This window comes from Brachycentrus maculatus, unplaced genomic scaffold, assembly GCF_059751285.1.
Source record: "Brachycentrus maculatus isolate JH-2025_06_01 unplaced genomic scaffold, ASM5975128v1 h1tg000543l, whole genome shotgun sequence".
NCBI lineage: Eukaryota > Metazoa > Arthropoda > Insecta > Trichoptera > Brachycentridae > Brachycentrus > Brachycentrus maculatus.
Genome location: NW_028281287.1, coordinates 1 through 222,500, shown reverse-complemented (window position 1 = coordinate 222,500; position 222,500 = coordinate 1). Strand labels below are relative to the sequence as shown.

General features: G+C 29.4%; 1 long non-coding RNA gene across 1 annotated transcript; it reads left to right on the top strand.

The window, feature by feature from the left end:
• The first annotated feature begins 23,119 nt into the window (after positions 1–23,119).
• Positions 23,120–157,569, top strand: LOC148301547 (uncharacterized). The gene is made up of 4 exons (XR_015838781.1): positions 23,120–23,235; positions 38,079–38,494; positions 103,524–103,568; positions 157,456–157,569. It is a non-coding gene; the product is annotated as an uncharacterized LOC148301547 (long non-coding RNA).
• The last annotated feature ends 64,931 nt before the right edge of the window (positions 157,570–222,500 follow it).

The following is a 222,500-nucleotide window of genomic DNA, read 5'->3' as shown; positions in this document are numbered from 1 at the left end:
TTATTTTTTTTAATATTAATATTCAAAGTCTTATTATTACAATGTAAAACGATTTTTTTCTTCAATATGTAACATAAAAATAAGAAAATTTCTAAACACGTGGTTTACGAGGAGATAAGGCTATTAATGATATAGAACTGTTTCCGTGAATACTTTTATTAAAAAAATGTCAAATATAATAAAATATAATCAAATAAGTGAAGAAAGAATAGTTAAACAAATTTACGAGGCAAATGTGATATGTAATAGAAGCAGGGGAAAACCGAGGAAAACTTGGAAAGATGTGGTATTTAAAATATTGGGACGTGGTTAGGTCTAGAGTTGAATGATGGGCGGGACTGACTGAATATTAAAGAGATGTAGATTGTTTAAAACAAAATTTTGTGTGGGGGTCTTATATTTTCTACCCATCCCTGCGGGGAAGCGGTTACATAGTTTTACTAACGACAAACTTTCACGGTCGAACCCTGTATTTTTAAAAACTATATATATTGAGAGATCGCAAAAATAATATCCGTTGAAAAATAAACAATTTGAAGATTCTAGAATGAATATGGATTTTCTTCTGAACAAAGAGGTTAGAGATTTACATACGTATGCAGCATATAAAGAAATGTCTACATAGGACATTATGCTATGGCAAGCTGTAACAACATCCGCGAGCTACTTCCGTTACTCAAACCATGTCGTGTAGACTCAGGAACTCTTATGTGATAGTCAACACAATTGCTCTGATTTTCCGAATAGAACAAATCATTAAACTTTATAAAATTAAATAACTTTGTTTGAACCACATTTTTCTTAATACAATTTAACCTACCGGTTTCGACAAGAACCTTGTCATCATCAGGGTTTATTTTAATTCTAAAACATTTAAAATATTAAAATACTCTAACAAAAAAAAGTTTACAACATTTTGAGTGTGTCCAAATACTTGTTCACAAAATCTGGATTATCTCCAATTACAGGAGTTATTTTAATAATATTTTTTGACATCTCATCAAAGATGAAGAAGAATATTGTAGTCTGGGCATTTACGGGGCTCACGACCGTCATATGCTGGTTTAAGTGATCACTTTACACACGTGTAACATTCACCAATTCTACCCATTATTAACAACCACACTACTCAAATTCTTGGAAGTTCTATATATATGAACCAGTTTAGAAACCTTGTTCTTGAATCACTAGAACTTCACTAGAGACATCTATTCGTGAGATGTAATGAAGCTTTTTTACTAAGCAGAAACTCTTATATTAGTATAACCTTTACCCACATCCAATGGTACATAGGGCACTGTATCGTATCGATGCGGTGTTATCTTGATATTTCGAATGAAGGCAATGTGATCGGTCTTGTGCTTCTTGTGCCAGTCCAGGGTGATATAAGATGAATATGAGAGTAAAAACATTTGTTTTTTTTTACACCACTGGGAATCGAATCTGAGACCTTCCGCTTGGTAGCCAAACGCATTAACAGCATAACGGAGGCGAGGAGGATAGAAAATGATCAAAATATCGTTAGTTGAATGCAAATTGATGTGTGTAAACTTTATTTTAAAAATTGAAGGTTTGAAAATGGATAAGGTGCAATATATTTCTCTTGGGATATAACACGTTGGTGAAGTTTTGGATTGATCAGCTGTTCTCGACGGATACATATATTTTCATCGATTGAACAGTGATGGATTCTGATTTAATTACAAAAATAACAAAAATCATCGTATATTTCCCCTCATTCCAGTAATGACTATTTAAACACACAAATAAAAGTTCATTCTTTTTATAAATTAAGATTTCTTCTTTAGACCCTTCTTACATGTCTTGTTTTGAAACTACAGATGTCCCTATCAACAGGTGAAAATACAAATAGATACAAGTATTTTTACCTGTTGATGAGTACGTCTGTAGTTCTTGAAACTTATCGTGTATACATAAAAAAACCCTAGCTTCTAATACGATGTTTGAAAGCAATGCGGAATGCATTAAAATAGTGTGACAATTGATTTTAACAAAAAGTAGTTTTTACCAAGTAAAATCTTATTAAAAATTCTTTTTTGTTTTTACCTACGTTGGCAACATATTTCTTTTAATTTCTACACATATAAGATGGGTTGATTATAAAAATGTTATAATCAATGAAGAAATGTTATATTGTAAAAAAATAGTCAGGTATTATAAATAAACAGTGTTAAAAAGTTTTTTTTTTTTTTTTAACATCTCAAGATTTTTAAGTAACAAAATTCAAGTAACGAACTGGAACGAATCGTTCATTTAACTACATAAAGTAAAAGACTTTACTTTGCGAGCAGAAAACTTTCCAAAAAAATAAATTATAAACTAAATAGGTACGTAAAATGTTTGTACTCAAACTTCGCTAGCAAATAAATCTCTTGAGGAATTTTTATAAAATAAAACAAGGCGGAAGCGCCCGAGTGCAGCTCTGTAAGTATGGAAGACGTGTTCTCTAGTTAGTCCCTGGTGCATTCGGTGGCATGATGGATCGACCGCCTTCTTGTTTGAAGCTGGTACAAAATGGCTCCCTTACTTCAAATGCAGGGTTGGCTGGTGCAGAATTATTTAAAATTGTTTTAATACAGTGAACTCCGCTAGGATGCAATAAAGATATTTTGAAAGTTTCAAACATTTCCTATGCTAAATATTGCAATGCATCAACCACAAACAGACAAACAGACGAGACATCTGTGACTTGAAGATCGAAATAACTTATAACTTCTTATTCTTCTTTTTACCCTCATTCGAACCCAATGGTGCATAGGACACTGCATCGTATTGACGAGGTGCTATCTTGATCTTACTTACGTGAAGGCAAGGTGATCACTAATGAGTTACAGGGTCCAGTTCAGAGTAATATTAAATAAATATAATAGTGTAAAATCACAAACATTTATTTTCACCCCTCTCCCCTGTGAATCGAACCCGGAACCTCAAGCACGGTAACTAAATATGTTTACCATTACACCACGGATGTGGTCATATATTGAAATTGGAAATATTATACAATTTTTAGGAACTTAATATTTAAAGCACCATAGGCAAAAAAAAAACGTCAGTGACGTTGGTGGGTCAGATTGGACTTAGTACAGAAATGATCCATTAGGCGTAATTCGAAGGATTTAACATATAAAAATTATGTAACATAAGTTGTGTGCAAGAATTAACATGTTTTCGATAGTTTTTAATTCAAAATATCCAAACGCATTGTACTATAATATATAGTCCCTGATGCAATTGGCGGGATGATAGATCGGCCGCCATCTTGTGTAGTGCTACATAGTACAAAATGGCTGCCCCACTTGAAATGCAGGGTTGGCAAGTACAGAATTATTTAAAATGCAGTGCACGGACGTGTAACGCGATAGCAAGAATTTATCTGTAACGTTAAGATCGGAAGTAACCTTATTAGAATAGCAAACATCGTACACTTTCTCGAGAAATTAAGATAGAGAAAATATGTACATTAAAAGGTAATCTTAATAGGTTTCCTCGTTACACATGATGACAGGTTGATAAATCAACAGTTGTTGCAAAGGCTGGATATTCATTCCTGTATTACAATATTGGGAAATGAAATTCGTTTTAAAAATTTTCATCCCTTTCTAGAAAGTAATGAAAAGGAACAAACTCAATATATACATCACTAATTTTGCAACTGAAGGCGATACAATTAGCCATACTTCAGAAATGTATTGAAAACCTTACCAGTATGTAGAAAGTTACAAGAAGATTGATTTTGTGAAGAAAAATCACTTTTGTGGAGTATTTTATTGTGAACACGACTATCTTTTGAGAACAACAGATGTTCTATACAAAATTTATACAACTCCATATTTCTTAAATTGTGTGAAGGATTGTGAATGGAAAACGACGGTTGCTACGTCACGAATTTCGAAGCCCGCAAAATTTTCTTAAAGTAGGTAATTTGAATTATCCATATTCTAGAAGGTAAAGCGTGTTTAGCTACCATTGAGAAGGTCCCAAGTTCGATTCCCAAGGGGGGGTAAAATATGTAAATATAAGTGATTTTACACTATAATAATTGTTTAATAATACCCTAGGCTGGTCCCCGAAGCGAAGGAATAATGCCCTTGACTTTATGTTAGTAACGATCAAGATAACACTGCATCAGTACGATGTAGTGCCCTATGCACCATTGGATACGGATAAAGGGTTAGAAGATGAAGAAGGTATATATGTTTGTACATACATATCGTAGGCGTACAGGAGAAAGTGACCAACTAACAAAACGTATAATGTTCAGGAGAGCCATTTAAGTCACTTTTGCTTAGCAAGAAAATAATCATCAATGCAGTTAGACATTTTTATCACGTCAATATATTATACTTCCAAGTTGTAAATCGCTTCGGGATATTTTTCAGGGCAATATTAAGCTAGTAAGATATCAAATAGTTAATAATCCCGTTTTTGTAAAAAAATGCACTTGGTCACTTTCTTCTGTATATCTGTAATACACAGGTTTCAATTAATGCAATATGGATATTCAATAATGGGCAGAATGGTGAACGTCACACAATTGTATAAAGTGATCGCTTAAGCTAGCCAAATGCCAGGTCGTAAGCCCTAGGAGACTTTCACCACGAAGCTATTACCACATCCACCATATGCATTGCAATTACCACATTTTAGAATTTTTTATAACTAACAATATTTATGAATTATGTGAATTAGGTTAAAACTTATATGGTACCCACAAATGACCGCGTTTATTTTTTTTATAGAAATCCTTTTCTGTATGTATAAACGTAAAAATGTCTAGTGTTAAAGTCATTGGTTTATTTTCAGATGAATCACTGGAAAAAAAACACAATTTCCTGAAAGCACTGAAAAAAATTCGTAAGAAATAGTCTTCCTGAAATATGGTAGAATTTATATTCTAAAATTTATAAGCGAGAGCAAAAAGAAACGTACAGTAATACCTCTTATATTCCGGGTATTTGAAACTAGACGAATAAAAAAACCACTTTGTACGAGTACATATTACAAATACAACTACATAATACAAACAACATTATGTATTTCAAACACATGTTTTTATGATTTTAGAGCATTTATCTTATAATCAGCTATTTTTTGCAACATGTTTGTATTTTGAGTATGAGTACTCACTGAGATTTCTTGTTCGAGTGCATTTCAGACATTGGTCTTTAGTGCATGTTATTCTTCGATCCTTAGTGCAAATCGGTCCTTGGATGGACCAAAAACGCTTGTGATTAATATTTTGCGTAGTTGTAAGTGTATAAATGATGCTAAAGTAATGACGTGTAGTATTATTTGCATGCTGCTGCAGTGGTTATCCTGGCGAAGAGACAGAAACATATCGAAATCGATAGACAGAAATTTATTTAGGTGGTTATGTACTAGCATTTCTATAATTTATGAGTTAAAAATAATTGGAAATAGGAGTAGAGGAAAACCGAGAAAAACTTGGCATAATCTAGTTTCACATATTCTTGAAAGTATCTGAAAAGTAAAGAGTTGGTATAATCGACGCGTATATATGAGGAGATTTATGAATATGAAAGAGTCGAAGTTTGTTTGCAAAGACATATTGGTTTGGGATTCTACTCTTTCTGCAAAGAAACGATGTGATGGTTAGTTAGATTTTTGTAACATTAAATTTTACTTGGGAAATATCATTATTTCTTGTAACACGTGTGACACATGTTTCGATGCATTCCAATTTTTTTTCAAACACGTATCATAATAGATTTTAAGAAATAGTGGTATTTACTTAGTTAAATTAAAATTAAAATAGAAAGATTATACCACTAATACAGAATGTATCAAAACACGTGTCATAATAGATTCGAAGCAACAGTGTTATTTTTAAAGTAAAATTTTAATTCAAAATGGATACAAATAACCACAAAGTGACTGCCGAATTAATAAATAAATCAGATTTTTATTACAAACATTAAAACAAAAATTTTGTTAATTTTTTTTTGTAGTTTATAGTAGGATTACAGTGGAGCCGGACTAATCGACCTATGCGAGGTATCCCCATGGTTATCATTTTGAAATAAGGTCCCACGATAATGGCCATCTATTTGTCACTTAGTCTCAGCGTCTGTTGAAGGAGACTGTGTAACTAAACCCTTATCTGAGTTCATTTGGGGACTCTGACTCTAGCTGTTGGGTGCTTCAACAGAGTCGAAAGATCTTATTTTTTCCATTGTGAACACATTAGAAGGATAAACTTTACTTGTAGAAAAAAACACCTCTTTTTTTAAAAAATGTTTAAATATATAAAACACTCAACTTATTATGAAAGAGAAATAAAATCAATAAAGACTTTTCATTCAAACCCTTATCCGCATCCCAATGGTGCATAGGGCACTGTATCATACAAACGCAGCGTTATCCCGATCGTTAATACAAGAAGGAAAGTTGATCAGCCCTCCGCTTCCGGTACCAGTCCAAGGTAATATTTAATAAATATAAGAGTGAAAAAAACACTTATATTTATTTGACCCCACCTGGGAATCGAACCCGGGACCTCCAGTACGGTAGCCGAGCGTGCTGACCATTACACTACGGTCGAGGCGAACAATAAAGACTTACCCACAATAAATAACCAACTAAATTTAACTTCGAGTCCACTTTTAAAAATATTTCCATTGTGATTCATTTGTCATTTTTCCATCTTTCAAAATTTTATTTTTATACAAATGTCAAATCGCAATATTTTTATTTTAATGACCTGATGACGTCATAATTTTCTGAAACCGGTTGTCATAAAAAGGTGTTTATAAAAGTGGTATTACACACAGTGAACAATGGATGAGTGTTTTATTACCATACCACAAAGTTATCAATGCTTTTAAAATACAAAATTTATGAATATTTCTTATATTAGAAACTGGATTATTCACCAACGTATGTGACTTGAGATGAATTTTTTTTTTGTATTTTGTACCTATATCAAAAACATTTTTACTTTGTGGTATGGTAAAACAAGTTTTCAACTTCAAATTGAACATTTTATAAAACAAATCTGACGTTCAATTGTATTTTAAAAACAAAGTTAGAATTTTGTGCTTATAATGAAAGCATTGTTTACATTGTTTTATGGTAATACATGTTTTTAACTTCAAATTTGGCATTTTATAAAAGAAATCTGTCGTTGATTTATATTTTAAAAATATCATTAGTATTAAAAAAAATATATGAATTTTCAATGATTCATGATTTGAAGTAGTATTGAAAATCTTGTCTGAAAAATTGAGTTTACTATATGAGTATACTAAAATATGAAAGTCTGAGTATTTCCAGAGATTTATTTAAGGATTATTTAGTATTTACAGGAAAATATTTATTTTCAACTGGTTTACGTATTTGTGATGTAATTTTCACATTAACTTTCCTATCCTTACTATCCTACCTGCAGACAAACCTAGGCTTTGCCGGTTATTCTTTCAATTTAAATAAAAAAAGTGATCACTTTTTACACGTATATCATTGACAATACTACCCATAATTGACAAACATACTACATAAATTTCGAAACTTGTAAAATGTGAATATTTAATTTAATTTTTGTAATAATCATATAATACACGAAGTGACGGGTACGTCTCGAAACCGGTAGACATAAAAATCTCGGTGAGTGGTTACATACTAATATTATTAAAATTTTTGTAAAAAAATAAATAAGTTACAACATATTTTGTCAGATGGATGTTCATTTTTACAGAGTACTTATAATATGTTATGTAAGTACAATTTGCGTGTGAATTACCGTAACCCATTTTCAATAATAATGCATAAACACACATTACGGCAAGCGTTGAATATGATTGACATATTTCTTGCAATTAACAGAGTTGAGTTATGTAATTATTCAAACGGTTGAAATGCGACTTTAAAAATTCACTCTATAAGAATAAAAATCTTTTAAAATCAAATACGCATTTTGTAGGTGTTGCTTAGTTGCATATTTTTATTTTTAAAACACATAAAAATAAAATTCATGACAATTGTTTCGGCTTGTTAAAAAATTATCAAACTATTGTTTAGATTAAATGGAGTGAGGGTCCTTTTTATACGCCTCCGTAGTGTAATGGTCAGCACGCTCGGCTACCGTACTGGAGGTCCCGGGTTCGATTCCTAGTGGGGGGTCAAATAAATAAAGGTGATTTTTTCTCTCTAATATTTATTCAATATCACCCTGGACTGGTATCTGAAGGGGAGGGCTAATCACCTTTCTTTCATGTGTTAACGATCAAGATAACACTGCGGTTATATAATGCAGTGCCCTATGCACCACTGGTGCGCCTAAGGGTTAGAGGAAGAGGGTCCTTTTACTAACTGAGAGTCTATTAAAGCTTTTATGTCAGTAATGTTCAACAGATGGCACTGCCATTGCAGTAATTTTTTTTTATGAAACATGTTTTGACATGTCATAGTTGTATATAAAATTACGGATATTTATGATTTTGAGCAAACGACCATTTAATTTTTATTTAGCTCAGTCTCATCAATGGTATTCACCTGAGGTACGAATTAGTTAGTCATCATGGTTCTGTAGCGCTCTCCATTGACCGTAACATTCTGGCCGGCATCGTCTTCAAAAAAATATGGGCAAATGATTCCACCTGCCCATAAAACCCACCAAACAGTGACTTAATAGATGTTAGGATGTCTCGACAAAGGATTTTGGGTTTTCTCCACTCCAAATTAGGCGATTCTGCTTATTGACATAGCCATTTAACCAAAAAAAGGGCCTCATCAAGAGGAAAAAGAGGATCAAGCTGAATATTGTTTTCACCGAACCTAAGACGAGCAAAATGGTCATTCTGTCTTTTCATGGTGAAAAAGCAAAACTTATTGACTGCAAATAAACTGCCAACTGACAAATTTACAGTTTGTAGAAACCAGTTTGAAACCAGTGTTGTTGCCAGTTTAAAAACCAAACCTCTAAAAAAACACCCTATATAAGGAACAATGATGGCAAAGGTCACATTTATACAAGTCTGACAAACCAATTGGCTTTGTATTGAAGTTATCGCAAATTATACAATTATTCTTCATTGTTCGCTAACAAGAAATTTGTCTCGCAACTTGTGGGAACAAAGTTTGAAATGAATTCAATTCGGGAAATTAAATCCATTAGAACAAAAGAAATAAATTAAAGATGAATTTAAATCGTACCCAATTTCCTTAATGAGATATAAAACATTTGATAAGTTGAAATAATTACACTCATTTTTATATTATTTTTAAATTAAGCATTACCATTGTGGAATAGCATTAAGATTTAAATACTACAAAAAAACATTAGTTTCGGGTTTTGGTCTCGTGGTCAGTATCGTGGACTCTTAAGTCAGAGTTTCTCGGTTCGAACCCACTCTATTACAATTTGATACCTTTTTTTAATAATGAGCCGCTTAGGCGCACAGAAATAGTATGAAATTGAAATTTTTGTGTAAATAATAAAAACACATATGTTTCTCTGTTATTTTATTTTTAAAAATCACTTTTGTGGAGTATTTTATTATGAATACGACTAGTTTTGAGAACAACAGATGTTCTACACAAAATTTATGCAACTCCATATTTCTTACTTAAGTATGTACAATTGTGTGAAGGATTGTGAATGGAAAACGACGGTTGCTACGTCACGAATTTCGTAACCCGCAAAATTTTATTAAAGAAGGTAATTTGAATTATCCATATTCTAGAATGTTCAGCGTGATTAGCTACCATGCTGAAGGTCCAAGGTTCGATTCCCAAGGGGGTGAAAATTTTAGTGATTTTACACTCTAATAATTATTTCATAATACCCAGGACTGGTCCCTTAAACACAGGAGTAATCACCTTGCCTCGTATGTATGTAACGATCAAGATAACACTGCGTCAAAACGATGTAGTGCCGTATGCACCATTGGATACGGATAAGGATTAGAAGAAGAATAAGGTATGTACGTTTGTACATACATATCGTAGTTGTACAGAAGAAAGTGACCTAACAAATCGTAAAATGTTCAGGAGGGTAATTTACGTCACTTTTGCTTGGCAAGAAAATAAACATCAATGCAGTTAACATTTTGAACAAGTCATATATTATACTTTCAAGTTAAAAATCGTTTTGGGACTTTTCAGGGCAATATTAAGATAGTAAGATATCAAATAGTGAATAATCACATTTTTGTAAAAAAAAGCACTTAGTCATTTTCTCCTGTATGACTACGATATATAAGAATTATCATCTAAAGTTTTTTTTCTTTTTCCTTCAATTGTTTTTTTTTAACGTTCAAATGTTTAATTTGAATATTTATAACGATTATCTTAACCATGTAATTATTAAATTATATTACAAAAGCAATTTGATCATTAATTTAAAAAAAAGTTAAATTCGAAGATGTCCACTTCCAAATCAAAAGAAGAAAACATGATTTCTTACGATATCAGTAGTCATATGAAGGTCATGTCGACCCCACGTTTAGTATTGTCTCATTCAGGATTAAAAAAAAACACCATTCATTTAAGAGAAAATATTTTTCCCTTTTTTTTTGCATTGAAAAGCTCTATTTTGAATCAGTCCTTGTTACTTACGCTAAGCTTTTATCCTGAATTAGGAAATTAGGAATTTATGGTGATTATAAGAGCATTTTCCTGTAAGTGAAAGACAACATGCCTTATGGCTAAGTGTTAGTGCTGATGAAAGCATAACAAAAGATCGTGATGTGAAGCATGGGATGTTTTATACTATATGGACTGGAGGAAGACTGATATGAATTTGTTGTAGCCAAGTAAGAAAAATATAGGATAAGAGAAGTGATGAAAGAAAATAAAAAACAGTCAGAGGAAAGAAATATCAATGTCCACTTTAACTCATTTTGACAGAAGATTTCAGTTAAATTATTATTGTTTTAACGGTTTCCTTCCCAAATCACCAAAATATAAAACATTTTTTTAACAAATTTGAGTTGGTGATTTTTATAATAAAAGATTTATTTTCCAAATGATCTAAGAAATTATCGGAAATAATTGGGGACAGAGAAGATCCCATGGATACACTTTTAAATTGCACATATACGTCACCATTGAAACTGAAATAACTTTGAGTGAATTTAAAATAAATATTAATTAAATATTGTCATAAAACTTAATTTTTTATTGAAGATTTGTATTTTCAAAAGGTTGAATAATTGTTAAATGGTTTATTTTAAAGAAAATGTGGATTTACACAAAAGCCTTATATAAAGGGGTCGATGAACGTACAAGTTTCACCTGTTCAATGAATGTATCTCCATTTCAGGTTTTCTTTCCATTCTGTTTGTATTTCCAATTTCCGTTTACGATTTTATTTCATCTCTCGGTATTGGTACAATATAAACATACACACATATACACATATACATACATATATATATATATATATATATATATATATATATATATATATATATATATATATATATATATATATATATATATATATATATATATATATATATATATATATATATATATATATATATATATATATATATATATATATATATATATATATATATATATATATATATATATATATATATATATATATATATATATATATATATATATATATATATATATATATATATATATATATATATATATATATATATATATATATATATATATATATATATATATATATATATATATATATATATATATATATATATATATATATATATATATATATATATATATATATATATATATATATATATATATATATATATATATATTTAAAATTTAATTACATAAAAGACATTCTTAGTGAGTCTACAGACCCTGAAACTCTTGTTCATTCTATGACTAATGTGCGAAAAATCTGTAATTTATGTCCATCAAAGGCTCGTAGGATGACAAAACATCGATGCATGAAATGCAAAAATGTCATTTGTGGATCGCACAATATTTACATATGTAGAAGCTGTGCGGAATACTGATTTATTGTTAAATGTCTCTTTTATTCATTCCTAATCAATCAAACTATCTGCCATTTAACCAGTTTCTATTTTTGATAAATACTATTGATTATCTTCACGTTTTTGTTCGCGTAGTCCACCTGACGAAAGATTAGTTACTATGTATCTTCAAATATAGTTTAGTTATCTAGGGTTAAAAAAAAACAAATTATGTAAAAAGTGGTTCCGGTGTTGGGTAGTCACTACACAATAAAAAATTAGCGATTTTTAATCGGAAAAATACGGACATTCATAGGTCATCCCCTTAATTAATTATAAACGAAGAAAAAATTATAAAAAGTTAGAATTATTTTGAATTTGACCAAGAAAGAGCGATTTTTTTCTTAAAGAGTCACATATGGCTTACCAGCCACACGTTGCTGACCCCTGACCTAGTCGCATGTTTTCGGTAGTCATTTCTGACTCACGTTGCGTGCTGTGTCGAACTCAATACCACACGCGACTGATGCAAATTTTACTGTTGACATTATGTATCAAAGCTCTTTTACTGTTTCACGGCTCTTAAATACACATTCGAAAATGTTTTCCGCTAGGAAAAACGAGAAAAATAAGCTATACCGATAAAAGACCAAACTTTATTTTTCATTAAGGCACAGTATTAATTTAATCGCAACTTAATTTTCTTTGAACCTAGGTAAAATTAGACGTAATTGTTTTTATTTCTGAAAAATCATTTTTGTATTGAAAAAAAACATTTTTTTTAGAAATAACCATATGGTGTTGAAAAAAAAAACAGTTATTAAATGTAAAGAGCTAAAAAAATACATATTTTTTTTTTATCAAAATTTATTTATTATCAAGGCTCAGTATTCGTTCAATCGCAATTTAATTTTATTTGAACCCAGGTAACATATGACGTAATTTAATTTTTTATGTTCAAAAAAAACATTTTTGAATTGAAAAAAAAAGATATTCTTTGAAATAATTTTATGGTTTTAAAAAGAAAAGATTTTTAAAATATTTTTTCAACCTAATCGTAGATGGCAATAAACTCACACGTACAGTGGCATGAGATCAATGATATATGTAGGAGTTCCTATAATTTTAGTAAAGTAGTTATCATTCATGGGTATAGCATGGTGAATGTTGCACGTGTGTAAAGTGATCACTTAACCAGCCTATAATAGGACATGAGCCCTGTGAATATCCAGACTTCCATATACTTCTTCAGCTCTGTTTATATATCAAAATGTAATTGAAAAAATAAATTAAAAAAGAAGAAAAAAAGTTTATCAGTAAAAAATTTCATTATACAAATATAATATTACCTGCTTCATGTTGAAATTCAAGTAAATAATAAGTTTTGAATATATAATAATTATCTTTGTGGCGTTATTGTAATATAAATAAATACGCAATTCATGTAGCAACGATTGTATTTTATAATAATAATGAAATATAATCATAAATTTAATGTAATAGGCTCGCAGGGTCGAAGTTCAAGAACAGGTTAAAAAAGGGTCTGGTTTTGAAGAGTTATGTGATGATTTCAACCTTTCCCATACGGTGCTAAAATAAAAACGTACGTTCCGGTGTAAGGTAGTCACTACACAATAAAAAATTAGCAATTTTTAATCGGAAAAATACGGACACTCAAAGCTAATCCCTTTAATTAATTGGAAATGAATAAAAAAATATTTAAAATTAGATTTTTTTGCTGAAAGCATTTAAAAAAAGACTATCTGGAAACGCTCACGGAACAAGCGAAAGTCCACTCTAGTTGCAAGTCCAAGAGCTACTGCCGACTGCGGCTAGTTGAGCTCCTCGCGCTTGCACAGTGCATGTATGCAAGAGTGAGATGCTAATATAGTGTTGCGCTTCCCAAACACTCTTCACGCGCTGTTTATACGCGAATTTGTTTTCGATATTCACAAAATACCTCCGATGTTCCCGATAAATTCTAATTATTATTTATATTATTTTTTATATACAAACAGAAGAGTTTCTGCTCAATAAAAAGTTTTTTTTCATCTCATCAATTTGTGTCTCTAGTGAAGTTCTAGTGATTCAAGAATAATGTTCTAAAATTGGTTCATATAATACAACTTCCAAGAATTTGAGTAGTGTAGTTGTCAATGCCTGTAAATACCCAGACTTCCATATTCTTCTTCATCTTTGAGGAGACGTCAAAAAATCATACAATCACAGTTTAACGTTCTCCTTTTACGATTTGATAATAAAGTATTGTTTCTATATTCATCAAATTTCATCTTAATGAACATGTTTTCAATAAACGAAAAAAAAAAATTGATTACTTTAAGTAAAACGAAAGAAGCTTCAAGATATATTAATTGATTGTATTCTTTTTCTCTTGATGAAGAGGAATTTTCTATGAACAAAACATTCTCAATAAATCAATCAGAAATGAATAGAGCATTGATGAATTGGGATTAGTCTGATAATTTTATTAATTATACATTGTCTTAGGATAAACCAGAGCTATTGAAAAAGAAGATAAGGTTTCTCAAGTTGAAAGGTAGCATCTATCGCTTTTTAACGAAAAAAATGAAAGTCTTAGCATTCTAAGGCTTATGGCTTGGTATTTCATTGATTAATAAACATATCGCTCACTCATTTCAACAACGTCATAAATCAAAATACTTGATTTTTCTGGAGATCGTTTTAAATGTTTAAGAATACAATAAAATGTATTGAAAATAAATATCAAGCCACTTATTGAACTTTTTTCTGTGCAACAGATCTTTTAAGGTAAAACCTGAAAGTTTTTTCTCCATTTGAAAAATATTTAGTAAGTATATTTAAACAAATAATTAAACGATACTTTTTCTTCAAAAAACAGGAACAACACTTTCTGCCCTGTAGCGGGTAAATATAAAGTTAAAAATATGCCACTTTTGTGGGGATACAGTACATTTTTTGGGCATTCAAAAAACATGCACAATTTGACGATTTTTGATATATGTATGACGTTGTTAAAAGGAGTGAGCGATATATTATATTAATTATTTTAAATACTTCATACCTTCATTTAATAAAAAGTCATATTAAACTTAGCATAAATTTAATTCAGTCCCCTATGCACCATGGGTGGAAATAAGGGCGGTTGTATTTGAGTTAAACTGACCGATACGATATATATCGGTATCAATAAATAAATCTGGTCATATAAAAAAATACGTTACAGGATAGGATGTACATATGAATAGATGTTCGGATGCAAAGGAAGATAGGAGTGTATGTCAGGACAGATGAGTGTTGCGCTCCATCCTCTCTGCCCACCCCTGCAGTAAACGCCGTGATGGTACTAGCAGTTGTTTTTAGTATGTCTGCTAAAATTATGGTCGCATGAATTAGAGAATAAATTATCTAGCAAATTTTATCAGATCTATAAATTACTATTGAAAAATACGTGAATAAATTTATCGGACATTCTAACACAACTTTGTGTATGTGTATGATATTTATCAATTCGAAAAAATAAAATTTCGTTTATCCATTACATTTGTATGCAAGAAAATGGTTACAAATAGTATGCTTAATCCTAAAGCTGTATAATTACATCTGGTCATACTGTACAAAAAACAAAGTAATTAAGAATATATTTTTTTAATTCGCACAAATATAAAAATTCCAATGAAATGTGTAGATTTTTTTTAATGCTCAATGAGTAAAAGTGAAAACTTGATTTACACCATTCAAGTGGTAAAAACAAGTTTTCTCATTTACATGTTCATCATGTCTGACTACAAAGTTAATGTTGATACAAAAAAAAAGTTTTTATAGTAAATTATTTGAGTGAATGGTCTTATTTTTGCTTTATCTTGGATGAAGTTGGACATTTTACAGATTAAACCGACGATATTACAATTGCAAATTGGCAATTTCATATAAAATGCAGTTTCATCTGAGAAGTCATTATATTCAGCTTTGCTTTATTTGAATTTCCCGACTGCACCCGAGAGAATGCAGCTTTATACGTTTAATAACGGATGGAACTTGACCCTAAAACGTTCGAATGGGGTTATTTTTTGACATTTTGTGTTTTTTAATGTTGCAATTTTTTTCTCATATCTGACTATTGTAACCTTATTGCTATTTTTAATTGACGCTCGTTATTTGCTAACTTTCCAGTAGGAATGGGCATAGGAGATCAACTACCAAGCTACTCAGTCTCTTCTAGATGTTACATATACATACATGCATGTTCTTAAAGGTTCACGCCAGTTTTAATCAATTCAAGATTTTGAATTACATAAATTTAGATTTTTATTTACAAATATAAAACATATTTTTTTTATTAAAAGCATTGATAGCATTGTGGTTTGGTAATAAAACACTCTCTTTACCATTCATTTACCGAAAAAAAATGGTATTACACAAAGTAAACAATGGATGATAAGGAGAGTGTTTTAAAGATATAACAAATTATTTCTTTATTTTTTTTTATTCAATTTCAATTTGAAAAAGTATATTATACTATAAATTTTAGCCATAGCGTTAAAATATGCTATGTATGTTTCAAACAAGTAACTAAAAAAATATTACCAAAATTTAATTTATTGACTGTACTTGGCAATTTTGCACTTTAATTTAAGAAAAATTAAAAATACATTCTCTATGCGGAACAACTATCACAATTTTTTATTTAAAATAATTATAAAGCGTGTCTAGACTGTCATTAATAAAACAATAAACTATCGCAGAATTTTTTACACAAATTTTTTTTTTAAAAAGTTATCTTTTACATAAAATAGTAAACGGTTTCTCTACATTATGTGTTTTCAGTTTGGTACTGCTATTTTTTTGCTGCAAGTTTCTGTTGATTTTTTTCACTGCCAATTCAGGGTTGAGATGCACTCTGGTGTTTGAAATATCTAGTTCAGGATTTAGTAAAAAGACTCACACCTTGAGGATAGATCGATAGGAATTCCTGGGAGAGATCTATACCATTAGGGGGAAGGAAGCCTCTCTGTTCCGCTCTCTATACTCCTTACTTCAGCATTCTGCTCCCTGTATTACATATTGAGAATAGAATAGTGCTTGGGTCGGCTCTTTACGTATACAACTAAATTGTGAACTTTGTGATGTACATATACACGGTACCTGAAAATTGAATGGACTCCCTGAAAAAATATTACTGAAAAATAGCTTATATTAATACAAATATATAAGGAGTGAGAATTTTCAAAAATAATTAAAATTTAATGGCAATATTTTGCGCAGATTAGCTGTACGCACAATATTTACTTCTTGGGAGGTAGTATTTAAAGATATTTCAAAAAAGAAGTAGAGAGAATATCTTTATAAATGAACGTAAAATGAAATTATCATGTATGATAAGAAATAAAATGCCATTTTATTTGCAAAGTTATCAAAATATAGTAGTTTTATCAGATGAATCCAATTACATCACAAAAATTGTTTTTAAATTACACTATTTAAACATTGTATTGTAAAAATTGTGTAATTTAACAACTGTTTTTATTTAAGAATGTTGTATTGGATAAAACATTCCATAGATTATAACGGATTCTACGGATTATAATCCGGGCATTATGGATGTTCAATAATGGGCAGAATGGTGAACATTACACATGTATTTAAAGAGATTACTTTATATAATCAATATCTGATAGACGAAACTGCTACCTGTTGAGTATTTTGAAAATTAAATAGGTTTTTGCTTTAAACCATGGAAAAAATTATTATTTTTTTGATAAATTTAACAACAATGAAGAAGAATATGGAAGTTTACTACATCCGTATAATATATTGAAAAAAAAACAACTCATTGACTCCATCATGTCGTTAGCCGTACAGGTAGGCAGAAAAAATAAAATGAAACACCAACTTATCCATATGAAATACTTGATCATGGCAACTTTTCTTAGGTCTTTCTTTTTTTATTTTCATCTAAACTCGTCTCTTTATTTGTTTACGTGTTTTTTTCACACATTCGATTAATTTTATTTGAATTTTTCCGATAATATTTATCACCATTCGAACATCTACTATGCTGCATATTTTTCTGAAAAAAACACGCTTTTGACTGCAATCAGTCTACTTTCATCCTTCTTTTGCCAACTGCGTGCATTCTATTCGAAAATCAATAAATGATAAAATTCTTTTGCGATATTTGATGATTTGAATTAACAATTGTTTACCCCGCACCTCATAAACTTTTTGAGAGGATTCAAAGGTTTAAATCCATAAGGAAAGATTTCGTGCCTCCCAATATAAAGTGTACCACCCAATATATAGCATATATAAAATATAAACATTCTTTACTTATTTATGTACATTTCCTTCTTTACCTGTGTGGGTGTCTGTGGAGTTCTACGATTGCACCAATGGAATTCTCCATCTAAAATTCCGATGAGGTGGAAGATGAAGCCAGCCATGGTTTCTGCGGGAAAATGAAATCTGCCGCTGGTATATTTATTTTATATAAGTATACTGCACTTTGGTAGCAATTCTTGAACTTGTAATATCCTCCAACTTCAAATTTACAACATTTTGAGTGTGTCCAAATACTTGTTTACCAAATCTGGATTATCTCCAATTACAGGAGTAATTTTTATATTATTTTTTGACATCTCATCAAAGATGAAGAAGAATATGGAAGTGTGAAAACATATTATTTTTCTTCAGATGTCAAAAAAATAAAATGAAAATAACTACTGTAATTTGAGATAATCCAGATTTTATGAACAAGTATTTGGACACACTCAAAATGTTGTAAATAAAATATCTGGTCAAATTATAAGCTTAAATTATTAAAATGAAAATGATATTTTCTGGCGTTTTTTTTTTTCGTATCTCATGTGTGTGATTATAATCCAGGATTTCGACCTCACATACTAATAAAAGAGTTTCTTCTCAGTAAAAAGCTTCTTTTTATCTTACCAATAGATGTCTCTAGTGAAGTTTTAGTGATTCAAGAATAATATTTCAAAATTGGTTTACATATATAGACTTCCAAGAATTTGAGTAGTGTGGTTGTCAATAATGGGTAGAATTGGTGAATGTTACGTGTAAAGTAATCACTTTAACCAGCCTATGGTGGTCGTCAGCCCCGTAAATGCCCTGACTTCCATATTCCTCTTCACCTTTGATGAGATGTCCAAAAAAATATATACACATTATCTTATAAATATTGTTTAAAAAAATAAGCACTTGCAAAATTCAAATTTTTGAGTTTACCAAAGTGGTACTCGCAAACATGCGATTCACCAACCGATCGCCTGCGCGAGAAATCAGACGTGTCTCTGCGCACAGTAAAAAAAATACTTCTTCTTCTTCCTACCCTTATCCGCACCCAATGGTGCATAGGGCACTGCATCGTAGCGACGCACTGTTATCTTGATCGTTAATTGCATGAAGGCAAGGTGATCAGCCCTGCGCTTCTTGTACCAGTCCAGGGTGATATTAAATAAATATGAGAGTGAAAATCGGCCATATTTATTTTGACCCCCCTGGGAATCGAACCCGGGACCTCCAGCACGGTAGCCAAATGCGCTGACCACTGCGCTACGGAGGTGGACAAAACAATCACCCAAAAACCTGGTATCTTAGAGGGTTGGTTTTCATTTCCTAAGTCTTTGAGACACCTCAATCGTTTTGCCGAATTGATTTTATGCCTCAACAAATTGTACTGTTTTAAATAACAAAGTTATTTCGGTTAGGCGGGTACATAAATACCCATAGATAAGGGTTGAAAATTTTCAAGCGACAAAAGGATTACTTAGGATTAGTCTCACCGCAGTGAGATACGAAACGAAATTGGTTTTATAAGCCTCCGAAATTCGAAACAGTAAATAGCGGCATTTTTAGCATTTTAAACGTGAGCAGAATTGTTGTCTTGAACAAAAATAATAAATATTACTTTTAGTTATTTTTATATATATTTATTTTTTTACACTGTATATATCTACAAGCGTTGATTTTAATAATTCTTAAATTTATGATTGTGAACATTTCATGTTTATTCACAACATTTTGAGTGTGACGAAATACTTGTTCATAAATCTGGGTTTCTTAATTTTGGAGTTATTTTTATGTTTTACCATAGACACTGCCATGAACTCGCACATAAAGCGAAGCATGAATCGTATCATACAAATATCAGTTCCAAAAATTGTAGTATAAAATGATCACTTGCACTAGCCTGTGATAGTTCGTAAACCCTGTAAATACCCAAACTTCTTTACTTTTCTTCATAATTATATAAGTATTCATTAAAATCTACGTTGAGATGACAAAATTTTCAGATAACTCCGAAGTACAAAAACCCATATTTGTAAACAAGAAATTTATATCCTGGAATTATTTATAATATACATACATATCGTAACAAAACGTAAAATGTTCAGGAGGGCCATTTAAGTCACTTTTGCTTTGGCAAGAAAATAAACATCAATGCAATTAGTCATTTTTAACATGTAAATATTTTGAACTTCCATGTTTAGTATCCTTTGGGATTTTTTTCAGGGCAATATCAAGCTAGTAAGATATCAAATAGTCAACGATCACGTCTTTGTAAAAAATGCAATTGGTCACTTTCTCCTGTATGACTACGATATACATCTCGAAGAGTTATAATTGACTTGGCGTTTATTTTGAAGAATTCCATATATTAATATGTATTAACTTTTAATATTAAATTTTAAAAATAATATAACTTATATTTAACTACAAAAAAATCAATATCAAACAATGTTTGACATTTTAAATGACAATAGTTTAAAAATGTCCTAACGAGGCAAAACAATTATCTAAAAATTATTGTTATATATTAAAAAAAATATATAATATTTTAAGGAGACTAAAATAAGTGTTTGATTCAAATATTTAGATATTACTCTTAGAGCCTTAAAAACATATTACTAATTTAAGATTCAAAAGGGAAGGATGCGCACTTTGCAATATAACCCAAATCACGATGTAGAATGGACGGTTTATTACTCCAAGGCTTTCACGACATCCCTTATATCTCATTAGACAGTGTTCCGTATATAATGTACCCTTACAAAAGGATTCGACAGGGAGTAAAAGATTTATTAATTCACCATATGTGGCATTCCGAATCCTATCTTTTTATAGTGATCCGGCGAAAACTTCTACCATGCAACCCTTGTCAACTAGAAGGAACTATATATCATTATTTTTTTATGAGCGAAATTGACCACCGAAACATTTGGGGTAATTAATAATAATGACATCTGTGGTAAAATACAAAAGCTATCTGACATTCTCATTGTACGATATGAGTCCACGTATATAAAATGCATGCTTGTTCACCTCCCTGGGTGGGAATTACTGTCAAAAGGTAGCTATTTATCTACGCTGTGTAGATATATCTATATCTTAGTTCAAGGCTTTTATTTATAACCAGTTGTACCCGATCACGCTTTGCAGTGGCTCAGGCTGATTAAATGGAACATAAAGAAATTATCTAAAATATTAAAAATACTAAAAATGTTAAAAACCTATCAGCGGAAGCTAAACTGGCAGTGCACAACGGAGTCCTGGTTCCAACTCTAATGTATGGAAGTGAAACATGAAGTTGGCAAAAAAAGGATGAAAGTAAACGGAATGCAGTCGAAATGCGATCTCTCAGAAGAATGTGCGACAAAACGATGTATGATAGATGTGCGAATAGTGAAATAAGGAAGGAATGCAAAGCTGAGATAAGCATTATCGATAAAATTAAGAAAGGTGTGTTGAGATGGTTTGGACATGTAAAACGAATGAGTAAGGAAAGAACGGTAAAACAAATTTATGAGGCGAATGTAAGTGGAAAAAAGAGCAGAGGAAGACCGAGAAAAACATGGCACGATCAGGTATGCCGAATACTTGAAAGTGGTCAGGTCAGGAGTCGTAACAATCGGCTGGTATGTATGAGGAGATGCATGAACGTGGAAGAGGCTAAGAATGTTTGCAAAGACAGAGTGGTGTGGCGTTATATTCTCTCTGCATACCCCTGCGGGGAAGCGGCGTGATGGTTAGTTAGTTAGTTAGTTAGAAAGAAAAAAGAAGGAACACATTTTTCATATGTTTCGCTGCGCAATACTTCTTGATGAAGCAATGGAAATATGAAAAATATATGATACAACAATTCAATCGAAAACATTTAAAATCCTACGTGATACAGCTGATAGGTACTAGATGTCAGAAGCACGGCGTCCGCAATGGTCAACGTTTAAAATTATGTGGATGTTTTGCTGTGACATTTGCAATTGAATTTTTTTCTTCTTCCTGGCTCCATCCTAACTCATCTTCTTTGTAGATTGTTTGGATCAGCTCTCCTCGTCCACAGGGGTAGGCAGAGAGGATAGAACGCCACACCACTTTGCAAACATTCTTCGCCTCTTCCACGTTCATGCATCTCCTCATACATACCCGCTGATTATTTCGACTCCGGGAAATAATCAGCGGGTATGTATGAGGAGATGCATGAATGTGGAAGAGGCGAATAATGTTTTCAAAGACAAAGTGTAACGTTCCATTCTTTTGATGGTTAGTGAGTTAGCAAGAGTTTTGAATGTTAAATTTATTATTAAAATCATAAAGTTTTATTACCGTATTTCGATTTTATTTGATAGTTTTTAATTTGCTTCTCCCACATTTCGAAGTCGGAGGATTTTTAGCTAGTAAATGTGCATTTTCAAATCTGGGAGAAAATATAATTTAAAATGTTAAGTAACTTAATTTCCTACAGAATCATGAATTGTTCATGAACATTCACAGAATTTTTTTCACAATTAAGTGAAAAGTTTTTGTAATTAACAATAACGAAAAGTTCTCTCTACTAAAATAAAATAGTTTTAAACAACACCGTACGTTTAAAATTTTAACAAAAGATGGAGTAGAAAAACATTTTCAAACTTCGAATTATTACTTGGTATCTTTGCTCCATAACCTGTAACTAACGAGCCGCAAGGAAAATCTGACCGGAATAAGTAAAAAAATCAAACTAAAAATATTATGATCTATCTTATTTCTGTTTGTGTTTTCTCCCTTTTTACGCGTTCTCGCGAATTTGCCAGCCGTGTAAATTTTCATCCTGACGCGGCCGTTGGCGTTTGGGTATTCGAATTTTCACAGACAGTTAATCGGCGACTGCCGAGCGTAGCGGACGTGCGCCGCGTTTTCCTCCGTATGAAAAAGTGTGTTAAAAAAAATATTTGTGAAAACATGTTTATTCTCAACATGTACCTAACGTGGATGACTTTTGATGGCGAGTGAGGTGTTAATTTTTTTATAACTAGTGATATTTTTTTTATTTTAATTTTCCAATTTTTAAAAAAATATTGTAGAATTAAAAAAATGCATCTAGTGCATTTTAATTTTTTTTACAGCAGTGTTTTCAGTATGTATTAATTTTTTTTCAATTAATTACTTCAATAATATTTGCAAATAATTTTAAATAAAAAATCAAACATTGGAATTATAATTTATTTATTGCGTATTTATTAGACTTTTAGATGATACCATTTCCTTACATTCTTTTTTATTATGATTGTTATTATTGAATTTTAATCCTTTCATTTGTTTTTACCTCTTAATTTAATTTAAACACTTAAAATTTTATTTTTCTCAGTTCACGTAGTAGAAATACAGCGTACATATTTTAATGTTTTAATAATTCAAAAATGCTGTGAATTTTTTAAGAATTATTTGGAAGCATTTACAAAAAAAAAATTATACCAGATTAATTTCAACTAAGGAAAAAATTTTGCTTGAATATTTAAACATTGTTATTGTTCACAAAATATAAGTATGTAGATTGGGTACAAAACTTATTATATTTTTTTATTGTGTTTGTATTTGCTCAAATACTGGTTGAGAAATGAGATTTTTTTTACATATTCCTGTTAAAGAACTCTCCAAAAAATAAGTTAATGTAAATTTGAAATATATCGTAATCCATCTCATGTTTGTAAATAATGGCTTTAGTTCTAATTGCGATTTTTAAAAAATCAACAGACAATAAGCAAAAGAAATAATATGAGATAAACCATATGCATTTTTCATTTATGCATTTAACAGGTATATTTAGAAAACTCTCAAAATTTGTGATAAATGGTTATCTTATTTATGAGTCAATGACAATTTTTGCACGAGATATGAATGAATCACTTAAACCAGTAAACGATAGGTCTTAAAATTTGTGAATACTAGAAAAAATGCCTTTGTTGAAACATAAATAAATATATCAATTAAATTAAATTTTAAATGTTTATGGACAACCTGATATATAATATGTAAAAATATTTTTTTTCTAGAAACGATTAAATATATAAAAATTATTAGGGTTTAAAAAAATATTTATTCAAACACACCTGAGTGATATCAGTATTAAATTCCATCATTGGAAATATTATATATCCCTATATTTTGTATAAATATTAAGAAATAAAAATTTTGTCACCATAAATGATGAATTTTTTCAGAGAATAAGTTACCAAAAAAAATAAAGAATTGTATCTGAACAAAGACAAGGAAAATGACTTTACGAAAAGGATATGTTGTCCTAAGTATTTAAGTCTTAAATATTATTATAGGCTGCCTTAGTTGATAACATGAGACAGTAGTAAAACATTACTATTTTATCCATGTTTAAAAGTATATTGGTTAATTTTCATAATATTTTGTGATTGCCTTACTAAACACATCGTTCAAAACTATTATGAAAAATATAAAAGTTATTTATTTCATTATATTTTCAATTTTCTTTCGACCTCTATTCGTATCTTAGTGGTGCAAATGGTACTTTGTCAAAACGATGAACTGTTAACTCAATCATGATAAGAAAGGATGATCAATCGTATTTAGAAGTAGAATATTGGATGTATATGATGTGAGTAAAAAATTGTAACATAAAGGAAATTGTTATATTGAAAATGAAAATTAAGGCAGAAACGTCTTTGTATTTTTATGAACAAACTTTGTTAAATGGCTTTATTAAAATGAAACCAAACTACCCCAATTAAAAGGTGCCGTGGAGTAGTTGGGTCGACGCTCGACTGCGAAATGGGCGTCGCGGATTCGATTCCCGCTAGTTGCAAAATGAATTGAAGAAAGATTTATTTTCAATTGGTCTGGGTGTGTGTGATATATTTTTCAAATTTACCTTCCTTATCCTGACATTCCTACCTGCAGACAAGCATCTAAAATAGACGCCTTGCGAGTTACTACTGTATTAAAAAAATAGAATAATAAATAAATTAATAAATCACAATCTAACAAATGTACTTAAAAATAATTAATTAAAACCAAATTTAAGTATCCAATATTACTTAATACACGAGCATGTTAAGTTACCATTAATATTCGATGATTAAAAAAAAAAACAAAAAATACACCTCGTTAGATTGCATAATTTCGCGAAATTTCAGATCAAATCAAGATCGAGTTAATTTTTTGACAAAAGGTCAATACACTACAGTCGCAATTAAAAAAAATATTTAAAAAAAAAATGTAAATAATTAGCGTCATGTTATAAATCAATAAAAAATATATATACAGCGTGCAATAAAACGTTAAATATCGGTAAATAAATGACTTTTTTATCTGACTTTTTTAAGCCAAACGCCAACTTTATCTTTGTTGAACTATAAATTATTGTTTTTAAGAATTTTATGATAAAGTGACCAAATTATGTATTATTTAAAATTTAACTGATGAAGTGATTCATAAGTAATAATATTCAAAAACAAAAACTAGTGTTTTATGTATTGATTTTGTATAAGCTTCGTGAAATACTCGTAGCATAATGATTTAAATATAAAAATAAACTCTTGTGTTAGATCTCTTTTCGATTTTATTAATGCAAATACGACTAGTTTCGAGAACTTCAAATGTTCTTATGAACAGGTGAAAATATAAACTGAAAAATAGAAAACAGTCGTATTAATAGGCGGGTATGTATGAGTGAGAATATGCATGAATGTAGAAGAGGCGATGATTGTTTGCAAAGAATATGGCGTTCTTTTCTCCATGCCAAACCCGGCGGAAAGCGGCGTATTGGTTAGTTAGTAAATTTTCTTGTTATCACCCCTATCAGCTCTCGATGGTGTATAAGGCACTTAATATTACAGTATCGACGCAATGTTTCTTAGCTTGTTAATACCATGTTCAGTCCGTAGTGATATTATGTCAATAAAAGTGTGAAACATCACTGAAATCTATTTTGATCTCCTTCTAATCGAACCCAGGATAGTAAACAAACGAGCTAACCACAGCATTGAGCAGGCGCTTAAAATAAATAAAGAAAGTATTTTTATATTTATGTTATATTTATTCAAAGTATGAACATTATTATTCAATATAACATCTCAGTATTGTATAATTTATACTTATACCTCAAATAATATAATTAATAAATATATATTTTAACATATTTTTATTATTATTATTATCTTGCGGGTACAAAATATTTAAGCGGCTGTCAAGATGCACGCTGTCCAGTATGAGAACTATTTAGTAGCGCGTGTACTGCTGTACATTCAACAGATAGCGCTACCATTAAAGCTAGAAAAAAACTTTGTTTTTGAAAACATGTTTTTAAGTGTCGCATGTAATAAAAATAAGCTTGCATCGAAATGCAATGTTGTGTTGAAATTTTATAGATTTCAGTGAATAAAAAAAGGCGATTTAACATTTAACAAATAGGGATTTTTAACATAGGGACATTAGCATTTTTATTTACATTATATAAATAAAAATACAAACATTAAAAAAAACCTTATCGAAATTTCAAAATTCAGTGAATATCTTTAAGAGATTTAAATTTTTGAAGAAAAAAAACATTTCTATTTTACAACTTTTTGAGTATGTCCAAATACTTGTTCACATATCTGGATGACCTTCAATTAAAAATGATTTTTCACATTATTTTTGACATAGGTCAAGAAGAATATGAATGCCTAGGAATATGTCATAAGCCCTGTAAATACCCAGATTTCCATATGCTGTATCATGTATGTTGAGATATCAATAATAATTTACATTTTAATTTTATAAAGATAGTTTAAAGAAGTATAAATTTGATAATGTTTTTTTTCCATTTGTAAAAAAAAAAGTCAATGTGGAGAACAATATTTTTGGATGTAGATTGTCGGCACTAATAATAGGTTATCTACTCTTTATCAGAATTTATCTCTTTAAATGTTTGTATATTAATTTTTGTTTGTTTAATCTCGTATTTTGTGTCCGAAACTCTTGTTGAATTTTGTGTAAACGATTTCACAACCTTGCTTAATTGCCAACAATCGTTCTAAATAAAACTTTGTTTTTTTACGCAAAATTTGTTGTAAAATATTACTACTGACTGACATAATAGGTTGTTTGTTTATTTTATAAACATTAAATTAATTTTTGATTTTTTAACCTTGCGTTGGATTCAATACTTGGCAAAAGACTAACGGACACCTTGTTTGTATCTAATTTTACACTATTTTATCTTAATTCTTCTTCGTGGCTACATTCCAGCTTATTGTCTTTGTAGACTGTTGGGGTCAGCTCTCCTCGTCCTCAGGTTAAAGGTCACGTCACCTAGGCCATGCCTTCGAATCATCTTATCTTTCTGCACGTTTATACTACACTATTATATCTTTATTTTAAATAAATAAAAACCATTGAATATTTTTTATACTGGAAATATATCAATCATTGTTAAAACTAAAAATCGTGTATCATAAACACTTGTTAAAACTTTTGTTTACGGCAGATATTTTCAATAAGATATGAAATTTACATAGATTGATATTTTACTGAGTAAAATATCAATCTTATTTAAATATTAAAATAATGAATGATATAAACTCATTATTCATGCATTTTTTGACATCTCATCAAAGATGAAGAAGAATATTTAAGTCTGGGCATTTACGGGGCTCACGACCGGCAGAGGCTGGTTTATATTCTTCTTCGTCTTTGATGAGATGTCAAAAAATAATATGAAAATAACTCCTGTTATTGGAGATAATCCAGATTTTGTGAACAAGTATTTAAACACACTCAAAATATTAACACGCTCAAAATTTTTAACACACTCAAAATTTCCATTATTCTTGTTTTATTTTTGTCATTAAATAATCATTATTCTTGTTTTATTTTTGTCTACAACAGATACTCTTTTAAAAATTTATTAACAATCTCGTTTTATTATTGAATTTTTTAAAAGTAGATGATAAAAAAATATGGAGATGAATGACATACAATTAATATTCTTGTTATATATACATATAAACATATACTTATAAAGTATTTTTATTCATTTTGTTATAATTATTAAATGAAATAATTAAACTTATAAACTATAACTGATGAATCACATTCACGTAATATTCTAGTTTTGTTTATGTCTGTAACTAGTTTTTTCTTTAAAAAATATCAATGAAGGATAAAATGAATAAATAATTAATACTTTTTACTCATTACTCATGCTTTATTTACGTCAAAAAATATTATAGAAATATTTTAACTGTTTTTTTAATCTTATTGAATAAAAACCCTTATCCGTACCCCAATGGTGAATAGGGCACTGCGTCATATAAACGTAGTGTTATCTTGATCGTTTACACATAAAGGAAAGGTGATCAGCCCTCCGCTTCAGTTATCAGTCCAGGGTAATATTAAATAAATATTAGAGTGAAAAATCACCTTTATTTATTTGACCCTCCCCTAGGAATCGAACCCGGGACCTCCTGAACGGTAGCCAAGTGAACTAACTGTTACACTACGGAGGCGGACCAAAATTGAATATGGTGTATCAATTATGGTTAAAAACTTTTGTAACCATATTAAATAATAAAAAAAAATCTATACATACAACACAACAGTCGTAAAGGGTTGAAAGACATATTTGTTTTAAAAGAAAAGAGAGATAGAAACATCAAATATTCAATCAGGAAACCAGTTTTTTTTCTCAATAATATTGGAGTTTTGCATACAATATTATTTGTATACAAAATCATGCACGTCATCATTAAAACGTCATATTTACGTAAACAAAATCATGCACGGTTTACGTAAAATGATTTTAAGAGCGTTTGGTTAACAAATCATTGATTTGTCATTTCTAATTGCTTCTAAAGAGAGTTCAAATGCTTTTAATGTATTTTCACTGCACTCTTGAGTGAATTGGCTTGGTTTTTTCTATACGTACATGTATACAAATGTTCGTTAACAAAACATCTAAAGTCTCCTAGTTAATTCAAAGATTGCTTTGAAATTTTGACGCAACGTGGCTAGTTGAAAGCTAAAACATGTTAACAGCTAAAAATAAAATAACCATTGTTTTACGTCAATGGCAGTGCCATCTGTTGATCAGTTCTGTTTTGGACGCGACTCTCTTCCAGTGCAGGCCTGCCACTCTCTCAATCACCTTGACCATCTTGTCTGGGGCCTACCCACACTTCTGCATCTTGTTCTAGACGTCCAAGCGCCTTGTTTGTCCATTTATTCTCAGACGTACGTGAACGCAAATATATTGAAGCCGTAAACCAAATTTAATTTTAAGAGACGTTTAAGTTAGTGTCTTATTAAATAAAAATTAATTTGACTTTTAATATGAAATAAGAAACCGTTATTAAGATTTAAGCGTAAAAATTCTCATCAAACCCATATCCGCACCCGATGGCGCATAGGGCACTGCATCATATAAACGTAGTGTTTTATCTTGATCGTAAACACATGAAAGAAAGGTGATCAGCCCTCTGCTTCAGGTACCATTCCAGGGAAATATTGAATAAATATCAAAGTGAAAAATAAATAATACTTTTTTGACCCCCTCCCCCCTTAGGAATCGAACGCAGGACCTTCAGTACGATAGCTGTGCGTGCTGACCAGTAAATATACTCATCCATAATACAAATGTTTAAATATAACAAAGCAACTGTCATGATTAACATAAAATATACAAAAATATACATAAACCCTGAGGATCACAAGGTTCTTGTCGAAACCGGTTGGTAAAAGTGTACCAATAAAAAGTGGTTAAAACAAAGCTGTTTTACTTTATGAAGTTTATAAAATATGCCACAAAGTATCTGCGAAAAACATTCAAGAAATAAAATATCCAATTTGAGATAATTTTGTTTTATTAATAATATTTTAGTGGGAAAATTCCATTAATTAAAAAATCATTGCTTGGAAAATTTAAAAATCCTCTCTATATGATTTAAAAATTATTCACAAAACTCACAAAAAACCGTGCAAACGAATCTTTCTGGATAACCCTCATCAAAAAACATGATTGGATAGGGAGAAGAAAAAACGCAAAAGTTCTTTAAACAATACTTCTATATTAATACACATACATTCAAACATCAAATATTTTGTTTTCCCACGAGAACTAACTTCTGAAGGAATTAAGAGTTCGTGAATCTTTCATGTTTCATATATTTTTTTATTTATTTATTTATTAAAAGGTCAAATTATGAAGATAAAAGACCTCCAATGTATTCCATTCATCTTTTGAATCAAAGTACACATTTTCTAGAAAAAAACTTCAATCCGAGACTCTAATCATACCAAAGAAATTTAATTTAACTTCAAGCTACGAATTTAAAATTTGTTTTTTAATTTTAATTTTTTCAAATTGGATACTTTTTGTCAAAATATTTTCTGGATTGTAATAAATTAAATGATTATTACTTTTCAGAAAAGAATTATCAAATTTTAAGTGAAAATAAAAATAATTAAATACATTCTAGGTACTTATGGAATAAATAATTTTTAAAAAATCTGGCTTTTCAGAAAAAGAGTACATGATTTAAAAATAAAATGATCGTTTATTCTTTAACATGTATTGATAAAAATCTCAAAAATACATCATCTGTTTCAAAATTTACATAATACAAGCAAATGAATATTCGCACATCATTTCTCTAGAATTACTTTATGTCATTTTTATATAATATTACTATTTTAATACTTTAAATAAATTATACAAAACTATGTATGTATTTGAAAACAAAATGTAGCTGACTAAATTTTGAACCCATTGCTTAGACAATCCCAAAACTATATTATTTATTGATTCGGCATTGGAATTACTAACAAATGTGAAGTATAAAAGATTAGTTTTACTAATCATCAAAGAAATCATAAAACAACTGTAGTTTTCGAAACAAAATAATAAAACTCAATAAATGGTAAAACACAAGTATTATTAAAAATTATCTTTAAATTAATTTACTAACTAACAATCATGCCGTTTCTCCGCAGGAGTAGGGAAAGAGAATAGAACGCCACATCAATCTGTATTTGCCACCAATCTTCGCCTCTTCTACGTTCATGCATCTCCTAATATATAAGCCGATTATTCTGAATTTTTACTTGACCACTTTCAAGTACTTGAAAGACTTCAATGCCATGTTTTACTCGGTCTTCCTCTGCTTCTTTTACCAACCACATTCGTTAATTTGTTTTAATATTCTTTCTTTACATACCCAAACCATGTCAACACACCTTTCTTAATTTTATCATACTTTCTTAAAATTATTACTGTATTTGTTAAAACTATTACTAAAATATCTAAAATTGTATGACCATATAAGTCCATCAGTCCGTTTCGGCTTCACATAGTTTGAAAATGCCATAACAAGGCGAAACAATTGTTTTTTTTATTTGTGTGTTTTTAACAATAAAAACAATTAAGTAGACTCTATAAATCAGAGTTTGATTTTCACATTCAATATGAAAATCAAAATTGAGCTCTACAAATTAAATGCCAAATCTGTTAATAAAAATCAACGTATAGTAATTATTCATTTAATAACTACATGAATGCATACGAGTACGTCGGGAATAGAACCCTTGACCTTTCGATCACTGAGCAAGTTTTATCTACCTAGGTTACTACATACACAGCTGCTATTTAATTATTCATAATGACGTCACTTGTCACATGTAAAGGTACCGGGTGACTAAAAAATTATGTCTCAATTATGTATTATATATTTTTTTAAGTATTCTTATACTTGTGTCGGGCTCTGGTCCCATGGTTAGCGTCGCGGACTCTTGGGACAGAGTTTCTCGGTTCGAACCTACTTTACTGCAATTTGACACCTATTTCTAATAATGAGCCACGTTAGCTCACCGAAATAGTAGGAAATTGAAGTATTTTTGTAAATAATAAAAAAAATATTTCTCTTTTATTTAAGTATTATTGATACTTTTGAAATACAAATATCTATTTGTATGTACTTGTCTTAAATGATCATATTTTGAAATTAATATCTTAATATAAAAAAATAAAAATCTCTTAAGTAAATCTTAAGTAAAATATATATAATAATAATCATAAAACCCTTATCCGCACCCCAATGGTGCATAGGGCACTGTGTCATATAAACGCAGTGTTATCTTGATCGTTTACACATGAAGGAAAGGTGATCAGCCCTCCGCTTCAGGTACCAGTCCATGATAATATTGAATAAATATTACAGTGAAAAAATCACTTATATTTATTTTACCCCTCTTAGAAATCGAACCCGGGACCTCCAGAACGGTAGCCGAGAGTGCTGACCATTACACTACGGAGGCATTACATATTTATTTATAATATGTATAAATATTAAAATATTAACAAAGGTTATAAGTTGCTTGCCATCAATTACTTACAAACGTAAATACAACAAGAATTGTTATATTTTGTTAGAAATATTGATTGATAGCCTTTTCTATGATTTTATCATATTTTTTGACAAAATATTATATAGAAAAGGGACTTACAAAATATTTTAATGCATAAAATATTATAATATATTACAATGTACTTTTTATAGGATAATTTGTATGAAGGTTATGTAATATTTTATTTCTAGGGTAAACATTATGGTTATTGACATCCTAATCGATTTCAATTCCGCCTCAGTAGCGTAGTGGTAACAGTGTTTAGCCACAGTGCTGGAGATCATAAGTTAGATTCTCATTGCGTTAATAAAACGTGTGTTATTTTTTTGTAATTATGGTTTTTTAGGATTTTCAGGCTAAGTACTGCAGGGACTGTAGTACTTGAAGAACAGGACTGATTACCTGATCTTCGTGATATTGACGAATAAAATAACAGTCCATTGATACAATACTGTAGTCTAAGCACCAATGGGTGAAAATAACGTTCAGAAGAAGAAGCATTTAAAAATATTTATTTTGTTTAAAATAATAGCTTTTTAGCAATATTCCGGATAAAGATGTATTATTCAGTGGTATTTATATATTTGAACATAAAAACAATTTGTTGGTTAACACAAATTAGGTCAAAAGACCTAAAATAATGAAGAAAACTCCAGTTATTGACACCTAAAATAAGTAGCATTTTAGAGTAAATATAATAACTGGTTTTGCAAGAAAAATGGTAGGTGACTACTGCGTTAAAAATTAATCAGCAAATAAAATAAAAATAATAGTAATCTCAATCGGGAATTAATATATATCCGAAAAATCGATTTAAAAAATAGCGAACTTAACTGCGTGTAACTCAACCATCAAAAATATTTGGAAAAGTCATCGTCATTATTATGGACAGTATACTATTAACATATGAATGGAATACTTAAAATTTTAATATGCGACCAATATCGGCTAATATCAACACAAGCATCAGTAGTACCAATAACCGTATATGAGTGCCCATAATACCCCAGATCACCCTACTTACATACACGTACATCGAAATTATTATTCTGTCGTTCGTAATAAAATGCTTAAATGATATCCAATATTGTTGATTAAATTAAAGCAGGTATTGTAATGTTCTAAACAGTATTATGTACATACATCATATCAAAGACCAACAAAGAATATTTAAAATACCATATTTTGTGAACTAATATCAAAGATCGTTTTAAAATGAAAAAAAAACTGTTTATCGATGTCTTACAAAGAAAAATAAATAACATGAGAGGTTGAATAGTAAGAGTTACACTTGTAAAAGAGTGATAAAAGTGATTCATTAACTTAAATTTAGAGCTGGTAACATTCACCAATTGTAGATTTATGAAATTTGGGTAGTGTGGTTGTGAGTCATGGGTACAATAGGAAAAGTTAAACGTGGATAAATTGATCACTCAAACCAACCTTCGACATTTGAGCAGATTCAACTTGAAACTGCTGAAATGTGAATGCTTAGATGGTGTGCTGAAGTGTCCCTTAGAGGCAAAATAAAGAGTTCACGTATTTGTGGAAGCCTTGGTGCAACAGACATCAATAGTAAGGTAGATGAAAGGCAATTGAGATGTTATAGGCACAAAGTTTGCAGAGAACTTGAACATATTGTGAACCAGGCAATCGTCATGGATCTTCCTCGAAAGACATCTAGAGAAAACCAAAAAAAACATGGATGCTACAGAAGGATCGATCTTGCAACAGATGAGGATAACGGAACGTCTTTCGACTCTTTGCTGAAGACGAGTTCTCCAGTTCTTCGGCCACATTGCTTATAGACCACGAGACAACCTAGTGAGGCTTGCCATAACCGGAGACCTAGGAGGTCGAAGAGCTATAGGTAGATCTCCAACCTGATGGAGCAACCAGGTGAAGGAGATCACATAGGTATCTCTTTGTTACGGGAGCTCTAAGGCTGCACAATGTAGGAACCAATGATGGAGTGTTGTTCACGGTTCTAGAGGAAGTCAGCCGAGGGGCTACTATACTCAGCAATGCAGGAAACGACCAAAGAAGATCAGAAGGATTACTTGATTCGGACGTTGTTTGAAGAAGATTTTTTCATATTTTAGCTGGGATTGTTATGACGTGTGTATGGATGTCTAAAAAAACACAGCACTGTTTTGATAATCTCTGAATTCCTTTTATGTGCTTTTGATGTTAGCTTTTGATAAATCTGCGTGTAAACACTGTCATATTTTTTTTTCTTAAATGAAAGATAATGCGACTGGAAAATACAAAGACACGCGAAAACCTATTTTAAGAAATTTTACCAGCAATACCTGTGATGTGACTCAGCGCCAAAAAGAAAATTAATCAGGGTTATGATATACTGTCAAATAGCTCCTGTACTTATTAGCATTGCCTTTTGCAAAATAAATTCAAGAAAGTTTTGTTTTCAATTGGTCAGGGTGTTGTATTTTTCACATTTACTTCCCTATCCTTACTATCATACCTGCAGACAAACATTAAAAAAGACGTTTTGGGGGTTATTTCTATAAAGAAAATTATATTTTTATATACAGATTATTCATCAGGACCCAGGACCCAGGACCTTTCACCAAAAACGGGCTTTTATAGAATTGATAACATTTTGAGTGTGTTCAAATACTTGCTAATAAATCTGGATTATCTCCGTTTAGAAGTTATTTTTGTACATTCTTGACACTTGCTCAATATAACCAAAGAAATTGGTTATGAACTCCAGTTATTCCAACATAGATGGCGGTTGTTAACTCACATGTACTGGGTCAAGCCGTTGATCAATATATCTAGGAGTTCCAAAATTTTAGTAGTATGGTTGTCAATCTTGGGTAGATTATAACATTGCGTTTAACTGTATTAAAAGGTGCGGTCTTGTAAGCCATTTCTAAGGAATTGTTTCTAATATCGCAAAAAGATTTTTTATCTATAAAACTCGATGGATTATAGCATTGCCTGGTGTTTAAATAATTGAAATTTTATTCAATTAACACCAGGATAAGAGAAATATTTAAAATCCCATACGTCGTTAGGTGAGGAAAAAAATGAAGAAAGCAAAAGTATGCGTTTGAGGAGAATGGAACCATCTAGAATACCTCAAGGTGGACGACTCTTGGGCACAGCTTCGTAGAGGTGGACTGAGAGCTGGTAATCAATATCGCAGGAGGCTAATCCCTCTTAAAAACAGACTAAAAGTCTTACCTTTAATATAAACAATGTTAATATCAATTCATTGCAAATAAATTATTTAATTCACGACTAAACGCATCAGGGTTTGGGAGTAAAGACATGCATTTTGATGTGTACCAAGTAAATGAAAATTTCTCACCCTTAACATGAACGATACACTCTATATAAAAAAAAAAAACTTAAAATTTGCTGCATTATGATTGACGTTTTAATTTAAAACAATGAAAATAATTTGCATATTCATAAAAAAAATAAAATAAAATCTTACACAATTATTATTATTTTTTATTTACATGAAAGACGTTTTGACTGTTTTGTTTTAGCGAAAAATTATAGGATACTATTTAATCATGTGCAAATATTGGCTTACTCTTCTATAGCGAAATTCATTTTCACGTATTTATCAAATTAAACGACCTTATTAATTTCTTAGTTTTTCCAATAAGTATGTGTTTTTCACACCAAATATTCCTGACTGTCGAATAATTTACACAATGTCAGGAAATGACTAAATCAAGATAAGTTACTTATCAGAATAAAACGATGAAAAAGAAGTAAATGAAGAAATCGATTTATTTTATATATTTCTTATTTTAAATAAAAATCAGTTAATTTTGATTAAAGTTGTAGCTTATGTCGGTTCTACCGCAAGATCACAGTCAAGGTATATTTCAGTCACAATGACCTTATCAGTAAGCTACCAGCGGTGTAAAGTGTGTTTGTATAGTGATGTTTGATAATATCTAACTATTCGTCGATAATTTCCCAATCACGAGTTCAATACATCGTTACGAAATCGGAAATCGTATGATTTTTTTTAACTGTTTACTTTTTATGTTTTTATCAATGATTCAAATACTTTAACGTAACATTTCTAACAATTTATCGAGTTATTTTATTGATATTTAAACGTATATAAAGATATGTATAGAAGTCTGGTTAATTTTCCTTAATACAAGGTTTATGACCTGTTATAGGCTGATCTAATGAATCACTTTATATACGTGAAACATTTACTATTCAACCAATGATTGACAACCAATTTTTTGCTTCTCGATTTTTTGATATTATATTCTTATTTTATATTTCAATTGAACAGATCTACCGTTTACTACTTCTTCTGCGATATCTATGATTGAAACTAGTAAATTAAACTAGTAAAAACCTTCATGAAATGTTGTATATGTAAGATTCTTCTCTAATTTTTGTACATACTAGATTATGCCTGAAAATATAAATTTCTCTTTTGATTAAACTTAGTTTTTAGCAGATATTTATTTATCGACAGAATTTTTGAGTTTGTCTCACTTATTGTATTTAAATTCTAGATTTTTAATTTCATTAATTGATTCGGCAGTCACTTTGTGGTAAAGTCTATCCATTTTTAATTAATGTTTTACTTAGTAAATACCACTATTTCTTAAAATCTTCTGTGTCACGTGTTTCGATGCATTCCGCATCATTGTGTTTGAAAATGATGCGGAATGCATCGAAACACATGTCACAGTAGATTTTAAGAAATAGTGATATTTACTAAGTAAAACATAAATTAAAATGTCTAGATTTTTAAATAAACCCACCATTCTCATAATCTTCTAATACCATAAAATGCTGATAAAATCATTTTAAAACCTAAATATGACTGCATTTTATATGTCGTAACAAAAAAAGCATAACGGTTGAACTAGCAGTTCACAATGGAGTCTATTTATATTTGTCTGATAGGTAGTTCGGTGTATGAATGATTTTCTTACGGAAATATAAATTTATATTAATCGGTGATTTTATACCCTGGAAAGATTTTTCTTATTCGTGTTTTGAAGATTTTGTTAAATTTACATTTTATATATATTAGATATTTCACAAAAAGAGGTTTAAATCAAGTAAAACCCATAAAAAATAATTATCCATACGTTTTTAATATCCAAAAAATGACTGCCAAATCAATTTAAAAAATTCAATATTGTCCTTTATATTTCTTAGTATTTTATTATTTCTTTTGTACATCTACCCATTTTCTGGTTAAAATTAGCTTCAAACATAAGTTAATATTGTATTTAATAGTAAACTCATGGACAATGCTTGTGTTGAATTTTTTTTTTATGTTTTAAATATAAATAAATTAATTCATAAGATATGAAATATTTTACAAAAAACTGATTTAACTCGTATAAAAAAATTTAAAAGACTTTTATTTGTTTTTGTATATAATATTATGACTAATCATATTTTATTTTGTTTCAGATTCTTTTTTGGATATTTCTAACTATAAATCACCATTTAAACAATGAAATAAATAATAACAATTAGTTTATAATTAAGTGTTTTTTCCTTCTTTTGGATAAATTTAGTGAGAAAAGGCAGATAAATTCATTCAAAATAATTATATTTATGCTTTCCTAGTGACTAAATATAAATCATTTCTCTAAAATATTTTTCGAAATAATAATAAAAATATTAATTTTAGATAAAATAAAGTGTTTATTCAGTGTTTTGTGAATGATACAAAGTGATTCAGAAAGATTTGAAGAAGTGATATACACAAAAGAAGTTGCTTTTGAAAACACTTTAAGAGGTGGACGCGAATTTCTCCCTCCGAAATATTTTCAGTTCTTTCTACCTGAAAGCTTTCTCTGATTTTCATAAAGCTCAAGTGAAAGGTTTGTACCTTATTTACACATATTTTTTACAGTCCTATTTTGTACAAGCTCCTTTTTAGCTTTAATGGCGTCTGTAATATTCATCCACACGCTTAAGGGTGAGAGAGGGGGAGGAGAAAATATTTTTATGGGGTGTATGCATCTTCGCATAAGAAATAATGTATCACCTTATTTTTTTTTATTGGAAGTAAGACCGAAGCAATGAAAATAATGTTCACGTATGCACTTAGGGATTTCGAAAATAACATGTGTATTAAATTATATTTATTTTAATGAATTTTTACCTTTCGAAGATGTATTTTTATTAAAATTGTACAAAACACATTCCTACCTGTGGTTTGAAAGTAATCTTAAGCAAATATTTTCTTCTTCTAACCTTTATCCACACCCAATGGTGCGTAGACTACTGCATCTTATAAACGCAGTGTTATCTTGATAATTAATTATGTGAAGGCACGGTCTCTTATAAATAGTCCTGTGCTTCAGAGACTAGTCCATCGTAATATAATAAAAAAAGGAATAATCCTCAAATCCTCTATTTTTAGAAACTTGTCTGCATACGAATACATTGGAATACGCGCTTGTTTTAACATGGACAGATACAAACAAGTTTTTTATAAATTCAAATATATTTACGTAATGGCGCCACCATCTGTTAAAGGTAACAGTTTTACACAAAGAACTGAATATTGCTCATGGCGGATAGCTGCTAAAATATTGTATTCATACGAGCATTGTGAAATGAAACATTGAAAACATTGAAACTTTTTTTGCTCTTTTCAATCAAGCCACAGCAATGTTTGGCCGGATACATCTAGTTAGGAATTAAAATACAGATTTCAAATACATGCTACTTCATCGAACCCTTTTAAATTCCCTTTTACTAAAAGGTACTAAATATTTATGAGTTTCAATATTACACGTATATTTTAAGACTCGTACTCCACAAATATTTTAAAAGTTCAAAAAACGTACAAAAATAAATTCCACAAAGATTTCAAAGTTTTTTTTTAAAAACATATATCGCTCACTCCTTTCAAGAACGTCATAAATAAAAAAACTTGATTTTTCAGCAGAACGTTTTTAAAGTTCAAAAAAATAATACAATGTATTAAAAATAAATATCAAGCCAATTATTTAACTTTTTACTGTGCAACAGATCTTTTTATGTAAAACCTGAAGGTTTTTTCTCCATTTGAAAAATACTAAGTATGTTTAAAAAAATAATTAAACAACACCTTTTCTTCAAAATTCAAAAACAACACTTTCTGCCCTGTAGCGGGTAAATATTAAGTAAAAAATATGCCGCTTTTGCTGGGATATAGTACATTTTCTGGGCATTCCGAAAACGTGCAAAACTGAAAATTGACGATTTTTGATTTATGACGTTCTTGAAAGGAGTGAGGGATATATTAAAAAAAATGTTTTAGTTTCCATGAAAAATAACGATTTTTCATAAATTATCAACATCAATTTGTCTAAATATGAGGCAATTTCCATCATGATACCATACAAAAAGACATATGATATTCAAAGATGTGTTTGATGAGGGGCGACGTTTTCGTAAGGATGAAAAATAATCGTAACTTATATGTAGAAAAACAGCCCAAATTTTAAAAGCCCTTTTTAATAATATTTAAAAATATTTTATTACGATTTCATAATTCTTCCCGAAAGAGAAATTATAGAACTTCCAGAAATGTTTTCACTTATAACATTTAGTTAAATTATACAATAAAAATAAATGAACGAGTATATTTTTCATGAATTCCAAAAAAGGAACTACATTCTGCGAAATTTTAACTAAGAATAGTTAGTTAAAAATATGGGCCAAATTTGATGAATAAAGTTTTACTCGTGTTCCTGATTTGTGATATTTTGTAAACTTACACTTTGTTACTTTGTGGTAGTATGTACTCATTTTTAAAAAAAATTAAATTATACTTAATACAGTATAAAATGTTAAACACATCGAAACACATATCGCAATATATGCAAAGAAAACGTGGTATTTTGCAAGTAAAGCTAAAAATTAAAAACATACTGCACTATTTACTATTCTAATATTTTTTTGAAATTAAAAATAACTTAAAAATACATTGTTCATTTATTCACACCTAAAATTATCTTATTATTTTTTTTAGAGCTATTTGTTCAACTTTTGCGATATTAATGTCGACATTTATTTAATATACAATATTTATCATTGAATTTTAATTATGGGAGCATTTTTTTTTGGTATTTCTTATAAAATGTTCAATTCCGAAATAATCTCTTTATATTGCATATTTTTAAAATCTCATTACTTTTATATATAAAGATTCGTCTTCCATTTTATAAAAAAAGTTTTTTTTAAGTCCCTGAAATTAAATACCAAAATATTCCATAATTTTTTGTTCAAAACCAATATATGTGTTTTTCTGTAAAAAAATATTTAAGTTTCAAATTTAATATTTTAACTGTAGAATATTGTTATGAATTTAATCTTTTTAGGAAAAATATTAGATTTTTTATTATTTATTAGGACTACAAGCATATGGAATTAAAAACACGTATCGTTATTATTTAAAAATATTAAATAAACTAGTTTACATACCAGTTTTAAATTTGAACATACGATTTCCGGTACAAATTTTCATTGTATATCAAATATGAAGTCGTATTCAAATATATATTAACATAGATATTTTTTAAATAATTATTTGACTATTAGTTAACTGACAAGCCGCTCAAAAAAAGTAAGTAATTAACCTTCATCGATTGTCAAATTCAAGGTTAACATGTCCGATGAATGAAAACGTTTTATTTAAATATGTATTTTTAATATGATAAAACACGTATTTATAAATTATTTACACAAAATTTTATCATAACGAGTTAGTTATTTATATCGTAAATTATAGCTTTGGAGGAGTGAATACTGTAGAAACGAATACTAATAAAATATGCAAAACTTAAAGTATTTTAATCAATTAAGTATTTTTTAATCATCAACTTTTTAGAGCTTCATACATATTTTATTAAGTTTGAATTTAGAGTATCGACCTATTGTTAAAATATTAAAGGCGAACTTTATAAAATTAAACAACTTTGTTTTAACCACTTTTTTTTAAAAGCGGTTAAAACAAAGTTGTTTAATTTTATAAAATTCATAAAAAATGCCACAAAGTATCTGCAAAAACATCAAAAAAAATTAAAGGCGAGTTTAAAATTATTCAAAATTTTGCCCTTTATTTTTGTTTTAGATTTATTTAGAAATAAAGTAATTGTAAAAATGTAAAAAATACTCCTGAGTGGAGTTACCTAGATTTGTGGACAAATATTTTCAAAAGACAGTAAAATTTTTGTCAAAACGCTTCATGAAACATTATTTTTTTTTAAATGCATGAGGAGTTTCCCTGTGAATTTTTATTTTCTCTCCCTAAACGTCGATAAACAGGTTTTTTCGTAAGAGACATATTTCCTTAAAATATGCGAGACTTATACTCAAATGGAATAAAGATATCGAGTAATAGAAAATGACTTCTTCAAAGACGTCAAAGTACCCGAGATCGACAAAAGAAGTGCTTCAAAAATCCCTTAATTACTCAAAAGGATGCCTTACCATGGTAAATCAAAGCGTTAGGACTTACATAGATCATGGGAGAGCGATGGAAGAAAGGAATTTTGAAAGGGACCTTTGACTTAAAATTCTCAACATTTACCATGATTGCTTTGCGCAAGAGATGCATAGAAAGATTAAAACACTAATTTGCAGGGTCATCAAGAAAGCTCCATTGTCCTAAATTCTAAGTTAAACCAAAGAAAAGCTTATTTCTTCGTAAAATAATTCCTGATTGGAATAACTAAGCTTTCGTTTACTTGTCTACTCAACAAAGTTCTACCATATTATTTATTGATTTGGCATTAATTTTATTGAATATTACAATGATTTAAATAAAACACATTAAAAAAATATTCATGTAAACGCGACTTGTTTTGAGAACCACAGATGTTCTAATCAGCATATGAAAATACAAACTTGCTTTTTAAATTTATGTAAGTTTTACTTGGTAAATACTACATTTTCTTAAAATCCTTTGTGACATGTGTTTCGATGCATTGCGCATCATTTGAAAAACACCGTAAAAAAACGTGGTATATACCAAACAAAAGTTTAATTCAAAATGAATGGATATTACCACAAAGTTACTGCCGAATCAGTTAATGAAACAAGTTTACTTGTTTATTACTTTCCATTGTCATTCGCTTTTGCACCCCCAAACATGTTTTCTAGAGATGGAATGATTCATTGAAGACATTAAAAGGAAAGTTAATGCTAGATTTGGAGTGTATGGTATACTAAAAACAGTTGTGGCAAATGAAAGCTTAACAGCGAAACCCAACAGTTTATAATTCTGCATAAGTAAAAATACGTGAAAAACACTAAGATAAGCGTTAACGATTAAATAAAAAAAAAGTGTTTTGAGATCGTTCGGATGTGTGTAACGAATGAGTGAAGCAAGAACAATTAAACACATTTATAAGAATGAAGTTGGAAATAGGAAAAAGAAAATTTGGTAATTATTAAGTGTTCGAAGTTGGAATAATCGACGGATATGTTTGAGTAATGTGTAAAAAGTGAATAATGTTTGCAAATATGGAGTGGTGTGGCGTTCTTTTATCTCTGCCTACTCTGTGGGTGACGTAATGGTTAGATAGCTAGTTAGTTTTAATGTTGCCGTTGTACACTTTTTTTTAATCGCTTAAATAATTCATGTTTTCTAAATGTTTACAACATTTAGGAGTTTTTTTACCGTTTTTCAAATCAAATTTTCAAATGTTGTTTGGAGTGTGTGGATGTTTTTGGTATCGCAAGGGAAGGGTAATTAACTTTAACCTAACAATGAGTATTTTAATGTACATAAACCCTGAAGATGACAAGGTTCTTGTAGAAAGCGGTTGGAAAAAGTGTACTAATAAAAAGTGGTTAAAACAAAGTTGTTTTATTTTATAAAGTTTATAAAATGCGCCAAAGTATCTGCAAAAAACATTCAAGAAATTCAAGTAATTTTTTTTTGTAAAATGATTATTATGTGATTTTTTGTTGTTGTTTTTATTAAATAAAAAACATTTTTGAATAAACATGCTTTGATAGTGACAGTACTTATTCACAAATTCACGGAACACACCGACATGGCATTGAGTTCACGGTAAACAAATTGATTGGAAAATTACGTGACCTCTCTTTTAACTGAAAAATCCTATAGCGTACTAATTCGAATTTAAATGTTCCTACTCTCGTTGGAAAACGGAATAAAAATACGTAATTAATGTACATCCGGCATAATAAGCGGATGTGAAATATTCACATTCGTATTATGTGGCCAGACTGCGGGATTAATTCATGAATTTTAATGTACTACGTACAATTTTTTTGACAGGTTTAATTAACTTAAACTAAATCTTTATTATTAACGCGAAATAATTTTGATGGAAATTTTAATAACATTAATTTAACTGTGTGCGTGAAACATGTAATATGTTATCATTATTTTTAATTCACTGTAAAATACCATTTCAACCCAACTCATGGTTTAAAATATTAAAATTACACATTATTTATTCTAAATTAACGTGGTCTAAACTTCATTCTTCTTTCATGTCAGATCCTTCTAACGTCAACTTGTCACTTTAGAGTAACTGTACTTTTCATGGGCAGCTCTAAAAAGTTCCTCGACGGTCTTGATTCCCGTTCAATCTCGTTTATTTCGGAGCCATGAGATCTGTCTTCTGTCTTCACTTCATCGACCCTCTATTTTGCCTTTTGTGATTAGGTACTATAGCTCGTACTTGTCTTCTTTCAGCACATGCGCCAGATAGGACACCTTCTGTACCTTGATATCAGTCAGCAACTGTCTCCCTGTTCTTGTTCTTTAGAGAACATTTGCGTTGGTGACCATATCGGTCCATGGAATGCGTGAACATCATTATTAATAGTTATAAATCATTTTTTTTCATCAAGTGATTCGGTCACTTTGTGATAATATTTATCCATTGAAATATATTTTTAAATAAATCACACTTCCTTAAACACACGTGTTTCGATGCATAATTATCATTGTGCGTTTGATAATTAAGTGGAATGCTTCTTTACATCTCACCAATAGATGTCTCTAGTGAAGTTCTAGTGATTCAAGAACAAGGTTTCTAAATTGGTTCATATATATAGAACTTCCGAGAATTTGAGTAGTGTGGTTGTCAATAATGGGTAGAATTGGTGAATATTACACGTGTGTAAAGTGATCACTTAAATCAAGCTATGACGGTCGTCAGCCCCATAAATGCTCAGACTTCCATATTTTTCTTCATTTTTGATGAGATGTCAAAAAATAATGTGAAACTAACTCCTGTAATTGAAGATTATCCAGATTTTGTGAACAAGTATTTGGACACACTCAAAATTTTGTATGTGGAATGCCTCGAAACACGTAATATAATATATTTTTACCAATACTAGTATTTATTTAGTAAAATTTTATTTAAAAATAACTAATATTAAACATTTTTTCATTTTAAAACCTTTTTTTTTCACTTTTGACAAGTTAAAAGTCATGTACATGGGAATAATAAAATTGAAATGGATAATTTGATGTGGTTGTCACTATATGGTAATATCATACGGTGTTTGTAAATGATTTTGAAAGCATATAACACGTCTCACGATAGATATAAAAAAACAAGATTTTTTTTATTAAAAGTGGATTATCCAATTCTCAATTCCAGAAGTGATCATTTTTTTAAGAACAGTATCCGTCGATAGTTACTTCTCGTTGGTATGGATAAGGTAGAAAGAGAAATAATTGTATTCCAGACTTAATATTTGTAATTATTTTATTGTAAAACTTTTCTAATGTAAATTGTTATTGTATCTATTGTATGTGATTTATAAAATTTGGTGATTAAAAAAAATCCTTATTGTATTAATATGTAAGTATTTCGGCTCAACACAGGCTAAGCCTAAAGAGCCGTAATACATATAACTTATAAAATTTAAAAAAAATGGATCTATGTACCTTAAATAAATAAAAATGTTAATGACAATGACGCCATAGATCCAAAAGTGTGATTTATGTTTTTACATAAATACACAGTAACGAAATATTTTTTTTTAATGTTTCACAATAACATATACCAGAAATATTGAATTTATTTTTCTATTCATGTAATTTTCTTAATGATTTGATTAAAATTTTACCTTCCTCGATAAATTTCATAATTGTCATATTAAGTAAATATTCTCAAACATCAGTTTTAGTATCTTTCAGGATGTTATATTGCTTTCAGTGTCCTTGTTTTAACTAGGGTAGTAAAGTAAGATATCTTTATACTAGGATCACCTGAGTTAAGGACCCCATGTGTGCATTTCCGTTTATGGTTAAAGTTTCCCTTTACAGTTTGGGAGCTTCCGGAGCGAAAACCATAATGATATTATGGTATTATAGCCTTGATATATAATGAAGATCAGCGCTGCCTGTACTATAGACCATAAAAATAAAAATTTCTTATAAATTTATTAATTCAGTATTTTTTGACATCTCAACATTAATGAAGAAAAATATGGAGGTCTGGGCATTTACAGGGCTAACGACCGTTATAGGCTGATTTAAGTGATCACTTTACACACGTGTAACATTCACCATTTCAACCGATGATTGACAACCACATTAATCAAATTATTGAAACTTCTACACATATTGATCAAATTCGTGTCACAGTATGCGCGAGCTCACAATAGCCATCTATGGTGGAATGAAGAAAACATATAAGATACATTTACTCATATAAGGCTCTTTATATTTCAAGAATTTGAGAAGTGTGACTGTCAATCATGGGTAAAATTAGTGAATGTTACACTTGTGTAAAGTGATCACTTAAACCAGCTTATGACAGTCTTAAGCCCTGTAAATGCCCAGACGTATATAAAAAATAACTTCTTATTGGAGATAATCCAGATTTGTGAATAAGTGTTTAGACACACTTAAAATGTTTCATAAATTAAAACGTGGTTAGTAGCTTTATTTAATATTTCGTGAACAGTCGCTGTTTAAAATATTATGCTTCAATTTTCATAAGATTGATTTTTTCTGAATCAAAGTAATATACGAGTACTGTAACTCTTATGCGTCAGCTGCTGTCTTTGAACGCTGTCCATTTTCAATTTAAAATTGTTGGAAATGTAATTCTCTAAGTCTTTGGTTTCAATATTTATTAGAATTTACGAAAAACGGTTAAACGTAAATGTTGTGCCATCGGGATATTTAATAATTATTTTAAATGGAATTTTTGGATAAGTAAAATTAATTTTAAATAATGTTTTTATCTATGATAACCAAGTCATTACATTTCAAAAAGTTTGATATTTTTGCATATAAAATTGTATAAAGTGGTAAAACTAAATATTGAATTGAGATATTTAGGTATTACTGAAATATGAATTTTGGATTGGATGAATAAATATATTATACTTGAATTCTTGTTTTTGATTGGTCAAATAAAATTAATATTTATAAAATATTTTTTTACATTCCCAATATACAAATTTGATTTTCTTCACCTTTAGTTTTTATACTTTTTCCTCAAATTTTGTATTTTTGAATCTGAAATTGGAGAAAAATGGTTAAGTTAAAATATTATTCTATCGAAGTATTGAATTATTAATTAAATGTTTATATTGGATTGGTTAAATAATCATTTGAATATCTATGAATGTAGATTTTTGACTGGATAATATTGTTATATTTAATTTCATCAAAAATTTCTCAAGCAAATTCTACTTCAAAATGTAATAAAAAAATAAAATTCGACACTCCGTTGCGGTTGATATTAAATAATATTTTAAATTGTCTTACGCCAAAAATGAATTGTTATAGTGTCTACTTGAAATAGCTGACATAAGATGTTTGTTTATTCAACGAATTGCCAATGAATTGTTTAATATAGAAATATTAAGTTTATTTATAAGGGATGATGTAGATTCCCAAAGGCAGTAAGTAAAAATATACAAGAAAAAAATCTTAAGGGAGGCATGAATTGTATGAACGTTTGATCTGAATTCTGGAGCATAGTAAGAAGATGGACGTTTATGGGTATGTTTATATTATATTTATATGAAACCTTGAATTATTTTCAAAAGAAAAAAATAATACGTTCTTCATACGAATCAGGGATAACGATTTAAACCATTTAATATTTAAATCGGAATTTGGTAATTTTGAAAATATTTTAAATTATAATTATCGAATTTTAAAATTCCTAAATGATCAAAAGAAAACATATATTGTCTACTATTTAATTAATTTTTTAAATATTTTTTTAAAGATATTTCATCTACTTTTTAAAATTTATTTCATCTCCTTTTTAAAGATATTTATTTTTTTTAAATACATATTTTATCTCACTTTTATTGTATATTTCAACCATTTATCAACAAATACATGCTTAAACCACTTTTTAACAGATATTTTATCTACTTATCAACAGGTTCATATTTCATCTTCGTTGTTTTAGATATTTCATCTACTTTTTAAAAAATACATATTTCATATACTTCTGAGCAGATATAAATTTAATATTTAATTTAATAAAAGATACATATTTCATCTACTTTTTAACGAATATTTAAATTATTTATCCACAGACAAGTATGTGAACGAATATTTTTTACCTTTTTATGTTTAATGTACTTTTTAATTAATATTCCATTTGCCTTTTAAAAGTGATTTCATAATATATCGCTCACTCCTTTCAAGAACGTCATAAATCAAAAATCGCCAATTTTCAGTTGTGCATGTTTTCGGAATGCCCAGAAAATGTACTATATCCCAGCAAAAGAGGCATATTTTTAACTTAATATTTACCCGCTACAGGACAGAAAATGTTGTTTTTGAATTTTGAAGAAAATGCATTGTCTAATTATTTTTTTTAAAATATACTAAATATTTTTCAAATGGAGAAAAAACCCTCAGGTTTTACCTAAAAAGATCTGTTGCATAGTAAAAAGTTCAATAAGTGGCTTGATATTTATTTTTAATATATTGTGTTATATTTTTAAACTTTAAAAACGTTCTCCTGAAAAATCAAGTTTTTTGATTTATGACGTTCTTGAAAGGAGTGAGCGATATATCAACTGACATATATTTTCATAAATATTTTTTCACCTTTTTATTATTTTTAACAGTTATTTCAGCTATTTAACAAAACAAAAAAGCGTGGTAATTAGAAATTGACGTGATAAGGTGATGAAAGAAAACTTCGAGATTTTAGAATAGTTAGTAATTCGAGTTACTTCGTTGGCAGTCAGTTAAGAAGTACCCAATAACTACTAACTTTGAACTGTCAGAAGCATGAAGATAAACATTACTACTGTCAAAAGCGTGACCATAACTTGAGACTACAACTACAAACTGTCAAAACTGGGGATAATTGGGAACCAAGTAATGACAGTTTTCCTGAGGCGTCTAAACTATTCATGCAATTTTAATAAATCCGTTAAACGCAGGATTCAAAATAGTAACTACGCAATATCTGGCTAAGATTGGTTTAAGACGTTTAAATCGCATATTTATCGTATTTCATATCTACCCATATTCATTTATGAAAAGTATTTTTTTACTCAGTTTTTTTTTTGTTGACGTTATGAATTATGAAAGTAGGTTTTCTTTTTCTTTTTAACTTATTATCAAATATATAAAGTACATACTTATTTATTATTTTTTTTCATTTCCATCTTTTTGATTTGTTTGTTATCTGTTAAAATCAAATATTTCTATTAGCAATTTTAATCTTTTAAACATTCTGATTTTTATTGTATTATTTCCAGTGCCCTTTATTTTAACCTAAAATAAAATGTTTACCTACACACAGATCATGCCTTTGTGTGATTTATTTTTGTATTCATAAAATGTTTTTTTTGTACTTGTAATTATAATTTATTATGAAATGTTAAAAAATAACTTAATAAAGGTTGTACAACTTTTTCACACAATAATAATAAAAAAAAATTGACTAAAATAGGTATGTGTAAGGTTTTGTTTTAAGTGTTTCTTTGTTTTACAATGTGATACAGCCAATATATTTGTATCTTAAGATAACTAAAACTTTGTTTATATTTCATACTGATACATTTATCGCGGTTCATAGAAATATTGGTTAATTTGGCCTCTAGTTTAATATAATAGTGCGGTACATAAAGAATTTTCCACCGATCATGCTAGGGTATTTCATTACCCTTAAGCCTTTGTTCGATTCCATTAGTTGTAAGGAATTACTCGTAATTCTCTTCACCCATTGTCTATCCTCTTCTCTTTATATCAATTCTTAGAACCAATGTACTTTTCTTTTATTTTATTTAACCAAAATTACAAATTGGCAGAATACTATCTCCAATAATGCGATCTTATAGAATTTGTTACTTAAATATACTGTTTTTATATATGATAAAGTAATTTGTTGTATGAAAATAATTTATTTAATTGAGTTCAATGATCTGTAATAAAAATGCACGTCAATCGAATCAGTAATAAAAAAAACAGTAAAACAAATTTATGCGGCAAATGTAGTGGTAATAGAAACGAAGGAAAGCCGGAGAATACTTGATATATGAAGTATTTTAAATATGCCAAAATGATGAGTTTAGGAAAGGAATATTTTTCTGGTTTTTAAAAGGAGATATTTGAATGTGGAAGACGCGGAGATTGTTAACGAAGACAGATAAGTGTGGCATTCTATTCTCTATCCCTACTCCTGCGGGGATACGGTATGATGATTAGTTAAATAATTAGTTATAAACTATTATTTCTTAAAATTTATTTCGAAATGTGTCAACATTTTCAAACATACTGTTCGTTTAAAAATGACGAGGAATGCATCAAAATACTTGTCACACTAAGAAAAAGTGGAATTAGCTAAGTGAAATTTAAACGTTCGCCTCTGTGGTGTTATGGTTAGCGTATTCAGCTACCGTACTGGAGGTTCCAGGTTCGTTTGCCAGGGGGAGAGGGTAGGGATTTTACATTTACACTTGAAAATAAAAATAATATACACTAAAATTGTAAAGTATAATAGTTACCACATTTTTCCGGTCCCGGGTTAGATTTCCAGGGGGGGGCACAACAAATATAAGTGTTTTTTCACTTTGATATTTATTCACCTTGCCTTCATGTAAATAACAATCGAGTAACACTTCGACAAAACGATGCAGTGCCCTATGCACCATTAAGTACGATTAAGCTTAGATGAAGAAATTTAAATTAAAATTTTTTACATTCTTAGAGCTATTACACCCGAAAAGCAAACCTTATTCAAGCAAGGTCATACAATTTAAAAAAAATATATAATTAAAATACTTTTTAGTATCTGGATATCTGTTCCAAGCCATAAATTGACAGTCATTTGAATAAAAACCTTTCATTACATATTTCAGAGTTTTCCCCTATTTATCAATCTGAAAAACCGTTAGGGTGGGAAAAACGTTAAAATGATTTTCATAGTCGTTACGGGGCCGATAACTGAAAGAGCATTTCTTCCGGAAAGTTGAATGATTATTTTTTACAAATTCTTAAGAAAGTAAAAATACGTTTTACTGAAATGTTTGTGAAAGTCTTTAAGGAGAAAATTAATGTACCTTGAAAAATAATAAAAAGAGATAAGATGGGTTGTTTTCATATTTTTTTCACTGAGTAAAAATGATTTTGTATTATGAACTTATGATGGAATGAAAAAATCTTTTCAAAATATTGATATCCTAATAATTTTTTTAAAGTATTCAAATCCTATTTCACTTATCTGGATTTATCCACATAAGACTAATGTATGTTGACATCTCAACGTATTTAAATAATAATATGTAATATGATTTATATTTGAAGCACTAAGTTTGTGATTTTCCATTTTATAATTAAAATGTAACATTGTTTTAAAATCACTATAAATATTTTATTTTAACTTAATTATAATGTCTACCGGCTTCGAAACTTACCGCTTTATTTACTAAAGAAGAGGTTAGCTTCGAAACAGGTAGACATTATCATTAAGTTATAATAAAATATTTATAGTGATTTCAAAACAAAGTTACATTGTAATTATGATAAAATGTAAGTCTTGGTATTAACTAGATTTAAGTCATCACTTTAAAGTCTGAAACGCAGTCACTGGGTAAATAAAAAAAAATGGAAGCAGAGGAAGACTTGGCATAATTGAGTTTTTTAAATACTTAAAGGTGGTCAGATCAGGAGTCGGAATAATTGGCGGAAATGTGTCAAGAAACGCATAATGTGAAAGATACAAATGTTGTTTGCAAATATATATTGGTGTAAAGTAGTTTTATCTCTGCCTACCACTGCAGTGACGTGGCGTGATGGTTAGTTAGTCAAATTAGTTTTTATTTTAAAATCAAGCACTAAAAAAATTGAGGCGAACGGTGTTTTTAGCTTTTTAAAAATAATTACATGCATATAATGTAGTTCCACCAAGAAATGTCATTATAAAACCTGAAATCACATTGGATTGAAGTTAGCAATATATCATATTAAAATTTCAGAAATATTCTTTCAGCATTTCCTTTCAAATAAAACTTCACAGAAAACCTATGAGGTGATTTAAATAAAATCAACCCTGTCTTTGAAAGCTTTGCTAGTACGTGTTAAGGGTAGAGCCATGTTTTTATACGACTTTATTCGTATCACGGAATACATTGACATTTTAAAACAAATGTCATTTAGCCTTAATGGAAAAAATATCAACAACTATCTTTCTGGTTGTTTAAACAAACTGTTCCAAGGACTAAATCCTTAACAAGACGTAAATACAAATGGGATCCTTATTTTAAGGAGAAAAATTAAGGATTTACATATCCAAAGAATTGATTGGGAGATAATCCAGAGTATTGATTGGGAAATTAAGATATCGATATCGTATAAATTAAAATATCGATGTGTGCAAATAAACAAAGTAGCACTTATTTTACATCGACGATTTGCAATATCGTTAAACTTTGACGTTAAAATAATTTTTAAAAAGTGGTCGTCATGTTTAGAGATATATATTATACTTATTTAGAAATCTCAACATAAATGAAGAAGAATATGGAAATCTAGTTATTAACAGGGCTTTTGACTTATCAAAGACTGGTTAAGTGATCACTTTACACATCTGCAACACTCACCATTCCACCAATACTAATAATTTTTTACTAATGTTTGAGATGTCAAAAAAATTATTTTGTTTATATGTAATCATTTTTAAATTAAACACAGATTTTTTGAGTCTACTAAGTTGTATTTTATTTAAAAAAACACACGAAAATGTAATAACTAGGCCAAAAAATTGTCACAATATTAATTTCAACAAATTAAACGCACGATTAATAAAAACGTTAATTTGTAATAAGGTTATAAAATTTACTTTTTTTTAAATATCCACCTATAAATACCCCATTTGAACTGTGTTTCTACATTTCAGAGTATGTGGGTTATCTCGTTATAAATGGTACTAAGACATTTTTCCTGTGAGCGTTGGTGAGGCGTTCATGGATCAGATTGACAAAATTCAAAGGGTTGGCAAAGGGTTGTAGATACAACGTTATCAGTCGAACGTAACGTTTGCAATTTCACATTACAGAAAAAAATACACCCTTGATCGGTTTGGAATGGGTCGTAAAACTGACATAATGTGATACATTAAAATTATCTTTAAAATACATTTAGAAAAAAACATATCTTTTGATATAAAATATATATATATACTTTAGGACAGAGTTTCAAGAAGGTTTGTGTTTCAGGTGTAATATCTCCAAGAATACTTAAGTTTTTAATTGAATAAAACCAGTTTTCCATAAAACCTTTTTGTACACGTGTTTCGATACGTTCCGTAATATTTTCAAATATGCTTTATTGAAAAGTGATACGGAATGCTTTAAATCTTAATTGTCCAGGCCATGGAAACCCCTCCAATGCCCACGGGGTCCACATGGGCCCAAAAATAAAAAGTGTTATATTATTAATTATTGTTTGACTACCGTTTATGACTTCGATCCTCATAAATACCCAATAATCATTCTTAATCTGGACTTGATCACTCTTAAGTATTTAAAATTTTTGATCATGCCTATTTTTTCTCGGTTTTCCTATATTTCCATTACCAACAACATATATTTCATGCTTTTGTTTTACAGTCCTTTTTTCACTCATTCGATTTACATACTCAAACTATCCCAACACACCTATCTTAATTTTACCGACTATGATTATCTCACCATCCTCTATTTATTTTACCACTTGAACACAAAAAATTAGTAATATCTGACCTTTTTACTAAAAAGAGGCAAAGGATAAAACATATACTCACACTCGTAGTATTTAGAGAAATAAGCTTATTTTTTTGTGGTTTATAAATTGAACACAAAAGTTCTGATGAGTTGTTCCAGAAAAAAAATATATTCATTTTCCAATACGTGTTCCCATTGTCTAAAAATATGAGATGTTTTTTATAGCATATATTTACGAACTATTTTTAAACATTGCGTCTTAGATTGTCTTGACCCTTTCAGATTTGAGTTATTTTTATTTAACAAGAAAATAAATGTTCTATAAAAATATTTTCATTTGGATTGCGATTGAGTTATTATTTCAAAAATTTTGGGTGTGTTCACCCAAATTTGTTCGTCTTTCTTCGTAAATATGGGTTTCTCCACTTAGCAAGCTTTTCGCAAGATTTTTACCAAGCTGTTCCACTTAGCAAACTTCGCTTCTATACATCGGAGCTTGTACGAGTACTCTGTTGTGCACAGGCAAAGCTTCTATTTTTACTATAAATCAATATTTAATTAAATTTGACATCTCAACATAAATAAAGAAGAATATGGAATTTGGGTATTTACGGGGCTTTTTACCTGTCATGGGCCGGTTAAGTGATACCTTTACATATGTGCAACGTTCACCAGTCTACCACATGGCTAAAATTGTTGCAACTCCTTCATATATCATTAATCTCATGACACTGTACATATGAGTTTACAGTCATGTATGTTGCATTGAAAATGTTTTTATTTAGCAGAGATCCATTTATTAAGTGAATACTGCACGTGTGTTAAGTTATCACTACGCTTAACCCGCCTAGGACAAGTCGTAAACCCTAATGTCCAGACTTCAATGTTCGTCTTCATCTATGTTGAGATGTTAAAAATGGAAAAATTAATTTTCATTTTTATTTTTCTTTATTGAAATATTTGTTTGTTGACTATATTTTAAATTTTATGTAAATACATATTAACATTCATTTAAAAATTCATAAACATAATTAATATTTATTTTTGCAGAGACCCAGCAAGCCACTTAACGTGTCTTGTCGATAGATTTCTTTTGACATGCGTTTTAGATTATTTTTTTCCGATTTTAACATAATATTTACACAAAAAAAGAATATTAATATTTTATTCGTAGTAAAATATGTAATAGTAATTTAAAGTATTTATTTTCAAGTTAACAAACAGTTTTAATCAAGAAATCAGACTCAAAGGGTTAAATTGCCCCTGACCTTATGATCAAAAGTATTTTTAGCTTATTAAAAAAATATAACAAAGCAGTCATCACTATTTTTTTTAAAGATCTATACAAATTCACGCCAATCGAATCGTATGTTAAGTATGTACGATATTTTTCTCATTAGTAGATTTTATTATTTTCTTTATTTATCTTTTTATGCAAATATGCTTAAGTCCGCCTCCGTAGTGTAATGGTCAGCATGCTCGCCTACCGTTCTGGAGGTCCCGGGTTCGATTCCCAGGGGGGTTTGATAAATATAAGTGATTTTTTCACTCTAATATTTATTCAATATTACACTGGACTGGTACCTGAAGTGGAGGGCTGATCACCTTTCCTTCATGTGTAATCGATCAAGATAACACTGCGTTTATATGAAGCAGTGCCCTATGCACCATTGGGGTGCGGTAAGGGATTTATTATTATTTTTATTATCTTTTTATTCCACAAAGTTAATGCCGAATCAATAAATAATATTATTATTTTCTCACAAACCAGGCCTAAAGATGGGAATATTCTTAGTTTGTAGAGAGTTAAATTTGATTGAGTGATGAAAATGATTAATGATTAAAAATTCTACAAAATGTTTGTCGTTTATTTTTATCATTGCCGCTTGGACTCCTGATTCAAAGTTTCTGGGTTCGACCCCACTCTACCATAATTTTATACCTATTTTTGATAATGAACCCTTTAGGCTTTCAGAAAGAGTATAAAACTGATACGTTTTTATAAATAATAAAAATACAAATATTTCTCTCACAAAAAATATTAATTGTAAATCTATATAATGTAAATGTTAGTTCTGCCAAATTATTAATCAAAAATTTTGCCAACAAATTTTGATCCAAACTTGCATTGGAATAACTACATACATAGCAAATGAAATTTAGAGGCGCTCCGCTTCAAAATTAATTCAATAACGAGCACCCTCTCTAAACTCTTAAAGAGACTTTAAGAGATCATACCTCTAAAAGAGTTCATTAAAAAACTAACTTTTTTTATGGTACGACTTTTTAACCTTAACATCCTTGTTAATTTAATAATAATAATAATAAAATAAATACAGTTTTCTCTTAAACTCGAGTATGAATCCTTTTATTTAATACTCAAATGGTATTTCTTATTCAAGAAAAAAAAATATTATAATCTTTAAGCATAAAATAAGTGTTAGTGACATTAAAATTTTGTACATAAAAAAGTTTAAATACCATGTTAAAATATCAAACTCATGATTGAATTTTTGTTAAATTAGTTCCCAAAACTTGTCTCATTTACATCAATAAACCCATATATTTTTTTATACAACCGTTTAATTTTTATATTTAAATTATTTGACTTTTACCTTAGCTTGCTAAATGTTATTAAAAAAACTTGACCACAGACAAAACCGGGTTTGTTTTTCATACTGTACATAAAGATGTTATATATAATAAAAATAATAAAAAATAACTAAAATTTCTAATGAAAATACGTGTGGGTTTTCAAAGTCCTTTGAGACAAAGCTCGCCTCAACCAACTTGAGGTGGAGATAACCTTCTTACAGAATTATCACGAATCTGAGCTTTTGTCTAATGTTATCAGTGTCGAAATTTTGCATTGAAGGCATATTTTAGACTTCTTTGCTCAGAATGTCAGCATCTCAAATCACCTGAGATGAAAGAAATCACTTCAAATAATGCTAATATCTGATCCTAGAGGGAAATTTTATATAAAATCAAAAAGAGTTTTTTAACCACTTGAGAATTTTTGAAGGATAATTATTAATATTAAATAACTTTTTGCTTAGTTAAAATTTATTTTTATTAAAATTTATCGGGGTACGTGATTCGATGTAAAAGGCATTAAAACTTATGTCACAATATTTTTTTTTAAAAGTGGTATTTACCAAGTTAATGTGTATTGGTATACACAAACACACACACATCACAAAATTCACATGTTGTTTTATATATGAGTTCGAGGCAGCATCTATGTTTAACTCGAGTAAGCTCATTATTAAGGAGAGACCCTTATTTTTCAATGTGTGCATATTTTTTTGTATTGTTTTACTTACTGACCAGCCTATGACGGCCGTAAGCCCTGTAAATACCCATATTTACATTTTCATTCTGGTATATACGTACACAAATGAAATTTTTTATAATTAATTTTGCTTTATTGTGAGTATTAAAATTAAGAAAGGTGTTTTGAGATGGTTTGGACATGTAGAACGAATGAGTGAAGAAAAAAACGGTAAAACAAATTTATGAGGCGAATGTGAGTGGGAAAAGGAGCAGAGGAAGACCGAGAAAAACATGGCAGGATCAGGTATGCCAAATTCTTGAAAGTGGTCAGGTTAGGAGTCGTAACAATCGGTGGGTGTGTATGAGGAGATGCATGAACGTGGAAGAGGCGAAGAATGTTTGCAAAGACAGAGTGGTGTGGCGTTCTATTCTCTCTGCCTACCCCTGCGTGGAAGCGGCGTGATGGTTAGTTAGTAAGTTAGTGAGTATTTAAATTGTATTTGAATGTGACCGACAAGGTAAAAATATGATAAATAACGTTAATTTTTTGCGTCCGTGCGTTAATTTAAATTTTTTTTTATGTAATTCACTTGACGCACTGCCAATTTTTTTAATGAAATAGTAATTTTAGGACGGTTCGTTGAATCTATTTTCGAGATATATGTCAGCAGTAGTGTGACTGATTGTCTAGAGATGTAAAGATACGAGAGTGGTATTAGTGAATTGGTAAGACGAAGAATGAAGTGGAATTTTTATTTTTTTAACTTCAAACTCTTAAAACCGAATCATTAATCTTGGCAGAACTAAAATTAATTAAAAAAAAACTGATTGACGTTTTTCGTTTATTTTGTTCGTATATAATATGATTGACATGCGCTTTGCGTGCCTTTTTCAAAAGTAAATTCATGATAAATTTACTTCCAACTTTTTTTTTTAAATTATCTAACGTCCAAGTGACTATGAATCCTAGCTATGGATTATGTTACTACGAGTACTTATGATTTAACTTTATAAGTTTTATAGCCTTTTCCTACTTCTGAGTGAGTTTACTTTTTATGATAAAAGTTACTAAAATTTCATGTTATTCATGAGTAAAAATTCTCGAAACTCGTTAAAAGCATGAGTTTATACAGTTCTGTGATTCTATGTCATGTAAGCAATGAGGTTACTTTGGTATTTGATTTTATATCTATGATTTTACTTATGGGTGTGCATAGGATATGAGTTCACTTATATACTAGGTATAAATATCTTATAGTTGCCTTTACTTGATATGAAACATCGTAGTCATACAGGAGAAAGTGACCAAGTGCATTTTATACAAAAACGTGATCATTGGCTATTTGATATCTTACTAGCTGAAAATTGCTCAAAAAAATCCCAAAGGTTTTCAACTTGGAAGTATAATAAATTGGCTTGTTAAAAAAACAAACTGCATTGATGTTTATTTTCATGCCAAGTAAAAGTGACTTAAATGGCCCTCCTGAAAATTTCACGTTTTGTTAGTTGGTCACTTTTTCCTGTACATCTGCGATATATCGTTCCTTTTTATATGTAAGAAGATGGAAGTCTGAGCATTGCGGGGCTTACGACCTGGAATTTTACTGGATTAAGCGATCACTTTATACACTTGTGTAACGTTCACCATTCTGCCCTATATTGAATATCCATATTGTATTAATTTTGGAAACCTGTATTTATGCATAAATGCCAAAAGTTGTTTCATATAAAGCTTAGACAACTTAAATATGCATTGATATCTCATCTAGGAGAGAGGAGAGTAAGGACTTTCAGCAATTCAAGCAGAAGAAAATATCATTTTGACCATCAATAATTTGAAACATGTTAGTTAAAATTTGCTGAAATTATCAGATTGCGTTTTTTTCTATTTTTTTCATTTTTTAAAATTAAATATCGTTTTCAATCTTTATAGAATAAAATAAATAGGTTCGTGGCGTAGACAGAAAGACGCTCGACAGCGAAACTGCATTGCTGGTTCGATTCCTGCTAAATCAAGAAATATTAATTTTCAATTGGTCTGTGTGTTTGAAATATATTTATCACATAAACCATCCCTTTTCTAACTATCCTACCTGCAGACAAGGTTCTGAAATAGAGGCTTTGTGGGTTATTCCTTTAAAAAAATATATTCGGCAGCTTAATACAGTACGCAAGGGTTTAAAATGACGTCACTCGTTTCGTAACAGCTTTCAAGTCATTAGATGCATTTTTCATATGTTATCTTTCAAATCATCAAAAGAATCTTGACTTTATTTAAGTGTCCTTCAACAAATTCATATACATAGTGTGTTGATATTTTTTTCAAGACGTCAAGAGCATTTTTTACAATGGCGATTCAAAATACTTGTAATATTTCTTAAAATATTACAAGTATTTTGAAGAATCATTCAAGTACCTGACCTCTCGAAAGTAATTATTTATAACTATTGCATTGTGAATATTAATATTATGAATAGAAATATATATACAGTGGGTGGCCAAATTATTAGGGACACTTCGAATTTCCTGTAATTTTCATGATCAAATGAATTTAATGAGCAAATAATTATGTTTTTAACTATTTTTTTATTGATTGGGGTGCTTTGTTAAGAATATAGAAACAATATAATCATACATTTAATAAAAGTAATTTATTTTTATCATAAAAAGCGATTATTCAAAAATTTCAGAAAAAAACTTAATATTTATTAATAACACCCTTTGCTGCGATTACAACTTCCAAACGTCGGGGCATGCTTTCTATGCAGATTTTTGCATTGTGCCGAAGATAAAAGTTACCATGCCATACTCTGATAAGAGTTTCTATCAGTAACCGCTTGGTGGTGATGAGTTTTTATCCATTTCCCGTTTCGTTAGCCTCCAAATGTTTTCAATGGGGTTCATATCCAGCAAATGTCCCGGGCAAGCCAAAACACATACTCAACAGACGTTTTATTTTTCAGCCAGGAATACGGTAACACTCCTGGCTTTATGACACGGTACCTATTCATGCATAAACACATTTCTTAAAATCTATTGTGACATGTGTTTCGATGCATTTCGCATCATTTAGCAATCCAACACTGTTTATAAAAAAAAAATACTCCGCATGTTTTACAAAATATTAACACTGCATATTGAAAATGATGCGGAATACATTCAAACACTTGTCACGATAGAATCAATTTTATTTATTGTTTTGGTATTAATTTTGCAGCAAGACATCATTAAATTGTAAATGAAAACAATTGTTTTCGAAAACAAGTTTTACGAAAGGATATATGGAATAGTAATATATGCATTTACCAAGTAAAACATAAGTTAAAAATGAATAGATATTACCGCAAAGTGACTGCCGAATCAATTAATGAAATTTTCCATACATGTAATGTGACTTATTCATTTATTTTCCGAGTGCTGTTTTAATTACACTCAAACCCTTTTAGGCTTTAATGGATATTATTATCAGAATCATAAAAAAATAATCACCCTTTACCTTGTGTTCCGTGGTAATTTTTACCTAGAGGCTTTAGAACACACCCTTTGAACATTAACGTCCAATTTTGTTTAAAACGTAGTTAAATTCAACTTGCGGTTTATACCATTTCAATTATCAAGCCTCTGTTATCTTTCTGGTTAAACGAGCATAAGTCGGCAAGGCAATAAAACGGTAGCTTAATGGTGTACCTACCTAACGCTTTGTGTGCATGCCTACATAGTTTCAAGAAAATCGATAATTTACTCGTTAAAATAATAACTAAGTTGATTGTTGATGTAACTCAATTAATTTTCTTCATCTTCTTATTTTATATATATAATATAAAACCCTTATCCGCACCCCAATGGTGCATAGGGCACTGCTTTATATAAAGGCAGTGTTATCTTGATCGTTTACACAAGAAGGAAAGATCGTTTACACAAGACCAGTCCAGGGTGATATTGAATAAATATTACAGTGAAAAAAATCACTTATATTTATTTGACCCCCCTGGGAATCGAACCCGGGACCTCCAGAATGGTAGCCAAGCGTGCTGACCATTACACTACGGAGGCGAACAAGATTCTTATTTTAATCTTCTTCTTATTTTAATGTCAATATTTCCAGGGATATGTAAAGTTTAAAATCATTGATTTGGCATTCAGTTTGTGAGAAAAAATTAAAAATAAAATGTAAAAGAATAACACTTATATTATACCACTTTTTGCGTTTATTTTTGTAAATGCTACTAGTTTCTAAGTACGAACGTCATAAATAAAAAACTAGATTTTTCAGGAGAACGATTTTAAAGTTTAAAAATATAATACAATGTTTTAAAAATAAATATCAAACCACTTATTTAACTTTTTACTGTGCAACAGATATTTTTAGGTACCCTTAAGGTTTTTTCTCCATTTGAAAAATATTTACTATTAAAAAAAAAAAATATTAAACAATACCATTCTGCCCTGTAGCGGGTAAATATTAAGTTTAAAATATGCCTTTTTTGCTGCGATATAGTACATTTTATGGGCATTTCGAAAGCATGCACAAATGAAATTTGTCGATTTTTGATTTATGACGTTCTTGAAAGGAGTGAGCGATATACTACCCAACAATTCTATTTGGGATTCTACCAACTGTCTGCAGGTACAATAAATGTAATTTTTAATTTTTTTTATTTCCAAAGTTAAAAAGTCTGATTGATGAATACCGGACTACAATACTTAATCTCGTTCTGACGAAAAAAAATCCTGCATATCGGGTAAAACGTGTTTGTAATTTGCGAACATATGAACATATCCGTAATAAAAGTTTTTATACGTTCCAAGAGTATTTTCGTGACATAAATAATGTTCAGAGAATTCATGGCAGACATTTTGGGAAAAGTATTTATGATAAATGTTCTCGATCTTCGTGAAAAGATAACAGCTTAGGGATTTCTTCTACTAGCCATTATAAAAGAATAATATGGAAAAATATCCAACATCCTTGGTAAAACGGTGTCATTTTCCCATAGGGATACTCAAAAGAACTCTTTGTTTTCCATTATATAAAAAAAACATAATTATTTGTTAATTTAAATGTTATATTTGTATTGTATTAAAAGCTTTAATTTTGTAAAATAAGAAATCAAAAACGAACAGTTTGTACATTGAATCAGAGGGTTTCTTATTAACTTAAATTTTTTGAATTTTACCTCTTTAAGGAGAAACTCACAAACACACGATTTAGAAAGTGATCGGCTGTGTAAGAAGCTAGACGTGTCTCTTCTTACAATTTTTTTAGAATATATATTAAATTTCAAGAATATATTGTGCGTTAAGAATATATTTTTATCCTTATTTCAACTCTTAACCTCTCGTTAACTTTTTAATTATCAAAATCATTTATTAATTTCGAAGAAAAACTTATTTTTTCCATACAAAACGGTGTTTTAAGAAAAAAAACAATAACGTTAAATGTTACCTATGCTTGAAGAATTTTAAGTTGCGGTCGATCAAATATCCCACTTTAAGTATGACAAAAATCGCTGCTTCAAATGACATTTTTATCAAAATTTCTACTGAGTATCTATGCTGTGTGCAGTAAAACTTACAATAAGTAAAACTGATAACCGTTGAAAATTGAAATTTCAGTTTTGATAACCTTAGATCATTGTTTCAGCTTTTTGTTTTACGAACAGTTGATATAATTTGAACTTTTCCTTCTTTTTTATCAAACATAAGAAAATATATGTGAGTGTTACTTTGTTTTTAAATCTTGTGGTATGACTTGATAAAAATTAAAAACAAAAACTTTTTTTAAACATATTATACTATTCATATTTTATAACGACTAATTTTGGAACCTATAAATGCGTCCACCTGCCGAAATAAATGTATATGTATATTTATGAATAAACATATAAGTATGTAAGGTTAATCATTAACGTATATATGGTATAAAATATAAATTATTATTGGGTGTATGGTAAAGAACGCTAGACATTAACATTAACGTTTGTGGTATAGTAGAAGCTAAATTATTAACGGGTGTATGGTAAAGAAGGTTAATCATTAACGGATGTATGGTAGAGAAGCTAAATTATTAACGGGTATATGGTAAAGAAGGTTAATTATTAACGGATGTATGGTAGAGAAGCTAAATTATTAACGGGTGTATGGTCAAGAAGGTTAATCATTAATGTATGTATGGTAAAGAAGCTAAATTATTAACGGGTGTATGGTAAAGAAGGTTTTCATTAACAGATGTATGGTTTAGAAGCTAAATTATTAATGGGTGTATGGTCAAGAAGGTTAATCATTAATGTATGTATGGTTTAGAAGCTAAATTATTAACCGGTGTATGGTAAAGAAGGTTAATCATTAACGGATGTATGGTTTAGAAGCTAAATTATTAATGGGTGTATGGTATGGTAGGTCAAATATTAACGATTTTTATGAATTTGCATAGTAATACATGGTAAAGAAGGTTAATCATTAACGAATGTATGGTAGAGAAGCTAAATTATTAACGGGTGTATGGTCAAGAAGGTTAATCATTAATGTATGAATGGTTAAGAAGCTAAATTATTAACGGGTGTATGATAAAGAAGGTTTTCATTAACAGATGTATGGTTTAGAAGCTAAATTATTAATGGGTATATGGTATGGTAGGTCAAATATTAACGATTTTTATGAATTTGCATAGTAATACATGGTAAAGAAGGTTAATCATTAACGGATGTATGGTAGAGAAGCTAAATTATTAACGGGTGTATGGTCAAGAAGGTTAATCATTATTGTATGTATGGTTAAGAAGCTAAATTACGGGTGTATGGTAAAGAAGGTTATTCATTGATGGATGTATGGTTTAGAAGCTAAATTATTAACGGGTGTATGGTCAAAAAGGTTAATCATTAACGAATGTATAGTTTAGAATCTAAATTATTTACGGGTGTAGGTATAAGAAGGTTAATCATTAACGGATGTATGGTATGGTAGGCCAAATATTAAAGGTTATTATCAATTTGCATAATAATACAAGATTAAATTAAAATACGGATATTGAAATGATTTATGATTCGATTTAATTAGATTACAATTTGATGACAGAATGAGAAAGGCGTGAAAGCGTATTATACTGACGTCATATCGAATTGTTTAATATCCTCGGAATTTCAGAACCGCACGCCAATGTAAACATTCAAGTCTATTACATGCTATCCTTCCTCATCCGAAGTATGTTAATATTAGGCATGCTCCAAAGAGGGGTCTCCGAGACCCCAGGTATACCCATAGAAACATTATTTGTAATAATAAGCTACGGGTGAAATCATTACTTTTTGTGTAAAAAGAAGGAATAATAGAACTCAGTTATTATTAAAAAAAAAAAACTTGTATAATATCACTTGAGTTTTTTTTCATTACACACGACTAGTTCTGAAAATTTCAGTTGTTTTCATCGACAAGTAAAACTAACGAGCAAAAAATATTATTCAGGTATATATAGATATTGGAAGGGTAAAAAATATAGAAGGAGGGTCAAGTAACGGGATTTTTTGTGAAAGGAAACATAGATGATAATTATCACACCCAGTTACAAACAAAAGTAAAGTCATGAACAATTTAGAAAATTTAGAAATAATTTTTAAAAATTATTATGTTAAAACATGAATTATAAAAGTGTTTATTTTCAAAACGTCATCGTTTATTAAATAATAATAAATCGGCAGGTATGTAAAACAATGTTTTTTTATTATTTAATTAAAATATACAAAATATACAAAAAATGTTGATGAAATCGCTTGAATGATTATCAAACCATTGAGTGAAATATTATTTTAGGGGGATTTCAAATCCATCTCATGGGTTCGGGAAGGTTATATGAAACTACAGCTTAAACCTCGTCCAAACCACGTTTGGATTTCTGTGCTGTTTTCTGAAGGTTGAAGATTAAACGTCCTAATCTGAGCTTTATACAAATTTCAAACATTATTCAGCATTCACCACTTTATTAGAATCTGATGAAATTTCTGTCACATTCAATCAAAACCAAAGATTTACATTAAATTATTATTAATTGTACAGAATGTTTGCTGGGTTGAAACAATATTAGATTAAGAATCTACCCAACAGAGCTGGGTAACACATTTGTAGTCCAGATGAAATACAGATTCACATTCTGAATTGCGAAAATCAAATATACTTGTACAATATATCTGTCATGGTAATTGTAAAGAGGTCGTCCATAGTTTTCAGATTTCAGGACTGCTGAAATTACCACCATCATGAAATATGCATTCATCAACATGCTACAGACAATCGTCTAAAAAAAAAAAATCTGGGATAACAAGATGATACAATAATTTAGAAATATGGATATTTATCAATTAAGACTATAAAAAAAACAAACAAAAAATATATCTTCAAACCCTTATCCGCACCCGATGGTGCATTAGGCACTGCAGCATTTAAACGTAGTGTCATCTAATTGTGAACACATGAAGGACAAGTGATTAGCTCTCCGCTTCAGGTACCAGTCCAGGGTAGTTTTGAATACATATAAGAGTGAATAAATCACTTATATTTATTTGACCCCCCCCTCGGAATAGAAACCGGGACCTGCAGAACAGTAGCAGAGCGGGCTGACCATTTAACTACGGAGGTGGAACAAAAGAAAATACATTTATCAATAATAAAAGTCTAAATATTGTAATGAAATAATTATCGTGTTTTTTAAATGAGAATTTATATTTTTACCATATATAGTGTAATTAAGTGGTATCATCTTTTTCATCATCTTTTCTTCTCTTCATTTTTTTATTATTAAACAATATATTATACATACAAGTACAAAAATATTATATTACATTAATACAAAAAAGATCCAACAAAGACATGGCCTGTGTGTGAGTATTCCTTTTTTTTAGGCTAAAATAAAGAGCACTTTAAAAAATACAATAGATTTCAGAAATATAAATATATGAAAAGAAGGTACTAAAAAAAACTAAAAATATTAACCAAACACTTTTTAAATTTTAAAATAGATGGATATTATTACAAAGCCACTGGCGTACCAATTCATAATACGTGTCAAAGTATGGATTTAATCACTTTTCGTTGACGAGCTTTTGTGGCGGATTATGATTTTATGCATAAAAGCTTTAATAATGAAAATAACGTGATTTAACTACTTAACTTTTATAGATATAGTTATGACTTTTAGGTGCATATTATAACTGTGATTACAGTTATAATATCCACCTAAAAGTTTATTATTGCATATTATAACTGTGAACACTTCGTTTGAAATTAAAAAACTTTTTTTGATCACGATTAAGCTTTCCTAGTATCTAGTATCTAGAATAAAATAACTCATTTTTGCACGATGTATTTTTCTCATAAAGATTTAAATTGGCTTTTATAAATATTTCAAGAAAGACGTTTATTTGTGATAAAGATGTTTATTTGTGAGAGAAATATAAAAGTCTGGATGCTACGACTTGTCTTTGTCTGATTTACTGATCAAACAAAGTTATATCAACCGTTTTATTCATTGTTGAAACTCTGTATTGCTTAAAAAATGTTTTAAATTTTGTACATAAATAATTCATTTTAAAAAGTGTTTAGAGGTAAACCTTAGCAACTCGTGTTTTAAAGTAGGAATCAAATTGTGGCAGTGAGAGCCCAAACTAGAGAACTCACGAACCACGGGATCAAAATGCACCCTTTTTTAATCTACTATTTGTCCGTTATTTTACATGATAAAGCGAAGTATCATCTTTTGAAAGTAATGAAACTAGCGCCTTAATTGATAGTTATTACAATATTTTCAAATTGTTTAAGTTTTACTTGTTAAATACCACATTTTCTTTAAATTTATTGTGACACTTATTTCGATGCATTCCGCATCATTTCAATAATGCGGAATGCATCGAAACACGTGTCACAAAGGATTTGCCAGTAGTATTAATAGCACTAAGAAAAACGTAGTATTTGACAAATAAAATGTAAATTAAAAAAAAAACTCTACCAAGTTCAAATTCTATTTAAGTTCATATTATTTTTTGACATCTCATCAAAAATGAAGAAAAATATGGAAGTCTGGGCATTTACGTTGCTGACGACCCCTATTTAAGTTATTTCAAGCGATTTAAAAATTAAATACTAGAGTAAAAAAGGTAAATTTTATTAAGTATAGCATTTTTGATTTGAGCTGAGAGAAAAATATATATTTTATGCTTAAACCCCAAATTCACGTTTTAATAATTTAATTTATGTAATATTTTGTAAATAATTCTTAGATTACATCCTACCTTCATTGCTTTCGTTTTTCAGCTTGACATTTCAACAACAACAAAATGGAAAAAAGCATAATGTAACATTGATTTGACATTTTAATAAGACGGTTGTTCGTTTACATAATGTGACATTTTGTATGGTAGGGTATAAAGGAGTCTTCGAGAATATTTATTTACTAAATAAATACGCATGATATACATGAAATTTGACAATGAAAGGCATATGAAGAAACATATCGAATACCATCGATTTTTTTAACATCGTTTCAAATTGAACTTTTTGACATCTCAACATAGATAAAGAAAAATATGGATGTCTGGATATTTACAGGGTTTATGACCTGTCAATACCCAGACTACCATATTCTACTTCGTCTATGTTGAGATGTCAAAAAAGTAAAAATAACTTAGTAAGAAGTGGAGGAAACTCAGATTTGTGTACAAATATAAGGACACACTCAAAATGTTGAGAATTAAAATAACTGTTCAAATTATAAGCAGCAAAAAAATTTAAACGAAGTTTTCAGGCGTTTGCCAGTAGCTAAAAATAATCCAGGACTCGAATCTTGCATACATCCAAATAAAAGGGTTTCTGCTAAAAAAAGGCTTTTTCAATTCAACATAGATGGCTGTTGTGAACTCGTATGTTCAGTGCCATATATCTTGGAGTTACAAAAATTTAAGAAGTGTGGTTGTCAATCATGAGTAGAATGGTGACTGTTGCACTTGTGTAAAGTGATAATTTAACCAACTCATGACATATCATAAGCCATTTAAATACTCAGACTTTCATGGTCTTCTACATTATGGTTGAGATGTCACAAAAAAAGAAATGAAAAAATAGTATTTTCACTAACGGAATAATTGATATCAAGCAATATCGTCCAATCAACTAATGGTAGAATAGTTTGATGAATATTTAATGAAACTTTTGAATTAGTGAGTGAATGGAACTTTTACTAATAGAAAAAAAATCTGTGTGCTTTTATGTTCGACATAAAATTATTAAAAAAAGGTACGTGAAATTTATTTTGTCCAGGCGTAAAAAGTAATTCTAATTTATTTCGGGAATATTCCCCAGGCGTTTTAAGGTTCCATGGGTAAAATGTCACTCCATTGTGTGCGGGGGTCGGGAAATTGAATAAGTGGACACGCATAAAAGACACTCGTAAATTTATACGTTTAGTACGAATACCAGGTAAGTTCGGAACAAAAAATATTTTATATACATATTATACATTTCTCTGCAAAATCTTTTTCTTTCTCTACTCTTTCGTACGACATCTTCGGTCTCGCAGGTCCATCTAATATCCACGTTTCGAATTCTGTTTTTGAGCTTCTTCCCTATTATAGCTCTTAAGGCCCAGCATACGTTAATTCGCATCTTAATTTGTATATATTATATATATATATATATATATATATATATATATATATATATATATATATATATATAGTTATATATTTATATATATATATATGTATATATATATATATATATATATATATATATATATATATATATATATACATATATATACATATATATATATATATATATATATATATATATATATATATATATTATATATATATATATATATATATATATATATATCAATTTGCGTACTTATTTTATTTTGCAATAGGGTGGCATCCCGCAAACCCGCGACGCCAGTTTCGTATTCGTGTGTCTACCAAACTATGCCACGGCGCCTTTCGCTTAACGACCCTTTTCATAAAACTTTTTTAAAACGTCCCTTATCGACCCATTTCCTTATCAAAGCTATAAGCGTCTTCATTTCGTTAAGCCCCAATATCTTCTCAATATATTTTTTTGTTGTATAATTTTTTTATTAATTGTATGGTTATCGATACAAAAAAAGATTAAGCCTGTTGCGTCATTCGCCTTCTTCAATTATGTAAATTTTCAATATTAGTCCGAAAATGGTAATAACGAAATTTAAAAGAAATTTTAATATCTTTAAGGTTCTTTTTGTAAGTTCGATATTTACCAACTTAAATATTAAAAACCGAAGTGTGACTATATATTTTATGTTAATATTTCTGCAAAATAATTAAATTTTATCTTTTTGAATTATCAAAGGTCTTCAAATCAGATTTCGGTATGGGGTAGGGCATTTAATGTATAAAATTACTTTTATTAATGCGTCTGGCCTATATTTGTATCCAAGAAGTGCAAAGGGTACTGCATTGAATAGATTTAATATCAAATCGATCGTGACGATATAAAAACAGGGTGATAAATTTTTCGTTTTTTAAATATGTTTTTTGATCTGATGCAGATGATGTAAAAAATAATTTATTTTGATTAATAAGAGAAATACAGAATTTAAGCCGGATTGGCACTCGCGGTTTAGTACCCGTACTCGTGTTAGCTTGTATTAGTTTTTTTTATTTTTATTTGCACACTTCTAATACCCCATCATTAATAATTAAGAATGTATTGAGTACGATACAAACAAATTATTTCATTTTTACGCTTATATGCAGTACTAATAAACAAACATAAAAAAACATGTTTTTATAGAATTTAAAATAAATGACTTTTTTTGTTATTTTAAGATGAGTCATGACTACTATTGAATAATTATAATCTGATAAAAAAAACACTTGTATACTACAACTTTTCTTAGTTTATTATTGTTAACGCGACTAGTTCTACCGTTTTTATTTTCATCTATCAATGTGAACTATCTTTATTTCAATACTAGTCTTGTTTATATTGAATAAACTCAAAAATAGTCCAATAATAAATCATTAAAATGTAACTTTATATTTAAATCTCTATAGTTATAGTGATTTTAAATATTGTTACGTTTTAATTATAAAATGGAAAATCACAAAGTTAATGCTTCAAATATAAATTATATCCAAGAATGGCCATTTACTCGTACATAAATATTTTCTATTTTAGTTATTTTTTATGCTAAAATTATCATGGTATTCGACAAAGTTATTGCCAATTCAATAAATAATATTCTGACTCAGAATATTTTGGCTACAAGATGGCCCCCTGGTAATTTTTTTATAATTATCTGATAATTCATGTCAGACATTTATATCACAATGAACTCTACACGAGTTTATCTGCAATTATTTTATTTTTAATTATTTCAGACTTCGAAATAAAACCCGGACAATATCAAACGAATGGTGTTGATAAACATTTTATAGCCCAATCAGACATTTCAGACAAGATAAGAACGTGTTTCAGAAGGAACAACAAAAGTGATACATTATTGAACTAGTATTGAAAGAGATAACAGTTTATTATTATATTTTTACAGTTTATTGACGCCTTGAACATCTTGACATTCATGAGAATGAAAGACTTTTGATAAAAAAAAACGAATTTAAAATGGTTTTTAAGTAGAATTTTCTTAACCCTTTCAAAACTGTAGGTACATATTTTCCCAGAGAATTTCTAATAATTACTGAAATAATTTAAATGCTTACAAATGCATTGGTATCTTTAATTTCAGTACTGTACGATCATAGGCTCGTAAACAAGTCCAAATCTGTCTGCTTTGTCGCGGTTTGCAGTCTATTTTTTTTATTTTTTTTTTTATAAAATTTTGTCTGTCTAGATGTTGCTAGCAAACAGTAGACACGTGTCACACTTATTACTGTATGAAAAATAACAAAGTTTTACGGGTAGCCTTTTCTTTGCTTTTTGTGCTATGTTTAAAAATAATCGTTTTACTGTTTTACCCAAAATTAGAAACATAAATTACTCATCGGGAATATTATATATATGACTCATGTATGTTAAATGTTTTTGAAACAAATAACTCATTTAAAATAATCAACACTTTCATATGTTTTAAATGTTCAAATTAACCCAAAAAATTTACAAATTCATCTTATTTCGTCTAAGTTAAATTAAATAAGTAACGATTTTCGATTAGGTGAGAATGCCAGGCGCTGCGTATACCTGAAAAAATAATTATTATCTCAACCGATTGCAAAAAAGACGTGCTATTTTGAATGCTGTTAAAGTTTAATTATGTTTCTTAACGATTATTACATTTGTAGAATGAGCGTTGCCAGCATTTGGGTGTAAACGTTGCGATAATTTCAATTTGAATACTCAGCAATATGGAATATTCCAGTAACCCGATGAAACTTGAGATGAAAATACGTGTTAAGTTATTTTTTTCAAAATCTCATTTATATAATATATAAAACATAGTCGTATTTTTTTTACTTGATTAAGTAAAAAAAATATGTCTTTTAATTTAATTCATTTGCTCGATATTTCTAATAGATTTATATTATCCACTGACACTTCGTAATGGAATTGCATTTTAATATATTATTAGATTAAAACCGATATTTTCAGCTTTTTCACTTTATTTTTATTTGACCAGCGACCGGGTTTCGTCATTACCGACATCATCAGACTGGTATTTCTACTTATACGATATTTCTACTTATTTATTTAGAGCAAAGCAAATTACAATGTTATATATATATATATGTATATATATATATATATATATATATATATATATATATATATATATATATATATATATATATATATATATATACAAATACCTTCAAATATGTTTATTTAAAAAAAAGACAGATGAAAATGACAGAATGTCTTACAGAAGGCCTACAAAAAATATCGTACCGAAAAAAAAATCACAAGTAAAACAAAATCACCAATAAACATCACGTTATCCAATACGAGAGGAATTGCCTATCTCCAGCAGTATTGAAATGGTAGACCGTTCAGCAGACCAATCATCCTTCCTTCAGGCATTCTTCAAAACCTCATCCGCCCCCGATGGTGCATAGGGCACTGTATAATATAAACCCATTGTTATCTTTATCATTAACACATGAATGAAAGGAAATCGGCCCTCCGCTTCAGGTACCAGTCCAGGGTAATATTGAATAAAGAATCATCAAACCCTCATCCGCACCCAATGGTGCATAGGGAACTGCATCATATATATATATATATATATATATATATATATATATATATATATATATATATATATATATATATATATATATATATATATATATATATATATATATATATATATATATATATATATATATATATATATATATATATATATATATATATATATATATATATATATATATATATATATATATATATATATATATATATATATATATATATATATATATATATATATATATATATATATATATATATATATATATATATATATATATAAACGCAGTGTTATTTTGATTGTTAACACATGAAGGAAAGGTAATCGCCCTCCGCTTCAGGTACCAGTCCCGGGTAATATTGAATAAATATGAAAGTAAAGAATCACTTATATATATTTGACCATTTGACCCCCGCTGGGAATTGAACCCGATACCTCCAGTATGGTAGCCGAGCGAGCTGACCATTTCACTCCGGCAGTGGACGATAGTAATATTAGAGTGTGAAAACATTTTTTTTGATCCCCTAGGTATTGAACCTGGGATATCCAAACGGTAGCCAAATACACTGACGACAAATTCTATTCGTTATTAAATTACTATCAACAACAGATAATAACCGATAGCCTTTTTTTCGGTGTTTAAAAATAATTATTGACCACTTTTCTTAATAGACCTTTTAGTAAAATCACTTGTCGTAAAATGGAAAATCACCATGATAGTGACGCATTTATTCAATCACGCATTTATTGATTATGTTTTCACGTTATGTCCATACATTAGACTGATCTTTGGTAAGTAGAGCATTCATGTGTGAAATTAACTGGGATGTGTGGTACAACTCGACATATTTATTGTAACTTTACATACGATACTACTGATATGTAGTGATTTTATAAATAGCGTGTCCACTTATGCAACGTATGCTAATTCATATTACTGTGTATAACTACGACACAACGCCATCGCTTACCGAAGAGACTGCAAGAACATCGATTTATGCGTGTAAAATGTATTGAATGGGGAAACCGGGGTATGAAGTAATATTTTTATTACATATGAATTTATTGTGATAGGGCCTACGATCATAACGTTAAATATTAAATACCGATAAATTTAAATTTGACAATTTTACAAACATAGTCAAGCCGAGTGACAAGTAAAATTTTCTTCTTTCTGGCTCCATCTCAACTTATCGCCTTTGTAGACTGTTGGGGTCAGATCTCCTGATTATCAGTTTGAAGGTCTTTCTATCATATACAACGTTACTATGATATCTTTTTGTAGCATCCCAAGAATTTTTCGGTCTTCATCTAGATGTCTTTCGAGCATGATCCATCGCAATCGTCCGGTTTATAATATGTTCAATAACAGATTTACTACATTATATTAGCCCATACCATCTCGATTGCCTTTCTTCTACCTTACTATTGATGTCTGTTACACCCATGTTTGTTTGTCCTAATTTGAGACACCTATGATATAATATGAATTCGTTACAGCAATTGTACGAGTAACATCTCTACCGACTTTAAAATAACTGGACAGTAAACAACATTTTACACATTTTCTTCTGCCCTTAGATTGATGCCAAAGTTAAATTTTGACTACTTAAATATGCTCACTAAATTAATTAATTTCTTGAATGTTTTCCGCAAATACTTTATGGCACATTTTATAAACTTTATAAAATGAAACAACTTTTTAGTAACCACTTTTTTATGAATACAATTTAACCTACCGACTTCGACAAGAGCCTTGTCATCGTCAGAATTTAGGATTTTGACGGAGCGTGTGGAAGTTTTTTGGTAAGAGTATTTTAATGTTTTTGAATTGATGACAAGGTTCTTGTCAAAACCGGTAGGTTAAATTGTGTTAAAAAAGTGGTTGTAACAAAGTCATTTAATTTTAAGTTTATTAACTTTTTTAAATTTTCTGAGTTATTACATACAATTGAGGCAAGTGTTGGTTCCGTGTTTTGCTGTGGCGGACTTTGAATCAGGGATACCACACTGCTGTAGCGTGATTATTATTTTCAAACAATCGGCGCTTAGGCTTATCTGATAGTGTCGAATTGAAATATTTGTTCAATTTATGTTTTTCAGTAATGCATACTCGTATATCGTGCTACATTTTAAGTGTGTCGAAATACTTGTTTCACTAATCCGAGTTATCTCCAATTATGTAAGAGTTATTTTCTACATGTATTTTTTGACATTTCGACAAAGATGAAAAAGAAAATGGAAGTCTGGGCATTTACGACAAGTCCGGGGTAATATTAAATAAATATTATAGTAAAAATCACTGATTTTTATTTGACCATTACACTACGGAGACGGATAAATGTTTACTGTTTAAAATTGTAATATTTTAATTTTCGTTCAATTTAAAATATAAAAAATATGTATTTAAAGTATTATTTTTTAACATCTCATTGAAGATGAAAAAATATGGAAGTTTGGGCATTTACGGGGCTGACGACCGTCATAGGCTAGTTTAAATGATCACTTTACACACGTGTAACATTCATCAATTCAACCCATTATTGACAACCACGCTACTCAAATTCTTAGAAGTTCTATATATATGAACCAATTTTGAAACATTATTAATGAATTACTAGAACTTCACTAGAGACATCTATTGGTGAGATGAAAAGAAGCTTTTTATTGAGCAGAAATCCTTTTATTATCTTCTTCATCTTTGTGAATAAGTCTTTGGATACACTTAAAAAGTTGTATTTAAAATATCTTGCAAAGCAAAATTTTTCTCCCGATTGCATCTTTTGTTAATATAGCATTATAAATAGTCAATAATGGGTAGAATTACTGGTTAGTGGTTAGTGTTACTGACTTTCAGTTTCTACGTTCGAGCTCACTGCACCACAAGAATCATTTTTTAAAAACGGGCAGCTTAGGCCCACAACAAAAAAACAGTTTGAAATATTCAGAAAAAAATATATTGAGTGTGTAAATGGTGCTATGGTGGTGAAGGGTGGTATTGTTTGCACGGTGTGGTAGTGATTGTCCTGACGAAGAGACGGGTACGTCTCGAAACTGGTAGACATAAAAATCTGGGTTAGTGGTTATATACTAATATTATTAACATTTTTGTAAAAAAAAAGATAAGTAAAAATGACTAACCACAAAGTAAATGCTTTAAATGTGACTAATATTGAGAAAAAAAAAATCTTTCGTTAATTGGTTCGGCAGTCACATCGCAGTAACATCTTTTCATTTTTAATTTAAGTATTATTTGGTATATACCACTACTACTTAAAATCTATTTTGACCGTGTTTCGATGCATTCCGCATCATTTTCAAACAGTATTTTCAAATACACTGTTATAATAAAAAACAAAAATTCTTTTGGGAAAATACCTAGTACATTGAAATTTAATATGTTTTCGAGTTTTTTTCTAGATTAACTTTTCATACACTGCTTGCTATACGGTAAAAAAAATAACGCTTGAGAAAAAACGTATTGTTTTAAATATTCCTTCAAGTAGGTACCTTCTTTTGAAATAATTCGTCGATAGGTACCAATATTATTACTAATATAAACTTTATTTTTTTCTAGTATAGTATTCTTGTTTAAGGTCATCGTTAAATACATTTCACTTCTAAATGAGTTTTTTGTGGATACTTTAAAATTTGAAACGCAATTAAGGTGAACATAACGCAGATACTGAATTTTATTATTGCGACTTTATTTTTAGACTGTACGAAAATACAAATCTACTATTCGCTTTTACTAGTATTTTTTTCTCGATAACATCCCATTTTTGTGATTACACAGCATCATCACTTCTGACTGGTTTACTTATTATTGGGTTTAGGTCTACAAAACAATAAAATTACTCGATTGCAGTCAGTATTAAATACTGCAGCTTGATTTTGGGAATTTGTTAAATCAGTTACACTTCACGATAGAGTAAGAAATCAAATAAGAAGAATCTGTGATGCTGAGAAGACCTTTCTGGACTAGATTCTTATAACAGCAGTTAGAAAAGATAATAATGACATGACCTTTAGGAATAAATATGTACTTTAAACGCGTTTTTTAATAAAATAATAACGATAATTATTTCCGCAAATTTCGCTTTAAAATTTTGCTTAAAAAGGGTTCATATAAAGTAGGTTTTAAAAACATTATATTATTTGTTTTATATATTGTATTTTTAAGGATATACTCATATTGTTTTAATTGCCTCATATAACAAAACGTATGCACTTACTTGAATGATGGAATAAATGTTAGGAATGTCTTTAAATATAGGTTGCGATGATTGTTCATATCGCTCACTCCTTTCAAGAACGTCATAAATCAAAAATCATCAATTTTCAGTTTTGCATGTTTTCGGAATGCCCAGAAAATGTACTATATCCCAGCAAAAGAGGTATATTTTTAACTTAATATTTACCCGCTACAGGGCAGAAAGTTTTTGCATTTTGAAGAAAAGATATTGTTTAATTATTTTTATAAATATACTAAATATTTTTCAAATGGAGAAAAAATCTTTAGGTTTTACCTAAAAAGATCTGTTGCACAGTAAAAAGTACAATAAGTAGCTCGATATTTATTTTTAATACATTGGATTATATTTTTAAACTATAAAAACGTCCTCCTGAAAAATCAAGTTTTTTTTATTTATGACGTTCTTGCAAGGAGTGAGCGATATGTCTTCAGTATAGTAATTGATAATTATACAGTAAGCAGTGGACATGCATGTTGATATTAATTTTAAAAGAATTCCGTTTGCAATGATGACATATCGTCGTATCTTTTTGATCCATGTTTACAAATTGCCTTTGATTCTTATCACGACAATGTTATAAAACATAAGATAATGTATTGATAATATTTTGTTTTATTTTTAGGTATAGTTTTATCTTAGCTTCACTTTAATTTTAAATGTTGTGTTACTCAATTTTTAACAAATTCGCTTCTGTTCGTGTTATGTCAGATCTTCCTTACGTCGACTATCACTTGAGAGTAATCTTCCTTGTCTTGGGCAGCTCTAAACAGCTTCTGGACTGTCCCGATCCTCGTTCAATCATACAATATCAATACGTATGGTGCGCTTTGCTTTGTCATTTGATGATTGTCACTACTTTTTTACTGTAAACCATAAATTTTTAATTTCGTTTCACATGAGTTTTCAATTGAAAAACAAAATGTAAATATAATTTTAATTTTTGTTTTTTAATAAACCATTTATTTGCATCATTTAGAGTTGTAAAAGTTTTGAAATTTATTTATTTATTGTATTTGAAATGTTTTAATGTACCTTTTTTATGAGCAATCATATACTTTTGTCACCAACGCCTGTAGGTCTTCTCTGCTATTGGCAAGAAAAACAGCATCATAAACATACAAAAGGCAACAGACAGTAAAATTGTTCATTCCAGCTAAAATATTTATCTATTTTAGTTTTTCATGTAATTATCCATTTATAAGTTAAGCATATATAGCGACATAACACATCCCTGTTTAACACGTACAAAATTTATGAAATTTAAATGTGGACAACAATTTGATATTTGCAACAACTTGGTTTTCTATAAACTTCACTTTTCAGCACGTCTGAAAAATATATGATCAATAAATATAAAATTTGCATTCTATATAAGAGACGAAATTTCAATCAATAGATTACTGAATAAAGTAAAAGTAATCTCACTATAAATATATGTTTTTTTAAATAAGGATTTTTTAGTAAAATAAATCTTGAAAATGCATAATCTTTGTTGTTTCATTATAAAAAAATGCTGCTCCACCCAGAAATATCAGTACAAAACTAAAATCTAATAATCTAAATGTCAACATTTTTGTACTTCTATAACGGTTGTACTACACTTGTTTTTAAAACAAGAGTGTTAATTTAGATTGTAAAAAATAACTGAAATAAAACATCCCAAATAAAAATAATGTAAATCTTAAGAAGGGCAGATGTTACAAAATTTGTACAGTGATCACATGAATCAGCCGACAATAGGTCGTAAGCCTTGTAAATGTCTAGACTTCTATACTTTCTTTTCATTCATATATTGGTCTCTGCTAAAACATCTATTATACAAATTTAAAAAAGTTAGTGTTACATACATATCTTTATTTATTAATTTTTTTTTTACAAAAATGTTAATAAAATTAGTATATAACCACTCACCGAGATTTTTACGTCTACCGGTTTCAAGACGTACCCGTCTCTTCGTCAGGACAATCACTAACACAGCATGCAAACAATACTACCCTTCACCACCATAGCACCATTTACACACTCAAAACTACACAAAATGTCTAACACATGCGATTTTTGGTCGACCCGAAGACCAACATGCACTATAGTTTTCAATACAGACATGCGTTACGAGCCGAGGTTAAACGTGCATAAAATTAGACCTGTAATCGAATCAACTTATATACTCGTAGGATGAAAGGAGTGGGCGGGGTTCGAATTGGATATTGACGAATCGTGTTTAACCGATGTCGAATCAAACAATGGACTATATGTAAAATTTATATTACCATTTTTGTAAAAAAATAAATAAGTAAAAATGACTAACCACAAAGTAAACGCTTTAAATATTCATAGTATTGAGAATATCTTTATTTAGCTTGTTGAAAATTTAAAATATTATTCACACAAGTTTATTTAAAAACGTCAGATTATTATTTTATTTTATTTTTTTATAAATTTTTATACAAGTTCAAAAGGAGATTTACACACACCGTTTCACTTTTTAAGGTTCAATAGGAACCTAATGTACTAAATCATATTATTTTTCTTTATCGTTAACAGAGTCTTGGTTATAGAAAGCGTATATTTTTAGTATTAAATAATCCCTTTGAAGCCAAAAATTATTTAAATCTCTAATACTTCAATAATATTTATTTTATATAAAGATTTTTATTCAGTAGAGCGAATGATTTTCTTTTTGGTTTTGTTATAAAATAATACATCTCCTGCAAAGAAATGGCCCAAAAAGATTGGAAACCTTTGGTAAAGTTGTAAAGTGATATTATATACGTATATATAAATATAGTACACCTTGCAAATACCCAACTTTCATAATATTCATCATCTCTTTCGGATGTCAATATAAATATGTTCAAATAAATAGGTAGCCATGTATTTACTTTGGAAATGTTTCAATTTTTTGTTTGGCATTCCTACTTGTAAAGTTCCTTAAAAAATATTTTTTTAAATTTAGATGACATCTATACGCTTATAAAATAATAACCCAAACTATGTACTATTTGGTGTTGATAAGGGTTGGAAAAGAGTAATTTACACAAATGTTTATATGCATCATATATGTGTTTATATAAGAACACACACACATATATATTTATATATATATATATATATATATATACATATATATATATATATTTATATATATATATATATATATTATATATATATATATATATATATATATATATATATATATATATATATATATATATATATATATATATATATATATATATATATATATATATATATATATATATATATATATTGTATATAAATATATAAATATATATATATATATATATATATATATATATATATTTATATATATATATATATATATATAACGTGGTAATATTTTCCTTTTGAAAATTAAGTGTAAATAATATGTAAAGTGGGTGTATAATAATAAAATAAACAATGTGTTGCTTTGTAATTAAAGTTTATTCTTAATTTATCTTTATAATAATTTTTATATCTATCTATCTATCTATCTATCTGATTCTGACAGTTATTTTTTCCTATCGGATCTCTTTTGTTTAATTCTGTGCGACGCATGCGACATCTGTGGTAGAACTGTTTTATAATATGTAGGTACTTTTTGTAAGTACTTAATAAAATGTATAGGTAGGTACCTAGTTATTTTATTACATCTCCCCCCTTGGGGATGAAAATTCATAGTAAAATTTTCACTCGTCCTCCGGATCATCTTCTTGTATAAGTTTAGTGATATGATAAAGTTTTTTTTTTTTTTCTTTCTTTCTTTTTTCCTTCTTTTTTTTCTTTCTTGTTTTTTTTCTTTCTTCCTTTTTTTTCCTTTTTTTTCGTTCTTTTTTTTTCTTTTTTTTGTATTTTTTTTTTCTTCTTGACCCTTTTAAAGTAGACACAGTTTTTCTCAATCCATTTGTTTTTTTCTTTTGAATTCCTTCATTTTTATTCAGATCTCTTAAAGTATCTTCTAATATAACCAAATGTACAACTTTTAATTGTTCATCTGCATTTTTATTCGATTCTAAAACTGGATTCCGGCTTAGACAATCTACTTCTAAATTCTTCTTTCCTGGAGTATATTTTATTTCATCTTTCGTAGAAGTTTTTTCTACTTTATTTTTATTTTCATTTTTCAAGCACTGTTTCTGTGTTATTTGTATGTCTTCATTTTTATTCTGATCTTTTGAAATATCTTCTAATTTAACCAAATTTACAACTTTTAATTGTTCATTTGCATTTTCCTTCGATTCTAATACTGGATTCCTGCTCATACAATCTGCTTCGAAATTCTTCTTTTCTGGAGTATATTTTATTTTATATTTTGTAGAAATTTTTTCCACATTATTTTTATTTTCATTCTTCAAGCACTGTTTCTGTGTGATTTGTAAATCTTCATTTTTATTATTAATCTTATCATCGTCCTTTGTTTTAAACCAGCATGTTGCTTCAGGGTGATATCGAGTTCCCTTATTTAATTTTTCACAAATCTTACATGGACTTTTATCTTTAATTTTATCACTAGTTCTTAGATTTCCACGTCTTCTTTGATTATCTTCTAATCGTTTTCTTTGATCATCTTCTAATTTTTCTCTCTCACTCCGAACATATTGTAGTAATTGTTTTAATACATCTAATGTTTCATAATCCATTTCCATTTAACAAAATTGTCGTTTTATAACGTGGTAATATTTTCCTTTTGAAAATTAAGTGTAAATAATATGTAAAGTGGGTGTATAATAATAAAATAAACAATGTGTTGCTTTGTAATTAAAGTTTATTCTTAATTTATCTTTATAATAATTTTTATATCTATCTATCTATCTATCTATCTGATTCTGACAGTTATTTTTTCCTATCGGATCTCTTTTGTTTAATTCTGTGCGACGCATGCGACATCTGTGGTAGAACTGTTTTATAATATGTAGGTACTTTTTGTAAGTACTTAATAAAATGTATAGGTAGGTACCTAGTTATTTTATTACATATATATATATATATATATATATATATATATATATATATATATATATATATATATATATATATATATATATATATATACATATATATATATATATATTTATATATATATATATATATATATATATATATATATATATATAAATATATATATATATATATATATATATATATATATATATATATATATATATATATATTTATAATATTTATACATGCAGTTATGACAAGTTTGAAACTTTATTTATATTTGCTAAATCCACACACTCGTTATTTTGTATACCAGACAGTATTCCTCTTGTGCTAATATTATCTTTTGGTCCATTCCAAATGAATCATAACGTATTTATTTTAGAGTTTTCATTTTAAACAGACATAACGTACGTGGGCTGAATGTTAGCCGAAGCTCTAGGGATAGAAAAAAATGACATCGAAATTCAGATTAACAGTATTAAAAAAATATATTCTCACGAAAATGAATATTGTGATTTAAAAATACACCCCACTGGCAAAAAACACAGCCAGCTGCCACGAGTCACTTATGCGGCGGGCAAAATGAGAGGTTCGGTTGGCCTTTGGGGATAACATCGGTCTGCCCTAGCTGTTTCGCTGGTCGGAAAATTAACATGTATTAGGCTTTTTATATTTTTATATACGTTAACATATCATCAAAACTTATCCGCACCATAATGGTGCATAGGGCAGTGCATCGTATAAACGTTGTGTTATCTTGATCGTTTTAATACACGAAGGAAAGCTGATCGGCCCTCCACTTCAAGTACCAGTCTAGGGTAGTATTGAATAAATATTAGAGTGAAAAAATCACTTATAATTGTTTGACCCCCCTGGGAATCGAGCCCGGGACCTCCAGAACAGTAGCCGAGCGTGCTGACCATAATACTACGGAGGCGGACAATATAAATTTTACATATACAATATATGTTTACATTCACTAATAAAAACATATTGACTTCCATACTAGTATAAATATGACAAATGACAAATACGTTCGTATTGCAAGTGATCATTAAAACGAGCACATGATACGTTGCAAGCCCTGTAAATCAATACATCCGTATTTTTCTTCATCTTTGTTGAGAAACTAATATAAAAAGCATAAAAAAGTGGTTAAAATTTGAATTGATCCTGATTTGTGAACAAAGATTTGTACACACTCAAAATATTGTGCAAATATACATATTTATATTCATATATACATATATATATATATATATATATATATATATATATATATATATATATATATATATATATATATATATATATATATATATATATATATATATATATATATATATATATATATATATATATATATATATATATATATATATATATATATATATATATATATATATATATACATACATATATATATATATATATATATATATATATATATATATATATATATATATATATATATATATATATATATATATATATACATTCTGAAAAATGAGAATTCCATGTAAAAAACAACTTTTCTTGTCTTTTAAAAAAAAATTATATCGGAATATCAATCATGCAAAGTTTTTCACGGCCAAAGTTAAAAAAAAAACTAACCCTTTCAAAGTTACTATCACTATCAGCGGGGCATGTAAGTTGATACTCATTAGTGTGTACAATCCACCACCATGTTCATTTATCCAAGGTGACAGCGCAAGGATGGAATACTGTCTTGAATTTGAAAATTAAATCTATTTACAAAAATAAATACATGTTTGAAAGTAGAAAACGTTTTTCCGAATCACGGAAGCTGTCAATTATTCTTAATGGCAATGTTCCACAAGTGACAGCCTTTCGCCAGTCATTTTGTTTGGGCAAATATAATTTTCTAGACTGTTGGCTGTCAAACTAAAAACCGACTCATTAGGAACGTACAAAACGCATAAACTTCTGAAGACAATTATTTCAAAAGGAAAATCAAACACAATTTTCGAATGAAATATCAACATTAGTAACTAAAAAGTTCCTTGTTGTTTTTTTTTTATACCTATAATTTCTTAAAACCTATAATGACACGTGTTTCGATGCATTCCACATCATTTTAAACGCCGTATGTGAAACTTTGTGTAAATTTTAGAGCTGTAACTTTGGGAAGTTGAAGAATTATGCTTTTAGTAGATGTTCTTATTTATTTACATTTTTTTATCAGTGGGAACATACAAGACACAGGGGAAAGCTTTTTGAAAGTTTTTAAATGTATTTTTTTTTGCCTCCGTAGTTTAGTATTTACCGCGTTCGACAACCGTGCTGGAGATCCTGGGATCGAAACACACTTGGGATCAAATAAAATATTATATTAGTGATTTTTCATTGTTTTATTCATTCCATGTAACCCATGACTACTTATTTTGCTTGCAAGTAATAAATGATCAATGTAACAATGCAATTCATTGCAGTATTCACCATTTTGTGCGGCTAAGGATTAGTAATAAAAAATAAAAGATTTGAAAACTTATCTTACTATGCAATAAATTTATACAACCTGCTTCCATTATTTATAAAATAATTGAAATTAATAAAACAAATTTAAAAGTACTATTAATAAGTGGATAAAAGAAGTGGGCAGATCTGAAAAAGATCGTATCATTCAGTCATGTCGTATTTGCTTGCAAAAACAATTCTTGCATAAGTAATACATTTTTTTAAATATTATTTTTATGTGCCCTCGGCACGGGAAAACTCAGGGAGGACCATAATTGTAATTTTGTATTTGTTTTTATGTAAATGATGTTTTAAATAAATAAAATGTCGTTTTTGATTTTTGAAAATTCAAAAATTAAAAACATAAGTTTTTCCTTTGAAATCGAAAGGGATGAGGTCATTAGTAAATTGGACCCCTTATATGAAACTGTTGATCATATCATCCCTTATTTTGTTTCCTCGAATAATGCAATCATATTCTATTTGTCGAATGTAACTGTTTCACGATCTCTGTTGTATTTTTCTACCAAATTACGATAAATAACCTCAGAGAAGGAAATTGTTTCTATTTTGAAAGATATAATCATTTTAATTTGTTGTAATAATTTTCTGTACATCAAAAAAATATTATGAAATTATTATAATTATAAGGAAATACTTTGATGTTTCTGAATATTAAAGAATAATAATTTTGATTCTAGGATTACGATTTTTTATATTCACATGATTCAGTCAAAACAAATTATTAACATTTTATTATTTTCTTATTTGTTTCATACATGTTTTTACATAAAATCCATAAAAAGCACAAGTGTGAACAATCTACGCACTAATAAAATGTTTTTGTTATCATTTTATTGTTATGGTAATAATTTCTGTATCAATTTACATAGTCGTCGTATTCTGTAAAAAATCGGAGTGTACGTCAATTTATTAAAGAAATTGATAGATGAATTTGAATCGTTTGTATATCAATAATATATTAATATATTTGAATGCGTTTCGTATTAGGTGTTTGTATAAAAAACCAGACTGTGAGTTTATTCGTAGGCCTAAATTAGAGAGGCAAACCTTTTTGAGCCTGAGTGTCAAAATGTGCAAAATAAAATAAGCAAATAATAATAAAGGCTTAATTAAAAAATGTAGAACCCTTACAACACTATTTTTATTGAGATTTTTTTTACTGGATGCAAGATGTCATTCTTTTTATATCGGGTTCATAGCTGGTAGCTTTTAATATACATAATACAAGCAGGAGTAGTTTCGTCTATAAATCTAAACTTGAAAAAAAATGTATAATCACTTTTATGAATTTGGTAGAGGCGAAAGATGTTTGCAAAGACAGAGTAGTTTATCATTCTATTCTCTCTGTCAACTCTTCTTTAAATTTAACTTTAGATTTGATGGTAAAATAGTTTTAATTTTACTCCCTAAAATAAATTTTGGACTTTTTAAAGACCTACGATCACCAAGTCTTCCCCTTCGAATCGCATAATATTAACACAACCCATTTTTTATACGAATTGTCACAACACTATAAAATATGTGCTTTTGAGATGAATTGTACAGGTTTTTTCATTTATTTATACTTGAAGCAACACTTATATAAATAACCCTCATTACGCCACGACGATCCTCCGTTACATCCGCACCTCGTTAGAGTGCCACGTCGCTCTTATTGTAGCAGACGCCATCACAATGCGTATCACATGGTCGCTTCTGTCACCAGCACAGTTCGCAAGCGGCACAACCCTATTACAGTAATAATATATTATTATTCGTGTGCTATTATTACTGATATCTGTACAGTGTACAGTGCACATTCTCGCTCGACGTGTCCTTGTCCAGAGATTCCAAATAATATTCCAAATAAGGCTCTGAAATAGCTTAGAAAGTTGAAGGTTTAAGTGGTAATTTTCAACGATTTTCAACAATATATGACACACGACTGTTTTTGTCACCAACATTACTTGAAAATCCGGACCTATTACAGTTATAATCTTTTATTTTTCATGTGCTTTTATTACTGATATCTGTACAGTGTACAGTGCACATTCTCACTCGATGTGTCCTTGTCCAGAGATTCCAAACAATATCCCAATATCCAAATAGGGCACTGAAATAGCTTAGAAGGCGATCGAAAGTTGAAGGTTTGGGTAGTAACTTTTATCAATTTTTAACGATATATGACTCATGACTGTTTTTGTCACCAACATTACTTGAAAATCGGGATCTATTGCAGTAATAATCTATTATTATTCGTGTGCTATTATTAATGCTATCTGTAAAGTGTACAGTGCATAATCTCAGTATATGTATCCTTCTCCAGTGATTCCAAACAATATCCAAAATAGGGCACTGAAGTATTTTAAAAATTTGGGTGGAAGTTTGGGTGGTAATTTTTAACGATTTTCGACGATATATGACACATTACTTTTTTGTTTTCACCAACATGTCTTGCAATAGGGACCTATTACAGTAATAATATTTTATTATTCGTGTGCTATTATTACTGATATCTGTACAGTGTACAGTGCACATTCTCACTAGATGTGTCCTTGTCCAGAGATTCCAAGCAATATCCCAAATAGGGAGGTAAAATTGCTTATGAGGCGATCGAGAGTTGAAAGTTTGTGGCGATTTTTAATGATTTTGGATCACATGCATACTTAGGTGAAGTCAAAATACATTTGTTCGTATTTTCATAAGTTGAGTAGAACATGTCATTCTCAAAACTAGTCACGTATAAATTACATATTATTATAATTATCACTCATACGTTCCCCATGTCCAAACCATCTCAACACACATTTCTTAATTTTATCGATAATGCTTACTTCAGCCTTGCATTCTTTCCTTATTTCATCATTCGAATATCCATCAAACATCGATCTGCCACAAATTCGTCTGAGGGATCGCATTTCAAACATATTTTTTTTAAAGGGAGTATTAAATAATATACAGATTGCTCTCGCAATATGACACCGCAGTATATTTTTTCTATTTATTTTTTTATTTAATATATTTACATTTTTATTTATAACATGATACATTTGAAACATTTATACATATGGAAAACTTTTATATTTCGATTCGCTGTGCCTCTCCAAAAAAGAGACTGAGCTCTTGTGCTTGGAGGGGGACTTAGACTCGTGGTTTAATGTTATTTAATAAATGGTAAAATAGTATTTTTTGTATATTTTTTCAAGATTTATATGTAATAAGCTTTAATTTTTTGAGTATTTTTATATCATATATTTATTAAATTTCTTTAGGGAGTTAATTGAAATGCTTAATTGCCAAATATTTGAAGTTTTGCTGAAATTGCTTAGTGTTGCATTTTGGAGTAGAAAAATCGTTTGAGAATCTCGAAGATAAACTATTTTTTAAGTTCAAATAATTGTCATCCTTAAGTATTTGAAAAAATGCGTTTTTTTTATAAATGGTTTCAATATTTGGGACTTTTTAAGTAATAATTTTGTTGGATATATTTTTTTTAGCATGTAATTTATAATTTAAAGCATTTACTTCGTAAAATTCAGTACTTAATGAATTCATATGTATTTAATCGTTATCTGACTACTGAAGAAAGGGTAATAAAACATCGATTCCTTAGACATGTCGGCATCTGGAAAATAAAACATCTCAAGTGTGCAAATTTAAGATTAGGATGTCAAATACATTTTTGATTCTAAATTTATACATGATGTTTAATTGAACGAAATATAATTATAATATAACAAAGTATCCATAAATTTAACGAGTTGGTGGAGTTATAAAGAATGTCTTGTTTATAAAATGTCAAAAATGATTAATGATAACAGTTTTTCTTTATTTCACGACGACATTTTGGAAATCATTTTTCAAACTTGTCTTTTCTACCCACAATTAATCAGAACAATAGGGCCGAGAATCCAATTTTCTTTTTCGTTGTTTTGTATTTAAAGAAAAACATCAATCATTTCAGCTGAAAAAAAAAATAATATACACTAGAATTTTATAGTGTAGTGGTTACCACATTTGGCTATAATGCTGAAGGTACCGGATTCGATTCCCAGGGGGGCAAAATAATTATTAGTGTTTTTTCACTCTAATGTTTATTCAATATTACACTGGATTTGTACCTGATCACCTTTCCTTCATGTGTTAACGATCAATATAACAATGCGTTTAAATGATGCACTGCTCTATGCACCATTGGGGTGCGGATATAGGTTTTAAGTGTGAAGGAATTTTTCTTTTTTTAAAAAGCATATTCTACTGATGGACATATTACTATCGGCTCTAAGCATTTCAGATTTGATCCGAAAATGATCAAGTGAACATTGCATCAATGCAGTGCCCTATGCACCATTTGGTGTGGATAAAGGTCAATAAGTAAGTTAGTAAGAATTTAATATTTTTTTCAAAATTTGTGTCTCATCATGCACATATAATAATAAAATAATAATAAAACCCTTATCCGCACCCCAATGGTGCATAGGGCACTGTGTCATATAAACGCAGTGTTATCTTGATCGTTTACACATGAAGGAAAGGTGATCAGCCCTCCGTTTCAGGTACCAGTCCATGGTAATATTGAATAAATATTACAGTGAAAAAATCACTTATATTTTATTTTACTTCCCTTGGGAATCGAACCCGGGACCTCCAGAACGGTAGCCGAGCGTGCTGACCATTACACTACGGAGGCGGACACTTAGGGTAGTGTTTAGGGTACCATTTCATGCACATATTCCCAACCTTAAATAAAGATATGTATATCCAATAAAAAAAAAGTCCTTGTGGATTCCTTACATTTAAAAGAATTTTTATCAATGAATAAAATGTGTAATAAATTGTGAAATTCGGTTTTATTGGTAGTACCCCGTAATTTAATAAAGGGTAAAATTAAAATGAAGGTTAATTGCTAGAATTGCAAACCGATTTGGCTGTCAATAATTTTTTAATTGTCGTAATGTGCAAAAATTGTTTGATGAAGAATATGGAAGTCTGGGCATACCTAAGTCTAATTTTTTTTACACGACTTGGCTGAATGGATGAATTAGTGTTCTCAACTCAAATATCGGTACTTCAAACTTGTTGTGTTAGCCGCCATTTTGAATTGCCTGTTTTCAATATTAGGTTACAATGGTGATGACTTACCATAATAACATGAAGTAAAATCGATTCTGTATATCTTTAGCCATCGTTTTTTTTGTTACATCAATAATTTTTGACATAGACTTAAAAAAAGGGAGGTAAATTATCCAGAAAATATGTTCATTGGTCGGGAAACAAAGAAATCATGAACTCTTATTCATAAAAAACAAGGTTTTTGAGTTTATTCGTCCACCTTCGTGGTGCAATGCTTAGCCTGTTTAGCTACCGTACTGGAGGTTGCGGATTTTAAAATCTCATATTGATTAAATATTACCCTGGACTGGTCCTTGAAGCACAGGAGTGCCTCCTTGCCTTCATATATGTATGTATGAGGAGATGCATTAATGTGGAAGAAGCGAGCAATGTTTGCAAAGACAGAGTAGTGTGGCATTCTATTCTTTCTGCCTACCTTGCGGGGAAGCGGCGTGATGGTTACTTAGTTGTTAATTAAGTTATATTTGTGATAAAGAGAATTTCACAACCCTTTTTGGTGGCATTATATTGGGAGATCAGGGCAGTTGAGGAGGTCGCTTCATTCTCAATACTTACATGTTTTGGCTCCCGTTAATAAAAATATAATCAGATTAAACCAAACGTCACATTGTACGTCATACTGACGTCACTTTCAAGTGGCCGTCAATACGATTTGAATTTATTCGACGCTAAGCGATCCCGGAGTCACAAAGGTTACGTCATATTTTTATTTGCGAAGCGTGTCGAATTTGTTTTCCAACTCGAGTAGGTACCTTTTGTGATGAAAACAAGATTGATTTTCTTTTATTAAATTTTCCAAATATACACGAGAATGTATTAAAATGTAACCAACTTCGAATTCTGTAAGTAATTTAATAAGATATCTTTAGAAATAATCTCATAAAGTAATTTACGAATTGCTTTGATATTTTGATAAAAGGTTTACTCAATAGGCACATATTTATATATTTTTAAGTATAATACATAAAATAAATGTAGAATTTTTGGGTATGTCCAAATACTTATTCACAAATCTAGTTTTTCTCCACTTCACAGTAATTTTTTCCTTTTTTTGACAATTCAACATAGATGAAGAATAATTTGAGAGTCTGGGTATTTAGGTACAGGCCTTATGGCCCATCAAGGATTGGTTAAGTGATCACTTTACACACGTGTAACATTCACCATTCTTCCAATGATTGACAATCACACAACTCAAATTTTGAAGTCATACATTTGTGATCAATTGTGTCAAATTTTGAAGTCATACATTTGTGATCAATTGTGTCAAATTTTGAAGTCATACATTTGTGATCAATTGTGTCAAATTTTGAAGTCATACATTTGTGATCAATTGTGTCAAATTTTGAAGTCATACATTTGTGATCAATTGTGTCAAATTTTGAAGTCATACATTTGTGATCAATTGTGTCAAATTTTGAAGTCATACATTTGTGATCAATTGTGTCAAATTTTGAAGTCATACATATGTGATCATCGTGTGCAAAGTGTGTAAACACAATCATTGATTGTGTTTACACACTTTGTTAAGTTGTAACCTCGTATGAATAGCGTCATGATATTAATGATATATGGAGGAGTTCCAAAAATATAAGTAGTGTAATATTCAATCATGTGTTGATCGATGAAGGGTGTAATGTGATCACTTAACCAGTCTATGACAGGTGATAAAACCTGTAAATAGCCAGAGCTCTATATTCTCCTTTATTTATATTGAGATGTCGAAAAATGTTCAAAAAAACAACTAGTGGAGAAAACAAACATTTGAACACACTTAAAATGGTGTAAAAATATAAATCTTCGATGTTCAAATTCTAAAGTTACTAGTAAACGTTCAAGTTAATAGTTTAAATTTTGCAATTAAAGTTATTTGTACAGATTCCTTTGAAATTTGTGACAGTTACTCTGTGGCAGTTTTAAAAAAAAAAAAAAAAAAAAAAAAAAAAAAAAAAAAAAAATATATATATATATATATATATATATATATATATATATATATATACATATATATATATATATATATATATATATCCTAATGGCAGCACCATCTGTTGAACGTAACAGTGATATACATGATACTTAACATTTTTAATGGCGGAAAGCGTGCTTTCTGACACCAGGTTCACATATGTATTTCCATGTTATAAAAAGGTGTTTCGTCTCTGCGTAAACACCTTATATTTCTTGTTAGTTTTTTTTGTACATTATTTATGATATCATTTCAAATCTAAGCGTCAACGTCTTAATTTGTCGGATATTTTTACATACATGGATTAAAGGTGATTTGCTGAAAATTACCGTAGCTTATATATTTCGTATGCAAAGTATTTCTGAATTTTTTTGTGAATAAAATTTACTACATTAGTCTTATCATTACAAGTTTATCTACGATATCTCGCTAGCCTTTCCTGTTATCATCGTGTCTTATCATTTACACAGTTCAAAATTTAAACATATGTCATTTATTTAAAGCCTAGGTGTTTCGAAAACCTCCGCTAAATTTCTTTAAATCTTCAGTACTTAATAAATGAGTTGTACGTGTTTATTTAATTATTAAAATTGATAAATTTAAAATCTCTGAAGATTGTGGTATTAAATGTTGTGGTTTCATATTTTATTTTGTATTGAACTTTACATAAACTACATGATTATTTTATGCCTTCACTCGTTTTCGAGTGATATGGGATCTAACGAAACGATATATTTAAAAAATAATCAAGGATATTAGAGAAGATAGAGAGGTGATTAAGGAAAATATAAAAAAAAACTATTCGATCTACATGAATTAAATCATTAATTGATTCGGCAGTCACTTTGTGGTAAAATCTATCCATTTTTAATTAACGTTTTACTTAGTAAATACCACTAATAATAATAATAAAACCCTTATCCGCACCCCAATGGTGCATAGGGACACTGTGTCATATAAACGCAGTGTTATCTTGATCCTTTACACATGAAGGAAAGGTGATCAGCCCTCCGCTTCAGGTACCAGTCCATGGTAATATTGACTAAATATTACAGTGAAAAAATCACTTATACTTTATTTTACCCCCCTTGGGAATCGAACCCGGGACCTCCAGAACGGTAGCCGAGCGTGCTGACCATTACACTACGGAGGCGGACAATACCACTTTTTCTTAAAATCTACTGTGACACGTGTTTCGATGCATTCCGCATCATACGGTGTTTGAAAATGATGCGGAATGCATCGAAACACGTGTCACAGTAGATTTTAAGAAATAGAGGTATTTACTAAGTAAAACGTTAATTAAAAATTAATTAAATCATTTAAGAATATGGATAGTAAAAATTTATGTTACCTTAAATGTAACTATAAAATAAGGATCATTTACACACACACACATTAATCTATTCACATGTACTTACAGATATAATAATACTATTTTAACATCACAACAAAGATGAAGAAGAATATGGAAGTCTGGGTATCAACAGGGCTTACGATCCGTCATAGGCTGGTTTAAGTTATCACTTTGTACATGTGTCCACCTCCGTAGTGTAATGGTCAGCACGCTCCGCTACCATTTTGGAGGTCCCGGGCTCAATTCCCAGGGGGGTTAAATAAATTGAAGTGTTTTTTTCACGGTAATATTTATTAAATAAACCCTGGACTGGTACCTGATCACCCTTCCTTCATGTGTCAACGATCAATATAACACTGCGTTTATATGATGCAGTGCCCTATGCACCATTTTGTGAGGATAAGGGTTTGAATGAATGAAGCATGTGTTATATTCACTATTTTTATCAGATAGTTAATACGTTACAATGATTAAAGAAAACACTTGTTTTTTACCACTTGAGTTTTATTAAAGACTACATGTTTCAGAAGTTAAATTTCCATCATTTGGGTCTGTATAATAACATTATTATTCAGTTATTATACAGACCTGAATGATGGAAGTTTAACTTCTGAAACATGTAGTCTTTAATAAAACTCAAGTGGTAAAAAACAAGTGTTTTCTTTAATCATTGTAACATGTCTTACCACAAATGCCGAAACAATAAATAAAATAATTAGTACGTCATACTTTATTCATATATACGTTTAAAAGAGATGAAGTTATGGAGACTGCATTCTTTTTTATAAAAGGAAAAATTGGTATATCCATCCTCTTTATATTTACAGTCCTTCAAAACAGATTGAACAGCATTCAGATCCTTATATTCCGGGAAGTGTAACAAAGAGGTTCGATTTACGGGTTTAAGGGATGGAGTCGAGATATCGTGAAGCAAGCCGTTCAATATGGATGTAGGCATCCTCGTCCCTCTTTGAATTGTGAAAAGTATATTCAATATCATAACCTTTAGAGTACTAAAAAGTTTTGTATTTTTACCTGTTGATGAGAACATCTGTAGTTCTCGAAACTAGACGTGTTAACATTAATAAACTCGAAAAGTGTTATTTCTATATCAAAATGACAATGTTATTTTTCAACGCTAATTTTATTTCAACGCATTTAAAAAATATTATTATATTTAAAAAATATATTAAACAATACTTTTTCTTCAAAATACAAAAACATTACTTTCTGCCATGTAGCGGGTAAATATTAAGTTAAAAATATTCCGCTTTTGCTGGGATACAGTACATTTTCTGGGCATTCTGAAAACAAGCACAACTGAAAATTGACGATTTTTGTTGTATGACGTTGTTGAAAGGAGTGAGCGACATAATCATTAAATAAATTATTTATATTGTAGAACCTTTTTTCTGCCAACCTTTCCATTACTTTTTTATTTTTTTATTTATTTCAAACAAAAAGGTTTGCATTATTGGCCTCTTAAATGTACCTTGATTGAAAGTACATCAGATAAGTTTGAAGTCTGATTTGGGACAATAATATTATTAAATAAGCAGCTCAGTCCCAGTATCATGGAGAACTTGACAGTTACGTCAATTAGATGTTTTCTTCGAGATAACTTGTAATTGACTTAACTCAAGCAAATTGTGTGACAGTGAACAATATGAAAGCTCATATCGCTCACTCCTTTCAAGAACGTCATAAATCAAAAAACTTGATTTTTCAGGAGAACGTTTTTAATGTTTTAAAATATAATACAATGTATTCAAAATAAATATCAAGCCATTTCTTGAAATTTTTACTATGCAACAGATATTTTTAGGTGAAACCTCAAGGTTTTTTCTCTATTTGAAAAATATTTTGTTTATTTAAAAAAATAATTAAACAATACCTTTTCTTCAAAATGCAAAAACAACACTTCCTGCCATGTAGCGGGTAAATATTAAGTTAAAAATATGCCGCTTTTGCTGGAATATAGTACATTTTCTGGACATGACGAAAACATGCGCAGCTGAAATTTGACGATTTTTGATTTATGACGTTCTTGAAAGGAGTGAGCGATATAAATAACTTAAGATTTATATTATTTATTGATTAAGCATTAAATTTGTGGGATGACATGTTTTTTTCCCTTTATTAACGACCGTAGCTAATTTGAGAATAATATTTCAAATGTTGTATACTTGCTGATAAAATAATGTTTTCTCTTTTTAAGTATATTATTGGTTCAAAAAATACTTATCTAAACAAGGATGAACATATTAAAAACAAAGAACTATGCATTAGCCTGAAATATTGCAGTTTTTTTAATTTAATTTTTACTTATTAAATACAACTATTTCTTTAAATCTACTGTGACACGAGTTTTGATTCATTCCGCATCATTTTTAAACACCGTAAAGATGCGGAAGATTGTCATCGAAACACGTGTCACAGTAGATTTTAAGAAATAGTGGTATTAACTAAGTAAAACTTAAGTTAAAAGAAGAAGCGGCGTGATGGTTAGTTAGTTAGTTAGTTAGAAATATGTGTCGCCTATTTTCAAAATCCGCCAGATCCATGTCGATTTTACAAAAAATGCAAAATTCTCCTAGTAACATTTACCATATGTTTCAAAGATTTTTCTATCTTTAGATTAGATATTACGAAAAAGAGAATTTTATAATTTTTGTAGAATTTTTTAGTTTAAAAAAAAACACGAGACACAAACCGATAATAACGTCATCTTAATGTTTAACCCATCCCCGCTCTGTGATTAGCCGATTTGGGTTCCATAAATATAGCGGAATTTGAAACACAACGCTTTTTTTTAAAGTATTTTTAGCAGGGTTTTCAAGTTTATAATATAATATTTTAAAAAATTAAACCCACAATTGGCATTCCGATAGAGTATTTATTTGAAAATCGTTTAAATTTGGATCTGGCGGATTTGGAAACTGGCGAAACATATATATTACGATATTTAAGTATCTTATTGTATAGCTTTTATGATTGGTCAGTCATAGAGCTTACTCGGTCCATTGTTGAAGCTTTTGATTGCGAATATACAAAGGTAAACTTATAAGTTATACGAAGAAGGGTTGGAAAATGTAGCCCGAGGGAAGGTTTTCACAGTATTGTGTACTTTGAGAGAAACCTTATTTCAGTATGAGATACCGTTAGTTAAACATTGATACAATAAGGTTTTGTTAAAAAAATATGTATTTTTTAAAATGAATATAATATACATTTTGGTACGTCAATGAAAATTATATTCATGTTGTACTCCAAATTAACATTTACTCAAAACGAATGCCAAGTATATGTATTTATTAATTTATTGAATTTATACAGTATCTAATGTAAAAACACACTAATGAATACACTTATAGAGAAACAAAAGTCTTTAACATAAAATAATAGTAAAATAACAAATAGTAAGCACTGGAAAATACACGTCTTGTTCACACACTGTCATCGAGCAGCGAGAGAAAGTGAAACACAACGTTTAAATTTATCCATTATGACATGGAGAAGAAATGCTCAGAATGTACAGACTTCAAGATAGATAACAATATATTAAAAAAATCTTTACTATCAAAAGCACTAGCTAACATGTAAAGCTGCGGGATCGGAGAGAACATGGCAAAGTTTGCATTATGTACAATACTGCGAATACAGATTTTTGCCCAGTACGTCTTCGACGCACGCTAAGCTTTATTTGATTTAGGAGATTAGGGCTGTCCGAAATTTTTTTAAGAATTTTATATAACAGGACCAAATAAAATGGTGTAGTAGTTTATAAATTTAGATAATACTTAGATAGTATGAGGTCATGGGTTCGATTCCCGATGAGTTGAATTAAAATGTGACAGAGTGAGCTGATTAATTTGATGAATTTAATTTTGACATCGCCAACAAAGATGAAGAAGAATATGTTAATCTGGATACTAACAGGGCTTATGGCTTACGATCTACCTTATGAATAGTTAAGTGATCACTTTACGCACGTGTAACATTCACCATTCTATCCATGATTGACTACTTCTCAATTTTTTGGATCTAAAACATTTATAATCTCATTGTATGTTTGATGTTTGAGTTCACGGGAGCTTTCTATAGTTGGTTTGAGAAAATTTTGATTAGCAGAGACCCTTGCGTATGCAAGATCCTATTTTACGTACTGGAAAATGCCTAAAGACATGATTTTAATTTTTTTTATGCAGCTTACAATTTGATCAGTTATTTTACTCATTACATTTTTGAGTGTATCCAAATCTTTTGTGAAAGGTGAATTTTTTGTGTTTATTATTTGCACAAATATTTCAATTTCATACTATTTCTGTGAGCCTAGGCGGCTTAATATTAGAAATAGGTATCAAATTGTGGTAGAGTGGTTTCGAACCGAGCAACTCTGACTTAAGAGTCCGCGACACTAACCACGGGACCACAACCCGACATAACTCCAAATAAACTCCTTAGTGGAGAAACCGAGATTTGGACACACTCAAAATTGATGTGAGTGAATTAAAACTTTAGATTTAGTATTTATTATTTGACAAAAAAACAATTCCAGAAAGTCAGCAAAAGTAAAATCGAATAAATATAAGTGATTTTTTCACTCGGAAATTCTTCAACCTATTTTCCTTTTAAGGTACAAAGTAGCCCTTTTTGATGCAAATTAGACTAACTTCACTCTGCGACCCACTGAAAAAAATATCACCCTTTTCAGCCTTTGGTTAAAACTACACTACATTCGAAGGTTTCATAAATGTTTATATGTTTGTTGTAAGTTGGTGTTAGAGGGATGAATACCTTGGTATAAAGTGATCATTTTGAATAAAGTGATTGCTTATAAAAATATGTCTATGGAAGTCAAACTTTTGGTTCAAAACGGATTGCTGGTACCAACATTGATGGATTGAAGTAAAACATGGAATTGGCAAACGAAGGATGAAAGCAGAGTAAAATGCGTTCCTTCAGACGAATGTGCGTAAAATCGTTGTATGACAGAATTAAATTAAATGAGTGTGAGGCTTAACTACATTAGTATATTTTATAAAAATTAAAAACTTGAATAATCCACTTAATTGAGTTTTATTTTATTAACGACTAGTTTCGAAAACGACAATTGTTTTCATCTTCTGGTACAAATTAAAACTAACGAATAAAAATATATTAAGGTATATTTATAGGTAAATAAATATATGTAGGGGGGTTAAGGAACAACATTTTTTGTAAAAGGAAGCATTGATAAACATTGATAAAGGTGACGTATTTTGAAACAGTATATTATTTAAATTCAGATAAAACAATAATTAATAATATACTGTTTCAAAATACGTCACCATTATTATCAATGTTTCATTTTACAAATAATTTTGTTCCTTAACCCCCCTACCTATATTTATTTACCTATATATACACCTAAATATATTTTTGTTCGTTAGTTTTAATTTGAACGAGAAGATGAAAACAATTGTCGTTTTCGAAATTAGTCGTAAATAAAATAAAACTCGATTAAGTGGATTATTCAAGTGTTTAATTTTAATAAAATAATCATGTCATTCCACAAAGCTAATGCCGAATCAATAAATAATACATAAGTATACATTATTTAACATATTAGGAAAATTCTTTAGGGTAGTACGGAGAGGTAAGGTGGGATTGATAACGAAAAAAACGACTTAGCAAATGTGAACGGGAGAATAGAATGAGGACGGCCAAAAAAGTCTAGGTACGACCAGATCAATTAAAACATAAAATTTGGTGGTGTCAAAAGTCTACGTAATCGGAGGGCATGTATAACTAGACGTATGGATGTGAAAGAAGCTAGAAGTGTATGTCAGGATAGAAAAGTGTAGTGTTCCATCCTCTTTACCTACCTTAACGATATATTTTTTTTTAAATTTATTTAATTAATTGGTTAAATATTCATATAAGTACACAAACATACATATGTATGTATAAACATTCATTTAATAATTCATGAATATAATTAACACATTGTTGTTTTGCAAAGACCCACCAGGCTACCTCATGTGTCTTTTCGGTAGAGTTGTTTTTATACATATTTTTTTCACTGTTATTTTTATCTATTGTAACATAATTATAATTTTTACGGTTCAAACAATGAATCATTTATCCATCCCTTTCGTTCATATTTTAGTTTGCCCTCTTACCTCCGCAGACAACATATTATTTAGTAATAGTGGTATTAGTACTAAATTATCACTTATGCCGGCCCACGATGGATCGTAAGCCTGTAAATACCCAGACATCCAAATTCTTCTTTATCTATGTAGTGGTCTAAATTTTAGATGATTTCTTCTGATAGATTTGGAAACGTATCCTGTGTACCTCTTAGAAAACATCGACTGGGGGTCGAAAGAAAAACTTTCGCATAATCTTTTAATAATAGGGGTAGAATTACACGCTCTTCCCTCGTAATTGGTATACTTCCCGTTGGTTCGAACTTGGAACAACCGACCTCCACCAATCGTACAATCGGATCAAAGTTTATTCTAACCTTCTTAGAACGTTAAGCTCACACCAAAGTTTCCCATGGGAATCCTTAAACTAAGTTCGGGATAATGAAAATCTGAAAAACTTACTACGGAAATTACGACCGGAATTGAATATAAGCTCCAGCCTAAAGTTAAGTTATATAGTAAGAAATCGATGCATATTACGATAAATATTATAATTATCACAAAATAATAATTTTATATTTTTTGACCAGTGACAGGATTTCTACGTAATCGGCATTATTAGACTGGTGGCTAGAGAAAATTCTTTGTTTTCATTTATTGATTTGGCAGTAACTTTGTGGTAAAATCTTTCGATTTTTGATTTCAGTTTTACTTGTCTCCTACATCTTTCAACGTCTTTCGACATGTTCATCTTTCTTCGTCTTTCTTCATCTTTCAACGTCCCAAGGACTCTAAAATTTAGACTAAGCTTGACATACGGTGTTTGAAAATAATGCGGAATGCATCCAAACACATGTGAAAATAGATTTTAAGAAATAATTTACCAAGCAAAATAAAAATGAGAAAAATCTATGTTTTATACACAAAAAGGTAAAGGTTATTTCATATCCGTTATTATCTGCATTGTAAAATATTGATCTTGAATGTAATATTGAATTGAACTCGGAATATTTTTTTCATGGTTGAGTGGTACAATTAATATTCTTTGTATTAAACTTTGGAATACAGTGAGTTAATCAGCGATTTAAAGTATCTAGAAACAGTTCAAATTCCTTTCGTAAATGTTTTTCACAAATACTTTATGGCACATTTTATAAACATTATAAAATTAAACAACTTTGTTTTAACCACTTTTTATTGGTACACTTTATCCAACCGGTTTCGACAAGAACCTTGTCATCATCAGGGTTTGTGTACTAATTCTAAAACATTGAAATACTCATAGTTAGGTTATAGTTAATAACCCTTCCGTTACGATACCAAAAACTTCCACGCACTCCGTACACTATTTGAAAATGTGATTTAAAAACACGAAAAAACTCCTAAATGTTGCTTTAAATTCAGCATTGCGAAGCGAATACTATGAGTATTTCAATGTTTTAGAATTAGTACATAAACCCTGATGATGACAAGGTTCTTGTCAAAACCGGTCGGAAAAAGTGTTCTAATAAAAAGTGGTTCAAACAAAGCTGTTTTATTTTATAAAGTTCAAATTTCACTCAATAATATACCCATTAACAAAAATAATAAATTTGGATTTTTAACAACGCTTTTTTTTCAAAAAATGGCGCTCTATTAAGATTAAATTGGAGAAAAGATTATTGTATAGTAATGGAATTGATAATTGTATTTTTGGTTTCATTATTGAATAGCAGGGTACATTTAAATCACTCTATAAAATGATAACATTTCCATAGGGTCTGCTTACGGGCGAATTATTAATTAAAATATAATATATATATTTTACTGAAGTAGTATAAGTTTTAATTGCTTTTCATAGTTAAAAAATGATGGCAATTAAAAAATTCAAATGTAGTCCATCGTTTTAAAAATCTCCCAGGGATTTTTACCCCACCCTAAACAATAAAATTTTAGCATATATTAATATGTAAGCAGTCGAAAAATTACACAGTAATTGTTAAAAGCACGCACAATCGTGAAATTGGGGTAAAATAACACCGTAGTGCGGTGATAAAGTTTTTAAAAAGACTGACGTTATGTTTATATTTAACATTTATTTGTGTACTTAATTAATTACTTCATAAAGGAATGAGAACAAAATACAAATATTTATTATAATTTTATAGTTCCAAGGACCAACGTTTTAATTGTCGCGTGTTTTATACGAGCCAAAAATAATTTTCATGAAATAACAATATATTATCAACACAAATCCTGATAAAACCATAAAAAAGTAACATATAATATTAAAGGTCTGAGACAAAGCAGTATAATGTCCGCCTCCGTAGTTTAATGGTCAGCACGCTCGGCTACCATGGTGGAGGTCCCGGGTGCGATTTCCAGAGGGGTCAAATAAATATTAGTGATTTTTTCACTCTAATATGTATTCTATATAACCCGAAAGGTGATCAGAGAAGGGCTGATCCTTTCCTTCATGTGTTAATGATCAAGATAGCACTGCGTTTATATTATGTAGTGCCCTATGCACCATAGCGTGCGGATAAAGGTTTGAATGAGACAAAGCATCTGTTTATCATTTTTATATGAAAGGAGATGGAACTTTGAGCATTCCAGAACTAACTATCTAGTATTTATAGGTGTCTCAACTTGATATGAAACATTTATGAAACGTTCCTCTTTATATGAAAGAAGTTGGGTGTCTAAGCATTCCAGGGCTTATGACCTGGCATTTGGCTGGCTTAAGTTATCATTTTATATACCTGAGTAACCGTCAGCATTCTGTCCATTGTTGAGCATCGATATTGCAATAATTAAGCAATAATAGACGATTTTGAAATCTATCATTATACTTCTAAACCTATTGAATTAAAGATTCAAGACCATTGGATATACAAAAGTTTAAAAAAATAATGAAATATGGATGTTCAATATTGGACAGCAAAGTGAACGTTACATAAGTCAACAAAGTTATAATATCGCTCACTCCTTTCAAGAACGTCATAAATCAAAAAAATTGATTTTTCAGGAGAACGTTTTTAAAGTTTAAAAATATAATACAATTTATAAAAAATAAATATCAAGCCACTTATTGAACTTTTCACTGTGCAACAATTTTTTTTGGGTAAAACCTGAGGGATTTTTCCCCATTTGAAAAATATTAAGTTTATTTAAAAAAATAACTAAACAATACATTTTCTTCAAAATGCAAAAACAACCCTTTCTGCCCTGTAGCGGGTAAATATTGAGTTAAAAATATGACACTTTTGCTGGGATATAGTACATTTTCTAAGCATTCCGAAAACACGCATAACTGAAAATTGACGATTTTTGATTTATGACGTTCTTGAAAGGTGTGAGCGATAAGTGAACAAAGTTATCATATAAGTTAGCCAGGTTGTTAGACCCGGGAAGCTCAGACTTCCATCATCTTTAATATAAAAACGAAAAATATTTCATCTCAAGTTAAGACACCTTTAACCTTTGCTCTTAAAATTACAGCAATTAAGACAAAATTAGTAGAACTGATAAACGAAATAACAAGGCAACAAAATCAACAAAGTTATTAAAAATGTATAGTCAATCAAAAGTTTCAAATTATCATTCAAATTCGAAAACAAAGTTGAAATTGAATTAATATTTCACGGAAGAACGAAGTACCCGATGTTTTAAGAATTGTTTGAGGATTCGATATTCGAACTAAATAATGGAATTTTGTTTTCAAATAATGACTTTGAAAACGTGTCAAGAAATCTCAGTTCGAACCTGAAATTTATTATCATTTATATACAATAGATAAGAAAATATTGTCTTAATTCATATTTTATGCAGACAGATATGTCTTAATATATTTTGCGCAAACGGTGCATTTGTTTGCTACCGCTTATCATGGAAATTACATGGAAAATTAACTCCAGATTTTCGATATATCGCTCACTCCTTTCAATGTAATACTTTCAATTCCCATATCGCTCACTCCTTTCAAGAACGTTATATATCAAAAATCGTCAGTTTTCAGTTGTGCTTGTTTTCAGAATGCCCAGAAAATGTACTTTATCCCAGCAAAAGCGGCATATTTTTAATATAATATTTACCCGCTACAGGGCAGAAAGTGTTGTTTTTGAATTTTGAATAAAAGGTATTATTTAATTATTTTTTCAAAGATACTAAATATTTTTCAAACGGAGAAAAAACATTCAGGTTTTGCCTAAAAAGATCTGTTGCACAGTAAAAAGTTCAATAAGTGGCTTGATATTTTTTTCTAAAACATTTTATTATATTATTAAACTTTAAAAACGATCTCCTGAAAAATCAAGTTTTTTGGTATATGACGTTGTTGAAAGGAGTTAGTGATATGTTTGTCCTAGCTGTAAACGGGTTTCTGTACATTTTGGACCCCCATAAATATATTTTATGCAAAATTACACGTCAGGGTTTGTTGAAAATATTATTCCTCCCAAAGCTATTCTCCAATTATTTGAAAATTAGACATAATGCTACAGTCCCATACGCACTTGTTTTAAAATACCCGTGTTTTTATATGTGACAGGTAAAAATATGCTTGTTCGAAAAACAGGGTGTCAACCGCAATGACAGCGCCATCTGTAAAATGTAACAGCATCAAACGCAAAACTCGACATTGTTCATGGTGGACAGCGTGCTTCTTGTCAATTGGTTTCGATGTATTAAATTGCATTGTACTTATTCATAGATTTTAAATCTTTTTATTGTATCACAAGCATTGTGAAATTTAATATATAAAAAAAATACACGTAGATTAAAAAAAAAAACAAAATAGTAAAAACCTTCCCTTAAAGCTAAGGAATCATTTATTCAATACAATTGAATTTATCGGATATGCCTAAAATATGTGCGTTTCATAAAATAAAATTAAGAATAAACTCTTTCTTTTTAAAGATTATTTATCAATAACAATAATAACCTTATCAATTTACTTTTTACAGGTTCAAGATGACAGAGAAAATAAGTGAAAAGAAATCACGATAAGCGTAAGTTATTTTCTTTATATTAAAAATCTTTGTATTGTATGCGTTTTTTTAAAAGTTAATTTAAGTTGATTTTTTTATTTATTAAAATAATTTTGTCCTGCTTTTAAGACAGTGATATAAATGTTTAATTTAATTGTACCTTAAAGAAATTAACGTAATTGCACAATTTTTCTTAAAAATATTGGCCTTTTTACATATATGAAATTATTTTTATTATCATTAAATTATTTGACTATCATCTAATTTTACATTTATTCGGAAAAAATTCCAAAAAATACTCTGAAAAAAGTTTCATGAAGCTCTAGATAATTAAAAATCGTACCTCAGCCTTAAATATTTTGATATTGGTTCAATTTTAATACAATTTTATTTATTTATTTTATAAATTAAATTAAATCTTGGTTCAAATAATTTACACCTAAAAAAAAGGATTGTCAAAAAAATTCTGAATTTTATATTTAAGTTAAATACATTCATTTATTAGATTTATGTTTTGTACTGACATTTCTTGGTGGAACTGCATTTTATAGAAAAAAATATCCACCATGTAATTTTCCCACATGAATCTTCACGTTTTCATGAATTTTCAATATTCATATTGAAATCACTACAAAGTTATTTCATTTCTTCATAAATTAATTTTATATTTTTATGATTAAAACACAATATAAATATACGGGAAGGTTTTCATTATTTTCTTTTCGCTAGCCTGACCTCGGCTTGATACCTTTCAAGCGAACACCCTCGATATACAAAGGTAGATACTATTTTATCTCAAACGCTCTAATGTGCAAAGGAAAATAGTTGTAAGTTAAAAATAGTAATTTTAAGATAAACGAGTTATAGTTTATGTATTAATTATTAAATCAGACATAGATTTTATGAGTTCACTAAGTTGTATTTTATTGTAAAAAACACATAAAAATTAAAATTGTAAAAATTGTTTCGCATTCGTTTGAAAATGCCATAACTAGGCGAAACAATTTTCACAATTTTAATTTTTACGTGTTTTATAACAAATTAATACAACTTTGTGGACTCATTAAATCTGTGTTTGATTTAGTTATTAATACATAAATTAAAATGGAGTTCTACAAATCAAACGCCAAATCAATAAACAAGTTTACTTAAACTGATGTTTTTTGGCAAAACATGTATAAAATTAATACAATTTTGCGGCTACTTGGATAATGAATATCTCGGTAAAAGAAAGAGATAGAACAAAATATGTGACTGTATATGATACAGGCCAGTTATAAAAATGATTTGAGCTATGTTACGCCAAACAGTCGCAACTTGAGTTACGACTAGTTGCCTTAACACATTAAGCGCTAGGAAAACATTAAATGGACATTGTTTTCTCCAGCCCTGGAATTCAATGAGCACTCCTCATTTCTCACCCTGTCTAAACTTTCTACACCTTGTTAATGTCCTGGGCAGCCATTTTGGGGATGAAAAAAGTGGACTAGAAATGAACACGTACGTTTTGTTTTCAAATTCGGTAACATTCCACCTGACTTTCCCATACTGAATCCAAATTCCGAGATTTACGTCAGTTTCGTATGATGGATGCGAATTTCTAAGTAGACAGATACATAAACATATCAATGGTAGAAAGAATTTTACTGTAATACGGGGTAAAGTAAAAAATAAAATATTGCAAAAAAAAAACAACTTTTCGTCACGACGCTTCCCCGTAGGGGTATTCAGATAGAGGATAGAACGCCACGCAACTTTGTCTTTGGAAACGATCTTCTCCTTTTCTCCATTAATATATCTCCTCATACATATCCGCCGATTATTCCGACTCCCAACCTGACTACTTTTAAGTATTTAAAATGCTTGATCAAGCCAAGTTTTCTCCGGCCTTCTTCTGCTTCTATTGTCAACTCCATTCATCGGTTATCGAGTTCAAAACAATTATTACAGAGTATTACATAAGAAGTCTACCTTTTGGCTAGAGAGTATTGTATCAAAATAATCAAACATGCCGTTAATTATTTCGACTCCCGACGAAACCACGCCCGAGTATTTGACATACTTTATCATGCCAATATTTTTTCCATCTTTTTCAAAGAAGGTCACCATTCTGCCTTTTTTTAACATATGCAAGGCAATATATAAGGCTCGTCCTTAGATCATTCTATCATATACAACGTTACCTAGGCCATGCCTTCGAATCGTGTTGTAGCAACCATGAATTATTTGGTCTTCTTCTAGATGCCTTTCGAGGAAGATACATGGCAATTGCTTGGTTCACAATATGATCTGGTTATCTGCGTCCAATGTTCCAATACAATCTTTTGTATCGTATCTTACATCCCGTTTCGACTGCAAACAAAAATTCAACATTGATAAAAAAATCAACTATCTTTATACATTTTTTTTTGCAAGTCACCACGAGTTACCACGATGGTGAAGTCACGTTGTAGCATACGTTTGTTCCACCGCCGTATGATAGATTCCCTCCTTATCGAGTCACGTCCGCGGCCACTCGCCAACCCCCTCCGTTCATCCCCTTAAATCTGAAAACTTTATTTTGCCCTGTTTCGGGACGTTATATACTGGGAACAAATGGATTAGGGTGGAATGTAAAAAAGTAACACAACCCACTCAGTCCAAAAAATACGATTGTCGGTACATCGCTGTAAAATCTTGTGTAAAATAAACACATACATATGTAGTCGTACATAATGTTTGACAATATTTTACTTATGACCATTTATTTATACATTATCAGTTCACAATTGCTAAAAAAAACATAATATAATAATAATATAAAACTCTTACCGCACCCCAATGGTGCATAGGGCACTGCTTCATATAAACGCAGTGTTATCTCGATCGTTTACACATGAAGGAAAGGTGATCAGCCCTCCACTTCAGGTACCAGTCCAGGGTAATATTGAATAAATATTATAGTGAAAAAATCACTTATATTTATTAAACCCCCCTGGGAATCGAACCCGGGACCTCCAGAACGGTAGCATGACCATTACACTACGGAGGCGGACAAAAAAAAACAGCTGCGAAAAAATCAAACACTGATAGTTGAGTCCGCTAAATGGTATTTAATTGTTGAAAAAAACATAAGAAATAATTTGTGGACAATTTAGTCTCGTTGTTAGGGCATTTTCAAACGAATCACATTCGTTTGAAAATGCCTTAACAAGGCGAAACTATTGTCACAAAATTTATTTTTGTGCATTTTTTAACGATAAAATACAATTTTGTATACTCAAAATTTAATGTATAAATCAAAATGGATTTTTACGAATTGAACGCCAAATCTTTAAATAAAAAAAATTGGAGCTATTAATCAAATTATAATTTCAATTCTACTTGGCAAATATAATTTTTTATTAAAATCTATTACAAAACGTGTTTCGATGCATGCCGCATCATTTTAAACACAGTATGTGCATAAGTCAAGCTTAGTCTAAATTTTAATTTTAAGAAAATGTAGTAATCACCAAATAAAATGTAAATAAATAAATGCAAAGACATAAGCATAAAATGACTGCCGAATCAATTAATAAGGCTTTTATAGTAATTTTGTTAGATTCCACTTTTTTTGTAATACTACTACCCATTATTCATTTGAATTATGTCCTGCCGAATACCAGGATACAAGGACTGAGGATGTTAAGCCAAGGTGTCACTAGCATACATAATTTAAATCCTGCAAATATGCTGGAGGACCTCACATAATTTATCCTTTTTTTAGCTTGGACGAGGGATGTTTGGTATAATAAAATATTCATTTGAAAAGGGTACCTGTGCTACAAAACGTCTAATGGCATATTTTACTTTATTTTTTTGACTTATTATGTTTTTTTCTTTGACTGCTAAAGTATTCTTCTTTTTATCCTTATTTGCACGCAATGGTGCATTGCATAGTATTGACGTAGTGTTATCTTGATTGTCACTTGCATGAATGCAAGGTAACTATTCCTGCGTATAGGGATCAGTCCAGGCAGTGGCGTGCATAGAGTTTTTAATCAGAGTAGGCAGTACGTAATAGGCACTGGTCGCGTTTTTATATGGAAAGTGAGTAATACAGGATACGCACTGCTTTTCTATTTTTATAAAATGCACGCCACGAGTCCAAGGTAATAAATATTACATACATATTTGAGTGTAAAATCAATAATATTTATCTTCACCCCCCCCTGGAAATCGAACCCGGGACCTCGATTACGGCAGCTATACACGCTAACTTATAAACTAAATCAGAAAAAAATATAACGACTTAAGATGTCTTATTTAAAATATCAATATTTATCAAAACCATGTAATTTCTAAAAGTTGTTAAAACAATATTTTTTTGTTTTGTATTCATTTATGATTTATTTACCCTACAACTGATAATTCAATTAAATTAAAAGATAATTTATAGAAAATGCAATTTTTAAATGAAAATATCGATAAGTTAGATATTTTCATTTAAAAATTGAAAGAAGTTAAATATCGATAGTTTTGTACTGACATTTCTTGGTGGAACTGCATTTTATAGAAAAGAATAAGTCCTAAACCCATAGTTTTTTTCAATAAAAATGTTATTTGATAAGTGGAACTGCATTTAAAAGAATATAATAAGTAATAAGTATAGTTTTTGATAATCATCAGATATCACCAGTCTGATGATGTCGGTTAAGACGAAACCCGGTGGCTGGTAAAATAAAATTTATGTGGAAAGAGCTACAAACGTATTTTTTCAAAATTCTTTACCATAAAAGAGGACGTAATGATCGTCGGGTATGTATGAGGAGATGCATGAATGTAGAAGAGGCAAAGAATGTTTGCAAAGACAGAGTGGTGTGGCGTTCGATTCTCTCTGCCTACCCTTGCGGGAAAGCGGCGTGATGGTTAGTTAGTTAGTTAGTTTAAAAGAGGACGTGAAATTTAGGCAACATAAAATAAATAACAGCATTCCAAATATAACTTTATTTGAGTTTAAGCCCCCAACATGTCATCGTAAAAATTACACGGTATTCATATCGTATTTGTATGTTGTTCGGCAAATCGTCAAACGACATACCGAATATATTATCGATTCAACACCATACTCATGTAAGCGTGTTGTATTTAAAAATCTCATCTCATCCACAACATGACAATTGGATAATGGATATCAATCATCTCAATTGAATAAATTCACTGCTTGATTTCATAAAATAAACATCGCTAATGGCCGCGTAATGCTATTATACCGCTCAATACCTACTAAAATATTATTATCACGAGCTCACAAACAGTAAACATAAAATTTTTAGTTATGTATATATATATATATATATATATATATATAAATATATATATATATATATATATATATATATATATATATATATATATATATATATATATATATATATATATATATATATATATATATATATATATATATATATATATATATATATATATATATATATATATATATATATATATATATATATATATATATATATATATATATATATATATATATATATATATATATATATATATGTATATATATATATATATATATATATATATAATATATATATATATATATATATATATATATATATATATATATATATATATATATATATATATATATATATATATATATATATTTACATATATTTATATATATAATATATATTGTATAGTTTAACACTTTTATAACGACTTAGTGAGTTTTATTTTATTACACACGACTTGTTTCGAAAACTAACAGATGTTTTCATCTACAGGTGAAAAGTAAAACTATTGTAGATGAAAATATTCGTTTGATAATGCCCTAACAAAGCGAAATAATTGTCACAATATATTTTTTTGTGTTTTTGTTAATAAAATATAACTTAGTAGACTCAAAAAATCTGTGTTTGATTTAAAATTAATACAAAAATTAAAATGGAGTTCTACAAATTAAACGCCAAATCAATATATAAATAATATACTGTTTGAAATCTTAAAAAATTTACAATTTTTTAATTAATGAGAAATATTTTCTCATTTATTGATTCGGCAGTCACTTTGTGGTAAAAACCTATCCATTTTTAATTAAAAATTTTACTAAGTAAATCCCTTTATTTCTTAAAATCTACAGTGAGACGTGTTTCGATGGTGTCTGAAAAGGATGCGGAATGCATTGAAACACGTGTCAAAGTAGATTTCAAGAAAAATTGGTACATACTAAGTACAACAGTAGACTCAAAAAATCTGTGTTTGATTTAAAATTAATACATAAATTAAAATGGAGTTCTACAAATAAACGACAAATCAATAAATAAATAAATAAACCCTGTAGTTATAAATAAACCCTGAAGAGGGCAACAGGCTGTTGCCGAAACTAGTTGGTTAATAAAAATGTGAGTGGATCAGAACACAAAGTATTTTTATTTCTCGAAATAATAAAATATAATAAATAAATAAAAAATAAAATAAAACCCTTACCGTACCCAAATGGTGCATAGGGCACTGCTTCATATAAACGCAGTGTTATCTCGATCTTTTACACATGAAGGAAAGGTGATCAGCCCTCCACTTCAGGTACCAGTCCAGTGTAATATTGAATAAATATTAGAGTAAAAAAATCACTTATATTTATTAAACCCCCCTGGGATTCGAACCCGGGACCTCCAGAACGGTAGCCGAGCATGCTGACAATTACACTACGGAGGCGGACATATATAATATCATTAATTGCATGCACTACTGCAATACTGCAAATAATATTAATATCATTAATTATATCAGACACTGGATTATTTATCTCGCAGATGAGGTGTAAAAACAATACACTTTGAATATGAAACATCTTTGAAATGCGCAAAAGTTTTACATTTTCACGACAGCACCCAACATACATACTTGTGATTAAGCTTCCTGAAATAATTCTGACATTACGAGTCATTTAAAATATTAATTAATCAAAGCTAATGGATTTCATCCACATGATAAATTAACAAGAAAATAAGATAAAATATTAAGCTTCAAATTTACAAGGTACCTACTCATAAATTAAATTCAAAGGAAAACATGTTGTTGTGAGATTGGATGAGTCTAATTATAATTTAGCTTTTTTTATAATTTATGAATACGTTGTGTTTCGAATCACGACTATTTATTTTCAATTAATTTTTTTATTTTCTTACTTAATATTTTTTTGATTGTAGACAGTTTTTTTTTTATAATTTGGAGTATGAAAACGATAACATTAAAAAAGGGAAAAATTAAAGATTTATTTACTAAGCATATGAAACTAAAAAAAAAATATTTTTGCTCTGTTAAAAAATATTAAGTACGTATTTTACGTAATAAATATAAGCTGAAAGTTGACTAACAAAATATTTAAAATTATGAAAAATTGTTAAAAGTCATACAAAATATGTTTACTTTGTGGTAGTATCTAATAATGTCCGCCTCCATAGTGTAATGGTTAGCGTGTTTAGTTACCGTGCTGGAGGTCCCGGGTTCGATTTCCTGGGAGGGGGGTTAGCTTAAATGTTAGTGATTTACACTGTGATATTTATTTCATATTACCTTGGACTGGTCCCTCAAGCTCAGGAGCGATCATTTTGCCTTCAAATAATTAACGATCAAGATAACACTGCGTTAATACTCTGCAGTGCCTTATGCGCCATTGGGTGCGGATAAGGGTAAGATCAATATCACTTTCAAAAAATCTATTGTGACACGTGTTTCTATACGTTCCGCAGTTTAAAAATGATGCGAAATGCGTCGAAACACATGTCACAATAAATTTAAAGAAAAATTGGTATGAACCAAGTAAATAATGTGAATAAAGTAAAAATTGGTGAATGTTACACGTGTGTAAAGTTATCACTCAAACCAGTCTATGACGGTCGTCAGCCCCGTAAATGCCCAGACTTCCATATTCTTCTTCATCTTTGATGAGATGTCAAAAAATAAGTAAAGCTTAAATTAAAATGTATTTAGCCATATTCGACTTATATCAACGCATGAATCTTTTGTCAATATTTTATTTGAGCGAATTTGCCACCAAAAATCAGTTTAATTATAAGAAATTTGCGTGTAAATGACGCATGACGCTAACAACTCAACACTCCAAATATAATTTTCTCTCGGATTGTATTTTAACACGGGCTATTTTTCACTCCACCGCACTGTGGGCGCACCACCGCATTGCCGGTCATTTGTAATCGTTAAAAACTAACATAACACACAGACGGACATCTAACATTAATCCGGCTCTATCTCCATTTATACCAGCGACTGGCTCGGCCACATGTGGCTTATATCGTTATTAAATAACATCACTATTCGGACAATAATTTATGTCCGATATTTAGAGAATGCAATGGAATTTTACAGGCATTGTACCATTATCTGAAAACTGATATATTTTCCATATTTTTTTGACATCTCAACACAGATAAAGAAGAATATAGAAGTCTGGACAATTACGGGGCTTACGACTGTCATACGCTGGTTTAAGTGAACACTTACCACACGTGTAACATTCACCAATTCTACCCATTATTGACAACCACATCACTCAAATTCTTGGAAGTTCTATATAAATATATAAATGAACCAATTGTGTAATATTGTTCTTGAATCAATTGAACTTCACTAGAGACATCTATTGGTGAGATGAAAAAATGCTTTTTATTGAGGAGAATATTTACCAATTCAATCCATGATTGACAATTACACTACTCAAATTCTTGGAAGCTCTATACATATGATACAATTTTTAAACATTGTACAAGAATCACTAGAACTTTTCACGAGAGACATCTATTGCTGAGATGAAGATGCTTTTTATGGGAGCAGATCCAAGCATTCGTTATTTAGAATGCGGACCTTACATACAAATATAAGAGTTTCTGAATAGAATAGAATGACAGAAAACTTTCTTTCGTCATCTTTTCATGTAAAATAAATAAGTATTCTGTTTTTTTTGGCCCACAAAAACGGAAGTTAACATGTACGGAAAGGCTCTATTCACGTTTTCACATAATAAAAATCTAAGGCAGATATGAACCCTTAGCACAATGAGGTGATTCATAGGGGTCTAGGAGTAAATAGGTCAATCATGATAAGTCGGTATTAACTACCCTCTAATGCTGAAACTTTCTTAGTGTTTCACGGCCCACAAAAACTAAGTTATTTCAACCCTTCACAAGATTAACGCACAGAAAGTGTTTTCATATTGTGCATAATGTATTTCACTGGATTTTAAGTTTCAGCCATTAATTTCCTTGTGTCACATCGAGAAATGTCGTGTTAAAGAATATTTTTTTTCTTTATTTATATTTGTATGGTATTTTACTATGGAGAACTTAATTCAACGGCTGACTGGAGGTATATTGGGTGTTAATTATAACTAGTCATAAATAAGGGTTTCACGATTAAATCAAAATGATCAATGAAGTAGAACAGGTCACGATCTGTGATGTTTATGTGTATTATTACTGATATTTTTCAAATTCACTTTTCATTAATACTCGTAGTAGCCATCGGATGGCAGATATGGGAAAATATATTTTGAAATAGAAATCAAATATGTAAGGTTTTAATATGACAATTGGACAATTTAACGTATTTTCTTATTTTTTATCCCTATTTCAAGAAATATTTATGTGAAAATAACATCAGTTTACATAAAAATGGATTTGATGTGACATTAAAATGACTGTAGGTGGTATTTACTTAACTACATCTGCTGTTAATGTGAAAAATACTAGATTAGGTCAATAAATTAATGTTGGACCTAGACATAAGAGAGCGTAATAGACATTTTTCTCTTAAAACTAGGCCTATCATATTCATGCTTTCTTTTACACAGAGCTTAGATGACGAGACTAAAAGCCAGCTTTTCTTGTATGAGGTTTCGCTTAAAAAAATAAAAAAAATATATATATGTATATATATATATATATATATATATATATATATATATATATATATATATATATATATATATATATATATATATATATATATATATATATATATATATATATATATATATATATATATATATATATATTTATATATATATATATTTATACACTTCATTTTCTTGTCAAATTATTCCTGGCCACAGGAATAATGTCATCAGCCCATCATTTTTGGGGTCTCATTTTTCGTCCATAGATCTCTTATTTAGGATTCTGCATGTCCATCTGTTGGTTTCCGGACTATCCACATGAGCTACCTATTGGCACTTTGACTATTCAATACTTTTTATTATTTCGCCTATTTTTGTTTGGCGCCTGATTTCCACTTTTGAAATTTTATCAATCAGAGAATATATATTTATATTTAAAATAAAATATTTAAAAGGTTAATACTTCTATCAACAAAATTTATTGTGATGCGTATTTAAATGGAAACAACATTTTACCCAAATCTGGTATAAAATACAAACGTTGAACGCATAATGTTGAACTACGTAACCGTCATTTTTCGTTTCAGGTGTATATTATACGTTATTGGTTATGTTAATTTATGTATGTATTCTGCCCTCTAAATGTTACTTTGAATAATTAACGCGTTTAAATGTACATTTCCCACATTTTAAAACATTTCATCTGACGGCATTTTGGCGACCCCAAAATTTAACCCAGCAATCATCCCTTAAATCTAATTAACGTAACACGGGTAGACAAATTCGATAAGACACCCCCTTTTGATTTCCCAACTTTGCTGTTTTAATAATTATACCCCAGATACCTATGTAGACACAAATTATATACCCATCGGAATATTCTAATAAGTTGTTCGCTGAACAGAATAATGTTATTTTAATTAATATTATTTTCTTGTAATTAATTAATATTTATTTTTATTTTTTATTTAATGACTAAGTTGTAACATACAGTGATAGATTGTTTATAAGAATCCGTATAACATTTCATTTTTCTAATTAAATGTTTTACTAAGTATGTACCAATTTTTCTTGAAATCTACTGTGACACGTGTTTCAATGCATTCCGCATTATTTTCAGGTACCATCGGAACACGTCTAACTGTAGATTTTAAGAAATAAAGGTATTTACTAAGTAAAATTCTTAATTAAAAATTGATAAGTTTTACCACGAAGCGACTGCCGAATCAATAAATGAGAAAATATTTCTTATTAATCAAATAATTGTAAATATTTTAACATTTCGAACAGTATATTATATATACTTTCTTTTGTTGAAATCTATCCCTCACTTTTCATCATAACATCTTATACTTGATTTTTTCTACCTTTCTTCTCCTAACTCCTTCTATGATCCTTCTTAATTATTTATATTTTTCCGATATAGCAGCTACAGAAGAATAAAATATTGTGATTCATAAATTTTTCATACTCAGTGTATATTTTTTTTTGTTCTGTACTTGTGAATCAGGACTATCAGCTAACTATTTTTAAAATAGTCTTGTTTTATGTTGATATCTCATCAAAGATGAAAAAGAATATGTTAGACAGTGAATTTTCAGGGTTTACGATCTGTGATGGTCTCGCTTAGGTGATCACTTTATACTAGTGTAATATTTATCACTCTACCCACGATTGATTGATTGATAGCTGTTTAAATAACAAATTTGGACCTGTATCACTGTCTGTTTTGTTTATATTGTAAGATTCATATCCTCCCAAGTACAAATATCCTATTTGCATATATATATATATATATATATATATATATATATATATATATATATATATATATATATATATATATATATATATATATATATATATATATATATATATATATATATATATATATATATATATATATATATATATATATATATATATATATATATATATATATATATATATATATATATATATATATATATATATATATATATATATATATATATATATATATATATATATATATATATATATATATATATATATATATATATATATATATATATATATATATATATTATATATATATATATATATATATATATATATATATATATATATATATATATATATATATATATATATATATATATATATATATATATATATATATATATATATATATATATATATATATATATATATATATATATATATATATATATATTAAAATCGCTCAAACTTTTCTTTTTATTTTTCTTGAAATCTCATTCAAAATATCTATATTTTTTTCCAAAGATTTTTATGAGTGTTTTCAGAATTGAATTAAATAAAGAATTTTTATTAAAACAGAACATTTTCTGGACTTTTATTCGACTGATATTAAGGAGAAAATATGGAACATAAGGATACAGAAAATAATTAATGAATCCTGGAAAGTCTCGAACATAATTGCACTTAAGTATCATTACGTTTTCTATAAGACTTGATTCCAAAGCTTGAAGAGTTTTTTTCTATATTTTTATTACAATCTTAATAAAAGGCAATCAATCTTTTTTTAAGTTTCTATCATTATTTTTCTTCAAAATAAATGAATACTTGAGCTTTGAATGAATGTTATTAAATATTAGGGATTATTGATAATAATATCGAACAAAAGACAAAATGTAAAACAAAAATATTATACACTTGCCATAAAATTGTAAATGGGTTTTTTTAAATATTGCTTTCTAAAACAAATCCCTCACTCCTCCTTAATCAAAAATCGTCAATTTTAAGTTGTGCATGTTTTCGGAATGTCCAAAATATGTACTATATCCCAGCGAAAGAAGCATATTTTTAACTTAATATTTACCTGCTACAGGGCAGAAAGTATTGTTTTTGCATTTTGAAGAAAAGGTATTGTTTAATTATTTGTATTATATTTTTAAACTTTTAATACGTTCTCCTGAAAAATCAAGTTTTTTTTTTATATATGACGTTCTTGAAAGGAGTGAGCGAAATGTCACAAATATACGTATAATTTTTTTATTAAAAGTAAAACACTTGCAAATAACTAATTTTTGAGTTGATAATGCATAATAAAAACGATTAGTTTCGAAAACTACAGATGTTCTTATCAACATATGAAAACACAAAAAGTTTACATAAGCTTATTAATAAAGTAAATAATTCGCACATAATATACGAATACAAGAATAATTAAAATTGAAAATTGTGATATCTTTTTTCAGTATTCATATATTTTTATACTTAAGTTTTGTACTGACATTTCTTGGTGGAACTGCATTTTATGTAATAAAATAACATCTTTATAAATTTCTCCATAAACTCGTATATAATATTTGACCAGTGATCGGGTTTCGTCATTACCGATATCATTAGACTGGTGGGAGGCTAGACTTAATTTTATGTTACATAAATTATATATATATAAACGAGTATATAAAGCAGAGGTTGAATCGATTTTACATAAAAAAAATATTTTAAATTTTACACAAAATGAATTTGAATTGTGTGAAATTGTTTTTATTATAACAAAAATTTCTTTTTTTTTGCACGATTTCATTAAAAAAATTATAGTAATGGATTTTTTAAGTAAATTAAGATTTAACTGTGGAAAAAATTATGAATTTTTTATTTTGTTATATTCATTTGTTTTTTTTTTAGATTTCAAATAGTGTATAGGGAACGAGTGATATCACAAAGGGAAGTAAATTGCCCTGTGCTCCGAATTCCTGATTTGAAGGGAAATATATTTGTGGGGTACTAATAGCGTGTTAAATGACTAATTGAGTATACAAATCCCTTGCACTTTGTTTGAGTCTCTTAAGGGAAGTTTAATTATTAATTTGGAGTTAAATTCGTGAAAACGGTTTAATTATTTCCTTCTTAAAAATATTAAGCAGTATTAAATCAAATACATTTATTAATGTGATTATTTCTTGATCAAATTTATAACTTAAAAAAAAAAAATATATATACTTATATCGAAGGAGCCTTATCAATTACGAACCATCCATTGATTTTATTTAATATGTGAGTTTTAATATAAATTGCTCTGCGAGAAAATAAGTCTGAGTACATTTACTTATATTTTTTTTTTACAAAAGTTGATAGTTTGTATATAACCACTCCAAGATTTTTGTGTTCCGGTTTCAAGACATATGCGTCTCTTCATCAGGACAATCACTTAAACAGCATGGAAACAAAACTACACGTCACTACCGTTGCACAATTCTCACACTTATCACCACATACAATGTTAATCACATACGATTTAGGAAATAAATAAATGATACATAAGGAAAATTAATTTACAACATTTTGAGTGTGTCCAAATCCTTGTTTACAAATCTGGATTATCTCCAATTATAGGAGTAACTTTTCATATTATTAATATAAGTATTTTAAGAAGTTTATATTATAATAATATAAAACGAGACCTTTTATTGGAGGTAATCCAGATTTGTGAACAAGTATTTGGAAACACTCAAAATGTTGTAAATAAATAAACTGGTCAAATTAAAAGCTAAAATAATAAAAATGAAAATGATATTTTCTGGCATTTCTCATGTATGTGATTGTAATCCAGGATTCGGACCTCACATACTAATAAAAGAGTTTTTGCTAAATAAATAGCTTCTTTTCAATTTCTTTTCATCTCACCAATAGATGTCTCTAGTGAAGTTCTAGTGATTCAAGAACGATGTTTCAAAATTGGTTCATATATATAGAACTTCCAAGAATTTCAGTAGTGTGGTTGTCAATAATGGGTAGAATTGGTGAATGTTACACGTATGTAAAGTGATCACTTAAACCAGCCTTTGACGGTCGTCAGCCCCGTAAATGCCCAGACTTCCATATTCTTCTTTATCTTCGATGAGTAGTAAAAAAATAATAGGAATATTAATAATGTAAAGTACTAGTGTATATTCACTTAATGTAAGAGAATAACAGTTTATGTATTTTGTAAACGTCAATTTGTGTGAACGATGTTACAGTGTCGTTTAGATAACATCTCCAACGATCACATAGTCTACGTGTTGTACGTACGCAAAGTTATTTGTGACGTGAACGTTCAGCTACGATTTGTAAAACATTTAAAAGCTTTTCATATTTACAATTCAAGAGTTTTGTTTAATTTAAAAAAAAAAAAATCTATGTAAAAGAGAGAAAAAAATACATTAAAAATAACGTTCATATGACATTTATTTTATTGCTTCATATAAAAAAATTACCACTCGTTTTATTTCTGCATATCGTAGTCGTACGGGAGAAAGTGACCAACTGAAAAAACGTTAAATGTTCAGAAGGGCTATTTAAGTCACTATTACTTGGCAATAAAATAAACATCAATGCAGTTAGTCATTTTTTTATACTTCTAATATATTATACTTCCATGTTTAAAATCCTTTGGGATTTTTTTTCTCGGCAATATTATGCTAGTAAATATCAAATTGTCAATGATCACGTTTTTGTAAAAAATGCACTTGGTCACTTTTTCCTGTATGACTACGATATGTTTGTTAAATACATATACATGTTTAAATACAAATTAACATTCATTTACAAGTTCATAAACATAATCGATGTTTTTTTTGCAGAGACCCTCAAAAGCCAAGAAGCCACCTTTGTGTCTTGTCGGTGGAGTTCTTTTTGTACAAGTTTGTTTTATACTTTGATATTGATCTATTTTAACATGATATACACAAAAAAATAGCACTTATTCATTCTTTAATTTGGTCTCTGGGCAACTCAATAAAAAATTCTAAGAATTATAAGAACTTAGTTTAAATCAAAAAATAATAACTAGGATTTTATTATTTTTTTACATCTCAACATAGATGAAGAAGAATTTGGAAGTCTATTTATTATTTTTCACTACACTACCTACGTATTTAACTTGCCGTGTATAGTTTTCAAAATTATTCCCTTTCAAACTAGAAATCATGCACTCAATCGCTTTACACGAAAAGCGTAACGTATTAGGCCAAAAATAATTCTATTTTTATGTTAATATCGTATGACAAAATGTTCCCTTGTTCCGAGAAAATATTTTGAATCGGAATTTCGGCGTAACAAATCACAGGGCTGTTCACACGCACGTTCCACCCCTACCCTAGTTCCGCGAAGGAGAAACAAAACCCAAACTAGCAACGAAAGTTCCCCAATAACCCACCCCTCGGGCGGTTTGACTCCTACAGTGGCAGACGTTTCAGAAAACCACACATCCCTGTTTCACGACCGACTTACTTTATAGCCGTACTAGGAATATATTATTTATTTAAAATATTTCAAATGTAATTCTTGATACGTAAGCAAAAAAAAATAGTACATTTTCTTAATAATTTATTTATTTCTCTTGGTACATAATGACTCAAAATTCTAGATCCAGAGTGATAAAGTACAATGCCGTAATTCAATTTTACTTTATCACTCTTTTTCACTCACCGAGATTAGAGTAATATAGGTTTAATATAGGTTTTACCCGTCTCTTCATCAGGACAATCACCACACCAGCATGAAAACATTACCACATACACGTCACTTCATAGCACTATTCACACATTTATAACTTCACAAAATATTGATATGATAGTGTAGTAATCTCTCAGTGATTGGTTTTATACTAAAATTGCTAACATTTTTGTAATAAAAAAGTACAAAAAGAATTTATTTATTCATCTAGGAATATACCTATGTTATAAACGTACTATCATTTAGCGTGTCATTCATACAATATGTAAGTAATTTCAGAAACGAGTTTCCTCCTTAATGGAGCGTATAGTGCGTATTAAGGGGTGTGTAAAATTTATTTATAAACTGGTATAATTAACAAAATAATAGAACAAAGTTTAAGCAAAAACAGTCGCTAGCATAAGCAATTATTATTAATGTTTTAATTATTGACTTTATTTCATTATACACAAAATATTTAAATAACATACTCTTTTAAGAAACACAAACAACATGTTATTAAAAGTTGGTATCAAGTTATGATAAATTAGATTTGAACCAGAATCTTTGACTCTGGTGACTTTGAGTCTATGACACTAATCACAGGACCACAAACTTTTCTAATTGTTAATTTTTTTGGGTATGGATTTGTCTTTCAAAAATGAAGTAAACGAAAAAATATGCTTTTTTTATATTGTAGATTGAATGTTAAAAACACATATTTTTGTGACATTTGTTTCGCTTTATTGTGGAATTTTCAAACTAATGTATGAATTAACAACATTTAACATATAAATTGAAATAAAGTTCTACAAATTTAACTCCAAATCCATAATACTATTTTTATGATAACACAATGAATATGATTTTCGATAAAAAAATATATTTATTTGTGTATTGTAACGTAAACGGCTTTAAAAATGTTATTTTTTTCCAAAATTTGACTAAAACTAACTGATATTTAAAAAAAATAGCTTTTATTGTTTTTATTTAAATATTTAACATTTACTTTGTGGAAACGAAAAACGATTAAAATATCAAAAAATATGGATAAAGAATAAATATTGTCGAAAAAAATTATGATTTTGAAAACCACTTGTGTAGATTGTGTTCTTATACAAGTGGTTTTAAAAGTATTCTTTTACAAGTATTTTATTTTTATATTTAAATCAGGTCAACTATAGACTGGGAATGTAGAGAATGTGTGGGATCTATAAAGAGAATGGTTATTCTAAAACCGGTAGTCGTGAAGTAAAGTTTTTAAGCTGCATTACATTAAGTCAACAATTACTGATAAAGAGAGTGATATATCACTACAAAAGTAACAAATCTTTTGAAATACAAAATAAAATTAGTGTAAGCGAAAAAAAATCGAGAAAAATGAGAGCATATACAACGTGTTTGCATACATCAATAAACTCAAACTGGAATAAATTTTTTAATATAGAAATGAATCATTAACTGAGTTTTACATAGATTCACCAATCTGCTTTCAAGCGGTCTAAATTCAAAATATAATTCATATAAGAAAAAAAATCTAGATACGTTATATGAGAGCATATACAAAACATAAACATTTGTTATTTTTTGACATCTCATCAAACATGAAGAAGAATATGAAAGTCTGGGCATTTATGGGGACGACGACCGTCATCGGCTGGTTTAAGTGGCCACTTTACACACGTGTAACATTCACCAATTCTACCCATTATTGACAACCACACTACTCAAATTCTCAGAAGTTCTATATATATGAACCAATTTAGAAACCTTGTTCTTGAATCACTAGAACTTCACTACAGACATCTATTGGTGAGATGTAAAGAAGCTTTTTTTATTAAGCAGAAACTCTTATATTAGTATGTGAGGTCCGAATCCTGGATTATAATCACACACATGAGAAACGCCAGAAAATACGATTTTTATTTTTATTATTTTTTTTAAGCTTATAATTTGTGTAAAGAAGCTTTTTTATTAACCAGAAACTCTTATATTAGTATGTGAGGTCCGAATCCTGGATTATAATCACACACATGAGAAACGCCAGAAAATACAATTTTAATTTTTTTTTTAAGCTTATAATTTGTGTAAAGAAACTTTTTTACTAACCAAAAACTCTTATATTAGTATGTGAGGTCCGAATCCTGGATTATAATCACACACATGAGAAACGCCAGAAAATACAATTTTCATAATTATTATTTTTTTTAAGCTTATAATTTGAACAAGTATTTGGACACACTCGAAATGTTGTAAATATACATATGTTCCCATAGTTCTTGAAACTTGTCGTGTTTACGTACATTAATAAAGTCAAAACTGGAATGATTATTATTTCTTAAAATGTAGAAATGAATCATTAAACCGAGTTCTACATAGATTCACCAATATATTTTCAAGCGGTCAAAATTCCAAATACATTTCATTTAATATGTAAATTCATCTGAGCCAAAAAAAAATCGAGATATATGAGAGCGTACACATAACATATATGTACTCGTATAGTTCTCGAAACTGTTGTGTCTACATACATTAATCGACTAAACATTGGATTATTTTTTATTATTTTTTTATATACAATTGAATAATTAAATCGAGTTCTACGTTGATTCACCAATCTGCTTTTAAGTGGTCATAAAAATATAAAATAACTATTTCGATTTTCCGTACAAATTTCATTTCAGCACTTTCTTTGTTATTCAACTTTTTATTACTTGAAAAATACTTTGGTCTTTCAACGTGTATAGTGGTTTGGTCCGCCTCCACATTTTCGTGTCTAGAACGTTGCTATCACAGCATAGTTAATTATTTTTAGCATATTTATCCTGGTCTGGCATCTGAAGGGTTGGCAAAACTGTCCCCTTTTGCCTTTTCATAATTAAATCAAATGGAATTTTTAACGAATATATTCATCAGGAACATAGTTGGAAAATATTCGTAATACTCTGGTGGTTTATGAAGGAATGAGATTTAAAAAAAAATCCTTAATATAATAATTATTCTTTTTAAACTCATCTTTACAAAATGGTGTATAGGGCACTGCATCGAATGGAGTCAGTGTTATATTGAACGTTATGTATATGAAAACAAGGTTATTATTACTGTGCTTCAAGTACAAGTCCAGTAATATTAAATGGATATTATAGTGAAAAATCCCTCGGAGAACTCAGTTATCAAGTGATGTTACAATATTCTTATTCATTTTTAGGTTAAGTTTGACTGAGAAAACACCAAGTTCTAAGTAAAACACAAATTAAAAATGGAAAGATTTTACCACAAAGTGCCTGCCGAATCCATCAATTAAAATATTTGTATTTAATGATTTCTTGAAGGAGATTAATTAAATAAAACTTGAATATTGAGTAGCCCAAAGATGAAACTAGTCATAGAGTAGTTAATTACTTTAACTAATTATTCCAAAATGGCAGCTAAGGCAACAGGGTTTGAGTCTCATCTTTTAATTTTTTTATTTAGATTGTAAATGATAATTAAACAAAAACTTAAAATTATTACAATTTTCATTTTAAATATTTGTAATTAAAACTATGAACTATGATGCCTTGCGGACAGAGTGATTACTTTGACCTTTATTCGTTCCTTCGAACATCTATCGTACATCGTTTTGCTACACATTCATCTAAAAACTCGCATTTATTAGTGCCTATATGGAATTCACGCTACTGATTTACAATTACGTGTATAAATTTCTATCTGTCGAATGAAAAATGGCCCATGATTCGTTCAATTTCTTAAATATTTATAAATCCATTCTTTTGTAGAGTCTACTTGTATGATTTCAATTTTGTCTTGTGTGGAATGTTGTATTTCAAAAAGACGCAAGTCATCTCCCATAATAACTAACGTACGTAATGACTATATAACCATATGATATATTTGTAATATGTGACCTTCTAACGCTGACTTATTTATCAATAACTCTTTGTAATATTAACGAAAGTCAATTAGGCTTCTCTTTCAAAAACGGTAAAAATTAAAATTTCTTTTAAAAATTTTTTTGCATTAAAAAAATCGAAGTTAAATCATGTATTAATATGTGTATATTTATATATTTATATGTGTGTGTATAAATATACATATATATATATATATATATATATATATATATATATATATATATATATATATATATATATATATATATATATATATATATATGTATATATATATATATATATTAATATATATATATATATATGTATATATATATATATATATAAATATATATATATATATATATATATATATATATATATATATATATATATATATATATATATATATATATATATATATATATATATATATATATATATATATATATATATAAATAATTATCAATTCGTTAGACCCTTGTTATTATAATACTATTAAACTTACGAAAAAAATTATACATATTGGTTGAATTATAAGTACTATACTAGAAGACGCCTAAAACACATTTTTTATGAAACTTTTTTTAAAACCTGTTTTATTTACAGTCCAAATATTTATTCACTTATCTGGTTGTACCGAAGAGCTAAGTATAAATGACACACGATAACATGGACCATTCGTCCATTGGATCAAGTATAGAAGAATATGAATTTGATTGCGGGAATAATCATTAAAACAATAAATTTAATATCACAAGTTTTGAATATTTAAAAATATAAATGCCAAAATACTATTAAAAGGAATATTTTTTTTGCATGAATTATAAATTGCACGAAATATCAAGTTATGGAGTGTGACATTGTTGTGTGGGGTTTTCCAATCCCCCTCCACGGTTTACGTAGGTTAAAAACGGCTGTTTTTAGCTTGGTCGCTGTAACAGAGCGTTGTTAGATGCGTTTATATTTATCGTATTGTGATTCCTATTCTGCGGCCTTCACAACTATTGCTTCCTATAATTTTCCGTGGGTACAATTCAATCGTTGATTACACCATCATCGCGCAGTACTTAATTACTTAATGTGGATGAATGGTACATTGTGCGAGGTATTGAATACGAATTACAAAAGACTCTCAATTAATACGAGTAGCTACGTGTTTCAAATAACAAGTATTTTTTCCTGGTGTTATGTAAAAAAAAATATTTACTTCAATTCTACAATAATAAATTGTTTAATGTATTGGTTAATTTTATAATATTGTAAATAAATACATTTTTTGAAGCAAAACTTCTTAGTTGGCGATTCGAAAGTTGATGCATGAACGAAAATTGTTTTAAAAATAAATAAAATTTTAAGGACGCGTGCCTATTTTTAGGCGTATTTCGTTATATGAGAGGGAAAATCTGCTATCTCTCTCGGTCTCTTACACTGAATCTCAATACTTAATTATCTCTTACAGTAACTTTAGTAATAAAAAAATCATGAATTTTATAAAGGGTGGAGTCGAAAAATATCTAAAGAAAAGAAAATGATATGTGATAAGATCATTAAATGTTCTTAAGCTTATGAAATTACTTTTTAGATAGTAGCAACAAGGTTAGAGTTCTAAAATCTGAGTTAAGGTTGCGATCTTAATAGTTCGATTTCAGAATGGCTGCTTTAGAAGTCGGACGTCTTTATGCGCCCGATTTTTTCTTGAAAAAAATATTGAAATTCGACTTTTTAAAAGAAATATATTGAAAAATGTTTTTTTTTAATTTTTTAATCTCCTTAATTAACTAAAACAAATATTTTCAATCAATAATGTGAGATATTGCCAAAGTTTAAATAAATTTAGTCACGATTTATCATATATTAATCCTTAAGACTTACAGTGACCCCCTTTCCAACTATTTAAAAATACTGTATTTGATTAATGAAATTTCATCGACTTGAAAAGTACCTAACTAAACAGCCTTAACTATAATTATTGCCTTTTCCAACAAAAAGTGTCAAAACCTGTTATTTATTTGTAAATAGTGGTCACCCTGGAGGAGAAACGCCCCCAACACCCAAATTTGATTAATGTATGAAATAAAAAGGGTGGCACCCGTTTCACGTGCAAACGGTACCAGGTAACGTTAATTTACTTATGCGTAGTTTGTATTTTCGTAAATGATTTCGTTTTGATTCCCTAAAACAGGGACGCCCTAATTAATTCTACGAAAAAATTCTTTTTAAATAATAAGTATTACTTAACTGTTGATTTTTGTTATAATAAAATTATAATTTGCTCTGGTATGTCGTTTTATTTAAAAATAAAACACTATTAAAATACCATTTTTTGAGTTTATTTGTAGAATATCTGTAGTCATCTGAACTAGTCATATATACATTTATAAACTTACAAAGTAGTATTTTTTTAAGGAATAACCCGCAAACCGTCTTTTTTAGATGTTGTCTGCAGGAAGGATAGTAAGGATAGGGAAGGTAAATACATCAAAAACACCCAGACCAATTGAAAATAAATCTTTCTTGAATTCATTTTACAATTGGCGGAAATCGAACCCGCACCCGCGACGCCAGTTTCGCATTCGAGCGTCTACCCAACTACGCCACAGCGCCTAACTGTACTGGTGATTTATTTTTATATTTAAACCAAAAACAAAAGTTTTTTACCTAACCTGAGTGAGGGTTAGGAATTAAAAAAAAACATTTAGTCAAATAAAATTAAATAAAAAAGAATTTCATAATAAAATCACTGCCGCATCAACTTCTTGACAAATTAATTTTTTATTTAAGTTTAACTTGGTAAACACAGCTATTCTTTGTTAAATATTAAAATTAAAAAGAGATTTTTAGGATCAATACAATTGCATATATTTTTTTGTTTTTACCAATTGGTATAAAACTTAACTACATACAACTTACTGTAGTTTGATAATGCCCCAAAAAGGCGAAATAATTGTAACGAATTGAATTTTTATGCATTTTAAAAATAAACACTTACAACTTAACACACCGTAACAATCACTTTTTGATTTTAATATTTAAATTATAATTTATTATTAGATTAAAACCAATATTTTTTTTTATTATTTTAGCTTTTCCACTTTTTTTTATTTGACCAGCGACCGGGTTTCGTCGTTACCGACATCATCAGACTGGTAACGTCGGTAACGACGAAACTCGGTCGCTGGTCAAATAAAAAAAAGTGGAAAAGCTGAAAATATTGGTTTTAATCTAATAATAAATTAAAAATGCAATTCCATCACGGAGTGTCAGTGGATAATATAAATCTATTTAAATTATAAATTATGGAGTTTTACAAATTAAACGCCGCACCAATACCTTCGGAGCGCATCGAAACACATGTCGCCATAGATTATAAGAAAAATTGGTTTTTACTAATCAAAATTTAATTAAAATTCGATGGATATTAATAACCACGGAGTAACGGAACAATCAATTTATGTTTTTTTTTGTTCTAACTTTTATTCCAAGGCTTAGTATGTTTCCAAAGAATAAATGATATTAATTTCACTTTGTGGTAAAATCTATCCATTTTTAATTAATGTTTTACTAAGTAAATGCCACAGAATCGAAACAAATAATTTTTAAGAAACAGTGATATTTACTAAGATAAAAATTAATTAATTTTTTTTATTTATTGTTTCGGCATTAACTTTGTGTAAGACATGTTACAATGATTAAAGAAAACACTTCGTTTTTAACCACTTGAGTTTTATTATAGACTACATGTTTCAGAAGTTAATCTTCCATCATTCAGGTCTGTATAATAACTAAAAAATAAGTTATTATACAGACCTGAATGATGGAAGTTTAAGTTCTGAAACATGTAGTCTATAATAAAACTCAATTGGTAAAAAACGAAGTGTTTTCTTTAATCATTATAATTAAAAAATTGTGATATTACATATACTCAATTTTATTACTTCACCATATAACACTACAATACACTGCGGATTTTAACCCTATTTTCTACCATGTTATCGTGTGGGTTCTTCATTCTTATTGAAGTCGTACAACAATCAGACAGTTATCAATTCCTGATCGTACACATGATACCAAATGTGAACGAAAATGTATAATACCGCAGAGCGTACCGCCTTCGGTATTTCTCCTACATTCTCCATAGGGGAAACACAAAGGTCTTATCATTGTACCTATCTGATTCAACTTATCATTCACTTCGTTTCAAATATAACAATAACATGATATGAAATTTTGAGGGGTTGAATTCATTTCTGTTTTAATTTGATGAAGTCTGTTTTTCGATTATGTAAATGACAGCATGTACAGCGAAATGATAGTAAAAATGTTCACAAAAAATAACACGTAAATAAAAACAAATCTATTTGTATAAAATATGCAAAATTTTAATGACATTTTTTAAATAAATATCCGTTTAAAACGCGTTGGTAATCGTTGTATTATCAAATGATTTTGTAAGAAAAATATCAATTTTTTAATAAAGGTTATCTTTTGAAACACAATTAAACAAAACAAATCACAATTAAAATTAAAATTTTATTTAAAAAAAAACAGCTGAAAAGCAATTGTATAATTTGATTAATTAAATAAAGAATCGAGACGTTGATGTTGGTTGTAGTGATAATTACAAAAACATATTATGTGCTATGAAAAATACAAGAAACACACCTAATTATTTTTATGAAGGTAATTAAATTAAGGTTTTTTTTGGAAGTAATACAAAAAATCAATGAACTTTTTGCATTTTTAACAATCTTTATTTGTTTCGTAATGGATTCGGTGGTCACTTTGTAGTCATATCTTTCCATTTTGAATTCACGTATTACTTGGTAAATACCATTATTAAAAAAAGTCTATTCTTTAAATATTTTAAGACAAAAATTATACACTTGTACAAGACTAAATTTGAGAAAGTAAATATAAACATGACTATTATTGAAAACTACAGATGTGAATAGCAAGCTGAAATTTAAATAGTTAGTATTTTAGTTTTTTTTTGTTCATCGAATTTTTGTACTTCTTAAAGCAAGTCGTGATTTCATAAGACTCATTATTCTGTATATTTAAATCGTTATCTTATAATAAGAAGATAATGTCAAATCAGTTAATATAATAATTTTAGCCTGAACATTTAATGGTTAAATAGGTCTCCTATTTTATCATTTCTTCATTTATGTTAAAATATCTATAATATCTTGATTACAATCCATTCAATCCATCCAATATTAATTTGATACTTGGGTACCTACCCATAAAAAAATACTATTCTTCAATTTTTTGTGGTATAAAAAAAATCTTCCATTAGAACTTTTTTCACACAGGTAATGTGACAATAGAGGAATTTAAGCAGAAATTCCACGTCGAGATTAATGTAATAATCATATGACGCGCTAACCAGGGAGCGCGTTGCTGCTGCAAAGCCTCTATTAAATATTCCGTTTTACGAGGAAGTTGGGTTATAAAAACGGTGGTTTTCAGGCCCTGTTCTAGGCCTGAAAGCTGAAAGCCAGTAGTCTTTTCAGTTCCAGGTCGTGGCATAATATATTTTTACTTTCGTAAGAAGCCTACCCTTATGAATTCAACATTGAATAAATCGCAGAAGAAAACAAAGAATTATGAAACTTTGCGGAAAATTACTTGCAATAATAGAAAATTAATTAAATAAAATTTGTAATAAATAATTATTATTTAAATACTCATCAAAATATTAAAGTCTTGGTATTTACAGGGCTTATGAGCCGTATTTGGCTGGTTAAGTGATAATATTACAAACGTGTAACATTCACCATACTACCCAAATTTGAACAATTCCTCAATTTTTTAAACTCCTTAATATGTGATCAATCTCTGGACACAGTACATAAGGTGATTGTTTCACGTATTTAAAGTGATATTTTACTAGCCTATGACAGGTTATAAGCCCTGTAACTACCCATACTTCCATAATTTTCTTCATCCATGTTAGGAAGTCAATTACAAAAAATAAAAGTGGAGAAAACCCAGATTTGTAAAGTTTTTGGACACATTCAAAATGTTGTTAAAAAATATGATGCAAACAATTGTATTGTTGTTTTATCGTTTTTCAAAATTTTTATTCTTTTAAAGTTATGGTAAAATAAAGTTTTAATACAATAATTCATTCATTGATTCGGTAGTCATTTTGTGCTAAAACCTATTCATTTTTTATTTAAGTTAGTAAATACCACTATTTTTTAAATCTATGTCTATGTTAATTTAAGTCTATGTTGCCAATGATAAGAAATAACAAATAAATAATTAAACTAATAATATTAAAATAAAATAATTAAAATAAAAACAGTTCCTACCCCCTCTTCAACCTTCAACGTCCCAAAGACCCAACTATAAAATTTTAGAATTAGCTTAACACACGGTGTTTGAAAAGGATGCGGAATGCATTGAAATACGTGTCACAATAAATTTGAATAAATAGTGATATTTACTATGTAAAAATTAAATAATATAAGAAAAATGCTAAAAGAGATGATAAAATGATAAATACTTTTTGACATCTCCTTAAAGATGAAGAAGAAAATGGAAGTCTGGGCATTTACGGGGCTGACGACCGTCAAAGGCTGGTTTAAGTGATCACTTTACACACGTGTAACATTCACCAATTCTACCCATTATTGACAACCACACTACTCAAATTCTTGGAAGTTCTATATATACGAACCAATTTAGAAACCTTGTTCTTGAATCACTAGAACTTTACTAGAGACATCTATTGGTGAGATGTAAAGAAGCTTTTTACTAAGCAGAAACTCTTCTTTTAGTATGTGAGGTCCAAATCCTGGATTATAATCACACACATGAGAAACGCCAGAAAATACCATTTTCATTTTTATTATTTAAGCTTATAATTTGACCAGATAATTTATATACAACATTTTGAGTGTGTCCAAGTATTTGGACACACTCAAAATGTTGTAGAATGATAAATGATATTTATGAAAAAATCCTTTTTACATACTTTTTCATTTAATTAGTTTAAGCTAAAGCAACGCCTGTCAAATAGTTATAAATAAACAAATACAAATTAAAAGTAAAATAAACATATTTCAATGACGTTTTGATTAGAAAAACGATTTAATGTGTCTTATTTAAATTAAAGAAATAAGAAATCCATCCATTATTTTCTATAATAAATCACTGGAAATTGTTTTAGCCTTCACAGCACACTGACAATCAACACATTTTTAACTTGCACCAATTAGCGAATAATAATTAATCACTCGTTACGTTTAAATCGGATAATTTTAATTACTTTAAGCAGAAAATGAAGCATTATAATTTATTAGGAAATTATATAAAACATGTTTAAAAAAAATTAAGTCGCTTGTAAATTTGTATTGAAATTCTTTGTCCAAATCATTTGATGTGATGTGACACAAAATGTTTTGGATGTGTTCGAAAATCTGGGGTTCAAAAAAATACATTTTTTAAAACATTTTCAAATTACCATTTTTTATTAATGCATTAACTCTTGTTGACAAATAAAACAAAATAGAGTAGACGTCGAATTTGTTACTCCATACTGCATTGTGTACTAAGGAGTAATTTTCGAAAATCTGCATCTTTACTTGTATACCTGGTATATATGATAAACGATTAAATTATTTAAACCAATTTTATGCAGTTCCCCATGCACTATTTGTTTCGAATGAAGGTAAGAAGAATAAAGAAAAAGGATAAATTAATATTTTTTTTCCATATTTTAAACGCAAATATTTTTTTAACTGTATTTATTATTAGTCCAAGAGACGTCTTATTGAAAATGAGTAGTGATGTAAAAGTGGGTAGTATTGACGTTTTGAAGTATTGACTCAAAATCTAAGACACCAGCCATTAATTTGTCTTCATATAGTTAACGATCAAATAAACGTTACATCAATTTGATGCAGTGCATTATATATAATCGGGCTCAATTAATCGATCAGTAGAAAAAAAAATATTTTCTAAAACCCGAGTGGCGATACATATATTTTTTTAAAATAAATTAAATTTATAAAATAAAACAACTTGGTTTTAACCACTTTTTATAAGTACACTTTTTCCAACCAGTTTCGACAAGAACCTTGTCATCCTAAGGGTTTATGTACTAATTCCAAAACACTGAAATACTCAAAGTTAGGCTATAATTAATAACCCTTTCTTTGTGTTTTAGAATTAGTACATAAAACCTGAGGATGACAAGGTTCTTGTCGAAACCGGTTGGAAAAAGTGTACCAATAAAAAGTGGTTAACAAAGTTGTTTTATTTTGTAAAGTTTATAAAATGTGCCACAAAATATCTGCGTAAAATGTTCAAGATAATAAATAAAACACTTGTTCTTTACCACTTGCGTTATTAGAATTATTTTCGGAAGCTTCAGATGCATCCGTCTACGGGTTTAAACATTAACAGGTTATCGAGTGTTTTATTAATAATATTTCTAATATTACTTCATGAAAATATTTAAAAAATACTATTAAAAATAAAAGCAATATACAGTTTTTCGTAGTTATGTTATTAGAATAAACGCAATACATTAATAAAACGGTAACTGTCATTAAATAACCCGTTTCACTATTCTCCATTTTATCCCAACCCTTACATAATTTGTACAATTAAATAACTAACGCCCGATATAAATCATCGCTAGCACACAACTTATGTTTTGCGGTACATATCATGAAAGATAACAATATTAGCAGGCTTTATATCAAATGTCTACAATTAACCCTTTGTCCCGGTTACAAAGGGTGTTTGTTTTGCAGGGCAGCCGCGGCCGATTTCACTTTTTGCGCACCCTGTATCGCCGTGACAAAAGCGTCCGCCATTTCTGCGGATTAAATTATTTCACCTCTTAAGGGTGAACTTCCCTTATCTCTGCACGGCACATTTCATTTTGAATGTGGCACGGGTAAAAATGTTTTTAAAGCTCGCTAATCCAGCGGTTCTAAAATCAATTTATCATCGCACAAACTGAATCTGCACAGAGACGATGACAGCCGAGAAATTGGTAATTCATTATGTTTTGATACCAAAATAAGAGTATTTAAAAATCATAAATTCAAATTATAATGAAGGTGACGTAATTCATATCTCTTGCTACAAACTAAAAAAAAATTAAGCATAACTTATAAAAACAAATGTCAAAATTTTTCATTTTAAATTTTATAACATTTTCACAAATTTTAAACAGGTTTTTTTATGTCTAAAGCATTTAAAATTACAGTTTTGCCAATCATGAATATTATTTACTAATTTTCAGTTTACAAAAAAGGCATTGGGTCATATTGAGTCATATTAAAAGTCTCTTCGGTTTTTTCGCACATTTTTTAACAAGAAATTTCTTTTTGAAAATCAATTTTTATCCAGTACATATTGACCATTATTATTTGTGACCTTTTGCCATTTTTTGGTAGCTTCATAATTTCATCAGTGTCAAACTTCTGTGGTTTATCGTCGAAAAGCTTGGCCAGGTGTTTTTCAGCGACGGTTCAGTAAGTCAATTTTTCATCATCAAGAGAGTTTTGGATAGACCAAAACAAATGGTACAACATTTTTAATGTGTCCAAATAGTTGTTCACAAAATCTGGATTATCTCCGATTGCAGGAGTTATTTTCATATTATTTTTGACATCTCATCAAAGATGAAGAAGGACATGGAAGTCATAGGTTGGTTTAAGTAATCACTTTACACACGTGCCACATTCACCAATTCTATCCATTATTGACAACCACACTACTCAAATTCTTAGAAGTTCTATATATATGAACCGATTGCGAAACATTATTCTTGAATCACTAGAACTTCACTAGAGACATCTATTGGTGAGATGATTGATGATTGATGAGATGTCAAAAATAATATGAAAACAAATGGTAATCAGACGGTGCAAGACCCGGACTAAAGGTGGGTTCATCTACATTTCGCAAACAAGTTCCGTCAATTTGTTCCGAGTCATCAAAGATATGTCTGGCCATGCACGTCATGATGGAACCCTTTGTGTTAACCAAATCTAGTGTTTTCTTGAATGTTTTTCGCAGATACTTTGTGGCACATTTTATAAACTTTATAAAATTAAATAACTTTGTTATAATCACTTTTTTTATAAAAATAATTTAACCTTTCGGTTTCGACAATAACCTTCGTCAATTTATTGAAAACTATTTTTGAATAAATTAACGAAATGTCACCTTTAAAACACACGCTATTTATGCCTGAAATCTCTTATAAAGAAATGCTTATGATATATATCTGTGTATATATATATATATTCAGATATATATATATATATATATATATATATATATATATATATATATATATATATATATATATATATATATATATATATATATATATATATATATATATATATATATATATATATATATATATATATATATTTATATATGTATATATATATATATATATATATATATATATATATATATATATATATATATATATATTATATATATATATATATATATATATATATATATATATATGTATTTATATATTTATATATATATATATATATATTTATATATATATATATATATATATATATATATTTATATATATTTATATATATATATATATATATATATATATATATATATATATATATATATATATATATATATATATATATATATATATATATATATATATATATATATATATATATATATATATATATATATATATATATATATATATATATATATATATATATATATATATATATATATGTATATATATATATATTTATATATTTATATATTTATATATATATATATATATATATATATATATATATATATATATATATATATATATATATATATATATATATATATATATATATATATATATATATATATATATATATATATATATATATATATATATATATATATATATATTTATATATATACACATATATATATATATATATATATATATATATATATATATATATATATATATATATATATATATATATATATATATATATATATATATAATATATATATATATGTATATATATATATATATATATATATATATATATATATATATATATATATATATATATATATATATATATATATATATTTATATATATTTATATATATATATATATATATATAAATATATATATATATATATATATATATATATATATATATATATATATATATATATATATATATATATATATATATATATATATATATATTTATATATATATATATATATATATATATATATATATATATATATATATATATACATACATACATATATCACAGATTTAGTGTCACTGGCAGAATTTTCGCCAACAGAGGGTCAGACGATAGTGAATGCTTCGTAATAGAAATCGTATTTGTGGTGTTAAGCACTAAATTATATTAGCTGAAATATCACACAAGGAACCAGGTTTGACCCGGTTACCCCTTAAATTTAAAATAAAAATCCGTTTCGGTAAAATTACAAGAGATAGGGTTTAATAGTGTTACCAGAGAAACGATGTTACATTAATGTAAGTTGAACCCATTTAGTACGTTTCCAAACTCGACTTAACTTGAATAAACTTAACTTAGCTTAATTTAAGCAACAAAATTGTTGCCAAATATTAAAATGTGTATTTAAATTTACCTTAAGTATTTTAATATTAATATTTTTAGCTATACAATTTAAATCAAGATAAAATTCTAATATAATAATATGAAAATGGTTTGCATTAAGTACAAAACGAATGTTACGATTCAAATTATTTTACAATTTTTTTTTATAGTATCATAAAAAAATATCCAACTGTGAATTTAAAATGTGATTTTATTAACATTTAATAAAAAAATTGTTCAATATAGTGAAGTAGTGTTTTTATAACTAACTAACCATCACGCCGCTTCCCCGCAGGGGTAGGCAGAGAGAATAGAGCGCCACACCACTCTGTCCGTGCAAACATTCTTCGCCTCTTCCACGTTCATGCATCTCCTCATACATACATAAAAATTTTTTTTTTTCGTTTTTATATGTGTATATTTTCATTCTTAAATATATATTGGAGCACATAACCAGTTTTATCTTTATTGTGTCAAAAACAATTCAATTGTTAGACCTTATTTTAAGTCATGAGAATAAAGCCATGTTACTAGATAAAATAAAGACATATTTAATTTTGAAATTGATTATTTTAAAATTGTTAGCAATATTTATATATATAATGAGTTTGTAAATACATGAGGTTTTTTATTTTATTTTAATTTTATGCATAGTATAATGAACATAATCTGCCAATGTAGTTGGAGATTGGAGCAGAGGAAGACCAAGACAAACTTGGCACGATCAGGATTGTCAAATACTTGATAGCGGTGAGGTTAGGAGTCAAAATAATTGGCGGGCATGTATGATGAGATGCATGAACGTGGAGGCGAATAATGTTTGCAAAGTGCTGTGGCGTTCTATTCTCTCTGCCTTCTCCTGCGTGGAAGCGGTGTATTGGCCAGTTAGTTAACTATTTTTTTTCTCTATATTTTTCCAAGGAACAAAGGAAAAACACTTTATAAACGATTTGAAGACAGAATTGAATAAAAAGTCAAGACTTACATATCGCTCACTCCTTTCAAGAACGTCATAAATCAAAAAACGTCAATTTTCAGTTGTGCGTGTTTTTGGAATGCCCAGAAAATGTACTATATCCCAGCAAAAGCGGCATATTTTTAACTCAATATTTACCCGCTACAGGGCAGAAAGTATTGTTTTTGCATTTTGAATAAAAGGTTTTGTTTGATTATTTTTTAAAATACACTAAATATTTTTCAAATGGAGAAAAAACCTTCAGGTTTTACCTAAAAAGATCTGTTGCACAATAAAAAGTTCAATAAGTGGCTTGATATTTATTTTGAATACATTGTATTATATTTTCAAACATTAAAAACGTTCTACTAAAAAATCAAGTTTTTTGATTTATGACGTTCTTGAAAGGAGTGAGCGATATAATAAAACCACGTTGGTCCATAAAATTGAGAAAAATATATAATTTAAAAATTTTGCTTATTTTTGAAATTGTAAAAAAAATAATAACTAAAAAAATTCTGAATTTATGATTAAAAAAATCAAATGATTATTTTAAAGGTAATTTTATTTATGCATGTAAATTCGTAAGATTTTTCTTTTGTTTTTTTATTAAATGCATTACTTTAAGAACAAAACCACTTTTTCGATATTTTCCCAAAGAACAAAGACAAAACACTTGTACTCTTACTATACGATTTGAAGACAAAGCATTTTAAGTCGAGAGGCACAATAGAGCCATGCTGGTCGATAAGAGCTTTGATGAAATTGTGAAGTGATCGGTATTCAAGCATACCAAAAAACCCCCGAAAAGAACGCTTTTCTTCAAAAATACCCTCCTTAATTCTTAACCATTCTCTTTTTGTACCCATACAGATAAAAGAACATCGTGTTCCGTCATAGAAATTGATTGATTTTCCCGCCGTATGTGTATTTTTATCACGCAAAGTACACTAAAATACTATTCGCAATGACAAATAACATATTTTATTATATTAATAAATTATATGTGTATAAATTGGAATATCAATGCAAAATTTCATCAGAACATATCGTAGTCGTACAGAAGAAAGTGACCAAGTGCATTGTTTTACAAAAACGTGATCATTGACTATTTAATATCTTACTAGCTTAATATTGCCCTGAAAAAACCCCGAACGATTTTAAACTTGGAAGTATAATATATTGACTAGTTAAACATGACTAACTGCATTGGCGTTTATTTTCTTGCCAAGCAATAGTGACTTAAATGGCCCTCCTGAATATTTTACGTTTTGGTAGTTGGTCACTTTCTCCTGTACGACTACGATATGTAGGTATGTTTTTATATTACAAATTAATTTTTTAGTTGTTGGGTAATATATCCAAAATAAAACAAGGTTTATTGGATTGAATTCTACTTTTATTTACGTACATGTTAATACGTAACGCGTTTCGTCTTCTTATGACATTATCAAACACTTAGAGTGTTTGATAATGTCCTAGGAAGATGAAACGCGTCACGTATTAACATAAACATAAATTATTACGTATTAACATAAACATCAATCCAACAAACCTTGTTTTATTTTGGATATACCCAATAATTATACCCAACAATTCGATATGGAATTCTACCAACTGTCTGCAGTTACAATAAATATTTTTTTAGTTATTTTAGGTAACAAACTTCTACACCGCCTCCCCGCAGAGTATATAACAGAGAATAGAATGCCATACCACCATATTAAAATAATATACTCTCGCTGTGGGATAACACATGATAATACGGACGAATCAAGTTTCAATAGATTTACAACATTGAGTGTGTTTAAATACTTATTCGCAAATCTGGATCATCTCCAATTAAAGGAGGTTTTTTTAAACTATTTTTTGACATCTCAACATAGAAATGGAAGTCTGGGCATTAACAGTCGTAAGCCCCGTAAACGCCTAGACTTCCATATTCTTCTGCATCAATGTTAAGATGTGAAAAAAATATTTTCGATAAGTTTGACTGTATATTGCGGGATTATTTTTCAAAGCAATAATTTGAAGATCGGACATTTTGATTATATAAAAAAACTGTATATCTATGTTAAATAATGCAATAATTTTTTCTATGTGTTATTATTTTGATTTCATAATATATGAAAATGATTGCCTCAGTAATTGTGTGAAACATTGATTGAAGGGGATGTCGAAACCCCCTCTTAGGTCTGAGTAGGTAAATATCACCCTGAAGCTAAGTTTTGATGTTCCTGGCTTCATGTGATTAACCATTATTACCACACTGTGTCGATGCAGTGCAGACTATGCAATATTTCAGTAGGTGGGTTAGAATAAAATAAATTTATTAATACATTAATAAAATTAATCGGAAATCGAAAAGAAATAATGCATGGTTGGGAAAGGGCACTAACCTAGAATTCAACCTTTTCATAAAGATGATTATAATTTAAGATATATGCTCATAAAACGCTGTGGCCCATTGCAACTTCCCTCGTGGTGGTGTAATCATCCAATTTTCCTAAATTTCCATTTCCCTCGGAAATTTTAGCCCGATTACTTGCAAATACCGTAAATTTAATTTCCCGCTATAAATTAAGCTGCGTCGACTTTTACCGTTCTTGCTAGAAACTGCCTACAACGGGAATTCCCAAAAGAGCGAGATTGTAAAAAAAAACTGAAAGGGTTTGGTAAACATTTTACTTGTATTTACAATAAATTAAACATAATTTTATTGCATTAACAACATCTTTCCATTTTTAATTAAATTTCATTTGGAAAAAACCACGTTTACTTAAATCTTTTATGATAGTATTTCGATGAAATCAGCATCACCAACACGTGTCATAAAGATTTTATTGTATTATTTTTTGACATCTCATCAAAGATGAAGAAGAATATGGAAGTCTGGGCATTTACGGGGCTGACGACCGTCATAGGCTGGTTTAAGTGATCACTTTACACACGTGTAACATTCACCAATTCTACCCATTATTGACAACCACACTACTCAAATTCTTGGAAGTTCTATATATATGAATCAATTTAGAAACCTTGTTCATGAATCACTAGAACTTCACTAGAGACATCTATTGGTGAGATGTAAAGAAGCTTTTTATTAAGCAGAAACTCTTATATTAGTATATGAGATCTATAAGGTTTCTAAATTGATTCATATATATAGAACTTCCAAGAATTTGAGTAGTGTGGTTGTCAATAATGGGTAGAATTGGTGAATGTTACACGTGTGTAAAGTGATCACTTAAACCAGCCTATGACGGTCGTAAGCCCCGTAAATGCCCAGACTTCCATATTCTTCTTCATCTTTGATGAGATGTCAAAAAATAATATGAAAATAACTCCTGTAATTGGAGATAATCCAGATTTTGTGAACAAGTATTTGGACACACTCAAAATGTTGTAAGATTTTATTGTTTATTGATTCGGCATTAACTTAATAGAATGACATGGTGATTCTTAAAAAAAAAAAACATTTTTAAATACCACTTATTATAATAATTTATAATTTTTAAATAAATTAATTAAATTATTGTATTTTTTTAATGAATTGACTAAAATAATTTTATTGAATTCGATTTTGATGAAAACAACTGTAGTTTTCGAAAAAAGTTGTATGTAAAGAAATAAAACTCAATAAGTGGTATTTTACAAATGTTTAATTTGAAAAAAATATTTTAAATAATTCACCTGGGAAAATTGAAATTTCTAAAAGATAAAACGTATTTTCAAATTAGTGGGGGCTTAAAAATAATAATAACATAAAGGTTTTATTTAGTAACTCTAGTAGTATCAATCTATTGCACAAAAATGATGATTTTAGCTCATTTCCTTTTGTGATAATTTGTCTTGGTTAAATACAATATTTATTTCCAACATTTTGAGTTTGTCCAAATACTTGTTCACAGAAATTATATTTCCTGGCATTTCTCATGTATATGATTATAATTCAGGATTCGGACTTCATATACTAATATAAGAGTTTCTGCTCAGTAAAAAGCTTCTTTTCATCTCACCAATAGATGTCTCTAGTAAAGTTCTTGTGATTCAAGAACAAGGTTTCTAAATTGGTTCATATATATATATAATAGAACTTCCAAGAATTAGAGTAGTGTGGTTGTCAATAACGGGTAGAATTGGTAAATGTAACACGTGTGTAAAGTGATCACTTCAACCAGCCTATGACGGTCGTCAGCCCCGTAAATGGCCGGAATTCCATATTTTTTTCGTCTTTGATGAGATGGCAAACAATAATATGAATATGAATATTAATATTGAATATAAATATTTATTTAATATGATTTTTAATAGATATTCAAAACTGTTTATATTGTGTAATTTTTTTATTATATCACATTTCACGCTCTTTAGGTCATCCGAGTATAGTTTATTGATGAAACCTACATAAGCATGCCTTAATACAAATATCGCCCTTAAAACCCCTAGGGTAACTTAACTGTTGTGTATTGAAAGGTGTGCTAATTTTAGCGTGAATGGGGAAATGGGTGTTTTTTTTTAATTTATGGATCAAAGATCTATTATTCTTCTAGTGTTAAAAAAACCTTCAAATAGAATGTCATTTTCCAATGCAGACTATTATTTAAATTTCGACAAACAACAACATGAAAAGTTGTAAATATTACAAATTCAAACATTGAAAATGTATGGTAAATATTTTTATTTTTCATGGAAATTTTCTAAAGGCCAGATATCAAATTGAAACTAAATGCATTGTAGTATAGTCATTGTTCTATTGGATACTCATTCCAACTATAGATTATCACACGAATATAGGGTAACACGACCAATTTTTGGCACATGATAATACTGTTTGAATTTTAGTCACTAGATAGTTATACATTGTATGACGTTCACTTAATTCTTCCCCAAATGGTATTTAATGACTTAGTTTTAAACATATCGCTCACTCCTTTCAATAACGTATATATAATAACGATATCAAAAATAGTAAATTTTCAGTTTTTGGGATGCCCAGACAATGTACTATATCCCAGCAAAAGCGGCATATTTTTGATCAAATATTTACCCGCTATAGGGCAGAAAGTGTTGTTTTTCCATTTCGAAGAAAAGATATTGTTTAATTTTTTTTTTAAATACTAAATATTTTTCAAATGGAGAAAAAACCTTTAGGTTTTACTTAAAAGATCTGGTGCACAGTAAAAAGTTCAATGAGTGGCTTGATATTTATTTTTAATACATTTTATTATATTCTTAAACTTTAAAAATGATCTCGTGAAAAATCAAATTTTTTGATATATGACGTTGTTGAATAGAGTAAGCGATATTTCAGAATTTTTCCCATACATAACAAAATAAAAAAAATATTAAAAAAACACTTTTCTTATTACTTTCAGCCTCCACCTACATAGTGTCGTAGTTATCGCCTAAGAACACCATACTGGAGATCCCAGGTTCGATACCCAGGGGGTCAAAAAAAAAGTCATTTTTTAGTCTTATTTTTATCCAATATTTCCCTGACTGTTACCTTGAGCGTAATATTGATCTCCAAACCTTCACATATTTATTGATAAAAGTAATATTGCATCAATTTGATGCAGTGCCCTATGCACCATTACACGTAATTAAGGGTAAAAGAAGAATTGTTAATTGATAATATTATTGGTAAACGCAAAATTATTTGCACAATTCTTTTAACGTGTTTATTTATTTCACTCAATTCCTTGTTTTATCTCCTTTATGGATTTTAATATTTGCCCAAGATGACTTATAAAGAAAAGAAGACCAAATTATTTCATTTTGTAAAGTGCAACATAAAAGCATAAACAAACGCAGCCATATATGGTCCCATTACTTATTATAATAAACCAGACAGACTCGACATTAACACACCCCATAACTGTCTACTTTTTTTACAATGAAAAAAACTACAAATATCTGAACCAAGACCATTATCAAATTAATTTGGTTAGTCTGTTAATCGATAAAGTTTGTTAAATGTGTTAAAAGCATTTAAAACAATTGAGATTTTAACCAGTTTTTAAAATTTTATTATTTCAATGCTTTATTTTTATACTAAATAATCAAACAAAAAATCATAAAACTTTACGCATATCATAAATCGCTCACTCCTTTCAAGAACGTCCTAAATAAAAAATCGACAATTTTCAATTATGCATGTTTTCGGAATACCCAAAAAATGTACTATATCCCAGCAAAAGAGGCATATTTTTAACTTAATATTTACCCGCCACAGAGCAGAATGTGTTGTTTTTGCATTTTGAAGAAAAAGCATTGTTTAATTATTTTTTTAAATAAATTAAATATTTTTCAAATGGAGAAAAAACCCTCAGGTTTTACCTAAAAAGATCTGTTGCACAGTCAAAAGTTCAATAAGTGGCTTGATATTTATTTTTAATACATTGTATTATATTTTTAAACTTTTGAAACGTTCTCCTGAAAAATCAAGTTTTTTGATTTATGACATTCTTGAAAGGAGTGAGCGAAATGTGCAAATAGATTTTTAAATTGTCTGGCAAGAAGGATTTTTAATCTTAGTTTGACGTTAATTAAAATATCTGAAAAGCGATTTATGCAAACCTTTTTTTTTAAACACAGATGACAAAAACACACGTTGTTTTTTTTTCAAATTATTTTGTTTATTTGTTTTATCATATTTACAATTTTAGGTTTACAAAAATGTTTTCTGACTAGGTTTTCCCGTGCCGCATATTTTTTCAATATTTTGATAATAAAGTTATTTGCCTATCATGAGTTATGCAGTCAAAGATGCCATGGCCGAATGATACAATCTATTTTCATTCAGCCCATTTCCGTAATGGTATTATTAATAGCTCTTTTATCCATATTTTTGTTATTTTATGACTTTGAATAATTGAAACAGGTTATACAGCGTTAAAGAATAATACTCATAGAAGTTTTGACCAACTGTGGTATGTGTTTGATTAAGTGACTAACAAACTAACTAACTATCACGTTGCTTTTTTACAGTGGTCGATAGAAAGAATAGAACGACACTACAATATGTATTTGCAAACAATCTTCGCCTCTTCCACATTCATGCATCTCCTCACATATACCCGCCGATTATTCCAACTTTTTACTAGACTACTTTCAAGTATTCGAAATACTTTTTCATGCCAAGTTTTTTTCGGTCTTTTTTTGCTTCTACTACTAACCACAATTGCCTCATTTTTTATTTCATTTTTACTTTTATGTATTAAAGTATGTATTATAGTATGTATAGTATGTCGCTTCCGTAGGGTGACGGTCAGGACGGTCGGCTACCATGATAGAGCTCCTGGGTTCGATTCCCAGGGGGGGGGGTCAAATAATTAAGTGATTTTTTCACTCTAATATTTATTTAATATACCCTGGACTGGTTCCTGAAGCAGAGGGCTGATCACTTTTCCTTCTTATATTAACGATCAAAATAACATTGCGTTTATATCATGCAGTGCTCTGCGCACCATTTAGCGCGAACGAGGGTTAAAAGGAATGTCAATATTTACGTAGCATTAGTAGTTTAAGATTTTATCTCTGTCAATAATTGGTAGCCTGTCGAAAATAGGTCATGTTGCACTAAATTGACTCGTTATACGAACTGTTCGTGTCGCATTGTCATTTCCGTCTATTATTGACGAGCTTTTCATAGACAAGACAAAACAAACAATCATCTATAGAGATGATAATGCAGATTCTATGCTCTAGATAGCAAAGAGAAATCCAGGGTTAAGAGGACACCGTGAATCAGCGATAGTCAACCTTTTTGCATTGAGAAAAACTGAAAAATAATAATTAATTAATTGCCAATCATATCAATACACAATTCATATATGAAAAAAACATTCTCATTCGCCTCAAATTGTCATTAGTATTATTTTTTTTACATATCTGTATCCAGTCTCGTAAGATGAAAAGTGTTTTGTATTACGTAGGATGCTGTTTGGTTCAACAGATGCCGTTGCCATTGCGGTAAAAGTATGTTAAAAAAATGTTTTTACCCGTCACACGTGTAAATATAAAGGCACGCGTATTCGAAAATTTCATATTGAACGATTTATTACTTTAAGAAATTTATGATGTTTGTACAAATTAATTTTAACATTTTTATTTATATTTATTTATCAATTTTAACTTCACTTACCGAAAAATGTATTTGGTGGGCTTATTGTTATTATTATTAGAAGCAATATCTTCCAACCAGCCTAATTTTTTTTTATCTATGCGGAAAAAAAATCTGAGTTAAATTTGAGTTCAGAAAAAGTGATTCGGAATGAATCTAACCTTTGTTCAAACGGAGCAAACTAAATAAATACTTCTCAAATATCTCAACAGGTAGCGCCACAATCAGCCATATATCCAAATACTATGTATATATATCCAAAAGTTATACCCACATGAGGAATGTTTCACCATCGCACACATGCAAGTTCACCATTGCATACAAACAGGTTTCATTATTGCAAACATACAAGTTTTAAAAGTTATTACAATATAGGTGTTCAAAAATAAGTAGAATGGTGAATCGTTACACAAGTGTATAGAGTCCGTTTAGATAGTCACTACATAATAAAAAAATTAGACATTGACAGCTAATCCCCTTAATCATAAATGAAGTCGAAAATTATAATAATTTAAGATTATTTGCTAAAAACATTAAAAAAACCATCTGGCAACGCTCACAGAACAAGCATAGGTCCACTCTTGTCAGGAGCCTAAAAGCTACTGCCGCTAGCCCGCTACCCGCTAGACGCTAGCCAGAGAACATTGATCTGTGAGCTCCTCACGCTTGCACAGTGCAAGTATGCAAGAGTGAGATAGTGCGAATATAGTGTCGCGGTTCCCGCACACTTTCATGCGCTGATTATACGCAAAATTGTTTCTGATATTCACAAAATACCTCTTATGTACGCGATACTGGTTATTTTTCAAATTATTTTTCAAATCAATGCGTAAATATGTTATTAGTGTTAGTCAGTGTTCAAAATACAGGACTTTTTGTTGATTATCACTGCCGTGAATGTTTCCATGAATATATCGGAGGCAAACTAGCTATCTCCAAACGAATAATTCTGAAACTACGTCATTTGCAGATACAAGATACGCCGGGGTGTTTTTACTCAGAATTTTAACCCACGAAAAGTGCTAGATTTCGAAATGAGATATTCGGCAAGTTTTAGCTCGAAAGGGTACCAAGCAATAGGCGCTCATGTACCCCGGCAGATATACAAATGTTGTTACGTAAGCTGTTGCTAAATTGAAGGTTAATGCTTAGACGTGAAAAAGCTGCGAGGAAAACGTTGAAACGAAACCATTTTTTATACGCAAGGATAATTTATTTATATTTATATATATATATATATATATATATATATATATATATATATATATATATATATATATATATATATATATATATATATATATATATATATACATATATATATACATATATATATATATATATATATATATATATATATATATATATATATATATATATATATATATATATATATATATATATATATATATATATATATATATATATATATATATATATATATATATATATATATATATATATATATATATATATATATATATATATATATATATATATATATATATATATATATATATAAATATTTATATATATATATAAATATTTATATATATATATATATATATATAAATATATATATATATATATATATATATATATATATATATATATATATATATATATATATATATATATATATATATATATATTTTTTTTTTTTTTTTTTTTTTTTTTCTTTCTTTCTTTTCAATTCATTCTTTAATGAAACCTCTTGTTTAAATAATAGTCACAAATCAAATAGAAAAATGCGCTATCTTCAACACTATGCAGAGAAACACGTTGTAATAACACATAATTTGAAATAAAGGATAGTTAAAAATTACAGAAGTAGAACGAATTGGTTTAATTTGATATAATTTGTTAATTTATAAAATCACTCTCCTGTTATTGTCTCACGAAACCACTTAGAATAATAGATGACAAATTAATTAAATTACGTTTCTGGAACATAGTGTTTTTGTTCAGGATCTTTATTAACTTAGCAATTTCCATGATTAACAGCCGCACCTTGGAGTGAGCTTATTATTAAGCTTAAATTTAGTAGGCCCATTATGAACTTTCATAAACCGCTTGTCTTTGAGAACTTTATGGGAGAAACATAAAATGTACCGCATCAACTTTACTTTAACGACATGATCTACTTGAAATATTCGTTTATATGACTTTTTACTGCCAATGACTTTTGAGGTCTGGTAATAACGAGCTTTGTGCGTGAGCTTCGAGACTTTTGATCCCCAGGGAATTTGTTAATATGTTTATTTTTAAACCTTATAAGGCTTTATCATTGGGTTATGTAATTATATATGTTTTTCAGTACCTTAACCTGATTTTCTATGAATATGAAGATGTTCCTATACGTTAATAAATTTACGATAGGTGCCTCGACTTGAAATAAAGCACCTTGTTTATATGAAAGAAGATGAAGATGAGTCATCCGACTTCGATCCTTCGTCTCAAATCGTAAACCCTAGAATACCCAGAATCCCTCTTCAGATATTTTCTTCCATGTAAAAAATGGTAGATTATTCGTTTCAAGTTATATATTGATATGTCTTCCCTTGTCCGGTGGAATAAATACTAAAATATTTTTATTTATTTCAATTATTTTTATTCTTTACTTATAACCCTCAGTTAATGTTTGTGAATCTCTAAGGTTCATATGGCAAATACAATATATAAAATACTACAACTACTACTACTGCTACTACCATCACGCCGTTTCCCGGCAGGGGTAGGCAGAAAGGATGGAACCCCACACTCTACTGTCCTGACATACGATCCTCGCCTGCTTCACATCCATACATCTAGTCATACATGCCCTCCGATTACGCAGACTTTTGACACCACCAGATTTAAGGTTCTGATCGAGCCAAGACTTTTTCAGTCGTCCTGGTTCTGTTTTCCCGCTCACATTCGCCCCATATATTTTCTTAGTCATTTTCTCGTTATCCATTCCCTCCACTTGTCCATACCACCGCAAATAACAATTCCTAATCTTTTCAATCATTCCTTGTTCAGCCTTACATTCCTTTATTATATCTTTGTTTTTTTCTGTCATAGAATGATTTTCCACACATTCGTCTGAGGGAGCGCATTTCAACAGTGTTCACTCTGCTTTTCTCCTTCCTTTGCATGTTCCATGTTTCGCTTCCATAAAAATTAGCAAACATGAAAGAAGAAAAAAGAAAAACAATACTAGAAGAAATAACAGTATACTAAAAAAGAAATAGAATAGAAATAAAATTATTGATCCGTTATATACAAATGTCATTGACGTGTTAAGTGATCATTTTACACACTTGCGACATTCATCATTCTATCCATGAATGGCAACCATACTGCTGAAATTTCGGGACTCCTAGATATATTGATCTGCTTAATAAAAGCTTTCTAAATCCAAACAAAGATGGCTGTTGTGAACACAATCACGGAACACCATAAGATGGATCATACATGTATGACTTCCAAAAAAATGAGTTATGTTTTTGGCAATCATGGGTAGAATGGTGAGTGTTACACGTATGTAAAGTGATCACTCAACCAGCCTATAACAGGTTGTAAGCCTTCTAAATATCCATTCTTCCATATTTTTTATCATTTATATTGAGATGTCAGAATGAAATTTAATAAATGTAATTAATATATCATTATTTTGAATTATACGCTTTTATTATGTCATACAGAAATTCCAGGCAAGCGTCCAATAAACTTTTCCCGTTATCAGTTGTTTCGCTAAAGTTTTGAAAAATCGCCTGATATAGAGAAACGTCGTGGCAGAAAAATACGATCTGCAAAATTTGTGCTTTCCTTAGAAATCCTAGTACGCAGGCATCGTAAATAACTTAGGCATAGTTTTCTGACAATTACAGACAGATTTTATTATTAGTCTGAGTAATGGTATTATTATAGCTAGCCAAATGGATAGGCCATACTATAAGACACCCAGGCTTACTTCTTACGATTGCAAAGGGCATGTGCGAAGGCACAAACTACAGAGGACGACCCCGCTTAAACTACGTGGAGCAAATTATCTCCGGCATGCATTGTAGCGAGATGCCGAGTTGAAGAGGCAAGTCAAAAATAGTAAAAGTAAACCCTTATCTGCACCCAAATGGTGCATAGGGCACTGTGTCATATAAACGCAGTGTTATCTTGATCGTTTATACATGAAGGAAAGGTGATTAGCTCTCCGCTTCAGGTACCAGTCCATGGTAATTTTGAATAAATATTACAGTGAAAAAATCACTAATATTTATTTTAACACCCTTGGGAATCAAACTCACGACCTCCAGAACGGTAGCCGAGCGTGCTGACCATTACACTACGGAGGCGGACAAAAGATAGCGGTGAAAGATAGAGACAAGGTGTATTCTGACCATATTATTTTTCAATGTTCTTTCTTCACTCATTTGATTCACATGCTCGAATCATCTCAGCGTACCTTTCTTAATTTTATGCCTTGCATTATTTCCTTATATTATTTCCATAACATAAACATCCATCATATATACCACTTTGATGCACATTTGTGTGAAATATTTGAATTTTTTTTTTGTTACTAACTTGCTTACTAGGCAAAAATTAAAATTGATTGTAATTATACGTAAAAGTGCGTTTAAAAATGATACGTAATTCATCAAAACACGTATGACTATAAATTTTAAGGAATAGTGGTATTTACCAAGTAAAACTTGAATTAAAAAAGGATAGATTTTACCACAATGTGCCTGCGAAATCAATTCATGAAAAAAAAAAATTAATTAATTAGTAAAAATTCCATATAAAAAGTTTGAGTTCCTCAATATTTTTCCAGGAATGAAAATATTGTTATGAAAATTTCCTAGGAATTTATATAATATTTAAAATGAAACATGTGATAAACAACATTATTTTATGATATGGGTAAAACAAATAACGAAACGAAATGGACTGACCCAAAGAGAGCTTAATCTTAATTTAAAATAGCTTATTCGTGAATGAGCTTTTAACACGGAATTATATTGCCCTAATCTAGCAAATTGTCTTTAACACTTCAAGGTTCCGTTGTATTTCGTTTTATTTGCGTAACAATTATTTGCTAGGTTTTTAAATTTATTTCAAAGGTGTATTACCAACGGATTTTTCTTCGATAAACATGTCAAATTCATCAAATAATTGTTTTTTTTTTCGCTGAAATTTTTTAACGTTTTATTGAACATTGTTTTTGAAGGATACTATTAATAAAAGATAAATTCATATTTATTCATTCGTATATAACATATTTTTATTATGTCTTTGCGTATATTAATACATTTAAAATAGTTTTTTTTAAGTATTTAAATTATTCATATTCGAGATCATTTCCATGGAAGGCGTTAAAGAAAGTTTTTACTATCGTTATTTTTCTCCTTCACTTTTTTTGAGCAGTGTGGTGCATAGGATACCGCATCGAATGGATGTGACTACGGATGATGAGTCATGCTCTCCAGTTTTAAGGATATAGCAGGAAATATATTTGAGTTAGAACCTGGGATGAAGGATATTATTGCATTAAAAGGAAGATATATATACCATGTAAGTACCCATGTTAGTACTGACTTTGTGTATATTATATTTTTTATTTAAAACACGAGTCATTTGAGGATGAAAAGTTCAATTCAATGTTTATTTATGTACGTAAATTTGAGCCCTTCTTGATATAAATTTACAATACATACTTATTAAAACATGCAAATTTATGAGATTTAAATTTTTTTCAGATGTTTCTTGACTGAACTGGATATTTTTAAATTAAACAACTAATTTTTAGTTTTTACCAGTTGTATTTTATTAGACCAATGGCCGGGTTTCATTGTTACCGACTGGTCAACAGTCCGATGATGTTTGTAACAATTACACTTATTCAAATTCATTCAAGGTCATTGGTCAAATAAAATGAAATGAAATAAAACTATATAGTTATCGTTTATAAATTACACATTAAAGTAAAAAGCAGTAAACCTAAATATCTCAGGAACAAAACAAATGATATAATATTATTTATTGATTCGCCATTAAGTTTGTGGAATGACATGTTGATTTTTTTTTAAATTAAACATTTGAATATACCACTTAATGAGTTTTATTTATAAACATATACGACTGGTTTCGAACTTACAGATGTTTTCATCTTCTGGTAAAAATTAAAACTAATAATTTTATATTTATATTTTTTTATTTATTTATTTTTTACCAGAAGATAAAAACGTCTACATGTTTTCAAAACTTGTAGTATATATGTATAAAAAAAACTCATTCAGTGGTTTATTCATGTGTTCAATGTAAAAAAAAAATCAAATAATATAATCAAACAAACATGATGTCCTTTGTTATTGTCTTTAATTCAGGGTTCTTATTTTTGAATAAGTCAAATATCTCTGAGACAGGAAAAGATCCATGAAAACGTATGAAGAGCGATGTATATATAAAACATTAGATGTCATACCTCAAGTAAAAAAATATCGTGACCTAGATTCAAAGAATCAAATCAATAGGGATTTTCTTGCAAGAGACTGGGAATGTTTAAATTTTTTCGAATAATCTGCATAATAAATATTTTCTTCTCTTGAAGGGGAGTTGGAAAGTCACTTGGAACGTGCGCATGAAAATTTGGATTTTTTGTATTTTATTTAGTGTCATTGGTGTTTCAATTTGATACATATTATCTATTCAAATGAAGAAATGGAATTTTAAGCATCCCAGGGCTTACAACCTGACAAATTCACAACTTTTTCTTATCCGTTCTACTCCTCATTACTGTGGGTTTAAGTGATCACTTTACATACGTGTAACGTTCACCAATTCTACATATTATTGACAACCACACTATTCAATTTCTTGGAAGTTCTATTATATATAAATCAATTTCGAAATGATGTCCTTGAATCATTTGAACTTCACTAGAGACATCTATAAGTGAGATGATATCATTTTTTATTTAAAATATTATTTTTGATTTAAAAAAAACTTTCTTAATTAGCTATTTATAAAAAAATACATTTTTTCCTCATTTTTTTTGTATGTAATCAACTCAACTAAAGATAACCGAATACACTTGAGGGGTTAATCAGTTAACACGCTATTTATTCGCATTAATCAGACACACTTTCAGCATAAATCACGAGGCAGTGGTAAGGGGTAAGAATATTAGGTAGTAATTAATTCTAGGGTAGTCAGGGGATGAAAAAACAGAAAATAAGGCTCTACCTATAATTACCATCTGAGATTACAAATAGCAGAATTATACAAATGGAGTTATCTGATGTTTTATAATTCATGTGTTTTAAGTTTTTCAAATTCAGTTAAATATTAGAAATATGGGAAAGGTATGTTTTAAAATGAGTGATATTATTGAAAATTTATATCACTCATTTGAAACATATCTTTCCCATGAATAATTTAGATAATTTAGAAATACATAAAAATTTTAATTCAGATAAAACAATAATTAATAATATACTGTTTCAAAATACGTCACCATTATTATCAATGCTTCCTTTTACAAAAAATGTTGTTCCTTAACCCCCCTAACTATATTTATTAACCTATATATACACCTCAATATATTTTTATTCGTTAGTTTTAATTTGTACCAGAAGATGAAAACAAGTGTCGTTTTCGAAACTAGTCGTAAATAAAAATAAAACTCAATTCAGTGGATTATTCAAGTGTTATAAAAAAAAATATCTTTCCCATTAAGAAATAAAATAAAAATTATGCTTCATTTAACAAAAATAATTTTTAAACTTATAAACGAAATCATACACTAAGATATTAAAAGCACTAAGAGAATGGTACTAATAATTTTATTCTACATTCATTTTTCACAGGTCTGTTTGTTTATTTTTGAATAAGTATGTATGCAAATTATAGACTTAAAATTTATACTCGCAGGGTAGGTACGTAATAATATTTAAAGCTCGTAATAATGGGTATGAAGACATTTTTTGATATTTATTTTACCCAAGCTTTCATGATAACTGTAGTACATATAGACCTACTCCACCAGAGTTTACCCGAACTTAGCACAAATACAGACGCATTACGCGTAACGCCCTTATCCACAGACTACGTTCCGACACAACGATCAGATTATGGGGTTAAATCGTGCTCGACATCCCTAAAAGTAAGAAATATTATATGAAACACGTTTATTTTAAAATGATTAATTTTAAAACATATAATCGCATTATCTGAGTGGTTCGCTTGAGATCGCTATAATAAGTAATCAAGTATAAACGAGTAGGTGTTTAACTAACGTTTGTTTAATTTTGCAATTCGTGTAGTTTTTTTTTAATTTACCCGCTTCCGTAGTGTAATGGTTAGCACGCTTGGCTACCGTTTTGGAGGTCCAGGTTAATTTCCCGGAGGGGGGGGGGCTTTAATCAAAGTGATTTTTTCACTCTAATATGTATTCAATATTACCTGAAGCGGATGGCTGATCACCGTTCCTTCACGTGTTGACGATCAAGATTACATTGCGTTTATATGATGCAGTGCCTTATGCACCATCGAGGTGCAGATGAGGGTTTGTAAAAAATATACATTTGTTGAAAATTTTATTTCCTCGCTGTAAATGAAACAAAGAAAATTAAGTTTTTTTTTGTGAAATAACAATCTCTCCTTTGTTACTTACAATTTAAATTTGAAATAAAAAATAACTTTACAAACATCGCGATGCTGTCCTGAAGGGGTAGATAGATAGAATAGAACACCACACCAATTTGTCCATCAACTAGCCTATGACACGTCATAAACTCAGTAAATACCCAGATATCCATATTCTTTTTTATTTATGATATGTCGAAAATATTTAACCTTTATTGAAGAAACCCGGATTTATGAACAAGGATCTGGATACACTCAAAATCTTGTATAAATATATCTTATTTCTCTTCATTTTACTATCAGTTTACTGGTACTCCTTTTCATAAGTTAAGTTTTTTTTCTTATTTGTGAAGGTTTTCACCAAAAAATTACATTTCCAATATTGCACAATTATGATTGAAATGTAATTTTCTTTTAAAATGTATTGTGTTTTTTAAAAAAGGTTACATATTAATTATAAAATGGAAAATCTTAAAGTTAGTGCTTCAAATATTAACAATACAAATCTGTTCTGTTTACTGTATTCTTTTGAAATCTTAATTAAAGTTACGACAAAACGTGAACAATCCTATGCTAAACCAATATTATATCATTAAATAGCACCAAAACGTAACAAGTTTACAAGCTAGAATTTCTGATTACTGAAAATCATATAAAATGGGAATGTAACGTTTTGGTGAAGATCTCCACATTTTTATCGTAATTTATATAATGAATATGCCAAATGAATCTTATAGGCTTACACACGTTACATAATTTGACATATTTTAAAATATTTAAAATTCAATAAAATACAAATTTTGTTTTTTGACATCTCATCAAAGATGAAGAAGAATATGGAAGTCTGGGCATTTACGGGGCTGACGACCGTCATAGGCTGGTTTAAGTGATCACTTTACACACGTGTAACATTCACCAATTCTACCCATTATTGACAACCACACTACTCAAATTCTTGGAAGTTCTATATATATGAACCAATTTAGAAACCTTGTTCTTGAATCACTAGAACTTCACTAGAGACATCTATTCTTTACATCTCACCAATAGATGTCTCTAGTGAAGTTCTAGTGATTCAAGAACAAGGTTTCTAAATTGGTTCATATATATAGAACTTCTAAGAATTTGAGTAGCGTGGTTGTCAATAATGGGTAGAATTGGTGAATGTTACACGTGTGTAAAGTGATCACTTAAACCAGCCTATGACGGTCGTCAGCCCCGTAAAAGCCCAGACTTCCATATTCTTCTTCATATTTGATGAGATGTCAAAAAATAATATGAAAATAACTCCTGTAATTGGAGATAATCCAGATTTTGTGAACAAGTATTTGGACACACTCAAAATGTTGTATACAAATATTGTATTTGGTTAATAGATCGGTATACACATTTACCCCTATAGTTTTCAGCCCTTCGTATTAAATTTATAACTCCAAGGAAATGGTGTATTTCATAAACGCCAGAAAATTTCGCAGAATGTGCTTTATTTATAGCTTCCCATATATTACACACACCTTCGTATTTTTCACATTCCGAGTGTGCAGAGTGCATTACTTAACAGCTAAATATTTTCTTCACGTTCCTTACAAATTCCGTTATAATTGATCGTTTAAATAGCAATTATAAAAGCAAAGAGAAAAATGAAAACATTTTGACATCTCAACGTGGATCAAGAATAATATGATAGACGTGGTATTTACAGGACTTATGACCTGTCGTAGGCTGGATAAGTGATTACTTTACACACGTGTAACATTCATCGATCTACCGATGATTGACAAGCACACTACTCAATTCAGAACTCTAGAGTTCTAGAATGATCATATAGATACAAGAATATGATCATTCTCATGACTCAGTACATATGAGTTCATAACAGCCATCATTGGTTGGATTGAGAAACCTTTTTTGGTAGAGATCCTTTTATTTATGGTATATGCAAGATCCAATTCCTGGATAATTTTTACATGCTGGGAAATGACTGAAAACGTGATTATCAATAAATTGATTACATTTTTAAATAATTTTTATGCTTAGATAATTTTTGGCCAACACCCTTGTACTGTTGTACTCACCTTATGATTTTTATATGCCTTTTTACAGTACATTTTATTTCTGTATATTTTACATTTTGCCTTTTTTTCTTATTTGTTATTTTCTTATTTGCAAATCTTGTTTACCTTAAACCGATGTCCCAAAATGAGTAAACAGAAATATGATTTTTATTTGAAGCACTAACTTTCTGATTTTCCATTATAGAATTAAAATGTGACTATAACTTTTAATAAGTTGAAAGTGTTTTAGTATTAATCAGTCTTGGTAAAGAAACGGGTAACTTTGAAACCGGTAGACATTAAGTTATAATAAAATATTTATAGTCATTTGAAACAAAGTTATATTTTAATTAAAAAACATAAATTTTCACATTATCAACTATTATTTATTTGTTTTTTTCTTCAATTAAATTTGCAGTCACATTGTGATAATATCTATGTGTTTTTTATTTAACTTTTACGTGGTAAATATTTGGTAAAATAGTCGTAATATTTATCACAAAAAACTTCGATTGCAATGTTTTTTTTTGTTAAAGAAAAAAAATATATGTAATTTGATACTGATGGAATTGTTTCTTCATTTTTTTTTCTTTTCAATCATGAAGCTGTGTACGACTGTACGGCTATAAACATGCTTAAAACTGGCCCTTTATTAAAAATGAGCAATTATAAAGTGTAAAAATGCCCTGTCACGTTACGTCACTCTGGTATTCCATCACGCCACGTCTAGACTCGTTGGACGTCTAATAACATAATTATGACCCTACCTCGGTTAATTGCGGCCCGGCCTGCCTTAAATTGGGGGAGTCTTTTCATGGTTGTATTACGTACTGAAAACGTATTTACGGAAATGATGGAGAGGCAAAATAGGGCCTTGCTATCGGATTATACTGGTGTTCATGGTTACATGTTTACGAGAAGATTCGAAGTATAAAATCAGTCTTCACAATTTCATTTTCCTAGTTCATGTACTTTGAAACTATTAATTCATTTGACATTAACTTCATGAAACATGATGGCTTAAAAACAAAAATAAAACACTTATAGACAACTTTTGAGTTTATCAATGTATTATTTTTTGACATTTCATCAAAGATGAAGAAGAATATGGAAGTCTAGGCATATTGAAACAATGTTCTTAAATCAGTAGAACTTCACTAGAGACATCTATTGGTGAGATGAAAATAAGCTTTTTATTGAGCAGAACTCTTTTATCAGTATGTGAGGTCCGAAACCTGGATCACACACATAAGAAACGTCAGAAAATATCATTTTCATTTTTATTATTTAAGCTTACAATTTGACCAGATAATTTGTTTCCAAATGTTAATTTGACTTATTTCGAGAAGTGCATATGTTATTTATTTGTATTTTACTTTTATAATTAAAATTTTAAACTATGATTTATTTTAAAATTTGTGACTTATATTTAGATCTATGGTATTCCTCAAGATTTTCAAATACTGTAACCGGTATTTGGAAACGATTCGGAATGCATCAAAATGCATCAAACGTATTACAAAAGATTCTAAGAAAAAGGGGTATTTATCAAGTGAGATTTAAATTCAAAATAGATAGATATTATCACAAAGTGACTGCTGAAACAATTAATGAAAAATTGTTTTAATCTGTTAATGAGAACGTTTATAGTTCTCGAAAGTAGTCGTGTTAACATCATTAACTCACAAAATGGTCTTGTACACCTGAATTTTTTTAACAAATGAATAATCGTAAAAATATATATATTTTACAGAGATCGCTTACCGCGTAGTACATAGATAACATTCAAAATATAAAATTTTATTCTATATCTACGTTATTATTAAATAATAATAACGTAGATTTAAAATAACATATACATAAACACTGAATAATATGACGTCAAGTTATCTTAGTGAATTGAGGACAGTTATTTATCAATAACCTTACTAACAATTTCTAGATTTTTTTTGTTGATTGATGATTTTATGCCCAGATTTGAATGCATGCTTCATGTAAAGAAGATAATTAAAATTATATAAATGAATGCATTAATTAGTTCTGTGTTTTTATTGGATGCATATGATGTGAGTGAAGAAGATCAGAGCAAAAGACTAATCTGGGAAAGAAAATGGATTCCCCAGGGGTCTTTTACATATTACTAATATAATGTTACAATATATTAAATGACTACGAGCTTTTATTTTTCTTTGTGCTATGCATGTTTGATACAATTCAATTACATAATAGTGATATGTTAACAAATGTTTTTTTTTCTTGTTACAGATTCCTGTTGAAAATATCCAGGCAGTGGTACGTTTATTGATATATTATGTTAATAAATATGTCGCTTAATTTCAAAATCCGCCAGATCCAAATTATTAAGATTTTAAAATAAATACTCTATCGTAATGCCAATTGTGGGTTTTATTGTTTAAAAATTTTTATATACTTGAAAACCCTGCTAAAAATACTTAAAAACAGCGTTGTATTTCATATGCCGCTATATTCATGGAACTTGCCTTCTGACCCGTATCGGTCAATCAGAGAGCGGGGATCTACTTACATGGATTTGGCGGATTTCGAAAGTAGGTGACACATATATAACATAGCATATGTGTGTTTGCCTGATAACGTTCAAAATATATCTCACCATCGTAAACTGAAATTTAAGAAAATGCCAATCGTAATTTTATGGGCCACGTTTGCTTGTAAACTCTGTTTGAATAATTCTGCTCTATTAAGCGCCGTAGACGTATCTGACGTCTTTTACTCTTTGATGAATTCAGACAGTTCAAAGAGAATATCGATGGGGAAGCTTTTATTTGGCAAACACCCTTGTTTTTTAATGTATGCAAGATCTGAACCCCGGGTTATTTTCACATACTGAAAAATGCCTGAAAACATGATTGTCAATTTGAATTATTTATTTCCTTTTTTTTTGTATTTTCGCCTGTTGATAAGAACATTCGTAGTTCCCGAAACAAGTCTTGTTAACAATTATAAACTCAAAAGTGGTCTTATACAAACTGGACCACCGATGCAAGCACGCTTGCTCAGCATGCTCGGCTACGGCTCTGGAGGTCCCGGGTTCAATTCACTGGAAGGTCAAATAAATATAAGTGATTTTTTTTCATCTTATTATTTACTGAATATTACCCTGGGTTGGTACCCAAAGTGGATGGCTGATCACCTTTCCTTCATGTGTTGACGATAAGATAACACTGCGTTTATATGATAAAGTTACCTTTGCACCATTGGATTTCGGATAAGGGTTTGATGTTACAAAGTGTTTTTTTTTAATATTTAAATCATCACGTTTTTTTACAGAGCTTTATTGTTAGTTTTTAAGCATAAAAACAAGCTTTAAAAAGTAGGAAACGCACCATAAAGAATTTATAGATATTTTTTATTTTATTTATTTCTTAAGTTAGCTTATATTAAAACTAATATAAACTATTATATACATTTACATCATCTTTATATATTTACATTTCCTTACAGTAACTTAGACATTTATTTTTAAATTCTTTCAGACACTTTTCATTCTTCATACATTCAGGCATCTCATCATACATTTTTAAACCCTTATACATCAAGCAATTTTGCGACTCAGCTCTTTTCAATAATGGTAGTCTTATTTTATCCTTTTGTCTAGTAGCATATTCATGACAATTTTTGTTCAAGACAACTTTATCCTTAAAATATTTTGGTAATTTATCGTGAAAAAATTTATGTATAAATATCAACATATTAAATTTAAGTCTTCTTCTTACAGATAACCATTATAGAAAATAATACATTGTAGATACGCCATTTGCGGTTAGTACGGCAGAATTCATGAGCGTGTGAGCCATGAACACCAAGTTATTTACGAAAATATCAATACAGTAACTCACTTGACATTTGCAGAATAACTTGTCTTAACTTTTGGGTGGTATATTTTAATAAATGTCAAACAAGGAAAGTATTTCATTCATCAAGTATTTATATCTCATACATGTGTGTAGTATTTATATGTATCTCATAACGAAAGAAGTTTCATTCCACAACATATGAAATGGACATTTAATGCCATTCTAATGTGAACTTCTCTGTACAATTATTTATATTTTAAAAAATTTGTCTTGGTTGTAATATAAATCTTTCTCTTTCTTTTTCTTTTCTTAAAAGTTTTTCTCAATACACATTTTTTTATTATAATGTAATATAATAACATTTTTTATTTAATTTGAAAACAATTTCCATACATTTCTTCTTAATACAATCTTATAATTTTATTGGTCCTTGGGTCGACCAAAATCACATGTCGCTCACTCCTTTCAAGAACGTCATAAATCAAAAATCGTCAATTTTCAGTTGTGCATGTTTTCGAAACGCCCAGAAAATGTACTATATCCCAGCAAAAGAGGCATTTTTTAACTTAATATTTACCCGCTACAGGACAGAAAGTGTTGTTTTTGCATTTTGAAGAAAAGGTTTTATTATTTTTTTATTTATTCATATAGTTATTTTTCAAACGGAGAAAAAACCTTCAGGTTGTCCCTAAAACGATCTGTTGCACAGTAAAAAGTTCAATAAGTGGCTTGAAATGTATTTTTAATACATTGTTTTATATTGTTAAACTTTAAAAACGTTCTACTGAAAAATCAAGTTTTTTGATTTATGACGTTCTTGAAAGGAGTGAGCGATGTGATAAACAGTTACTCTTTACAGAAATTCGCAAATATTCAATATACTCATCGATATTGTATATTTCTCATCGATTTAAAAAAAATATTAACTCTAACCTATTAAAGCCAGTAAATAAATATAATTTTTATATGAAGAACCTTTGTGATGTTCCATTTTATAATTAAAATGTAACTTTGTTTTAACATCACTATAAATATTTCATTAAAACCTAATTGTAATGTCTACCGGTTTTGAAGCTAACCGCTTCTTTATATAACTAACCTTTTCGAAGCTAACCGCGTCTTGATAAAGAAGCGGTTAGCTTCGAAACCGGTAGACATTATAATTAAGTTATAATAAAATATTTATAGTGATTTTAAAACAAAGTTACATTTTAATTAGTAAATAAATATTTTTAAAAATTCCAATGGGGTTTTTCAGACCTCCACTCATGGCGAAAAGGGTTGATGAGGTCGAAAATTGAAAAAAATGTTTATTTCAAAAAAAATTTTCAAGTACACTTTTCCTTGTCTATTTAAGTTTTTTTGTTCTTTTTAAATCTCCAAACTGTAAGAAAAGCCGAAAAATAAATATTTTTAAAACATACTACCGGGGTTTTAAAGACCTCCTCCCTTGACGGAGCTGGTTAATGGGGTCACAAAAATAACGAAACACGCTTTTGGTTCCAAATTGTATAAACCGTTTCGAACGTTTTGTTGATTTACCGCAAATCTGAATAAGTCGTAAAATCTAAAATGCAAATATTTTACGAGTTTTTTAGGGAATTGAAAGTAAGACTTTGAAACTCATCTTAAATTGACTTCCTTTTACTAATCCATTTCTGGTTTCCGTTACCGTAATGAAATTTGCTTAGAGCCTTAAGGGATGGTCCCTAAAGGCTGTGGAATTATGATTGATGCCTCTTGCGTTTGTTTCAAGCCTCTTAGAGGGTGAATTTTGAGAAATCGATCGATCAACCCCTTCCCAAATCATTAATATTAAAAGTTCTAAGTTATCACGTTACGCAGCTTTAAAAACTCAAACCAAAACAAATATCTTATCTGCATATGAATAATATATTTAAAAATAATAATTTAGTACTGAACGATTGAAAAAAAAAAACGGTCATAAGCCCTGTAAATGCCCAGACTTCCATATTATCTTTCATCTATGTTGATATGTCAAAAATTATAAGAAAAACAACTCTTATAATTGGAGATAATCCAGATTTGTGAACAAGTATTTCGACATACATCAAATACATCATTCACCAAAATGAACACATTGAAACATGGATAAAACCAATTTTATAAATTCTTCTTCTTCATGTTCTATCATGTCATTTCCTCTATGCTCAACTTGAGAGTGTTTATCCCTGTCTCGGGTAGCTCAAAACAGCGGCTTAACTGTTATTACCTTCGTATAATATCTTGTATTACGCAGCCAGGAGTTCTGCCTTCTGCCCACAGCTTATGGACCTTCTATTTTGCCTCTCATGATTAAGTGTAAAAGCTCGTACATCTCTCCTCTAAGCACATGACTCAGATATGACACATACTAGACTTTGATATCAGTCAGCAACTGTCTTCCTGTTCTTGCTCTTTAGAGCACATCTGCTTTGATGACCATATCGGTCCATGTAATGCGAGAATTCTACGATGCAATCACATTTCGAATGCCTCTAACCAGTATACAATGCTGTTCTTAAAGGTCCACTGTATAACTTCGTATAAAAGTACTAACCATGAAAAAAAAACTATTCTTGTCTTTTATTTTTTACCAATTCCTTTTTATCTTGAGCATAATTCCAAGAACAAATAGTCTCAAGAACCAGGTTGTTACAGGGACTGTGGATTGAAAACGAACATTAAAACGGTATCCTACAATTTTAAAGGAGCAAATAAAGGAATAAAAGGAATTTTCAGTAAACAAATTCTTTAAATATAACTCAGAACTGGAAGTAATGGACGCGAATCGTACTCTTAATCCCAGAAGACCACAACCATCAGCTTAATGTAACTTGAAACAAACATTAAATTTTTAAATAGTTATTTTCTTTGAAAATAATATCAAAGTATTTACAACATTTTGAGTGAATGTAATATCTTGAAGAACATGAAAGTCTTGGTATTTACAGGGGCCTAGATCGTATTTCTAGGAGTTCCAAAAATTTTATTAGTGTAGTTATCAATCATGGATAGAATACTGAATGTTGCACGTGTATAACGTGATCACCTAACCAGCCTATAACAGGTCATAGGCCCTGTAAAGACCCATACATCCACATTATTCTTTATCTTTGTTGGGATGTAAAAAAATGGCAAGTTATTTGACTATTCGTTTTTAAGTTTCAATTTCAGCAAAAAATATCATTTTGTCGAGTTGTTTATTGAAAGTTTGTATCATTCAGAAGATTGTGGCCCTAAAAAAGACTTATCTTTTTGAGAATTGCTAAACATATTTTCTTTTTCAAATTTGAAAAAAAAAATTGTTTTACCTTTGAAAATATCCTTGGTTTTTAATCTTAATTTCTATCGTAAAAACTATTTTCATAGACATAAATCTTATACAAAAGATTGAATGAAAACTAAGCAAAATTTTGTTATTTTTATTTAACGGTCTTGATTGCTTCAAAGAGATTTTTGATGTCGAAATTCCAAAAAGTAAAAGCTTAAATAATAAAACACACAATCAAATGTGCGTTTTGATTGGCGTGATAAGTTTTTAGTGATCAAATTCAAAAACTAAAAAAATTTAATCACTTTGTAATTTATTTCGGTTTCTCACCATTACATTACGGAGTCAGTTTGTTAGTCGGTATAAACTTAAAAATTAAGTAATGACACTTTTGATGAACAAAATAAATATTCAAAAGGAATTAATTCTAGTCTTAGGAATATATCAGAAACGGTATAGCAGTATTTTGTAAAAATGCTGGTTTCATATGAATTAATGGGATTTTTTTTCATACAAAGGAGGGTAAAGCGGTGAATAAAATAAATGTGTGATGTTTGACAGCGGAAAGCCTCCGTGAATTCATACGATATTTTTCTTTCAATCAACCCCCATAAGAGGGATACTGGAGCAGGATGTGTGGTCTAAGGGATGAAAGGAGATAGTGATAATACAGGAGGCTTTGCGAAATTTTATTTATTATCCAGAAAATCTATTCTAGAGAGAAATTTATCTTACATTTAATACGTTACTTTGAAACTCTATAATACTTGTTTTTTGTATTCCCTAATTTAAAAGGTTTGTTAACATAAGAATTATTTGAATTAATTAAGAGTTATTCATATAATATTGTTTAAAATTTTTATCCATATTTACAATTCCTATTTTTTTTTTGATGAAGATATCGATGACAGATTTAACTTTTTTTCTGAAGGTCGTTACTACTAGGTAGTTATTTTAATATTAAATTGTTTTTAATTGCAAAAAAAAAATATTTAATGAAAATGAGTATAAAAATGACAAAATGTCAACATATACATATCGTTCACTCCTTTATCACTCCAGTCATAAATCAAAAAACTTGATTTTTCGGGAGAACGTTTTTAAAGTTTAATAATATAACACAATGTATTAAAAATAAATATCAAGCCACTTATTGAACTTTTTACTACGCAACAGATCTTTTTAGGTAAATCCTGAAGGTTTTTATCCATTTAAAAAAGATTTAGTTTATTTAAAAAATAATTGAACAACACCTTTTCTACAAAATGCAAAAACAACTTTTTCTGCCCTGTAGCGGGTAAATATTAACTTAAAAATATGCCTCTTTTGCTGGGATATAAAGTACATTTTCTGGGCATTCCGAAAACATGCACAACTGAAAATTGACGATTTTTGATTTATGACGTTCTTGAAAGGAGTGAGCGATATATTCTTTAACAATAACCTTAATTTAAAAGGTATGTAAAAATAATAACTTAATTCAAATGGACCCGTTCATTTGGATTTTTGCAAGATTTATCTTAACATACTGAAAAATGCATAAAAACATTAAAAAAAAAATATTTTCATATTATTTCACAAAGCATTAATGATTATTTTTTAAAATTATGTTATGTATAGAAAAAAAAAATCAAAATCAAACTTACGAGTATATGATCTGATGTATATAATCTGATGACAGGTTAATTATGGCGACTATATAACAAGTGACTTTATGCATCATCATCATCATCTTCTAAAGGCAGCGCCTTGTAGTGTCAGCCACTTGTCTCTGTCAGTCGCCATCCTCTTGAGCTGCGAATAGTGATACTTATGCATCAAGTGAGTTCAAAAAAGTTGGTGATTTTTTAAGTAACGAATATTATTTTATGTTTAAAGGATAGTAGATTGTTTTAAAGAGGGAGTGAAAATGGAATCATAAAAACTAATACTATTAATGGGCAAACAAAAAAGCCAGAAGATTCTTTAAGAGCTTTCTGAGCTGAATAAGGTTGTAACGTTTATTTATCTCGAAAGCTCAGTTTTACGATATCAATAAACAAAGTACGTTGCTGAAAAATGCACAGTAATAAATTTCATAGCAGAAAATTTAAATTTATATTCCTTGGCTTAGAGCTGGAACAAACGACTGAAAAACGACACCCTGAAATCTAATACTCTGTAATGAAAACGTGTGTAGGATAGATTCCATGGCACTGTGGCCATTTGTTAGGAAAAGGACATTAAACATTATAAAGAGGCTTTACTCTTGCCTTGAGGTCTTAGTTGGCAGTAGATCAAGATAATATTTCTAAAGGATTACAGGAAAATCGATTTAAATAACAATACGGAGGTATTTTATTTATTGTTTCGGCATTAACTTTGTGGTTAGACATGTTACAATGATTAAAGAAAACACTTGTTTTTTACCACTTGAGTTTTATTATAGACTACATGTTTCAGAAGTTAAACTTCCATCATTCAGTTATCATGCAGACCTGAATGATGGAAGTTTAACTTCTGAAACATGTAGTCTATAATAAAACTCAAGTGGTAAAAAACAAGTGTTTTCTTTAATCATTGTAATACGGAGGTACAACATTTTGAGTGTTTCTAAATATTTTTTCACATATCTCCAATTATAGGATTTATTTTTTATATTTTTTGTTGATATCTCATCACGAAAAAGCTTCTGTTATCACGACATATTATGTCTCTAGTGAAATTCTAGTGATTCAAGCACAATGTTTCGAAATTGAACAAAATATATAGATGTACCAAGAATTTGAGAAGTGTAATTGTCAATCATGGGTACAGTTTATGAATGTTACATGTGTAAAAAGTGATCACTTCAACCAGCCTATGACGGTCGTAACCCCCGTAAATGTCCAGACTTCCATATTCTTCTTCATATTTGTTGAGATATCGATAAAAAATAATCTCAAATAAATATTTCTGTAATTCATTTTGCAAATTAATGGGAATTGAACCCACGATATGACTTTCGCAATCAAGCGTTAAACGAAGTTAAACGAAAACGTTTTCATCGAATTAACGACCTAGAATTTTGTTTTCAACTTAAAATATATACTAAATACATTTTATTATAAAAATTATTCCTGAAGTAAAGTTCTTTCTTTAATGGTAATTGTCTAAGATACGCAAACTTTCAAAAATAAATCACGTTATTAATAGGCTCATTATAACGTTCATTAAGAAAGCTTTTTTTTAAATATGCTACAACCAACTAAAAGTACGCGGTACATTTAATATTCGACTCTTTCCTTATTTTTTGTTTTATTTAGTTTAATAAAGTTTTACATTATTATAATTATTCGATTATATTTTTTAATAACAATATCTATGACGCATTTTATTATATATTTTTTTCAGACTGCCACTAATACTAGGTAGTTAATTTAAAAATGAAATTATTTATCTTTGTTTTGTTGAAATGTGCATGTTAAATCGTAAAATATAAGTTTGTATTTTATACCAATGCTCATAATTTTGCTTTTTCCGTTGTGTAGTGATTAGTGTATTTGGATGCAATGCTTTAGTGATTTTAGATTTTTCCATCTTATATTTATTTAATAATATCATTAACCTGAAGCGCAAGCTTTGACGATCAAGATAACACTGTGTTCGTATCGTATTTATTCTCAACTTATATTCTTCTCCATCTGATTCTCAGTACTGAGGCTAGTGACCCTTGTGGAAACAATGACTCTTCTCCAGCTATCCCTTGACTGTGCTGCAGGTAGCGCTCTAACCACCGAGGCGCCTGCTGCTGCCTTTACTTGATCGCTCTTTATGGGGATCTTCATCTCCCTCTCTTTCCCTCCAGGCTACCGATCACAAACAGTCATTCCAGGTTATCTTCATTGCCACGTGCAAAGAACTAAAGAATCATTTCTTGAATGTTTTTCGCAGATACTTTGTGGCACATTTTATAAACTTTATAAAATAAAACAACTTTGTTTCAACCACTTTTTAATTATAAGTACACTTAAACCTACCGGTTTCGACAAGAACCTTGTCATTATCGGGGTTTATTAAATTCTAAAACATTGAAAACATTAAAATGCTCATAATTAATTACATTCCCTTACCAAAAACTTCCACACACTCCGTTAAAAATGCTAAATGTAATTTTTATTCTTCATTGCATAGCAACCCCAAATAACAAGTATTGGAATCACCCAAAAACAGTATGAAGCCGCAAATAAGCCAAAAACTGAAGAATCGGTTGTGTATAGACATTGATCAGAGTCAAGCCATCTGAGTGTATTACCGACTAATATTACCAACGCAATTTCAGCCGAAAGTGAATTATAATTAAGGTGGCAGTCGTAAAGTAGGTTATAAATAATTTTAAGAGATTATTAAAGTTCAAAAAAGTTTCGCAGCTTTTCTTATATAGCCGTAAAGCTACGAAAGTGCGGTGCGGTTTGATTAACCTCCCCATTTGTGGATAAATGGCTAAGATTGCGTTGGGAATTTATTTCAAGCTCCGTTTAATGGAGTTAGCATTCAATTGGCAAAGTTTCCACTTTCTCGCACCACGTTATTTTTGATCTATTGATTAAATTACTTTGCTTTTCTTATAACTCAAGCTGTCTTTTACAGTTCCTACTGTATGTATGCATTTTTTTCTTTCACTTCTTCAATCTATATTCAACCACTCGTCAGCAGAATTTTTAATCCCATAATAATATATATTTTTAATTAAACCCTTATCTGCACCCCAATGGTGCATAGAGCACTGTTTCATATGAAGGCAGTGTTATTTTGATCGTTTACACATGAAGGAAAGGTGATCAGCCCTCCGCTTCAGGTACCAGTCCAGGGTTACATTGAATAAATATTACAGTGAAAAAATCACTTATATTTATTTGACCCCCCTGGGAATCGAACCCGGGACCTCCAGAACGGTAGCCGAGCGTGCTGACCATTACACTACGGAGGCGGACCCAAATCCCATAGTAAATGAAAATAAAATGAAACAACTTATAATTCATTCGGCAGTCACTTTGTGGTAATATATATAAATTGTTTAATGTAGTATTACTGAATAAATACGAACATTTTAATTTTACTTGGTAAACAGTGAAATTTTCCAAGTAAAACTAAAATTAAACTTAAAATTAAACAATCCAATACTGTTGACGCAGTATGGAAGTCTGAGTATTTATATGGCTTATATAAATTTTAATTATACTTTAATGGGTCGTAAGCCCTGTAAATACCCAGACTTCCAAATTTTTCTTCATCTTCCTTGAGATGTCGGAAAAAGAATATCAATTTAAGATTTTTAAATATTAAATTAACATTTTATTTAGGTAGAATAAACAGAATGAAAAAATATAAAAGAATATAAACTCTTTTATTAAATCAAAACGGTGATTCAGTAGGAAGCGTCCTTAACAATAAAGGAAAATTGTCGTTGTGCCTGACACGTGTTTCGTAGAAGTAATTCTTGCATCCCTTAATTAATTATAAAATAAGGGATGAAAAACCTTAGACAGAGAAATGAAAAACGTTTTTTATTCTTTGAATATATTAAGTTAGACGGTGGACTTGCGAGCTGTAAAACTAAAATGACAAAAATGATTTATTAATTTAAAACAAACTGTGCCCAGCAATGGGTTGTCGTGGCTCAATCTGGTTTCATGGAAAAGAAAAAAAAGAGAAAGCACACATTTCTGATTTGCTTGGTTTTACATTGTTTGTTGTCATACAATATTTTTGAATTTGTCAAAAACACTTTTTCTAATTTTATTTTAAATTTCTTAAAATATGTTATGATACGTGTTTCGATGCATTTATTATTTGAAAATAACGCGGAACACATCGAAACACGTGTCAAATTAGATTTTAAGAAAAGGTGGTAGTTACCAAATATAACTTAAATTCAAAACGGATAGGTATAACCATAAAACGACTGCAATTTTAAAAACGCTAGAACTGCAACATCAAAAAAAAATTCTAAATAGAAACACTGCTCTTTTTGTGAGTAGTGTTCACGCGCAGCTAACTTTTATACTCGATTTGAGACAAGCGAGTATAAACATGAGTCATCGAGGGGTCTTTAGCTGAGTAAACAGTCGTAAAATATACATTAATACATGTGATATATAATTTCCTTTTTATTCATTACACATCGACATAAAATGTTATGATAAGACAAAAAGGGATACATTCAATTTCTCAATGATAGCTATTTAACTCATTCGGCAGTCACTTTGTAGTAAAATCTATCCATTTTTAATTAATGTTTTACTTAGTAAATACCATACCGTGCTTGAAAATAATGCGGAATACATCGAAACACGTGTCACAGTAGATTCTAAGAAATAGTGGTATTTAATAAGTAAAACATTTATAAAAATGGATCGTTTGTTACAATTTTTAAACCGTACGCACCTAGCGCGTATTTCACACAGAAAAAACTAGATATACGCGCATAGTGCGTACGCTGCCCCCAACGTGTCAAGAGACAGAAAGGAAGGCTGGAATGTGAGTAATATATTTATTTCCTCTTTTTATTTTATTGAACAATTCAAATATAGTGCCTTTAATAAGGCAATAGTGCCTTTTTCGTATAAAATCACCTAAAAGGCGCTATTTATTTGATTTTGAAAATTTTGCTTCTCCCCTCCGAAGAGATACGAGTAATTTAGCAGGCTGGTGCTAGACCAAAAAAAGTTGGGATACTGTGGTCTTGGCATTCCTACGAAGCGTTGTAGTACACCGCCTCAAGTATTTACCATAATTTCCTTCAGTACCCATTTATGTTCCGTTCGCCTGGTATTCCGGTATCTCCTCCCGGGATAAGAACCTAAGCCTACCGATTTCCATTTAACTAAGTCGCTAAGCTACTGGCGAAGGCCCGTTCATAATCCTTTCCGAACTATGCAAGGATTAAGGACAATAATAAATATTAAAATTAATTACTATCTCCGTTCTATTTTTCGACATCTCTACATAAATGAAGAAGAATATGGAAGTCGGGGCATTTACGGGGCTATCGACCGTCATAGGCTGGTTTAAGTTATCGCTTTACGCACGTGTAACATTCACCAATTCTACCCATGATTGACAACCACACTAAATTTAAATTTTTAAATTTCGAAACATTTTACTTCAATCGTATAATCAAATACCATTCGTTGCATGCCTATTTATATATGAGTTTATTTTTTAAATACATATGCTTTAGTCGGCCTCCGTACATATTGGTTAGCACGCTCGGCTAACGTACTGAAGGTCCCGGGTTCGATTCCCAGGGGAGGGGGTTCAAATAAATTTAAGCGATTTTTATCACTCTAATATTTATTCAATATCACCTTGGACTGGTACCTGGAGCGGAAGGCTGTACATCTTTCCTTCATGTGTTAACGTTTAAGATACAGCGTTTATATTATGCGGTACCCTATGCACTATCGGGTGCGAATAATGGTTTGAAGAACAATTTATATTTAAAACAAATAAGCGAGGAAAGAATGGTAAAACAAATTTATAAGTCTATTGTAGTTGAAAACGGAAGCATAGGAAAGTGATCAAGTATTTCAAGTACTCGAAATAAACGGCAGGTACGTATGGTGAGATTCATGAATGTGGAAGAGGCGAAAAAAAAAAATATTGGTAGAGACAGAGAAGTATGGCGTTTTAGTCAATCTGCCAACCCTTACAAGAAAGGTGCGTCATGGTTAGTAAGTTCGCTAGTTAATTACCAATAAATAATTAAAAAAAGAAATCAATTAATTTAGTTTCAAAAATGAATTCATGGTTTCTTCAAAGTATTTACTATATCTCCTTTGTATTATTTTTGTAAAGTGGTTGTTCAAATTGAGTTCCCTAAAAAATGTTGCCATTAGTAAGAGTTATGTCACAAAAAAAAAATCTGATAGATAAAATCACAATTATGGGACATTTTCCTGATTAAAATCATTCCCGAGATCTCCAGATTTCACATCGTTATTTTTCTGAACAACTCCAGTCCTTATGATATTGTTTCGTTCACATAATTTCCGGGGAGAATTTATGGCACCATCTCTGGCGATAAAGCTAGCAAGTTACAAGGACGGGCAAAATATTCGCCGGAAAAAATAGTTAGGTACCTAATGGAGATGTTTTTATTTTCTCGCTCGGCAACACCGAAATAATAAAATAGGTTACGAAATTGCCATTCCGGCGTCATATCAGGTCAAGCCCGCGGGGAGAGGGGGTGACCATAGAAAAAATGAGAGATTCAGGCGGGAGCCGTTGTATTGTGTATTAAAAGCGCGGGAAACGATTCAAGTGTTCGGATATTGCACCGTAAAAAAATATGATCGTACTTGCACTCATATACGTCAGTGTATTATATTGTTGTGAAGTGTCGTCTTCAAAGATTTTTCAATTCAGTAGGTTATACTCTGATCTTTAAACATTTAATATAATATTTCGTTCTCGCAATTTATTGAGACTTCAAAGCATATAATAGAGCATATTTTTTTAAGATTGACTAAGTCTTTGAACGCACATGCTGAATTTCGGTCACCCGATCAGGATACTACGTTTACTTATTCGTTATTCGTCCAATTCAATCGATTATGTAACACATCGATCTCATATCAAACATAAGCATTCATTCTCGTAATTTAGTTTTTAAATTTATATTACAGATTACATATTTAATGTAATATTTTATAAAACTTTTACATAAACCGTCAGTGTGAAAACCTTCCCACATCCAATAGTTGAGAAGTTGGCAAGACTGCGCGGTGCGCTGTTATAGTCTGCGCGCAAGATACTGATGTTTTCAGGCAAAAAAATACACTACTTTGAACTGATACTAATTGAAATACATTTAAAAAAATACAATATAAAGTAATTTTTCCATAAAATATAATATAAAGTCCATTTTGATTTGTAAGGTGTCCAATTAATTTTCTAAAACGTACAATTTGAAGTAAAAACCCCGTACTGAACAGAGAAGAAACAACAGATTTAAGGAACAAATATGGGAGTCTGGGCATTTTTGAGGGCATTCGACTTGTTTTTAGGTATTTATTAAAATTCGTATAAGTCCAATTCGTAACCAAATATTCAAACGTGAGAAGGATCTACATCTCTTAAGTTTATCCGCAAGTAATATTGTATTATATCATCTTCTTTGCTCTCAATCCTGCGGATTGGTCTGTAGCAACAGATGACATCTCTTTCGCCATTCTCGCCTATTTTCGGAAGTCCTCTTCAGCTCCTCATACGTCAAGCAACCCATGTCTTCGTATAAGTCGCTTAGGTATTCGTGGCGTGGGCGTACTCTGGCGTTTATTTCTTCGATCGTCTCCTCTATTATTTGGTGCAGGAAACCCTCTTGTCGTAGCACGTGGCCCATCCATTCGGCGCGTCTTTTGGAGATAGTCGCGAGTTTATTATATAATTAAATAATTAGTCACCCAATCGTCAATCAGTTAAATATCATACACTTGACCAGAACATGTAAATAAAAATATTAAAAATAACACAGTAATTTATATTTTTCTTCAATATTATTTCATGTTCTGTTATCATAATGACCCCAGCATTTAAAATACAGGTAGATGATTCGTAGCACGAGTGAATAATCTGAATTTCCGAAAACGGATGTCCTAGTCCGGAAACTTGGGACTTCCCGCGGAAAATAACCACACAGGAAGTACTACTGCTTCCCGAATGATAACTTATTTCGAAACATTATATTGTAAGCTTACACAAATACGTTTGGACCAACATTCGGTTTTCAGACAAAATGTTTTTACAGGGTGCATAATATTGACTTAGACTATGGTATAGTGCATTTATTTGTTGATTTAGAACTGCATTTATTTATGTATTGTATTAAATTTTAAATCAAACACTGATTTATTGAGTCTACTAAGTTGTATTTTATTGTTTAAAAAACACATAAAAATCAATTTTGAGACAATTGTTTAGCCTAGTTATAGCATGTCCCAACTAATGTTTAGTGGTTAGTGTCACAGACGTTGAATTGAGTTAGAGATTCTAGGTTCTAGTCCAATGGTTTGTTATTTTTAATAATAGGGAAATTCGTTATTAATTATGATATAAACTTTCCCTTAACAATTAAAAATGATTTTAAAATATATATTTTGGATATTGAAATCATTGTTTACTTTATTGTATGGTGACAGAGTTTCTCCAGGGTATGCTTGGCTACAGTAGTTAAGAGATTTTTAATTAATGTTTTACTTAGTAAATACCACTATTTCTTTATATCTACAATAACACATGTTTCGATGCATTCCGCATCGTTTTCAAACACCGATGCGGAATGCATCGAATCACGTGTCACAGTAGATTTTAAGAAATACTTAGTGGTATTTACTTAGAAAAACATTAATTAAAAATGGATAGATTTTACCACCAAGTGACTGCCGACTCAATTAATGAAAATAGTTTAGAGACTAGAAGAAATGTGTATTTGATTACGCATTTGATTATTATTATTATTATTACTAATCACCTTACTTTTTTAATTATTGTTACGAGTATTTTTAATGAATAAATAATTTTATTCAACAAAAAAAATATCAAAACATAATCTTAGATTTTCGTGTTTTTGGACAAGATCAATTCATTTCGTCGCTCTTTTACTGTTTTTATTGCGTTTTGATTGTTATTTCATTACCACGAGGACTGATAAGACAATTGGGATATCGTTAGTTTAATCGTCGACAGGAGACGTGATTGAAATTGGCTATTCCTTAATTGGGCTATAATAATTAAATTTTACAATTTCCGCCGAAGCGCCTCGCTACTTCCTTCGCTATAAAGCGTAATTGGTCTTCCTGCTGAAATGTTTTTCTTGACGATCAGTGTGGTCTAGTGGTAATATACCTGATTACAATTATGACGCTTACTTTCAAAATCCGCCATATCCAATTTTATGATATTTTAAAATAAATACTCCATCGAAATGCTAATCGTGGGTTTAATTAAGATGGTTTGGACATGTGGAACGTTTGAGTGAGAAAATAACGGTTAAACAAATTTATGAGGCAAATGTAGTTGGAAAAACAAGCAGAGGAAGACCGAGGATAACTTGACACAATCAAGGATGTCAAATACTTGAAAGTGGCCGTGAGTGGTCAGAAGTCGTAATAATCGTCGGGAATGTATGAGGAGATGCATGAGTGTGGAGGAGGCGAAGAATGTTTGCAAAGACAGAATGTCCCCTGCGGGGAAGCGGCGTGGTGGTTAGTTAGTAAAATATTTATATACTTAAAAACCCTGCTTAAAATACTTTAAAACAGCGTTGTATTTCAAATTCCGACATATTCATGAAACTTGCCTTCTGACCCATATCGGCTAATCAGAGAGCGGTGATGGGTCAAAATTTAAGAGATGGCATTATCGGTTTTTGTCTCGTGTTTTTTTTTTATACTGAAAAGTTTTCCAAAAAAATGTCGAAATTTCTCTACTTCAAAATATTTTATCTTAAAATACACAAATCTTTGATACATAAATGTTACCCGGAGAATTTAGCATTTCATGTAAAATTGACTTACATGGATCTGGCACATTTTGAAAGTAGGCGACACAATTAGCAATACCAAAAGACAAAAAAATCCTGTTTAATAAGCGAATTCGTACACATTTAAACAATATCATTTTATATTATTATTTGATATATCAACATAGATGAAGAAGAATATGGAAGTCTGGGAATTCACTTGTATGTGAGGTCCAAATCCTGGTCCAAATGAATGAGTTTATTACTTCATTAATTGATTCGGCAGTCACTTTGTGGTAAAATCTATCCATTTTTAATTAATGTTTTACTCAGTAAATACCACAATTTCTTAAAATCTACCGTGGCACGTATTTCGATGCATTCCGCATCATTTTCAAACACCGTATGATACTGTATGATACGGTGTTTGAAAATGATGCGGAATGCATCGAAACACGTGTCACAGTAGATTTGAAGAAAAAGTGATTTTTACTTAGTAAAACATTATTTTAAAATGGAAAGAGTTTATGCTCAATAAAAAGCTTCTATCATCTCTTCATAGATGTCTTTAGTGAAATTCTAGTGACTTCAGCACTACTTTTCAAATTTGAATAATACATATAGAATTTCCAAGAATTTGAGTTGTGTAGTTTTCAATCATGGATAGAATTGGTGAATGTTACGCGTGGGTTGAGCAATTCCTTAAACCAGCCTGAGACAGTCGTAAGCTTTCTAAATTCCCAGACTTTCATATTTTTCTTCATCTTTGTTGAGATGTAAAAAAAAAACTCTGATATTTATTTCATATTAACCTGAAGCGGAATAGTGATCACCTTGCCTTCATGTAAGTAACGATCGAGATAAAACTACGTCAAAACGATGCAGTGCCCTATGCACCATTAGGTGCGGATAAGGGTTAGAAGAAAAAGAATTAAATACATACGAGTATACATTCAAAAGAAGAAACATATTTTATTTAGAATAGTATTTTTCTCACGTTTGCTTTTTTACGACCCGAATCGTTTTATTTTGACAATAAGGCGCAGTCAAAAAGTTTCTGTCTCGTAAATTATTATTTTTCGTAGGAGTGAATAAAGAAAGGTTCTCCGTGATCACTAAAAACTCCTATTTTACGGTCGGTCGCGGTCGTAAATGTCAAGTGCTCCCAAATAAAAGGAAAACTGCGTAAAAAATAATGACGGAAGCTTAAAAAGATGTGCGTATTGTGTGGAATGCTGTAAGGACCGCCTTTAGCGCAAAAAATACAATGGCAGAAGTCATTGAGTTCTATTTTGTACAGCAAAAGGTGACTCGAAATTTGATCACAGTTGTGACAGACTCCATTTTGACTTTTTGTGAAATATAATAATAAGGACATCTTAAATTTTCACTCTCATAAATTAAAATTATTACACCTTGTTCCATATAAAGGCCGAATTATGAATTATCTTGAAAATTTAAAAATCCAAAAAAACCTAAATTCTAATAATAATTTATTAAATAATACATTGTTTCAAAATTCTTAACCGTTGCTTTCCATTTTTCCTTTGTTTTCAAACTCCGCCCCTTGACTAACCCTTTCCCTTTACTTTCCCCTCTCCCTATTTATAGAACAATTTTATATTTTATATTTTAGTTATTATACAGACCTGAATGATGGAAGTTTAACTTCTGAAACATGTAGTCTATAATAAAACTCAAGTGGTAGAGAACAAGTGTTTTCTTCAATCATTATTAGGACATCTTAATATAATAATAAGGACATCTTAACATCTTAACATCTTAACATAGATAAAGAATAATATGGATGTATGGGTATTTACAGGGCTAGTGACTCGTCATAAGCTGGTTAACTTCTCTTTTTACATTCATCATGAAACATTCATCATTTTACCAATAGTTGACAACTATTCCATTAAAATTTTCGGAACATCTAGACATATTGATCAATCTGATGACAATACATATGAGTTCACAATAGCCACCTATGTAAAATTGAAATAGCTTTTATGTTTAACACATTTTTTATAAGTTTTGTTTGCATGTTAATTTTGTGTATGATAAAAAATTAAAAATGTGTATTTTTTAATTTTTTTTTGTAGTAAATTATTGAAAGAAAAGCATTTTTAAATGATTGAAAAAAGTTATATTTATTTTACAATTAAAGTACATGTGGTTTTAATCTGGTAGATAATTTTATAACAGAAGATATATATTGCAATTTTAACTGGCCAAATTTCCGACAGTGAAATATCCGGGTACTCATTAAAAGTAATTATAAATATTACAGTAAATAAATATATATTCACTTTTAAATATTTTTTCATACAAAGCTCACTCCTTTCAAGAACATCATAAATCAAAAATCGTCAATTTTCAGTTGTGTATGTTTTCGGAATGCCTACAAAATGTACTATATCCCACCAAAAGAGGCATATTTTAACTTAATATTTACCCGCTACAGGGCACAAAGTGTTGTTTTTGCATTTCGAAGAAAAGGTATTGTTTAATTATTTTTTTAAATATACTAAATATTTTTCAAATGGAGAAAAAACCTTCAGGTTTTACCTAGAAAGATCTGTTGCACGGTAAAAAGTTCAATAAGTGGCGTGATATATATTTTTAATACATTTTTTTATATTTTTAAACTTTAAAAACGTTCTCCTGAAAAATCAAGTTTTTTGATTTATGACGTTCTTGAAAGAAGTGAGCGATATGTGAACATTGTATACATGTATTTTTCTTGCACACGCAATCAGGAAGTATTTTTTTTATCATCCTGTTCTTGAGAAATATTTCCTTTCAAAAATGATGTATTCAAGTATTTCTTATTACATTTGGGGCTTAGAGACAATTGTAGTACGTTATACTCATCTTTAGAGAGTAGAGAATGTCAAGAGAAAGAAATGGGAAACAAAACGCTTCAAAAACGAGATTTAAGAATAAAACGTAAAGTAGGAAAATGTAAAAAAATGTGAGTTATAGATAGAAAAAATGTGGCCACATGAATAAGAAAGATGTATTTTTTAGTCATGAAAAGCTGCCACCGATCCAGATATGAGAATTTATTTAGATATAACGAAACCTTTTGTCAGTAGAATAAGCATTTAATATTTTTTATTCTAGTTTTTCTCATAAAAAAAGCATTTTCCCGTCAAAAGACGATGTCTTCTTCCAAGAAAACGTGTTAAATACCCTTAATGTAAAGTAAATATATGAAAATTGGTTTTGTTAAATTTAACGGGAAAACATTTCAGTTTCGAATTTTGACAGCTGACTTTTGGTTGACGATCATTTGACTGACTAAAATTTGAACAAACGTAAACTAAGCCAACTTAATACAAAGTATGATTAAATAAATGTCGTTAGCCCTTAATTTTTACCTTTTCGGTTAGTTTGTTACCTAAAGCCTATTTTAAAAATATTATATATTTTTAAATAATTTATGATTACGCAAAGTATTCGATTTTTTGGAAAAAGGGTAACGATTTATTTTTCAATAAAACAAAATTATTTCAATTAAAACCTTGTTTTGCCTCATTAGTTTTTAATGTTACATGAGAATTTCAGATCTTAAAATAATATTTATTATCAGATGTTGGTCCGGAATCTTTTAATTGTAGGTAAGTTTTTTTTTATCGAACCGCTATCAAAACGACAATGAGTATTATAACACATATGTATATAAAATATGTATATAATAATAATAATAAAACCCTTATCCGCACCCCGATGGTGCATAGGGCACTGTGTCATATAAACGCAGTGTTATCTTGATCGTTTACACATGAAGGAAAGGTGATCAGCCCTCCGCTTCAGGTACCAGTCCATGGTAATATTGAATTAATATTACAGTGAAAAAATCACTTTTATTTATTTTCCCCCCCTTGGGAATCGAACCCGAGACCTCCAGAACGGTAGCCGAGCGTGCTGACCATTACACTACGGAGGCGGACTATATATCAAAATATGTATACAAGCCATAATCTTTAATTTTGATAAATAACATAAATTACATTAAAATATAATCATGGGAAGTAACGTGATAAAAAAATATACGAAGCCCTTGTTCAACACTTTTTTTTAGTTTAATAATATAAACACGACTAATTTCAAAAACATCATTAGTTCTCGAAACTAATCATGTCAACGTTAATAAACTCTGGTATTATTTAAATCATCATGTTATTTGTACAATGATTTGATAATCAATAATACAAGAAAATTAAAAATAAATCAGTAGAAAAGCAAATGCTACAAAAAATATTTCAAATACCATTTAAATACCTATGAACATAAATTGTTTTTGAAAATGGCATTAAATTTTTTGCAAATTTAAAAGATATGTTCTGTTATTTTTTTCAGATGATTTAAAATGCTAAGGTTAGAATACAAACTTAAAAAGGTATAATTTTATTATTATTTTATTTTTATGTAGAGTTTTTATAACACAATCCAAGTTTTTTACTGGCCATTTGAATACTGCCATATTTTTCTTAAAAAAATTTTCAATATCGCGACTAATTTTAATGTATCGGATATCGACATAATGGAAATATTTTCTTTATTTTTCTCGTTTGCAAAATACGAACTGAAGCTCCAATTTAATTGATGTGCGGCTTTAACGAACTGTAATTGATATGTTAAAGTATATTTTTCTTATTATCTACTGGAAATTTCTGACTAAAAGAACGCTAAGAGGAAAATCGTGTTTCGATATTAAAATGCCCGCGGTTGTTTGGTGGAGGGTAAAAAAAATAATTTCGGATAATTTAAGATTCTTGCAAACGAAACCTTTTTTGAACAAATAATTTTCATTAAATCATAACAATAACTTTGCAAAAATTTATTTGAAAAATAAATTCTTTTTCTATTACATATGTTAATAGCAACAAAAAAAAGGAAACGAAATTTTTTCATTTGATAAGAATTTTTTTTTTTTAATTAATATTGTGACAATTGTTTCGCCTAGTTATGGCATTTTCAAACGAATACCATTCATAAGAACATTCGTTTGAACACCATAACTAGGCGAAACAATTGACACAATATTAATTTTATTTAATTTTTTTATAAAATACAACTTGGTTGACTAAAAAAATACGTGTTTGATTTAAAAATTAATACATAGAATAAAATGGAGTTCTACAAATTAAACTCCAATCAAAAATAATATTTTCATTGTGTCCGAATCTTTGTTCACAAACCAGGGCTTGTCCACTCAGGGGGTTATTTCATATTTATATCTTAACACAGATGAAGAAGACTACAGAAATCAGAGTGCTTACTGAATGTTCACAAATTTAGATTTATCCATTTAGGGATTATTTTTTATTGACATCTCAAAAAGATGAATGATAAACAATGACACTACCTTATATTTTCAATGAAGTCTTTTCATCCTTTGGCTGAAGGAGTTGTAATAAAATATTAATTAATTTTAAAGTAGCGACGCTGTAAGGAGGAATAATAGTTGTTAAAATATTCAGATGCAAATTGTATGCGGGAATCTCTCTATTAACTTTAATGCATCGTTAAAATTCTGATTACTTACGTCACAAGCGTCCTAGAACATTGAAGACATTCCTTTTGTCACTTACATTTATTTTGATTCCTTAGTCACCATTGTAATATATCATTAAATATTCTAAATGAATTAAAAATACTAGCAAAAATAACACAGTTTTATTGTACAATTATGCAATATTCTGTTTTATTCATTAAGAAAACTACCAGCTACAACATTATTTTGAATTTGTTACAATAAATAACCAGAAAAACATAGTTTTTATGAACCATTTTATGGAATTTTATTTTAGTTAAAACTGACAGCTTTAGTATAATTAGGTAAAATTTTAATAAACAAAAAATATATATTATTGTGTTCATGTGAAATGTGAATTCTTGTTTTATTTTTAAGAGTAGAAATATCTTTTTATAATAAAAAAATAAAATATAAAAATTATTCACACGTGTCTTTTTAGTTTTTCACAAGTACTTATTAAATCCTTGTAAATGTGAATCAACATCTAACTTTATCTTATTTGAAGGATTGCTCTGAAAGCTATCATCACTCATTATTCGGGTTGTTAATAATTAAATTCACTTTTTTCGTCTATTGGCGTAAAATAATGAGGAGATTAAAAAATGAATGAGTAGATTTTGGAGAGGAAAACTTGTCATGGTCAAGTATCTCAAACACTTAAAAGTAGTCAGATCAGGAGTCGAAATAATTAGTGGGTATGTATGAGGAGATACATGAGTGTAGAAGAGGTGAAGAATTTTTGCAAAGACATGTAGTTTAGGGGTATTTTTTTCATTGATAATCAGACAGGAAAAGAGTATTCCCAAGTTTTCAATTTATTTTGTAACAATTTGAAAAATCGTAACTTACTATGGAACAAAAGATTGTATGTGTTTTTTTGTGTACCTTTTTTGAGAATATATAAAATACATGAAATATCAATATGTCGGCAAAAATAATGTAATATATACATATTTTATACCTTCAATAGGAGCCATAAATCATACTGCGATTATAAATCACCCACATCTTTGTAAATACGCACTCCATATGATGTGAAGTACAGGCCTATCCCGTGTTAAGTATATGCGTTTACAATCCACGGAGATTTATATTTACCATTACCGTAATTGATGGTTGGCAGGAATAACTCCGTTACTGGATATCGAACACCCCCATCAGCATTATCAAAATCAAGGTGTTAATTCAATAACTTTAGTTTCTTAAATGTTTTTCGCAGATACTTTGTGCCACATTTTATTAACAAAATATAAAAAAAATATTTTAATTGAAGGATGAAAGTAGACTGAATGCAGTTGAAATGCGATCTCTCAGAAGAATGTGCGACAAAACGATGTATGATAGATGTGCGAATAGTGAAATAAGGAAGGAATGCAAAGCTGAGATAAGCACTATCGATAAAATTAAGAAAAATGTGTTGAGATGGTTTGAACATGTAGAACGAATGAGTGAAGAAAGAAAGGTAAAACAAATTTGTGAGGCGAATGAGGACGACCGAGAAAAACATGGCACGATCAGGTATGCCATATACTTGAAAGTGGTTAGGTTAGGAGTCGTAACAATCGGCGGTTATGTATGAGGAGATGCATGAACGTGGGAGAGGCGAAGAATGTTTGCAAGGACAGAGTGATGTGGCGTTCTATTCTATCTGCCTACCCCTGCGGGAAAGCGGCGTGATGGTTAGTTACTTAGTTAATAAAATCATTTTGAAAATACCGCACTCCATATGATGTGAAGTAAGTATTGGAAGTTTTTGGCATCGTAGGGGAAGGGTAATTAACTATAACCTAACTTTGAGTATTTCAATGTTTTAGAATTAGTACATAAACCCTGATGGTGACAAGGTTCTTGTCGAAACCGGTTGGAAAAAGTAAACCAATAACAAGTGGTTAAAACAAAGTTGTTTTATTTTATAAAGTCGATAAATTTAGTATTATAAAAGCTACTTACTCTAAAGCTTATAACATTAAAGAAGAGAGTTCCTTTATTTTTGTTTTTATAATAAAATATGAATGTGAAAGAAACAAGGATTCTTAAAATATTTTTAAAAAATATTTTATATGGGGAAGAGAAAGATCTGAAAAGTTTTCTGGAGAGATCATGTGAGAAGAGCGAGATCGGATCGAGTGGTGAGGGTGGTAGCGGACGAGAGCATAGGCGGGATCAGACCCCCAGGAAGACCACCTAAACGATGGAAGGATGGCTGGTCTTCCACCTCCCAGGAGCGACCCGAGAATGACAGGGCCTAATCCTAAAAGAAGAAGAAGAAAAAGAAGAAGAAGAAGAAGAAGAAGATTTTATATGCGTTGTAAACTCATTTATTTAACTTTCAATATTTCAGTACATCCTTTTTAATATACGATATTTGTTATTTGGAAATATCTGTGGATATATCAATGTTTGCGAAAAAGGATATTTTCAGACAAAGGTAAAATGTCGCTTTGACCCGTTATTGGAAATGTAGTTATTATGAGGATAATAATTTGTTACCAAATAATAATTATTTATTGTCCTCTTGGGTGTTTTCTCGATATGGAGAAAACATTCCGTTCAATATACCTGCAAGGGATGGTTGTTATGTAACTAAGGGTAGGTACTCATGTTCAAATATTTCTACGTGGACTTTCAGCGATTACTTTTTCACGATAAGCAACAAGTCAAAAACGTATATATATATATATATATATATATATATATATATATATATATATATATATATATATATATATATATATATATATATATATATATATATATATATATATATATATATATATATATATATATATATATATATATATATATATATATATATATATATATATATATATATATATATATATATATATATATATATATATATATATATATATATATATATATATATATATATATATATATATATATATATATATATATATATTTATATATATATATATATATATATTTATATATATATATATATATATATATATATATATTTATATTTATATAAATATATATATATATATATATATATATATATATATAAATATATATACATATTTATATATATATATATATATATATATATATATATATATATATATATATATATATATATATATATATATATATATATATATATATATATATATATATATATATATATATATATATATATATATATACTACTTGTAGCCGACGTAAAGAAAACGTAGATTTAGAAATAGAATTAATTAGCTTAGGGACCTCGGTATGTGTTAGCAATGTACTACCCCCTCAATAAAGACTGAAATGTGTCGCTTTCGGGGGTGGTCTTTGCCCATACCGAGGAGAGAAATAGCTCTAGGTTAGATTAAGCTATTTTTAAGATATCTATAAGACTGAATATATTGTAATGTGTATACTGCTCTGCGGTGCGCGCTCGACTGCACCGAAGTAGCGGAGTGGGGATGTCCTTATACGTGCTAGAGGGAGACGGTACGCGAATGCCCTCGCTCCCTCTACGCCGTGATTGGCGGACATACCCCCCTCCGCGATTGGTCAGGCACGGCCGGGCGGCGCTACGGCGAGGCACCCAGAGCGGGTATATATAGGGGTGTATTCAAGTTAATAAATCAGATTTCGACCGACTACCGCTGCGTTTTCTTCTCTCCGCCCCGCTTCTTCCCGACTTCGCTGCCCGCCCGGACTCATCGCCCCTCAGGAACATTCGACCGCCGCTACCCCCTGGACTTGGACTCGGATTTACTTTGGAGCTGACTGCACCCGGACTGGACGACGACGGAGCCGCCGCGACGACCCGACGGAGCGATACCGGACTTACGACCCGGTTGCCTGCTGCGTGCAGGTTGCGACTGCCGGTGCTACATACCGCCTTCGCCGGCGATCGCAAGGGATCTCTGGGCTTTCGGTGGATCTCTACGCGGGTAGATTCACCGTCGAGCGCGGCCGCGGACTGAGACTTGCCCGGCCGCTCTGAGCTGACGCCAGCACCTGCGGCATCTACAGTACTTTGTGCTGCGGCGCGATTGCCTAGTCGCCGCGTCGCGTACACTACTACTACTACTACTACTACCATCACGCCGTTTCCCCGCAGGGGTAGGCAGAGAGGATGGAACGCCACACTCTTCTGTCCTGACATACACTCCTAGCCTCCTTCACATCCATACATCTAGTCATACATGCCCTCCGATTACGCAGACTTTTGACACCGCCAGATTTTAGGTTCTGATTGATCTGATCGTATATTTATATATATATATACATATATATATATATGTATATATATATATATATGTATATATATATATATATGTATATATATATATATATATATATATATATATATATATATATATATATATCACGAGACGCCGTTGCGTAGTTGGCTAGACGCTCGACTGCGACACTGAATTCGCGGGTTCAATTTGCGCCAATTGTGAAATTAATTAATGAAAGATTTATTTCCAATTTATCTAGGTGTTTGTGATGTATTTTTCACACTAACCTTTCCTATCCTTACTATCCCACCTGAAATATCCAAGTAGTACAATCTCGTTTATTCCGGAGCCAGGAGATTTGCCTTCTATTTTTACTTTTATGATTAGGTCCAACAGTTTGTTCTCTCCTCTAAGCACATGCCCCAGAAGTACGCCAACCAGACTTTGATGTCCGTCAGCAACTGTCTATAAGAAGTGTTATCTTAATCGTAAATTACATGAATGGTGATCAATCCTGCGGTGTCCAGGATAATAAAACATGGTCGAAAATAAATCTATATTATATATATTGTAAACCCTATATTGTATTAACATATAAGTATTTCTGCTCAATACAGGCCATACCAAAAGAGCCATAACCATAAAACATTTAATTTATAAAATAAATAAAAAATATAAGAAAAATGTAACCTAAAATAAAAATTAAATAAAAAGGTGAAACACCCCGAAGATAATATTAGATTAAAAAATGCTATAGATATTTTAGTACAAAAAAACCCGGGGCTCCATAACGCTGTCTAAACGCTCTTATCATCATATTACGGAGGCGGGCTGACATATACTTAATGTCAACACGTACTTTGTGTGATTTTATGTCGATTCCTATGTACACATGTATTTTATATGCAAAATTTTCGTAGATCTTGGCAAGATTTCTGAGCTCAACAGACCATCTCCATCCTAGAGCCATTTCTCTGACTAAAATTAGAGTTATTTGGCAAGCTAATTTACCAGAACCAAAGAGTAATCTCTATACTCAAAGATGGCAGTATTATTTGGCACCAAATCAAAACGCCCGTTACGTTCATTACGTTTGAAATCGCTTCTTGTTATTTATATTACGTTTTTTACACTGGTCGTTCATTTTGCCTGTCATTTTCTCCGGATTCTAAGCGTCGCAAGCAAACCATACTGTCAGTTGCAGTTTTATTTATGGAAGTTTTTCGAATAAAGGAAACCTATTAGGATTTACCCTCCATTGCTGTTTTTCGTATATTTATTCCGGATTAAAAGAAATCTACATATTTTTTACATTTCAGCCGGGAAATCTGTATTTTAAATCGCAAAAAGTATGTAAATATTACAACCCCTTTATACCACTAGTTAATTACATCTATGGCGTACTTTGCATTGTAGATTTTTCATTACCAAAACTATCTTTTATTTAATTTTTTTATGAATTCAAGATTCGTATTACCTTTTGCATATTAAAAACTTTGTTTACTTTGCAGTATGCAAATATATCAATATTCTTTGTACTTAATATTATCCGCCTCCGTAGTGTTATGGTCAGCACGCTCGGCTACAGTACTGGAGGTTCCGGTTTCGATGGGGGATAAAATAAATATAAGTTATTTTTTTATTCAATTTTATTTTTCAGTATTACCTGAAGCGGAGGGCTAATCACCTTTCCTTCATTTGTTAACGATCAAGATAACATTATGCTTACAACATTTTGAGTGTGTCCAAATACTTGTTTATAAAATCTGGATTATCTCCAATTACAGGAGTTATTTTCATATTATTTTTTGACATCTCATAATAATGGGTAGAATTGGTGAATGTTACACGTGTGTAAAGTGATCACTTAAACCAGCCTATGACGGTCGTCAGCCCCGTAAATGCCCAGACTTCCTTTATATACAAGAAAAAGCCTGCCTTTACTTTTTTATAACTTTCATGATAGTAATAATAATTTTGGATGATTTATATACCGCCATTTTCATTAAATAGTATCTCAAGGGCGCTTATACAGATCGGTAGTGTAAAGGCAAAGAGGTATATCTGTCTCAGACAAAATTTTACAGAAGAGCAAAAACAAACTTGCGAAATAAAATAACATATTTTTATGTATTTTCATGTACATGTATATATCTGACAAAAAAACTAAATTAGTATTGCAACTATAGCTATATCCTTTTGCGTAATTATGAAATACACTAGTTTAGACATTTTGTGGAACAAAACTTAGAAAATGAAAATTTTGACAAATATACCCCTTTGCCATTACATCCTAGGATATGGATTATGATTTGAAAATGATAATAACACATAAAAAAATATTTAAAAAAACGTCTTCAATCGGAGTCTGAAGGGGGAAGGTGGAGCCGTATTATTAGGCCTTCTTCTTGGTCTTCTTGGGCTGCAGCATGGACAAGATGTTGCGCAGGACGCCTCCCTGAGCGATGGCACCTTTGAAATTACCATAAATATAAAATAAATGCATGCACTGAATTACTGAGTGAGTAATATATTTGATTACTTTTATTTTTTTTTAATTTATAATATTAGTATATAACCACTCACCGTTTTTTTGTTTACCGGTTTTGTGACGTACCCGTCCCTTCTTCAGGACAATCACTATTACAGCATGCAAACAATACCACCCTTCACCACCATAGCACCATCAACACACTAAAAACTACACAAAATGTTTAACACATGAGATTTTTGGTCAACCCGAAGACCAACATGCACTAAAGTTTTCACGACAGACATGCATTACAAGCCGAGGTTAAATATACACTAAGGTTAAACGTATGAATCGAAACAGCTTATATACTCGTAGGACGAAAGGAGTGGGTGGGATTCGAATTGGATATTGACGAATCCTGCTTAACCGATGTGGAATCAAATAATGAACTATAAATAAAACTAATATGTACTAATATTATAAACATTTTTGAAAAAAAATAAATAAGTAAAAATGACTTACCAGAAAGTAAATGCTTTAAATATTAATAATATTGAGAATAATTTATTTGCATTTATGTCACTCACAAGTTAATACAGCATTTAAATACAGTAAGGAAAAGACGAATAATTTCCCAGTTAGCATTTTAAAACTTTTATTTGACACTTAACTTTTAATTCCAGCGTTTAATTCCGTATTATTCGAACAAAAATTATAATAAAAAAGAGTTTAAGTTTTTCATTTTATTTTCCCCTCTCCGGACGACAATTGGATTGTGCACTGACTGTATAATTTAACAGGAAGAACGAGAATAGAGTTGAGAAAAAAGAAGAAAAAATATACACAATTACGAGGATGAATTGAATGGCCTGAAAATGAACATTTGATGCTTTTGTATTGTAGTAGAAAAGAGTAATAATTACAGTGTTTATATTTCACCCAAAGATAAAAATTCATTTTACGTATAATTTGATTGTTTATATAAGTTGAACCTTTTTATAAAAATATTTTCTGAAATAACAAAAAAAAATGTAAGTCACATTTTAATTTACATTGTATAAATATTTTAGAAAGGAATACGTTATTTTGTACTGAGAAAAATATAAAATTGTTAAATATTATAAAATATCTCAGCTGTCCAAACTTAAAACACAGTAAGGGATATTTTTTGTAGTGGAATTTACTTAGTCCAAAAATGCAAAAAAAAACTACTACAAAAAATGTCCCTTACTGTGTTATGAGTTTGGAGAGCCAATCTGTGTTAATTTTTTTGCTAGGGTGTATTTTTGTATTTTACATATGAATTTTAAATCAAAATTACCCTTTTTGATTTATTTTAATTCAAATATATGTACTTGTAATAAACATGCATTAAAAACACTTAAACACAACCATTCAAACATGTATTTTTCTTCTTTTTATTCTTCTTCATATAGATCATCGGATCTGTCTATTCCGTTTCCCGTCTCTTGTGGCGTTGACTGTCAGCTGTAACGCCATCGCTTTGGAGGTCTTCCAGGTGGTCTCCTTCCGTTTAAGTTCTATTAAAGAGCTATTAGGGCTAGTATATTTTTTTGCATTCTTTTAACATGGGCATTCCAGAATTGTATTCGATGTATTCCTCGTCTGACTAAATCATCCCTACGTCAAATTTACGAATTTCCGTGTATCTTATTCGGTTTTTCAACGTGTTTCCGGTTATACACCTTAATGTCCTCATTTCTGAATTTCTAAGAAGAGTTTTGGCTCTCACTATGTCTGCTTGGTCTCTATCCCATATGTGGTAGTCGGCCTTACATGCCCCACATATTTTTACTTTGCTTTAAAAAATTCATGTCTTTATTTTTCCCGATTTTTCTCTTTATTGATCTGTTTTAGAATCTCATCATAGAGGATATAAAATTGATCTTCATTTTATTTTATACAGTCTGAATAATGACGATACGTTCGACAGATGTGGCTACAAATACGGTAAAAAAAACTTTTTTTAAAGCATGATTATATCTATCACGTAATTTTGTAAATGTTTAAATTTTAGTCCTACAAAACTTCGTTACTCCTACAAACTTGTGATTGCTCTCTAAAAGTAGCAAGTTTTGAAATTCAAATTTTCAGGAAGAGAAAAAAAAAGTTAGGCTACCATTGCAAATTTGACATAAACAAAATATCAAAATACTTTATGGGTCCTTAGTAAGCTTTCTAAAGGTCAAAGGGTCATGTAATGAGTACTTAATTCGTAGTGGCGTTGTTTTTACACATTACAGTTCACCCCGAAGGTTCGTTAAAATGGGGTGCAATCGATTTCACAGGCTTACTGTGTACTGGTTTGTTTTATGACACCAACCCTGGCTTACTCTCAGTCGTAAAACAAAGGGGATATCTATATATTCTTTGCATAAACCTTTATAAGCTTTTCGACAGATACGAAATTTTCATCAAGCAAACTTTATTTATTTATTTATTGAAAAACTGAATATTTAACAAAAATAATATTATATTTTGTAACATTAAGAACATAACATTCCAATAAGAGATTTTCACTTTTTGTAATCTAAAAATAAAAATAAACTGTCATGTACATTAAAGTATAACTTTATAATAAACTTACATTACATGTTTTTATCAAATGATATAAAGTAGATGGGGCGAAGATTGGCATTCTATTCTCTCTGCCTCCCCCTGTGGAGAAACGGAATGATGGTAAGTTAGTTTAGTTTTAGTATAATTATAAATATTTACTGTGACCGTAGCATTATACCATAATATCCAACTACTTTACTGCTGGCGTCATAAAAAAAATATATAAAGATTGTATTTTTCTACGCCTTGGGTCAGCGTAATACCAATGAAAATAAATCGTGAAATAAAATAAACATATCCATATTTTTCTACATGACTGTAGCAATCCGCCTTCGAAGTGTAGTTGTTATCACGTTTGATCATCGTACACGATATCCCGGGTTTGAACTTTGGGGGGTCAAAATAAATATTAAGTAATTTCACAATCTTATATCATCTGGCCTGGTTATACAAAGCCTACGACTGGTCACATTTTCTTCATGAAATTGACGATTAAAAGCACACTACGTCAAAACTATGACTCCGCAATAAACCGTTGGATAAGGATAAGGGGTAAAAAAGGAATCAAAAAGTTGTCAAGAACCACGTTGTCCGCCATGAGCACGTGTTTTTTTTACATTTTTTGATCATGCTGCCATTGCGATCAAAATGTGTTTTTCAAAAGAGCATGTTCTTACATATCACTGGTAAAAACGCCAGTCAATGGTTACCACCGAAAGCTTGAATAATTTTTTTTTTAATTTTTAAATGCAACATTGTGTCAAATGTCAAAAAATTTCAAAGCAATCGGTGAATAACTTTAGGAGATTACATTATTTTACAAATAAACATTTTACAATTTTATTCGTTAAAATATAAAATATTTTATTTTGGTCAAAATATAATAAAAAAAAACTTCTAAACAAATAATGATTTTAATAGTATATTACAAAAGGTGTAATATTTTTATTTGTCGTATTTAGAAACTGTATACTTTTAAAAATTAAATTGTAATTTGTTCCTATCAGTGACGCTCTTTAAAAAAATATTGTGCGATTCTACTTATTCTCTTAATTAAAAATTGTCTTGTTAATACATCAAAAGGATTAAACTGAACGCATTGAGACGTGTGAGAACAAAAAATAAGCTTTAAACCTTTTTACTTATTTGTGAAAATTACCGGTCGCTAGTTACCTGTAGGATCGCGTTCCATAAAAATGGAAGTTAAACATTTAACAGCGCGTCTTAATGATAATGTTCGTCATCGGCAGTAAATGTTCGTAGACCATTAAAGCTTCCCGAAGCATTACACCATGTTACCGCACCGTGAGCTTTCATGGCGTCTACAGCTTCGTGCCAGCTTTCCATTAAATTTTGTTTTATCCAATTATACCCTGAATCGCTGAAGTCTAAGCTCCAAAAGTTATATCCATATTTGAATATGAAAGGTTAACTCGATTTGTAGCAGATCTTTATACGAAATCACCTACCTGTTATTAAAAATTCCTTTATGAAGAAAAGTAATTTTAAGGAATATTGTTAAAAATAAAATAAAACGAAAAACTAACTAACCACCACGCCTCTTCTCCTCAGGGGTAGGATTTTAAATATTATTTGTGGTAAAATACAAAAGTTTAAAAATATATTTATATCATTTCATAATTTAGTGCGAGAGAATTAATTGTGATAAGGACATATTTAGTAAAATCATTCAGCTATATTTTTTTTATTTGTCTGTTAACTTGTATAGTATAACTTGTTTAGTATAATTATAGTCTTGTTTAGTTTAGTGCGAGAAAATAAAGTGTGGTATGGACATATTAAAAAGCATTATTTTAAAAAAAAAAACAAAACTTGTATCTTATTAACCTTTTCAAATTGAAAAGTGTTTTTTTCCACCGAACCAGTTTAGATAAATAAAAGAAACACCTGATTACATGATTGACCGGCGCCATGGCGCAGTTGAGTAGACGCTCGACTGCGAAACTAGCATCGCGCCTTCGATTCCCGCCAATTGCAAAATGAATTCAAGAAAGATTTATTTTCAATGCGTCTAGGTATTTGATGTATTTTTTTACTCAAGCCTTCCCTATCCTTACCATCTAACCTGCAGACAAGCCTCTTACAGTAGGGGCTTTGCAGATTATTCCCTTAATTTTTTAAAAATTTGTTTTATAACCGAAATTTCATTTATATCCATGGTCACAATTCTTTGGCGGAATTTTAGAACTTTTTTCATTACAAATGGTTTCCGTTCACAAGAAAATGGTTAAATCTGATTGATTCATCTCACTCGTCATTAAAACAGCTATCAATCGTAACTCACGAATCAATTCACGTTAAGTCAATCCAGAGGTCACCAACAATTTACAAAGTTCACAAAAAATCAAACACTTAAAAAAAACAAGATCATCTTTGTCGTCTACGTGGATTACACATATTCATATACCCGTGTATGTATGAATGCATAAATATATACAATAAATATAGAATTGTAATATGTTATACGTATGTAAAATTATCACTTAAACCAGCCTGTGACGGTAGTAAGCCCCGTACTTTCTCCTTCATCTTTGCCGTGTGTCAATTAAACAAATTCTTAATACAAAAACCTGCAAATATTTACTTTTATTTTTATACATATACCGCCGTAGCTGAGTAGATTCATTTCAATAATGGAATTTAAGTAACTTTACCAAAAAAAAAACATTTATTTATTGGGTGATTGTAAATCGAATGAAGGGATCTTTATTAAACCTCTCTATATTATGGATGCGATGGTGAATAATTTACGTGTTTAAATGGTAAATGTTAAAATGATCACTCAAACCAGCCTATGACGGGTGGTAAGCCCCAGATTAAATGTGCAGATTTCTGTATCATGTTGATATGTAAAAAAATTAAATACATGTGTTATTTGTTCCTCATCAATGCTCATGACTTATTCACACTGTAAGAAATATGCAAGCAATGGAGTATCCATGTTAATTTAAAATAACAAATATGCAATTCCTGCTTGACGACTTCGTACAGAAGATACTAAAAAACATTCAAGTGAAATAGTACTTTGCTGCACAATTATATTAAATTTATTTCTAACAGAAATCAATAAATAAATTAACAAAAAAAATATTGTATTTTGAACAAAATATTTAATAGCATCCTATAAATCCACACCCTCTTGTAAAATCTCTTTGCATGCGCTGAGTTTTTTTTTTGCTCTGACGAGATGTAAAGCTCGCGATGATTGATCGCTGAATGAAAAGCTTCGGTCGAAAAGTTTCAGTCATTAAAATCACGTTTTATCATACACAATTTTTACGTTTTTATTTTACGACTCGGAGTAACAGACTGGAATATAAAACTTCCAACAACTGAAAGCTAGAAGAGCTTTAATTGATTGTGATTTCAGACAGGTTTAATGGGAATTTATTTAATTAAAAATTATACATTAATGGCATCTTGCAAACTTTTAGAGCGAAGTCATTAAAACAGGGATAATTTTTTTCTCTAACTAAATGTCTACATTAAATTCGAATAAAGTTTTATTATTTTCAATGGTCAACTGATTTCATATAAATAAAAAACATATATCTTCATCTTTAAACCCTTATCCAAACCCAAATGGTGCATAAGGCACTACATCATATAAACACAGTGTTATTTTGATCGTCAAACATAAAGGAAAGGTGATCAGCCCTCCGCCACAGGTACCAGTCCAGGAAAATATTGAATAAATATTAGAGTGGAAAAACTTTATGGTAAATGTTACCCGGGACCTCCGGAATGGTAGCTGAGCGTGCTGACCACGCTATGGAGGCGGATATATACATATAACATATCGCTCACTCCTTTGAAGAACGTCATATATCAAAAATCGTCAATTTTCAGTTGTCCATGTTTTCGGAATGCCAAGAAAATTTACTATATCCCAGCAAAAGTGGCATATTTTAAACTTAATATTTACCCGCTACAGGGCAGACGGTGTTGTTTTTGCATTTTGAAGAAAATGTTGTGTTTAATTATTTTTTTGACAAACCAAATATTTTCAAACGGAGAAAAAAACCTTCAGGTTTTACCTAAAAAGATCTGTTAATCAGTAAAAAGTTCAATAATTGGCTTGATATTTATTTTTAATACATTGCATTGTATTTTTATACTTTAAAAACGTTCTCCTGAATAATCAAGTTTTTTGATTTTTGACGTCCTTGAAAGGAGTGAGCGATATATGTAAACCGCATTATTTATTGATGAAAATATAAATTGATGAAGACAAGGAAGGCAAAGGATTGTAAGGAGTTGAAGGGGAAAATGTAGAGGAAATCAGCAAAGAGTGATTTGGTGGACAGCTAGGATTCCAAGGATAGAATTTTTTTTTTAGTTTGTCAAAAATTTTGTTTACAAATTTGAGTTTGACACTGAGGAGTTATTCATATTGATATCTTAATAGAGATGATGAAGAATATGGAAGAGGCTTTAACATGTCGTAAGCCCTACAAATATCCACCCATCTATTTTCTACGTCATCTATGTTGAGATAGATACTCATATTTCAGGCGTGTCTTGAAAGTCGTCAGAAATGGTGCATCTCAATATTTTTTCCTTTATTTCACCGTTCAAACATCTTTCACGTATTTTTTAGATCGCATTTCGACTGTTTTCCGTCTACTTTCATTCTTTTTCACCAACTCCATGCTTAACCACCATACAAATAGTTCTAAACCAGGACTTCCTTTTGTATAAAAAAAATATATAATAATACGAATACTACAGTTGAAATTAAAGTTTTACTAAAATATAAAATGTCATATTATAAAATACCACTTTTTATTAAAATCTACTTTGACGCGTATTTCGATGCATTGCGCATCATTTCAAACATCTCATAATACACTCAACCCTAGATTACTTAACTATCATACGAGTAACGTACTAAACATTTGTAAAAATAATGCTACCCAGAAATAAAACGGGAATAAGTATGATAAATAAAACTTAAATTATTTTAAAAGTAAAAGTAAAATTATTTTATTATTTATATTCAAAGCATTTACTTTGTGGTCAAACATTTTAATTGATATTAGTAATGTTAGTAAATAACCACTCACCGACTACTTCTGTCTACCGGTTTCGAGACGTACCCGTCTCTTCGTCAGGACATACACTACAATTTAACAATCATGCGAACAACACTACACCACACCCACTTAGTACTATTCACATACACTATCACTACACATGCAAAACATGCAGAGCGAGTTGTTAGTCCCACCATGCTTTTGGGAAACTAAATAATAAAGTAAAAATGTAATATAAATATACGCAGGTTGGAAACTATATTAGGATTCAAAGAGAAGGGGGTAGGTTCTGGGAAGTGGGAGGAGTTGAGTTAGGAGCTGATCGGTTCAGTGCTATGTCGAATAAAGGGCTGTATGGAAAATTTATTTGGTTATTTATTAATTGGATGTTATTTTTAATGGATTTTCTAATGTGAAACATTTCCATATTATTTAATTTTAACCCTTTATCATTTGTGTGTAGTATTTTTACCCCTGTTTCTTTATTAAATTCGTGATTGGACTCTATCCAATAGATAGAGTCCAATCACGAATTTAATAAAGAAACAGGGGTAAAAATACTACACACAAATGATAAAGGGTTAAAATTAAATAATATGGAAATGTTTCACATTAGAAAATCCATTAAAAATAACATCCAATTAATAAATAACCAAATAAATTTTCCATACAGCCCTTTATTCGACATAGCACTGAACCGATCAGCTCCTAACTCAACTCCTCCCACTTCCCAGAACCTACCCCCTTCTCTTTGAATCCTAATATAGTTTCCAACCTGCGTATATTTATATTACATTTTTACTTTATTATTTAGTTTCCCAAAAGCATGGTGGGACTAACAACTCGCTCTGCATGTTTTGCATGTGTAGTGATAGTGTATGTGAATAGTACTAAGTGGGTGTGGTGTAGTGTTGTTCGCATGATTGTTAAATTGTAGTGTATGTCCTGACGAAGAGACGGGTACGTCTCGAAACCGGTAGACAGAAGTAGTCGGTGAGTGGTTATTTACTAACATTACTAATATCAATTAAAATTATTTTATTTATTTAAGAGATGACGTGATAACCAAAAAAAATTAAGGAAGGTTATGTGAAACAGGGGAACGTTAAATTTTCCTCGATTCGTCATTTTGCCGACGTAATTTTAACAATGGTTAAGTATTCGAGGATTAAAACGTACGAACCGAATACAGGTTTCATTTAGGATTTTATACATCCGCCGTTTTAAAAGTAAAGTCTGATTATTTAAATTCAGGTCCGCATCAGGGAATAATGAAAGACAATTAATATAATGAAGGCGTAAACGCCGAAAACACAAAAACGTGCGGATTTTTTTAACGGATGGAATCAGAGGGTGATTTGCATATTAAGAAAACAACCAGGGGTAAAAAACCGTCCTTTATTTCATCTCTTAAAATTGCTTTCATAAATAAAAATTCTCTTAATTTTCTCAACTGACCCTGCCTTATGGCGCCGAAACCATTACATTCAATGAATGTATAATTTAGAAAAATATCATTAATGGCAGGAAGATCGAAAAGATTGAGAAAAATTATAATTTTAGTTATGTATGAGGAGATGCATGAACGTGGAAGAGGCGAAGAATGTTTGTAAGGACATAGTGCTATTCTCTCTGCCTACACCTTTGGGGAAGCGTCGTGATGGTTAATTAGTAAGTTAGCTATTATTTAAGTTATACTCGGTAAATACCACTTTTTCTCAAAATCTATTGTAACGTATGTTTTATATAAAAAATACTGAAGTAATTTAAATTTTATTTACCCAGTTATAGAATTATATTTTGAAACAAATTACGTACAGAGCGATATTTTGGATTATAAAAATTCACAAAGTTATAAAAAAATTATATATAAAATACGTTTTGAGTATGTCAAAATACTTCTCAGAACTGGGTTTTCTCCTGTTCGCAGTAAATTTTAGATACTGAAATCTTAACATAGATGAAAAAGAATATAGAAGCCTGCGTATTTTCAGAGCTGATAACCTGTCAAAGGTTGATTAAGTGGTCACTTTACACGCGTGCACCATGTACTGTGTCATAAGATTGATCAATATATCTTATTAAATATATATTAAAGTAAATTTTGTGTCTGGGTGTGTTCAAATCTTTGTTGGCGAATCTGGGTTTGTCTACTTATGAGTTATTTATATTGATATCTCAACATAAATGAAGATGAATATGAAAGTCTGGGAATAAAGGCTTCTGCTGGCAAAAAAACTTCTTTCTTTCAAACACAGATGTCGGAGAAAAACTTTTCAATCAAAGCATAAATATAACTTCCGAAATTTGAAAAGTGTGGTTGTCAATCATGGGTAGAATGGTGAATGTTGCACGTGTGTAAAGTAATCACTAAATCAGTGTGTGATAGATAATTTTCGCTGTAAATACTCACACGTTCATATTTTTCTTCATCTTTGTTGAACTCTCAAAATGAAAATATGTTTTTTCTAAATGCTAGTTCATTGTTCTCATACCCTGTTAACGTATTCTCTTGAATCGCAAATTTGTTTTATATTCTTGTATTTTTTATCGTTATAAAGTGAAAATAAAATTCGCTAAGTTGTTTTCTGGCTGAATCACAACCGCCTTATAAGTTTAGTATCAATATGCCAAGGTTTATGGTAAAACCCAGAAAATTTGAGTTTGTCGATAAAATATTTTATTATATCAATGCTGAGCTGAAGAATATTTGAATCAAGTCTCTCTACGATATATTTCGAAGTGTTTTCTACGCTTTTTTATTTTTTATTTATTTTATTTAAGTATTTGAATAAAAATAAATAAAAACTGCTATTTCAATGCCAATTTATTAAGTACAAAAATGCATCCTAGCAAAAAAATATATATACAGGTTTTGATTTTTTTTTTCCTGAAAATTTTCAACTTTCACAACGTATATCACAATTTGACTTTGATTTTCTTGTTATTTTTGGAAATATTAAAAAATGCATTTAAAATTAGTGGTTATACAAGAGAATATTACGGTTTTTGGAATGAATAAGATATTTATTACTTTATTTTTAATTTTATGTAGATGGTTTGAATAATGACGTTGCGTTCAACAGATTTGGCTACCGTTGTAGTCAATTTTTTTAATGTTTTTACCAAAAAAGCATACTTTTATCTCTCATTTACATATTCTCATGCTGTGTTGTATCAAAATTTCAAAGCAATCGGTTAATTAACTTAGAAGATTGAAAAAAACGAGCTCACGATCAGTTACATTTTTGTTTAAAAAGAAATCCTTGAATAGATTTTTCCACAATAAGTAGAATGTTATTTCTCGTTCATTACTCTCAAAATTTGGGCTTAGTACTTTGAAAGGAAGATTTGAAATTCCGAAAACTTCTATATTGGAAATACTTAAAATAATTTCTTAGGGTATCTCCTCTTCTTCGAATTAATTATGTTAGAAATATATTACATAACCACATATAAACACATATTTACATATGTTAATACATTTTAACCTGTAATGCACAGAATGAAGAATGTAAGGTAGGAGTCGAAATAATTGACGGGTATGTATGCGGAGATGCATGAACGTGGATGTCAGCAAAGACAAAGTGTGGCGTTCTATTCTCTCTACTCTATTCTGCCTACTCCTGCGAGGAAGCGGCGTGTAGGTTAGTTGAAAAATGTTCATTTTATTTTTAATTTCAAATCAAATATGTTGTAATGAATTTGATTCCCAGGCGTTTTTTTCTGTTATTGTTAATTGTATTAAAAAATAATATTTTCTCAAAATATGTTTATGTATTGTACATGAAAATAAAAAAAAGGACTTCCTCCTTTTAATGGAGTTATATCATTTAAAAAAGGAAATGGTATGTTTCGAATTTTATAGCATTCATTTCAAAGTTCAAATATTGCAAAATCGCAAGAAGGGTCTCGCTTTAATATCCTTTATGTCTGAAATTAATCACAAACTTTTTCAAATTACGAATTCCTCAAGTTTACTTTTTGTCCTTCAACCAAAAGCAATTGAAAACAATTGAGGTTTTCAAACTATGCCTCACTTTTGCTTTGATGCCAGGGTTGTATAAGGTTTTAAGGGTCTTATTGTATGATTAAATTTCTAAAGCTTTCATGACATTTTAGATGCTAATAATATAACTAAGGATAGTTGAAAAGATAAAGTTTAAAAGTTCTTTTAAGTGGTTTGGACATATAGAGAAAATAAACAAGAAAAAAGTGACTAAGAAAGCACATTTGAAAAATGTGCTCACTCTTGCGCTTCAGGAACCAGTCCAGGGTAACATTAAATAAATATTAAAGTGTTAAATCACTAATATTTATTTTCCCCCCCCCTGGGAATCGAACCCAGGACCTTTACCACGGTAGTTAAACACGCTGACCATTACACCACGGAGGCGGACGAAATATTTGTGTGCGTGTATCATAAAATTTTGAGTATCCAAATCTGGGTTTTCTTCGCTCAATAGTTTTTTTATACTGCTTTTGACTTCTTCACAAAAATATGAATAAGAATATGGAATTTATACAATTAACTATTCTACTTATGAAATAAAAAAATATATATTTTCTTCAACATACAAAATTTATAAATAAAAGGGTCACTCCTAAAAAAAGTTTTCTTGATCCAACATAGATGGCTGTTGTGATCTCATGTGATCTGTGTCATGAGATTTATCATATATAGCTCCAAAAATTTGAAAAGTGTGGTTGTCAATCATAGGAAGAATAGTAAATGTTACACGTGAGTAAAGTGATCATTTAACCAGCCCATGATAGTTCAAAAGCTCTGTAAATAACCAGACTTCCATATTCTTCTTTATCTATGTTAAAATGTATTATTTTCATATTTATCACCCCCTACGCAAAAGCATTTTCAAAAGGTCCATCATGTGACAAAACAGCAGGTATAAAACAACTTTTTGAAATAACAGGTGCTTCGTTAAAAGAGATAACGTTCAAACGAAGTTACGAGTTTTCGAAATGTGAGCCGTAAAAAGTTTATATTCTTTGTTTTCACCCAAGTTTCCCGTGAAAACTTTTTGTTTTCTATAATTTAGGGCGTCATTTGTAGGCACTTTTATTAGGCTCTTGTACATATTGTCACCCAAATACTCAACCAGTACAGTAGTCAATTTTCTTTTGAAAATGGTAATCTTAAAAACTTTTGTTATAGGAATTTTAGAGGTGATAATAAAATTTGAAAATTTGTAAAAAGTTTGTTGACTTTAAAATACAAATTTATTTTATAACGTGTATCAGTTTTTAAACAAAACAAAATTTGTTTTATAAAAATTGAGTAACAATTTTTAAAAAAAATGTTGTATCAAAACATGGATAGCTTTAAATAAATAGAGGTATTTACCAAGTTGAACTTAAATCAATGTTGGATAGATATTACCATAAAATGAATGCCGAATCAGCAATGAAAACATTGTTTTTATATTAATCAATACAAAAAATAGCCACATTGTACGAGTATTCCTATACTTACTCCAATAACAGGCTAAAATTTGTTTTTTTTCTTATGTAGATAATGTAACAATGATTAAAGAAAACACTTCGTTTTTTGCCACTTGAGTTATATTATAGACTACATGTTTCAGAAGTTAAGCTTCCATCATTCAGGTCTGTATAGTAACTAAAATATAAAATATAAAATTATTCTATAAATAAGGAGAGGGGAAAGTAAGGGGAAGGGGTTAGTCAAAGAACGGAGTTTGAAAACAAAGGAAAAATGGAAAGCAATGGCGAAGAATTTTGAAACAATATATTATTTAATTAATTGTTATTAGAATTCAGGTTTTTTTGTATTTCTAAATTTTCAAGATAATTCATAATTTGGCCTTTCCCCTCTCCTTATTTATAGAATAATTTTATATTTTATATTTTAGTTATTATACAGACCTGAATGATGGAAGTTTAACTTCTGAAACATGTAGTCTATAATATAACTCAAGTGGTAAAAAACGAAGTGTTTTCTTTAATCATTGTAACATGTTTTACCACAAAGTTAATTCCGAAACAATAAATAAAATATAGATAATGTAAATTTACATTTATCTTTGAGTAAGAATTTATTTATGAGAAGATATTTAGTGATTTACAAGAAAGGTACTTTTTTGAAGTCAAAAACCGTATAAAAAAGGGAATGATAAAATTATAACTATACCATGATAGTTTGTCCGTACTTCAAGTTTTGTGTGCTTCTTGCAAGTAGCTTTGTAGGAATTATTAAAAAAAATATATGTATATTGTTGCGAAAATGTCAGTTAAACCCCTAACGTTTTTACGTTATTTTTGAAAAGTATTCGTTGATGGGAGGGTTGCTTTGATCGGAGACCCTTTGAGTAATAAGGGTTGTATGTAATTTAAGTTTCCGTTACGAAGTAAAATTTACATTCGTCAAACAATTGTAAAATTTAGACCTAAATTGGGTTACCTTCATTACGCAAATGTTAAACTTAAGTAACTTATTTCAGGGGGATGTTTTCATTATCTTATGTATTTGTTGCATGAGAATTTCGCTTTGATAAAAAATATTGAATAATTCCTTTACTGATGTTTTTAAGGAAAATAGTGTCAAGGGTGTTAAATATTTAAAAAAATCTTATCGTTTTTTACTTAACACAAATTTAATATAAATTTCGATGTAGGATCAAAATGCTGATAAATACAGTTTGCTCCATAGAATAAAGATGGGGAAGGTATATTGATTAACGAAAGAAGATGTTGAATTTTACTTAAGGCCTAATTTTTACATGTTGACATAAAAAAGTCGCATTTTTCTTTTTATTTCTGGATTAAATGAATGAATATTTTTTTTTTTTAAATGGTGAAATAAAATTACATATTTTTTTTTTAATTGAAGTTTTGAAGTTGTTTTTTCTGATCACTAAGGCATTAAAAAGTACGTCTGTAGGTCCAGCTAGAGTGGAATAGGGCAGATAGACATACAAATTACCAGATAAATATAAAATAAATATTTCTTGAATTAATTTTGTGATTGGGAGAAGTCGAACCTGCAAAAATTGTTTCGTAGCTAAACGTGTACCCAACTAACCTAAGAGGTCTGTCTAAAAACAAATCCAATAGAATTTATTTTATTTGATAAAATTTGTCAAGGAACATTGTTATAAAAAATATGTGTCTTCTTTAAAACGTAACATGTATTGATATTTTGTATCTATAAGCGCAATTAGTTTTTACATTTATTCATTTAATCACACCATATATATTTTTTCCAATTTCATTATTTTATCGCTTATATTTTTACCCTCCTTATAAAAAGAAGGCTGCCCTTTTGACAGACACTTCATTAAGGCTTTGCAGGACCCAAATAGAAATATTTGGGCATGAAGGCTTAAAGTCCAACGCAAAACGTGGCGAGGGTATAAATCTCGAGGATATGAAAAATGGCCAAGTGTTTTATGGCTTAATGGGAGCCAATTTAAGTTTATACAGTCTTCCTCCTTCTAATTGCAACGTAAATAAGGATTTTATTAATCCCGGCTTGTTTAATGGGGATTTTAACATTAAATTTGAAATGGCGAGGAATGTATATTTATATCACGTATAATTAATAGCCCTCTTGTGTTATTTAAGACGATTTTTAAGGGCGCTTGCTTTTAAGGTAGTTAAAAAGCTAAATTTATATTCGGATATGTATGCTCGCCTCTTGTTCATTTGGGAAGCACGCCAGAGATACCTGGTTCGATTTTCAGAAGAGTCATATTAAATATGAGTGATTTTTTTCTGTGATATTTATTGAATACATTTATAATATATTGGATTGATCACTCTACCAATATGAAATAAGGGATCGAAAAAACACTGCAATGATACGATACAGTGCCTTATGCACCATTTGTCACAGAAAAAAATTCAAAAATAAATATATTTGTGAAAAACCCAAAATAAATATTAAACATACTACATATTGAGTGTGTATTTGTGTATTTGAGTTTGATTCTCCACTACTCGTATATGGCTGTTGTGAACTTATCTGGGCTGTTTCATGAGATTCATCATATAATATATATAGAAGTTCATTTCTTTTTGTGTATGTTATGTTCAAATAGACAAAAAAAAAAATTCAAAAAACATGTGTTAAAAGATTTTGCAAAAAAAATAATACGTTAATTTTGTTTGTGAATTTTTGTATGCAATAAATATAAATTTAAAACAACATTTTGAGTGTGTCCAAATACTTGTTCACAAAATCTGGATTACCTCCAAATACAGGAGTTATTTTTCATATTATTTTTTGATATCTCATCAAAGATGAAGAAGAATATGGAAGTCTGGGCATTTACGGGGCTTACGACCGTCATAGGCTGGTTTAAGTGATCACTTTACACACGTGTAACATTCACCAATTCTACCCATTATTGACAACCACACTACTCAAATTCTTGGAAGTTCTATATATATGAACCAATTTAGAAACCTTGTTCATGAATCACTAGAACTTCACTAGAGACATCTATTGGTGAGATGTAAAGAAGCTTTTTATTAAGCAGAAACTCTTATATTAGTATGTGAGATCCGAATCCTGGATTATAATCACACACATGAGAAACGCCAGAAAATACCATTTACATTTTTATTATTAAGCTTATAATTTGACCAGATAATTTATTTACAACATTTTGAGTGTGTCCAAATACTTGTTTACAAAATCTGGATTATCTCCAAATACAGGAGTTATTTTTCATATTATTTTTTGATATCTCATCAATACTAAATCAGCATTTGAATATTGTCTGAAAATAAAATATTCGATTGCAAATCCATAAATATAAAGGTGGGTTTATTACAAGGATTCGATATCTATTAGCCGAGTAAACATTTTGGAGCGATTTGGGGAAATAAGCTTATAATACCTCTCAAAAAAGAAACATAATTCTAAAAATACCTTATGTGAAAAAGTGTTCCGTTTTTCCACCTGGATATTTTCTTATGGTGGATTGTATACAGTTTCACACTTAGTGAATTCTATTTTAAACCTCTATTCACGTTTAAAGTTTCAATGGCCCAAATCCATTATGGCCTCTCTCTAAAGAGGCTTAACTCAAAATCGCTGATATTCGTAACATATACTGTAATGCGATCCCTGCTGCCCGAACATTTTTTGTTGGTAAATTTGTTGATATTATGTTATTGTTAATATTTTTATTCTATCTTTATTTAAACTTTCATTTTTTATCCTCATTAAGTCTGCATTCGACCTGATGATGGCATGATTATTCTGAAGCCGGTAGTTATGAAGTATTATTTTTAAAGTGCTATTACACAATGTGAAAGATGAATGGTGAAGTAAGTTTAACGTTCTTTACTTTATATATATATATATATATATATATATATATATATATATATATATATATATATATATATATATATATATATATATATATATATATATATATATATATATATATATATATATATATATATATATATATATATATATATATATATATATATATATATATATATATATATATATATATATATATATATATATATATATATATATATATATATATATATATATATATATATATATATATATATATATATATATATATATATATATATATATATATATATATATATATATATATATATATATATATATATATATATATATATATATATATATATATATATATATATATATATATATATATATATATTTGTATATATATATATATATATATATATATATATATATATATATATATATATATATTTATTTATATATATATATATATATATATATATATATATATATATATATATATATATATATATATATATTTATATACATATATATATATATATATATATATATATATATATATATATATATATATATATATATTTTTTTTTTTTTTTTTTTTTTACTCTATAATTTATTAAAATAAAACATTTCTTTTTCCACTTGAGTATTATGTTTTATTTTTAATGATTGGTTTCAGAAGCTACATATGCTTTCATCTACGAGTTCAAATTTAAAGTGGATAAACACAAGTGTTTTATTTATAATTAAATCATATAATACCTCAAAGTAAATGCAAAAAAAATATAAAAATATCATAGTCATACAGGAGAAAGTGACCAAATGCATTTTTTTTTACAAAAATGTGATTTTTGACTATTTGATATCTTACTAGCTTAATATTGCCTGAAAAAATCCCAAAGCGATTTTAGACTTGGAAGTATTATATAATATAATATATTGCCTTGTTTAAAATGACCAACTGCATTGATGTTTATTTTCTTGCCAACCAAACCTTTGGTCAGTTTCTTCTGGACGACTACAATAAAAAAAAAACAAATTCTTATGAGTTACAACATTTTGAGTGTGTCCAAATACTTGTTAACAAAATCTAGATTATCTCCAATTACATGAGTTATTTTCATTTTAAATGTTGTTAATAAATTATCTGGTAAAATTATAAGCTTAAATAATAAAAATTAAAATGATATTTTCTGGCGTTTCTCATGTGTGTGATTATATTTCAGGTTTCGGACCTCATATACTAATAAAAGAGTTTTTGCTCAATAAAAAGCTTATTTTTATCTCACCAATAGATGTCTCTAGTAAAGTTCTAGTGACTCAAGAACAATGTTTCAAAATGCCCAGACTTCCATATTCTTCTTCATCTTTGAGGAAATGTCAAAAAATAATATAGCATTAAAGTCCTTTGCTTTGATTTTTTTTACTTACATCCTTTGTATCCAATAAAAAACACAGGGTTAATCAATGTATTCATTTATATAATTGTAATTCTCATCTTTCTTTGATGCATGCATTCAAATCAGAGCATAAAATCATCAATCAACAAAATAAAATATTTCTGGAAATTGTATGTAAGGTTATTGATAAATAACTGTCCTCAATTCGCTAAGATAACTTGACGTCATATTATTCAGTGTTTATGTATATGTTATTTTAAATCTACGTTATTATTATTTAATAATAACGTAGATATAAAATAAAATTTTATATTTTGAATGTTATCTATGTACTACGCGGTAAGCGATCTGTGTAAAATATATATATTTTTACGATTATTCAATTGTTAAAAAAATTCAGTTGTACAAGACCATTTTGGGAGTTAATGATGTAAACACGACTACTTTTGAGAACTATAAACGTTCTCATTAACAGATTAAAACAATTTTTCATTTATTGTTTCAGCAGTCACTTTGTGATAATATCTATCTATTTTAAATTTAAATCTCACTTGATAAAAACCCCTTTTTCTTAGAATCTTTTGTAATACGTTTGATGCATTTTGATGCATTCCGAATCGTTTCCAAATACCGGTTACAGTATTTGAAAATCTTGAGGAATACCATAGATCTAAATATAAGTCACAAATTTGAAAATAAATAATGGTTTTGAATTTAAATTTTATATAAATGTTATTATTATTTTAATTCTTTTGAATTCTTTCTACTACGCGGTTAGCGATCTTTAAAATATTATTTTTTAAGATTGTTAAATTATCAATAAAAATCAGTTGTATAAGACCATTTTGGGGGTTATTAATGTAAACACCACTACTTTCGAGAACAACAAACGTCTTTATTAACAGGTTAAAACCATTTTTTCATTAATTGATTGACTTCTATATTTTATCATTATTATTATCATTTTTATTACTTAAGCTTATTCTACCCATTATTGACAACCACACTTCTCAAATTCTTGGCAGTTCTATATATATTAACCAATTTAGAAACCTTGTTCTTGAATCACTAGCACTTCACTAGAGACATCTATTGGTGAGATGTCAAGACGCTTTATACTGAGCAGAAACTCTTATATGAGTATGTGAGGTCCGAATCCTGGATTATAATCACACACCTGAGAAACCCCAGAAAACATCATTTTCATTTTTATTAATAAAAATAATAAAATCCTTATCCGCAACCCAGTGGTGCATAGGGCAGTGCTTCATATAAACGCAGTGTTATCTTGATTGTTTACACATGAAGGAAAGGTGATTAGCCCTCCGCTTAAGGTACCAATCCAGGGAAATATTGAATAAATATTACAGTGAAAAAAAAACTTACATTTATTTTACCCCCCCTGGGAATCGAAGCCGGGAGCGTGCTGACCATTACACTACGGAGGCGGATAAAGCTTATTATTATTAAGCTTATTATAAAGCTTTTTATTTGACCGATAATTTATTTACAACTTTTTTGGTGTGTCCAAATACATGTTCACAAAATCTGGGGTCGTCAGTCCCGTAAATGTCCAAGCATCCATATTCTTCTTCATCTTTGATGAGATGTCAAAAAATGATCTTATAAGTTAATTCAATATTTTTACTCTCGCGTATACTGTGATGTCTATAAATATGCCAATTTACGTACATTGCAGAGGTGGATTAAACTAAACTTCTGTCATCTTCAGTCATCTCAGGTTAATAATTCCTCCCCGTAGGCGGTTGGCGCTCCATATCTATTACCAAACCCTTGGAGCACAATTTCTCGCTTCCTCACACCTCCATAAGGATATTTATGGAATAAATGCCTTTATATTGCCTCTCCAGTTCAAAACGCAACAGGAATGTTGAGTGATTTTTTATGAAAAAATGTGTGGGAAGATTTAAAAGTTTTCCAGTTTAAAACGTCAAAATAACGTTTTAGAATATTTTGTGCATATATTATACAAAAATCGCGTGGGCGGATTTATGAGTTTTTTTAGTTCAAACACAACAATAATGTTCAGGTCTGACTAACAAACCATCACGCCGCTTGCAAATTATAGAACCTCACGCTACTCTGTCTTTGCAAACATTATTCACCTCTTCCACATTCATACATCTCATCATTTGCCAATTATTTCAACTCTTCACTCAACCGGCTTAAGTTATTTGACAAACCTCATGATGTCAAGGTTTTCTCGGTCTTCCTTTGATCCTTTTTCCAACTACAATATAATAATAAAACCCTTATCCATACTTCAATGGTGCATAGGGCGCTGCGTTATATAAAGTGGCCTTATTTATTTTTGACTGTTCTTTTCTCAATCATTTGCTTTAAATATTTAAACCATCTGAACACATTTTTTTAAAATTTCATCAGGAATGCTTTTATCGGATTTGCATTATTTGCTTATTAGTGTCATAAGTTTTACGAGTTTAAGATGTAACACGAGAGTTGAGTGATTTTTTAAATGATAAAAGAAAGCTTAGGGAGTATGATAAATTCCAGTTTAAAATGCAACAAGAAATGACAACATTTTGAGTGCGTCCAAATACTTTACTAACAAAATCTGGATTATCTCCAATTACAGGAGTTATTTTCATATTATTTGTTGACATGTCATCAAAAATGAAGAAGAATATGGATGTCTGGGCATTTACGAGGCTGACGACCGTCATAAGCTGGTTTAAGTGATCACTTTACAGACTTGTAACATTGTAGCATTCACCAATTCTACCCATTATTGACAACCACACTTCTCAAGTTCTTGGAAGTTCTACATATATATATGAACCAATTTAGAAACCTTGTTCTTGAATCACTAGAACTTCACTAGAGACATATATTGGTGAGATGTCAAGTCGCTTTATACTGAGCAGAAACTTTTATATGAGTATGTGAGGTCTGAATCCTGGATTATAATCACACACCTGAGAAACCCCAGAAAACATCATTTTCATTTGTATTACTTAAGCTTATTATTTGACCAGATAATTAATTTACAACTTTTTGAGTGTGTCCAAATACATGTTCACAAAATATGGGGTCGTCAGTCCCGTAAATTTCCAGGCATCCATATTCTTCTTCATCTTTGATAAGATGTCAAAAAATTGACATCTTATCAAACAACAAGAATACTGAGTGATTTTTATGACGAAAAAAATGGATTGGGAATTTCAAAAGAGCACATTTTTCTATCCATCATGTACTCAAAATTTGCTGAAAATCATAAAATATGAATTGGTTGCATGGAGTAAGGTGTATAAAATAAACAGCCACCCATAAATACAACAAGACATGTTAATTTTGTATTATACACAGTGCTCCAGCTGTAGCGACACTAGTACTTCATAGTCCAAATTGCCATGGAGTTATAACGTTGACAAAATGACGTAGTAAAGTAGCATATCATCTTCTCTGAACAAAGATATAATATTAATGTTCTTACCATACAAAAGAGCTAAGTTATAAAAAAAATAAGAAAGAAAGAAACAATTGTTATTTTAACAGTCAGCTTAATTTGTTTTATTATTTTAAGAAACGTATACATCAACAAATAGTTTAAAAAAAACTGTTTTGATTTAAAAAGTGTAATATTTGTATGAGACCATTTTTTTAGTTTATAAATGTATACATGACTATATTATTTATTGATTCGGCGTAAACTTTATGGAATGACATGTTGATTACATATTTTTTTTTAAAATGAAACGCTTGAATATACCACTTTAAGGAGTTTTATTTATATATACGACTATTTTCAAAAACTTACAGATGTTTTCATCTTCTGGTGAAAATTAAAATTAAAATTTTATACTCATTAAACTGATTTATACAAGTGTTTAATTTAAAAAAAATAAACATGACTAGTTTTAAGAACTACAGAATATCTCATCAACTGATAAAAATACGAACTTAGTAATCTTTTTTAAAAACGTGGTGCTTGCATTTTCGACCTGTCGATGAGAAAATTAAGTTTTTGAAACAAGTCATGTTTCATTAATAAACTCAAAAGTGAATTGAGTTTTTATTTTCATATTTAAATAATCATTTTATTCCACAAGTCAGTACCTAATCAATAAATTATAACACATTGACTGGGCATTACCTAATAATGAGGCAATCATTTGTTCATGGATCAAATTGTCTCTTGACCCCAAACGTAATAAAAAATACTTGAATACATAATTTTTAAAAGGAAACATGTCTCAAAAACTTGATGATAAAAATATTATATATTCAGGTTGCAAGAAAAATATACATTTTAATCAAATAACTAAAAAAATATATTTTATGTAAGTATAAGTAATTGTAATTACTTATACAAAAGTATATTACTTAAGTAATTTTTTGTAAATTATTATTGTTTTTCAATAATATATATGAAATTTATTTCAATTGCTGGATACTATTCAAACAAGGTGCCTCTTCTTACAGTATAAAAAACTCCGAAAATTGGCACTTAGATCCCTTCTCACTAACATTGTTCTATTTTTATCGTTCTTCAGCTTGCAGAGTCATTCTGGAGATATTTTAGTAACACTTTATTTCATCATTATCTAAGGGTTGTAGTCGAGAGCACAACGCGGCATAAGTGCCTAAAAAGATGATGAAAATTATTACGACCCCAGATCCCAAAATATTCTTGTAATAAAGCCTATTTAAATGATATTCCGCAGTTATTGAAATGGTACATTAACTATTAAAGCGAGAACAATATCATGTTTCCATAAAGGTAGAAATTTTAATAGATATTGAATTTGAACAAGAAGTTCTGCAATGAGTTGAGAAATTTTAAGTTTATAGCTTCATACATACCAACGATACTGTCATATGGAAGTATTTTTATCATAAATAACTAACTAACTAACTAACCATCACGCCGCTTCTCCGCAGGGGTAGACTGTCTTTGCAAACATTTTTCGCCTCTTCCACGTTCATGCATCACCTCATACATACCCGCCGATTATTACGACTCCTAATCTGACCACATTCAAGTATTTGGCATACCTGATTTGCCATGTTTTTCTCGGTCTTCCTCTGCTCCTTTTTCCTATTACATTCGCCTCATAAATTTGTTTTACCGTTCTTTCCTCACTCATTCGTTCTACATGTCCAAACCATCTCAACACACCTTTCTTAATTTTATCGATAATGCTTATCTCAGCTTTGCATTCCTTCCTTATTTCACTATTCGAACATCTATTATACATCGTTTTGTCGCACATTCTTCTGAGAGATCGCATTTCAACTGCATTTAGTCTACTTTCATCCTTCTTTTGCCAACTCCATGTTTCACTTCCATACATTAGAGTTGGAACCAGGACTCCGTTGTGCACTGCCAGTTTAGCTTCCGCTGATAGGTTTATTTGCTATAACTGATTTCAGTGCACCATTCACTTAGTTCCCAGCATTCACTCTCCTTTATATGTCTTTATCAATCTTTTCATCCCTAGAAAACATACAACCCAAATACACGAAATCACACCTGTTCCAAAATTTCTCCGTTTACCAATATTTCACACTCAGAACTACATTCTTCTCTTTCAAAAACCATAATTTTGGATTTGCTTACATTCATCACTTTTTATCATATAATATTTTATTACATTTTTATTCGAAAGTTAAGATGACGTTTAATTTTTCTGAAAACACAGCTTATATGGTTAATACAGAAAGAAAATTATTCCATCAAATGTAAAATCTTTTATGTGTTTCAAAATGCAATTGACATTTATTAATATGTCAAAAAAGATGAATAAAAAAAGGAAATTGGAATGTGTATTTAGAGGATTTATACGTTTGATAGAGAAAAACGTTTCGTGTAAAACGAGCGACTTTTGTATTTTTATTATTTTAGTTTTATACTATTTTTGCAGTTCTGTGCGTCTCTTCAAACAATATATTTACATATTTTTAAATGGAGTCGAAGCGTAGTAGAGTGGGCTTAAACCAAGAAACTCTTATTTAGAGCCCACGACTTTAATTACAGGAACACAGGTCGTTTTTTTTATTAAAAAAATATATATAAGTATATACTTTTATATAAAAAAAAACAGTATTATACTTAAGTACATTTATAAAAAAATTGAGTAAGTGTATTTGTGTGTTTTTATATGAAATATATTTTTTATTATACTGGTTGACTCACTTGTATTTAAGTAATTACTTTATATGTAACACCCATCATTGTGTGTATGACTGTCAAACATATAACTACATTTACGAATATTGTTGACAACATGTTTTCAAAACAAACTTCATGGTAGAATTCCATGATAATAATCTCCTTTATCAACCAAAAATTCATCAAGAAACACGTGGAATCTAATAATTATCTTTACATATCGCTCACTCCTTTCAAGAACGTCATATATCAAAATTCGATAATTTTCAGTTGTGCATATTTTCGGAATGCCCAGAAAATGTACTATATCCCAGCAAAACAGGCATAATTTTATCATAATATTTACCCACTACATGGCAGAAAGTGTTGTATTTGCATTTTGAAGAAAATGTATTATTTGATTATTTTTTTAAATATACGAAATATTTTTCAAATGGAGAAAATGCCTTCAGGTTTTACCTTAAAGGATCAGTAGCACAGTAAAAAGTTTGATAAGTGGCTTGATATGTATTTTTAATACATTGTTTTATATTTTAAGACTTCAAAAACGTTCTCCTGATAAATCATGTTTTTTGGTTTATGACGTTCTCGAAAGGAGTGAGCGATATGTCAAATGTAGCGAACATGTGTAATAAATTATAAATTATGTGACACTCACCATAAAACCTATGATTGACAACTAAAATTACAATTATTCTGTGAGAAAAACAATTCTTCTTCTTCTTCCTGGCTACATCCTAGCTTATTGTCCTTGTAGACTGCTGGAGTCAGCTCTCCTCGTCCTCAGATTATAGATTCTTTCTGTCCTGAATAACGTCACCTTGGCCATGCCTTCGAATCATGTTATCTTTCTGCATCACCCATGAATTCCTTGGTGTTCCTTTATATAACTTTCTGGATACTTTTTTGAAAAAAACACTTCATATTTTTAAAACAAGTTTTATTACAGATATCTAAAGTTACAATTTCAACAAAATGTAAAATTCAACTAGAAACACGTGTTATCAAATAATTATCTTTTCATATGTCGTTAGTTGCGTACTAAATGTGATACTCATATTAAATGGGGAGTATCTGAAATATAATTTCAGGGTCTAACTTCGTTTCACTTAAATCCCTCATAGTATAAGATTGCTTGTAAACAACTTACTTATTAGTGTTTCGATCGATAAAGTTCATTTCGTTTTCGAATACATGAATGTTTATTAGACATTAATATACATTATGACGTCTGAATCGATTTGAATATTTTATTTACTGAGGCGTTAATTCCTTTAAAATCTGATTTCAAAATGTTGTTTTTTTGTATGAAAAAAAACAGCTTTGTTTTATCAGAATTTGAGTAATTAACCTTTTTTTCTGCCATATTATTGATAATTTTTATATACTTCATATAACATTGTTTAAGAGAGTTGAATTACTATGTTAATATTTTTTCATTAGTTAAAAATCTCAAATCTTCTTTGTTTATCAAAAGTCATTGCTTTGAAATTTCGTCATAATATTGCATTCTATATCGCCCGTTTTATTCCGATCAACGATTTTTTAAAACTTTTAACTGCAAATGTGGTGCCATCTGTTGAACGTATCAACTATTCACGCAACACTCAACAGCAGCGTGTTTCTTGGCAGCTGCTGTAAGCATTTTCAAAACTTAATATTGATTTGTTGTACCATACATTTTAAATACTTTTTTTGCTTCACATAATAAAATAATATAATAAAACCCTTATCCGCAACCCAATGGTGCATAGGGCACTGCATCATATAAACACAGTGTTATCTTGATCGTCAGGTACCTGTCTAGGGTAATATTAAATAAATATTACAGTGAAAAAAATCACGTATATTTATTTTACCCCCCTTGGGATTTGAACCCGGGACCTCCAGAATGGTAGCCGAGCGTGCTGACCATTACTCTACGGAGGCGGACTTGCTTCACAAGTATTGTGAAATTAAACAATTAGAAATGTGTGTTTCAATTTTTTTTCATTTAACTAGATAGAGCTACAGCAACGCGTGGTCGAGTACAACTTGGCTTATAATAAAAAAATTGTAAAACATGTAAAATTTTGAAAAAAATTGTTTGTTATTTAACTATAGGAATTAAATGGTTCTCCTTTGAAAACCACTTTAATTGTGTTTGTAATCAAAGGATTCGATGTTTCAATGATCAATAATCCTCGATTATTCTTCGTATTTGAAATACAATACAAATACAAGGCAAACAATAATCTAACATTGTAAATGTAACTAAATCAAACAAATTATCAAATGATTGAATCGAGTAGTATTCACGATGAATCGTTCAATTATCATCTTGATATTTACTAGATGCTGTTTGATCTGCTGAACGGTGCCTTGGAATAGATCGTAGCAATTTGTTAAATGAAAATTCAACTATATCAATTCAACCCTTCAAGAGATGAAATTTTAAATTGTAACAGACAAATTTTACTGCATTCACGTTTTATACTGACATTTCCTGGTAGAACTTCATTTAAAAAATAAAGTAACAACGACATATGTATATAGTTTTTTCCACATAAATTTTATTTGACCTCTGACAGGGTTTTTTTGGTACAGACATCATCAAACTGCTGGGAGGCTGGATAAAATTCATTGTTCAATACACAACAAGGCAGTAGTTGTAAACCATAATTTTTTCATTCCAACACATTTTTCACAATTTTATCGGTAATGTCAATATAATAAAATAACAGCTATGTATTTTTTCCACGTGAATTTTATTTGACCAGCAACCGAGTTTCATCGTAACTGACATCATCAAACTGGTCTGATGATATCAATTATGACGAAATCCGGTTGCTGGTCAAATAAAACTCATGTGGAAAAATGACATACTTAGTTGTTATTTTATTCTATAAAATGCATTTCCACCAAGAAATGTCGGTACAAAAATTAAAAATCTCAGCCTTGATTTTTTTTTCTTTTTCACTATACAAACATCTATCATTCATCGTTTAGCCGCACATTTGTTTGAAATATTGCGTTTTGGCTACATTCATTCTACGATGATACATACTTTAATATTTTTTATGTTGAAATTATCTTGATTAAAATTTTGGTTGAACTTACAAGTTGGTTGGGTGTTTTGCACAGAAAATAGTCAGAGAAGGGTTAGATGTATAGTATTAAGTGCAAATACCAATATAGGCATAGCTGGAAACAATTGAATCTTGATTAAAACAATCATCATTTGCGTAAAGTCTGGTACAATCAGACAACTATGGGTTTAAGTCCCGTGGAGTCTTGATATCTGTTTAACTCTTCTAAATTGTCAAACAACAAGTACAAACATACTCCTATATTCACCTATACTGTTAACTCAATTAATGTCACTCTTGATAGATAGGCAATATATTGAATGCTGCTGTTGGCTTTATTGTATTATTTTAAATTTTAATAATCTAAATCCTTATAAGTCTCAATTTGCAATAATATCTTTTAACTTTTAATCTTAATTTCACTTAGTAAATACCAAATATTCTTTAAAACAGTTTTGATGCATTCCGAGTAATATCAAACAGTTTATTTGATACATTTTTAACTAACTAACCATCTCGCCGCTTCCCCGCAGTGGTAGGCAGAGAGATTCGAACGCCACACCACTCTGTCTTAACAAACTTTCTTCGCCTCTTCTACATTCATGCATCTCCTCATAGATGCATTAAATATAAAAACACGTTTCACAATACATCTTTATAAAAACTGGCTTTCGCCATGTATTTATATTGTATTTCCATTGGAATTTTTTTTTTGTTGATAATTTGCTAATGGATTAAAAAATGCATTAATAAAAACATTTGCAGACGAAAATACAAATATCTATTTACACAAACATATTTAAATATAAATACTAACGAGACAAGACGCCACAAGATGGATCTCTGAGTTTAAGATGGAAAACTTGAGATAAGATGGAAAATTTAAGAGGCGTCGGAAGACCTCAAAAAAGATGGTCCGAGATCAAACTGGCTCCAAGCAGCAACCGAAAGAAAAAATGGAAGGACACGGAAAAGGTATGTTTATATATATATATATATATATATATATATATATATATATATATATATATATATATATATATATAAATATATATATATATATATATATATATATATATATATATATATATATATATATATAAATATATATATATATATATATATATATTTATATATATATAAATTGCTTATTTTAAAATTGTTAGCAATATTTATGTATATATATATATATATATATATATATATATATATATATATATATATATATATATATATATATATATATATATATATATATACATACATACATGGATATATTGGCATGTTTTAAGTTCTCACGAATATGAGCATTTAAAAAAAAATCCGCAAACATATTCAAGCATCCAATTAACCAGTCTTTATTTTTCTCAGAGGCAAAAATTCTTTTCATGATAAGAAAAAGTCGTAATTATCCACTTGTTCTGAAGTATATGATTTCACATTCTTATGAGCATCAAAGTCAAGGAATATTTCATTTGGTAGGTTTTATACTTTAAAATACGTATCTTGGAAACATCATTATTTATTTTGGTGAAATTTTCATTAATATATTGGTAGACCAACTTAATATTTCTTATTTTGACTGTAATATCCACAAATCGACAGCTGATGAATTATAGGATTTTCAAAATAAAACTAAAAAAGGCGAGAGATTACTCAAATTTATTTTCATTTACCTATTTTGCAACTGTAATGTCAGCCTCCGTAGTGTAATGGTCAGCACGCTCGGCTACCGTTCTCTAGGTCCCGGGTTCGATTCCCAAGGGGGGTAAAATAAATATAAGTGATTTTTTCACTGTTGTATTTATTCAATATTACCCTGGACTGGTACCTGAAGCGGAGGGCTGATCACCTTTCCTTCATGCGTAAACGATCAAGATAACACTGCGTTTATATGACGCAGTGCCCTATGCACCATTGGGGTGCGGATAAGGGTTTTATTATTATTATTATTTTACAACTAATCACACAACTTTTCCCTTGAAGTAGTGAAAGATAATAGAATGCCATATCAATATATCTTTGCAAACAATATTTGCTTCTTCCACATTCACTCATACATACCCACCAATTATTCTTACTTACTTTCCAGTATTTGATAAATAATTTCTAATTATACCCTGCCATGTTTTTATCTGTTTTTCTTTGCTTCATTTCAACTTTATTTGCCCTTTATTTTTTACCGTTCTTTTTTCACTCATCCGTTCCACATGTCAAAATCAACCAGTCCACAGTCAAATTGAAATAAAACTTGAAATGAAAATTCACTCATGTTTATTTTGACTTCCACTAGAATTCGAACCCATGGCTTCTAGAACAGTATCTCAACCCACTAACCATTATACTACAGAGGCGAAAAATTTTTTGAACCTCTAAAAAAATAAATGAAACATGTTTTAAACATATCCTTTTGAAATGTTGAACTTTCATGTATAATTCTTTTGACTGATAGTAATGGTAAAAGCCACCCGATAAATATTCCATATTTGATGGAAGCGATCATGCCCAAACTTAAACTAATAGCGTTATTATACAGAGTCTCCCAAATTTCACGGAGGGCTTGAAATATCTAAATAAAACCTTTTTGGAAATATACAGCGGAACCTCTCATAACGAGCATAATTCGTTCCAGAATCTTAGTCGTTAAGTAAAACTCTTGTTTTAAGAAAAAAAATATGTTTTGACTGGTGCGGAAGACCCGGTTCACAAGTTAACCTTTCCTTTACGGTGCTAAAAACTTTATGTTTTATAAATGTATTTTGTACGCCAATGAAAATGTGGTTTGGAAACAGGAAAAATGTGAATATTCCAAAATGTTACCATTATTGACCATAGCTTAAGTTGAAATGTAACAACCTTATAATGTTAGGTCTAATAATTATCTGAAAATGAGAAAAAAAGACAACGTAAATCGACGATATAGCTAGCTAGCGTAGCGGCACGACCGTTGCATACGACGATCAAACTTGCAACGACATGCGCGTATATACAAAGCAAGGCACGCACTCAAACAATGAGAAACGTTTGTGTATTGGTGATTTTATGCCCGATTTTTTCACAAATGATTTATTTCCGTCGCTGCAAATGAATAACATTATATAATAATTCATTCAACCCCTTATCCACACCCCAATGGTGCATAGGGCACTGCATTATATAAACGGAGTGTTATCTTGATCATTAACACATGAAGGAAAGGTGATTAGCCCTCCGCTTCAGGCACCAGTCCAGGGTAGTATTAAATAAATTTTAGAGTAAAAATACCACTTAAATTTATTTGACCCCCCCCTGGGAATCGAACCCGGGACCTCCAGAACGGTAGCCGAGCATGCTGACCATTGCACTACGGAGGCGGACGAGGATTATATTATAACACTTTCATGTAACACGTGATTATAATGCAATATATGATCGAATTACTCGTTATGAGAGGTTCCACTGTATATTCTCTAACGTGAAAAATTGAAGATCTAAAAGCGAACACAAATTGAGAAATTTAAGTATCAATGATTTAAATTCAACGAGCATATCGCCAGAGTTACGATCTGAGGAATTCTCCAAGCGAATCTATGATTAGACGTTTGATAGATCGTTTTGAGGGACAAGGTTCAGTACGCCGGCATTCACGAACTGACAGATCTCCCTCCGTAGGGATCGCAACCATAGTAAAGCGTCTAAGGGGAGTGCTAAACAAAACCCAGGCATGTCAAGGGAAGGCAGTTTGGGGCGCGATTGTATTGTCGTAAGAAACAAACGCAGATGCTGCGCGCCGGATAGTTTTTTCACATACCAATTAAAGAGTTTCTGCTCAATAAAAAGCTTCTTTTCATCTCACTAATAGATGTCTCATGTGAAGTTCTAGTGATTCAAGAACAATGTTTCAAAATTTGTTCATATATATAGAACTTCCAAGAATTTGAATAGTGTGGTTGTCAATAATGGGTAGAATTGGTAAATGTTACACGTGTGTAAAGTGATCACTTAAACCAGCCTATGACGGTCGTCAGCCCCGTAAATTCCCAGACTTCCATATTCTTCTTCATTTTTGATGAAATGTCAAAAAACATTGTAATAAAATTCGTTTAGGTATACGATGTACCTGACTAGAATCTATTTTCGTTTCGTTCAAAAATTTTGCGTTGTTTATCCCTCTAGTAGATGAATTGAGATAAAAAGGCTAATTTATGGATTTGGCGTTAAATTTTTGGAACTAAATTATGATTTTAATATTAAATTTTAAAATTAAATACTGATTCTTAGAGTCTACTCAATTGTATTTTATTATTAAAAACACAATAAAATAAAATTTGTTACAATTGTTTCACCTTGTTATGGCATTTTACAACTGTTATTTGTAGTGTTTGATTTTAATATTTAATATAAAAAAATATTTATACTTACCATTACTAACTAAATAAACTAAATTTGTTTGCTCCCGTGGCGTGTTTAGCTACCATGCTGAAGGTCCCGGGTTCAATTCCCAGGGGATGTGGAAAATAAATACTATTGATTTAACACTATAATATTTATTTAATACTACCCTGGATTGGTCTCTGAAGCGCAGGATTTATCACCTTGCCTTTATATAAGTAACAATCAAGAAAACACTGCCTAAATACGATGCAGTGTCCTATGCACCATAGGATGCGGATAAGGGTAAGAAGAAGTAGAAGAAACTAACCAACAATCACGCGCTTCCCCGAAGGAGTAGGCAGAAAGAAGAGAACGTCACACTAATCTGTTATCGCACAAAATCTTCGCCTCCTCCATATTCAAACATTTTCCCGTATGTATATAGTACACGCCGATTATTCCAACTTGTGACCTGACAACGCTTAATAATTTAAATTATTTTATCTATTGGTTTTAAATCAAACACAGATTTTTCGAGTCTACTAAGTAGTATTTTATTTACAAAAACACATAAGAATTAATATTGTGACGATTGTTTCGCCTAGGACTAAGAATTGTATAGCTACATAAGAACCATTTGATATTCACATTCGTTTGAAAATGCCACAACTAGGCGAAACAATTGTCACAATCTTAATTTCTTCTGTGTGTTTTTTCTAATAAAATACAACGTAATAGACTCAAAAAATATGTGTTCGATTTAAAATTAATACATAAATTAGAATAGAGTTCTACAAATTAAACGCCAAATCAATATATAATTTGAATTATTTGTTGATGCCAAGTTTCTCTCGGTTTCACCACTGCTTTGCACAAAAATTCGCGTCTTAACGTTTGTTTATTATAAGCATTTTAAGTGAAACTAAATGAACCGACCAACGTAAAAATTTAGAGACACTTATCTACCATCTTATAGTACCGAACGATTTTGATCGCTTTTCGTGCATACTAAGGGATTATTTTCTCAGCTATACGACGTACTTATCATCTTGCTATCTTCTTCATGGGGTTGAACATCTGTTATTAATTAGTAGTCTGAGCAACACTTAAAGAACCGACACTAAAGTTTAGAGACACCTATCAACCTTTTATGGATAGACCATAATACAAGACACCCAGGCCTGCTTCTTACGATTGCGGAAAGCATGTGCAAAGGCATTAACTACAGACGTTGAACCCCCTTAACGTACATGGACCAAATTATTTCCGACATGCGTTGTAGTGGATACGCTGAGTTGAAGATAGAGCTAGGTGGAGACTGGTCATAAAAGAAGCAAACCATTCATCACATAGATTGAAACCCATGAAAAAGATTTACTTTTCATTAGTATCAACCGATTTTGATCAATTTTATGCATGGTAAGGGTGCCCAGTAAGTGCGTTACATCACCGTATCGCGATTGTGGATAAGATATAGGGATGCAAACCATACGTTATTTCAGTGTCCGCTCACATCAGAGAAGGAGAACTTTCTAAATAGCTTAACAGCTTAACTCCCTACCCAAGTATCCGCCCTTCTTTCTGAACCTAATTCTAGAATTGCGGTCATAATTTATAAAATGGGAAAGCTAAACGCATTTAGATCATGATTTTTTTTAAAATTGTTAATATTAAATTGTATGTTGATAAAAATAAGCCTTGACACTGGCAAGAACATTTTTTCACTAGATAACTGTCAAATAAAACAAACAAAATCATTTTCATCTGCCCTCTAGAGAGATGACCAAAATTAATCATTGTACAAAAAAAGATAAAGATGCTCATTGGATATTGGTATAAAAAAGATAGCATAGTAATTATTACGTCGTATACCTGAAAAAATAATACAGTTTAGAAACAAATACAGGCGCTTGTATTTCAGGATAATATGATCGCACCCTTGAACAGGTTGGAAGCTCCCAAACGTTACGCGTCACTCCGAAGCTTTTGAAAACACCTTTTCTTTTATAAAATGCGGCTCACTTCCAGCAGTTCAAGATAAACCTTACATGTTTCCAACAAAATAAACCCTCAGCTCAAATACCAAACCCTAAAATCCACCTATTTTGGTAGGACGTATAATTTTATGAGACTTATGTTATGTTTGTAATGGCTTATTTCAGTTATGACAGCTTCTGTCTACGGGACATGATACAAACAGAAGGTAAAATTTTGACTTTTAAGTGAAAGATTTCAAAAGGAGATTAACTTAACCTTTATTTAATAACTAAAAAGATACTCATTACTAAATTTTAAAACTATTTTACATATGAAAGATGCCTTATCTTGAGACGAAACATCTATCGTTTTTTTTTACGAATGAAGATGAAGTCTAAGTTTCTATGAACTAACTAATGACTTTGTATTTGGTTGGCATAGGTGATCACTTTATAAACTCGTTTAACGTTCACTATCCTGTCCTTAATTTAGCATCCATACTGCGTAAGTTTAAAAATATATGTACTCACATATGTAAACTATTGTTGAATGATCCTTCTCTAGTATTTCTTCTGGAAGTATTTTCATCCATATTCATCTTCACCTTTGATGAGATATCAAAAAATAATATGGAAATAACACCTATAATTGGAGATAATCCATTTTTTTCAAATGTTTTGAACACACAAAATGTTAGATTATAAGCTAAAATAAAAAAAAATTAAAATGATATTTTTTAGCGTTTCTCATTAATGTGATTATAATCTTGGTTTTGGATCTCATATACTAATAAAAGAGTTTGTGCTCAGTAATAAAGCTTCTTTTTATCTCACCAAAATATGTCTCTATTGAAGTTCTAGTGATTAAAGAACAATGATTTGAAATTGGTTCATATATGTAGATCTTCCAAGAATTCGAGTTTGGTGGTTGTCAATAATAAGAAGTATTGGTGAATGTTACAAGTGTGTAAAGTGATCACTACAAACTAGCCTTTAACGGTCGTCAGCCCCATAAATGCCCAGACTTCCATATTCTTATTCATCTTTGATGAGATGTAAAAAAGAATAGGTAGGTACTGCCTTAATTTATCTACGAATCACCAGTGAAGAAATTTTAATCAAATTCAGAAATTTGAAAATAGTTAAAATATATTCAATACATATTTAAGTATTGTTATCTTGATTTTTTATTTCGTTGCTTTAATAGTTTTTATTAACTGCATGTTCATATATTTTTTAGTATTTTAAAAATGACAAGGTCCGATATTTTTGGTCATTCTTGTTCAAAGAGAGCACTGCTCGCATTTTCTATATTAATCCATAAAATTCTATATGATAATAATAACCGTTTTAAAAAAAGACGTTAGAATTTTTCATCAATATTTTGTTTTATAGCTAAACCCGTTTCATGACTCGTAAAATGTACCTCTTCTTGTGAACGACCACGTAAAAAGAAAAAGTTTTTGTAACAACTTTTTGTTTAAATTAAAAAAAAAGTATGAATGTGGAATTTAAGGCAGCTGCAGGCACCTCGGTGCAGCGCAGTTAAGGGATAACTGAAGAAGAGTCATTGCTTCGACAAGGGTCACAACCCTCAGTAATGAGGAATAAGACAGAAAAGTATAAATGTGGATGAAGCGAATATTGTTTGCAAGGACAAATTGATGAGGTGGTCTATTCTCTCTGTCTACTCCTGCGGGGAATCGAAGCTATGGTTAGTTAGTACTTTTTTGTGAGATTTGAAAAAAAAATCTTTCAGATTCAATAGCAATATTTAATTATTTCATTACACGCATAATAACTATCCTCAAAAATAAATAAAATGCTTGAGAACGACCACTTTTGAAATCATTTTTAGAGAACTAAACTTGTTATCAATAGATGAATATACACACTATTAAAAATACAAATTTCACCTGCACAACAGAATCAGAGCATATATGGTTCTCAAAACAAGTATTGTTAACATTAATAAAAAGTAATTTATTTTTATTTTTTAAACTTATTTCAAATAACTAAAATAAAACAATTAACGATATCGTTTTATCGTAGCGATGGATGTTGTTTGAATGCTGGTACAATGTTTGACTTGACGAAGAGAAGAGTAACATACGTCCACGAGATAAGGTCCGATATATATATATATATATATATATATATATATATATATATATATATATATATATATATATATATATATATATATATATATATATATATATATATATATATATATATATATATATATATATATATATATATATATATATATATATATATATATATATTATATATATATATATATAATATATATATATATATATATATATATATATATATATATATATATATATATATATATATATATATATATATATATATATATATATATATATATATATATATATATATATATATATATATATATATATATATATATATATATATATATATATATATATATATATATATATATATATATATATATATATATATATATATATATATATATATATATATATATATATATATATATATATATATATATATATATAATATATATATATATATATATATATATATATATATATATATATATATAT